Source organism: Schistocerca cancellata, chromosome 2 (assembly GCF_023864275.1).
Source record: "Schistocerca cancellata isolate TAMUIC-IGC-003103 chromosome 2, iqSchCanc2.1, whole genome shotgun sequence".
Taxonomy (NCBI): domain Eukaryota; kingdom Metazoa; phylum Arthropoda; class Insecta; order Orthoptera; family Acrididae; genus Schistocerca; species Schistocerca cancellata.
This window is the reverse complement of record NC_064627.1, coordinates 43,562,070-43,850,427: the sequence shown is the minus strand read 5'-3', so window position 1 is coordinate 43,850,427 and position 288,358 is coordinate 43,562,070. Positions and strand designations below refer to the sequence as shown.

General features: G+C 43.1%; 1 protein-coding gene across 1 annotated transcript; it reads right to left on the bottom strand.

Annotated features, from left to right (window-relative positions):
- Positions 1 to 55,886: 55,886 nt before the first annotated feature.
- On the bottom strand, positions 55,887 to 237,823 carry LOC126150576 (gustatory receptor for sugar taste 64e-like). The gene is made up of 11 exons (XM_049915885.1): positions 237,778 to 237,823; positions 235,294 to 235,444; positions 200,024 to 200,142; positions 184,984 to 185,172; positions 160,858 to 161,132; positions 137,146 to 137,293; positions 135,435 to 135,489; positions 84,288 to 84,442; positions 75,072 to 75,223; positions 62,837 to 62,926; positions 55,887 to 56,132 (listed from the first exon to the last, which is right to left on the bottom strand). Exons 1-11 carry the CDS (start codon positions 237,821 to 237,823, stop codon positions 56,007 to 56,009), a joined length of 1,506 nt encoding a protein of 501 aa, XP_049771842.1. The 3' UTR covers positions 55,887 to 56,006.
- Between the last annotated feature and the right edge of the window lie 50,535 nt (positions 237,824 to 288,358).

Sequence of the window (288,358 nt, the reverse complement as noted above, 5' to 3'; positions counted from 1 at the left end):
TCAAGAATATTTACAATGAAATGACTTCGTTGCATTCTGTGACCAATCCAATCATATCTTCATGGCTGTACTGTTCTCCTAAATGAGCTTTTCTTCCTCAATTCTTTACGGAACTTCCTGGTTGGTGGTTTCCAAATATTTAAGAGACTTCATTTCATTTGTGTCTTTTGCACGTATTTCATAGCCATAAAGTGCCATTTTTCAAATTCAGCTCTTAACCACCTCTTCCCTATATTGCTTAGAAAAGAAAGCGTTTAATTTTTATTCATGACATTGCTTTTGCTTCTCTAATACCTTGCTTTATGGCTTCTTTGCTTCTTCCGATTTCAGTTATATTACTGTCTAAAACTGATATGATCTTGTTTGTTTCATTATGTTTCCTCCAATCTCATTGTTTCGTTCTTCTAAATCCTTGGAGCATGCTAGTATTTCTCTTTATTTTGAGTTAATTTCGATAGTGTAATCCCTTAGTACTACAACTACTAAGATCCCTTCGAAGTTACGAACAGAAAATGCAAATTAATACAAAAAGTTAGTGAAAAAAGGTAAAGTCGTGTGGCATTACTGATTGGGGTATCCCAAAAGACAGCACAAATGCACTGGAGTGCCAGTCAAATAATGATTAAGAAATTTCTTTTGCACTACAAGAATTCGAAGTGGCCACCTTACAACCATATGTTAGCAATATCGGCTATGAGTACATGGTAAATAAGTTAGTGATGCTTCCTATAGGAGCTTCAGTGGGTCATACAAGGCACAATTACAGTAGTTGTTCCCTCCAGTCTCTGTTTAATACGTATAGACCGGATTATATGCATTTGCATATTACATATGTATTTGCATATTTTGCTCCTTTTCACCGATTATTGCATATTTTAACTGAAAGCTAGTGATTATGCATATTTTCGCTCTCTGTTTACAACATTTTAGAAATCTGGATCGAACTCGTTTCGATGTCTCACAGAGTGACCGCGCCCTACAACTGCGTGCGATCGCTGACAGAGAAGCTTCTGGCTAGCGAACTAATTATTGAACAGGGACAGGCAGGCGGAATCCATGCGCCTGCCTGCCGACTCCCCGCTTAATCGGCCTCCCGTCTCACCGCACGCGTCGCCAACAGTCAGATTACGCAAGTTCTTAGTCGCACACCCATTGTTTCAGTTTTGTTTATTTGTACAAAGCTTAACGTCTTTACGTGTAGTGTGTAATGTGTTGTGCGCCAAGCCGACCGAAAAAAATGTCGTTTTGTGGACAGCTGACCATCCTGGAACAGAAGGAAATGTTTCACATTGTTCATATTCCGAGAAGAATGTTTCGTACGAAAAAAATAACGTTTCAAATAGACCAACATGTCAAGACAAGTCTTCGTATCCCAGGAATGCAAAAGAAAGACCCACGCCAACTAATTTTTGACAGCGACAAGTAGTCCAGTGAAACTGTCAGAAAAAAGGCCTGTACCTTGCAAAAGGTGGGGTAGAAGATTTTATTTTTTTAACTCGTTCATATTGTTGGAAAGGTTAGAAAACCAAATTTTGCCAACAACATTTCTCTTGGGAAAACTTTCTGCAGTCAAAAAACTTCAAAAATTTCGGACTTTTTTCAGTTTTTTTTCAAAATATCTCAGTTTCATTTGCTCCTATCGCTTTGACGTCTATTTTCATTTTTAAAGAGCACAAAATTCTCTACAAATTTGATTCTTACCATTTTTTTCTACGCCCAGTATCTAAGGCGCTACAGCGCGTCAAAAAATACCAATTTTTCAAATTTCGAGCAAAGAATAGTTGGTGACAATTTCCACGATGTGAAGTTCCGTACAAAAGATAAAGTTGTGACTCTTCTTTCTGCGTTCAATTCTGTAAAAGCTGGGAACACTAAAATTACTCTTGTTGATCCTTTAACTCTTGTCCAAAGGATTTGTTTAATGAAACAAAGTGAAGAAGAGTTAAAAGCCTTTCTGAAATATGAACTTGCTCCTTACCCAATGTCCCTGTTCTCAGAAAAAGGCACGCGAAAAGGAACAAAATCTTCATTCTACTGCCGGCCGCGGTGGTCTAGCGGTTCTGGCGCTGCAGTACGGATCCGCGGGACTGCTACGGTCGCAGGTTCGAATCCTGCCTCGCGCATGGATGTGTGTGATGTCCTTAGGTTAGTTAGGTTTAAGTAGTTCTAAGTTCTACGGGACTTATGACCTAAGATGTTTAGTCCCATAGTGCTCAGAGCCATTTTTTTTCTTCATTCTACAATGCCTTCGTTCCTTCGTTCCAGTGGAAGGTGTGAAGCCAGGAGATGATGGAGGGTACCTTATCCTCAAAGTGACTTGGACTCAAAATATTTGCTTCAAGTCAATAGCCCAAAGCTATGTTTCTTACCTGAAACGTCATTTTGGATCTCAATTTGCTATTGTATTTGATGGGTATCCATGTGAGGGAGACTAATGTAGCACAAAGAGTGCTGAGAGGATTCGTAGGTCCAAACAACATTCTTCAGTTGACGTTGTGGTTGTATCAGAGATGGTGAACAAAGTCCCTCAGGACAATTTCGTGTACAACTAACGAAACAAGATGCGTTTGATCACACTTCTTAAAATGGAATTTCTGGAGTATAGCATTGAAGTGCACCAGGCACAAGAAGATGCTGACGTTATAATTGTAACATCTGCCATTTCAAGAACCAAAGATTTTGGAAGTGTTGTCATTGTAGGAGAAGATGTTGACCTGCTTGTGCTCATGACCGGTTTGGGGCAAGGCATTGAAAACTTATTTTTCTTAAAGCCAGGAAGAGGAAATGTAGAAGACAAGTGGTTTTCCACTGCATCTTACAAGTTTGACAGTGAATATATTCTGTTCACTCACGCCTTTAGCGGATGTGATACAACATCTGCTTTTTTTGGTCAAGGAAAAATTAAGTGCTGCAATATTGTTGCAAAAAATGAACACCTAACCTCAGCGCTTTGCACGTTCAATAAACCACATGCTACCCGTGAAGAAATAATAACTGCAGGAGAACGGGTTACTATCGCATTGTATAGTGGAGGTGTCAGCAGTTCCCACACTCTACACCATTTGCGGTACCAGCTATTCGCCAAGTCTGCCACAAAAAGCAAACTTAATCTTGCACGGTTGCCACCTACACAAGATGCTGCACAACATCATTCGTTGCGGACTTACCAACAAGTCCAAAGTTGGATGGGAAACTGGGAACCTCCTGAGAAATGGGGCTGGATTCACAGTGACCACGGTCCAATACCCGTTATAATGAGCCAAGGTCCAGCACTTGAAGCACTTCTTCACATTGTTTCATGCTCATGCAAGCTGAACTGTGACGGAGCGTGCTCCTGCAGAAAAGTGGATTTGAAATGTTCTTCAATTTGCAAGAAATGTATTGGGGTCAACTGTGAAAACGTGCCAAAATTTTTATATGAAGACAGTGAAGAAGATGCTATGGAGGATGTTGAGGAAACCGCTGACGAAACCAACGAACTTGCTGAGACTGACTCGCTGTTTAAAGAAGAGGTCAATCTGGGATCAACTCTATGTACATACCCTGAATCCGTAACTCAAGGTATTTCTGGTGACACTGAGGAACCTGGCCCATCAAAACGTTGGAAGTGATGCTCATGTCTCTCTCAAGTGCGCTTAAGTGCTATATTACAAGTATTACACACCCAGAACTGTCAACATTTTTTAGTAACTGACAATGCATTTTAATTGTAATAAAGCTACTTATTTTTAATGTCAACTTTGTGGCTTTTATACACAAGAATAATTACCTACCTAATTAGGTTGCCTATTGCAGCTAATAATAGTTCAGTTTCCTGAGACAATTTATTTTGTGTGTGTGTGTGTGTGTGTGTGTGTGTGGTTATGTCTCTTAATGATGTATTTTTATATTTATAGTTTTGCAAATACCAGGGCTGAGGTGGCCCATAGTGAACTTCAGGTAGTGACGTAAGAATCACAATAGTTGGGTGCCCAGCAATACTCATGTTGCATACAGAGAAATTGAATACCTGAAAGTGAGGTGGTAAATTCCAACTTATAACATGATGTATAATGTATTTATACTAGACAAACAGAAACTGAAAAAATAGTGTTCGGAAATAAGGTATCTTGCCACTATGCTCAAAATTTGAAAAATTGGTATTTTTTGAGGCGCTGTAGCGCCTTAGATATTGGGAGTAGAAAAAAACGGCAAGAATCAAATTTGTAGAGAATTTTGTGCTCTTTGAAAAAGAAAATAGACGTTAAAGCGATAGGAGCAAATGAAACTGAGATATTTTGAAAAAACTGAAAAAAGTTTTTTGAGTGCAGAAAGTTTCCCCAAGCGAAATTTTGTTGGCAAAACTCGGTTTTCTAATCTTTCCAACCATATGAACGAGTTGAAAAAATAAACTCTTCTACCCCACCTTTTGCAAGGTATATCTACTATTTGACTGGACTAAAGTAGCAGTAGGAGGGATTTAACTGTCAAAGACAACCAAAAAGATCTCTTTAACATGGATCTGTGTGAAGCATTTCCCCTTCATAAACTTACAAATCCTATCTTCGAAGGTTTGCTGCACAAGTATTGCTTAAATCAAAATATACCAGATTAATCAACATTGCATAGAAATTACATACCGACAGTTTACCTACATGATCTGAAGTCAAAGACAACATTATCTGGATTTCTGTTAACATACCTACTTACACTTGTGGTCGTTATACTGCAAATTTAATTGTTGGTCCTCTTCTTACTATTTAGTGGCCTGCAAAGAACTTGAAAGACAAATCATTCTACGATCGCCAGATCTGTGAATGAGAGTACTAGAAAAATATTTCCGGAATCTTCTCCAGGTGAAAGGGTGTTTGTGTATCTCTCAGATGCTGCTCCGTATATGATCAAAGCAGGAAATGCCCTCCAAGTATTTTATCCCAATTTGATTCGTGTGACGTGCTTTGCTCTCGGACTATATCACCTTGCTGAAGAAGTACTATCCACTCTGAGAATGTAAAGAAACTAATTTCATCCACAAAGGAAGTTTTTCCTAAGACCAAATTGCCTTTACCTCCCGAGCCAGTGGTAACTCGTCGGGCTACGTGGATCGAAGCTGTGTTTTAAAATTAACATTTCGAGGCCATCAGAGGCGTAGTAAACGACTTCTATAGTGCAGAGGGTTTCGCAGTTTGCCAGTGTACGAAAGCATTTAATGACACCAGTATGCTTTTTTTAAAAAAAGAAAAAGAAAAACATTGCTGTGGTTAGCGGTCATTTTTCCCATATACCTACGAGTATTAAAAAGCTTGAAACTCAATGTTTGGCCTTGAATGAATTTATTAAGTTAATGAATGAAAACAGTCTTCTGAACTCCTTATTGCCAGAGGAATTCCCGTGAGAACTGAAAGAAAAGTTTGAAAATATTTTGAGCAATAACCCGGGCTTTGAACCCTGGTACCAAATTGATACTTTTATTAATGGGATGGATGAACTTTTGCCAGAAACAATAAAAATTTTGTATCGTTTCCTTGTAATTATTGCATTAAAGATTGTTTTTCTATATGGTTCATGAATATGTCTGCAGATGTTCCTGATATTGGGGATTCTAATGGAAGACCATCTTTTCGTAAATAATACACCTTTTCAAATTGGAAGTAATTTTTGGATCTGGTTACTTTAAGGGTTCTCTTATATTAGTTGCAAGTGATTTTTTGTAAGTCAGTATGTTCTCTTCAGTTAGCCCTATTGTGTCTGCAATTGGTATTGAAATGTGCACGTTTTTGTGTCAAAAGACATGAGTGAAACTGTTTTTCAACTGAGTAGATTTCATATTTGTGTTATAAGTTCACTTGCATTTGTTATTCAAATATACGAATCTCGCCACATAGCAAAAAACCTCGTCAGGCGGGAAAAGAGACAATATCCCCGAACCCGTTCCTTTAGTGGACTTATTCCTGCAATAGGAGAATCTCTGCCACAAAAGTTCTGAATTTAGGAGGAGGCCATCGAGAACCAATGTGAACTTGAGGAAACCTGCTGATGTATATGGATAGCCTTATGGTTAAGGCGACTGAAAATTAAAAGCAGGAGAGGTGAGACCCAGTGAAAATTTTTCTGGTTTCCTCAGTAAACTGATCTACAAAATTTAAGGACGAGCTAGATGAAATAACGTACTAACTATTCGATGGAAATGAATGAAAATGTGGGAGCATGTTCCAGAGGTCTCCCAGTTGTGCACAGAAAGTTGTACGTCACGTGGCATGAGGTTAGCGTGAATATAGCAGCAGCCTCCACATCATCAGGCAGCAGAAAGGGAAGGAAAAAGAAAGTGAGTGTCTATCAGTAAGTAGTTATGGGACACTGTCGTGCTTTCCTCGTTACAACATGGCCCGGAGACAACATCTGGGTCATGTCAGCCGGGAAAGAATTATCGGAAAACTGGAAGAAGGACGAAGTGTGACGACATTAGCTCACCGGTCTGGTGTTGCTCATAACATTGTTTTCCGTCCATGGCGAGCGTTCCGAATCCCAAACACCGCTGCCCAAAGAAGAGGAGGTGGTCGAACACGGCCAACTACAGGAGCAGATGAGCGCTACGTTGTGCAACACGCAACAAAGGATTGACGTGAAACAGCGGATGCACTTGCAGTCACATTTAACAGGACTACGCACACAATCTCGCGCTGCGCAGTGGTACAGAGACGGGACAGGGATGGTCTCTTTGCCCGACGAACAGTACGTTGCATTCTGTTGTCACCCGCACATTGGCGGCAACGTTTGTGACGATGCCATAAGGACTGGATCATCGAGGCGTGGAATCGCGTAATGTTCTCGGATGAGAGCAAATTAAGTCAGAGTGGTAATTCTGGACGTACCCTCATAGCAGAGGAGGCAACACGTAATATAACTAATATAACCAGGAACACTTTCAAACGTGATCGTGTTGTTGGTCCAGGTGTTATGGTGTGAAGAGGCATAATGTTCCATGGGCGTACTAACCTCCAAATCTTGGGCACGGTACACACCCTGGTCAATGGTATCGTGACAGTCAACTCCTTCCCCATGTGCATCATTTCCGGGGACCATTCGGCCCTGATTTTATTTTTATGAATGCTCCACCACACCGAACAGCGCAGCTGGGGAAGCCCACGGAACGAGAGGATATTCGGCGAATGGGCTCACCTGACCCTCTTCCCACAACTAAAATCCCATCGAGAACTTGTGGGACGAGTTGGCGAGACATACTGCAGCACGTCCACGTGGACCATAGACCACCCAGCAGCTGCCAGCCGCGTTGCTCGAGGAATGGAACGCCCCACCGCAAAAACTGCTTACCAACCCTGTGTCCAGTGCGGGAGCAAGTTACAGACAATGCAGTGCCCTCCGTGGTAATCACAAACCCAACTAAGAACCGTGTCTCGTCGTTTGTAAAGTCCAGAGGACCTTCATAAATCGCGATAACGGTCCTGAAATGATTGATTTTCGATAAAAGTATCATTTCTCTTCGTTTCTCTGAGTATTTCTTTCAGTTATCTTCTGTACTGTACTGTACTGTAGCATTTCTTTCCGTGTACCGTCCGAGTGTCATCGAGCTATGTTACTTGACAGTAATGCGTCTTGTGGGGGGGGGGGGGATACACGCGATTATTATTTCATAACCAATTAGATTACAAACAGACTTGGAGTCAAGAATATTTATTTCGCAGTGTTTGTTCATAATTTCAACAGATTTTTTAAACATTTTGTTCATTTGAGTTTGAATGAGAGTCTCTCCTACAACTACTACAACCCTAAATAAAAGGTTACTACCAAGTACTACAATTTGATCGTTTGGTGTTTTTCCCCACTACTCTTCACTGCACTATTTTGTGCCACGAGTTATGTATGCGATCATTGCCGCATAGGGCTCTGTTGGCCCGAATATAGGAGCAAAAAAATGAGAGATAGAGTTGTACAGAGGTAAAATTAGGAAATGGGAAGGTTTCCAAGATAAAAATAAAAGTTATAAGATAGAAAATGTTCGGCAGAAGAGAGGAAAGAAAAAGAGTTGAGACGCAGTGTTTGACAAAACAGTCAATCTGTCTTAGTTGTTTGAACCTGGTCATTAGTTGGCCAGGAACACAATCGAACTCATTAGCCATTAAAAAAGAAAATCTTGGCTGAACGTACTGTATGACGAATAGACTTACTTTCTCCATGATTTTACTCGTCCTTTATTGTAACAATGCTGCACCTTCTTCGGAAAGACATGAAGCATATCATCGACGCTTTTGTACTGTCTATGATGCTCACGGCAATCTTGGGTAATTCATTCGCGGCTCGACACCAAACTGTTTAATTAGTGGTATACTGTGGTCTTGTGCCATTTATCGTCTGAAGCTGCCCTCAGTGGCAAAGGTGAATATTTTACGGCCGTCTTCTCGTCGTAAACTCTTTTCTCCCCTTTATTATTTTTTCCGCAGATGACTTCTTCTGCGGTACTCTATACACGTGAGGCGAACACGGCTCGAATCAAGAATCATACTTAATTGCTCTCATATTTCAAGAGGACACAGACATTGTTGAGTTCTACCGTGTTCTCACTCAGACAATTATATCATTTCTTATATTTTTAAGTTGCGGCCGCTGTTTGAATTTACTTTCTACAGATTTTGTTGGTATTGATTGATTTTCGAGTGCTGTTGTCAGCTACGTCTGTGTAATGATATTATTATGTATACACATGTCAGAAAGTTGTGAAATAGTGTTACTGCTCGCCTGGGAACTTTCGAGTGGTTCTGCAGGCCGAAATTAACGTTCACATGCAGTAACGCCGTAAACCATAGGCGCCGCAAGTTAGTGTAATTTCATTGTGCGACGCGAACTGATGTTCGGAAGCAACTTCATACATCAGAGTTTCAGTGTCGTTGTTGCTATCACTGTTTGTTATCTGTCTCAAGTCTATCGGCGCAGATTCGCTGGTTCATTAACTAGATGCCATTATCTGGCACTGTCTAATGTCAAGACAGGGTTTCTGCATCATTGTTGCTGTCGCTGTTTATTATCACTGCTTTTTTTTATTTCCTTGCTGTCTCAAGTCCATCGTCGCTCATTCGCTGTTTCATTAACTAGATGCGATTATCTCGCACTGTCTAATGACTGGACAGGACGTCTTGTTACTTTGTCATTAGCCCCTCCCCTCTTCCCCACCCTCACTCCCACGTATAAGAGTGTAAATTTGCCAAATGCTGAGCGAACAAGAGCTAACCGACGGCGACACTTGTCACTTGCGTTTTCGTCTCCTCTGTGCACTTCACTCTTACGTGATCGTTTACGACGAGTTAACTATGGCTGTTTCAACTCTTCTTCATCTTGTTAGAAGTGAAGTGCAGAAAGACAGAGAAACTTACACAACTACGTACGAAGCATCGAGTCAGAGTACGTCGTAGCACTGTCTCTCAAGGTGTTTTCTTTTGTTATAAAGCGAATCTGACATTTCTTCAGAGCCATCCAGCGCCATTTCGACTTACACTCGCATCTAATACCTTTCCGGTATGGTTCTTCCTCCTTCCTGCACTGTGATTGGGGCTCTAGTTTGTCCTATTTATGTTGTAAACACGCAAAAAGAGATCAACAAACAAAACAGTAAATACAGGTTACCAGTTTGGAACAGCTTTTAAAAGAAACCTGTAGGAATATAGTAATCGAAGTTTATAAATTGGTAAACCGAATTCTTGTACTGTTGTAAATGTTGACACTGTAATGCAAAAAGTATGATGATAGTTAAATATATATATTTCGCGGAGTTTTTCTTGACCATAGGCTCCTGAACCATCAGTCAGTAGGACAGAAGACTTGTGACCACTAATATTTCTTAGTGTTAACTCCCAACATTTGGAATCAAGTAGTACTTTAGTGCATTTGTTGTGATTTGCGAAGGCTGTTTTCCTTTCGTCACATTATGTTTGTTCGAATTTGTGTGCGCTGGAATAAATGAAACAGCACTTCCTCGTCCACCGAGCGAAATGGCACATTGGCTAACACACTAGACTCGCGTACGGGAAACGAGGACGCAAATCCGACCATCCATATTTACATATTACGATTCTCCTAAATCGCTCCAGGCAAATGCCGGGATGGTTGCTTTGAAAGGGCATGATCGATTATTTTCTCTTCCTTGCAAAAATTCGAGCTTGTGATTCGTCTTTAATGACCTCGTTATCGACGGGATGTTTAACCGTAAGCTGCAGGAAGTACCAAAATTTACGTGGACTGCATAAAGCACGAAGACCCGTATCTGTGGAATCAAAAATTATAGTTTGTGTTAAATCAAATTGGTGACACAAGTTGTGCACTAGAAGAAACACCCATGTAAGCGAGCTATTCAGAATATGGATCGCTGTAACACAGATCGTAAACTTACATTTCCTCAAGAAGAGCAAAGTTTGCCGAAGAGAAAAGGTGGTTGCTTTGCTAGCATTCGATCCGGGAAAATTACCTCTCCAGACGGTACCCGGCCATCGATTCCTTCAACTTTATTGCTCCGACCCTACTCGCAATTTCAAGAAACTCTACTTGGCGGGAGGGGGGATATCTCTATGCTGTTACCAATTTGATGAGCGAGAGTTGTTGCAACATTCATGAAAAAGCAGGGGAAATCACATGTAACTTCCCATTTTTTTGCATACAAGGCTCACGAACTGTATCTAGAGAGACTCAATTCTGTTGCCTAAGCCTTCTTTGATGTCCACACTGAAAGACAAAACCGTTATGCTCAGTTATTCTCTGACGACTGTAGTGTGGGAAAACTGCAAGAGCCTTATTCCTTCCAAAGTGGCCCTATTCCGTATACTACCACCACTACCTATAAAATGCAGGCTCCTACTCTATGCTTAGACCTTGCTTCTTGTCATTCTACGTGGCGTTCATGTGTGGTCTGTGATGTCAAACAACAATCCTTTGTGCCTAGAAATTGCCTGCAGTACAGATTCGCATGAATAATATCAGGTGCTGACATGCATCTTCTATATAGGTATTAGAAAACAAGTGGAGCATCCATCCAGTTACTCCCTCACTTAGAAAAGTCAATTAATTTAACAAGAAATCCCAACCATCACACTATGCCTTTGTCGGAAAGTCAGCCAATGATACCTCTGATGCTTCTTCTAAAAGACCCGAATTGATCCTCATACAACATTTATCGAACAAATGCCCACTGAAAAAAGTTACACAACACTCATTCATCCAAACTCCACTTCTCTGACCACCTAGCGCTATTTGTAGTTGGGCATATACAGCCTTGCGGTGCTTCAAAATCCCAAAATCATTTTCAGTTGGGGTATCCTGAGCTGGGCATTGCATTATTGTTGGCTATGTCACCGCAGACTGTATACACCATCTCCAAATTATTAATATGGCATATAGGCACCCCACAGTAGATTTTGATTTTACAGATATTCGATGATGGGCACTTTCAGAATGCCTTTATTTTCATTGCTGTTGCAGTTTTACTTAACAGTAACTTTATTTTCTTAGTTTCATATGGTTTATTGACCCACCTTCTACTCTCCGTGAATCTTAGTCCACACTTGCATGCAAATATGCAGATAATGCAAAAATATTATTTAACAGTTTATGTGATGCAATTGTTCTGTGAGTTTGTTGTCAATTTCTACTATGTTCTTTCAGTATATTGCATAGACATCATTTGAATAGTACTGGAACTGATTTTCAAGCTTACTTGCCTAGGCTCACATGCCTGTAATGGCAGCATATGATAATAGTTAGTTGCTAACAACTGGCTATATCCCATCAGTGACATATGACGTCTCCATCGACCATTTTTGCTCACATGGGGGCAATACTTTGCCTTTCGACATCGTTTGTGGTCTTTAAAAAGGAGAGAATAACTACATTTACATTACAGTGCTAGACAGCGTGCAGTTTTATCTGCACTGCACATGCCTTTTTCTATAAGAACAGGCACCCTTACAATTCAGTATGACAGTTCAATTTGTACCGCAACATTCGAACTTACATGTGGAAGCTATCATGTTGCTTACAAGGATGACTGCATCGAAATACTGTCGTGCAAGAAGTCTCAGGTAGAACAACAATATGCGTCTGTAACTAACAGGGGAAATCGGTGCACTAGGCTCATAGTTGGGTCACCAAATGCCATTGACGGGGTATCATGCCATCGTGGGCTGGGCTGTATCTCCCATGGTTACCTGGATTTGTGACTGATGGGGGATGTGGTGGTGGTGGTGGTGGGGGGGGGGGGAGGAGTTTTCTTCATGTTATCTGAGGCAGGTACTGTGACTGCCAGGGGAGCACACATGACTCATGCATCAAGAATACGTCTATGGATGGACCACATATATTGATGGAGCATTCTGTTCATCTCCAGTCCACCACATGGTGTCAAGTCCTGCATTTGACACTGCCAACCGTTTTTTCTTGTTGAAACACTGCATAAAATTAGGCTACGGACTGTTACTGTTGTCAAAGCAGTTCTTTTATCATCACAGATATTTGCGATGTATTTGAGAGTTACGATTAAACTTGTAAACTAATTAAAAGCATGTTTCATTTCCAAAAGTGTTTGATAAATGGTGGGTGCGCATAAGATCGATGAGTTTATGGCATAACTGTCGTCTGGCTATGACCAAGGCAAGTTATTGCCTGTTTTGATAGCTGCTATCCACTGCACACGCCAATTTCATAAACATAGAACTTAAATCCCTGTTTTCTTGCTCTTGAGCCACTGTACAACTTCTTACCACACAACAAATCTGTCTGTATTTTTTTTAATTTCTCTGCAGAATGTATATTTGGGCTAATGGACATTTTAAACTTAGGACAATATTGATTTACCACCATTTTTCAATGAGGGATAATGCATAAATGTGGTTATAGCATTTATTTCAAATTTCCTTATTATTTTAACTTGGGTCGTATGGGCTGTGACTGTAGAGCGATCACAGACAACATACTAGTATCCTAAATTGGAACTATTATCTGCCTTTGTGTGAGGCTGTCAAATCATCAGTATGCATTGTGCGGCGAATCTGTGCAGTTCTCTGACGTGGCTGGAAGTTGGTGGCTGATGGAAGTCCCATCACTTTTGTGACAGCAGCAAGTGAATTGGCTGCACTTGGCACAATGCAAAACAAGGACGTTATGGTACATCAGCTTCAAGCTTAGGGTAACAATTCTTTAAACTGAGATGTCATAGGGGAGGGGGTCAGGTTTCTTCGATTGGGGTAATTGTTAGACAGTAATGTGGGTGGCTTTTTAATTTCCCACTCGGATAGGATTCTAAACTTAGAATATATGAAATCTGGCAACCATGTAGGTTGTCCTAGCATCCCCACATAAAGCACTTTGGATTTAAGTGGGCTGGCAACTGTGTAGACAGTCCTAATATACACAGGTCACCACCTTGGATCTGTACTATCTTGGGTCACCATCTTGGATTGAAACATCATACAGAATGTTCCACTACGCCCATCTCTGATTGTGATGTCATAGAGACTATCTACAAATTTACAGGTTAATCCTGTTAGATTTTGCTCTCATAGAGACTCTTCATATCTCCAGGTCGCCATCTTGGATTTCTTAATTTCATACCTGTAGGAGAATGCCACTTCTTGAAGTTTTGAATTTCCCACCTTAGGACAACTTTCTTACTTCCACAGTGACCTATGACATCGTAGGGGAAGAGGAGGGGAAATCTGGGATCTTTACTGACTCTCCCAGAACATCCATAGCTACACTACTAATAACTTTATAAGTTGTAGATAAATAATTCGGGTTGTTCAGATACTTTTCAACATGGTATCTGAATTGTGATGTTGGAGGAACTACAAAACATAACTGGGCTAATACACTATCTTGCATTTTTTAAATTTCTCATTACCGCCATCTTGGACTGTCAGACATATACGATAGTTTGAACTGCGCCAGAATGTCCATTGCTATACTATATTTGTGACAGATAATTTGATGATCGGCCAAACAGTATTAAGAAGTGGCCTGCTGTTATTAGCTGTCAAAAAGCGGTAGGAAGAACACGCTCAGCAAGTTTCAAATCTTCCAATCCTTGCACAGTTTTCTTCCTGTTTATTACTGTGCAGCCTTAATTGTTGAAACGTCAAGTTTCTATTTTTTTTTCCTTCATACTCTAATTGTTTCCAGGTGTTTCCCGAATCTGGTTTCCAATATATCTTTTTTTCATTCTTTCCAAGAGCTTTCCAAATAGTTTTCAAAATGTTTGTGAGAAACGTTGGCCTTCGCATTTAAAATTAACTGCCTGGCTTCACTTGAAATACTTTTTTTTTGGCTGTCTTCAGACCTGCAACATCTTCTGCTGTTTGTACAAACACCTTTGCAAAATAACTGCCTTTTCGCCTATATCTGTGAATTCTTCATTTTCCATTATGCTTAATTTGTATCTTAATTTAACCTGGCGCTTCTCACTATTCCTATATAAATTCTCATTATCTTTCTGATATGCTGTCTAATGAATTTGTTGCTTTCTAGCTTGTATCTATTTTTACTCAGCATGTTACTAGTTCATGTTTAGTAGAAATTCTAAAATAATTTAGAAACTTCATATCCAGTTGTCTGATAAAATGTAGCCCATTTAATTTTTATTTTATCTGTTTTCTTTTCTAGAAGGATGTGTCGAGAAAAAATTCTGTAATTTTAATGCCATGGTCGTTAAGCGAGATGTATAGTAAGGTTCCTGTTTTGTAGCGTGTGCTCTGAGAAGTCTGTGAGTAAGGCTTTCCATAACGCACAATTCTGTGTTGAAACGTTTCTCACCGTAGTTTATCGACCATGTCTGTGACTTTCTCACACTAACCTGTGACGGACTATGCATCCCTTCATTGAATATCTTCTACTTCTTCCGTAAATTTAGTAAGTGTCTCTAATTTCAGATCCCTAAGTTCTGCCTTTATTGTATGGAGGCTGTTGGCTTTCTAAGGCATGTGATATTGTTTATTGATTAAACTATTGTGCAGCAGCAACGGCCATTTACTCTGTAGTCTTCTGTAAATTTCACCTAATGAAGAACTTAGTGATGACTGAATGGTAGGTAATAAGCAAATAAACTTTTGGGTTGCTGTTTCTGTAGTAACTAGTCGTAAGTAAGTATGCTCTTGTAAACCTATTTTGTAGGATCAACTGTGTATTTGCTGGCTACTAATTTGGCCGTTTGATTCCTGGAGACCACAACAGGTTTTTCTGTACCAGAAAGATCTGGAACGAGGTCATTCAGCGCGTGAGAAGCTGCCTGATTAAAAAAAGAAGCGAAGCTGACAGGCAAGCCGCTGAAGTGGAAGCAAATCGAAAGGCTTGCAGTGCGCCATGCTGGCAGACAGGCGACGTAAACGTACCCCACGGCGACCGATAAAATGTCAGTGAGCCACAAAAGGCCGTTCATAGGGACGCCTCGAGGAAGGTCGGGTCTGACACCGTTGGATCGATAGCATTCGACGTCGAGATTTTACTTCTCGACATCAACGCCCTCTTCTACTTTAAAGCCGGGTTCACACACGCATCAAATGTGGCGCCGCAGCTATACTCCGTTCATCATAAGAATAAACCTGATGTAAACAAGCAAAAACGCGATGATTGGTTAGAAGCTGTAGCATACGTACACTGGTGTTGTTACCCTCTTGGAAGTAAGTCCTACGTATGTATTAGATGTATTATTACTAAGTTACGTTAAACGAAACTGTAGGATATTCAAATGTACACTCCTGGAAATGGAAAAAAGAACACATTGACACCGGTGTGTCAGACCCACCATACTTGCTCCGGACACTGCGAGAGGGCTGTACGAGCAATGATCACACGCACGGCACAGCGGACACACCAGGAACCGCGGTGTTGGCCGTCGAATGGCGCTAGCTGCGCAGCATTTGTGCACCGCCGCCGTCAGTGTCAGCCAGTTTGCCGTGGCATACGGAGCTCCATCGCAGTCTTTAACACTGGTAGCATGCCGCGACAGCGTGGACGTGAACCGTATGTGCAGTTGACGGACTTTGAGCGAGGGCGTATAGTGGGCATGCGGGAGGCCGGGTGGACGTACCGCCGAATTGCTCAACACGTGGGGCGAGAGGTCTCCACAGTACATCGATGTTGTCGCCAGTGGTCGGCGGAAGGTGCACGTGCCCGTCGACCTGGGACCGGACCGCAGCGACGCACGGATGCACGCCAAGACCGTAGGATCCTACGCAGTGCCGTAGGGGACCGCACCGCCACTTCCCAGCAAATTAGGGACACTGTTGCTCCTGGGGTATCGGCGAGGACCATTCGCAACCGTCTCCATGAAGCTGGGATACGGTCCCGCACACCGTTAGGCCGTCTTCCGCTCACGCCACAACATCGTGCAGCCCGCCTCCAGTGGTGTCGCGACAGGCGTGAATGGAGGGACGAATGGAGACGTGTCGTCTTCAGCGATGAGAGTCGCTTCTGCCTTGGTGCCAATGATGGTCGTATGCGTGTTTGGCGCCGTGCAGGTGAGCGTCACAATCAGGACTGCCTACGACCGAGGCACACAGGGCCAACACCCGGCATCATGGTGTGGGGAGCGATCTCCTACACTGGCCGTACACCACTGGTGATCGTCGAGGGGACACTGAATAGCGCACGGTACATCCAAACCGTCATCGAACCCATCGTTCTACCATTCCTAGACCGGCAAGGGAACTTGCTGTTCCAACAGGACAATGCACGTCCGCATGTATCCCGTGCCACCCAACGTGCTCTAGAAGGTGTAAGTCAACTACCCTGGCCAGCAAGATCTCCGGATCTGTCCCCCATTGAGCATGTTTGGGACTGGATGAAGCGTCGTCTCACGCGGTCTGCACGTCCAGCACGAACGCTGGTCCAACTGAGGCGCCAGGTGGAAATGGCATGGCAAGCCGTTCCACAGGACTACATCCAGCATATCTACGATCGTCTCCATGGGAGAATAGCAGCCTGCATTGCTGCGAAAGGTGGATATACACTGTACTAGTGCCGACATTGTGCATGCTCTGTTGCCTGTGTCTATGTGCCTGTGGTTCTGTCAGTGTGATCATGTGATGTATCTGACCCCAGGAATGTGTCAGTAAAGTTTCCCCTTCCTGGGACAATGAATTCACGGTGTTCTTATTTCAATTTCCAGGAGTGTATGTAGGGTCCGCATTTGCATGTATGCCAACCTCGCTCTGCTGATTACTCCGTGGAACAGTCTGCGGAAGGATAATAAGAATAATTTAAATCGACATACCGTTGGACGGTAATTCTGTTCGGTTGCTGATTTACCACCACTTTTAAAGAAAAACGCCGGAAGGTCATAAATATCACAAATAATGACAGTAGAGCCCCGGTCGTCCAACTTCCGCAAATCCGAACTGGTCAGCAGGAGGAAAGAAAAGTGTAAAAATCATAAAATTAATCTATTTTGTCAGTTTTAAAATCGTATTTGTCACTTTCCATGTCCTCCGACTTTTCCTGCTCGTCTGACCAGGCCACAACCAATTCACGTGGAGTAAACGGGGCTTTACCAGGAATTACTATAGTACTCACAAAGAAGACGATTTGTCAGAAAAGAACATGTCGCAGTCTCTGAGGTGGGACCTTCTCCGAAAAGCAGCAGCCGCCACGTGCACGGCCCACTTTGAAAGCGACAGCACATTGTTGCGTCTTCACATCGACCTGGGAACTGGCTGTACTTCAGGCTATGGCCGTAACAAGTATATTCCTGATTATTATAAAATGTTGAATCAATCCCTCGTTGCTCAAGGGCATTTAATATAGATTTTACTAAAACCAAGTCAGAGGCTAAACTAAAGGAAAATTCACACACTGCAGTATCACTTTCTTTTCCACCTCCAATGTGGTTATGAATCAAATCAGTAATTTTGAATAAGTGAAACCACAGCTGTTATCAATGATTGTACACAACCTACGATTACGTAGGCCACAGATCACAATAATAACAATTAATCTTTGGATGTCTTTTCTTTCATCTCCTTATTTACGAAACTGACGACAAAGGAAAACAATAGTTCTAGTTCTAAATGATTAATGGAAAATCTCATATAAAGATGTGAAACAAATACTAACAAAGAGATAGAGGGGCTGGCCAGTACTTACCTCAGCTCAGTACAGCCGATAGATACACATAAAACAGAACCGAAAATTTACATTCCTAGCTTTCGGAACAAATGTTCCTTCATCAGGGAGGAGAGAGGGGAAAGAAAGGGAAGAAGGGAAAGGAGATTCAGTTACTCACAACCCAGGCTATGAAGCAACAGGGAAAGGAAAATAGGGAGGGTAGCAAGGATGGAGGCATGGTTGTCAGAGGGAAGCCAAAGATATTCTACTGTAAGTACTGTGCCAGCTTCAAACCAAAGAGGATGTGCACAGAAGTAAAGAGGTATATAGTATAAAGATAAACACAACTATGTAGGATGAAAAGATGCGTGAATGGCTAAAGAGGAAAGGGAAAGAGGAGAAGACTGAAGAGTAAATGGGAGTGAGGTTGTTTAACGTAGGTTCAGTCCAGGGGGATGGCGGGATGAAAGGATGTGTTGGAGTGCAAGTTCCCATCTCCGCAGTTCAGAGGGACTGGTGTTGGGTGGGAGCAGCCAAATGGCACATACGGTGTAGCAGGTTCCTAGGTCCCTAGAATTATGCTGGAGGGCATGCTCCGCTACTGGGTATTGGGCATCTCCTAGGCGGACAGTTCGTCTGTGTCCGTTCATGCGCTCAGCCAGTTTAGTTGTTGTCATGCCGATGTAAAAGGCTGTGCAGTGCAGGCATGTCAGTTGATAAATGACATGTGTAGTTTCACACGTGGCCCTGCCTTGAATTGTGTATGTTTTACCAGTAGCGGGGCTGGAGTAGGTGGTTGTGGGGGGATGCATGGGGCAGGTTTTGCAGCGGGGTCGGTTACAGGGGTAGGAACCGCTGGGTAGAGAAGGTAGTCTGGGAATATTGTAGGGTTTAACAAGGATGTTACGGAGGTTAGGGGGGCGACGAAAGGCAACTCTGGGTGGTGTGGGGAGAATTTTGTCAAGGGATGATCTCATTTCAGGGGTTGACTTGAGAAAGTCATATCCCTGGCGGAGTAATTTGTTGATGTTTTCGAGGCCAGGATAATATTGGGTGACAAGGGGGATGCTTTTGTGTGGTCTGGGGGTAGGAACATTGTTGTTGAACGGGGAGGAATGTATTGCTCGGGAGATCTGTTTGTGGACAAGGTCTGCAGGATAGTTGCGGGAGAGGAAAGTACTGGTCAGGTTATTGGTGTAATTGTTGAGGGATTCATCACTGGAGCAGATGCGTTTGCCACGAATACCTAGGCTGTATGGAAGGGAGCGTTTGATGTGGAATGGATGGCAGCTATCGAAGTGAAGGTACTGTTGTTTGTTTGTGGGTTTGATATGGACAGAGGTGTGGATGTGAGCTTCAACAAGATGAAGGTCAACATCCAGGAAGGTGGCTTGGGTTTTGGAGAAGGACCAGGTGAAATTCAGATTCGAAAAGGAGTTGAGGTTATGGAGGAAATTAAGGAGTGTTTCTTCACCATGAGTCCAGACCAAAAAGATGTCATCTATAATCCTATACCAGGCCAGGGGAAGCAGCTGTTGGGTCTTCAGGAAAGCCTCCTCCATGCGGCCCATGAAGAGGTTGGCATGGGATGGAGCCATCCTGGTTCCCATGGCCGTTCCCCTGATTTTTTTGTAGGTCTGGCCTTCAAAAGTGAAGTAGTTATGGATGAGGATGAAGTTGGTAAGTGTGATAAGGAACGAGGTTTTTGGAAGATCTTCGGGTGGGCGTTGGGAGAGGTAGTGCTCAAGGGCAGAGAGACCATGGGTATGTGGGACGTTTGTGTAAAGGGATGTAGCATCTATGGTGACAAGAAAGGTTTCAGGTGGGAGAGGAGTGGGAATGGATTTGAGGCGTTCTAGGAAGTGGGATCGCATTCCCTCCATCCAGACTGAGCTGCAAAAATTCCTAAAAATCCAAGGTCCCTCACAAGGCCTCACAACGGCTTCCATAGACTTACTCATTCCACCTGAGCCACGTACCCCTACCTTCTACCTATTACCCAAAATCCACAAAGAGAACCATCCTGGTATTCCCATTGTAGCAGGCTTCAAAGCCCCAACCGAACGTATCTCAGCTCTGGTAGACCAGCACCTCCAACCTATCACCTGCAGACTCCCATCCTACATCAAAGACACAAACCACTTCCTAGAACGCCTCAAAAACATTCCCACTCCTCTCCCACCTGAAACCTTTCTTGTCACCATAGATGCTACATCCCTTTACACAAACATCCCACATACCCATGGTCTCTCTGCCCTCGAGCACTACCTCTCCCAACGCCCACCCGAAGATCTTCCAAAAACCTCGTTCCTTATCACACTTACCAACTTCATCCTCACCCATAACTACACTCCTGGAAATTGAAATAAGAACACCGTGAATTCATTGTCCCAGGAAGGAGAAACTTTATTGACACATTCCTGGGGTCAGATACATCACATGATCACACTGACAGAACCACAGGCACATAGACACAGGCAACAGAGCATGCACAATGACGGCACTAGTACAGTGTATATCCACCTTTCGCAGCAATGCAGGCTGCTATTCTCCCATGGAGACGATCGTAGAGATGCTGGATGTAGTCCTGTGGAACGGCTTGCCATGCTATTTCCACCTGGCACCTCAGTTGGACCAGCGTTCGTGCTGGACGTGCAGACCGCGTGAGACGACGCTTCATCCAGTCCCAAACATGCTCAATGGGGGACAGATCCGGAGATCTTGCTGGCCAGGGTAGTTGACTTACATCTTCTAGAGCACGTTGGGTGGCACGGGATACATGCGGACGTGCATTGTCCTGTTGGAACAGCAAGTTCCCTTGCCGGTCTAGGAATGGTAGAACGATGGGTTCGATGACGGTTTGGATGTACCGTGCACTATTCAGTGTCCCCTCGACGATCACCAGTGGTGTACGGCCAGTGTAGGAGATCGCTCCCCACACCATGATGCCGGGTGTTGGCCCTGTGTGCCTCGGTCGTATGCAGTCCTGATTGTGGCGCTCACCTGCACGGCGCCAAACACGCATACGAACATCATTGGCACCAAGGCAGAAGCGACTCTCATCGCTGAAGACGACACGTCTCCATTCGTCCCTCCATTCACGCCTGTCGCGACACCACTGGAGGCGGGCTGCACGATGTTGTGGCGTGAGCGGAAGACGGCCTAACGGTGTGCGGGACCGTAGCCCAGCTTCATGGAGACGGTTGCGAATGATCCTCGCCGATACCCCAGGAGCAACAGTGTCCCTAATTTTCTGGGAAGTGGCGGTGCGGTCCCCTACGGCACTGCGTAGGATCCTACGGTCTTGGCGTGCATCCGTGCGTCGCTGCGGTCCGGTCCCAGGTCGACGGGCACGTGCACCTTCCGCCGACCACTGGCGACAACATCGATGTACTGTGGAAACCTCACGCCCCACGTGTTGAGCAATTCGGCGGTACGTCCATCCAGCATCCCGCATGCCCACTATACGCCCTCGCTCAAAGTCCGTCAACTGCACATACGGTTCACGTCCACGCTGTCGCGGCATGCTACCAGTGTTAAAGACTGCGATGGAGCTCCGTATGCCACGGCAAACTGGCTGACACTGACGGCGGCGGTGCACAAATGCTGCGCAGCTAGCGCCATTCGACGGCCAACATCGCGGTTCCTGGTGTGTCCGCTGTGCCGTGCGTGTGATCATTGCTTGTACAGCCCTCTCGCAGTGACCGGCGCAAGTATGGTGGGTCTGACACACCGGTGTCAATGTGTTCTTTTTTCCATTTCCAGGAGTGTACTTCACTTTTGAAGGCCAGACCTACAAACAAATCAGGGAAACGGCCATGGGAACCAGGATGGCTCCGTCCCATGCCAACATCTTCATGGGCCGCATGGAGGAGGCTTTCCTGAAGACCCAACAGCTGCTTCCCCTGGCCTGGTATAGGTTTATAGATGACATCTTTGTGGTCTGGACTCATGGTGAAGAAACACTCCTTAATTTCCTCCATAACCTCAACTCCTTTTCGAATCTGAATTTCACCTGGTCCTTCTCCAAAACCCAAGCCACCTTCCTGGATGTTGACCTTCATCTTGTTGAAGCTCACATCCACACCTCTGTCCATATCAAACCCACAAACAAACAACAGTACCTTCACTTCGATAGCTGCCATCCATTCCACATCAAACGCTCCCTTCCCTACAGCCTAGGTATTCGTGGCAAACGCATCTGCTCCAGTGATGAATCCCTCAACAATTACACCAATAACCTGACCAGTGCTTTCCTCTCCCGCAACTATCCTGCAGACCTTGTCCACAAACAGATCTCCCGAGCAATACATTTCTCCCCGTCCAACAACAATGTTCCTACCCCCAGACCAAACAGAAGCATCCCCCTTGTCACCCAATATTATCCTGGCCTCGAAAACATCAACAAATTACTCCGCCAGGGATATGACTTTCTCAAGTCAACCCCTGAAATGAGATCATCCCTTGACAAAATTCTCCCCACACCACCCAGAGTTGCCTTTCGTCGCCCCCCTAACCTCCGTAACATCCTTGTTAAACCCTACAATATTCCCAGACTACCTTCTCTACCCAGCGGTTCCTACCCCTGTAACCGACCCCGCTGCAAAACCTGCCCCATGCATCCCCCCACAACCACCTACTCCAGCCCTGCTACTGGTAAAACATACACAATTCAAGGCAGGGCCACGTGTGAAACTACACATGTCATTTATCAACTGACATGCCTGCACTGCACAGCCTTTTACATCGGCATGACAACAACTAAACTGGCTGAGCGCATGAACGGACACAGACGAACTGTCCGCCTAGGAGATGCCCAATACCCAGTAGCGGAGCATGCCCTCCAGCATAATTCTAGGGACCTAGGAACCTGCTACACCGTATGTGCCATTTGGCTGCTCCCACCCAACACCAGTCCCTCTGAACTGCGGAGATGGGAACTTGCACTCCAACACATCCTCTCATCCCGCCATCCCCCTGGACTGAACCTACGTTAAACAACCTCACTCCCATTTACTCTTCAGTCTTCTCCTCTTTCCCTTTCCTCTTTAGCCATTCACGCATCTTTTCATCCTACATAGTTGTGTTTATCTTTATACTATATACCTCTTTACTTCTGTACGCATCCTCTTTGGTTTGAAGCTGGCACAGTACTTACAGTAGAATATCTTTGGCTTCCCTCTGACAACCATGCCTCCATCCTTGCTACCCTCCCTATTTTCCTTTCCCTGTTGCTTCATAGCCTGGGTTGTGAGTAACTGAATCTCCTTTCCCTTCTTCCCTTTCTTTCCCCTCTCTCCTCCCTGATGAAGGAACATTTGTTCCGAAAGCTAGGAATGTAAATTTTCGGTTCTGTTTTATGTGTATCTATCGGCTGTACTGAGCTGAGGTAAGTACTGGCCAGCCCCTCTATCTCTTTGTTAATAGTTCTAGTTCGCCATTCAAACAGATCAGACACATTCGCGTCGCCATTCACCATTAACAGAAATTTACAAGTAAAGCTATTGACAATACTGGTGTAACTTACGGTAATTCATGCATCTTTAATGTTTGTCAAAAGCATGTATAAGCTTCATCACTTACATAATGTTTATGACAATATTATCTACATACATAAACATCTGCCGTAAATATGTAAGCGCATACACAATGTTCATGTCATCGTTATCACCACTTCTAAATTATTGCTCTATAAAACACATGTTTGTTACGTATGTCAGCCACTGGAGGAGTGCTATTATTGTGCAATTTACACTTGAGCCTAAATCACGACTGTTGCACTCTCAACTTAAGTTCTATAAGCTTACGAAACATATGCTAAGGAATCTGTGCAGCAATGTTTGACAGTTCCTCCTAGAGATAAAGGAGACTTTGTTACTGGTAGCACAAAACCTATCTGACCAAGAGTGATTTAGGGATAAGAAGATAACGTATTGTGTGGATCAAGCCGAAATTGTGTCACAAGTATGGAAAAGTATATGTATAACTAATAGCTAATTTTTGCAAATTATAATTATGTACATCAATACTATAAGCCCATTTCATATTAAACTACAATCTCGTTTATTTCTTCTCTGCTGTATTTTATTACAAGCCACATCTCGTTTTCTACACGGTATTACATAACAATTTGTCTTAAACTATAGTGAACATAAATTCGGTTATACTACACAAACAGTTTTGCATCAAAAACGTTTTGAAAGTCTTTTTGTTTTTTATTTCTCTCGTGTTTGAAGAGAATTTTTCTATGGCTTATGGCCTGCATACGACGGCTTTGATTCTAATTTCATGGTGTTATTGTCTAGAATCAGGAAAGAAGTTCTGTTTTCGCGTTTCATGCCTGTGTTGTGCGTCAGTATCTGGAGCAACAGGATCACAGTGGTTTTTAAGTTTTGTCCAGTATAGTAGTTTGTAAAGCTATATGTTTCGTTGCGTTAGTACCTTAAGTGCTTTAAATGCTCGCCTACATGATTATCTCCATTTAATGTTAGATATCATTATTATTGCTCTATTTACCATTCTGAAAACTTTATTAGTAATTATTTGGGCAGTGTCTCCCCACAAAATTATCCCACAACTTAACTTAAAACGAATTAGTGCATAGTGTATTATTTTGATAATACTTATGTTATAGATACCAGAATTTACTAATACATTATATGTCTTTACCCCAGTTTACATTTTAAGCGATTATTATCTGACGGAATATTGAATACGTCCATTTTTCTGCTATGCGTTCTTCAGTGCAGGTATTGATATCTTCATTGAGATGATTTTTTAGTCTTAAAACTAAACAAAGTGTTTTAAGAATGTTGTTATGCAAATTTATTTCAGTAAATATTTATATACTATTATTTAGTTCCAAACTGGCTTTTATTTACAGATTTTGTGTCGTTGTTCTTGAGTAGTAGAGTTGTATCATCTGTGCACGTAGCTTTATTGTCATAATTAAGAGTGTTTGGTATGTGATTTGTATATTAATTTGAGAACAAGGGGCCAAATGTTTTCTGTAAGCTTTTAGTGATTTGCCTCTATCCCCTGACCTGAAAGAAAATATTTCAAGATTCTGCTACAAGATTTTTGAATAATATTTTTAACATAATTTGTGAATTGTTACTTACTAGTATGTACATTCTCTTTCCTTCTCTCTAGTACCTCTAAAGGGAAATTTCTTGATATCTATGTAAACTACTGGCATGATGGCAACTTTTGGACCAATAAATTCAATCACCATCCACTTCACGAGTAGGATGAGAAACCGATATTGACCTTGTTACACCTGTTTCACAGCTTTACGATGAGAATCACACCCGGTCGGGACACCTTAAAAATCAGTTGCAAAAGAGTAATGATCAACATCTAGAATTCTTTCTTGATAGAATTTTTTGCCTAGTGGTAGCCCCTTACCGTTGAGTGATGCGAATGTGTATTCTGTTGCTGTGGATTTTGTATGTTTTGCACTTTCTGTGATGAAATGTTCTTCGAGCCTTCACACTCTTATTTTAATGTACAATGTGAGAGTGAGCTTTGCATGCTACATGACTACTGTTGAGTGAGACCTGTGTTGGTGCAAATTGTGCACTGGCTACTTCTGTTGTTACCATGCTGAGAAAAATTATGTGATAGCCATTCAGTCCTACCTGATATTTTTTAACTTTTTCTCGCCGCCAGAAGACACAAGGCAAGCCAAAAACGATCAGATTTATTTAGTGAGGAACAGATTACATGAAGGAAAATGCAGCTAATTAGAAATTTCATATCTTTAAACAAACAAAAGTATTATTAATTTCTATTTTGAACAAAACAAGGAGATTAAAATCATTACACATTGACTGCTGAGACTAGCTGGAAGATTAATTGCATATTAATTGCTCCTAAATACAGTTGTGTGTATACTTTACAAATGTTAGTCGAGCAGCCCAGTGAAGAGTTGTGTCAGCTGCTGGCTGTGAACGTAGATGACAACGTCAGTGAAAATGGAAGTTTGAGTCAGATCTGGAATTTATATTTACTTATTTATTTATTGTCGGCTACTAGCACATCAACATTTCAGCTGTACAAATTAAACGGTTTTACGAATATATCAAAGTAACATTTCACCATCTTCTTACAGACATTTTAGTGGATATGTTCTTACATTTGGCTTCAGGTTAAAATTCTTATACACAAGGTTTTCAAAAAGAATTCATTGTTTTTAGAGGTTGTAATATGGACCAAAACAAGAAAAAAAATTTGCAATATACCTGAAGTTCAGCAAAAATGCATGCCTCAAGGGCTATGAACACCTTTTCATCTTGGCTAATGTATAAACTTATTTTTCACTGCAAGTTCTTTGCTGTTAGCAGCGACTTAGAGAACGCCATAAAGAAATGAGTAAACAAATGAGAATACATCATCATTCTTTTACTGTGAAACAGGAGAGTTTCTAATGTAATCTGCTTAGTATTACATACGACCTACACCTGTGAGTCACTGGTAAAGGAGGTGTTCAATTTGGTGTCCATCCATAGTATGGCATGCTTCTGCCAGACGTTTTAGGGAATCACATACTCTCTCAAAAACTCAAGGTTAGTCAAGAATGTGCTGGCAGGCATTGATGACGTGTTCATGTAGTGTTTGTGCGTACATCATCAATGAAGCTTGCTGACATGATTAGATTAGATTAGATTAGATTAATACTAGTTCCATGGATCATGAATACGATATTTCGTAATGATGTGGAACGAGTCAAATTTTCCAATACATGACATAATTAAGTTAATTTAACAACATACTTAAGTTAATATAACAACTTTTTCATTTTTTGTGTTTTTATTATTATTATTTTTTTGATATTTTTTTTAAATTTATATCTAAAAATTCCTCTATGGAGTAGAAGGAGTTGTCATTCAGAAAATCTTTTAATTTCTTCTTAAATACTTGTTCGTTATCTGTCAGACTTTTGATACTATTTGGTAAGTGACCAAAGACTTTAGTGCCAGTATAATTCACCCCTTTCTGTGCCAAAGTTAGATTTAATCTTGAATAGTGAAGATCATCCTTTCTCCTAGTATTGTAGTTATGCACACTGCTATTACTTCTGAATTGGGTTTGGTTGTTAATAACAAATTTCATAAGAGAGTATATATACTGAGAAGCTACTGTGAATATCCCTAGATCCTTAAATAAATGTCTGCAGGATGATCTTGGGTGGACTCCACCTATTATTCTGATTACACGCTTTTGTGCAATAAATACTTTATTCCTCAGTGATGAATTACCCCAAAATATGATGCCATATGAAAGCAACGAGTGAAAATAGGCGTAGTAAGCTAATTTACTAAGATGTTTATCACCAAAATTTGCAATGACCCTTATTGCATAAGTAGCTGAACTCAAACGTTTCAGCAGATCATCAATGTGTTTCTTCCAATTTAATCTCTCATCAATGGACACACCTAAAAATTTGGAATATTCTACCTTAGCTATATGCTTCTGATTAAGGTCTATATTTATTAATGGCGTCATACCATTCACTGTACAGAACTGTATGTACTGTGTCTTATCAAAATTCAGTGAGAATCCGTTTACAAGGAACCACTTAGTTATTTTCTGAAAGACAGTATTGACAATTTCATCAGTTAATTCTTGTTTGTCAGGTGTGATTACTATACTTGTATCATCAGCAAAGAGAACTAACTTTGCCTCTTCATGAATATAGAATGGCAAGTCATTAATATATATTAAGAACAACAAAGGACCCAAGACTGACCCTTGTGGAACCCCATTCTTGATAGTTCCCCAGTTTGAGGAATGTGCTGATCTTTGCATATTATGAGAACTACTTATTTCAACTTTCTGCACTCTTCCAGTTAGGTACGAATTAAACCATTTGTGCACTGTCCCACTCATGCCACAATACTTGAGCTTGTCTAGCAGAATTTCATGATTTACACAATCAAAAGCCTTTGAGAGATCACAAAAAATCCCAATGGGTGGTGTTCGGTTATTCAGATCATTCAAAATTTGATTGGTGAAAGCATATATGGCATTTTCTGTTGTAAAACCTTTCTGGAAAGCAAACTGACATTTTGTTAGTACTTCATTGTTACAGATATGTGAAGCTACTCTTGAATACATTACTTTCTCAAAAATTTTGGATAAAGCTGTTAGAAGGGAGATTGGACGGTAATTGTTGACATCAGATCTATCCAAGATTCCAAGTGTCCCACAACTAAAAATTTGAGGGATTAAGATTGGGGGAACGAGTCGCCGAACGTATTGGACGTCGCTGGCCAATCCATTGCCCATGAAATGTCTGCGTGTGGCTTTCTCTGACATGTTGGAGGAAATGAGCTGGTGCTCTATCAAACGATTACATGATCCACATGTACAGTTATTGTTGGAATGGTACCTCCTCTATCAGGACAGGCAGGTCGTTTAACAGGAACTGACGATACCTTACACAAGTCAGCTTGTGTGGTAGTAAGTAAGGTTGTATTGGTGTATCGTCAATAATTCCTGCCCATACATTAACTGCACTAGCGAAGACGAACAATTGCTCATAGATCTCAAGGTATGCAGTTCAGTGTTACTGTTCAATGTTTACTGGACATTTTTGTCTTGTTTTGGTCTGTACTACCACCTCTCAAAATATACAACTACAACACTCCCCTTACGGTGGTAAGTACATGCCCCAGCGTCTAATGTAATGAATGGACCTTAGACGCGAGATCTGTGTTTTGAAATTTGTACATCCGGCACATATTACCAAGAGTACTGTGGACGCCTCTTACCTGGCATCTTTTACAGATGGTATCACTCTCGCAGCATTCGATAGAACCAGGTCGTGAACTCCTTGAAAAGTAGAATTACTATTAAGTGAAAATCGTGGTACAGTGAGGAACCTGACTTCAGTAATGAACATGTCAAGTAAATTTTGGGGATGATAACTTTAAAAACTGTCTGCAATTCCTGCCCCATCACAGTATCAAAAAACTTTTATGATCACTTATGTCACACAGCTCATTAAACCAGTGATGCCTAACAATACATTGTAATATGCAATGACTCTCGACCATCTCATTCATGTCCAGTTTAATAATTGTGATTGTCAACACTCTCTCGGCCGTTTTTGTTGTTTTTTGAGTGTGATAATGACTGTAATTGACGATAATTAAGACATTATGCAACAGTTTGCTCGACCCATGAACGATTCACGATCGGTCTCTTGTGCCGACGCTACGAGACTCCCTGATCAGTGACAATGGCATTCCTGGCGTCAAAGTGTTCGGCCAATGAGGGACCTGTATTTTTGTTATACGCTTATACGTTTCAGTTGATGACAGCCAATAGCTAGCGAGGACCTTGTTGCCACGTGCATGACTCTGTGCCACACAAGCAACTGCCACCGCGGAAGCGCCAGATGATCAAAATGTCACTTTGCCCTTCTGCCCAGACCGAAGTTCTTGGATCACTCATTTAACGTTAAGTGTTACGGAGCACTTCTTTTTTAACAGCCTCTATATACAATTATAGTTTTAGATACAGACTGATAGCTGACTTCTCGTTTATATTAAACCATTTAATACAATTATTTCATTAACTTCAACTTTCTTAATTACTTTTAGATTTTTAAGTCTTGTGCTACAGACATGACTGTGGGGTGTCTCCAGGGACAGGGATAGTGAAAAGTGGCAGTCGGTGATGAAGTGCTGAGAGCTCGTTTAAAAACTAATGTTCGGTCCTACCTTGGCTGCAGCTTCGAGCGGAAGTGTTTGTCAGCGCTCCGAGCCCAGCGGGTCATGGGACAGGCAGGCCGCTGCTTACAGCGCCGAGCCAGCTATCGACCTCTGTTTGTAGGTGTAGGAGAGAGAGAAGGGCGGAAGGTGATAACTGAATTTGTTAGTTTTTACACCTTTGTTTACCATTAACCAAATCCGTGTTAGAATTATTATTTTCGTAACATAGATACAATAAAATACTTGTCAATTATACTGTTTTTTTTACTGGTGACGTCTCACAGTGAATCCAATGGTAAACGAAGAATTGTTCACATTTTGCGGTACCCAATAAAACCGTTATTATTTTTCCTGTAGAACCCAGAAACATACATCTGGCTCGTCCATCTTGTACGATGGGGTATCTGTGGCTTCATTTACCCATTTAGATTGTGAGACATACGGCCTACAACAGCTGATGCATAGTGCTTCGTTTGCTCTCGACATATTTATGCCCTCACATGCTCTGCAATGACAGAAATTTTGACCTTTTGCTGACTCATTGTTGTGATTTTCTTAATACACTTGCCAGCCAAGCAGAATCGGAATCATCAAAGTTAATCGACATTGTTCGTAACATCAGAGGCACGGTATTGGCCGATTCAACAACATATTATGGGACGCCCTTGGCGAAAAGAGAAATTGTTAGTACAAATGGATTAAGTGCTGGTCACATCACTACGAATAAAACGAGATGCTTATTAAAATTAATTCCCTCTCCTGGCTGTGATTCCTGCTGCGCTGACGAGGACGTTGTGCGTACACTAATAGAATGTGTTGAACACAATTATCCAAGGAGAATTACTCTGTACAGTATTCCGACAGTTAATGATTATTTTTCTTCTCGGCTAGCTGTTAATTCAATGATTCGTCATTTTCCAAATATATTCGCCATATCAGTCTCCTTTGTGAAAGGGAACTTGAAAATTTGAGGATGTTTTCTTATGTTTCTTTATAAATGTATACTCTGAGGTGACAAAAGTCGTGGGATAGCCCCTAATGTCGTGCCGGGTCACCTTTTGCTCAGCACAGTGTAACAACTCGATGTCGTATGGACTCAGCAAGTGGCTGGAAGGCCCCTGCAGAAATACTGATCCACGCCGCCTCTATAGCCGTTCGTAATTGTGAAAGCGTAGCCAGAGCAGGCTGCTGTGCCCAAACTGACCTCTCAGTTATGTCCCATAAATGATGGATGGGATTCATGTCGGGCGATCTGGGTGACCAAATCATTCCCTCGAATTGTGCAGTATGTTCGTCAAACCAGTCGCAGTGACATGCCTTCGTTGCTTGGGATCATAAAGTCCATGAATGGCTGCAAATGGCCTCCTGATACCTGCACATAACCAGTTCCAGTCAATGATCGGTTCGGCTGGAGTAAAGAGCCCAGTCCAGTCCACGTAAACACAGCCCACAGCGTTATGGAGGCAGCACAGCTTGTACAGTGCCTTGTTGACAATGTGGATCCATGGCTTTGTGGGGTCTGTGCGACATTCGAACCCTACCACCAGCTATTAGCAACTGAAATCGAGTCATCTGACCAGGTCACGAATTTCCAGTTGTCTAGCCTCCAACCGGTATGGTCACGAGCCCAAGATAGGTGCTGCAGGTGATGTGCTGTCAGCAAAGTAACTTGCGTCGGTCGTCCGTTGCCATAGCCCATTAACGCCAAAATTTCACCGCAGTGTCCTCATAGATACGTTCGTCGTACGCCACACATTGATTTCTTTTGTTATTTCACGCAGTGTTGCTTGTCTGTTAGCACTGACAACTCTTCGCAAACGCCGCTGCTCTCTGTCATTGAGTGAAAGCAGTCGGCCACTGCGTTTTCCGTGGTTGAGATGTGATGCCTGAAATTTGGTTTTCTCGAAATTTTCTTGACAATGTGGGTGTATGAATATTGAATTCCCTAACGATCTCCGAAATGGAATGTCCCATGCGGGGTAGCCGTGCGGTCTCGGGCGCCTTGCCACGGTTCGAGCAGCTCTCCCCGTCGGAGGTTAGAGTCCTACGTCGGGCATGTATGTGTGTGTTGTCACTATCGTAAGTTAGTTTAAGTTAGATTAAGTAGTGTGTAAGCCCAGGTACCGATAACCTCAGCAGTTTGGTCCCATATGAACTTACCACCAGCACCCACGCATCTAGCTCGAATTACCATTCCGCGTTCAAACTCTGATAATTCCCGTCGTGCGGCCACAATCACGTCGGAAAGCTGTTCACATGAATCACCTGAGTACAAATCACAGCTGCACCAAAGCATTGTCCTTCGTACCTCGCGTACGCAACACTGCCGCCATCTGAGTATGTGCATGTCGATGACCCAGACTTTTGCCACCTCAGTGTATGACAGGATTTTATGTTAAAATACACTGTCTTTTATTGTAATGGTTCAGTCACACTCGTGTGTTTTGTTGGCTACTTATCTAATTCAACTATGTTTTATACTTTATAATGAACGGGTGATGCTGAGGGAATTAGATTAGGAAATGAGACACTTAAAGTAGTTGATGAGTTTTGCTATTTGGGGAGCAAAATAACTGATGATGGTCGAAGTAGAGAGGATATAAAATGTAGACTGGCAATGGCAAGGAAAGCGTTTCTGAAGAAGAGAAATTTGTTAACATCGAGTATAGATTTAAGTGTCAGTAAGTCATTTCTGAAAGTATTTGTATGGAGTGTAGCCATGTATGGAAGTGAAACATGGACGATAAATAGTTTGGACAAGAAGAGAATAGAAGCTTTCGAAATGTGGTGCTACAGAAGAATGCTGGAGAGTAGATGGGTAGATCACATAACTAATGAGGGAGTATTGAATAGGATTGGGGAGAAGAGAAGTTTGTGGCACAACTTGACCAGAAGAAGGGATCGGTTGGTAAGACATGTTCTGAGGCATCAAGGGATCACTAATTTAGTATTGGAGGGCAGCGTGGAGGGTAAAAATCGTAGAGGGAGACCAAGAGATGAATACACTAAACAGATTCAGAAGGATGTAGGTTGCAGTAGGTACTGGGAGATGAAGAAGCTTGCACAGGATAGAGATGAAGAAGCTTGTACAGGATAGAGTAGCATGGAGAGCTGCATCAAACCAGTCTCAGGACTGAAGACCACAACAACACACAACAAGAACAATGAAGGCAGACCAATGCCCTGTTTGTATCGTTATGTGAAATAATTGTATGTGCTGAAATGGGATCGGCCTGAAACTAAATGAAATAAAATTCGATTGATTCTCTGCTATAATTTCGCTAAATATTTTGTTGGCATTGACCACTTCATTGTGCGGCGCCACCATTTCACTTTTATTGTGGCTGATCATTTGGTTATTCATCCTGCAGCTGATGCAGCATGTCGTCGTTTAGGCCACCCTCACGCGGATTCCCAGTTACCATTGGTGAGAAGCAGTGCGGTCTCGACCTTTGCTTGCCACTGGTTACCGACTGAAACCACACATTTTTATCTTGTTTAGTACGGAAGCTGACGCATAATGACGACAGCCAGCACACACAACATAGAGGGTTCCTCAAGATTTACGTCAACATAAAATGGAGTTCTCTGAACTGACTTGTCATCGGACACGAAACGACTTACAGTACTGGGCGCCCCACCGCACAAAAACCCTGGGTTCGGTGTGGGGCGGCGGTGGGGTGAGTGGACACTGCTGTAGCCTGTTGTGGGGTTGTGAACCACTGAGGGCTACGGCAGGGACGAAGCCTCTCCGTCTTTTCTAGGTCCCCAGTTTAATAAAATACAATACAAAGTGACTGCTGCCTAAGTTCGACGTAAATGTGCAACAACGACCCACAGACGGCAGGTGGCAACAGTAGCAGTACACGGTATGTTCAACTTGCCCTGTGGACGCAAACAGTGCAATCATTGCCGTAATGCAGAAATGGAGCGATTTAGATGACGTCCAAAAGGGCATGATATTGGCTTTCGGAGCAGAGGTGGTAGTGTTTTGTAAACGGCCGAGCCCTTAAACTGTTGGCATGCCGCCGAGGTTAAAGTACACAGTGCATTGCAAAAAGCGCTATCCAAAGATGGCGCCGAGGAAACTGTGGTGGACAGGCGGCAGGACTGAATGCCGGCTGCGGCGGTGAGTTCGAGGGATCAGACGTGCAACTGCTGAGCAACTGACCGTCCATTTTAACGAAGGGGTACCAACACTGTCTCCTGAACGACAGTTCAGCGAGCATTGCTGCATATGGACCTCCATAGCAGGCGCTACGTTGATGCTCCCATGCTGACTTGTTCATCGGCGATGAAGGCTAGAATTTGCACGCCAGTACCGCAACGGTACGTCCAAGAGTTGACAGCTGGCCTTTTCAGATGAATCAAGTTTTATGCTCCGTCGTCAGGAAACGTCTGAAAGCAAACACCCTGCGACAATCGTCGGAAGAGTCCAGGCCGGAGGAGGGAGCGTTACAGTCTGGAAACATTGTGGCGTTCACTGACTGATCTCGTCATCCTGGAAAGCACAATGGATCAACACAAGTTTCCTTCTATACTTGGGACCTTCTCCATCGTACACGCAGTTTGTTTTTCCTCTCCACGATGACATTCACCAGCAGGACAGCGCAACGTGTCCCATAGCTCACACTGTACATGCAGGTTAACATGAGTTAACCGTATTCCCCTCCCCACCACAGTCTCCGGTTCTAAATCCAACCGGGAATCTGCGGAACCACCTCGATCGGGCTGTACGCGCCGCAGATCCTCAACCGAGAAATCCACTGCATCTGGCCGTGGCAGTGGCGTCGGCGTGTCTCCACATCCATGTTGCTATCTTCCAGAAACTCATTGATTCTCTTCCTGCACATTTCGCAGCAGCCCTAGCTCGAAATCGTTCTTATTCAGGCTTCTGACAGGTGGTCGTGCTAATCTCACTGGGAAGTGTATCTTCTCTCATCGACTGTACGATAACCTTCGACCATAAATATAATAGACTGGCTCTGACGTCATTTTCGTGGCTCCAACATCTCTGGGCTGAAGTCACGTGAATGTTGGCAAAACATGGTTGTTTCGTGTTGCGCTTATGGCTGTACTCAGCGTTTTGTCGGGGAAATGGCATTACATTTCACGTGTAAGTGTTTCTATGATAGTGCAGATGCGTTTATTGAAATCTGCTGAAGTGACTTTTATATGTTTTTTTACACTTGAAATAGAGAATCACGTAAATTAAAGTGTTGAAAGTGATGCCTGTAAAGTCAGACTCATATTACATTTTGGAAGGTATCTGTGATAATTCGGTTACACAAGTAAGTATAATCGTTTCTCGTTCCTACTCATAGGTTCACTAAGGATGAAAACCAAAGGCAGCTTTGGATACAGGCCCTGAAACGGAAAAACTTTAAGCCATCTGCACATACGCGCCTTTGCTCGAAGCACTTCGTGGAGAAGTGTTTTGATAGGTTAGTTATTATTTACAGTGTATATCTATAATTTGTATTTACAGTGTCTGTCATTTTTAAACCTAGGCTCCAAAATTATTTTCTGAAATTGCAAAGTCTCACCTTTCATCTAAAATATCATTTTTTTAAAACTGATAGTTTAAACTTTTGTAAAAATAGTGGGAACTGAACCTTTGAAGTGCACCTAAAATTGATACTCTAAAATGGACCTGCTCCTAAAGTAAACAATTTTGACACCTATAATTGACATAATTCCCATAGCCCATTTCTTTTATAAGTGACTAGAGCTCGAAACGTGGCAAATACAATGTTTAAGGTTTTGACACGAGTCCACTCTTACTGTTTAAAAGAATTTTAACGACGTTTATAGTAATTTAGTCCCGCTGCCCACCAGAGTGGCGTTCGATGTATTTGTTAGATTTTATAAATGGTACTTTGAACAAATCCAGGTCAAATGTAGTTCTGGCATAATTTTTCACATATAAAAAAGTAGTTTTGATTGGAAGCGTTTGGCAGTCAATTGATAAATGTGGGTAAAATACGATACAAACATAGGATGGCAGACCGCTGATATGAAATCCCGCCACGTTTTGCCAACAGTCACGTGGTTTATGTTGGAGCCACACCTGCCCAATAGCTTCTGCACAGCAAGGCGAGTCTACTAATATCTATGGTCGAAGACTATAACGCCATCACACAACCAAAGATACCCAACGTCAGATTTTATCGATAGTGAAATATTAATTAGCAATGAGTGTGCAGATAATGCGAGTTCTGTCCCTCTGTTGTTCGACCAAGAACAGAACGGAGTTAAGAGGAGAATTTGAAGAAAAAGTTCCGTCTCCATGTATAACATCATTTGCTAGATTAAACTCAACAGCTTCCTTAGAAACACTATCCCAGTAATTGGAAGTGCACCCCAAAATCGTTATGTTACTGTACTCCATCGGATGACTGGTACAAATTAATAAACCTCGTCACGGGTCGATCAGTGCCAAACTGTATTAAACTTCATTATTTGAATGTTCATACTGGACCAAACATTCTGAAATAGCCACTAGCTAGCTTATGTCATTTTCTGCTGCAGGATGCGGATACTGGGAGACGAGCTGGAGCCGAATTCGGAACAAGATACGAGGGCTGTTTTCTTCTACGTTCGGTGGAAACCACAGTGAAATCACAATTGTTTTATTAGCAACATTTAACTACAACTTTCAGCTGCTTCTCTACGAGGTCCCCGCTCCGATTTACAGTAGGACACTACAGTCTACAGACACCCTCACTTTGTACCATGTTGCGTACAGCCTGGATGCACAGAGGTAGACGTGTAACTCTGTGCCTGCGTCCACGTCCACAATAATACAAACCAAGATCTTCAGACCGGTATCGTGCACTGCAAGCGTGATAGGTGCAACAGCTGCTTGTTTACTGCGGTACGGAAGTCAACATGCGCTTCGAGACTGTCGTTAACTGCAAGAGAGACGTCACAGCGAACACAGTGCAAGCAGTGTGATGTGCTGATATAATAGACGTGTATCGCAATACATAATTCTATAGCGTAACATGGATTCAAAAAGAACCGAAATACCAATGGAGGTGAGGAAAAATATTATTGAACTCAGTAAAAAGGGTTTTTCACTGCGGAAAATTGGAGAAATTGTTACAACGAGCCATGCAAGTGTCCAAACCGTAAAAAGAAATGACAGGGATCGAGGAAACGTAGAAAACAAAGCTACATGTGGACGACCACCAAAACTAGCTGACAGGGAGCGCCGACACATCGTTAGAAAAGTGAATGCGGATTCCAGAATTGCAGCTACGGAGTTGGTATTAGATGTCGCAAATACTAGTGGAAATAATGTTCATCCCATAACACTACGAAGACTGCTGCACAATCTTGGATTTGAAAGTAGAACAGCAAGGAAGAAACCGTTAGTAAGCAGGGTAAAAGAACAGAAGCGCCTAGAATATGCAACTCTGCACCGAAATAAAGATTCCACATTTTGGAATAGAGTACTTTTCACGGATGAGAGTAAGTTTAACATCCTCCACTGTCATGGACAGCCAAAGATGTGGCGAAAAAGTAATGAAAGTTGGAAGAAGAGAAATCTTGTCCCATCAGTGAAGTACGGTGGTGGAAATATTCTTATGTGGGGGTTGCATGTCTGGAGTGGAGTTGGGAATTTAGTATTTATTGAAGGTATTACGGATAAATGGAAGTATCTCACCATGTTAAAGGAGAATCTGAAGCAATTTGCGGAGAAACTAGGACTAAGAACAGACCGGGTATTTCAGCAACACAATGACCCCGAGCATATGACCATTGTCATAAATGAATGGTTACTTTATAATGTACCAAAACAGTTATCTTCCCCAGTCACCAGACATTAACCCAATTGAATATCTTTGGGGAGAACTAAAGCGTAGAATAAAAAATACATCAAAAGCAAAGATGATTTAAAAAAAGCCTTATGAAAGAGTGGAATAACTTCACAACTGCGTACACAAAAAAATGGTGCAATATATGCCTCGATGTTTGGAAGCTGTGAGCGAAGCAGACGGTGGCGATACAAAATATTAAATTGGGCCTGAAAGTGAAGAGCATCACAGTGTATGTTTACTTTTGTAGCTGAGCTCCGTTTCATTTGTATGCTCCACATGTCAGTATATGGAATTATTATTAATTATGCAGTGTAAGTGTTGTTTTTCAGTTCCTAACGTATCTGTTTATGTAACAAAAAGTGAATACATAATATTTTCTTGATTGATTTTGACTTCAAGTGTTGCTTTTAGGGTGTATGTAGTGTGTCCGACTGTATCAAGGAAACGTCAGCTATTTGACCTCGTATTTTAACGAGGAAAACACACACTATCAAGATAAAAGTCCCAGCAACCAATCCAAAGCGAAAATTTGGGCCGTAATTCTGTTGGTGTGGAGTTGTGACCTTCTAGATATACAGCTTTTAAACTTAGCGCGGCGTTCCTCGCAAGGGAAACTCCCCATAGCACCCTCTCAGATTTACTGGTAAGAGGGTCCAGCGGACAGCCCGTCAAAATCTGAACACTGATCAAGCACGAAAACAGGAAGAAAGTATACTGGACGTTTGGCTCACCGGGCGCCGTTGCCCAGGTAACGCCAATGGCAGGTCGTCTTTCCCTACCACGGCACCAGCAGTTTGGTTGATAAAGCGCCGCTGTTCCCAGGCCGTGGATAAACGATATAACGTGGTACAGCGTATAAGATGCAGTTATGTTCTTAGCTGTCGTTGTAAAGTGGAATTTTCTAGCGTTGAAGTGTTCTGCAGTTGTCAGGTATTGTGAACCTATGTTTTGTGTTGGCAGTGCATTCATAATAACGGTGCAGCACGTATGAACACCAGATTCGCAATAAAAGTGGCGAAGATAATGTTGTTCTGCAAAATATTCCTCCGAATCTGACAACAGTTGCCGGCAGGGGTGGCCAAGCGGTTAAAGACGCTTCTGACATTCCATTAGAACTACTGACAGCCAGTCCTGCCAAAACTATACCATCTGGTGAGCAAGATGTATGAGACAGGCGAAATACCCTCAGACTTCAAGAAGAATATAATAATTCCAATCCAAAAGAAAGCAGGTGCTGACATTTGTGAAAATTACCGAACAATCAGTTTAATAAGGCACAGCTACAAAATATTAACGCGAATTCTTTACAGACGAATGGAAAAACTAGTAGAAGCCAACCTCATGGAAGATCAGTTTGGATTCGGTAGAAATGTTGGAACACGTGAGGCAATACTGACCCTACGACTTATCTTAGAAAATAGATTAAGGAAAGGCAAACATACGTTTCTAGCATTTGTAGATTTAGAGAAAGCTTTTGACAATGTTGACTGGAATACTCTCTTTCAAATTCTAAAATACATGGAACGAAAGGCTATTTACAATTTGTACAGAAACCAGATGGCAGTTATAAGAGTCGAGGGACATGAAAGGGAAGCAGTGGTTGAGAAGGGAGTGAGACAGGCTTGTAGCCTCTCCCCGATGCTATTCAGTCTGTATATTGAGCAAGCAGTAAAGGAAACAAAAGAAAGGTTCGGAATAGGTATTAAAATCCATGGAGAAGAAATAAAAAATTTGAGGTTCGCCGATGACATTGTAATTCTGTCAGAGACAACAAAGGACTTGGAAGAGGAGTTGAACGGAATGGACAGTGTCTTGAAAGGAGGGTATAAGATGAACATCAACAAAAGCAAAACGAGGATAATGGAATGTAGTCGAATTAAGTCGGGTGATGCTGAGGGAATTAGATTAGGAAATGAGACACTTAAAGTAGTAAAGGAGTTTTGCAATTTGGGGAGCAAAATAACTGATGATGGTCGAAGTAGAGAGGATATGTAGACTGGCAATGGCAAGGAAAGCGTTTCTGAAGAAGAGGAATTTGTTAACATCGAGTACTGATTTAAGTGTCAGGAAGTCGTTTCTCAAAGTATTTGTATGGAGTGTAGCCATGTATGGAAGTGAAACATGGACGATAAATAGTTTAGACAAGAAGAGAATAGAAGCTTTTGAAATGTGGTGCTCCAGAAGAATGCTGAAGATTAGGTGGGTAGATCACAAAACTAATGAGGAGGTATGAATAGAATTGGGGAGAAGAGGGGTTTGTGGCACAACTTGACTAGAAGAAGGGATCGCTTGGTAGGACATGTTCTGAGGCATCAAGGGATCACCAATTTAGTGCTGGAGGGCAGCGTGGAGGGTAAAAATCGTAGAGGGAGAGCAAGAAATGAATACACTAAGCAGATTGAGAAGGATGTTGGCTGCAGTAGGTACTGGGAGATGAAGAAGCTTGCACAGGATAGAGTAGCACGGAGAGCTGCATCAAACCAGTCTCAGGACTGAAGACCACAACAACAACATACGGACTAAATGACATGCCACTCTGTTGTGATGGATAAAGCTCCCACTATGCTGTGTACCAAGGCGAATACTTTGCTCTGGGTACAAAGAAATGTTCCATTGGATAAAATTGAATCTAGCATGAATAAGGCGGTTACCACAGAACTGGTCTCGAACTGTCAGCCATACTATGAAGATGGTTGAGGAGACATAGATTTCATGAAGGACTGTGACAGTATCGAGTCATATGTAACTTCTCTTGTTGCCATGTTAAAATCTGCTGCTTTTGCCAAAATACGGCTGAGTTTACCAATATTCATCTCACTAACATTCTAATACAGTTCAGATTGTGACAGAATTCTGAAACGGTGTACTATTAAACTAGCACCTCAAGGTAAGACATGTCAATAGTTATGAAAAAGACCAATGTCAATACAAAAATAAACATTTAACTTCTTCACTTACACTGTTGTAAAACCCACAGTAATTCTCGTTTCACCAACTGCTGATCGTCCTTAAATATTACATCATTTTGTTGAAAAAACTGGAGACGCTTGGATATCGCGGTAGATATGGAAGTTTCGCATACAAGTAATAATCATATGTCAAAATACTCTCTTCTTTGTGCACTGTCATTTACCAAAATCTATTTTTGATGTCTCACACCGTTTATGAGACACGAGGGATTTGTAAATATTTCATTGTAGCTTTTTCACTGGCGCGTGCATTCGTGATGGTACATTTTACATAGATTCAATTTTCTCGACATTGGAGACAGATAGCGATATCTTTCCAAGCTTATAGAATAAAGCAGTATGTTAACTAAATGTCATATGGAGCAGCATATAACCTAACAGACACCAGGCCTAGATTCATATTTTTCACTGCAAACCTTAAAAATTTCTTGTAGTAGTTTACTGATATCGAATTACCACAACAACTGTGGTCATCAGCGACATGATAGGCAATTCATCATGTAGCTGACGAATTAAGCTATAAGATGTGTGAGAGTCAGAGTTTATTATCGAATAGTTTATTTAAAATCGTTTCAAAAAGACTGCAGTCGGATGGCTTGCGCAGTTTGCTGCTGACACAGTCACGCGAGAATGGCAGGGTCCACGTCGAGTAGGCGTGGCATTATCGTGAGCTGCTGCCGTGTTTAGCAATGCTGGCAACTACTCTTCCCTCCACACGCTCCCTAGTGAACTGTCAAAAGTCGAACTAATTTTAAACGCGCTATAGAAACAGTGAACGATCAAGGAATAACAACTGCTACCAAGAGGGCGAGTCGTGTTCAAACGTCTCAGGGCCCATTTCTTTCTTTTTTCTTTTTTCTTTCTTTTTTTGCGCTGTTCGCTTTATTTAAATCCGTGTCTGTGTCGTGGTGTAACGTCCGTTTGCAACAGCGAAATGGGACCTATAATGACAGTTGATTCTGCAAAACTACTTTATTAGCAGCCAAAAGGAAGTTGCTTTCGAATGGGAACCACAAGAGTTTGGAGACAAGGCGACAAGCTCCACCAGAAAACACGTCTGGTGTGCCACACACGGCATTAGTCACAGTACGTGTGTCATATGATAGCAATACCTTATCGACGCCCCAATTTGTGCGACTCGTAAGTGAGTGAGACATGCCTCCTTGACCGATATAGGTGTTCGTGTGAATGTGATCACTCCCAAAGAACTGATGAAAACATAATAGTTTATCACATAAGCTGCAAGAAACGAATGCAACAGTTTCACAATCACACAATTTCTCTGTGCTGTGTCAAAACATATGTTATTAACGTTTTTGAAGTTGTATATATTTTTACTTATTTATACGTCAAGTTCTGTAGGACTAAATTGAGGAGCAAATCTCCAAGGTCATGGAACGTGTCAGTCCATGAAATTACTACGTAAAAGTAATAACAGATAAAAATAAATGTTCATGAACCTGAAAAAAGTCAGTCCATAAGTTTAAGGAAACGCTATCAGCAATACAATAAGAATCAGCTTAATTTTTCAAGAAAATCCTCGTCAGAATAGGAGTGACCCATGAGGAAACTCTTCAGTTTCGATTTGAAAGCGCGTGGATTACTGCTAAGATTTTTGAATTCGAGTGGCAGCTTACTGAAAACGGTTGCAGCAGTATACTGCACACCTTTTTGCACAAGGTTTAAGGAAGTCCGATCCAAATGCAGGTTTGATTTCTACAGAGTATTAACCGAATGAAAGCTGCTTATTCTTGGGAATAAACTAATATTGGTAACAAGAAACGACAATAAGGAATATACATATTGAGAGGCCAAAATCAGAGGTCGACTAGAGGTTCGTGAGCTCACACCACTTATTGCCCGAACCGCCCGTTTCTGAGCCAAAACTATTCTTTTAGAATGGGAAGAGTTACCCCAGAATATAATACCATACGACATAAGTGAATGAAAATAAGCAAAGTAGACTAATTTTCGTGTCGAACGATCACTCACTTCTGACACCGTTCGAATAGTAAAAATGGTGGTATTAAGTCTTTGAACAAGATCCTGAACGTGGTCTTTCCATGACAGCTTACTATCTATCTGAACACTCAGAAATTTGAACTGTTCAGTTTCACTCATAATATGCCCGTTCTGTGAAATTAAAACGTCAGGTTTTATTGAATTGTGTGTTACAAACTGAAAAACCTGAGTCTTACTGTGATTTAGCGTTAGTTTATTTTCTACAAGCCATGAACTGAGGTCATGTACGGCACTATTTGAAACCGAGCCAATGATGCACACAACATCCTTTACTACCAAGCTAGTGTCATCAGCAAACAGAAATATTTTAGAGTTACCCATAATACTAGAGGGCATATATCATGTATATAAATAAGAAACAGGAGTGGCCCAATACTTATCCCTGGGGCACTCCCCCCCCCCCCCCCTCACACTTGACAGTACCCCACTCAGACCCTACACGCCGACCGGAGTGGCCGAGCGGTTAAAGGCGCTACAGTCTGGAACCGCACGACCGCTACGGTCGCAGGTTCGAATCCTGCCTCGGGCATGGATGTGTGTGATGTCCTTAGGTTAGTTAGGTTTAAGTAGTTCTAAGTTCTAGGGGACTTATGACCACAGCAGTTGAGTCCCATAGTGCTCAGAGCCCTTTGAACCATTTAGGCCCTACACCACAGCCGTTATCAACATTCTGAATAATGACCTTTTCCTACCTGTTGCTAAAGTAACAGGTGATCCAATTGTGAGCTTCTCCCTGTATTCTGTATTGGTACAACTTCTGGAGTAATATTTTGTTATCAACACAATCAAATGCCTTAGTTAAATCAAAAAAATATCTCAAGCGTTCGAAACCTTTTGTTGCGCCCATCCAGTACCTTACAGAAAAAAGAGAATATAGCATTTTCAGTTGTTAAACAACTTCTAAAGCCGAACTGTACATTTGATAGCGAATCGTGTGATATAAAATGATGAATTATCCTTACATACACAGCCTTCTCAATAACTTTTGCAAACACTGATGGTATAGAAATAGGTCTAAAATTATCTACATTATCCCTTTCTCCATTTTTATAAAGCAGCTTTACTACTGAGTACTTTAATCGCTCAGGAAACTGATCATCCCTAAAGGAAAAATTACAGATATGTCTAAATACAGGGCTAACATGTGCAGCACAGTACTTTAATATTCTGCTAGACACTCCATCATAACAATGAGAGTCCTTAGTCTTCAATGATTTGATTATTGACTCAATCTCCCTCTTGTCTGTGTAACAGAGGAGTATTTCAGATATCAATCTCGGAAAGACATTTGCCGAGAAAGTTATATGATTTCCTGTAGAAACTAAACTTTTATTTAATTCACCAGCAATGCTCAGAAAAGATTGTTAAATATTGTACATATATCTGATTTATCAGTAACAGAAATATTTTTACTGCGAACTGACTTTTTGTAGTCGACCTTATGCTGCTGACCAGACACCTCCTTCACAACTGACCATATGGTTTTAATTTTATTCTGTGAATTAGCCAGTCTATTTGCATACCACATTCTCTTTGCCTTCCTAATAACATTTTTAAGCACCTTACAGTAGTATTTGTAATGGGCTACTGTAGCTTGATTGTGACTACTTCTAACATTTTGATATAATTCCCGCTTTGTTCTACATGATATCCCTATCCCACTAGTCAGCCACCCAGGCTGCCCATTACTGCTAGTAGCCCGTTTAGAATGTTCTAATGTAAAGCATCTCTCAAAGAGTATGAGAAATGTGTTAAGGAAAGCATTGTATTTATCATCTATGTTATCGGCTCTATGAACATCCTGTCACTCTTGTTCCTTGACAAGGTTTAAAAAAACTCTCTGTTGGTGTTGGATTAACATTCCTACATAGTTTGTAATTAAATATGACATTGGTTTGAGTACAAAAGCCTTTTAGTGTTAAAATTTGTGCATCATGGTCTGAAAGACCGTTCGTCTATGGCTGTGCTACTGTTCCCCTGCACCCTAGTTGGAAAAAACACAGTCTGCATCAGATCATATGAATTTAGGAGATGTACCAACATCCTTTTTCTTGCACCATCATATAAAAAATTTGTATTGAAGTCACCACATACTTCCTATAAAGTGAATCAAGAGCCCTCTCTAGCTTGAGCAGAAATGCTCTGAAGTCGGAGTTATGCGACCTATAAACAACAACAAGTTTAGTTTCACTAAATTCAGCTACCGCTGCACAACATTCAAATATCTGTTCAGTGCAGTGCCGTGATACGTCTATGGACTCAAATGGAATTTTTTTTTTTTTACATATATAGCCACTCCCCCACCCCGCAAGGAATTCCTTGAGAAACAGCCGGCTAATCTGTAGCCTGGTAAAGAAAGCCTCTGAATTGTCCAATTATTTAAGTGGTGCTCTGATATACCAATAATTTCAGAGTCAACATCTATAAGCAGTTCAGTAATTTTATCTCTAATACCTCTTATATTTTGATGGAATATGCTAATTCGTTCTCTACTTGGAAACATTACATCCTCGGAAGGTGAGCCCTTAGACGAACTTCCTTTAAGCAGGTATACCTATCAGCTGATTTCAATCTAAAAAAGGTGCAGCTCCAAAATCTAACATCTCTACCACAACAAAGGTCAAAAATTAACTATGATTACGGAGTTGCTCACGCTGCTAAATACTGCATTTTTGGGCAACTACATAGTTATATTATGTGGCAGGTGTCATTAGAGCACAGTTAACAAAGTTATTTCATGAAATAATGGATAAACTAGGCACTCATCTTTTCGTGTTTCCCACGCTGGTCTCGTTGTGAAATCATGGCTCAATCGTCGAAAATGTAGGTGGTGATGATACCAAGCTCGGATGCAGAGAGGCCTAGGTTTTATTCTGCGATATTCAAAAGTTTTATAGATGTGTTTCACAAACCATTCTTGAAGATTAAACCTTTGAAAGTTAGCACAATGGTGATGTAAAAAAGTAATCAGCACTCCGAATTTAAGTTACACTTCTTTTTTATCACTTTCGTTGCAATATCACGTAACACACAAAACATCACTTCACAATACAAAACATCCTTGACAACATCTTCCTCACTGTTAAAGTTCACATTTTATAAGCTGACTACAATATGCGTCTTTTCAACATGACGATCAAGACGTGACTCTTTAATCACCGCTTACGCGCCCAAAAATCAGAGTTACAAGTACGTCAAAGATCATAGTGACAAAAGAAAGAATTCACATAAGAATAATATCATTGCAATATAAACATATCGATGTATCAAAGTACCTCTACATTAATGAAATCAAATCCGAATGTTGTCACAGAAATATGTTAACTACTTTACAGAAACACAGTAGAATATTGCTGGTATCGAGGGGTTGAGTTGAGGTGCCTTAATGGTTACGTAATTCAAGTACCATTACAAAAACCAACTACTACAGGAATTTTTCCATGAGTACACCACCATCCCCACCACCCACTACACTGTCACCTATAAGCTTGGCCAGCCTCCCCTTCCCATACCTTTGAGGTGCAGGCCATGCCTGGTGAAACCCGATATACTGATAGACCCAACTGCCACCACTGAGATGTGACCCATGCCCTGTGCCATCAGCGCCCTCCCCAGCCCCACGTTAACGCACCTAACAGCCGCATTAAGGTCAGGCCGATCATAACGCTGAAACAGTTCATGAAATGCACATTAATGCCATCAGTTTCAGTAGCTATCTTAACCAGGTCACCACCTGCATCATATTCCCCGTCCCTATCAAGACTGTTCCCTGCTCCACCCACTGTCACTACCTGATCCTCCTTCGTAAAATTCTTACATATCTCCCCTATGCTGTCAGTCACCTGAGCCAACCCTGCACTAGGCTTCACAATGCTGGTGACCTGGTACTCACTCCCCAACACTTCCTGCAAACTGCTGGCCCACACCTCTACCGTGGGAACTACCTAGCAGCAGAACCTTCTTCTTTCTGCTGGACATTGCAACTAACCTAGGCTCCTAATTGCTGAGAACTACTGCGTGTTCCCCACATCTACAGCTACAGGAGGCTCCTCTCCACTCAACTCTGACAGTTGGTCATATCTATTGCATGTACGCAAAGTACAACTGTCTGAATGCCTCCTCTTCCTAGCTGCCTTCTTGCCAACTGCCAGGTCCCATTCCCCACCACCCTTCACCCTCCTCAACCTATCTAGTTCCTCCTTTGCGCATTCCGTTTTGGAAGTCTCGACTCTTTAATTCCTTTCTTGTAACATAGTTCACAGCCGTTTATTCGTTGTTTACATTTCTGTGAGACGCCTATGTGGTGTCTCACCTGCTCTCACTATTCATCATATTTATTTGCGACGGTAACGTATTCTCACCACATGACTCATATTCTATAACCAATGTGTAGTGTGCCAGCTACCAAGAGTACAAAAAAAGAACAACCCATTTCAATGACCGGAACACAGCTCCTTTGGCAGTCCAACACCATGACCACTTACCTATGATGCCGTTGATATTTCACGATGCTCTTTATTGCACTTCATTTTCTTGGACCGTTTACCGTTTCTGTTTCCATTTTTTCCACAGCTCAGTACGCCTGCTTCCTGTTTTCATGCTTGACCTGTGTTCAATTATTGACGGGCTATCCACTGGGTCATAATACCTCTAAATTTCAGAGGGATCTTCCATGTCAGCCGAAAAATGCCCGAGTGCCAAGCACTGTACAGTGGCATGAGCACCAACGCCTTCCTATCCGCGGGATGTTGAAGGCGAGGGAAGCTAAGTGAGGATGCGAACACGTCTACCGAACATGTTTTGGAATCTTGTGCCGGCCGGAGTGGCCGAGCGGTTCTAGTCGCTACAGTCTGGAACCGCGCGACTGCTGCCGTCGCAGGTTCGAATCCTGCCTCGGGCATGGATGTGTGTGATGTCCTTAGGTTAGTTAGGTTTAAGTAGTTCTAAGTTCTAGGGGACTGATGACCACAGAAGTTAAGTCCCATAGTGCTCAGAGCCATTTGAACCATTTTAGAATCTTGTTTGTGAACAGGTTGTTTCGTTGTTTTATGGGAAAAAAAGTGCGCAGTATGTCAACCTCACGCAAATATATGTTCAATATTATGCCTCAAAATCAAAATGAATAAATCTAAGCAAATGAATAGTTATTATGAAATGGCGTCAATGATTTTAGTTTGATTTAATCATGCCAGTCACGTTGAAGAATAACGCAAACCCTTCACCTTAACTGTGCCAGCTTTTCAGCCCAAAGAAAATGACACACAGCAGCGATGTTAATAATTAAACAGGGCTACGCTACTTTTCTAATAACACATTCATTCATTTCATTAATTTATACGACATTTATGAATCGCAACATAAAAGTGTTCAAAGCCATGTGATGTCTGATACTAGCTACAGGTTATTTATTGTTCACTTTCACACAATGAACAAAGCACTATCGCGTGTTGGTTCATAAACGTCTTACGTTCTTCGCTATACAGCACTTCGCTCTCCGGCACAAGTGACAACGGGCGTGCGCGAAGTTAAAAACTGTGCATTCAGAAGATCATAATCGCGTACCAACAGAGTTATGGTCCAAATTTTCGGCCGAGGGGCTGCGGCTGATACCTTACTCGTGTGCCTTTTTCTCCTTAAAATCCGAGGTCAAACTGGCTTGCTAGGCATTTTTCGTAGCGTTGTACCAGCTTTTCAATACCCTCATCATATATGGCAGGCGCACACACTTTCAGCCAATTCCCTACGCTGGTCTGCAGCTTGTTATCTGCACTTAAATGCTCTCCTCCTAGCCAGAGTTCCATGTGAGCAAAGAGATGAAAATCAGAGGGAGCCACGTCCTTGCTGTGTTGTGGGTGAGTCCATCGAAAAGACTGCAAGAAGGCTGCAGTGTCGTGAAGGACGACAATGCCTGAGACAACTTTTCTCTTCGCTTGTTCTGAACTACCTTTCGTAGACGTTCAAGGGATACGCTAGATGAGGCTGAAGTGATGATCATGCCACTTTCCATGAATTGCATCAGCAAAACTCCTTTTGTGTCCCAGAACACAGTAGCCATACACTTTCTGAAGGAGAAAGTTCGCTTGCCATTCTTTGGTTTCCTCGGGGATTGCGAATGAATCAACTATTTGGATTGCTCTTTCGTTTCTTCATTTTTGAAGCTAACAGTTTTCTCCAAAAAATCTTCTCCTTCATCATGGCAGCGCCGGAGAAACGTTAAGGCGCTCCCAATTCGCTGTGTTTTGTGATGGTCGACAGCATCTCAGGAACCCATCTCGCACAGATTTTGCGGTAGTGTAGACTCATTCACCGTAGTATTGAGAACTGACAGTTAAATTTCGGGGAACGAATCACTCAACATAGAAATTGTGACCGATTTTTTCGGGTTCCCTGATCCTCTCGGTGAACAAGATCACCGAGTGACACTCGCTTCCTTCACTGACCGCCAGCATCATGAACGCCTCGACGGTCTGCTTCGAAGTACCTGCACCTGGCACACTTTTGTTTCACTCATGAAATTCTCACCGTACACGTTATAAATCAGTCAATGACTTTCTGCTGCATTGCACCCCTCAGCACGAAGAACTTCACACATGGCCGGAGACATTATTGTTCTAGCCATCTTGGATAGTAACGGCTTAGCTGCACTTGTAAATAATTTACTTAACGACAGGTTTCTTAGCCTAGAACCCGCGTCATCTGGTCAGATCGGCGAAATTAGAAAAACGTTCGCTACAGCTGTGGTCGAATTATACTCATAAATCAACAGTGAGAAACAGATCAAATTACACTCCTGGAAATGGAAAAAAGAACACATTGACACCGGTGTGTCAGACCCACCATACTTGCTCCAGACACTGCGAGAGGGCTGTACAAGCAATGATCACACGCACGGCACAGCGGACACACCAGGAACTGCGGTGTCGGCCGTCGAATGGCGCTAGCTGCGCAGCATTTGTGCACCGCCGCCGTCAGTGTCAGCCAGTTTGCCGTGGCATACGGAGCTCCATCGCAGTCTTTAACACTGGTAGCATGCCGCGACAGCGTGGACGTGAACCGTATGTGCAGTTGACGGACTTTGAGCGAGGGCGTATAGTGGGCATGCGGGAGGCCGGGTGGACGTACCGCCGAATTGCTCAACACGTGGGGCGTGAGGTCTCCACAGTACATCGATGTTGTCGCCAGTGGTCGGCGGAAGGTGCACGTGCCCGTCGACCTGGGACCGGACCGCAGCGACGCACGGATGCACGCCAAGACCGTAGGATCCTACGCAGTGCCGTAGGGGACCGCACCGCCACTTCCCAGCAAATTAGGGACACTGTTGCTCCTGGGGTATCGGCGAGGACCATTCGCAACCGTCTCCATGAAGCTGGGCTACGGTCCCGCACACCGTTAGGCCGTCTTCCGCTCACGCCCCAACATCGTGCAGCCCGCCTCCAGTGGTGTCGCGACAGGCGTGAATGGAGGGACGAATGGAGACGTGTCGTCTTCAGCGATGAGAGTCGCTTCTGCCTTGGTGCCAATGATGGTCGTATGCGTGTTTGGCGCCGTGCAGGTGAGCGCCACAATCAGGACTGCATACGACCGAGGCACACAGGGCCAACACCCGGCATCATGGTGTGGGGAGCGATCTCCTACACTGGCCGTACACCACTGGTGATCGTCGAGGGGACACTGAATAGTGCACGGTACATCCAAACCGTCATCGAACCCATCGTTCTACCATTCCTAGACCGGCAAGGGAACTTGCTGTTCCAACAGGACAATGCACGTCCGCATGTATCCCGTGCCACCCAACGTGCTCTAGAAGGTGTAAGTCAACTACCCTGGCCAGCAAGATCTCCGGATCTGTCCCCCATTGAGCATGTTTGGGACTGGATGAAACGTCGTCTCACGCGGTCTGCACGTCCAGCACGAACGCTGGTCCAACTGAGGCGCCAGGTGGCAATGGCATGGCAAGCCGTTCCACAGGACTACATCCAGCATCTCTACGATCGTCTCCATGGGAGAATAGCAGCCTGCATTGCTGCGAAAGGTGGATATACACTGTACTAGTGCCGACATTGTGCATGCTCTGTTGCCTGTGTCTGTGTGCCTGTGGTTCTGTCAGTGTCATGTGATGTATCTGACCCGAGGAATGTGTCAATAAAGTTTCCCCTTCCTGGGACAATGAATTCACGGTGTTCTTATTTCAATTTCCAGGAGTGTACTTACATGATGAATCCTGACATTAGATTGCAACATGGACGGGACCGAACATTCTTTCCCAATGTATAAATGACGCAATTAGCGGATCGACAGGTAAGCGGAAAACACGAATCTGTGGTTCCTCAAACGTGGTTAAATTTAAAAAAAAGATAAAGAAGGTCAAGAAATATCTACCCAACCTAATGCGATAAAAACGAATAATGGACTAGAGCACCCAGTCAAGAATTACAAATTAAAAAACTCACACCATGAATCCGCAACTGACTGCAGTAGGTCGACGTAACCGGTTAACCATTAAATATCTGAGGCACAATTCATTCAGTGTGTCTAAAAATTAAAGCAAATGTTTACGTGCTCATTATGCACACAGACCTGACAAGTGCGACGTGCACACATTGCGCAGAACTTCACTGGATTCTCACTGTGGTTTTAATTTCGCGACATATCGGACCTTGGAAAAAAAAGCTTCATACACTCCAGGGCTGTCTGGATAGATTTAGTCACGAAATCTTATCAGTGTGTGGAAAAGAATAACAGGACAAATCTCATCCCAACTCCGATTTACGGTAAATCCAATTTGGTGGGAACCAAATCCCATTACTTTTTATACTATGAAATCACCAGTGTTTGGAACTGAACCAGAAAGAAGAAAATTTGCATCGCGAGGGCTACACCTCACACAATCAGCACCACTGGGCACTTCACCCACATGCCAAGCATTTGGCTAGCGAGAAAGTCTGGCGCATTATGCAACTATGCTCACGAGAGTGGCTGTACAGGAGTACCAAGGGCATTTGGGGTTAAGCACTGAAAGCTCAGGAAGCAAAGCGGAAGTAACTAGAAATAACTTTATGATTATTTGAATGTAATTTCTGATGAACTCAGCATCCAGAACAAGGGCCAGAACTTCAGCAGTTCTAGTTATAACAACCACATGAAGACACACACCATAAAAATACTGTGACTATGACGACGTGACTTGACGCCAACATAAAAGGCAAGCTAGGAGTTCATTTCTTTTGCTTATTTTATATGTAAACCAGGGTTCCTTGCTAACGTTTGTTTACAGGGTGTTACAAAAAGGTACGGCCAAACTTTCAGGAAACATTCCTCACACACAAAGAAAGAAAATATGTTACGTAGACATGTGTCCGGAAACGCTTACTTTCCATGTTAGAGCTCATGTCATTATTTCTCTTCAAATCACATTAATCATGGAATGGAAACACGCAGCAACAGAACGTACCAGCGTGACATCAAACACTTTGTTACGGGAAATGTTCAAAATGTCATCCGTTAGCTAGGATACATGCATCCACCCTCCGTCGCATGGAATCCCTGATGCGCTGATGCAGCCCTGGAGAATGGCGTATTGTATCACAGCCGTCCACAATACGAGCACGAAGAGTCTCTACATTCGGTACCGGGGTTGCGTAGACAAGAGCTTTCAAATGCCCCCATAAATGAAAGTCAAGAGGGTTGAGGTCAGGAGAGCGTGGAGGCCATGGAATTGGTCCTCCTCTACCAATCCATCGGTCTTCGAATCTGTTGTTGAGAAGCGTACGAACACTTCGACTGAAATGTGCAGGAGCTCCATCGTGCATGAACCACATGTGTCGTACTTGTAAAGGCACATGTTCTAGCAGCACAGGTAGAGTATCCCGTGTGAAATCATGATAACGAGCTCCATTGAGCGTAGGTGGAAGAACAGGGGGCCCAATCAAGACATCACCAACAATGCCTGCCCAAACGTTCATAGAAAATCTGTGTTGATGACGTGATTGCACAATTGCGCGCGGATTCTCGTCAGCCCACACATGTTGATTGTGAAAATTTACAATTTGATCTCGTTGGAATAAAGCCCCATCCGTAAAGAGAACATTTGCACTGAAATGAGGATTGACACATTGTTGGATGAACCATTCGCAGACGTGTACCCGTGGAGGCCAATCAGCTGCTGATAGTGCCTGCACACGCTGTACATGGTACGGAAACAACTGGTTCTCCCATAGCACTCTCCATACAGTGACGTGGTCAACGTTACCTTGTACAACTTCTCTGACGCTGACATTAGGGTTATCGTCAACTGCACGAAGAATTGCCTCATGCATTGCAGGTGTCCTCGTCGTTCCAGGTCTTCCGCAGCCGCGAGTCATAGGCTGGAATGTTCCGAGCTCCATAAGACGCCGATAAATTGCTTCGAACGTCTTCCTGTCGGGACACCTTCGTTCTGGAAATCTGTTTCGATACAAACGTACCGCACCACGGCTATTGCCCCGTGCTAATCCATACATCAAATGGGCATATGCCAATGAACACTAACCTGTTGATGCTACGTACTGATGTTCTTGATGCTAGTACTGTAGAGCAATGAGTCGCATGTCAACACAAGCACCGAAGTCAATATTACCTTCCTTCAATTGGGCCAACTGGCGGTGACTCGAGGAAGTACAGTACATACTGACGAAACTAAAATGAGCTCTAACATGGAAATTAAGCGTTTCCGGACACATGTCCACATAACATCTTATCTTTATTTGTGTGTGAGGAATGTTTCCTGAGAGTTTGACCGTATCTTTTTGTAACACCTTGTATAAAGGGCATTCAAATGAAACCCGATCTCTAAAGTAACGGTAACGATTTTACTAACTCAAAAATGTAATTATACACAGTACACATAAAAATAGTCACCAAAACTGTTGGCACATTTATCGAATTGCGACACCAGCCGGTGGATTCCTTCCTTGAAGAAGCTAGTAGGTTGCTGTCGGATCCAGACCTGGACCCAGCCACACACTTCGTCGTCAGCTTGCTTTCCGGTTGAAAATGGTGACTCCATGTTTCGTCATCTGTGACAACACGCGACAGAAAAAAATGGTTCAAATGGCTCTGAGCACTATGGTACTCAACTACTGTGGTCATAAGTCCCCTAGAACTTAGAACCACTTAAACCTAGCTAACCTAAGTAAATCACACACATCCATGCCCGAGGCAGGATTCGAACCTGCGACCGTAGCGGTCCTGCGGTTCCAGACTGTAGCGCCTTTAACCGCTCGGCTACTCCGGCCGGCCACGCGACAGAAAGCCGTATTCCTGCTCATGATAACGCTGCAGACGACTCAAAGACAACGCCATTCGAGTACTGCGCTGTTCGGCGGTCAGTTGGTGGGGACCCCACTGCGCATAGATTTTTCGAAAGTTCAAGTGTTGATGAGTTGTGGTGTGGGCGGAGCCCAATAACCGATGGATCTCGTCCTCGGCGATTCTGCGGTTGTCAAAGACTAAAGCACTCACTTCTGCAGCCATTTCCGGTGTGATGGCACGATGAGCCCGTCCAGGACGAGCATCGCCTTCCAGCGACTCGCGCTCCTCGAGGAATCGTTTCCGCCATTCCACAACACTTGAACGACTCAGACTGTAGTCAACGTACACAGCCTTCATCTGTCGATACATTTCAGGGCCCCTAACTCCCTCCGCCGCCAAATATCGAGTCACTCCTCGTCGTTCCTGATTACTCACCTGCACGTTCGGTACTGAACGATAACTTGTGTGACCACTCTCTCTTCGGCGCGAAACCCCACTGGCGCTATGCAACATCAAACGGTGCGCACGGGTCAGTCTCTCTACTAATAGATGGCGCCACTACAGCCGCAGTTACATGGCGCCACCTTACGTGTAGGGCAAAGGTAGACGCACTGACCAGGTTTCATTTGAATGAACCTCATATATGTCACTCATTCGGTTATTTCCATCCCCTATTACGAATTTCATATCTACATTCCTTTCCCCGCCATAGTAGATGACTCTATGTTTTGTGCCTAACTTCTAAGAAGACTGTTTCCCAAGGAAAATTTCCGTTCCACAAGAAATATTGCTATCAAGAAAGCCCTTAGCCCAAGGGTATTTCACTGGTTTTGTATATAAGTGAGAACGACTTCCAGATAAGAATACTTTCATCTTTGAAAGTTGTGTACGTTGAACATGCGGGAATTGCTTCACTGAGATGTCAGAGCCAAAAGAAATCAACTAAATTAACAGATAGGGGTTTCTGGAGAGATCAAATCGCAATGAAGGTCTTTGCATAACAACAGAAAGCCGTGGTTAAAAAGATATTGCTTCGAACTGTACAATGACAAAACGAAAATGCTACAAACGTAGTAGATGGTATTTTTAAATTTTCCCTTTATTTTACTATCTCTGTTTTCCACGAATAGCCGCTATAACTACACTACCATGAAAAAATAATATTTTTTTGTGTTTGACTGTCGCCGAAAAAGGCGATTATAATTACACTAAGGCGGGGTAAAAGTGGAAAAAAGTCCTAAAAGCAGTCTGATGATTAAGGAAGATATCCGGGTTCGAAGCCAGGTGCGGCACTAATTTTCAATTACCGCCACACATTCAGCCCAGTTTTTGATACAAATTGTAGTAACAATAGAAAATGTCTATGCAAGAAGGCATTATCCTCTTTTTTTCACATCTAATTTTGATTCAAAACCTTAATAGCGAGTAAAATATAAGTTAATATTACGATTGCTGGAAGAATGCGAGAGACGAGTGGAATCATTCCTTCCCGGAATACTGCTTTCAAACACTTCATTACTTCATTTCTTCTTATTCCAGGATATTGTATCTCTGGATACTTTAATAAACTGCTTACGCTCGTTAAATTAATTTTAGTGTGTTTTTGGACGATGATTGGAATAAACATTATCGCAGACAACGCTGTGATAGCAAGGGGCAGGTGACGTATAGTAATTCATACACACAATATTTCACGAGCCTGTCAAGATAATGAAAAGATGATTACACTAAATAATGATACCCAAAGACTGAATTCTCTTGGAGACTATTGACCATCTAACAAAGGATATATATAAATAATGATCCGTTTATGAAACGTTAGGAAAGTACACGGTAAGTGTGGTAGGTAATTAACGTTGCGTTACCCAGAAATCCACAGTAAATCTGTGAAAGAGATGGCCCTGATCCAACTGAAAAAGGATGAAGAATTTTCAATGCGAAGATCAGGAAATGTTGTGGAATTTTAATAAAAAAATATTTTTGTGCAAGCAATTATTTTATTGTAGTTTAGACGACTACACGATTGTACTTCCTAGAGATCAGACACTCTTCCACGATTTATTTCAATTTTCATTGATCAAGATTTTTATTAAGGATGAGCGGACAGCTTAGAGTCGTAACGTTTCGCAAAGGGCAGTCCTGTTTCCAGATTCTTCGCCGGCAACGTCTGCTACGTCTGATGGCGCATTTAGTTGCACAAGAACAATTTCGTAGGTCACAATAGTACCTGCCACCTGAAACAGAGTCAGTTTTTTTTTATCAAATCATTTGGCTAGTAAATACACTAAAGTTATAAAACCAAAGACGCGGCAACAAAATTACGTGAACTCATCAGCAACAAACGCTCAACTAGTGCAAGGAGCATAGAAGCAGCATTATTTGTATTATTGACAAAAGAGGCGGTGGATTAACAAATCGCAGTTTTTCAGGCACTAGAAGATGGGCGTCGGTCGGTTTGGCGTCAGTTACATGAGACTAAAAGCCCGCACTCATAGTGTTTACACCACAGGCAAGCGAGAGCGACACCTAAGAAAACGTGACTGGATTCCGAAACGAAGGGATGTCAAAATTTGACATCCAGTCGATATGTGAAGTATTTCGCTACTGACTTTATTTACATCATTTCAGCAAGTTTAATTCAGTCCATATGCACTGACGACAGTGGAACGTGTCACACAGTGAAGCACTAATCTGATATTTATCAAGCTTTGTGGCGATGTCCATCAAGTAACAGCTATTACATGGCTAAATTTTCATTTAATTCGGAAGTGATTTCTGTCATCTACATCAATATGAGATGCGACAACCACAGCCACGATTACACTCTTGCATTCGTTGCGGTAAGAAAGAAAATAACATCTGACTGTTATCTTGAGGAATTTCTTTCCGTGTCTGAAACACACCATGTTAGAAAATGAAGAGTTGTTGCTGGAGGCTGGTGTGAAAGTACAAATCTTCCCATTGCATTCCAGACATGCTATTTGGCTGACAAGTTTAGGGACGAGGCACGTCCGTAAGGAATTCGCACATTGCTCAGGCTGTTTATCATAATTGCCACATATTGGTGAGCATTCAGCCTCCCTTCAGCAGTTAATAGATCTTTCCTGTCTTATGCAATACCTCCCTACGACACGATTCCAGGCGTTGGAAAAGTATGCATCTCGAGAACTGATGTGTCATGTGACCTTTCAGCAGGACGCCCACTGACTAGTTGCCGTCAATCTTACCGCCACTGAAAATAGACTTGCATAAGGATGAAATTTTAATAAACATTTCCCACCGCCATGGAAATACATTCTAAGATTAAAAAAAGACGCACTACGAAGGAATTGTCTGAATGGAACGCAAATCGATAGATGTAATGTACAGGGCTATTACAAATGATTGAAGTGATTTCAAAAATTTACTGTAGCTCCATTCATTGACATATGGTCACGACACACTACAGATACGTAGAAAAACTCATAAAGTTTTGTTCGGCTGAAGCCGCACTTCAGGTTTCTGCCGCCAGAGCGCTCGAGAGTGCAGTGAGACAAAATGGCGACAGGAGCCGAGAAAGCGTATGTCGTGCTTCAAATGCACTCAAATCAGTCAATCATAACAGTGCAACGACACTTCAGGACGAAGTTCAACAAATATCCACCAACTGCTAACTCCATTCGGCGATGGTAAGCACAGTTTAAAGCTTCTGGATGCCTCTGTAAGGGGAAATCAACGGGTCGGCCTGCAGTGAGCGAAGAAACGGTTGAACGCGTGCGGGCAAGTTTAACGCGTAGCCCGCGGAAAATTGGCTCATGCCAGAACTGGAGACCGACAGCGCCGACTTCATCTTTCAACAGGATGGTGCTCCACCGCACTTCCATCATGATGTTCGGCATTTCTTAAACAGGAGATTGGAAAACCGATGGATCGTTCGTGGTGGAGATCATGATCAGCAATTCATGTCATGGCCTCCACGCTCTCCCGACTTAACCCCATGCGATTTCTTTCTGTGGGGTTATGTGAAAGATTCAGTGTTTAAACCTCCTCTACCAAGAAACGTGCCAGAACTGCGAGCTCGCATCAACGACGCTTTCGAACTCATTGATGGGGACATGCTGCGCCGAGTGTGGGACGAACTTGATTATCGGCTTGATGTCTGCCGAATCACTAAAGGGGCACATATCGAACATTTGTGAATGCCTAAAAAAACTTTTTGAATTTTTGTATGTGTGTGCAAAGCATTGTGAAAATATCTCAAATAATAAAGTTACTGTAGAGCTGTGAAATCGCTTCAGTCATTTGTAATAACGCTGTATATGTTCAGACAAACAAATTATTACAATTTCAGAAAAAATTGGATGATTTATCCAAAAGAAAGAGCTTCACAAACAGGGCATCTCGGTGACGCGTTGGTCCACCTCTGGCCGTAATACAAGCATTTATTCGGTTTCGCATTGATTGACGGAGTTGTTGGATGTCCCCCTGAACGATGTCGTGCCAAATTCTGTTCAATTGGCACGTCAGATCGTGAAAATCCCGAGCTCGTTGGCGGGCCCTGCCCATAATGCTCGAAGCGGTCTCAGCTGGGGAGAAATCCGGCGACCTTGCTGGTCAAGGTACGGTTTGGCAAGCACGCTAAGCCTAGGATGGCTTGCCATGAAAGGCAACAAAACGGGACGAAGAATATCGTCAAGGCACCGCTGTGCTGTAACGGTGTAGCGGATGTTAACCAAAGGGGCCCTGCTATGAAAAGAAATCGCACCCCAAACCACCGCTCCTGATTGTCGGGACCTATGGAGCGTGTCAGACAGGTTGGTATTCCACTTCTGTCCGGGGCGTTCCCAAACACGTCTTCGGCCTGGTATCTCATCGACTAGAGCAGAATTGCCGTGAGTGATGAGCCCCGGTTTGAACTGGTCGATTACCAGTGAAGACGGGTCTAGATACGCCGCAGAGAACGGTGGGATACCAAACTGGCTGTCGCCCGTCCATACGGCCCGACAATCGGGAGCAATGGTTTGGGACGCGATTTCTGTTCATAGCAGGACCCCTTTGGTTGTCATCTGCAGCACTCGTACAGCACAGCGGTACGTCGACGATATTCTTTGCCCCGTTTTGTTGCTTTTTATGGTAATCCATCATGGGCTTACATTCCATCAAGATAATGCCCGCCCACACCGGCGAAAGCTTCTACTGCGTGTATTCGTGCTTGCCAAGCCCCACATGGTCCAGCCACGTCGCCGAATCGCTCCCCCTCTGAGAACGTTTGGACCATTATGGGCAGCAACCTCGGGATTTTGACGGTCTAACGTGCAAATTGGACAGAATTTGGCACAATGTCTCTCAGGACGATATCCAACAACTCTTTCAATCAATACCAAGACGAATAATTGCTTGCATAAGGACCATAGGTGGACAACTGTGTTATTGAATTGCTCAATTAGTTCCGTTGTTTCTCTTGAACAAATCGTCGAACATTTTCTGAAATTGAATCATTTGTTTTCTGTACAACAGGTACATGCAGCTTTACTGTATGGTTAAAAGATGACGGCGTCCTCTTGGGTAAAACATTCCGGAGGTAAAATAGTCCCCCATTCGGATCTCCGGGCGGGGACTACTCAAGAGGACGTCGTTATCAGGAGAAAGAAAAGTGGCGTTCTACGGATCGGTGCGAGGTATGTCAGATCTCTTAATCGGGCAGGTAGATTAGCAAATTTGAAAAGGGAAATGGATAGGTTAAAGTTAGATATAGTGGGAATTAGTGAAGTTCGGTGGCAGGAGGAACAAGGCTTTTGGTCAGACGAATACAGGGTTATAAATACAAAATCAAATAGGGGTAATGCAGGATTAGGTTTAATAATGAATAAAAAAATAGGAGTGCGGGTAAGCTACTACAAACAGCATAGTGAACGCCGTATTGTGGCCAACTACAGTGGTACAAGTTTATGTGCCAACTAGCTCTACAGATGACGAAGAAATTCAAGAAATGTATAATGAGATAAAAGAAATTATTCAGATAGTGAAGGGAGACGAAAATTTAATAATCATGGGTGACTGGAATTCGATAGTAGGAAAAGGAAGAGAAGGAAACGTAGTAGGTGAATATGGACTGGGGGTAAGAAATGAAAGAGGAAGCCGCCTGGTAGAATTTTGCACAGAGCATAACTTAATCATAGCTAACACTTGGTTCAAGAATCATAAAAGAAGGTTGTATACATGGAAGAAGCCTGGAGATACTGACAGGTTTCAGATAGATTATATAATGGTAAGACAGAGATTAAGGAAGCAGGTTTTAAATTGTAAGACATTTCCAGGGGCAGATGTGGACTCTGACCACAATCTATTGGTTATGAACTGTAGATTAAAACTGAAGAAACTGCAAAAAGGTGCCAATGTTAAGGAGATGGGACGTGGATAAACTGGCTAAACCAGAGGTTGTACAGAGTTTCAGAGAGAGCATAAGGGAAAATTGATAAGAATGTGGGAAAGAAATACAGTAGAAGAAGAATGGGTAGCTTTGAGGGATGAAGTAGGGAAGGCAGCAGAGGATCAATTAGGTAAAAAGACGAGAGCTAGTAGAAATCCTTGGGTAACAGAAGAAATATTGATTTAATTGATGAAAGGAGAAAACATAAAAATGCAGTAAATGAAGCAGGCAAAAAGAAATACAAACGACTCAAAAACGAGATCGATAGGAAGTGCAAAACGGCTAAGCAGGGATGGCTAGAGGACATATGTAAGGATGTAGAGGCTTATCTCACTAGGGGTAAGATAGATACTGCCTACAGCAAAATTAAAGAGACCTTTGGAGAAAAGAGAACCACTTGTATGAATATCAAGAGCTCAGAAGGAAACCAAATTCTAAGCAAAGAAGGGAAAGCAGAAAGGTGGAAGGAGTATATAGAGTGTCTATACAAGGGCGATGTACTTGAGGACAATATTATGGAAATGGTAGAGGATGTAGATGATTATGAAATGGGAGATACGAAACTGCGTGAAGAGTTTGACAGAACATTGAAAGACCTAAGTCGAAACAAGGCCCCGGGAGTAGAAAACATTCCATTAGAACTACTGACAGCCTTGGGAGAGCGAGTCCTGACAGATCTCTACCATCTGGTGGGCAAATGTATGAGACAGGCGAAATACCCTCAGACTTCAAGAAGAATATAATAATTCCAATCCCAAAGAAAGCAGATGTTGAAAGATGTGAAAATTACCGAACTATCAGTTTAATAAGCCACGGCTGCAAAATACTAACGCGAATTCTTTACAGACGAATGGAAAATCTGGTAGAAACCGACCTCGGGGAAGATCAGTTTGGATTCGGTAGAAATGTTGGAACACGTGAGGCAATACTGACCCTACGGCTTATCTTAGAAGCTAGATTAAGAAAAGGCAAACCTACGTTTCTAGCATTTATAGACTTAGAGAAAACTTTGGACAATGTTGAGTGGAATACTCACTTTCAAATTCTGAGGGTGGCAGAGGTAAAATACAGGGAGCGAAAGGCTATTTACAATTTGTACAGAAACCAGATGGCAGTTATAAGAGTCCAGGGACATGAAAGAGAAGCAGTGATTGGGAAGGGAGTGAAAGAGGGGTGTAGCCTCTCCCCGATGTTATTCAATCTGTATACTGAGCAAGCAGTAAAGGAAACAAAAGAAAAATTCGGAGTAGGTATTAAAATCCAGGGAGAAGAAATAAAAACTTTGAGGTTCGCCGATGACATTGTAATTCTGTCACAGACAGCAAAGGAGGATATAAGATGAACGTCACCAAAAGCAAAACGAGGATAATGGAATGTAGTCAAATTAAGTCGGGTGATGCTGAGGGAATAAGATTACGAAATGAGACACTGAAAGTAGTAAAGGAGTTTTGCTATTTGGGGTGTAAAATAACTGTTGATGGTCGAAGTAGAGAGGATATAAAATGTAGACTGGCAATGACAAGGAAAGCGTTTCTGAAGAAGAGAAATTTTTTAACATCGAGTACTGATTTAAGTGTCAGGTGGTCGTTTCTCAAAGTATTTATATGGAGTGTTGCCATGTGTGGAAGTGAAACATGGACGATAAATAGTTTGGACTAGAAGAGAATATAATCTTTTGAAATGTGGTGCTACAGAAGAATGCTGAAGATTAGATGGGTAGATTACATAACTAATGATGAAGTATTGAATAGAATTGGGGAGAAGAGGAGTTTGTGGCACAACTTGACTAGAAGAAGGGATCGTTTGGTAGGACATGTTCTGAGGCATCAAGGGATCACCAATTTAGTATTAGAGGGGAGCGCGCAGGGTAAAAATCGTAGAGGGAGACCAAGAGATGAATACACTAAGCAGTGCGTACTGGGAGATGAAGCAGCTTGCACAGGATAGAGTGGCATGGAGAGCTGCATCAAACCAGTCTCAGGACTGAAGACCACAACAACAACAACATCTGGTCTACCGATTTCTGTCCCATTCGGATAATTCTTTCTTGGTGCGTCTCTTTCTTTGTATTACTCTGTATATCATCCGTCTTTTCCTATGACTTATACCTGTTTTCTGAAGAGTTCGAATACTTCACGCCATTTTAAATTGTTGAAAAGCTTTTCAAAGATGACAAATACTACGATAGTATCGCGATTCCTATGTCTTACATTATGAAGCGTAACATGTGAACTGCCTCCCTGGCGCATTTCCCTTTCCTGAAGCTTCATTACTGAAGTTATTCAATTAATATTCAATCAGCAGGCAGGTTTCCATAGTTTAATAGCGTGGAAGCTGTGAACTGACTTCTGGCCATAGGAAACACAATATTACTGTACGCTTCAACTTTGGGGAAAATGTGTGGAGTCGGGACGATTTATGGTAACAGGGAAAAGGAATGATCTGCGGACCTCATCTTCATTCTAAAGCCCTGAACAAAATGCGATTATTCTCGTAAGTAACCTAGTTGAGCAATGGGATTTATCTTACCGTGAGGAGCAGCGTGCGCGTGACGGGAAAGAAGTTGAGTCCCGTCAGGGCCACGTGGTCAGAGGTCACCTGACTCAGGAAACGCTCCACCTACAGAGAAATATTGTTGATCTTATACATTGTTGATCGACGCACGATACGCTATATTGCTTCATTCAGAGCAGTCACGCTTATGACACGTATAGAAAAGTTAGGTCTCGTCTAATTGCAAAGAAGTAGTGGAAATGCAGATTTTGAAGGCTATACACTAGCTGTCATCTCAAACAAATTTAATTATGTTAACTACTAATACAGCATAATAGAATCTGTAACATTTTGACTATGGCCTTGTGATGAGCACACGTTATTCGAAAGGTATCGCTACTAAGTAATTTTATCAGACCAAACATTCTGATTAGCAGTTTCTTATTTTGTTTTTCTACCATCGTGTATTCTACTGTACTGATCATAGAATTCATTAACTAGTAACACCTTGGTACATAAATTTTGTATTTCTCAAAATTTTATATTGTGGAACAGGTCTTCACTGCGTTTCATTTACTGTAAGTATGTGAGCTCTTTAAGGCAGTCTGACAGCCTGTGCACATTTCTGCGGTATTTAGAATCTACATATCGGCTTAATTCGAACATTAGTATCCGTTGTCGGGAGCATATTAACGAAACACACTACCTCTGAGATATCATGGCAAGCCTAAAACTAAGGGCAACTTTTTAAAAGAAATGTTGTTTTGGGAAAAATATTGCATGTAACATAATTTGTCTGCAGTCTCTCTGAAGATGATACATCTCTTGACATGCTTCTTAGTTCCGTCTTGGAGGAAGACTTTTTGATATTGTGGACAACCATTAACCGTTCTTGCACAGCCTCGACAACCATATAATCCAGCGCAAAATGGGACTCATGCAGGCTCATCTTCATCGGACCAAAAGCTGAAAACACTTGGACCTTGTCATGATTGCAGTGTGGGCCCTCCAGTGACTCAAAATCAAGAATCTGACTGCACCCGATTATTTTTCAGCTGAATGAGGGCGAGCACAACCTTGAGGTAAAAATCACCCCTTTTTAAACCATTCTTCTTCTTTTTTTCGGTTTTGGGTTTCAGGTCCCGCAGTAGTTGTCATTGTATGTTGTTGTCCTTTAGGAGTGTAATAAATGAGCAATTTGGTCTTTGAACTTTTCTGTCGAAGGAGAAGATGGAAGTTTCTACATTATGTTCTGCCGCTTACTCTGCGGCTTTGATCAACTTACTTCTCATTAACGTTTACTATGAGACAGAATGTCTACTTCTTCCTCATCAGAACGCCTTGAATATGCTTTCGACACTTCAGAACGTTCCAGTTAGTGCTTGTCTGTCAGTTGACGTGGTATCCAATGAGCACAAACTTTGCGACGGTTTACAGATTTAAGGACGATTTAAAAAACTGAATCGTGTCTAATGTTCAACTCACATGCAATATCAACAATTCTGGCAGGACAATCGTAGCGAATCATTTGCTCATCTGCATTGATCTGCCTGTTCATTTTCGAAGTAGTCGTCGCAGACAGGTAAATGTCCACTTTGAAAGCGGATTATCCACTTGTGAATGTACCTTTCACTAAGACAGCTGTCACCAAACAGCAGCTACGTTCTGCGAATAATCTTAGCCGCTTTAATCCCTTCAGAGTTCAGAAAAGGATTCACTCCGATCATTTATGGTTCAATCCATAACAAGTGGTCCAACATTGGTTACTTGACCGTCTTACAAAAAAAGTAATGTTTGCTGGGTGAATTTTCTAATGTTTAATTAACTCAAAAATGTTTTTAAATTTTTTTATGGTTTATCATTTACAAATGGCGGCCATTTTTGATCAGGCCAAAGCGTTATTTGCACTTGCAGTTTTTTTTAATTATTCAGTATTGGGTTGCCCTAGGCTTGTCGAATAAAAAGCATTTGATTCACCACAGTCGCGCCTACAAATCAAAAACGTTATCACCTAACTGAATGTATTCCTTAACGTATTTTAATAATTGAAAGTTAATGGTCGCAAATTAGAAAAAACTCAAATTTTGAGCAATAGTTTCCCACAGGAGTAATTTCTCAGCCTTAATATTCTTTGTGCTATTAGACTACATAATACAGCTACTTTTTGCAGAGTATCATTGGTGAGAACAGATTTTTTAATTTTTTAGTTTTTTGGCCTGATATATCTTTGTTGGGAGGGCAGATAAAAATCTGAAAATTACACACTTAATAGAAATTTATGATATCAAACTTCAGTATAAGTTTCAGCTTTGAGGTTCAATAGCAAGTTACGAAAAAATTTACAAATATGAGTCGAAAATATGTTTTTTAACATCTGCAATATTTAGGCTACTGGAATAAAGTATATCAATTATATGATTCAAATACGTCAGAGTAAAGTAAGTAACAACTATTTGTTGAGAGAATCCTTTTCAACTTTCAGCAGACTAGCAGACAGCATCTGCAAATCTGTACAGATTGACAGTCAAGCCCGTACAAGGGTGTGTGTTGTTTCCCCCCTTCAACCAACATTTTTTCACTCACAACCGGTTAACCAAGAGCTCTTGAAGTGTGAAGTTGAAAAATGGAGTCTCAGTGTTCTATTGTGTTCTTATTAACGAAGCTTGTCATAAAAGTGTGTATGGAGTGTTTCCTAAAGACATTAATTGAGGGTTTCAGTGAAGAAAAATTCCATTATCTTTTTGGCCAGTTTTTCTTATACTCTTTAAGAAACATAAAAAGCTTAGAACAAAATGTCTGAGAGAGAAAACAGCTGATCATTGTTCTAAAAATGCGTGCTCTTTTATGAATATAATCCCGGGAAAATTACTGTGTCCAATGCGTCATTATAAGATATTTGCAAATAACAAAGAAAGGGCCAGTGACAGTTCTGATAAAGAATTTTGTGACTTATCTGAAAGTATTAAAAACGTAGATTCAACTAATGAAATATTAGGTGTATTGCCTGCTATTAAAACTCGAAAACTAAGGGTACAAACAGGCCTTTTTACTTTGAATGCAAAAAATGAGAAAGAGGCAACTATAGTCAAAAAGAAGTTGGAAGTTTCATTGCAAAAGCAAATTTGTACTAAACCGGATGATAATTCTAAAATTCAGCAACCGAACATGATAATTTGATAGGAAAGCAATGCTGTATTTCAAACAAAGAAGATAAAATTAAGATTTTCAGTTTACTGCCGAATTCTTGGAGACGAGTAAAATTTAGTGATAAATTTAATGTGTTAGAAAGTTTGGTTAAATTGACAATGCATCTAGTAAAAGAACAGCGAGTTACTATTGAATTACAAAAGAAAAATTCGTCTAACTTGATAGACGAGAACACAATCGAAAAGGTTATAAGGTTTCATGAAGATGAGAATAACAGTCGTTTGTCGTGTGGCAAAAAAAGTGTTATTTTGAAAGAAAACGGTACTAAGGTTCAGAGACAAAAAGGTTAATAGTGTGTAATTTAAATGAGCTATTCACTGACTTCGAAAAAGAAAATCCTGATATAAAACTGGAAGGCAGAAATTTTGCGAGATGAGGGCGAAATGGGGTATTGTTGCAGGGGTATCTGGAATCCATAACGTTTGCGTTTATTTGTATCACCACAATGTAGAGTTCATTATAGATGGGACCAATATTAAAGTCAGCTATAAAGACCTTTGGAAAGTTTAGGTATGTAATATTGACAGCTGCAAGCGTGTGATCATGGGAAAATGTCTAGATTTGTAAGTAGGCTGTTTATGTTTTCTTATTGCCAACGTTACGTAGCGCTCTGTACGAAAATCACTGGCTGTGCTGTGTGCAGTCTGTAGCTAGTTTGCATTGTTGTCTGCCATTGTAGTGTTTGGCAGCGGCAGCTGGATGTGAACAGCGCGTAGCGTTGCGCAGTTGGAGGTGAGCCGCCAGCAGTGGTGGATGTGAGGAGAGAGATGGCGGAGTTTTGTAATTTGTCATGAACTGCTATATATATTATGACTATTAAGGTAAATACATTGTTTGTTCTCTATTAATATCTTTCATTTGCTAACTATCCCTATCAGTAGTTAGTGCCTTCTGTAGTTTGAATCTTTTATTTAGCTGGCAGTAGTGGCGCTCGCTGTATTGCAGTAGTTCGAGTAACGAAGATTTTTGTGAGGTAAGTGATTTGTGAAAGGTATAGGTTAAAGTTACTCAGGGCCATTCTTTTGCAGGGATCTTTGATAGATTGCGTTGCGCTAAAAACATTGTGTGTCAGTTTAAGCACAGTCTTGTATAAATTGTTCTAAGGGGACGTTTCAGATTGTCCAGGTACACAAGCTTTACTTGACATGTTTGAAGAATCAGAAGAACACGTTTCTACACCTGACAATATAGAATATAAACAATGGATGGCACACGGCGGTGATAACCATAAAACCAAGAGAAGGATTTTTGGAAGTGTTCATAGCTAACCTTGAAAACCTGAAAATGTGTCATTTTGTTGCCAAAGGTCCAGGTAAATTTATGAAAGACAAAAAGCAAACTTTGGCAGTTGAGTGATTAGTTCTTGCTGCCTTTTCGGGAAACTATTCCTTTATTGGGCAAGACGATTCACACGGGCACCACTCGGTACACAAACAGGTCACAGTTCAAAATTTTTAAGGCTTTCGTGGCCACTTGTTGACAAACTTCCTATTGGCTTCTGTCTCGGGTTCTTCGGCCGACGATCATCTAATGATTTTACTAACGTTCCGATAACACGAGTGGCTGTCATTGTCAAAGCTTCACCCTACATTGCCGGTGGTGAACTGGAGCCGAGCTCGCGGCAGCAGACTATATGTACCTGGCGCGCCAACATCCGAGGGCTTCTCCTCGATCATTTCCGATGCGGTTCTCCTCTTGCTACCTGCGATGGTCCTTCGCTGCAGTACAGGAAGCCGGGGTCTGTTAGCCTTAAGGCTTTCCTCTTTCTTGTTGAAACTATTCGCGTGTTTTTGTATTTCTACAGCTTCTCTGAACAAGCGTGTGTGATAGTGCTTCTCTACAGCCAGAACTTCCGTGTCGGCGAATTTTATTACGTGGTCGGTCTCACTCAGTGCGTGCTCTGCCACGGCCGATTTCTCCACCTGCCCCAACTTGCAATGTCGCTTATGTTCTTTGATCCTGGTGTTGATTGATCGTCCAGTCATTCCGACATAAACTTTTCCGCATGTACATGGTATACTGTATATTCCCGACATTGCAAGTGGGTCTCTTTTCTCCTTTGCCGATCTAATACACTCTTTGATCTTCCATGTTGGTTTGAAAATCATCTTTACGCCGTGTTTGAGCAATATAAGGCCGATTCTGTTCGTCACTCTGGGAATATATGGCAGAAAGGTCTTATCCAACATTTCTTTTTCTGATTCCTTACTTTGCCGAGTGTTTAGCTCTGTTATACTTCTAATATAACTTGTGGAGTACCCATTTCTCCTCAGAACACTTTCCAGGAATTGCATTTCGCGTCTGTGGTGTTGCTGCTCACATATTCGTCCTGCTCCCCTTACGACCGTATTAATCATGCCTCTTTTCTGGCTCTGGTGGTGGTTTGATAGTTTGTGCAGGTATCGGTCCGTGTGTGTCTGTTTTTGATACACGCTGTGTCCCAAGTTTTCACCATCCCTTGTGACCTTCACATCTAGAAATGGCAGTTTTTTGTCCTTTTCTTTCCATGGTAAGTTTCATGTTGGCATGGAGGCTGTTGAAATGTCTTAGGAAGTCACCGAGCTGTTCTTCGCCATGGCTCCACACAACGAAAGTATAATCGACGTACCTGTACCACACCTTAGGTTTGCAAGTCGCCGAGTCCAGTGCGTGTGCTTCGAATTGTTCCATGAACAAGTTGGCCACCACTGGACCGAGAGGACTACCCATGGTGACGCCTTCCAGCTGTTCGTAGAAATCACCATTCCACGTGAAATAGCTCATGGTGAGACATGTATGGAAGAGCTTTGTGATGTCTTGCGGGAAAATGGAACCGATGTGCTCCAGAGCGTCACTGAGTGGCACTTTCGTAAGCAAAGCAACAACATTTAAGCTGACCAGGATGTCGTTTGGTGCAAGTTTCAATTTCTTCAGCTTCTCAATGAAATGGATCTTGGGTAATCCATACAGCCGAGGTAGTAGGGCTTCTGTGTTGCTCAGGTTTCTCTGTATGTCTGTCGGCATAGAAACCTACGCAACACAGAAGGCCTTCCACCTCGGCTGTATGGATCACCCAAGATCCATAAGAACAACGTTCCACTAAGATCGATTGTTAGCGCTCCAGGCTCATCGACGTATAATCTGACAAAACACTTGGCCTCTCTGCACCAGCCACACGTGGGGCAGAACGACACATACATAAAGGACTCAGGACATTTCATTGAGAAGCTGAAGAAACTGATACTTGCACCAAACGACATCCTGGTCAGCTTCGATGTTGTTTCTTTGCTTACGTAAGTGCCACTCATTGACGCTCTGGAGCACATCGGTTCAATTTTCCCGCAAGACACCACAAAGCTCGTCCCAGAGTGACGGACAGAATCGGCCTTATATACAGAATCGGCCTTATATTGCTCAAACACGGCGTAAAGATGATTTTCAAACCGACAAGGAAGATCAAAGAGTGTCTTAGATCGGCAAAGGAGAAAAGGGACCCACTTGCAATGTCGGGAATATCCGTATACCATGTACAAGCGGAAAAATTTATATCGGAATGACTGGACGATCAATCAACACCAGGATCAAAGAACATAAGCGACATTGCAGGTTGGGGCAGGTGGAGAAATCGGCCGTGGCAGAGAACGCACTGAGTGAGACATACCACGTGATAAAATTCGCCGACACGGAAGTTCTGGCTGTAGAGAAGCACTATCACACGCGCTTGTTCAGAGAAGCTGTAGAAATACAAAAACACGCGAACAGTTTCAACAAGAAAGAGGAAAACCTTAAGGTTTTCGCATCCTGGTTTCCCGTACTGCAGCGAACGACCGTCGCAAGTAGCAAAAGGAGAACCGCACCGGAAATGATCGTGGAGAAACCCTCGGATGTTGGCGCGCCAGGTACATATAGTCTGCGGCCGCGAGCTCGGCTCCAGTTCACCACCGGCAATGGAGGGTGAAGCTTTGACAATGCCAGCCACTCGTGCTGGCGTAACGCCAGTAAAATCACTAGATGAACGTCGGCCGAAGAAACCGAGACAGAATCCAATAGGCAGGTCACAGTTCATCCATTTGTGTCCTGTTATAAAGATCAAGGTAAACTAGAGAGTCACAATTTTTGTGTCGTAAGTGACCACCTTGAATATACACTACGGATGTGCAAGCTTTTCACCTGCAATTAACGGACCACATAAACAGGTTAATCCTTCCGTAAACAAACTGATCTACTTCTCTGTTGGTGCTGCAAGCCAGTTTAAAAACAAAAAAATATTATTAACGTCTCCTTTCACAAAGAAGATTTTGAACCTGATGTGGATGGCACTTTTTCACATCACGCCATGGGAAGAACGCGTGTGATGGCGTCGAAGATGCAACAAATTGAACTGTCACAAAAGCTATTCTCCAGCGGACCTACGAAAACGACATCTTGACAGCTCAAGGAATTACCTATGTTTTCGTAAAATGTGAGGAAATAGAAGAACTCTAGATCAATATCTTGGAGGAAAGATTCAACACTTTTCTGAAGATTAAAGGCGTAGATCTTTCCATTGTTTTATACCCCAGTCACGCAACTTGCTCACGCATAAGGTCACATCAGCGTACCCTGATAAAGATATTCATTAATGTTGAAAACTTGTACCACTGACACTCCACAATAAAGACGTAGCGGCTTGTGTTTACCACGAACAATGGCAAATTGCCGAATTGAATAGTATTGATTGTCAAAACCAAACTGTGCATGTTACATTTTATCACCCACCAGGGCCACGGAGCTCGCTCAAAACGTTGAGGAGGATGAAGTTGGATGCCAGTTAAAAATGTACTGAAGAATCTGTCTCCCCTAGAATTTACAACCGCGACTGGGCGAACTTTTAAGAAGAGATGTAATGGAAATTGTAAACATTTATTTAAAAAATCATTTCAGCCATATTTATTGATGTACAAATCTAAGAATTTGAATTTGTAAAGCAAAAGAGCTGTGTTTTAATGGAAAAATATAATAAAATATGCGGGATTAACATTTTGCCAGAAATTTGAATTTTTAATTTTTTTATTGTCTTTTTTATAAAAAGCCATAACTCAAATTCTAATCATGCAATTCATCTGAAATTTTTATTGTAGTGTTCTGAGAAGGTTATAAGACCACTGAACTACAGTTATTAATTTATCGTCGGAACTGTATTATTAACAGAGTTTGTAATTTTGCACATCCAAACTTAACTTTTTCTAAAACTCAGAACGTAATTGCAGGATCTCGTATTTTTTAGTTACAGGGAGACAGCAACACGTTGCGAAGAGTTCCTGAAAATTTCATAGCATTAGCGCACATACTTCTTGAGAAAAGGCTTCTAATAACGTAAAAAATGTAAAACAGAGAAATCAGGTTCAAAGAATGTCTTCTCATACTTCCACATGTAATAGCTTACCTCAATTTTAAAATCCTCCATACTGATCCTACTCATCCTCCGCGTTTCTCTTCTCTCCTCTTATAATCTGCCTGGCCTGTATTTACAGGTAAGACACTGATCTGTTAGCTTTCTTGAGCCTGCTGTCGTCGATGGTGTAAAATACTTTTGTTGTAAACGCACCAGGATCTATACCAACTCTCTTCATCACTTCAAGTCTACCATTACTTCTGTTAAATGTAACATAAAACTGCATCGTAGACACCTATGTTGAGTACTTCAAGTCCAAATAATGTCCTTTCTGAGCATCTAACCCAAATTACGTTATTGAGGCTTTCATTTGCATTTTGTGTCTTTCCGTGAAGACACTTTCTCAATAAATCAGGGTTTGCAAGAAACCTGAGTGTGGGCTTAACAGATTCATAACAGGTTCTGGTAATGAGTATTTATGCGAATAAGTCTCATTTCTGGTGTTAAACTTACACCAATCGTCTCTCGGACACAGATTGCGCATTGGTGTTTGGTCAGTGGATAATTTGTAGAAAAAAAATTGCCCACACAGTACGCCTCATGGCCTCTAAATTATGTGTGTTTTTCCTGATAGCTCTCCCATAAAATAACTGAAGAGAATCAGTTTCTTTCAGAGAAGTCTGCCTTTTCCTCCTAGGGGTTTTCCATCCTCAAGTACTTCACCTTTCTTCTCTTTCAGCAAATGACGAAGCCTACCACCAAGCCTCTTTTGGATTTGCTCAATACATTCCAACTTTTCTATTGTTGTATTGTACGGATTTTTATCTGCTACAGCTTTGAACGAAGAGGAGTCTCCGTCAACAAGGTATTTAGTATATCTAACACCATACTTGTCCACAGATCTGAAGAACATTGTCACAACTGCAGCAGCCTCCATGCCCTCACTTGAGCCACTATAATTTTTAGAGCATGCTACGTCATGCTTTTCTTGCCACAGTTTCTCACTGTTATCATTGTTGGACATTTTCCTTATTGCGCTCTGGTGGCAGTATTTACATATAATTTCTACATCTAAAACTTTACTTGAGTCAGTACCAATAACAGATGCAATTCCATACACATACATGTGACCGCTTTTCATCCAGGTCCCATCTACAGACACACACAGCTGTGTAGGAGATTCACTGTCATGAATCTATTTCTTTTAGGTTTATTTCCGCCAATTCGTCCACTGCTTTCTTCATAGAGACTTTGGCAGTATCACTTACAGTATCAGACATGTCTTTATGTAGTTTTTCAAACCTTGCACAAGGTGGAGGCATGTTCAGAAAACAACACGATAAATTACCTCCTTCCCTGCCCTGTCCAAGGCATCTCAGTGCATATGCTAATCTAAAAATGCTTTCAGAGGCACCAGTGTCAGTTTTTTTGAGGAGGAAAATTAAAATTCATAGCCACACGAATCACAAATTAATTTAAAATCACAAACTATTCCCACTCTTCTTTCTTCTACAACAATCACGCATTCCGTATTTTTACAGCCAACACATGAACATGAAAACTTTATAGCTTGACGGAGAAGCTCTAAATCAATAAGTCTGAATCCAGTGGAATCCATATCAACATCATTCACGTACCTGTACAATTCTTCTGTCCCAAGTTTCGATGCTGAAACTTATGTTCTTCATTTCGAGCTGCTTCCTACTTTTTTTGTTGGTAAACCGATTTCCATGAAACCTCAGTTTCCTAAAAACAGTTTTTCCACCACCCATTATGCATAAATTTTGACTTCCCCGTAAATGTTTGCGAATTCAACCTTTCCCAACTAATATGTGATAGTATTGTCAAAACGTAAATAAACCACATGCAAGAAAGTTTTCAGGCAAAGATATAGATGTCAGCCAGAGATATAGATGTCAGCCAAAGATATCGAAAGAAAACAGCCTTCACACTGACAAAAATTCCGCTGAAGCAAGCAGTTTCCCAAATGTCGGAAAAGGTGGGAGTGGCCGCCAGTGCAGAGTTAATCAGTTTAACAATTTAAAGGCATTTCTAAAGCTGCTATCACGATCAAATTCATACACAACATAGACTAAACTGTCTAGATCAATAAAATAACATTTTTGAAAAATCGATTTTTTGGGCCAAAATCCTTTACATTCCCCGTTAACCTAACGCCTAAAATAATGAGTGAAGAAATGTCTGAGATATTTTATAAACGACATAGTAAAAATAAATGAGATGATAAGAAGATAATGTAATTAGTTGGTTAATTTTCAATAAAAAATAACAAGTAATCAAAGATATGTTTTAATTATATAACTGACGTACTTTATTACATTAGCCTAGATATCGCAGACGTTGAGAAACGTATTTTCGACTCATATTTGTAATTTTATTTTGTAACTTGCAATTGAATCTCAAAGATGAAATTAATATTGACGTTTGATATCATAAAGATATATTAAGTGCGTAATTTCAGATTTTTTCTTGTCCCCCAACAAAGACACTTCAGGCCAAAACAATGAAAGAATTCAAAAAATCATTTTAAAATAGTGTATCTTTTAAAGTATACGATTCTTACCATTCATACTCTATAACAAGTAACTATATTATGTAGTGTAATAGCACAAAAGTATTAAGGCTGAGAAATTACTCCTTTTGTGGAAAACTATTGTTCAAAAAGTGAGTTTTTTTTTAAATTTGCGATCAATAACTTCGAGCAATTAACGATGTATTAAGGAATATGTTTAGCTAGGTGATAATGGTTTCAGTTTGTGCGTCAGAGTGTGTTGAACCAAATACTTTTATTTGAAAGGCCTAGGTCCGAGGTCGGCACCCTCCGGCTCGGGAGCCACATGCTGCTCTTTGGATCCAAGCTGCGGCTTAGTTCCATAGGCAGATATTATTTATTTTATAAGATTTTTTTTAATCGTTCTGAATCGATTAACGAGGATTAGGCACCATTTCTGTCCCTCACAATCAGCCCATTGTTCTCGCTTTTTACCGCACCCCTCCCCCATGACACTCGTCACTGTCGCACAGCGATAACCACGTCCTGCACCACTTGCGCTGTGGCTGCCGAAGTGTGCGGACGCTCTGTGCTGACGCTGCCGAGGTCAACCTGTCGCTCGTGATCTTGTAGCGACCGGTTGAGCGGGTTCACGCATTTGGCTACTCGCCTTACGTGTTCTCGCTCACCAGCGTTTCTATTTTTCATATTCGACAATAGCCTGCAAGGGCCTTTAGGGACTCGTGTGGCAAAATCCACGTGGCGTGACCCCCCCCCCCCCCTCCCATCTAAGAAAGCAAAAACTGTCGTGGCTTTCTAAAGAAGCAAAGTTGTCGTGTTGGGAGTTACGACATGGAGGAGGAGCCGAAACGAGACGATCGCTCCGGCGAGACGCAGGGTGTGGCAGAGAGCGGTCCAAGGGAGGTTTCCCGGACGACGGCAGCGTCTGGCCCCGCACCACCGACGAAGACGACGAGCGAGAGTGATGCTCGCGGCCGCCGGATGGACGCGGAAATTTCCGCGAACGGGCGGCGCCGCGCCTGCACACTCTCGGGAAGACGACGACGCATCGAGCCGCCGATCCCCCTGACAAAGGAGGAATTGTCCGCCACCATCGCCAGGCTGACCCCCAAGGAGAGTTGCATCTGCATGCAACGCTTGGCCGTGGGCACCGAAGCGGACAGGGAGGAGGTACTTACGAGACTGCGTTCCCTGATACCTGTGGGTCGCGCCAGGTAATTGCACGTCGCAGTCGCCACGACAGCTGCCGAGCCAGCAGTCGCACCGTCCGTGCCGGCTACAGAAGCCGCCACGCCCTCGCCAACGTCCAGCCTGGCAACACCCGACGAGCCTGCAGAGGCCGAGGCAAAACTCGCAGAAGCGCCCAGCCGTGGCCGTAGAGGACACTCCCTCCTCGCAGGCAAGTTCCGGTCGCGCCAGCCAGAAGAAGAGGGTACGTCGCAGGACGTCCGCATCGCCCAGGAAGCCTGACGAAGAAGGCTTCATCGCGCCCTCCCGGCGCCGCACAGCGATAGCCAGGTCGTTCGAAGTGGTGACGCCGGAACAGGCCGAGGCTGCAAACCGGTGTTGCAGATCTGCCGGAAGTAGCCGAGAGCGACGGGGACGGGACCACGCCGACTATGGCGACGAAGCCGCCCCGCCGCCCGCCGCTGATTACCATCCAGTGGAGTGAGGGCTATAGTGAGCTGAGAGAGAAGCTCTACTCCGTCGTGAAACCGAAAAAGACGATCGCGGGGACGGATACTTACAAGGCCAGAGCAGAGTGCGTAGAGGAGCACGGGAAAGCTCATGCAGCTCTGTAAGACCGAGAAGTGGAACTGTCTCACGCAGAGCACGGAACAGCTGAAGCAGCTGAAGGTCGTTTTCCGCCATCTGCCGCTGGAGATGGAACCGGCGATCCTGCAGCGGCAGGTGGAGGAACTCGGCTTCCAGACCCGCCACGTCGGCCTGATGAGGACCCACAGGGACGTGCCCCTTTTTCCTTGTGGTATTGGTCGACAATGTTGACAAACGGAAAATTTTTCGGGTTGAAAACATAGCCGACTTCGACGTAAAAGTCGAGCCACTCCGCGCAAAAGGCAGACGAACCCAGTGCTTCAACTGCCAGCGCACGGACCACGTGGCAAAGTTTTGCAGGGTGCCTGTACGCTGCTGCAAGTGCGCCGAGGAGCACCCGTCGCGGGACTGCCCCGAGAAGAAGGAAGACCGGACGGCGTGCTGCAACTGTAACGGGGACCACGTCGCCTGTTACCGGGGATGCGCCGCATTCGAGCGCGGGAAGCGCACCAGCCGCGTAAACCCGAGCCGCAGCTCCGCGGACGTCGGTAAGGGGAAGCTGGCCGCCCCCTCCGAGAGGCCAGGGCCGCTCGCAGGGGAGGCCGCACCGGCAGCGCAGCCGTCATAGCTGCCTTCGCAGGCAGCGCGGCCTGCAGTCGGGGAGGCCGGCTTCCGGGCGCCCGCGGCTGCGAGGAGGGTTGCCGACCTCGCAGGGCGCTCCCAGCACGCCGCTCCGCTGCCGACTACGGGGAAACGTCGCGATGGAGTCAAACCTTCCCGAAACGGCGAAGGAAGACACCACCGAGCTGGCCGCGCTTCTGCGGTCGCTCAGCCAGCTGATGACGCGGCTACCGGTGCTCGTGGGAGCGGTGACGGCGGCCCTCCAGGCCACCGCCGGGAGAAGCCGGCCTTAACATGAATAACGACCATATTTATGGGTTAACCATTTGCACATTCAGCGCTCGGGGTCTCCACCCCCAGCAGGGCGAGTTTCGGCAGTTCCTACGGGACGAGGCGGTCGACATCTGTCTTGCGAAGGAGACCTCCCTCAAACCCGGGGTCGACGTGCGAGCAGCAAATTTTTGCTGCTAGAGACATGACAGAGCCACCCACGGGGGCGGCACTGCCATCTACGTGAAGACGTCACTGCGCCACAGCCGGGTTCAACTGCCGGCGCTCAATGCGCTGGAGGCCACAGGAGAGGCCGTCAACACCACCGCCGGAAAGATTCTTTTCGTGTCGGTGTACCGGCAGCCTGGCAGACCGCTCATTGGCGGAGATTTCAAAGCGAAACACACCGAATGGAACTCGCGAACTGTCAGCCGCAGGCGGCGCCGCCTCTCCCGCGTTGTTCACCGCAACGGCGCGATCACCGTGGGGCCGTTTGATCCCACGATCTTCCCTGCACGGGGACAACCGGACGTGCTCGATATTCTCTTCTTAAGGGGATCGGGCAATTTGCGACCACCGAGACGTGTAACGTCCTGTCCTCCGACCTCGTACCGGTCATTTTTGACCTCGACGTGGCCGGAGCTTCTCTTCCAGAGAGCCGTCCGAGCCATCGCAGGCTGAACGCCGAGCGCTTTCAGACGAAAGCCCTCGAACTTGTAAGGGGTCCGTAGGCCCTTACTATAACTTTGCACTCGGCACAGGTCGATAGAGCGAACAATCGATTGTGACGTGTTGCGAGAGCAAGTGTCGAGATGCGCCAGAGTGATTGGCGGGAATGGTGTGTGCGTGTGGAGGCCATTATAGGAATACAGGGTTTTTAACCGAGAAGGGTGTCACCATCGCCGTGGTTAGACCCCTAAATAATAAATAAATACCGGGAAAGTGATGAAGTATCTTTATAAAAATGATCAGTGACGTTACTAGTGCCGATATTTAGTTTCGCGTCTACCGCGTAGATGCAGTGATGGATTAGCGTGTGACGATAATGGCAAATGAAGAAAGCCTGTCCTGAGATTAGCCGTAATTAGATACGTATGAATAAGGCAGTGGCTATCCCCTTTTTGTGTTTTGAGAAGAATATAAATTCGTAATTAGTAAAACTGTGTTGGTGTTCCTTATTACCATACATTCAGTATTATAGTATTGAACAGGAAGAACTGGAAAGTAACAACTTCCGTAGCAGTCAATTCCGATTACCAGCCCCATTAGGTTCACGGTCATGTTAATAACAAATATTGGGCTGCTATTCGATCAGATAAGGTCGGGATAAAAGCGGAGGTGTTACAAACAGCTCCAGGAGGCGCCAAACCCCGCTGGGGTAGGGGCAGACGCCGCCCTAGCATTCTTCACCCGAAGAATACTCCGAGCAGCAGAGGAAGCCACACCGAGACGTCGCCAAGGACCACGAGACTTCTCGCGACAGTTGCCGCGCCCTATACTGGACGCGATCACCGAAAAGAACCGACTATTTCGTTAATGTCAGCTCACTCGCCAACAAGACTCGAAGCGCCGCTTAAACCGCACGAGACGGGAAATTAAGGCAGCAGTCGAGCAGCACCGGAACCAGGAACGGGAAGACCTTGTGTCTACCCTCAATCCTGACGATGGCAGGGCATGGAGGGTGGTAAAACCCTCTTTCGCCGGCGACAGCAAATACCCCTTACAGGTCGGGAACGACTTCGCCAGCGATCCCGACGCGAAAGCCAACGTCCTGGCTGACGCATTTGCAGCCAACTTCACACCGGTGGCCGACGTCATCGACGACGACCACATATGGCGGGTCCACGAGCAACTACCAACCTTTCGCGCCGCAAGGGAGGAAGACGACGTTATCGAGCCGATAACGGAGGAGGAAGTCGCTGTGCAGCTTCACTCGCTGAACCCCAAGAAGGCTGGAGGCAGCGATGGCGTCACAAACCTCCCGCTGAAGAACCTTCCGCCGGGCCTACACCGGCAACTTGCCGATGTTTTCAACGAGATCCTCCGATCAGGTGACTACCCCTCTGCGTGGAAACACCCTCAGGTCGTGGCCATTCTCAAATCCGGCAAGGACCCACGCCAGGCATCGGACTACCGACCCATCAGCCTTTTCGAGAGGCTGTACGCGAGAAGACTGATGCGACACGTCACCCAGAAGGGCATCATCCCGAACGAGCAGTTCGGGTTTGGAGAAGAACATGCCACTTCCTACCATCTCCTGCGGGTGGTAGTACCGGCGATGAGGGCACTGGAAACAAGGGAATACTTCGGGGCAGTGCTCCTCGACGTCTCCCGAGCGTTTGACTCGGTGTGGCACGACGGTCTCGAGTTCAAACTTTTTGAACAAAGGATACCGACGTCCCACATGACGCTTCTGCGGTCGTACCTGTCCGAACGAATCTTCCACGTGAGGACTGACGACGGTACGTCCACAGACCGGCAGATACGTGCAGGGGTGCCGCAGGGGTCGGTACTCGGCCCCTCGCTGTACTCCATGTACACTGCCGACGCCCCGAAAGTGACAGGAGTTGAACTGGCGCTGTACGCGGATGATACGGCCCTGTTCACTCGCAGCATGAACGCCCAGGTGCTGAAAAACCGCCTCCAACGCGGGTGCGACGCCTTGGGCTCGTGGGCAACAAAGTGGCGGCTGAAATTCAACGCCACCAAGAGCCAGGCAGTCGTCTTCACCCGAAGACATCTGCCGCCAGTGTAGAGGTCACTGCTGCCCAGATATGTTGGTCAAAGACGTAAGTGGAGCGGCCTTCAGCTGGCATACTGTTGCTTTCCAGTGGCATTTGCAAGTATTTCACTTACAGGGGAAGCCTTTGATATTGAACACTCAGATCTCCACGAAACTTTGCTTAGAGTAACACTCAGTCAGAAAAACCACAGTAGTATGTGTCATTTCCATACAAAACTCCGCACTTGTCTGCTAGAGCCAACAGACTGTGACGTGTTGCAGCTGCACTAACCAGTGCTCGAGTTGCGAGAACGGTGTAGTTGCAGCTCGAATGTGCCTCTTGGAGTGTTCGCATGCGGGCTACTGTCTAAACTGTGTACAGTGATATTACGAAGAGAGGTAATACTACGAGTGTATTCCAAATATTAGGGACAAAGTTGCGACGTGCTGCATATCGAAATGAAATCGGGGTCGAGGTTAGAGAGTTCACGGATATGTTATATGACACAATAATTCAGAAATATAATGGGAATGACACAGAAATACATGACGTTAGGCTGGATAGACACACTGATTTTGAAGGACAGGAAGAAGGTGAACCTGAATGTGGCTTGTTCAATCCGTACACGACATCCACCTCCAGAGCAACGGGAACAGTCCAGGCACTGTGAGTACGAACTCTCTCCACCCAGTGTACTAGGAGATATTGATGACAGAGTACTGTAGTACATTTATGAAGACTATTACTGTAATGGCTTCAATACCTATACCTAACTAATGAGTCGCTAGAAGAGCATTAAAAGTACATAAATTTTCATATTAATTCCAAATTATATGTCAAGCAAAATGCCAACAGGAGCTCGTCTCAAAGCAAGCAGACTGACGCAATTACAAACTATAAAAGAGCATATAATATCGCAACTTGATAGACCAAGGTTGTAAGCATCTACAGTTCACTATTGGTATCAGCAAATGTATGTACTAGAATCCTCTAAAATTCAAAGCTTTGATTTCTTTTATCGACAGTCTTAGGGCTCAATATGGTATTTCATCCAGGCATATTACTGCATTTGTTACACGTAAGAACACATAACGTATAGCATACGCTCGTAAAGCACAACAGTGTGTGGAGGAATTGGACATACTTTTGACAGAGCGCAGTGTGGAGGAAGGAAATGACTGGAACAGTGAACAGAGCCAATTCCAGTATATGTCATCATCATCAACACAGTCTCACAGAGGAGAGAGAATTACAGCTATAGTGCGTTGCAGTCTGTACATAACTCTACCTACAGCTACACAAGTGATGCTGCTTTATCAGTGACAAACAGATTAGCAAACAAGTTGTACATATCTTTTTGAGAGGCACAAGGCATTCTCGGCCCAGATATTTAAGAAAACGTGAAGCAACCTGCCGACGAAACATTCATGCGGAGGCACGTAACAGTGGAAAAATGACTAAAAAGCACATGAAACGTTTTCTAACTTCAGCGCTTGGCAAACGTGTAACAACTGAATAGAGACTATTGCTGTGTGATTTCTAGTCAGGTCATTCAGATCGTACCCCTCTAGACGTAAGTGTTCCGAACAAGCATGTTGCGTTTGAGATATTGCTATCGAAAACAATAAATATTGCGAACCTCTTGATGTTTACTTCTTTCGGCAGTATAAGCTCTACATCAGCAGGACTGCTGATTTCGTAAGACTGCAATGTGCGAGACCACAGGTGAAGGAACATGGTCGTTCCTTCATCATCAAACTTCACTCTGTGATTTACAGTCAATTTTCTGCATCAAAGTATAGGCCTATGTTGCAATATGCTTAGCAGGTTATCACACTGACATAATCATATCACCGTCTGAAAATATAATTAGTGTGGCTTTTCACACTAGACTGCTTGAATGCGAAACTAATTTTGAATGTGAAAACGTGGCTTTGGTGAGTCGTGCACATTCTTCTCTTCCACTTTGTTTTAATCACTTCATCGAAATCCCGCATGTCCTCTGTGAGGGATAATATAAGCACTATCAGGTGTGCAGGATGTGGTGTCACCGCCAGACACCACACTTGCTAGGTGGTAGCGTTTAAATCGGCCGCGGTCCGTTAGTACACGTCGGACCCGCGTGTCGCCACTATCAGTGATAGTCTAGAGAGACTCCTTAGCACTCGCCCAGTAGTACAGCCGACTTTGCTAGCGATGCTTCACTGTCTATATACGCTCTCATTTGCAGAGACGACAGTTTAGCATAGGCTTCAGCTACGTCATTTGCTACGACCTAGCAAGGCGCCATATTCAGTTACTATGTATCCTGAACAGATAATATTGGGAATCATGTACCGTCAAGAGCGACGTTCATCATTAATGGATTAAAGTTAAGTATCAAACTTATTACGTCCGTTTTCTGAATTCTCATTCCTTGTCATGTTCCAGACCTCATGTCAGTATAGTTCTTCCCTCCTCACGGCATCCTGCGTGAGCTAAAATGCGTGCATTTCGGCCTCCTCTAGTAACACGGTGTTGGCTCTTCTGCCAACACAACACAAGATATGTGTGTTTTGCGCTGTTGTAATGACTTTAAGCGAAGAGTTTTGGCAATGTTGATTGAAAATGTAATGATATACTGTCGTGATTGAATTACGTATAATTTTCCTCCTATGGAACTGATACCTTTATCCTCCATTTCTCCCTATTAAAATTTTGCTTGTAATAGAATGCAGCGTTTTGCTTGGAAATGACAAGATCACTGTTTTGTTTTGTTTTGTTTTTTTTACTATCGAGCGCTATTTTGAACATGGTTTCGTGCGATTCCGAGCGTTCGAGGTCAAAGATGTCCCTTGTTACCTTATTTAAGAACAAATGAACAGCACTGAACTGTTGCTTTTTTCTTGCCTTAATGTCATGGTAGAGATCAGACGCACCGGCAACTAAACGTTCTCGCGCTCGGCTGTATATTAACAGGGTGCAATGCTATGGACCATCTCTCAAAAGCATTTCAGACTGCACAGTCTTAGCGGGTGTTTCCTGTTACGAACGAGACGAGAGTTACTCTAAATTAATTGCTCCCAAAGTCCGATTGCGTTAACGCAGAATAGGAATCAAGAGCCTCCAGCAAAAAGGTTCGTAAGACCCAGAACCACATTGAGGTTAAGGTATGTCACTGTTGAGTCAGTGCTATCAACGTGCGATGCAGAAAAAAAAAAGTGTCTGCACTTTTTGAATTGGCTCGTGTTCGTGAAGCAGCGGGGAAATAGAAATCAGTCAAGTCTGAAGTATTAGTTAACAAAACGAAAGGTGGAAACGGATACAAAAGTGAAGCAGAGTCTCTTAAAGTTCGAACCTCTGATACTATAAATGTTAACGAGTGCGGACGTGATTAGAGACCGGTTTACTGTGCATGATATAAATAAATACCTCACAGTTCTTGTTACGTCTGCCACAGACGGCCCCTGCCAGGCAGACTACACTCAAGACACCCCTGTGTACCATATAACATAAACAAGCACTTGCAGGCGCAACCAAGAGGAAAACAATTCTTCAAAATAACAGAACTTAGTAGAGACTATTGCGAACCTTTTTCTGCAGAGGTCGCCTCACAGACACAGGGAAAGTTGGAGTGCTCCGCCGACCTCCGCCGGCTTTATAAGGCCAGCACAGCAGCAGTACAGCCACCCTACCCTCCATCTCTACACCCTCCATCTCCTTTCCCAAGGTGGCTTCCGTCAACTCCCCCTCCCGGATGATGCCCTCTCTCCCTCCATTTATCCTTCCTATCAACTCTGATCCTCCCTCCCCCTCCTTTCCTCTGTCCTTTCCCTGGGCTCCCTCTTCCCCCCCCCCCTTCCGTCCTGTTTCCTCCCCACTAAACCTCTCCCTATCTCCCTTCTCCCCCCCAGTCCTTTTGTATTCCCCTCCTCTGCCTACCCCCCTCCCTGTCGCGTCTGCCCCCCACCCCTCTTATGGGTCCTCATCCTCCATCAGCTCCTTTCCCGGTTCCCCCCCTTCGCTTTTACTCTCCTTTCCCCCCCTTTTTTGTTTTCCCATCTTCTGTCCAGTTTCCCCCCACCTGCTCTCGACTGTGGTGTCACATTTGCCAACTTTTTCGTGCAGTGTTCCAGTGACTATTCAGTGTTGTTTGTCTTTCTCATGTTGCGAACAGAAACCATGCAGTCGCTGGGTGTGAATTTTATGTCTTTTGCGAACGGAATCCAGACTGTCGCCGTGTTTTTTAATTGTCTATTGTTTTCCCTGTCTGCTCTGTATGTATTTTTATTAGCATCATCATCCCTCTGTGGTTTGTTTTAAGTTCCACGATTTCTTTTCGCCTTGTTACTCTCTAAGTCCCCGATTTTATCGCCTGTTTTTTATGATTATTTGTTCTCCTGATGTTTGTCACAAAATCTGTAGGCTGAAGAGCGGCATACTAAGCTGCTGCCAGCCCGCCCCCTTTGGGGGGAATTGAAATTCAATAAAGAAAAAAAAAAAAAAAACAGTACAGCCAGTTCCTCGCCGAGCTAGGACCAGCTACGAGGGACCTCACCGACACACTTGATGAATAGTCGTCTACATGTTATTTGTTTTCTTTGTGTGTATATAGTGATTGTTCGAGAAGTGTAGTTCAGTTTCAATAAACGACATTATACTCAGTGTTCTACAATACTGAGTATTCTTCAGTTCTAAGCCGGAATACGCATTCTTATTGTAGAAACATTCGTATTTATACCTCTCAGTACAGAACAAAACATGTGCTACGTTAAGCATATAGTAGAGTGATTGGTAACTTAGTGTAGACTTCACTGTAGTACAGTTACGTTACAATCGGTAACCATCCAATCCGATAGGTACTGAATGCGGGGGAACGGGTCGTAGTTTTACAGCAAGCAGACGAAAGCGTGAGGATTATTTGGCAGTTTCAGCTATTATGATATCACAGACAACCTTGAGGTGCTGGGGTACGTCGAAAAGAGTGAAACAGATGGTGTACGTTTTCTGTAAAGACCTCAGTACTGTAGTCCAGCGGTGGCACGGAGTAGAGCAGAGTGCTGGGCTCCTTGCTCCGGACGTAGATGTCTGAAGCCGATAGTGAGACGAGGCAGGTCTTGGCGAACAGGTAGATGAACGACCAGTAGTAGTACACCGTCTCCACCGCACTGGCCAGTGGCCTGCAACCAGACAGCAAGTGTTACGTGCTATGGAGACTGGTTCATTCTCCTGCTATAACATTCCGAACAATTACGCACAATTTAACACATGTACAAAACATTTGAAAGAAGTTCGATGCGTAGCGGAATGTGCCGTGATACCTATCCGTCAGAGTGCCAACGCAAAATCCAAAACCGAACAGTGGTTTCCATATGGATCAATGTAAATTCAGTTAATTCGTCTGGACATTCCAAAATATATATCAAAAACACATTTGTACAGAATAAGTCTAATAATTAAAAAAGTATTTTTCACTTTTATTCTCCTTCAGCACGATCGTGGTAATTACCTTCTTTGTAAGGCTGCCGGCTCTCTACACATTTTATGGTCCCATTGTAATGTCCCCACAGCAAATACCCTCTACGACGATCCAAGTAATCATTTTCAATCAAACCATCCGCATTCATTCACTTTGGAAAAGTTATCTGATCTGATTTTCTCGTAATATATGCGGCGACAGCTCATCTACGCCAAAGTATTTTCTAGTGCATTTATTCTTTGAAATAACAGAGATGCATATATGCATTCTCCATGGTTGTTGGAGTGGTAACTAGGAGAGCTTCTGGAGTAACGGCTGAGGGATTGACGTGTTTCTGAGAGATACATATTCTGTTTTTCTTCTCGCTAAAGCGAGCCAATTAACATTTGGGCCGTTAGCGGTTTGTTTTGAAGAGAGATTGTAAAAGAAAAATAATTAAGGCGTGGAATCACCGGAGATCTGGACATGTAATGGAGATGGGTTTAATACACGATTTCCTCCATAAATAAGGTTTGTGACTTTTTTGTTCTGGAGTGAATGAACGAATGAGGTTTTCCTGAATCATTTGTTGATCACGTTGGCCCTGTAATTAGTGAGGAAGTTTCAGCTGTGTCGAAGAGAATCTATGTTAAATCGTCCAAAAAGGCTTCGTACACATCTGGAATTCGCAGTCTTTTGTAAAGGGAACAAATTGTCCAAACGATTGATTCCCCTGACAGACTGCAGTGTTTAACAGTAATAATAAATGTAAAGATCTCTTACAGCAAGCCAGCCTCTGATTACCAAGACGAAGGACTCCACCAAAGATTCTGTTTGGCTGATTCCTTTCATCACTATATCACAGGTTCGAGTCTTGTCACGGTCGCCATTTTAACATTTTAATGTTCGGATAATAAGTTGCCGTCTCTTTAATCTAAGAATAGATGATCAATGCAGTTAGCCGCTATCTCTGTGTAATGTCTTATCTGTATAGACGTGTATCTGTTGTCTTTAAGATTCCTTCACCTTCACACATAAGTCTATACAGTAAAGTAAGTCACTCCCAGCTCTTGGCTGATCCGTGATAAGACAGGCAAAAAATTAGACTAATGGAGGATTATTAGTATTATCTCTATTTTCATTCGCTCTCTCTCTTTTTCGCCTTTATCTATGTATAGTTTTTAATATAAGATTTCACTATGATAGAGCTAAAACGAAGCGATTAACTTATTAGCAAGATAAATGCTCAATAGGAGAACATGTGGTATCACCTTACATGCAGTATGCATATATATCTTGAAATTTAAAAACTGAGAATAACTATATTACACCGAATATTGTACACGCATTAATTAGTTTCACGTACTATATTATTAGCTCTCCCAATCAATGGAAAACAGCACAAAAATACCGGAAACAACACAAAGGCGAACAGGAAAATGCAATTGTCGTTATTTATATTAGTAAGGCTGACAGACACACCACGTGGCGAATCCTGAGGCACTCGACGAAAACTGACCCAAATTTTTCGTCAGGAAAGTCGTCGAAAAACAAAACCGACGATAACTGAAGTCAATGAAAACTGGGTTACTAGCGTGAAGGTACAGCTTGATACGTGGTAAAAATATGCTCAATAATATTAGCAATAGTAATAATAATAACAATAATAATATACTTAGTGACAACCAAATAATTTTTTGCTGGATGGTACAACAGTCAACCAGACACGGAAGTAATGTAGTATTTGTTGATTTCCGGCAGTTTTTTTTTTTTTTCAGAAACTGAGACATTCATACATATAGAAGACAAATTAATTGTGACAAATAACTGAAGTAGCTTTGTAAAGGTCATGGAAGTTGGCAACGGCCGGGAGAGCTTTTGATGATCCGATACCTTCTGAATAACACCATTTCCAGATCATACTTTACACACTGTATGGAGATCGAAGGGAATTCATTATACAAGAGGAACTGTTATGATTGATGAAGAAAGCTGTGATATATGCAACAAAAAGGACTGAGGAGAAATTCGTGGGAAGTGGGGATTAAAACTGAAAATATTGTGTCTTAATTATTAGTAAATTGTTTTCTGCTGTAATGCACACTTTACTGCGTGACATTATAGTAAAGCATAGAATAAAAATAAATAACAGAAACAGCAATGGCTGTGGTGTTTGCTGTACGTTCAAGTATATGGCTTCCGCTATTTTTCTACATAATTTTCTACAAGTAACTTTTTCCAGATTATGTCCTCCTCTGGGGAAAACATATGGTAGCTTAGGACCAGTTTTGTAACCCGCTTCGTAGAAACCCAACAACAAAGATTAATGGTAAATTTTATAATGTTACTTGACAGGGAATATTTACTTCATTATACTTTATATATTCCAAATACTGTTCGAATCTCAAATATGACGGCGCTTTGATTCTGTTGATCTCTGTCAACGCTCACACACAACTAAATTCAAATGGTGTATATTACTGCAGTATTTCGAAACTATAAGAAAACAGAGGTCCTAAATGAATATTTTATACAATTTTATATCGTCGCATTTGTCTGGATATACAATGAGAACAGTGACAGTGAATGCAAGAGATCACTCTGCATAAGTATATTTCCACTTGGTACGTCAAGGCACTGTACAGTACAGAAAAATTAGGAAGTGTTGAATACTCTACTAACAGTTGCAAATAAACCTGTTGATTCGGTGAGAAGTAAAAGCACAAAATTCGGTGAGGAGTAAAAGCATAAAACCAAGATGGTGGAGACAGTTGTGGAATGAAAGCAGTGTAACGAATGACGAGTGTCAGGAGGCCTGATCCTTCAAAATCAACGCCAGATCCATAAAAGATAAAAGGAAGGAAGTTTATAGCTTAACGTGCCGTCGAGGACGAGATCATAGAAACAAATCACAACCTCGGATTCTCCTAGTTCAGGCTTTTCCAGCTCGTCGGCTCCGTTGTGAGCCACGGAGCGCTCCCTGCTCCAGGGAGCTGTGTCGCTCGCTGTGGCCATTCAAGTGGGCCGGCACGCCGGTACGTGGTACGGCTGGCTCAGGCAGGCGGCAAGGCAAACGTTTTGATGTTCCAGCTGCGTCTTACAAGATCGACACCTCATACTCTTAGCTGCTAAGGTGTGGTGACGTGCTACACCAGGAAATACGATGTTCAGCAAATAAATAAATGGACTCTGAGCACTATGGGACTCAACTGCTGAGGTCATTAGTCCCCTAGAACTTAGAACTAGTTAAACCTAACTAACCTAAGGACATCACACACATCCATGCCCGAGGCAGGATTCGAACCTGCGACCGTAGCGGTCTCGCGGTTCCAGACTGCAGCGCCAGAACCGCGCGGCCACTTCGGCCAGCCAGCAAATAAATAAGAAACAACTGTTTAACAAGGAATTGCATATTATATTTATTGGGCCTCTGTAACTTGGCATTTTCTTTTCATTACAAGATCGGAGATATCAGGCGTCAAAGTGTTCACACCGTTAATGCGGAGGATGACCTTCATTGTTGCATCCTGAAGAAACGATCGTTCCTTACTTTTTCCTCTTCTTATTGCTGAGGAAAGATGCTCACAACAATATGTAGATACAAACATGCACATGGTCTGAGCGTCATTTTTGTGAAGCTTGGGAAATGTTTTTTGCTGTAATGAACGATACCATAGTGACAAATCCAACGTGTTGTAGTACCTCTCTTTCAACAAAGTTAAATTTTGCAAATCAATAATCTCCAATTGAATTGACGATGACAAGTCATCGGGGGAAACTGAAAAAGAATTGCTGAACACCTTAAGTTCCATTTCCAAACTAGTGAGGTCACGGAATCGTGTTTCAGACGACGTGATGAGCTGGTTTAACTTTGCTTGGTAATCGCCGAAAGTGGTACCTTCAGGTAGTTTTAAACAAGCAAGACGATTGAAGAACGTTAAATGTCCATTACTCATGTACCTCTCAAATAAACGTAACTTTCCATGAACGCGTTGATCCGGTCGTGCATGTCAACAATTAGCTGCCCTTTACCCTGCAGTGACAGATTTAAATTATTCAGATGCATAGTTATGTCAGCTAGGAACGCCACGTCTGATATCCATTTTAAATCTTTCAGACAACGCATTTCTTCCCCTTTCATGTCGAGAAAAAGGGATTTTTCCTCACGAATGGCAAAGAAAACATCAAGAACTTTTCCCCGACCCAGTCAACGAACTGTACTGTGGTAAGGTATATCCCCATACTCCGCTTCCATATCTTTCAGTAATCCTTTGAATTGGCGATGATTCATACCGTGACGCCGCACAAAATTCACACACTTCACGACATCTTTCATTACGCAACCTAGCTCTACTGTTTCAGCACACAGTGCCTCTTGGAGAATAAAACAATGAAGAGTCAAAATGACTTTCCCGAATTCGTCCCTAAGTTTATTTTTCAAACGAGAAGCAAAATCTTGGTGACGCCCGATCATTTGTGGTGCACCGTCTGTCGCCACAGAATGGAGATTATCCCACGGCAAATTCACATTGTCCACTGATTCACAAACAGCTTCAAAAATGTCACGTCCTGTTGCGATGTAATCGAGTGGTAACACATCCAAGAGCTCTTCAGTTACTTCTAGCTCCATATCGACACCACGCACAAAGACTGCAAGCTTGGCACAGTTCGATAAGTCGGTGCTTTCGCCAAGCGCGACAAAGCTCTCCGCCTTTTTCCTGAGCGGTGTCTCTAAATCCGCTGCCATGTCCAGGATTCGACGAGACATTGTTTGCTTCGACAGGCAAACCCCTTCAATTACCTGGACCTCCCTTGGAAACAAACATTCTGCAACTGCTACCATGCACGATTTTACGAGTGGTCTCACCGAAAACGGATTGCCACTCGTCGCAATGATGTGAGCGACCCTGTAGTTTGCTCGAATTGCAGATGCAGTAGTATTTTCTCCGCTCTCATTCACCTGAAAATTATAAACGCATTACAGAACACGAAATATGTTGTATGTTTCGATACCCTCCGTATTACGAAACCGTTTGTAAACTTAGGTCCCCTGGTATGTCGTTCTTAAGTCTGGCTACCAGTTCTCTGCGTGCAACGCCTTCTACCTGATCGTAGTGCACTGCGTGAAGACGTGTATAAAGTTGCTGCATATTGTACCTCTTCGCAGAATTAAATAATTTATGACATACAAGACACTGCGGACGACCATCCCTCTCAATGAATAGAAGGTATCCTCCAATAGAGGTGCAGGGCTCACGCGGCTAGTCATAGCGGTCATTGAACACGGATTATTGAGTCAGTTGCGGCTGCATGCGGCCAGGGGGCAGTGAGTTCGCTTTCCCCCTCCACGCGGGCTCCGAGCTGCCGCAGTGAGCGCTCCGGAGCGCTCCGGCTCCCTGGAGCTCGGTTGGAACAGCCTGTCCTAGTTGGAGTAACCATTCCGGCAATCATCGTAACCGTTACAGGGGATTTATTGGGTTGGTGCGTAAGTTCGTAACGTCTTTGCTTTGCATGTTGGTATTCCGTTTGCTATGGATTCCTCTATCGATTGTCGTTTTTTATTTGATGTTAACTATTGCTGTTTGAGTCTACATATTGTTTCTTTGCCATTTGGAGATAGTGAGTGGAGCTGTGGATTATAGAAAACGGTGTGCCAAGTGGAGTAATGGGAACATTTCCGACATGTTACTCTGCTTGAGTTCAATAGACCAGAAGTTCTCAAGCTTTTTCCGTCGCGCCCCCCTTCTTAAACATAAATTATTTTACCTTCTCCCCCATTTTGTTTTCCGTCCTCAGCGCTTTTCATACTTGGCACAAAAACGGCCCATGATATCTGTTTACTTCTGTCTAAGTATTACAACTATCAATTAGAATAAGAAGAAGAAGAATAACAATAACAACAACAATAATTATAGAATGTCATTCAGCACACGAGAGGAAATTTTTTAAAAAAATTATCAGACATTTGTATTATTCAGTGGTGGCGCAACTGACAAATACAACCAGTTTATAATGAGCGAGTGCAGTTGTTGGAACTGAGAAAATATGTGTACCTCACTAAATATTTTTATAGATTAGTTCAGAAATTAGTTAGTTATTTAAAATTTAAGTGTTTCCTTCTGCAATGCTTTTAATTCAGTTAGAACGTTTTCATACTTAAAAGATCACGACGTATAAATAACGATAGAACAAAATATTCAACATTTAAATGCCACTTTAAAAACTGTTATATTCAAACTGATGATCCAAAAAAGGAAATAAACAACAACTTTCAGAACACATTCCAGCTGTAGGTGAGGTCGATGTTTTGTCTTGATTAACGCCAGTAAGTTGATGCGAAGAGTGTCCTTCTTGCTAAATTGGGTTATTGACTCCGAGTGTGCACACAGAAGTTTTCGAGAGACTTCGATCTAAGTGTTCTGTCACTTGAGAACTGTATTAGCTCCTCTTGTTCTACTGTTGACACATGGTCTGTTACGATCGTAACTGATGTGGATCCAGTCATACTCAGATAAAGGAAAATTATTATCGAATTTCTGAGTGAAGTTTTCGATATGTAATAAGCCAATTCTAATTTTTACTCTGTAGCGGAGTGCGCGCTGATATGAAACTTTCTGGAAGATTAAAACTGCGTGCCGGACGGAGACTCGAAATCTGGTCTCTGCCTAGTGAGCAACCCAAGCACGACTCAGCACCCGTCCCGACATCTAGTCTCGGTCCGGCACACAGTTTTAATCTACCAGGAAGTTTCATATCAGCGCACACTCCTCTGCAGAGTGAAAATCTCATTCTGGAAACATCCCGCAGGCTATGTATGGTAAAGCCATGTCTCCGCAATATCCTTTCTTCCACGAGTGCTAGTTCTGCAACATTCGCAGGAGAGCATCTGTGAAGTTTGGAAGGTAGGAGACGATGTGTTTGTGAAAGTAAAGCCGTGAGGACGGGTCGTCAGTAGTGGCTGGGTAGCGCAGCTGGTAGAGCACTTGCCCGCGAAAGACAAAGGTCCCGAGTTCGAGTCTCGGTCCGGCACACAGTTTTAGTCTGCCAGAAAGTTTCAGTCAATTCTATTAATTTTACCTACACTCAACTCATTTTCTTTCACGAAGTCATCCAAAGAATAAAATATATCACAGTTAATCTTCTCCAACTGTCAAAGTTTTCTTTTAAACGCAAGCACTTTCATGCTCAGAAAGATGATATTACTGCTTCGGCCTTGAAGTGACATGTTGAGATCATTCAGTTTTTCAAAAGCGTCGGCCTAGCATCCCATTATTAGGAGGTATTTCACCCAGAAACTGAGCCGCAAGTGTGGCTGAAATGCTGTTCAGCTGAAAAAGACGAAGTTCATCCTTCAGCTCCACTAGGTGACGAAGAACTTCATCACGAGACAACCAACGTATCTCCAAGTGAATTATAAGCGAAACGTGAGTGGAACTCATCTCCTTGCAAAGAATGGGAAATAGCCTAATCTTTAAAGCTCGTGCTTTCACCAAATTTACAATGCTGACTGCATCTTTCAGCGCTTCATTGACTTCCGACTATACTACTTTAGAAGTCAATCCCGTCTCTGTATCATGCAATGTCTGAATTTTTCAGAAGGGAAAACAACACGCCCTGTTGTGATGAACCGCTTTTTAGTGCCACTAATTCTGCCACCCGACCGGTACATACACCAACACAGTTTGTCCCTGACCGATTGTTGTCAACAAAAAAGGGATTTCACTAGAAAGAAAACATCCGGGCCAGTAGTCCTCCCCTCAATTGATTTTAAAATTAGAAAGTCTCGAGTATTTCATTTTCATAATAGCAGCAAGCAAAAACGAGATGCTGGAAAGATTTCCATATCTGTACTGTCATCAGGTTGCCGAGTGAATATTAGGGTACTTAAGACGTGATGGCAATCTATTTCTCACGTCACTCACTATTGCATCAATACAACGAGCTCCAATATCAGGTGGGGAGGTATCGACTTCAGACTCATACCTTTCTCCTTCAAATGGTTCAAATGGCTCTGAGCACTATGGGACTTAACATCTGCGGTCATCAGTCCCCTAGAACTTAGAACTACTTAAACCTAACTAACCTAAGGACATCATACAACATCCAGTCATCACGAGGCAGAGAAAATCCCTGTCCCCGCCGGGAATCGAACCCGGGAACCTTTCTCCTTCTTTACCTCCTACATAATATGAAATATAAATATTTCACTAAAAGCCAGTGCCCCCCTCTATTACTCTTCCCCCCCCCCTCCTCCTCCCCGGCAGGGGAGTGGCGCCCCTCACTTTGAGTTTTTGCTGCGATAAAGTAGTAACAGCAGTGTAGGCAGCCAGAAACAATTACGCCGTGTGTGGCGGTAACGCCATTGGACAGAGTATGGAATGGCAATAACGCCATTGGACAGAGTATGGAAAGAAAACAGTTTTCTCGTTTTGAGGAGGGTCGTTGTGACATTAATAGCTCTCCACGTTCAGGAAGACCTTCGAGGTTTAACAAAGATCGTATAAACAAATTAATCCACAATGATCCGCATCGGGGTGCTTGAGAACTGTCTAACATGACGAACTGTGGTTATTCCACCATCGTGCGACATTTGTATGCAATAGGGAAGGTTCAAAAATCGTGTGTGTGGGTGTATGCTCTAAGCCAAAATCACAAAAATCTGCGGGTGGCCATATGTGCATCTCTCCTTGCTCGTCATCAATTGGCTCATGAATAACATCGTCTATTCGTATCATGTATCGTTACTGCTCGTGGGAAATGGTGTGTTTACGCTAACGTAAGGAAAGTAAAGAAATGGTTGAGCCCAAACGAAGGACCAACTTTCCCTACAATGACCTGCCCGCACTCACAAAAGATAATGTTATGCATCTGATGGAACATCTACGGTGTGGTGTAATATGAATTGCTTCCCCGAGACATAATCATCACTGCTGGCATCTATTGTCAACAACTGAGACGCCTTGCAGGCGCAATCAAAGAACTACGAGACCAGGAAGACTGAGTGAAGTAAAGACTCAGTGAGGGTAACTTCCGCCCGCATTCTGCTAGACTGACAAAAACGCTATACAGGAGTTGGATTGGGAAGTCATTCCGCGCCCATCTTATTCACGTGATCCTGCGCCCTCAGATTTTCGCCTTTTCTCCTCTCTATCGAACCACCTTCAAGGAACTTCCTCTCCTGATGAAAATGCGCTTCTAACACGGCTCGACGAGTTCTTCGCATCAAAACCATGTGGTTTCTACAGTCGCGGAATCGAAAAGTTACCCCAGCGTTGATGTAAATAGTCACTATATAAGAGTATTATTGTTATTAAAGTCTCTTTTATGTGTATCTTTTGTGTTTATTAAATTTACGGGAAACCGCTACGAACTTATGCACCATCCTAATACTTAACGCCTAAACATCAATGCCAGTCGGAGAATTGAACCACATTCATACTGAAAGTGAAACTAATGTCTTAACAACTGCGCCGGAAGACTAGAGAGGGAACTTGAAACGTTGCTGTACATGTCGCCTCATTGACTTTCAGAATCTGTTCCCACTTTTACATTACTTAGCAGCATCGCCTATGTGTCGGTGCTCCTATAACTTCAAATTGAGAGAAAGATGATCAGCTCGGTGCTACATATGGCGGCCGCAGTGATATTTCAACACTATATTTCCATATCTGAATTGCATTTCATATCTAAGTTGTTTTCGGTACTAACTACATACTTATTAAACTTTAACTTTTCAAAGGAATCGCCATGTATTTGCGTCGTTGCCCTACTGTTCCCACATAACATCCTCTTGTTGTCTGCTTGGAAACGTGCTTGTGTGCTTGAGTATCTATATGTGTCTTTGGCCTTGGAATCTCTGAATGTAGGGACAGCTTAGCCAACCTTTGTACAAAGCTAATGGAAACTGTTCTAGGTCATAGAGACATCGCTGACCGATGGTCCGTTGCTTTGTTGAAGTTGGTGCAGGTAGAACGTCAGCTGCTGGTCTGTTGCAGAAGACTGGTGAGCGAGCGAGCAGCTTCGCTGCCCTGGGAAATGTCGGCGGGGTAACACCTTATTTTAGCCCTTACTGCTAGTGAATGTCCAAGTTCAGATTAACTGAGTCTCTAGTTCATCTCTTAGTAAGTTTCGGATATTATAGACTAGCTACTTTGTATGTAGGAATTTATTGCAAGTAATTCACGACTTTTACAATTTACTGGAGTGTTCTTTGTGGTCTATAAGTTCGCAATGGATGGGCATGAGACCACGTCTATGTATGAGTGTGATTAGTTTCCTCAACAAGTCATGTAACTGGTTATGAGCACTGCATGTGTATGTAACATTCCGGTGGTGCGGTGGTCGCAGTAAAATCCTGCTGTCTTTTGTGGAGATTTTGGTGAGTTTCACTGTGCGTGGCGTGCATGGCCACGTGTTTGTTCGTCACATTGTATTTGCGGTACTCTGCACTCACTAATGTTCCACTTTTTGTTTTTAAATAAATTCTCGTGCCCTATAGTTCTGTTTCGAGATCTTTCTTTGTTGTGATTCTAATAGTTAATCGATGATTATTTGCAGTGGATAGCAACGTAGCTACTATTGATTTACGGTGGCTCAGACCTGAGGAAGAATAGTTCACAGAACGTAGTTTTGTTTTGACTGTTCCCCTAATTGTAACTCTGTGTAATTTTTACTGTGACTTTCGATGTAATTTTGTGTTCAAATACTCAGCCACCTAGCCTAGTTTCCTCTCACCTATTTTACATTTTGGTTCCTTCTTGAATTTATGGGCAACTTCTTTCTCTGTGATGAACGGCTAGTGTAAAAGTGTGCGTGAGTAATCCATGTATTCCACTGTATTCCCAATTTGCAAGTGACCGCATCAGTCGTGCAATCACTCCCTACGTTAATCCAGTAGCCATCAGTATACACACTCCCTGATAGGTTAACATTCTTAATAATACCCTTGTTCATGGGCAAGAGGTGTTCTTGATATTAATAACTCACCCACTGTTTATCCATTTCCAATCGAGCCTCTTCTCGGCCAACCTAGATAAAAAGTGTGACTATCAGTTTATCTTTAAAAAGCAAACAGATTCTCTTCCAGAATTAATTAAGAAGTTCTCAGTTTCTGTGAATATATAATTGTTTTCCTGAATTGAGGCCTATTTACTTATCAGTACTTATCTTCGTTTTGGTTGAAGTAAATGTACAGTATACTGATTCATTGAGTTCGTGGCCCTGTAAAATCTATTGGGAAACATAACGATTACATACCAGAGATTCAGTTTCCTATGCAGTTATCGACAGACAAGTCCACCTGTCTCCCCCGTAGTGAGAGCAAGAGCTGAGTCTCACCTGCCGAGCTAAGTTTCACATGTTAAGTTTCAAACTTGTAACAAGTGTCCCTAGTTAGCTCCATTGTGTTAGAGTTTGCATTTATACCCATCGGTACTGCAGATTATGTGGAGCACTTTACGTTGACGATGTCTCTGGCAGGCACTATCTCAGAGCACTTTAAGGGTTGTGTATTAGATGTGTAATCCGATCCAAAGCTAGGATTCCTCTGACGATGGAAACATTGAGAATGATGGAATTGAACGTGTTGTGTTGCAAGCCCTACTGAAACTACGTATCGTTGTTTGGGCGACGTTATAAATCGATTCACGATGAAAGTCATTGTAGACATTGTAGTATAGACAAGTCCGAGCAATATTCAGGCTCACGCTGTTAGAAGTGGCATCAGTAATCTTCACCAAAGTACTGCAGATAGCGTGACGTATACACTTAATTGGGCAATCATGATGTACAGGTCTGTAAAACTTCAGTCTGTGTTTGCAAGATTAGGTGCATAGTGGTTTAGTCCAGTGAAACAGCGTTGCGCCCAGTTACGGAACTAATAAATGTGAATTTTGTGTGAGAAGTGTGAGGTCGTATAGGGCGCCGAACCACGACGGAGACATCCGTCTCAGTCTCGTTATATTTTTGTTATGACAACATTTTCATCATGAACTGCAGTAGTTACTATAATTTACACAACTGCAATTCCGATCTGTAAGTCATTTTCAACTTGAAAGTCGAAATTTCATCTGGAACAGTTATTATAATTTTAACTCCTACTAAGTTCTGATTTTGTATCATGTTGGACGAACGTGTGGAACAGTGCTATATGATCGACAGTCAGTTTCCTACGTATCTATGTTCCTTAAATGACTTCTATTTCTATCGAAACAATACTGCACAAATGATGATAAGTCACTTAGTAAAACGCCATCAGTTGGTGAATGAATGACTTGAATATTACTTGTTGTCAGCTAACACATCATCAGACAACATATACGTCGTGTTGTACATATGAAATGAAGTTATACGTTACATACATAACTGTCGAAGGCAGTCTGCCTCGGCATTTGTGCAGTATAGTTCTAGATGCGTAATGTGGTCGCATGCTTCCTGTACGACTTCGTCATGCATCTCAAATGAAGTTTATTTGATTAGAGACAGAATAATCAGTAGCCAGACATTACCTACTTCCGAAGTGACCAAATTGCCTGTGCTCACTGATACGGACGTCCACTGAAATTTATCCAAGGGGGAGGGCGGGTAAGACACTGAAATTACCATGCGTTATATGAGTGAGCTGTTCAGTTTGGAGACGTGACGTACCACAAGAACTAATTTTATGGGTGACACGGAAAACTTATTATATCCTGGAGAATTGACGGCTCTCCACCGAGCATTTGTTATAGTATATTATGAACAAAACCCCTATACTGTAGATTACGCCGGTCTGCGCAGCTGAGTGGTCACCGCGGCTGAATGCTATGCAGGATACTCGGCTTGGATTGCTGGTACTGCCAGGAATTTGTCCTTGGTGGCAGAGCTGTACTGGATGCACTCAGCCTCATGAAGTCAACTGAGGGCTACTCGAGCGATTAGTAGGGGTTCCGAGGTCAGGGGACCCGACAACGACTGGGAGACCGGTGTGCTGACCACACGCGTCTCCATACCGCATCAGATGACGTCACTGGCAGAGGGTGACACGGCCATGAGTCTGGCCCGTTGCCCCGTCTAGAGCCAGAACGTGGAATGAAAAAGGTATTGCATTTATGTCACGACAGCATATAAAATGTAACACGGATGTATCAAATGCCACAACATAATAGAAGAAGGTGAACTAAACAGAGACGTGAGGTGAGGGCATTTAAGAGGCAAATTACCTGTAGGAGGAAGACGACGGCTACGAGTGTGACAGCAGAATACAGTTTACGTTTACAGTAAGCAACATGAAAGAAAAACGGAGTAACGAGAACTGTATGAACAGAACATTCATGGCAGAGTTGGTACTGCCTGGCTACGTTAAACTAAGTGGAAGGAAAAGGAGAGGCTTCAGTAACCCTGGAGCTAGAAAAGGTGTTAGCACTTGGATAGCAATGAGAGAAACAGCACCAGCAGCCTGCAAACTTGCATCATAATATCCGAGTGCAGTAAGCTCTTCTCCACCACTGCGTTCCGCCGTTTCCGTCTCTTTCGCTTGGATGATTCCATCCGAGGTCCATTCTATAGGAGATGTGATCAAAAAAGTAACGGGAATTTTTGTTTTTCTTAAAGAATCTTTATTAATTCATCAAGAGCAAATTTATCCCCTTCAAAATAATTCGGAGGAGACAGAAATTAGTGTTTCACGTCCCGTCGACATCGAGGTCATTAGAGACGGATCAAAGGAAACATGCCGGCATTCGCCTTAAGCGGTTTAGGGAAATCACGAAAAACCTAAATCTGGATGACCGGACGCGGGTTTGAACCGTCGTCCTCCCGAATGCGAGTCCAGTGTGCTAACCAGTGCGCCACCACGCTCGGTCAAAGTAATTCCGCTCTGATACAATACATTTGTCAGCGCTTTTTCTAATCTTGCCAGCACTTCTGGAACTCAATTTTCGTTAGGGTGTTCGGCTTCTTCAGCGATTCTGTTTTCATCTCATCAACGGTGACAAAATGACGTCCCGTCATGATTCTCTTTAGCCTCGGGAATAGAAAGAAGTCGCCGTCAGTCATTTACGGCGAATACGGTGGCCGTGGCAAAAATTCACGAACGAGCGTTGGGGTGAGAGCGGAAGCATTACCGTCATGCAATTTTCATTAGTAATTTTGAAACATTTCCGTTCATTTTCTTCGGATTGTTTCGCTCAAACGGCGCGTAGCTTCGAGGTAGTGTTCTGAGATACCTCACCGCAAACGATGGAAACAGTGAGAAGAGGCTTCACGTGGGAACGAACTCGTACAACGTTTCTCGGTCTTGGCTCTTCAGACAGTTTACTTTGGGACGATTATGCCTTTGCGTTTCGTGTGAACACAGCGCTGCACTGCACAGTCATTTACGTCACCCTTCTACACTACTGGCCATTAAAATTGCTACACCACGAAGATGACGTGCTACAGACGCGAAATTTAATCGACAGGAAGAATATGCTGTGATATGCAAATGATTAGCTTTTCAGAGCATTCACACAAGGTTGGCGCCGGTAGCGACACCTTCAACGTTCTGACATGAGGAAAGTTTCCAACCGATTTCTCATACACAAACAGCAGTTGACCGGCATTGCCTGCTGAAACGTTGTTGTGATGCCTCGTGTAAGGAGGAGAAATGCGTACCATCACGTTTCCGACTTTGATAAAGGTCGGACTGTAGCCTATCGTGATTGCGGTTTATCGTATCGCGACATTGCTGCTCGCGTTGGCCGAGATCCAATGACTGTTAGCGGAATATGGAATACGTGGGTTCAGGAGGGTAATACGGAACGCCCTGCTGGGTTCCAACGGCCTCGTATAACTAGCAGTCGAGATGACAAGCATCTTATCCCCATGGCTGTAACGGATCGTGCAGCCACGTCTCGATCCCTGAGTCAACAGATGGGGACGTTTGCAAGACAACAACCATCTGCACGAACAGTTCGACGACGTTTGCAGCAGTATGGACTATCCACGGACAGGAGCGCCTGCGATGGTGCACTCAACGACGATCCTGGGTGCACGAATGGCAAAACGTCATTTTTTCGGATGAATCCAGCATCATGATGATCGCATCCTTGTTTGGTGACATCGCGGTGAACGCACATTGGAAGCGTGTATTCGTCATCGTAATACTGGCGTATCACCCGGCGTGGTGGTATGGGTTGCCATCGGTTACGCGTCTCGGTCACCTCTTGTTCGCATTGACGGCACTTTGAACAGTGGACGTTACATTTCAGATGTGTTACGACGCTTCCCTGCGAAACCCTACATTTCAGTAGGATAATGCACGACCGCATGTTGCAGGTCCTGTACGGGCCTTTCTGGATACGGAAACGGTTCGACTACTACCCTGGCCAGTACATTCTCCAGATCTCTCACCAATTGAAAACGTCAATGGTGGCCGAGCAAGTGGCTCGTCACAATACGCCAGTCACTGCTCGTGATGAACTGTGGTATCGTAATGAAGCTGCATGGGCAGCTGTACCTGTACACACCATCCAAGCTCTGTTTGGCTCAATGCCGAGGCGTATCAAATCCGTTATTACGGCCAGAGGTGGTTGTTCTGGGTACCGATTTCTCAAGATCTATGCACCCAAATTGCGTGAAAATGTAATGGGTACCGATTTCTCAAGATCTATGCACCCAAATTGCGTGAAAATGTAATCACATGCCAGTTCTAGTATAATATATTTATCCAATGAATACCCGTTTATCATCTGCATTTCTTCTTGGTGTAGCAATTTTAATGGCCAGTAGTGTATATTTCTCTTTCGACGCTGAGAGAACGACCTGACCTCAGTATTTCAAAATGCGTCAGGACAATGGTATACGCAGGTCTCCAACGTCTGGAAAAAAAATGACGCACTCAGAAGGGGAGGAGGAAACGAAACGAAACTTCTCGGTTTGAGAGGGTATGTGATGTTATTTCAAAGATTACAGTATCGGGACAAATTTACAAATAAATTGGCAATAGGAGGTAAGTTATCCGTATGAAATTGCACGTTGTCTAGCCTGGATGCAAGCACTGCTTTCATTGCGAAGGATGTCATCAAGGCGTTGCATCCTCTCCTGAGGCGAACTGGCCCATAGCTGCTGTAATTGGTCCTCCATACACTGGATGTCGCCTCAGGGATGCACCTGACGTCCTAGACGGACCCAAAAGTGCTCTATGGGGGAGAGACATGGGGATCTTGATGGCCATGGGAGTACCTCAGCACCACGCAGGCAGTTCACAGAGGCATGTACCGTGCGTGGACGAACACTGAGAGGTAAAACATGATGACGCAGAATGTCCGTGACGTACCGGTGTGGCGTCGGATTTCCCTCAGTCACTAGCAGCCGTGACCTCCAAGTCATACTCGACGACTCCCACATACAATGAGGCAACAAAAGTAATGGGATAGCGATATGCACACATACAGATGGCGGAAGTATCGCCTGCACGAGGTATAAAAGGGCTGTGCATTGGTGGAGCTGTCATGTGTACTCAGCTGATTCAGCTGAAAAGGTTTCTAACGTAATTAAGACGGCATGACGGGAGTTAACAGACGTTGAAAGCGGAATGTTAGCTGGAGCTAGAAATCGTTAGGGAATTCAATATTCCGAGATCCACAGTATGAAGAGTGTGCCGAGAGACCAAATTTTCAGGCATTACCTTCCACCATGGACAAAGCAATGGTCAACAGCCTTCACTTAACGACCGAGAGAAGCGGCGTTGTCGTAGAGTTGGCGGTGCTAACAGAGAAGCAGCATTGCGTGAAATAACATTCAACGTATCCGTTACGACGTGCGACAAAATTTGGCGTTAACGAGCTATGGCAGCAGACGACTCACCCGAGTGCCTTTGTTAACAGTACGACATCGCCTGCAGCTCCTCTCCTGGGCTCGTGACCATATCAGTCCGACCGTAGACCATTGAAAAACCGTGGCCTGGTCAGATCAGTCCGATTTCAGTTGGTAAGAGCTGGCGGTGGGATTCGAGTGTGGCGCAGATCCCACGAAGTCATGGGCCCAATTCATCAACAACGCACTGTGCAGGCTGTGGCTCCGAAATGGTGTAGATTGTGTTTACATGAAATGGTCCACCTGAACCGATCATTTACTGGAAACTGTTATGCTCTGCTACTTCGAGAGCATTTCCAACCGTTCATGAAACTCAATGTCACCGGGCCACTGTTCTTTGCGACTGGTTTGAAGAACATTCTGGACAATTCGAGCGAATATTTTGGCTACCGATATCACCCGACATGAATTCTATCGGACATTTATGGGGCATAATCGAAAAGTCAGTTCGTGCTCACCAGCCTGCAGATGCCACAGTTTCTCAGTTATGGACGCCTATAGTGTCAGCGTGACTCAAGATTTCTGTAGGGGACTTCCAACGACTTGTTGAGTCCACTACGCCGGGCGAAAGGAGTTCCCATGCGATATTAGGAAGTATGCAGTGAACCGTGCGTAACGCTGCTTGTCTACTACAGCACTGATAAATAAAGCTTCATAATAAATGCGTTTGTTTGTGACTGTATCACCTGAAACATTCTTACGTGGGCAACATTTGATGTTTTTATTCTTGTGTCCTTAAAGATATGAAAAATACATGTATTCAGTCGCCAGATCATGTTTTCTTTATTTAATTTTGCAAATCGATTTCAACTGATTAACAGCCATCATCGGTGCTTTCAACATCTATGTTTCCTGAGTAATAACACTGTCTTAAACAGACGTCAAACATGATCTTCCCACTGGTTGCTGCTTATTTGGTGATTTTATGGTTTACGGTCATACACAACTTGGAAAATACATGCATTTTTGGCAAAAGTTGGCCGAAATCTGACACACTATGGTAAAGATGTAAATGTCGTGTGACCAGGGCCTCCCGTCGGGTAGACCGTTCGCCGGGTGCAAGTCCTTCGATTTGACGCCTCTGCAGCGAGTTGCGCATCGATGAGGATGAAATGATGATGACTAGGACAACACAACACCCCGTCCCTGAGCGGAGAAAATCTCCGACCCAGCCGGGAATCGAACCAGGGCCTTTAGGATGCAATACGATTCTTCAGAGGTACATGCTTCCAGTCGTGGCACCATTCCAAACTCAACCGTTTGTGTTGTGGTGTTGACGTCAGCCTACACGTGGGACGGTAATTTCCTAGTACGGCTGCTGCGAGTCCTCGACCAATGGTGCGGGATGGCACAGAATGTAGCTGGGATCCGTTACCTGTTCTCGGGTGACAGGTGCTCGTGTGAAGGGATGAAGACGTGTTTCATGCACAATATGGCGATGGTCCCTTGTGGTGGCCCCTACGTTCCCATGCAGTCCAACATCGGACCACTGTGACATCCAAATGCCCCACAAATCTGGATATCGGAAAACTCGATCTGCCAGCTAAACGGAGACCCACACTGAGGCCCCTTCAAACTCAGTCAGGTGCTGGTAACGTCGTCTCCCACGAGTTGGCGGCATCCCTGAATCCTTCAGAGTGATCACTCAACGTCTGACGCTGTTCACCTCCCTTGTATACCCTGCCAGGTCTGGTAACGATGCTAAATGCATTCTAGTGTCTGGTCTACCTGTCACAGAGATTTGCAATTCTAATAACATACACACCCACCGACGTTAGGTGTATGTGTGTGAAGATATACTGACATCCGACAGTGTATTACGGGTACTTCACATGGCCTACATTTCGATCTAAAGCCTGGGCAACGGCAAATAGTCCATGAACATCCGACCACTGCCTCCAGTACTGCGTTTCTACAATGCTTCTTCAATACTGCACACTCGGCAGAACAAGTGCTGGTGATGTTCAAAAGACTTTGTCAAACTGAATTTTCTCATTTTCAGAATATTGAAGGGTGATCCGTTTTATTGTTAAAAACCGTTCAAAAGTCAAGACTGCATAAAGTATTTCTTTATTTCGACAACCGGTTTCAACTGTCTTCGCTGTCATATTTAGGTCTTAAACACTTTTTTGTCGTAAAACTTGTACATTTTACGCTGAACCTCACGTACAATATGTCAAGTGGATAAAACTCAGCACATTATATAAGTCTATAATCGCTACAATATTGTAAAAAAAGCACTCTGTTTTAAAGGTGAGGTCCGTATGCATACTGCTCACAGTTCCTTTTTACATCAAACGGGGCAGACAATAGCACATCTCCAGAATGAGATTTTCACTCTGCAGCGGAGTGTGCGCTGATATGAAACTTCCTGGCAGATTAAAACTGTGTGCCCGACCGAGACTCGAACTCGGGAGTTCCCGAGTTCGAGTCTCGGTCGGGCACACAGTTTTAATCTGCCAGGAAGTTTCAATAGCACATCTGTTTAGAGCTGCTGGACACATACTAAACATTGTGAATCCACTTTCGCACTGTTTAGTGTGTGACCGGCATACGTAAACAGATTTGCTATTGTCTACCGTGTTTGTATAATGTAACAACAATGGACAAGGTGCTTTATGTTTTTAAATATTTTAGCGATGACAGACTTATATAATGTGCTGAGTTTATCCACTTGACAACTTGAGCCTGATGTTCTGCACAGAATGAACATGTTTTACAACAAAAAGATGTTTACGATCTGAAGATTACAGCAAAGACGGTTGAAACCGGTTGTCGTAAATACATAAATATTTTATGCGATCTCGGCTTTTGAAAGGTTTGTAACTTTATAAGGCATTGTTTTTTTTCTTCACTTGTAAGCGCAGTGAGATCGTTACACTGTGACGACAGGGCGCGCCCACGGCGCCTGTAAACAGCAGCAGCAGTCTGTAATGCAGAACGCCTCCCCTGCAGTGTCTGCCACCGGATTTAGTTGAGCACCTCTGTGATACTTTCGTGCCTACTAAATGTACCTGTAACGAAACGTGTTGGTTTTCTTTGGGTGCTCTCTATATCCTCTGTCAATTCCATGTAATACGGATCCAACACTCACGTGCAACATTCAAATATTGGCTGAACGAGTGATTTGTAAGCTACATGCTTTGTTGATGGCCTACATTTCCTAACTTTTCTTCTAATGAATCCAGCCTCACTCGTGATTAATTTTTATGTGGTCGTTCCCCTCCAGATTGTTCCGTACGCATACTCCTAGATTTTTTATGGATGTAATTGCTTCCACCGATATTTTTACAATCATGTAATCGTACAATAAAGCGTTTTTCCGTTTATGTATACGAAATGTTACATTTGTTTATGCTGACTGTCGCTTGCCACTCCTTACGTCAAGTGTCGACCGTCTGCAGGTCTTTCTGCATTTCACAGTCGCGATCGCTGAATAATAAAATACATTGCAAGACTTTCCGCCTTCAGTCCGTCATCGTACAAACTCACGTTTGCTGCCGAAGCGTTGGAAAGCGCTGGCGCCCGTAACTTCGACGCACTGTAGCATGGTTGGATGACGTTTACGGACACGGATTCCTATCCCCGATTTGTTCCTCAAGACATCCTCTACAACCCCTCGATATCTGGCGCAACGTTTCTGGGACACCCTGTATAGAGTGTGATTCACGAATATACGCAAATATATTAATATGTTATTTTACAAGTAAAGCTAAAGGAAAAAGTTCATATAAACATAGATCCGCAAATGTTTGGTTACGGAGTTACGGCTAACAAAAGATTCGGCTGAAATTCAGCAATTTCGCTAATATGAAGCCATCGCCAAACTGTACGAGGTTAAAGTAAAGCACGACTTCCATTTATTTTGTTGTTATTGGTCTGGTGAATCTAGTAAAACATTTCCCAGACTTGTATGTGATGTAGTTTTACAGAAAATACAGAGAAGCGAGGTTTATTATACAAGTAAATCTGTTTACTTTTCATTAAGAATGTGGAAACGTTTATGTCATCGTTGGCAAACGTTTGTGAGTTGTTTCAGTCGTTCCCTAACCTTGAAACGAGTTACTTTTCTGTATTGTTCAGTGAAATAACACAATAACAACAGTGCTGTTTAAGTGAAACCACATAGTAACTGTTGTAGTTTGTAGATTATGAAATACGGATGCCTTTCAAATTTACGACAGAAGGAATACACAGTCATACTGTTTCAGTTCAAGATATTACCATCATTTTTCCAAAACTAAATTCTCTACAACTTCAGTTGAAAACTTTGTGCAATTGTCTGGAATTTAAAAAACGAATTGGGACAAGTAGTTAACTAAAATTTTTACGAAATTGCGTTTTTCCTTCTCTGGATGGTCTGGAAAACTACTGCAGGTACACGTCCGCGACATGTTTTATTAGATTCACCAGATCAGTAACTACAAAATAAATGGAAATCGTGCCTTACTCTAAACTCGTACAGTTTTGCGATGGCTTCGTATTAGCGAAGTTGCTACATTTCAGGCAAAATCGTTTATTAGCCGTAACTCCGTAACCAAACAATTGCGGACCTATGTTTATGTGAGCTTTTTTCTTTAGTTTTACTTGTAGAATAACATATTAAAATATCTGCATATCTTCGTGAGTCATCATTGTCCTGTATCTGTCGCTTGGGGCACGCCCGAAGTTACTTTTACGTTTGAAGACTTCTTTCCAATCAGAATGACATGCTGTGTTCAGTTAGCTAGCAACTCTTCAGTTCTTCAGTGCAGTCACACAGTTGGTCTGATATTCCGTACGCCCGTATTTTGTTCACTGAGCGGCAGTGTGGACCTGTGTCGAACGCCTTGCGGAAGTCAAGGGAAACGGCTTCTACCTGTGCGCCTCCAACTACTGCTTTCTAGGTCCCTACTCAACACCATGTATCTTCTCCATCCGACAGAGGTGTCACCATCGAATGTCCTCACTTCATGAGAGGGAGCGAACGGCCTTGCCTGTTGAGTACACCTGTACTGATGAGACCACCGAAGCTGAGCAACTTGGGGCGTGGCTGTACTTGTATCGGTAACCCGCCTGGGTACGCCACGGGCAGTTGGCTGCTTCCTCTTTACCTTTACGGCAGAAGGAGGAGAGGTGGTGGCGTAAAGTTGTTCATCTTCAGACTTTGAGCCACTGTCCTGGACTACACTGCAAACCTCTATGCATGTCTCATGAAGTGAGAGTATGTGACACTTTTGACAGTGATCAGACCGTCAGATGGGGACCTTAAACTGGGAAAGCCCTCTGGTGCTGTTCCAGAGGAGTAACCTGTGATCTAGCACACGGTTTCACCCTCTTCCTTCTCTCACCATCATACAACACAAAGGCGACGCCACACTACCCACACCTACTCTTGTCAGATACGTGCATGTTGAAAGATGAATCGTTATCACGTGCGTGTGTGTGGAGCACAAAACGTACACGCGTGATTGTGAACACATTCGTGAGTCACATAAGGTTAGCATTTTTATGCCATGTCCTCTCCAACCTTTATAGACCATTTTTCTTTCCGGAGAAAACTGTGACTGATGTCGTGTACGTGGACATACTGCAATAATGACTTACGTCACTTTTAAAGCAAGAGAATGGAGACTTCAACTTGCTATAAGACAGTGTTTCACCACACTTGCTTGCATGCATTTCTGATGACCCCAATGCTGAACTCCTTCAGCGTTGGATGGTACGTCTTCACATCATGACTATTCTCTTCTTGAGTGGCCCCTGCGGTCACCTGACTTAACTGCATGCGGTCGCTGGTCTCGACCATGTCCTATGGGGACTCATGTAGCAAGCGTTTGACTATCGTATTTACGTTTGCCGCGTGGTGACGTGGTGCCCATATGAACACCTGCAAAGTGAGTTAAGAACCAGTAGAGATGCTGCATCCATGAATAGCGTCTATTTTCATTAGGTCTTGTAGTTTTCATGCGGTCGTCGTCTGGAACCCAAGAGGTAGTTATGATTAACCGTGTGTTATGTATCCCTAACCTTTAGCGTCAAAATTACACGGATGGTAGAGAACCCTAAGCTGCGTACTTTGCAATGAGGAGCTAATAGTCACGAATGAGAATTCCGTGTAGAGTGGAACCTGACGAGGGAAAAGGGGGAGTGGGGTCGGGGGGGGGGGGGGGTGGAGGGGAGAACCAGATGAAATGCCGCTTTTGTAAAAATACGTTCTCCAACCAGCCCTGAATACAACAATCATGTCACAGAACTGAACGCTGGGTTCATAATTATTTGAGCCTATTATTTACACATGTTGTTTGCAGTTGGGGTAACTGCTGCTCCTCCAGTACCGCCCACATCATAATCTTAGAAGTACGCTTTCAACGGGTAAGTTGAGGGATACTTCTTGATTAACCTTCTCCCATACGATCTAAAACCGCGTCCTCCCACGCAGTCTAAAACCCTCTATTCAAATTATGCTGTGTGAAAACTTCTTTGTTGCGAAGATTAACAAGATCTCTTCACCCAGTTACTCGCCTTTTTTTTATCCGTGGCGAAAAATATTTTACAATTACTATGACGGCACTTGTTAAACTTTTTGTGTATATTCTTTCGTCTTCCTGAGAATCATATCTAGGAAATGGATGAAGAAAGGTAAGAGATGCGATTTTACCAGCAGAATTTCATGAAACCCTGAAAGACATTAGAATGTCGAAACAAAGTAAGTGGAGTAGACGACATTCCCCCAGAGTTGTGGAGATTCTTGTAAGAATCAGCTATAACAAAACTATTCCATCTTTCCTGCAAGAAAAATTGGCGAAATACCATTAGATACGTAGAAAAATATTATTATCCACGTACCAAAGAAGGAAGGTGCTGACAGGTGTATCGTCGTACTAACATTTCAATACACCACGAATGCGAAACACCAACGCGAGTTATCCATGAAAGAATAGAACGACTGGTACAAACCAATCTGAGGGAGGATCAGTTTGGGTCGCGGATAAATATAATAGTAAGTGACACAATACTGACCGTATGACTGTTTAAGAAAAGTAGATTGATCGAAGTAAATCTCACAATTATAAAATGTATAGATTTAGAAAAAGATTTTTGCTGTGTTGCTTGAAATACCCTGCTTGGAGTTCTGAAGTTAACAGGGATAAAATACAGAGAGCTAAAGTTATTTGAAAGTTGTGTAGAAACTAGGCCATAGATTGTTTTTAATTCATTGGCTTTGGGAACGTATCCATAAAGCCATCTCAACACTGGGAATGTTTTATTACAGATTACAGTTTGTTTTGACAATTCAGAGTATACATTAGTTCAAGTCGTATCCTGATACGAAGCTACACAGGAATAACAAAGAACAGAGTCCACATAAAACAATTTTTATATCAACATAACATGATATGAGTAAACAAGACGGAAATGTAATGCCGGGTACATACAGGAAGTACGTCTACTGTTAACACAATAACAAATGATATAATCCCGTTGGTACCCATTAGGGATTTTCCTAATTCAGCAATTTCCTTTAATTGCCGCTCTTCTGGCTGTCACTCTCGATGCCATTGACGGTAGGGCAGAATCCACTCATATCACCAACCAAAATTCTGCGCAATTCATCCCTCCAGTTACATCTTTTGCTGCACCAATGGAGGTGGACTGCACAGTGGTGGGAGGCAAGAAGAAACCTAGAGGGCAGCAATCTTTCTCTTTTAGCACCTTCTGGCAAACGCCTCTTGATGATCCTAACTGACACACTCTGTCCAACATTAGCCGTAATTCGTGTTGTTGGCTGCCTTGCGATAATCAATAGTTATATATCTGATTCGGTACCTTACTTGAACCAACAAGACGAAAAGTGATGTATAGCGCACACTCATATCCAGTATGATGGGCAGTTGTTCGAAGCTCGTACCCAACCACTTGCAGGACGACAGTAAAAAGTCACTGAACTCCAATTCATTGTATTAATTTTGCTTTTTCGACACATGCCATAACTTCGATGATCAATAAACCAGTAAGTTGTTCAAGAAAGGATTTTAGTAGTCTTTATTTTGTTCAAACTCTGTCCTTAGCACATCTATTCACAAATTGAATTTACCACTTTCAGTGAGAGGTGTGTGCAGTATCATATAATTTCTCAACGGTGTTTTTTCGGTACGCTGAATCTCTCGATTACTTAATCAAAATTAATAATTGAGGCATCATTTTCAAGATATCGTTCTGAACTAATGACGAAAAGTACACAAATAGTTTAAAGTTATTGTTTTCATTAATAAACTTAAATCTGAAAACATTTTTATAAAAACAATGTAGAAGGTGCCATCTATTTACAATCTGTTTAACTAACATTCACAACAATTGTTGTAGTTGCTTAGATTCTTCACGCAAGCGTAGACTCTCAGGCGATTTCGGTCATACACGTCGATTAAAGAAATAGGAGGCGCCATGTGGTGATTCTGGATGGACTGTAAGTAAGCTGCATGTTCAGGCTCATGCTACTGCTTTGAGAAAAGTTACAAAGCAGCTAAAGTACTACTGTTATCGTTTAGCAGTTAGAGATGCTTCAAGTAAATAATTTCAACAATGTATTATTCGCTGTGACAATTAATAAACCACACAAGTTCAGGTGCTTCAAGGGATGGGATTGTATTTACCAGAACCTGGTTTCAAACGGACTTTTATATGTGACCTTTTCATAAGTTCGCATGTTCAGTGATATTTGTGTTTGTGCTGAAAACATGCACAGTAAAAAGTAAACGATAATCACACTATAACCACTATCTTTGTTTTCAAAGAAGATTTGTAAATTAAAGAAGTTTTAGAAAAAAAATAATCTGACAAAGAACATATCTGCTTTTTATATGTTTTACCATTGTGACTGCTATTCAGAATATCTGTAATGAATAAATATTAGCATTTATTTCTTTCTCCATTACTATATCGCCTAGTGCACAGTTGATACCAAATTTATATCCCAAGCAATGAAATTGATCAGTTAAACCACCCCTCCACATACCCATCCGCTGAACCTATTGTTCTGCTAAGTGGTGCATGAGCTTTGGAGGTTGATTTATCAACCTCTGGGAATAATTCGTCCTTCTGAGAAACCCCCAACCTGTCCCCTCCCCCCCCCGCCCCCCTGGGACAAGGAACATATTTCTTTGCATCCCTCAAAACTCAGTTCTGAGCTTCTTTTCCCCCTCCGTGGAAATCCCCCAGCTCTCCCCTCCCCTACCCCACATCCCCCACCATCCCTCATCTAGAAACTGGCAGGAAAAATACTTGGTCTGTGCTAAGCTGCCGGAAAGGAAGGATCTCATGAAATAGCGATCAATGTCAGTTGACGTAATAACCCCCAGCATTCCTCCCTCCACCACCCCTCACGGAAACCCTGTGCCAAATTTGATTGAATAGGGAATTGGTGGGAAATAGTTCTCAACTGCAGTACCTCCACTTTTAAGATGTCACCTCACATACACTCCTGGAAATTGAAATAAGAACACCGTGAATTCATTGTCCCAGGAAGGGGAAACTTTATTGACACATTCCTGGGGTCAGATACATCACATGATCACACTGACAGAACCACAGGCACATAGACACAGGCAACAGAGCATGCACAATGTCGGCACTAGTACAGTGTATATCCACCTTTCGCAGCAATGCAGGCTGCTATTCTCCCATGGAGACGATCGTAGAGATGCTGGATGTAGTCCTGTGGAACGGCTTGCCATGCCATTTCCACCTGGCGCCTCAGTTGGACCAGCGTTCGTGCTGGACGTGCAGACCGCGTGAGACGACGCTTCATCCAGTCCCAAACATGCTCAATGGGGGACAGATCCAGAGATCTTGCTGGCCAGGGTAGTTGACTTACACCTTCTAGAGCACGTTGGGTGGCACGGGATACATGCGGACGTGCATTGTCCTGTTGGAACAGCAAGTTCCCTTGCCGGTCTAGGAATGGTAGAACGATGGGTTCGATGACGGTTTGGATGTACCGTGCACTATTCAGTGTCCCCTCGACGATCACCAGTGGTGTACGGCCAGTGTAGGAGATCGCTCCCCACACCATGATGCCGGGTTTTGGCCCTGTGTGCCTCGGTCGTACGCAGTCCTGATTGTGGCGCTCACCTGCACGGTGCCAAACACGCATACGACCATCATTGGCACCAAGGCAGAAGCGACTCTCATCGCTGAAGACGACACGTCTCCATTCGTCCCTCCATTCACGCCTGTCGCGACACCATTGGAGGCGGGCTGCACGATGTTGGGGCGTGAGCGGAAGACGGCCTAACGGTGTGCGGGACCGTAGCCCAGCTTCATGGAGACGGTTGCGAATGGTCCTCGCCGATACCCCAGGAGCAACAGTGTCCCTAATTTGCTGGGAAGTGGCGGTGCGGTCCCCTACGGCACTGCGTAGGATCCTACGGTCTTGGCGTGCATCCGTGCTTCGCTGCGGTCCGGTCCCAGGTCTACGGGCACGTGCACCTTCCGCCGACCACTGGCGACAACATCGATGTACTGTGGAGACCTCACGCCCCACGTGTTGAGCAATTCGGCGGTACGTCCACCCGGCCTCCCGCATGCCCACTATACGCCCTCGCTCAAAGTCCGTCAACTGCACATGCGGTTCACGTCCACGCTGTCGCGGCATGCTACCAGTGTTAAAGACTGCGATGGAGCTCCGTATGCCACGGCAAACTGGCTGACACTGACGGCGGCGGTGCACAAATGCTGCGCAACTAGCGCCATTCGACGGCCAACACCGCGGTTCCTGGTGTGTCCGCTGTGCCGTGCGTGTGATCATTGCTTGTACAGCCGTCTCGCAGTGTCCGGAGCAAGTATGGTGGGTCTGACACACCGGTGTCAATGTGTTCTTTTTTCCATTTCCAGGAGTGTATTTGACTCGATACTGGTGGTGGAATTAGGTCAAATTCTTACTGCATTGAACCCACAATCCATCAGTTCCCCGGTAATATTGAGGCACTTTTGATTGATGGCTATAGCCAATTTGTATATTTGGTGGGAAATATCTCATCAAATTGGCTGACTGTGGGGAATATTGCTATTTGGAAAAAAACCGCAGTTAAAACACTCACCACAACCCATATCTGGCAGAAAAAAACCTTCCGATGACCCTGCCCACCGATCACAGGTGTGCCAGGAACCGTTCCGGCCACAACATCTCGCCTTCAGACACGCGCCAGTCAGGAGAGACCCACACACGCGTCGACCATGTCGGCAGTCGTCCGTCCTTCCCCAGTAAGCTCGGTACGCCACCACCGCTGGCCAGGAGAAGTTCAAACGCAGAAATTCCTCCTGTATCTGTCTATGGGCGTTATCCTACAGCATCTGACATACACCCTGCAAGTTCCTCTCTGACACACTATGACGACAAATTTTAAGGTGATAAAGCAACTATCTTCTACACCAGGGCTTCCCAACATGTGGTCTGTGGACCCTTTAGGGGTCTGCCGGCTCCTTCTAGGCTGTCCGCGGCCACCTTTCACCAAATTGTGTAAAATAATGAGTAAACTTATAGAATAAAATGTGCAAATCAAATTCATCACTATTTTTCTTTTCGGGTGAAAAACAAGTGTACTTTTACTTCAGGTCGTATTACCAAGCAGCCTTTGTGGTTCCTAAGTGAAAACGCAGACACAGTTTAGTGCCGGAAAATGCGGCTTCTCTGATCGACTGTCTCGCGTCAATACGGGGGTCGTTTTGAGCGCCGGCTCACGGCGCTAGATGCGCTGAAACCTTTTACGCATGCGCGGAGCGAGCTTTGACGACCAATCACAGCGTTCGCTGGCACGTATGCGGCCCCAGGCATCATTAAGTGTTAAACTTGCTTTGTCAGTGCACTACCTATTTCATAAGTCGATTTTTGACCCGTTTATTACTTCTAACATGGATCGGTGGCTCAAGTCAGGATCATTGAAGAAGGGTGCAGTTTCTCCATCGCTTTCATAACAAGGGAAGTTTCCAGTTGAAATGAATAAGGAGGGAGGACAACCATAGGAAGAACAATCACAATAAGTTCCACAGCCAGATTTATTATGTGAAAACGCTGCAAGTACTCCATTGGTTGCAATATCCTGTAGAAGTGGAATAACCAAGAACCGTAAGTACAACGAAAGCTAATTAGAAATGGGCTTTATGGCGACGAAGTAGGGTAAAGCTCAGTGTGTAAATTGTGCGCGAGTCCTTCCAAACAGTTCAATGGTTCCAGTTAAATTGCGCCATCATTTTGAAGGTACTCACCCGGATTTCCAAGCTAAAGACATCGATTTTTTCAAAAGGAAGAGTGCTGATCTAGCTGCTTCTCAACATTGCATGAAAATTCATGCAAAAACAATTAATAATAATTCATTAAAAGCTTCTTTCTTGATTAGTTATCGAATGGCATAAACAGGCAGAGCTCATACCATTGCAGAAAATCTCATAAAGCCGTGTGTTAATGATATTGTTTCTTGCATGCTAGATGAAAAGGCAGTAAAGCTTGTATCTTCGGTGCCATTATCAAACAATACTGTCAAGAGACGCAGTGTTGACATGTCAAATGATGTGAAAGACACTTTTGTTTCTCGCATCCAACACAATTAATTTTCTTTGCAGATAGATGAATCCACTGATGTTGCTGGATTAGCGATTTTATTGGCTTTTGTCCGTTCTGAATATTCTGGATGTTTTGAGGAGGACGTCCTATTGTGCAGACCACTACCTGTCAACACAACAGGTGCTGAAATATTCCATCTATTGGATGATTTTTTAAGGACTAACGAAGTTTCATGGTCTAATTGCATAGATGTGTGCACAGATGATGCAAAAGCTATGACGGGTCCTACAGTCGGAGCAATAACGAAAATAAAAGAAAACGCCAAGAACTGCAGCAGTAGTCATTGTGCTCTCCACAGATATGCTTTAGCTACGAAACAAATGCCTGTTTTGATCAAGAATGTTTTAGACGAATCCATTCAAATCATTAACTACATAAAATCAAGGCCGTTGAAGTCAAGACTTTTCACAATACTGTGTGAAGATACGGGAAGCCTTCATCGTTCCCTGCTTCTCCACACAGAAGTGAGGTGGCTCTCACCTTGGAATGCACTCTCTTGGTTGTACGAATTAAGATTGGAAGTCTTAGCTTTCCTATTGGAGCATAACACCAAATTAGCAGACCTTATCAATGACGAAAATTGGCAGTGTATACTTGCCTATTTGTCAGATATTTTCTCCAAAATGAACGAAATGAATATTTCACTCCAAGGGCAAAGTGAAACAAAGGTCACTGCTATCTACAAAGTTCGAGCATTCAAGGGGAAAATCAATTTTTGGGCAGAGAGTGTCGAGGAGGGGGAAGTCGAGTGTTTTCCTCTTCTCAAGGAGTTTTTGAAAAACAAAACATTTGCGCTTGGGAAGAATTTGTTTCATCAAATCCTGGAACATCTCCGAAGCTTGGTGTCATTGTTGGAGCATTATTTCCCAACAGCTGAAGATGAGAAGCTGCAGAAATACGAATGGGTGGTCAACCCATTCACTGTATCCAAAGAGCGGAACATTGTATCATCAAATGAATATGAGTTGTTGATAGAAATTGCCACAGACTCTACCTTGAAACCAAGTTTTGACATTGACGGTTACTCACACTTTTGGATCCGTTTGGATAACAAGAAATACTACCCCCTTGTTGAAAAGGCAAAACGTGTACTTCTTCCGTTTGCCACAACATACATGTGTGAATCTGGATTCTCGATCTATGCTGCCCACAAAACTAAGTACCGAAGCTGTCTAGATGCGGGACCAGACATCCGTCTCCAGTTATCAAGAATTGAACCCAACTTTTCAAAATTGTGTCAGCAGAGGCACCCTCTACCATCACATTAGGATTCCTACAGACTCATCTATAGTAAAGAAGAAAACATTTTTCTTCGTAGATGCTCAGTGAACGTACCTGAACTATAACTCTGTAGGAATTTTGTTTCTTCTGTCTTCTATCATTTACAAAATAATTATTAATTGAATTCTGTTGGCACTGATATTTTTTTATGAAAATTAAAATGATCTCTAAAGCTAATTTCTTTTCTTTATAATATATTTCGTCCTCTCAGTTAAAAATGTGGCCTGCCTATACTTCAATTACTCTGACACTATATTGTGGCAGCTGGTCGTGAGAGTAAACAAATGAGGAATTTTCACGTGCCACCTTGTGGAAGGTAAACCTCCTCTGCCAGAATTGTTTCCTTTGAGAAAAAAAGTCTTACGTTCTGTGAAATGCTTTGTCTTCTTGTATAGAAATAAGAGAGTCTGTTTGTTTGTTTTGCTAATTTGTTTACAATCGAGGCTGACTGCCACGATATAGTGTCCAAGTAGTGGTTGAAGATGTCAGATGTGGCTAAACTGTTGCCACGTCACCTGCCAGTTGCCAGCTACCAACTGACAGTACACTGTTGCAACGCCGCCTGCTAGCTGCCGGCTATGGACTGACAGCTGTCGTTCAGTAGATGCGCAAAGATGTGAAAATAACTAGACTTTCTGAGCTGTTTACATGGGCACGAAAATCGATTGTGGAACTGGAAAACGCCTTTATATAAGCAGGTTTCCAGAATCGATTTTGAAGTGTTTGCCTGACCAATCAAAAGCGGAACTGAGACATTGGCTTACGAAATCCGGTTTTGGAAACGCATGTAAAATGGGTGAATGTATTCCCACATATTGCACTACAGATGTCACAATAGTCCTTTAAAGGCAGTTTCTTGGCCTCTTTTCTTTCGTGATGTGTTTGTATCCCGAATCATGGGTCTGCCTCTTTTCTTCACAGCCGTGCGGAATGGCCGCGCAGTCTCAGGCGCCATGTCGTCGTTGAATGCGCGGCCGAAGAACCCGCCGGAGGTTAGAGTCCTCCCTCGGGCCTGTGTGTGTGTGTGTGTGTGTGTGTGTGTGTGTGTGTGTTTTGTCCTTAGCGAATGTTAAACTTAGGTCAATAGTGTGTAAGACAGGGGACTGATGACCTCAGCAGTTCAGTCCCATAGACTTTAACTACATTTGAATATTTTTCTTCGGATTTCAAGAAAAACTACACACACACACACAAACAAACACACACACACACACACACACACGACTGTTACGAAATATGCATGCTCCTTACACAACAGTGGCCAAACAGTGGAAGTGAACAGACCACAAGCGGCAGCTTGCGAACAGTTTGGACGTGACGTTGATTGCTCTTGGAGGAAGGCAGTTCCAACGTGTGAAATGTCAATTACCAAGTAATTTTAATCAGACTATAGTGTGTTGAACAAAGGGAGTAAATCCACTAGTAAGTGTCTGGATACAGTGGGAATTCGAATTGTATCATTAATTTCAAGTTGTTTTTATTCATCTCTAAACCAAAGACTATTGATATTTCGGGGGGGGGGGGGGCGGGGGATCATTGGGAACATGGCACTTGCATTAAGAAGCTTTCAGTTCCCATGGGTTTCGCTCTGAAATTTAAAGTTACTGTGCTCTTGACTGATTAGGAGTCCATCATGGATTTTCGACTGAAGAAGGGGTCCGCCAGCTGAAAAGGTGAAAAGGTCTCTCGCATTTTCTAACTATTGCTCTCTCTTTCGCCAACTTTCCCTACAACATCATCTCTGAGTTAATTTGGAATGACCAGAAGTAGGAGGGCACTATACCTACGACATTCGACATTTTGTGAGTGAGCTGAGTTCCAAGTAGTCAGTAAACTTCAATATTTTTGCTTTCGGAAGGAGCATAAGTATTCCGAGCTTGCACAACCAACCGACGGTAGTGATGTAGACTGCTGTTCTGCAAACTCTTCCATACCAAAATCACACAAGGCACCCATCCAAGTACACACAGTATCTCTAGATACGTGTCTGCTGAGGGTTAGCACTCCTTATTGCTATCCAGGGTGAAGTGAAATTCGCGCACTCGGGCTTCGCACTGCAACTCCTCATATGCCGGCAATAAAAAAATTGTCTCGCACAAAATTTCGTTCACGGAGTACATCCAGCAGAAAAAGGACATTAAAGCGTGGCAATCTGGCAACACTGTAACCAATGTATGGTTACTACCTCTGTCAGCACATATTAGTCGTGTTGTACAGTTGGTGCATTGGATGGAGTTTTGGTATGGCATGCAGAAGATCGATGGTTCGACCCTAGATTGAGGTATATGTTTATATTTGGTAAATGTAGTCCAGGTGGTGCAGTATCTGGCATCTTTATCGTCAACAGCGATTGAACAGGTCCTCTAGAAAACGTTTGCACTTACATACTACAATTGTAGAAATGGAAGATTGGTCAGCTTTGAAAGAAGTCCTTTCCATGTTGTGGGCATGAATTTATTTGCATCACTTCATCTACTAAATACAAAACCTGTTTTCTTTGTACCCTCCTCCAATGGTTCAAATGGTTCAAATGGCTCTGAGCACTATGGGACTTAACTTCTAAGGTCATCAGTCCCCTAGAACTTAGAACTACTTAAACCTAACTAACCTAAGGACATCACACACATCCATGCCCGAGGCAGGATTCGAACCTGGCGACCGTAGCGGCCGCGCGGTTCCAGACTGTAGCGCCTTTAACCGCTTGGCCACCATGGCCGGCTCCTCCAATGGTCCCATGGATTATTACCAAATATTATTTTTGCCTCGTTCAGGTCCATTACATTTTGTTAGGGTCTTACACTACCAGTATGACTAGCAACATGCTGTAGTAGGAATTTCTGATACCGAATATAACAGCAGCACCAGATCTAGCAGGAAGAGGTAGAAGGCACTGCATTAAGACTCGTCATAGTTTTCCAAGTGATTTATTGTTTCCAACTATAGTGCCACATTCCCCTGAGTCTGCGACACCTGGTCCCGCAATGCTGAGGACACCACTTCACTGCCCGTGAAATGGCTCGGCACGGAATGGCTGCCTCAGCGACCCGTGCACACACTGCTGTGTGTTGGCCTTGTACGGCCGTCACATCAGGATGCGCCAACAGTCTACTCAGTGGTCTTCGCCCCTGCTGCCTCAGAACTGATCGCCAGGGGCTGCAGGCAGCCCGCTGCACGCTTCTTCGTTGTCGTGGTTCAGATCGCGTGTGACAACAGGCACCTGCAATCCGACGTCCGAATCTGTGGCTCTCATGGCAGGATTCCTCTGACGTGTGTCGGGAGCCAACATGTCTGCCCGCAGTAGCAAGTTGTAGCATTGCCCACTGCTGGCTGGCTGCGGACAACGTGTTGGCCTCAGAGCGTCGAACCAGTGACCTGCTGTGGATGGGAATGCTGGCGCCCCATCCGCTGCTATGTGTAGCCAATGGTGTGACACGCCACGCTGTCCAGGAGAGCTGCCACAATTCAATGCTTTGTTAGTGAACCAACACCTATTTATAGGTGGCTGTTCACCTCTGTTTAGCTAAATGCTTCGCTCTGCATCACATACTCGTAACACTTAGGTTGGCCAGTAGGCCCCTTCTGCCTGTGACTTGCACCATGCTAACTGCTGCATGTACTTTTTCCGGTGGTTCTACGCCCCTGTGGCCTCTATTTTACTTCGCAACTGCTGGTGAGCATAACTCACTGTAATCAGGCCCGTGCCTGGCTGTAACTTGCGCACTCATAAATAGTACACCAAAACTGACTTTTCCTATCCCAAACTATCGTGCCGCTACAATGCTTTGCAAATAATGTCCAAACTCAGTTACTATTTGTATGTGTTATCATCATGGTCCTGCTAATTATGCCTTTCAACAATGAGTCTGGTAACCGCATGCTGCTTAGTATGTATCTCAATGCATTATTATTATTATTATTATTATTACTATTATTATCGTTATTTTATCAGTGGGATTGTGGAAACATCACATCTATTACCGTTAGGAAAACAGTGTAATTCATAACTGAACATTGCACAATTAGTGGTGTCAAGATGAATCATGCAGAACAATATCAGTCAGAGGGATAATGCGCATTAGGTGGAACAGCATGCAGGACTCATGGCGTATTTATACTGTATGCACTGTCCACCAGACAGGGAATAGTTCAAAAAATGTCTCTGATCACTATGGGACTTAACATCTGAGGTCATCAGTCCCCTAGACTTAGAAGTACTTAAACCTAACTAACCTAAGGACATCACACACATCCTGTGACTGTAGTAGCAGCACGGTTCCAGACTGAAGCGCCTAGAACCACTTGGCCAGGGACTAGTTGTAAACGGAGAAACGCGTCCATGACAGACTCCAATGAACATGCGTACATGTATCAAATTTTCTCATTGTAAACCTCTAAACCAGTGTGGCAGCCGTATGGCATACAAAACAGATGACTATGTGAATATGCTTCTGGCTGTTGCCACTCATGAATATGCTGCTAGATATCCTCGTCGATGCCATCCAGACAAAAATGTGTTTTGTCATCTGGAGCTGCACCTTTGGGAGTCACGTTGGCTCCTTCCACCATCGAGTGACAGTGGTTGTCCACGGACTTGCTGTACTCCAGCAACTGAGGAAGCTATTCTGTAGGTCATACACGAACAACCTCAGCAAAGAAGACGTAGTGTAGCAAGGGAGCTGCGTCTCTCAGAATGCACAATCGCTAACGTGCTACACGAGTATGGGCTGCACCCCTATCATTATGCTTTTACACAGCACCTCCACCCTGCAGATCGCCATCAGCGGATGCAATTCTGTGAATGGTTCGAACAACAACAATAAGCCAACAATGACTTCCTGAACACTGTGGCATGGTCGAATGAAGCAGCATTCACTCGTGAGCGTGCCTCCTGTGGTGTCACCGCCAGACACCACACTTGCTAGGTGGTAGCCTTTAAATCGGCCGCGGTCCGTTAGTATACGTCGGACCCGCGTGTCGCCACTGTCAGTGATTGCAGACCGAGCGCTGCCACACGGCAGGTCTAGAGAGACGTCCTAGCACTCGCCCCAGTTAGACAGCCGACTTTGCTAGAGATGGTTCACTGACAAATTATGCTCTCATTTGCCGAGACGATAGTTAGCATAGCCTTCAGCTACGTCATTTGCTACGACATAGCAAGGCGCCATTATCATGTGCTATTTATCTTGTGATGCATGTACCGTCAGACCGATGTTCACCAATTATGGATTAAAGTTAAATATTCCATCAGCTACGTACTTTATTTGCCAGTCTCAATCCCTTTAACTGTTCCAGACCTCACGCCAGCCTGCTTGAGCTTAACGCGTGCCTTTCGGCTACCAATCATAGTGGCTTGGCTGTCTTGCCAAGTCACAACAGTTTGGCGACGAGGATTTTGCGATCGTATTGATTTTCCTGATTTACTTGTGTCATGGCTTCGCCACAATCTCCAGACGTACTGTCCGAATTTTATCGCTTGCAGAATCAGCAGACGCAGGCCTTACTGGATGCCCTTGGACAGCTCGTCCAGGGTCAACGTGCACTGCAAAACGATGCGGCAGCCGCCGCTCCACCGCTCACGCAGCCACAACACGCAGTTGCACCGCCATTTCGTCCTTTCGATGCGGCACTGGAAAGCTGGACGGAGTGGCCACGCCAATTTGGATTTCATCTCGCCGCCTACAGAATTCAAGGTAACGAGCGGCAGCCCATTTTGTTAGCATCCGTAGGCGTCCAGACGTACCGTGTGATAGTCAAATTGTTTCCCCGACGCGACGTAGCAACTCTGTCCTACGACGTTGTATACTATCGCAACTATCGAGGTTCACGGCGTTGGCTCGCAGGGCGCATTCTTCGCTGCCTCGGCCGCGCTATGTATCTGGTTTTGGGGGCCTCTGGTGAGGTGCGTCGTCATCTCAATCAGCTGCGCCTCTGTCGTCGCACGGGATCTGCCGCTCCCCGTCTGTTTTCAGCGACGGTGCCTTCCGGTCAGCGCCCTGGGGACCCATCTACTGGCTCGCCTCAGCCCCAGGTGTTACCGACGCTGCCTTCCATTTTGCCCCATGGCGACGCGCCGCCGCCGCCGCCGCCGCCGCCGCCTGTTCTCCCGCCGGCGACGCCCGCAGTGGACGCGTCGCTGCAACCGCCGGGCGCCTCCCTGGGTCACGCGCCGCCGATCGCTTCCCGTGACCAGTTGTCCTCCGCCATGGAACTCTTGCCCGCTCCGGACCATACGTCGTCTTCGCCCGTCGGGTGCCCCGACTCGATGGAGGTCGACCCTTCGGCCCCTCCTGACTATCTACGGGCACATACCCCGCATGTTGGCGTGCTCCCTGGACTAGGTTTTCGGGCGTTTCCTAGCTCCCCTCGGACCGAATGGCCGGGTGCGGGTGGCACAGCCTCGCCTGTTGTTACGCTCCCCACCTCGTCGCATACGTCAACATGGGGTCCTCCCCACGGCGGGCGGAAGCCTTATAACACAACCGTTCGCCGATTTGCGGGGGAGGAATGTGGTGTCACCGCCAGACACCACACTTACTAGGTGGTAGCCTTTAAATCGGCCGCGGTCCGTTAGTATACGTCGGACCCGCGTGTCGCCGCTGTCAGTGATTGCAGACCGAGCGCCGCCACACGGCAGGTCTAGAGAGACGTCCTAGCACCCGCCCCAGCTAGACAGCCGACTTTGCTAGAGATGGTTCACTGACAAATTACGCTCTCATTTGCCGAGACGATAGTTAGCATAGCCTTCAGCTACGTCATTTGCTACGACCTAGCAAGGCGCCATCATCATTTGCTATTTACCTTGTGATGCATGTACCGTCAGACCAATGTTCACCAATTATGGATTAAAGTTAAGTATTCCATCAGCTACGTACTTTATTTGCCAGTCTCAATCCCTTTAACTGTTCCACACCTCACGCGTGCCTTTCGGCTACCAATCATAGTGGCTTCGCTGTCTTGCCAAGTCACAACACCTCCAATATGCACACATTGGTGTGAGGTTAACCTGCACATCACCCACGACTGTGGATATCAAGTTCGCTTTGGTATCAACGTCTGGGCTGGAATGTTCAGCGACAGGTGTTGGGACCCCTACAAGTTGCCTGACTGGTTTACTACATGAAGGTTTAATGCATTCCTCTCAACCTCTCAAACTATCTGCCTGGAGATGGAAGATGTTCCACTACATGTTTGGCAGAGGATATAGTTCCAACATGATGGTGCACCTCCACACTCTGAAATTAATGTGTAACCGCATGTGGACAGTAAATTTCCAGGTAAATGGCTCAGTTGTGGACGTCCAGTTTTATGGCCACCACATTCACCTGACCTAAATCCCCTGGATTTCTTCCTGTGGGAACACCTGAAGGAGCATCTTTACTCTACTCTGCCGACGAATGTGGAAGAATTAGTGGTGCATGTTCATGCTGCTCTTGTTACGGTGGACGCAGCTTTGCTGCGAAGGTTCCAGAGCTGTATGATGCGGCTGGTTGCTCAATGTTTGGACGTGCAGGGAGGTCGCTTTGAGCATCTGTTGTTCTGAGGGCAACGTATTCTGTTGCGAAGGTCCTGCGGTCATTAATATGGACATTATTAGTGTCACTGATTGTTAATGTGCGACATCTGAGCGATCATATTACATGTAGTATAAATGACAATTAGATGTTGTGTTATTGTACTGTGCTATCATCAGTAGCATCTCGAAATTGATATTGTTTTTGTAGTCATTCTGTCCTATGACAGATCATTTATTTCAACTGTCTCATTTGTCTAACGACGTATTTGTTATGTTCAGTGTTACAAAATGTAAGTTTAGGATACATGTGACCTAAGAAACGGTGTATATTTCAGTATGAAATGTCAGAATGAAATTAGCAAATCAAAAATATGCACCCCCAACCCAGGGTCGAATCGTCCACCTCCCGCATTCCACCCCAAAAGTCTCTCCACTGCAGCAACTGTACAGCACGAACAAGATGTGCTGACAGAGGTAGTTACCATACATGTGGTTGCAGTGTTGCCAGATTGCCGCTATGTAACGTCCTTTTTATACAGGATGTACTCGCCGAACGAAATTTTGTGAGAGACATTTTTTTATCGCTGTCATGCGAGGAGTCGCGTGGCGAAACCCGAGCCCGCGAATTTCGCTTCACCCTGTGTAGTTAGTACATATAAGCCTGAAACATTTTAGTATGTTGTCGTGATATAACAGTCGGTTAAAAAGAAAAGAAACGTAGGTTTTATGCATGATGGTGGCTCCAGACGGAAGGAGTTCTAAAAACTTTACATAAATCACTTCTGCTATCAATATGGAGTATTACCAAGAAGGTCTTAGAAATAGAGAACCGACCATAGGAGATAAATACACAGGCCTAAGAATACACGGTTCTGAACTTAAACATTCTATAATGGTAAAGCCGTGTGGTTTTCTTATATATTATTCGTGTGGAATGCAACGTCGTTAATACTTCAATGCAGTCTCTTTCGAAATACTCTCCTCCGCAATTGATACACCGCTCGTCTCGCCGTCACCACTTCCGGAAGCAGTCTTGGTATGCCTCTTGCTGCATCGCGCGAAGCCGTCTGAGAATTTTCTTCTGTATTGTCCATCATTGCAAAAAAAAGTTCGCAGGGGCCAGGCCTGGAGAGTAAGGGAATCACGGAGCACAGTTATTTCGTCTTTTGTGCACATGCGTTACGTGAAGCAAGAGCCATGAACTGTCTCGCCACATTTCAGGCCGTTTCCTTCTCACATTTTCTCGCAGGCATCACAACACGTACCGATGGTACCATCGATTAACAGTTTTTCCCTGTGGCACAAATTCACGATGAACTGATCCTTCAATGACGAACTAATCCTGCAATGCCAAAGAAAACTATCAGCAAGGCTTTAACATTTGACCTGACCTGACGAGCCTTTTTTTGGTCTTGGAGAACTTTTCTCGACCCATTGTGAAGACTGGAGATTGGTCTCAAAAACATAACCGTAGACCCACGTCTCGTCACCAGCTACGATTCTCTTAAGGAACATCTCGTTGTCATTTGCGCGATCCAGAAGCTCTTCACAGACTGCAAGATGAAGGTCTTTCTGGTCTTGACTCATGAGCCATGGGATGAACTAGGCGGCAACACAGTGCATTCCAAGATGATGTGTCAGGATTTCATGACATGATCCAACTGAAATGTTACATTCTTCTGCACTCGCTCGGACAATCAGTCTTCGACTGGCAAGCACAGTTTCGTTGACGTTCCTGACATGAGCGTCGTCAGGAGACGTCGAAGGGCGTCCAGGACGAGGGTCATCTTTAACTTCCATCCGACCATTTTTAAACCGTGTGAACCGGGTACGGCTTAAGCACGCATCACCCTAGGCTTCCTGCATCATTTGATGTGACTGTAAATATTTTCGTGAGTTTCACGCCAAATTTAATGCAGACTCGTTGCAACTTTAAAGTCTGCCATACCGCAATTCGCAAACTGTGCGATAGAACGTTCTACTCAATACAGCACTGAAAAATAGCTAGCGGACATACAACCGTGAAACTTCAGGCAGCTACACATTGAACATAGGCGTGTGCAGGGATGCCAACCGCATTTCTCTCCAGCACGCCATTGGCGCAAAATTACGAATGCTCCGGAATTTTTTGAACATACCTCGTATTTCGAATATCCGACATACATTCACCCCGCAAGTTTTGTATCCCACTCATCAAGCCGAGAAACTTTAATATGGTATACTGCCACCTTCTACACCAAAGAAAAAAAACCTAGATTCTTTGTGATATGTGCACTATATAGCTTCCTGGAAGTGTACAGCGCCCACTGTTCACCTCTGATTGCACTTCGTAAATTATACTATACTCGCATCAGTCCGATAAAATGATCGTCAGTAACGGAAAACGCATGAAACATCGACGTGTTATGAGGAAATAGACAAATGCACAGCAGCGGAGTTTGACATGCGAAAATACACACCAACATGCACTAACGCCATGAACAAAACACAGTTTCTTTTGCATGCTCGACAACTGCCAAGCAAATATGTACACAGGATTGCAGTACCTCGCAAACTGCTGTCACTAAGAATCAGTACAGTTATGAAACTGAAGACTCGATTTACGGGCAGAGCACTCTGTAAATCGATCCAATCCTTACTTGTCATGCTTGCATGTCTGACACCGGAAATATCGCGAAAACGCAGTGGTAGGTCACCAGGACCCACGCACCTGCCGGACCAGTTCGGGGTGGGGGAGGGAGTTTATGGGGAAGGTCTGCGCCCTGATTCTAAATGCCCATTCATCCTGTCATCCTGCTTGCGCCCAAGACCGCCGGCTGCAGTACACAATGCCACGGCCGAAGTCGTGGCCGACGAGCTGGCCTGTTTACCTCGCTACATCGACTCATGTTTCTCTCCATCGTCACATTTAATGCAAGTGTCGATCACCGTCCATCACTCCACATTGACTGTCATTCAACTCCTCGGACATCACATTTTAAACAATCGCTCAGACCTCGTATTATTATTATTATTCTGGAATGGAAAACCATTCTGGAGTGTAATTAGCAGTCTTCGAAAGGGAGGTAAGAAGGAAATGACAAGTATTTTGGACAGGTCAGGAAAACTGCTGGTGAATCCTGTGGATGCCTTGGGCAGATGGAGGGAATATTTTGAAGAGTTGCTCAATGTAGGTGAAAATGCAATCAGTAATGTTTCAGATTTCGAGGTAGAATGGGATAGGAATGATGATGGAAATAGGATCACATTTGAGGAAGTAGAAAAAATGGTCAATAGATTGCAGTGCAATAAAGCGGCTGGGGTGGATGAAATTAAGTCGGAACTCATCAAATACAGTGGAATGTCAGGTCTTAAATGGCTACACAGGATAATTGAAATGGCCTGGGAGTCGGGACAGGTTCCATCAGACTGGACAAAAGCAGTAATCACACCAATCTTTAAACATGGAAACAGAAAAGATTGTAACAACTACAGAGGTATCTCTTTAATCAGCGTTGTGGGTAAAATCTTCTCAGGTATTGTTGAAAGGAAAGTGCGAGTATTAGTTGAGGACCAATTGGATGAAAATTAGTGTCGGTTTAGGCCTCTTAGAGGTTGTCAGGACCAGATCTTTAGCTTACGGCAAATAATGGAGAAGTGTTACGAGTGGAACAGGGAATTGTATCTATGCTTTATAGATCTAGAAAAGGCATATGACCGGGTTCCTAGGAGGAAGTTATTGTCTGTTCTACAAGATTATGGAATAGGAGGCAAACTTGTGCAAGCAATTAAAGGTCTTTACGTGGATAGTCAGGCAGCAGTTAGAGTTGACGGTAAATTGAGTTCATGGTTCAGAGTAGATTCAGGGGTAAGACAAGGCTGCAACCTGTCTCCACTGTTGTTCATATTATTTATGGATCATATGTTGAAAACAATAGACTGGCTGGGTGAGATTAAGATATGTGAACACAAAATAAGCAGTCTTGCATATGCGGATGACTTAGTTGTGATGGCAGATTCGATTGAAAGTTTGCAAAGTAATATTTCAGAGCTAGATCAGAAATGTAAGGACTATGGTATGAAGATTAGCATCTCCATAACGAAAGTAATGTCAGTGGGAAAGAAATATAAACGGATTGAGTGCCAAATAGGAGGAACAAAGTTAGAACAGGTGGACGGTTTCAAGTACTTAGGATGCATATTATCACAGGATGGCAACATAGTGAAAGAACTGGAAGCGAGGTGTAGCAAAGCTAATGCAGTGAGCGCTCAGCTACCATCTACTCTCTTCAGCAAGAAGGAAGTCAGTACCAAGAATAAGTTATCTGTGCACCGTTCCATCTTCCGACCAACTTTGTTGTATGGGAGCGAAAGCTGGGTGGATTCAGGTTACCTTATCAACAAGGTTGAGGTTATTGATATGAAAGTAGCTAGGATGATTGCAGGTACTAGTAGATGGGAACAATGGCAGGAGGGTGTCCACAATGAGGAAATCAAAGAAAAACTGGGAATGAACTCTATAGATGTAGCAGTGAGGGCGAACAGGCTCAGATGGTGGGGTCATGTTACACGCATGGGAGAAGCAAGGTTACCCAAGAGACTCATGGGTTCAGCAGTAGAGGGTAGGAGGAGTCGGGGCAGACCGAGGAGAAGGTACCTGGATTCGGTTAAGAATGACTTTGAAGTAATAGGTTTAACATCAGAAGAGGCACCAATGTTAGCACTGAATAGGGGATCATGGAGGAACTGTATAAGGGGGGCTATGCTCCAGACTGAACGCTGAAAGGCATAATCAGTCTTAAATGATGATGATGATGATTATTATTATTATTATTATTACGATTCCAAATTTGCATATGATGCTTCACGCTATCGATACGTCCCATGATCTCATGGTCGGTTCTAGCTGTAAGTCCAGACAGAAACCTGACAAACAGTATCACGCTTCCTATTGGCCAGCCGGCTGTAAGACGCACCAGTTTTTCTAATAATTATGTCCCCTCGACGTAGGACGAAGAGTCTCACAAGCTCAGTAACATAACAGTGCCACCTCTAACTTCTTCATACTGCGACTTTGAGATCTGTAAGGCGCTAAAACCGACATTAACACATTTCGATCCATTGGCTCTCACAAAAAGCTGGACATATCGTGGTGTAGGGTGTGCTGTTCCCACAGCACATAAAGGGTGGTGCAAATAAAAGATAGAGGCGGTGTTTGTTATTGATGAAATGCGAAAGACATCGCTACATATAAATACTGGTGGAGTTTTCGGCATTGTGAAGCGTTTCCAAACAGCTCTCTGACGATGATGATCCCTACATTTAATCTTATTTTCCACAGTGACTGGGTAGCATGTCATGGAGTTCCGCTTTCGAAGAGAACAAAGGGACTGATTCCTCGGACTGTTGCACCCAGGTACATGATCACTGTTTCAGTGTCCGAGGTGTTGGCCTTTCTGACTTCCAAATTTATAGAGACTTTTTTCTCACATACGTGAAAGATACTTCTCTGTATTGATCCATCATGCGTCTGAAACACTTGTACTCCCTACGTGCATAACTATTTATTTACCTGACTTCCACAGACATTAATTATTAATGTGAAGAACGGTCTCAAACTATATCAGTTTCAGTACTAAGTCCGAAATATGCAGTGTTGCAGTCACACTATTCATTTTAAAAGCAAAAGACTACACATTTTACACAACCTAAGGTGAAGTCGGTACAATATCCCCTGTAGCAAGGGCAAGACTTACACCTGGCGAGTAAGTTTACACTTATTTAAATCGAGTAACGTATTTCTTTGTGCTATTTGACTACTTATATACATGACGGTGATACTTCATGCAGCAAATGAGTGTTCGTGTACATTCAGTCACTTCCTTAAATAAATGAGCTGACATTACAGCAACTGATCTGTTAAGAACAACAACACTTCAGGCATACTCGCAGTATATTACTTCACGACGACCTGTGTAAAATTCCTCCACCGCCTTACAAGAGCAATGCCTCTCTTTCAGCTCCAACATCCGTCAATGGTTGTGTGTGCATATTCATTCTGGTGCAGGTTTCAAGCACCCACCGATTTGTCTAGAGAATTGTCAACACAGTATTTTTACTTAGACGGATGTTCCTAAATAACAGATAAAAGACGACATTCTGTGAGGCGAGTGGAGCACCTCATCCTTCCACAGTACAAACACACACACACACACACACACACACACACCTTTTAATGCGGTACAGTGGAGCCTCTGAAACGTGTGCCAGTCAGCCTTCGGACAGTTTAGCTGAAGAATTAAAGAATTACAATAAACGCGGATGATGGCGGGCTACAACCGCATACAGCGGAGAAGGCTAGCGAGTGCAGTAAAGGTATGTGTGAATCTCATTTACACAGGACATATTATTTCAATGTTTTTCCTACATGATATTGATTTTGCGTAGCCAAGGACCATTTTCGTACAGTGTTGGCACATGCAGAACGTTTGAAAGCACTCCACTGTTGACTGTTCAGTTCTTTGATGTGTGACGAATAGTCAAGTATTTCGTTCTTTTTCCAAGAGGGTCAAGCTTTCTGAGAAATATGTTTCACAGCTTACAGGAAGCGTCTTGTACTTGAGTCTTTTGCTCATTGTGATTTATTTCTGCAGACCAGAAACAGTATATTACTGCCAGTAGCTGGATCTCTTTGTGTGCTATCAGCTATAAGCAGTAGTCTCTATGAATTGTGCAGTGCACGACAATTATTTGCTGAAAAATATTCATCCATTACCACCTCCTTCCATTCCTTGTGATGCAATCCTCTGCTGACTTGTTAAACTCCTCTCTGTCCAACACCAACCTCTCGCCAACTTAAGACATTTTCCGCCAAAAATAAATATAGTACCTTCCTCTCCAGCTGCCCAACACAGAGGGTGAGGTGCATGTCTTACAACGGGATGTAAGAACTTGAGAGAGAGTGGGCATGGTTTCAATGGGAATTTTGCAGGTATCAGTATCAAAGCACGCGGTCTTCTCCGCAGTCATTCGACTCTCCGAGCGGTGGTGCCCTCTGGGTGGCTGTTTTGTGAACTACTATTCAGTATGCGTGGGGGTGCCATTATGATCGCATGTGTTGCATACAATGCGTGGAGGAAAGTGCTGGTGTTTTCAAATGTAATGCAGAGAACCCCTGATATATTTGGCACTTTGGTAAGTGTTTTTATTTCGAAATTTAATTACTTGATTTGCAAAACGTGTGTGCAATTCCTGTGTGTTTGTGTGTGTGTGTGTGTGTGTGTGTGTGTGTGTGTGTCGCATTATGACACACTGTTTATGATTGGTGGTTTTTAACAGCAATTTCGCAGTGAGACATTTACCGACAGTCATGGTAGCGTGTATTGAACAATGATCTGTTTATGTGTGTGTGTGTGTGTGTGTGTGTGTGTGTGTGTGTGTGTGTGTTTGTGTGTGAAGCACCATGGGTGTAGGATAATCGTCAGTGTGTCAGAGAGAAATTTGTAGGGTGTGTCAGATGCTGTAGGGTAACACCCGCAGACCGGTACAGGAGGAATGCCGCATTCAGACCTCACACAGCTAGTGGTTGTGGTGCAAAAAACTTATGGGAGATGGACATGCAACTGCCAGCATGGTCACTGCATGTGTGGGTCTCTGCCGACCAGAGCACGTGCGAAGACACGATGTTCCAGCCAGTGCAGTTCCCAGAACCCTTTTAGCCAGTGGGTGGCATGATTGGAAGGTGTTTTTTTCTTCCCCAGGTATTGGTAGCAGTGAGTGTTTTACGTGAGCTTTTTCCCTTCAAATTGCAATATTCACCATGGTCGATCAATCCGCTGATTATTCCCACAAAATATCCAAATGAGCTGTAGCAGTCAATCAAAAGTGCAGCATTTCCAGACAATCAATGGGTTGCGTGACTGATGTGGGTTGCGAGATCGATGCGGTGAGGATATTGACCTAACTGCACCAGTATCCACCAATAGGATGTGAGGTGATATCATGTGAATGGAGGTACTGTAATTGAGCTACAACCAACCAATTTTTTATATAATAATTGGTGCAGGGTTTCTGGGAGGAGAGGGAGAAAGGTGGTGAGGGAGGGATACAGGAGGTTATTATGTCCATTGACACTCACTGCAATTTGGTGTCACGAGATCCTTCATCACCAGCGTCTCACCACAGAGTCTTTTTCCTACCAGTTTCAAGCTGGGGTTGGGAGGAAGTCAGGGAGGGGAAGAGAGGGGAGGACAAGGGGATTTTCTGGGAGGGCAAAAGAAGTTTAGAAGTTAACTGGGAAGGAGTGATAAGAAAATGTGTCCCATTTCCCAAAGTGGTGAAGAGGAGGAGGAGGAGAGGGAGGGGGAGGGATGGAGGGTTTCTCAGATCGATAGTTTATCCCCAGAAAGTCATAAATCAACCTCTTAGCAGATCAATATTTTACCACTAGAACAGTGGAGTTTCTGACATTCCTAAAACGGCGGAAAGGGGCAATTTTGACTCCACATAAAATATTTTAATGTTTGACTTAAACATGTACTTTTTTTAGTGTTTGTTAATCCATACTTTATTTGTAGTAATCATAACAATTATTTACAATCATAAATAATAATTACTAATTTATTTGAACAACAATGAATCATACAAGTTCATTGTTGCTACTGCTAACACATTTCTTAACTATAGATTTTACTTTATGAATATTCATACAACCTCCTAGACACACTTTGTAAATTTGGTCCATTTTACTCCTTAGAGTAGAGTATGTTTTACAAACAACTCTGTATTACTTTTCACTCAAGTGATTTGAAGCTGCTAGATGCGCTTAGCACAGGTGATTTCTGTTTTATGCACACATTTTCTGCACACGGCTTTGTGGCACTTTACACAGTTTTCGCTGGTCTTGTTGTCTTTTCAGAGGTTGATTTGGCACTTGCTCCTCTTTCTAGGTGATTTCAGTCCCATATCCCCTTCCTTTGTCTGCTGTTCTTGCTCTTTCAATCGCTTGAGTTCATTTGCCGGTTGAAGTATGAACTTCTTCCTTTCCATTTTCTTGTTCACTAGTATGTTATAGATGACCCATGCATTTATTGCCGCCATGTGTAGTATGTTGTAGAAGACATGCAGTGGCCATCTCCTACATGCAATATTTGTAGTATATTTACAGGTCATTTGATCAATCACGTCCACCCCGTACTTTGTTGCATTGTAGCACGTTACGGTTTCAGTTTTTTTTTCTTTCCTTGTTTATTGCTACTACAGCATGCAACATACTCTGAAGAATGACATTTTTATTCTTCTTTCCTTGGTGTACAGTAAAAGTGCTGTCTGTGTTGCCACTATTGTGTAGTATTGTGGTGGAGTGTATTTCAGCATTCGGCTTCCATACTTCGTTGGAGAGTTCACGCCGGATGTTGATCATTGTACCAACAAATAAAGTTTTCTTTTCATTGAGTTTTTTAGCAAGTTGAAGAGATGTAACGAAGTCAACTGTAGTCACATTTCTTCCTTGATTTACAAATGACTCCTTGAGATGCAGAACGATGTACTCTCCAAGCGGTTGTTTCTTTATTTGCGTGTCCTCTATGGCAAAGTATCGAAAAGCATTACATATATACTTTGTCTTTACATCAACAGCCAACCCAGAATTTGAGACCATATTTGTCTGGTTTGTTGGACATGAATTGAGTAAACCTGCATCTTGCTTTGCTTGGTAACAGTTGCTCATCAATGGTTATATTTTCTTCAGGGTGCTAAGTGCGAATACTGTTTTCAATTAACCATCCCAAAATTTCGGGTACAAGAATGAATTTTTTGGCTGATAGGTGTTCATCCAGGTTGAGTTTTCATCAAAACAGAGAAATCTGAGAAGCTTCTGGAATCTGCCCCTTGGCACGATGTCCTTTATAAAAGCAGGCGCCCATGAGTGCGACCAGAGATCATCTGCAGACATATCTTTTGTGCACACTAGACCCCAAATATACATGATGGCTATCAGTTTCTCCAGTTCCTCAAGTGACACAGTCCAGTCATTGTTTTTTAGTACTTTTCAAGCATATGATTTTGAGTCTTTCTTCATGAGACATAGCATTGCTTCATGAAAGATAAGACGGGAGGCACTGGTGACAGAGCTGTCTAGTCGTTGGCAAGCATAAGCTGTGGGACCACCTCTCTCCTTCAGAACATTCACACCTGACCACCTTCCAGAAGATGAATGATTTCCAATCTCCCACACTGTTCCATCCCTTGCCATCACCTTAGTAGACGCTTCCAACTGTACCTGCTGTGGTGAAAGAGGTGATGATTGACGCTTATCAGCATCTGAATCCCCTTGCACTAATCGCCCCTCGTTTTTCACAATGTCTTCATCTTGTGTCAGGTACATATGTAACGTCCCCTTAGAAAAATTAATGAATTACTGTGCTGGAAAACCCCTTACGTTATTTGATTTTCAAACAGCTGAGCAGAACTGAACGTACTCAGACATTTCGCTCTTTACTTATTCTGATCAACACTAAACTGACACACAATATTTCTAGCGCAACACAATCTGACTTTCAAAAATCCCTACAAAAGAATGGCCCTGACTAACATTAATCTATATGTTTCACAAATCACTTACCTCACAAAAATCTTCGTTACTCGAAATACTGCAACACAGCGAGCGCCACTACTGCCAGCTAAATAAAAGATTCTAACTACTGAAGGAACTAACTACTGATAGGTGTAGTTAGCAAATGAAAGATTTTGATAAAGAAAAAAACAATGTATTTGCCTTGGCGTTACCAAGTTCATGACATCCAGTCTTACAAATGTACTCTCTCTGATGGACACACGTCCAGATCATCCGCTCTCAAAACTCCGCCATCTCACTCCCCACATCCACCACTGCTGGCGGCTCACCTCCAACTGCGCAACGCTACGCGCTGTGAAGAGCCATCTGCCCAACACTACAATAGCAAATTCCAACAATGCCACCCAGCCACAGACTGCACACAGCACAGCCAGTGATTTTCATACAGAGCGCTATGTGGCGGTGGCGTTACCAATATAAGAACCTAAACAGCCTACTTACACATAGTCATCATCTTCATCAGTGAAGTCAATTTCCGAGTCAATGGAGGAATTCTCTAAGAGATGTAACAGAGAGAGTGTCCACGCTGACGATACATATTCGAAAGCGTGTTTCGCGAACAAAGGCTGCCTGAGTGACACAACAGGACTGGCAAAAAATGGTTCAAATGGCACTGAGCACTATGGGACTTAACTTCTAAGGTCATCAGTCCCCTAGAACTTAGAACTACTTAAACCTAACTAACCTAAGGACATCACACACATCCATGTCCGAGGCAGGATTCGAACCTGCGACCGTAGCGACCGCGCGGTTCCAGACTGTAGCGCCTTTAACCGCTTGGCCACCACGGCCGGCAAACAGGACTGGAATGTACACATGCCAAGTAGCAACAATGAGGAGCAACTGCTCTGCGTTACTGCTCACTGTTGCCATTGTATTGTTGGATAATTTACTTTTATTCAGAAGAGAAATTGTAGTGTGGTAAAATTGACACCTTCCGCCGTTATAGGTATACTGAATGAAATGTCGAAGAAAATTAAAATATTTTGTAAATACTAAAACATCTTCAGAAAGAGGAGAAAAAATTAGAAAAATTCATATAATTTCATTAACGAAGTAAATAAATTGGATATGACAATGAACGAAAAACGTATGACAGGGGTCATTTTGACCCCTTCCGCCGTTCTAGTGTCAAGGGGACGGGAGGGGGAGGGGTGGTTTAATTGATCAATTTCATTAATTAGTATACCAATTTGATTTCAGAAGTGCACCAGAACCCATTTCATCCCACTAACATTCGTGACTGACCAGAATAGAGTGCTAATTATTTGCACAGGTCAACTAGTTGTATTTCTATATCTCCATAGGCTTTTATCTTTTATTTTCCATAACGGAATTATTCGCAATAAATCAGCAAACAAGAGAATAATGTCAGTCTTACAAACAGCAGCTAATGGGAACTCGATTTTTAACTCGATTGTGACCTCTAAAATCTTCTGGCCTGGAGCTGAACCAAAAGTGTGAAATCGCAGAATATGGTCTCAGAATATTATCAAATGTTATTCGTGACATAGATCTACTTACATTGGTAAATGGAATAAGAGTCCAGTTAAGCGACACATATTACTCGAGTGCAAGACAAGAGGTATATTCATTTGCATTGTTTTTCTGTCTTTCGATTGAGACTGTTGCTGTACAAATGTATGGCGGCCAAATTTGGCTCCCCTAATATTCTGTTGCTAGCTGTCTGGGTGACAAATATCAGAATATTAGTTTGAATTGCAGTTTGCGAGTACTCCGCGTGGCGCCCGCAGCCAGACTGCAACAACACCTAAGGTTCAGTGCCAAATTTACCACTTGGCGGCTTCTCTTGCCCCATTATTGTATGAAAATGCCAATTTTTTACAAATGTACTTCACGGGAGATAAATAACTGACGGTAGATCAAAGATGTGACTCTGAAGCAGGAGAAATGCCTGCTGTAGTACTGTACCTTCAAAAAAGTTTCACGTACACAGCGAGATCATTTGTTTTATAAACGTAGCTTTCAAACATCCTCGACTCTTCATTTAAACCTAGACTCTAGCAATAAACAAAGAAAAAATGAGTAATGTTAGTGACGTGACGAAATGGCGTAATACGTACCCTAATACAAATATAAAAAATATAAGTTCCATTTTATACTTAGAAAGCTGAGCTTCTGTTCATGACTGTTTATTATATCTCTTACTCAGACAGAACTACGAGTTTCCTCTGAATCCACAGGAAAGTACAGGGCGTAATTCGCTGCGAATGTATATAAAATATGTGCACAAATATACACAACTCGTAAGTTATAGCTGACATTCATACACCAAACGCCAGATTTTCATATTCTCCCGCTCGCTACCCGCAAAGTATTAGTCCTATAGAAAAAAAACACGACCTTTTTGTTGGAAATTTAATATACAGTAGTTATATTTTGTACTGGGATGCGTTTCCGCTGGGGGTCACCGTTTTCGAGGTATTCGAGAAAAAGGTACAAAAATGATCTTCAAACGCACCCCCAATCCCACACGCAGCCCTCACCGGTTAGGATTTCTAGAATGTTGTTCAAGGTACTCCCTCCTACCACTGTGTGAATATTTACCACTGCGCGAATTATTTCCCACATTCGACCTGCTTTGGTCTTCATTGACTGTTGCTACTACGCCACCACCTTAGCCGAGCACTTACAAATTGTAAACTTGACGTCTGTGTAAATTTTAGCTAACAATTTTGTGAATTTTAAGAGCATAAAAAAAAAAACAATTATATCGTTGTATTCGTCAGACCATCCGATTACGATACTACTGTCCGAGTAAGCGTTAAGTTTGTATCGAATTATCAACGTAATTAGTTTTAGTGGAAAGTTTATAAAAGTTGTTTTTCCTTCATTACCTTCAGGGGCACATTTAAGTTAATAATGTTAACGAAATAGCACATTGTACTGGTGACGTATTAACCCAACTAACAGAGACCAAAAAAGGTCGAATAGTTCATGTAGTCAGAAATTTTTGCACAGTGGTAGGAGTGTCATGAACAACGTCCTACAAATCCTGGCACTTGAGGAATGAGTATGGAAAGGAAGAGGTTCTGAAGGTCACTTTTGTATGTTTCCTTGACTAATTCGAACATCGTAGTCTCCAGTACAAAATTTAACCACATTAAATTTTCTAAAAGAAGGTCCGGTTCGTTTTCTTTCTGCACTGCTAATAGTTCGCGCATAGCGAGGAACAGAATACAAAAATCTCGCACATGGTTTATGAAGTCCACCTAAACATTGTGGGTTGCATAAAAAGACATCGGTAGGGGCGGCTGAACCAGCCTGTATGTGAGATGCTTATGTGGCCGAAGCCGCGGGCAAAAAGCTAGTCGTCAGAACATTTAGTAAAGTTAACCACAGAGGGATTTTCCATGCTAATTTTTTGTACTTTCTATATGGGGTAACAACATACACTACTTTGAACTGGAACGTGACTTTAGGCGCTGTACCTGATCACGTGACCCGCTAGGGCTGGGCTTACGGTTCGCTTTGTTGAGTAATGTTCGTTTTGCTGTGTTACAGTTTACACATATGAATCTGGTACTAGCAGTTCGGCCAGCCGATCGCTGTAAACTTACTTCATGCTGTGAAGGAACTGGAGGCAGACGAAGTAGAGGTTGGTGGCGAAGGAGAGCAGCACGATCTTGTTGACGTGCCTGTCGACCGTCTTGGTGAGCTGCGCCAGGCTGTTGTAGTCCAGCCGCAGTTGCCGCCACTCGCGCTCGCCCACCACCTGGCAGTGAGACATCGACCAGTCACTGAAACTGCCTCATTCTACTGCTGTACTGCACGGTAGCTGCGTGCGGCGAAGAAGAAGGATGGCGGGGCGATGCGCAGTGTACCACGTGACGCTCCGGCCAATAGCGTCATTCTGCAGCGTGTGTTCCAGCGTGCGTTTCAGATCGTGCCTGGGACGTTCAGATTTGATTTTCATATCAGTTTAGGTATAGTGTAGGTACTCAGCTTCTGTAGCGTTCATAATGGGTGGCATGAAGCGAACACGACAAATATTGCGTTATGAAGCGACAGTGCTTCTTTTCCGAGCACATGAATTAATCTGGGAGACTCAGCAGCAGAAACAGTGGCCCGAGGTGGGGCGACCACAGCGTTACCAATTGGCAGAGAAGGCAACGGCTGGAGCATTGAGGCACCTGGCAGAGATAGGGGGCGCACTGGCGGCGCCGCAGAGTATTCTTCGTCCTTCTCTGCGCAGAACGCATCTCGCACCCGTCTCCTTTCTTGCACCCCATTATACACTCCTGGAAATTGAAATAAGAACACCGTGAATTCATTGTCCCAGGAAGGGGAAACTTTATTGACACATTCCTGGGGTCAGATACATCACATGATCACACTGACAGAACCACAGGCACATAGACACAGGCAACAGAGCATGCACAATGTCGGCACTAGTACAGTGTATATCCACCTTTCGCAGCAATGCACGCTGCTATTCTCCCATGGAGACGATCGTAGAGATGCTGGATGTAGTCCTGTGGAACGGCTTGCCATGCCATTTCCACCTGGCGCCTCAGTTGGACCAGCGTTCGTGCTGGACGTGCAGACCGCGTGAGACGACGCTTCATCCAGTCCCAAACATGCTCAATGGGGGACAGATCCGGAGATCTTGCTGGCCAGGGTAGTTGACTTACACCTTCTAGAGCATTTTGGGTGGCACGGGATACATGCGGACGTGCATTGTCCTGTTGGAACAGCAAGTTCCCTTGCCGGTCTAGGAATGGTAGAACGATGAGTTCGATGACGGTTTGGATGTACCGTGCACTATTCAGTGTCCCCTCGACGATCACCAGTGGTGTACGGCCAGTGTAGGAGATCGCTCCCCACACCATGATGCCGGGTGTTGGCCCTGTGTGCCTCGGTTGTATGCAGTCCTGATTGTGGCGCTCACCTGCACGGCGCCAAATACGCATACGACCATCATTGGCACCAAGGCAGAAGGGACTCTCATCGCTGAAGACGACACGTCTCCATTCATACCTCCATTCACACCTGTCGCGACACCACTGGAGGCGGGCTGCACGATGTTGGGGCGTGAGCGGAAGACGGCCTAACGGTGTGCGGGACCGTAGCCCAGCTTCATGGAGACGGTTGCGAATGGTCCTCGCCGATACCCCAGGAGCAACAGTGTCCCTAATTTGCTGGGAAGTGGCGGTGCGGTCCCCTACGGCACTGCGTAGGATCCTACGGTCTTGGCGTGCATCCGTGCGTCGCTGCGGTCCGGTCCCAGGTCGACGGGCACGTGCACCTTCCGCCGACCACTGGCGACAACATCGATGTACTGTGGAGACCTCACGCCCCACGTGTTGAGCAATTCGGCGGTACGTCCACCCGGCCTCCCGCATGCCCACTATACGCCCTCGCTCAAAGTCCGTCAACTGCACATACGGTTCACGTCCACGCTGTCGCGGCATGCTACCAGTGTTAAAGACTGCGATGGAGCTCCGTATGCCACGGCAAACTGGCTGACACTGACGGCGGCGGTGCACAAATGCTGCGCAGCTAGCGCCATTCGACGGCCAACACCGCGGTTCCTGGTGTGTCCGCTGTGCCGTGCGTGTGATCATTGCTTGTACAGCCCTCTCGCAGTGTCCGGAGCAAGTATGGTGGGTCTGACATACCGGTGTCAATGTGTTCTTTTTCCATTTCCAGGAGTGTATTAACACGGAGCGATTTATGATCAGGATCAGATGGCGCGGAAGCGTTGCTGATGTTTCGAAGCATTGTAGTATTCATAGGTTGAAATGAAAACTGATTCACTCACTGAATGTTATTAAACTTGTTTTACTGTCTACACTGCCTGAAAAAAAAGTGTAACCCCCGGAAGAGGAGGAGGAGATGAAATGAAAGTTTACATGTTGAGGAATTAAGTGATGTTATTTCAGTGATTACAAAATTGTGTCAAATTTGCAAAGAACTTGGCAGCAGGAGCCCACTTGTTTGACGTTGCATTACCTTTGGCCTGGATGCATGCACTAATTAGATTGAGGAAGGTATCATACAGCCAGCGCATCCTCTCCTGAGGCAATGGGGAAGCCTCAACTGTTTTGGTTCTTGATATCCTGGATACTCACACTGGAATGAAGTTCATGTCACAGCTAGTCCTGAACATAGGCCCTATTCTATCAGAGACAGACCTGCAGCTCTTGCTGACAACTGGAGTATCTTAATATCACGCAACCCGTTCACAGAGACAGTTGCCATGAATGGACAAAATTCGTCCTGTTGAAAAATGGTACCATGGTACTATCACACTTGAGGACACAGGGCGCCCATGAAGAAACATCGGGCTGCAAAGTTCCCCCAGTCACTAACAGCGGTGACCTGAAGTCATACTCGATGGCTCCTGACACCATTATACCAGCAGTAACACTGCTGAGCCTCTCCAAAACACAGAAATAAAGGGACGTCTCCCAAAGTCGCCGCCATACTCGCTGATGGTCATCTGAGGTGGTGTAAAGCCGCTGTTAATCGCTGAATACAATGCGACGCCATTCATCAGCAGTGCACGCTTCCCAGTCACAAATAGACTCAAAACACAGACATTTACGTCGTGGTGTTAACAACAACCAACACATGGGATGCTAATTACCCTGTCTGGCTGCTGCTGGTCTCTGACCAGCGGCCCTGTCTCAAATGGTTCAAATGGCTCTGAGCACTATGCGACGCAACTTCTGAGGTCATCAGTCGCTTAGAACTTAGGACTAATTAAACCTAACTAACCTAAGGACATCACACACATCTATGCCCGAGACAGGATTCGAACCTGCAACCGTAGCGGTCACGCGGTTCCAGACTGAAGCGCCTTTAACCGCACGGCCACACCGGCCGGCCCCAGCGGCCCTGGATGAGACAGGTTATCGTAAGGACTCCTTTACGTTATCAAATGGCAGACGCAGATATGAAAGAGCTACTGTACTCGTGGCACAAATGTGGTGATTTTTCCTTGTGGTGGTCAGATGTTGTCAAGTAGAACCTTGGTGGCGACTGTGCCTGTCCTTATGTTCCCATGCAGGCCAACATTAGACCACTGTCACGTCTGAACACCTCCCAGATATGGATACTGCAGGATTCGATCAGCAGGCCAAATGGAGACCCACAATGAGGCCACTTTCAAACTCAATCAGATTCTGGTATCGCTGTCACACACAAAAAAGTAGCATCTCTGTCTCCTTCAGTCGACATCCTATAGTGATCGCGTCCCTTATACATCCTACCAGGCCTGGTAAGAGCGCCAGACACGAACAGTGCCAATACACGCTGTTGGCTGTTCTACTTGGCAGAAAGAACTGCAGCTCTGATAATTTCCATACCAGATGATGGTATCTACCTGTATGAAGTTACATTTTGGGGAGCTTTAGGGAGCTTTACTTTCTTTGGAAGTTAGTGTACTTTCCAACTTAAATTTGCAATGTACCGTATTTCAATAGAATATGGTTTTCATTTTGAAAAACTGTTGAGAAGTTTGAATTTACATAACAGCTGAAAACAGCTTCGTTTAGTTATTTTAATTTGTATAGTGTATATGTCTTTTTACGTTTAAAAATTTTCTATCCCCAAATAATTTGTGTGAAACTCTTCATTTACATTCACAATTTGTTTGGTAATCAGTATGTGTGCATTCATGGCAACGTGTTGCTTTTTAGTCATTTGAATTACTATTTCAGATTTAAGCTGTTTCCAGAATACTTAGGACGCCTTTGTCACCACTGATTGGCCACTAATAGAAACAGTCGACTTATTGTTAAATGTTTGTGCACTATTGTTAATACTGAAATTATTTGACACAGTTGTATAAAGATCTATGTGATTTTCTGTTAATGGACTATGTGCGGAACACTTAACTAATGATTCATTAGGTGGACTTGTAGAATTCTTCTCCGTCCAGCTTTGTCACGTCGTAAGTTCTCCACAATATTTCGGAACGAAGATTTGGGATGGAGCTCAAACTCGGATTAGGAAAGTATGGGGAAGGAAATTTGTTGTGCTATTTTCAAAGGAACCATCCCGTCATTTGCATTAAGTGATTTAGGGAAACCATGGGAAACTTAAATCTGGATGGATAGTCGGGGATTTGAAATGTCGTCCTCGCGATTGTGTGTCCAGCATGCAAACCACTGCGCCTCCTCATTCGGTCGACATTTCGCCAAACTCGTCGCCGTTTTCTAATCGTCCCTCATCACTGTTTCTCTGCCTGTATCTGCCTCCTGTATACGTTGGCCGTTACCCCCTCCATCACTGCGCTCCCATCCCCATCAGAGCAGCCACCGCGGTGGTAGTGGTGGGGGTAGTGACGCCTGTTTACAAACTGTTGTCCCCAGAGTCACACTATCGCCGGCGAGTGGGGACCTCTGAGTATGTGGATGAGTTGCTTTTTCTCGGCTCAGTGCAAGGTTCCAAGCTGCTTTGTGTTTAGTACCGAGTATTCACCAAAGCAAAAGTGAGGCACCAAAGCAACGAACTCTTGTGAAAATGCGTTCCCCGAGGTCTTAGGTAGTGGTCGCAGCGGACCAGTAATTCGTTCATTACCTACTCGGAAGGAAGCAAACAAAACAACAGTAAGTTCGTACCGACTACAACAGTCCTATTCTTCACTGTGTAACTTCATAGTTAAGGATGACAGAGACAGACATAAAGCACTACTCTCCAGTTCAGAACTAGGGAGAGCAATGCCAAGATAAATGGGCTCATACTTATTGTTCGATTTTTGTTTTGTTTTTGTACTTGTGGTCCCCTCGAGCAATAATCTATATGAAAAATTATGTAAATGTTCATTTGTTCATAATCGTGTATCTCCGAAAGCTTTTCCGATTGCTTTGAGATTTTGACGCAACGTTGCATTCCTACTCAGGCGTGGTTTTAGATGCCTATTTCTTTAATGTCTGTGTACTCGTTTTTTGAGATATTTTGTAACAACGTTTCCCTATTAATAAACTTTTAAAATATCGTATATTACATATATTAAAAAATAGGTATATAAAAACAAATGCACAATCAACTGCAACGTTCTGTCATAACTTCAAAACATTCGGTCAAAAACTTTCGGAAGTTTGAGATTAGGAATGTATACAGTTTCTACAGAAGTACAAACGTAAATGTTCAGCTCTTTAAAATCTTAAATGTCTGAAAGTCCTTCGCGGTTCGCTTTGGATTCTTAACAACATTGCATTCGGATTCTCATGTGTTTTTATATATAATAACGAGCCAAAGCATTATGACCACGGGCGTAATAACCTGTGACCCTTGTCTGTCAGTGTGTCTTCGATTACTACCACAGGCCCCATGCGAGCGCAACAGAATTTCTCCCATAACGTAATCCTGCTCCTACTAGCCTGGTCTTTGGTGTGTGAAGACGACGATCGACCTGATATAGCAAAAACGTGATTTTTCCGACGAGGCGACGCGTTTCAATTGATCCACAGTCAATTTCAACGATCCCGCGGCCAGTACAATCGTAATTGACGATGTCGTTGGGCCAACATGTGAACACGTCGTCTGCTGCAGAGCCCCAAGTTCAACAACGCACGATGAACGGTGTGCTCCGAATCTTAAACGCGCACCCGTATTGTGCTTTATCGGCAGAGGTGCCACACATTGCCAGCTATCCTGCTTTACAGGGTAGGCAAGCATCCAAATCCCTCGTTCTGTGAAGCGTCATGGACGTCCAAATACCTACCGGCCAGTGGTAGTTTCACTGTCATTCTGCCACTTTCCACAGATGGTCAGTACAGTAGCACGTGAACATTCGACCAGCTGTGCCGTTTTCGAGATACTCGTTCACAGGGTCTGGGTGATAATAATATCACCTTTGCCAGGGTCACTTATGTCAGTATATTTCCCCATTTGTGGTTAGTCTCGTCGCTAGGATGATTTCCATCCATCTTATACAGGGTGTAGCAAAAATGAATGGCACAAATTGCAGGACACATTCCTCACAGGTAGACGAAGAGATTTTGCTATATGAACATGGGTCTGGAAACCCTTTGTTTAAATGTTACAACTCATTTTCGCCTATACATTAATCATGGGAAGCACTCGCGAACTGAATGCACTAGCATACCACATGCAATTCTTTTCACAGGAGATGTTCAATATGCCCTCCAACACCATTGCTGCATGCATCAACCCACCGTCGTACTGAATCTCCGATACAATGATGCATCCACGGAGTGTTGCGCAAGCTTTCGCAGCCTTCCATAATACTGGAATAGAGACTCTGACCATCTTGTACTGACGCTCGACACACAAGGACTTCCACATGCCCCACCAATAAATGTCCAGTGGGTTTCAGTGCGGGGGGCGTGGAGGCCAGGCAATTAGTCCATCTCTGCGTATCCCTTAGTCACCGAATCTGTTATTCAGAAGCTGACGGACATTAACACTAAAACGAGGAGGTGCTCCATTGTGCATGAAGTACATGTTTCGTCGCGCAGTTGAAGGCATATCTGCTAACAGATCAGGTAGAACAATCTCTGTGAAATTATGATAACTTTTTCCGTTGAGCCTGGGTGGAAGAAAGTGAGGCCCTACCAAACAGTCGCCAACAATGCCAGTCCAAACATTGACAGAAAATCTTTGTTGATGACTTGCTTCAACAGCTGCGTTACGATTAACGTCTGCCCATTCGTGCAGATTGTGAAAATTTACAGTCTGATCTCGCTGAAACGACGCCTTATCTGTGAACAGCACCGTTGCACTAAAATTAGCGTTGGCATTTTGTTGAATTAACCATTCGCAGAAGAGTACGCATGCAGGGAAGTCTGCTGCTGATAAAGCCTGCACACGCTGTACATGGTATGAACACAGCTGGTCCTCGTGTTAACACTCGCCAGTCAGTCACGTGATCAGCATTCAGTCTTGCAGCTACATGTCTTGCGCAGGCACTATGGTCGTCGTCAACTGCATGAAGAATTGCCACCCCCCCTGCGCTCTCCTCGTCCTTCTAGTCCTCCCTCGGTCGCGAGTATCATGCCTGAATGCCTGACATCCCGTAAGTCGACTATCAATAGCTTCAAAAGTTTGTCCGTCGCGGCACATTCGTCCTGGAAATCTCTCCAGCTACAAACGTTGAGCGCGGGTGCTATTACTGTCACACAATCTACACATCAAATGGGCGTCTGTCGTGTCCGTATTTGTGCATATTGCCATTGCACCAGCCACATTTGCGATTAACTCTGCGTAGTAACCCGTGCGCTTGCAGCGGTCGTACTGATCGATGGAACAGTTGATGTTACCTGGAAACAAACAATGTCGTACATCGCCTGGCAACAGAGACATGTAAAACAAAACACTAGCGGTGCACAATGTAACAGACGTCACCAAGATTGCATGTTCCCCATGATCCTAACGTTCTGTTCTTGTGTGTTCCCATGATTAATGAGTTGGAAAAATGAAATGTAACATTGAAACAAAGCATTTCCAGATCCATGTTCATATGACGGAATGTCTTGTCTACGTGTGAGGAATGCGTCCTCACTGCTGTACAGTTTTATTACATCCTGCATTCTTTCCTTACCGTGTCACTTTCCCCCAACCCCACTAGGCGACATCCAACTTCGCGGTGGGCAGTGGTCATAATGCTTTACCTTATCAGTGTACCTACTAGAATTCCATCTGGTATATATGTAATCAATGGGGAAACGTTATAGAAATGTAAATGTTGGTTTGTCCAAAATCGTCAATCTCCCAAAGTTCTTGACCGATTGCTTTGAAATTTTGACAAAACGTTGAATTCTAATATGGGCGTGTTGTAGGTGCCAGTCATCCTTGAATATGAGCTGAAAATTTTGTGGGACATAAGTTGCATGGGACAACGGGGCCCATAATATGACATTGGATTTTTGTTGGTATGTGTGGTCGTGTCAGAGATATGAAGGTCAACTTTGCTTTTTTTTTTTTTTAATGGGATGCTATAGTTACACTATGGCCTTTGAAGGTGAACGAAGATCGCAAAGATGGCATGTACATCCATTCACAGAAGGTGTTCGAAGTGGTATCAATGCAGTGCAGCGATCTTCTTATCATGGGCACTTATAGAAGCACATACTCTCACAATTCTCTCTCACATTTCTTCAGATGTAGTTGGAACGTCTTTATAAGCAAAGTCTTTTACAAATCCTCACAAGAAAAAATCCAGAGGCGTCAAGTCTGACGAACGAGCCGGCCACGACACACCTCCACCGCGCCGATTCCAACGATTTGGGAATTGTCTGTGCAACTCATTTCTAGCCAAAATGGCTCTGAGCACTATGCGACTTAACTTCTGAGGTCATCAGTCCCCTAGAACTTAGAAATAATTAAACCTAACTAACCTAAGGACATCACACACATCCATGCCCGAGGCAGGATTCGAACCTGCGACCGCAGCGGTCGCTCGGTTCTACGCCTAGAACCGCACGGCCACTCCGGCCGGCTCATTTCTAGCCATCAGTGAAAAATGTGCTGGACTCCCATCGTGTTGATATCACATTCTGTTCCTTGTTTCTAAAGGTTTTCTTCCAGTAACAGACCTAATGTTTCTTTCAGGAATGTGATGTACTTCCTACCATGAAGATTTCCTTCGATGAAATACGGGCCTATAAGTCTGTTCTCTAGAATCCCACACCATACATTCACGGACCACGGTTTTTGGTGCGCAACTTGCCGCCGCCAACATGGACTTTCAGTTGCCCAATAATGCACGTTATGCAAATTAACATTTCCGTGGTTCGTGAATGTAGCCTCGTCAGTAAACAAAATCAAGTTAATAACTGTTTCATTCCTCTGAATCTAAAGTTGAGCCCATCGCAGAATTCAAAGCGACGCATACAATCCGTACCAGTTAATTCTTCGTGGAGACTGGTGTGGTAAGGATGATCTTTGTGGCGATGCAGAAAACAAACAACACTACTCTGGTTCATGCAAAATTCCATTTCGATTTGACGCGAACTAACACAAGGATCTCGAAACACAGTGGCAAGAGCACCTATTTCCGTTTATTCGTTAATAACTTTCCTTTGCCGGTATGTTTCCCATGATCTAGTTGTTCTCAATTTATCATAAATATATTTAAATGTACGACGTGTAGGGTGAGTGCGTTGAGGATATCTTTCAGCGTATAGGTCTCTAGTTCTCACTGAATTTAATTGGCATCCTCCGTAAATGAGAAGCATATCGACTTGTTTTTCGAAGGAATACATCATTCACATTCGCTTCATTCCACGATACTAGTCTTACCGTTCCTATTAGTGTTGCATTGCGAAACCGTCGAATGGTGTTTACATGTCAGTGGCACGTTAGATGGATACGCCGATTCGGCTAATATTTACTATTTGCAGGATGTACGAGAGAGAATTGTCAGAGCATGAGCTTCGATAGGTGCCAATGTGATAAGGAATACCACTCAATCCATGATAAGAAGATTGCAGCACTACATTGATACCAATGGTCACCACTTCGAACACCTTCTGTAAATGGACGTTCATGCCACCTTTTTGACCTTCGTTGACCTTCAAAGACCTTACTGTTACACATCATTGGATTCGTCTCGATAGCCGCTATCAGAAAATAAGTACCAAAAAAATCAAAGTTGACCTTCATATCTCTGACGCGACCCCACGTACCAACAAAGACCTAACGTCATATTATGGCCCCCGTTGTCCCATACAACATTTGTTCCACAAACTTATAATTTACTATCATACTTTCGGAGTTATTCTAGGTGGTAACAGTTAGTGACTCAGACTATATAGGAAAACTATTGCTACCAAAAATCTCAAAATGTTCCTTTCCAATTTACTTCAAATTTTTACCCATTACTGTAATAAACTTTAAGCACATACAGACTATAAAGACTTTAATATAAAACTTATATCACGAACCGCATTCTAATCATAAACCAATACTACAACCTTCTATAATAAACAAGCTTCAAGATCAGAGGGGGGAGGGGGGGGAAGAGGAGATGGCCAGAGGGATGGGGCGAAATGGACATTGACAATGGGAAGGAGGAGATGGACAGAAAGAGGGGGAATAGAAGATGGAGAGAGGAGGAGAATATGGACAGAGAGAGAGAGAGGGGGGGAACGGGGAGAATATGGACAAAGAAAGGGGGAGATGAACAGAGGCAGGGGAGAAAAGGATATTAGGACGATATACAATTCTTTTGCATGTTAGAAACTTATGCTTTCTTCTTTCCTTCTTTTCCATTTAAGTAGACTGAGCCACAGCAAAGCATGGCCGGGTACAGCTAGTCACCAATAAAATTAAAGTACGCGGCTTAATTATATAGACGAAGTATTGCCTCACAGTAAGGATCTCTAAATATTTCAGGTAAATTGTTTGGGTTTTAAATGTTGTTTCCTTTAATATTGATGTAAGTTTAATATTAATTTACTATATTGAGAAAATTAGTAGTTGGTAGAAAATAAACTTTGGGTACATTGTCCAAGTTGTACCATTATTAATTGTGAAAACAGTCACAGGTGAAAGCACATGAACGTAGAAGAAAAAATTCTCACTAAATACGGGTCCGAAAATGAGGCGTTTGCGAAATAATTACGAGTGTGTGGTCACAAGCCGCCACTGGCTTCAACATAAAATATTGTCCTAGTTAGTACAAAATTATTTGTAATGGTAACTTTTCGGTTAAATCGCCATCTAACAGCGCTCAAATTTCACCCGTGCCTTACATTAACAAGAAAGATCACACTGCTTCAGCACGTGACACGTTACAGTTTATGGCAGACTCGTAGCTGTTACAAGAGGTGTTCCACGTGTCGTCATCACATTTGGCTGCAGTACTGCGCCGTCTCTGCAGTGAGTTAAGAATTCTCTCAAACAATGCCGCATCATCTCGGAAATCTTGACGTGATCCATTTCTGCAACTGTGTCAACGATAATGCTGTACACTTCACTTTTGAGATCCTGGGATCGAAAAATGCAGAGAATGTTGGTAAGGTAATCTTGGAAGTAAAGGTACAGGCCTATTCATCATGGAGCATTTTGGGATATTGTTTGTCGTCTTACATCAGCTGCACAATGTTCCAGTGCTGCCCACCGTGCATTTACCACACTCTCCAAAGCAGTCTCGGAAGATCATCGCTGCGGAATTCAAATTTTCTTGGAAGAATGTTTGGCCCTGTGGTGCCAGACGGAAAAACTACTTGACAAATTCGCGACGGCACTATTGCAGTTACTTCTGGAGGAAACCTAACAGATACTGCAACACACAAAATATTAGATCATTTTATTGTAACATGAACAAGATGATATACTTACCTCGGAAACAATCCATGTCCACATGGGTGTCACTTATGTATTTCTTACTGTCGCCGAACTATAAACTGTCACTTGATACGCTACAAAAAGATAGTCGTCTCTCAGTGCTCAAATGATTTAAACGCCGATACAGCTCTGACTTGTAATACCACTTGTGCTGCTGGATCTGAGGTACAGACGATGCTATCATCGTAATCGGTGGCTGTAGACGAGGGTCAGCGGCACTGCGCTCTGACTGAGGACTCTTCCAGCGAGCGGCGGTGGCATATGGAATCTCTTGTGGGTGTGTCCACGCCGACGTCTATTGTTCGCTGCCGCGTCAGGCAGCGACTGTTCAAATGGTTCAAATGGCTCTGAGCACTATGGGACTTAACTTCTGTGGTCATCAGTCCCCTAGAACTTAGAACTACTTAAACCTAACTAACCTAAGGACATCACACACATCCATGCCCGAGGCAGGATTCGAACCTGCGACCGTAGCAGTCCCGCGGTTCCGAGACGATCACCTAGTGCCTCTAACCACACAGTCATAAAGTATCGTTACGGATGTAGAGACTCGTGAACAGCATATTGGCTGAGTATAATTTGATAAATACTTAATCGAAAAGCTAACATTTCAAATAAATTCGTATTAACTAAAATAATATTTGATGCTGAAGTCTATGCAAAACTTAACCTGAAATACAGTTATCTTACTAACGGCTAGTCGATCCATTTTTACTAGAAAGTTTTTGCTTCTGATATCATATACTCGTACACTATCTCATCAGAAGTATTGGGCCATCGCTATGTAAGGCGGAACTGACAACTAGATTTCACTCCCGTGACAGTGCAATCAATCCGTCAGAAGAGACTTTGGTATCACTGGATATCACCTGAGTAACAAATCCACCAGGGGCATTTTAATCCTTCTAAAGCTTCCGGAATCGACTCTTGATGATGCGACTATGATTTGGAAACACGATAGAACAATCACAGCTGGAAAAAGAAGAGGCAGACAGGGACCGTCTAGCGTTGCTGAGGTTGGTTGTAAAAAATGACATGCAGCCAGGGGAAAGACTCACCTGAGTCCTCCAAAGCGCTGCCAGCACTCCAGCCTGTACTTCGTTCATCATAAGAATAAACCTCATGTAAGCAAGAGGACGTCGTTATCAGGAGAAAGAAAACTGGCATTCTACGGATCGGAGCGTGGAATGTCAGATCCCTTAATCGGGCAGATAGGTTAGAAAATTTAAAAAGGGAAATGGCTAGGTTAAAGTTAGATATAGTGGGAATCAGAGAAGTTCGGTGGCAGGAGGAACAAGACTTCTGGTCAGGTGAATACAGGGTTATAAATACAAAATCAAATAGAGGTAATGCAGGAGTAGGTTTAATAATGAATAAAAAAAATAGGAGTGCGGGTAAGCTACTACAAACAGCATAGTGAACGTATTATAGTGGCCAAGATAGACACGAAGCCCAAGCCTACTACAGTAGTACAAGTTTATATGCCAACTAGCTCTGCAGATGACGAAGAAATTGAAGAAATGTATGATGAGAAAAAAGAAATTATTCAGGTAGTGAAGGGAGACGAAAATTTAATAGTCATGGGTGACTGGAATTCGAGAGTAGGAAAAGCGAGAGAAGGAAACATAGCAGGTGAATAAGGATTGGGGCTAAGAAATGAAAGAGGAAGCCGTCTGGTAGAATTTTGCGAAGTGCATAACTTAATCATAGCTAACACTTGGTTCAAGAATCATAAAAGAAGGTTGTATACATGGAAGAACCCTGGAAATACTAAAAGGTATCAGATAGATTATATAATAGTAAGACAGAGATTTAGGAACCAGGTTTTAAATTGTAGGACATTTCCAGGGGCAGATGTAGACTCTGACCACAATCTATTGGTTATGAACTGTAATTTAAAACTGAAGAAATTGCAAAAAGGTGGAAATTTAAGGAGATGGGACCTGGATAAACTGACTAAACCAGAGGTTGTACAGAGTTTCAGGGACAGCATAAGTGAACAATTGACAGGAATGGGGGAAATAAATACAGTAGAAGACGAATGGGTAGCTCTGAGGGATGAAGTAGTGAAGGCAGCAGAGGATCAAGTAGGTAAAAAGATGAGGGCTAGTAGAAATCCTTGGATAACAGAAGAAATATTGAATTTAATTGATGAAAGGAGAAAATATAAAAATGCAGTAAATGAAGCAGGCAAAAAGAAATACAAACGTCTCAAAAATGAGATCGATAGGAAGTGCAAAATGGCTAAGCAGGGATGGCTAGAGGACAAATGTAAGGATGCGGAGGCTTATCTCACTATGGGTAAGATAGATACAGCCTACAGGAAAATTAGAGACCTTTGGAGAAAAGAGAGCCACTTGTATGAATATCAAGAGCTCAGATGGAAATCCAGTTCTAAGCAAAAAAGGGAAAGCAGAAAGGTGGAAGGAGTACATAGAGGGTATATACAAGGGTGATGTACTTAAGGACAATATTATGGAAAAGGAAGAGGATGTAGAGGAAGATGAAATGGGACATACGATACTGCGTGAAGACTTTGACAGAGTGCTGAAAGACCTGAGTCGCAACAAAGCTCCGGGAGTAGACAACATTCCATTAGAATTATTGACGGCCTTGGGAGAGCCAGTCCTGACAAAACTATACCATCTAGTGAGCACGATGTACGAGACAGGCGAAATACCCTCAGACTTCAAGAAGAATATAATAATTCCAATCCCAAAGAAAGCAGGTGTTGACAGATGTGAAAATTACCGAACTATCAGTTTAATAAGTCACAGCTGCAAAATACTAACGCGAATTATTTACAGACGAATGGAAAAACTGGTTGAAGCCGACCTCGGGGAAGATCAGTTGAATGTTGGAACATGTGGGCAATACTGATCTTACGACTTATCTTAGAAAATTGAGTAAGGAAGTCAGATTTACGTTTCTAGCATTTGTAGACCTAGAGAAAGCTTTTGACAATGTTGACTGGAATACTCTCTTTCAAATTCTAAAGGTGGCAGGGGTAAAATACAGGGAGCGAAAGGCTATTTACAATTTGTACAGAAACCAGATGGGAGTTATAAGAGTCGAGGGGCATGAAAGGGAAGCAGTGGTTGGGAAGGGAGTGAGACAGGGTTGTAGCCTCTCCCCGATGTTACTCAATCTGTATATTGAGCAACCAGTAAAGGAAACAAAAGAAAAGTTTGGAGTAGGTATTAAAATCCAGGGAGAAGAAATAGACCTTTGAGGTTCACCGATGACATTATAATTTTGTCAGAGACAGCAAAGGACTTGGAAGAGCAGTTGAACGGAGTGGACAGTGTCTTGAAAGGAGGATATAAGATGAACATCAACAAAAGCAAAACGAGGATAATGGAATGTAGTCGAATTAAGTCGGGTGATGCTGAGGGAATTAGATTAGGAAATGAGACTCTTAAAGTAGTAAAGGAGTTTTGCTATTTGGGGAGCAAAATAACTGATGATGGTCGAAGTAGAGAGGAAATAAAATGTAGACTGGCAATGGCAAGGAAAGCGTTTCTGAACAAGAGAAATTTGTTAACATCGAGTATAGATTTAAGTGTCAGGAAGTCATTTCTGAAAGTATTTGTGTGGAGTGTAGCCATGTATGGAAGTGAAACATGGACAATAAATAGTTTGGACAAGAAGAGAATAGAAGATTTCGAAATGTGGTGCTACAGAAGAATGTTGAAGATTAGATGGGTAGATCACGTAACTAATGAGGAGGTATTGGATAGGATTGGGGAGAAGAGAAGTTTGTGGCACAACTTTTCTAGATGAAGGGATCGGTTGGTAGGACATGTCCTGAGGCGTCAAGGGATCACAAATTTAGCATTGGAGGGCAGCGTGGAGGATAAAAATCGTAGAGGGAGACCAAGAGATGAATACACTAAGCAGACTCAGAAGGAAGTAGGTTGCAGTAGGTACTGGGAGATGAAGGAGCTTGCACAGGGTAGATTAGCATGGAGAGCTGCATCAAACCAGTCTCAGGACTGAAGACCACAACAACAAAGCAAATACAAATGCGTTGTTTGGTCAACAGTCGTAACTCTCGTACACTGGTTCTGTCCCGTTCCTGAAAGTAGGTCTTATTCCTACGTCACTGTGAATGAACAGCCATCAGCGTTTCTCTTAATCATACTGTAGCTACGTAATTTTTATTCCGAACTCGTGTACAGTCACAGTCTCCGTAAGATGCTGTTCAAACGTTCCATGAAAATGGATGACACTGCTTCCTGCTTCGTAGTGAAAAACGCGCGCGGAACACCCTTAACGGCGAGAAACAAGTTGTTGTTAACGTTTTTCACAAGATAACAGAGAAAAATCAGCTTTGACGTTTTTCGAGAACCAGTATGTCCTAAAAACGAAGGCGCGCATATGAGTTAGGTGCGTGGCGTAATCGTGTGTGCTGGCGGGCAGCGGTTCAAAATACGTTGCAGTTTTTTATTTGTTATTGTTCGATTTTAACACCAAAATCGTTAAAACATGAAATACATCCGATATATGGTAATTAACTGATACTTAAAGATCCTTTTAAAAGAAAAATGCACGTCTCCTAGTTTCCAGTTACATATCTCGCGCAAAACTCTGGTTTTCATTGCAAATACACTTTCTTAGTTATCGATATTCTATAAAAGACTGTCAAAGATTGCTGAAGTTGACAAAACATTACACACATTACACTCTTTGTTTGAATATCCCCGTTGTTTTGCAGGACAGATGTGGTCTCACACGAGCCAGAGTGGTAAGTTGTCACCTTAAGACTGCAATATGAACACAATACAACTGAGCTGGAGCCAAGTTAAGGCATTCGTCGCGAGAAATAACAATACGTTTAAGCTGACAGGTGCACGGAACTTTGTGACAAGTCACTGCCGAACGATGGGGGAGTGTCACAAAAGAGGAGGAGAAAATGTGGATTTTTTGGTAGCTTGGGGTCCTGTTGCCAATACTGAAACGTATTCCTCGAGTCTAATATGGAAGGAGTTCAGAGATTACCAGACGACTAACGGTAATACCTTCAGTGACTTCAATGTTTAACTACACGGTGAAATCCCAGCAGTGCGCTTTTACGCCAGACGTAGCTCATGCAGAAAAATTACCCTTCTTAAAGTCAGGAATTTTCATCACCCTTGTGTTTAATTACAATACTATATTAGCTAAAAATCGAGAGCATGTTATGTTTCTCGTCCGCTCACCTGAGAAGCGTATCGCCAGAGTTTTACCATACATTATTCCTTCTGTTCAAAAATTAAATGACATTCTAAGGTATATTGTTCTCTGCTCGTCTCTTTTTATTTCTTTACTGCTCCGGCACAAAGTCAAGCGCCTGCACGACGGTGAAGAACATCAGAGCAGAGAGGGCTGTGAAGTAGACGTGAGCCTATAGAATGCTGACCGACCTGTCTCTAGGACGACACCGAGACAGCAGCGGCCTCTAGCAGAAGAGGACGTAAGATCGGCTCCGCCTGGCCGCGGCCAGAGTTGAAGACAAGCTGTTCTACGAGCGCTACAGCTGCGACTTATGAACTGTATTGTTTCACTTGTCTTGACTGTCGCCAATTGTTTGCGACACATCATTGTAAATTCCCAAAGTATTGTCATTTATCTTACTGCAATAAAAATTCATTAACACAATTTGCTTGAATTTTTGTCTAGCGATCCGAGAAAGCACGTTTCCTACGCACCCCATATTCCACAGTAGGCAGGACACAGCATTTACTGCAACTGTTCATATCACTGCAGGTTAGTTGCATCACTTGCTTGGCCGTTGGTGACCAAGTTAAATGCGCCGGTAAAGCCGTTGCCTCGTTGTGTACCTGAGTCGGTGTACGCGCAGCGCACAGCACAAAACGTATCCTCATTATCGTACTTGACTGTACTCGAGACAGCTTGGCTTCCGCTCCACATGAAACGAAATCCAATGAGGTTCCAGCAGACGCGCAAGAGTACATAGCGTAATGTTCACATGAAATTTATTCTTATAACGGAGTATAGTGAGTGAAAAAGAATGGGGTATAATGATCGAGCAGTTCCTCATTTCTGTATTCAGTTGTAAGTGATGGGTCAGGTGTCATAAAGAGCGACAGTACTGGACAGTGAATGACTGGAAACGAGCGATCTGGAGTGATGGCTCGAGCTGTACCCTGTGGCGACACTATGGAAGTGGTTTGGCTTTGGCGAATGCCTGGAGAACGTTACCTACCATCATGTGCAGTGCCAACCGTGAAGTGCGGAGGAGGTGGAATTACCAGAATGAGATTTCCACTCTGCAGCGGAGTGTGCGCTGATATGAAACTTCCTGGCAGATTAAAACTGTGTACCGGACTGAGACTCGAAATCGGGACCTTTGCCTTGAGCGGGCAAGTGCTCTACCAACTGAGCTACCCAAGCAAGGCTCACGCCCCGCCCTCACAGCTTTACTTCCAGGTGGAGTTACATTGTCTTTAGTGATTACGGCGTGGTTCTCTTAATGCGCTTAAGAAAATGCTGAATTCGGAAGTATATCAACACATTTTACAGCAGTGTGTACGAGCTGTTCCATTTCAGCTCGGACAGCAAGAAACCTTGCACTTTTTGTGGGACGGGGACGGGGGGGGGGGGGGGGGGTAGTTTTGTATCATCGAAAATAGGAGTTACCTTAACATCTTTTGCAAAATCGTAGTTGTGATGAAGAAGCGCTTCCGAGTTATTTCAAAGTTGTAATAAAATCACGCGATTCTGAGACTCGCAGCTCGAAAACTAACCAAAGTAAAATTCTCAAATTAAATTCAAACTGCAGGTCATACAGTATAGTTTGAGTTGGTACTTATAAGATTTTTAGAACTTAAATGTAATGTAATTTTCATCCGTGTTTCATATTTGTTTGCCAAAACCCCAATTTTAATGGAATAAAAATTATGCCATATTATTCAGCATTTGATTTAAAAAAATATTACAACGTGTACAACTTTGCTTCCACTGTTTTTCCCCAACATTTGAGGCTCTAATGAAACAAATTGGTTACACATGTGTCATTCAAAGTATTATCCATCACTGGCCACTACTTTTGCCCATCTTTCTAGCAGTGTACGAATCTCGCGTCGAAAAAATTGTTCATCTTTTGAAGCGATTTACGAATCGATCTAATTTGTGACTTCTTCGCGAGATCGGAAGTGTTGGCCAGCCAGGCCATGCGCCATTGACCTAAAAAGGTGATAGTCAGACGGAGCAATGTCTGGAGAATACGGCGGGTGGGGTAGGACTTCCCAGTTTAACGTTTCCAAGTACGTTTGACCTCTTTTGCAACGTGGGAACGAGCGTTCTCGTACGGCAAAATCAGTTTAACGTGCCTCTCCTGTACTGCGGCCGTTTGTCTTTTAATGCTCTGCTCAAACACATTAACTGCGTTCGATTTCGAGCACCTGTGATTGTTTCACTTGGTTGTAACACCTCATAGTACAGGACGCCGAGCTGATCCCACCAAATGCAGAGTATGATCTTGGAGTCGTGAGTGTTCGGTTTGGCCGTCGATGTGGAAGCATGGTCGGGATATCCCCGTGATTTTAGGGTTATGGTAATGAACCTACTTTTCTTCCCCGGTCACAATGCGATGCAGAAATCCCTTCCGTATTTGCCTCTGAAGCAACTGTTCACAAACACACGAACGCCGTTCAACGTCTCTTGGTTTCAGCTCACACGGGACCCAAGGTACTTCTTTCTGAATCATGCCCATAGCCTCGAGACGTTTTGACATGGCTTGCTGTGTCACTCCCACTAATCGTGCCAATTCTTCTTGAGTTTGACGGGAGTCTTCACTCAGCAATGCCTCCAATTCTGCGTCTGCGAAAACATTCTCTCTTCCACCACTATGCCTGTCTACGACGTTAAAATCACCGTTCTTGAAGCGTTGAAACCACTCACGACACGTTCGTTCACTAATAGCGTCCTTACCAAACGTACTTGAGAGCATTCGATGAGACTCAGCCGCTGTTTCCTTCACATTGAAACAATACAGTAACTCCTCCCGCAAATGACTAGAATTAGGCTCGTAAACTGACATTTTCAATCAAGAACAACTCTATGTTGCCAGACACAGATCGACTAATGTTTGAATGAGGTTGTGTTGACAGTGGTCCAAGCTAACTGCCTGACGTCTGAGATCTGTTTCTTTCGACCGTTACTTACCGTTGTCACCACCTATCGGCAAACGGCGGAAGCAAAGTTGTACACCTTGTAGTAAGCGTTTTTATATTGTATTCAAGGGAGATGTGTAGAAAAAAAATAAGAAGTGAATGAAATTGGAAATTTGTGGTACGTTCCTATGGGACCAAACTGCTGAGGTCATCGGTCCCTAGGTTTACACCCTACTTATTCTAAGGGTTGGGTTGGGTTGTATGGGGAAGGAGACCAGACAGCAAGGTCGTCGGTCTCATCGGATTAGGGAAGGATGGGGAAGGCAGTCGGCCGTGCCCTTTCAAAGGAACCATCCCGGCATTTTCCTGGAGCGATTTAGGGAAATCACGGAAAACCTAAATCAGGATGGCCGGACGCGGGATTGAACCGTCGTCCTCCCGAATGCGAGTCCTGTGTCCAACCACTGCGCCACCTCGCTCGGTCTCTAAGTTAAAGTAATTTACGCTAAGGACAACACGCACACCCATGCTCGAGGGAGGACTGGAACCTCCGACGGGGGGAGGCGCGCAAACCGTGGCAAGGTGCCTCAGACCGCAATGCCTGCCCCGCGCGGTCGTAGTAAATGAGCATAGCATCAAACCTCGCTAGCTGCACTACGCCGCGTTGCGCAAAAACAACGCTGCGTGGCCTCTCCACGGGTAGAGTGGCAGACGGCAGCACGTCGCTACCGAAGTACAGTGCGAGCGTAAATATTTATAATTTTATTATTTTTTCCGCGTTTCAGACAAAGGGCTCCATAAAACTTAATACCGAAGTCAGTCTGCAATAAAAAGAGCCTGAAGCGTATGTAAGAGACACAAAGAAATTAGAGTCTTTGACTGCGAGTGGACACCGATTTAAATCGATGGGAAAAGTTGAAAATTTATGCCAGACCGAGATTCGTACCCGCTTCTCCTGCTCACTAGGAAGATGCCCTGACCACTAAGTCATCCGGACACAGTGGACATCGCAAACCGAGTGCGCCTCTCGTCACACCCAAATTCCTCAACTTATTCACTCACACACACACACACACACACACACACACACACACACACACACACTACTAATGTAGAGTCCCTTGACCATTATCCTCATTACTCGCGGCAATTCGCCAGAACAGACATCACATACATGTACGGCCAAACTTTCCGGAAACATTCCTCACACACAAAGAAAGAAAATATGTTATGTGGACATGTGTCCGGAAACGCTTACTTTCCATGTTAGAGCTCATTTTATTACTTCTCTTCAAATCACGTTAATCATGGAATGGAAACACACAGCAACAGAACGTACCAGCGTGACTTCAAACACTTTGTTACAGGAAATGTTCAAAATGTCCTCTGTTAGCGAGGATACATGCATCCACCCTCCGTCGCATGGAATCCCTGATGCGCTGATGCAGCCCTGGAGAATGGCGTATTGTATCACAGCCGTCCACAATACGAGCACGAAGAGTCTCTACATTTGGTACCCGGGTTGCGTAGACAAGAGCTTTCAAATGCCCCCATAAATGAAAGTCAAGAGGGTTGAGGCCAGGAGAGCGTTGAGGCCACGGAATTGGTCCGCCTCTACCAATCCATCGGTCACCGAATCTGTTGTTGAGAAGAGTACGAACACTTCGACTGAAATGTGCAGCAGCTTCATCGTGCATGAACCACATGTTGCGTCGTACTTGTAGAGGCACATGTTCTAGCAGCACAGGTAGAGTATCTCGTATGCAATGATGATAACGTGCTCCATTGAGCGTAGGTGGACGAAACTAAAATGAGCTCTAACATGGAAATTAAGCGTTTCCGGACACATGTCCACATAACATGTTTTCTTTATTTGTGTGTGAGGAATGTATCCTGAAAGTTTGGCCGTACGTCGTGTACAGTTCTGCCACTGGGCACAAGAGAAATTACGGGACGATGACAGATTTTTTGCACGCGTTCTATTTAGCGACGAAGCGTCATTCACCAACAGCGGTAACGTAAACCGGCATAATATGCACTATTGGGCAACGAAAAATCCACGGTGGCTGCGACAAGAGGAACGTCAGCGACCTTGGCGGGTTAATGTATGGTGCGGCATTATGGGAGGAAGGATAATTGGCCCCCATTTTATCGATGGCAATCTAAATGGTGCAATGTATGCTGATTTCCTACGTAAAGTTCTACCGATGTTACTACAAGATGTTTCACTGCATGACAGAATGGCGATGTACTTAAAACATGATGGATGTCCGGCACATAGCTCGCGTGCGGTTGAGGCGGTACTGAATAGCATATTACATGGCAGGTGGAGGACATCATTTTGAGCATTTATTGCATTAATGTGTTATTTATAGGTAATCACGCTGTAACAGCATGCGTTCTCAGAAATGATAAGTTCACAAAGGTACATGTATCACATTGGAACAACCGAAATAAAATGTTCAAACGTACCTACGTTCTGTATTTTAATTTTAAAAAACGTACCTGTTACCAACTGTTCGTCTAAAATTGTGAGCCATATGTTTATGACTATTACAGCGCCATCACCACAAAGCGAAAAAAGTGGTCCAACTAAAGCATTCATATTTCTTTACGTACTACACGAATATGTAATAAAAAATGGGAGTTCCCATTTAAAAAAACGCAGTTGATATCCGTTTGATCTATGGCAGCGCCATCTAGCGGGCCAACCATAGCGCAATCTGGTTTCCCCCTTCAAGCTAGACGAGATCGTTCTTTGCAGTTTTTTCGTTTGACGCTTATTTCGTGAGATATTTGGCCCAGTCACGATCAATGGACCCCTCTGTATACAAGCCTATGTAAGTTTCATCTTTGCAAAAACTGTATTTACGCTTAATACAGGAAATAAAGGTTTTTAAGAATTATATTGATTATTGTTCTGTTGTTGTTATATACCTCCATTTACAACAGACATTTGCTTCAAAATGAATTGTACTTTACTGAAATCGGATATAAGGTTCTTGAGTTACGCGGCAGACACATTGTCTCGTTCGGAAAATAACGTATACTTTACCGAATTCGAACTCGAAAACTAGTAAACATCTGAGTGTTAATTATATGAAAGTTGCTATCCTTTACAGCAGTTGACACATGTAGGAATTATTTATGGTTTAAAAAAAATATGAAGTTAATTATCTCGTTTTTCATCCTATTTGAAATAGAATAGCGCATACAGCAGGGGAACAGTGTAATGGAGGGATAGTTCAAGACCGTGACTGTTTGCACCAGCGTGACATTACATGCTGTCATAATTCAGCATCTGTGAGGCAATGGTTTGTTGACAGTAGCATTCCTTGAATTGACTGTCGTGCCCATTGTCCGGGCCTGAACCCAGTGGAACATCAATGGGATGAGTTAGAGTGTTGACTTCGTTCCGGACACCGTCGTCTAATACCAGTCCTTCCTCTGGTTTCGGCTCCTGAGGAAGAACGGGCTGCCATTTCTCCACAGACATTAAGACACTTCATTGAAAGTGTCCCCGGCTAGGGCTAAGGTTGGACACACCACATATCCATTATTAAGTTCCGGACAGTTGATGATTTGTTATTTCCTCTAATTGTTCCTTGTGTTGTGACTACAAGGAAAAGTTAGAGGAATTCCACTGCACGTGAAAGTGTCTTCATCAGAGTTCAAGCCATTATAAATGCATTTTAATGTCCTCTTCGGTGTCCGAATACTTTTCATTAGATAGTGTTTTTTAATTTGCGTCAATAGTCGCTATTAATTATGATACACCTTGTATATGCTACTAACACATATATTTCATATTTAATTTCTCTGATACATTTCAAAAATTTTTGTGGCATATATCACACAATAGATAACAACTGAGGTACCGATACCGAAAAATTTGTACCTTGTCCGTGCACGACTTGACTGCTATGTTGATCTGCTTGAATCGCTCCGTAATGGCGATGCTCAGAAGGATGATGAACAGGTCCACGTAGTTCCACGCGAACGTGGCGATAATGCTTATAAAAGCCGTGCAGAAGTTGACGGCGAAGTTGTAGCCCAAGTAGTCGAGCACGTAGTAGTACTTGCTGGTGAAGTAGATGCGTAGGAAGGCGAAGCCGCTGGGCGAGCAGTAGTACGTCTCCACGGCCGTCGGCGCGTTGGACAACAGGTGTTCCACTGCAACATGAGGTACGAGCTAAGTAGTTGTATTGTCACGCAGCGAGCACTATCTATCATGTCAAATTTAAATACAGGGTTATTACAAATGATTGAAGCGATTTCACAGCTCTACAATAACTTTATTATTTGAGATATTTTCACAATGCTTTGCACACACATACAAAAACTCAAAAAGTTTTTTTAGGCATTCACAAATGTTTGATATGTGCCCCTTTAGTGATTCGGCAGACATCAAGCCGACAATCAAGTTCCTCCCATACTCGGCGCAGCATGTCCCCATCAATGAGTTCGAAAGCATCGTTGATGCGAGCTCGCAGTTCTGGCACGTTTGTTGGTAGAGAAGGTTTAAACACTGAATCTTTCACATAACCCCACAGAAAGAAATCGCATGGGGTTATGTCGAGAGAGCGTGGAGGCCATGACATGAATTGTTGATCATGATCTCCACCACGACCGATCCATCGGTTTTCCAATCTCCTGTTTAAGAAATGCTTCTGCTTTAGCCTTTTCCGTAAGATTTTCCAAACCGTCGGCTGTGGTACGTTTAGCTCCCTGCTTGCTTTATTCGTCGACTTCCGCGGGCTACGCGTGAAACTTGCCCGCACGCGTTCAACCGTTTCTTCGCTCATTGCAGGCCGACCCGATGATTTCCCCTTACAGAGGCATCCAGAAGCTTTAAACTGCGCATACCATCGCCGAATGTAGTTAGCAGTTGGTGGATCTTTGTTGAACTTCGTCCTGAAGTGTCGTTGCACTGTTACGATTGACTGATGTGAGTGCATTTCAAGCACGACATACGCTTTCTCGGCTCCTGTCGCCATTTTGTCTCATTGCGCTCTCGAGCACTCTGGCGGCAGAAACCTGAAGTGCGGCTTCAGCCGAACAAAACTTTGAGTTTTTCTACGTATCTGTAGTATGTCGTGACCATATGTCAATGAATGGAGCTACAGTGAATTTACGAAATCGCTTCAATCATTTGTAATAGCCCTGTATATGACATTAAATGGCTTCCATGGCTTGTCTGAGTTTCCTGCTCTAGCTGAGTGGGACAATAACAGCACTCAAAATATCTCATACATTTGATGTTTAACGCAACTGAGAATTAAGAAAATAAAGAAAATAAAAGTTATGATGCTGCTTGACAAAAAATGTTCAAGTCTGAGCAGTTTTTGGGATTTACCATCCAATGTAGGGTCATAGTTTCCAATCGGCGTGCATACAACTGCTGATGCCATCTTCTGTCTCCTGACCTTATCCTGTGTCTTCAGGGCGTCTGAATTTAATCTGGATTTGGTGATGGTAATGGTAGAGGATGGTCGGATGCCCTTACTGTCACAACCCCGATTTTCTGTCCGATCCTTGACATAATCCGAGCTTGTGCTCCATCTCTAATGACCTCGATGTCGACGGGACGTTAAACTCAATCCTCCTCCCTTCTTCCTGTCGCAACTCCTTCACTCCCCCTTCACAACCCCCTCCCCCCCCCCCGGGGATGGAGGATGAAATTTCTTTTCCCCACTAGAGATATCCCACGTGAAAGCGTGAGAACGTTTTCAAAATGTTTGGAAATAGTATAACTGAGGTGGTACGTGGGCACCAGCCCCGTATTCATCCAGTAGGATGAGGGAAAACGCATAAAACCCACCTCCAGACTGGTCGGCACACCGGTGCTCGTCGAATTCCGCCAGGGGCATTTCATTCGGCGTTTGCGACTCTTCCTCAATCCCTGAAGCGGCGTGCTAATGCGCATGGGTATCCGGGCGGCTCTAGCAACTGCCATTCAGTGATACGCATTATTTCTGGCCCAGTTTGTGGTTATTTCAAGATTAAAATTAAAAAATAGAGAGAGTAAGTACGCAATTTATTAGCATAGGAACCACAAAAATCATTGATGAATTACCACTACAGCAGATAATATGCCAAAAATGATATGGAAAAAAGTTTCTTGGAGGGTCCACATGAAAAATTTAAGTTATTTTAACCACTGTACGGAACCGTGGCAGACAGTCGCCTTTGTATTCTAATCCTGCTGCCACATGCTTGTTGCAACAGGCTACTCGCTTCATAGAACTCACATGCCTCAGCTGTGAGGCCACACATGTTCAGAGAGCACCTCACACCAGCAGTGTGGCTTCAGTTCACAAGACTATAGACCCCTTTTTAGAACCATATACCACCAACAGCGAAATATACAGAGATGTCCTTCCATCAGTCAAAATAGCACCAACACTCCAATTCTGAATTCATTGCGGCATTAGAACATCAAGTGCCATCTCACAGATTTCCTCTTCGTTTTTAGCACTCACATACGGATTTGGCGCCACATTCACAGCTGGATTGTTTTCAGATACTTAAACTGCAACGATGCCAGGGCGTAGGTGCAAGTTCATAGGTTGGCACTACGAGACACCGACGACAGCGCCCTCTGGCCGGCGCTGTGGAGCTCCGGATTCAGCCCATTTGATCAAGAGCAGACGGCTGGGGCACTTCACTTCATACAGGGTGTTTCAAAAATGACCGGTATATTTGAAACGGCAATAAAAACTAAACGAGCAGCGTTAGAACTACACCGTTTGTTGCAATATGCTTGGGACAACAGTACATTTTCAGGCTGACAAACTTTCGAAATTACAGTAGTTACAATTTTCAACAACAGATGGCGCTGCAAGTGAAGTGAAAGATATAGAAGACTACGCAGTCTGTGGGTGCGCCATTCTGTACGTCGTCTTTCTGCTGTAAGCGTGTGCTGTTCACAACGTGCAAGTGTGCTGTAGACAACATGGTTTATTCCTTAGAACAGAGGATTTTTCTGGTGTTGGAATTCCACCGCCTAGAACACAGTGTTGTTGCAACAAGACGGAGTTTTCAGCGGAGGTTTAATGTAACCAAAGGACCGAAAAGCGATGCAATAAAGGATCTGTTTGAAAAATTTCAACGGACTGGGAACGTGACGGATGAACGTGCCGGAAAGGTAGGGCGACCGTGTACGGCAACCACAGAGGGCAATGCACAGCTAGTGCAGCAGGTGATCCGACAGCGGCCTCGGGTTTCCGTTCGCCGTGTTGCAGCTGCGGTCCAAATGACGCCAACATCCACGCATCGTCTCATGCGCCAGAGTTTACACCTCTATCCGTACAAAATTCAAACGCGGCAACCCCTCAGCGCCGCTACCATTGCTGCACGAGAGACATTCGCTAACGATATAGTGCACAGGATTGATGACGGCGATATGCATGTGGGCAGCATTTGGTTTACAGACAAAGCTTATTTTTACCTGGATGGCTTCGTCAATAAACAGAACTGGAGCATATGGGGAACCGAAAAGCCCCATGTGGCAGTCCCATCGTCCCTGCATCCTCAAAAAGTACTGGTCTGGGCCGCCATTTCTTCCAAAGGAATCATTGGCCCATTTTTCAGATCCGAAACGATTACTGCATCACGCTATCTCGACATACTTCGTGAATTTGTGGCGGTACAAACTGCCTTAGACGACACTGCGAACACCTCGTGGTTTATGCAAGATGGTGCCTGGCCACATCGCACGGCCTACGTCTTTAATTTCCTGAATGAATATTTCGATGATCGTGTGATTGCTTTGGGCTAACCGAAACATACAGGAGGCGGCGTGGATTGGCCTCCCTATTCGCCAGACATGAACCCCTGTGACTTCTTTCTGTGGGGACACTTGAAAGACCAGGTGTACCGCCAGAATCCAGAAACAATTGAACAGCTGAAGCAGTACATCTCATCTGCATGTGAAGCCATTCCGCCAGACACGTTGTCAAAGGATTCGGGTAATTTCATTCAGAGACTACGCCATATTATTGCTACGCATGGTGGATATGTGGAAAATATCGTACTATAGAGTTTCCCAGACCGCAGCGCCATCTGTTGTTGAAAATTGTAACTACTGTAATTTCGAAAGTTTGTCTGCCTGAAAATGTACTGTTGTCCCAAGCATATTGCAACAAACGGTGTATTTCTATCGCTGCTCGTTTAGTTTTTATTGCCGTTTCAAATATACCGGTCAGTTTTGAAACACCCTGTATATGGACTTTGCACTACTTACGACTGGTCTAAGGCTTCGTACCTCAGTGGAAAGTTATGTATTCATCTTCTTGCTAAAGTAAAGGTAATTGTAATTCACACTGCAGTACCGAGAGATCTTCACCTATTCCTGCTTCTACTCGCTTTCGTCATTCTGCCGACCTTTCAGTTTTCAGGAGCAGACCCACGCGCCGCCTTCCAGGCGGGATACAAAATAAACAATGCGTCTCAAATGTACGAGGGCAGTTCAATAAGTAATGCAACACATTTTTTTTCTCTGCCAATTTTGGTTGAAAAAACCGGAAATTTCTTGTGGAATATTTTCAAACATTCCCGCTTCGTCTCGTATAGTTTCATTGACTTCCGACAGGTGGCAGCGCTGTACGGAGCTGTTAAAATGGCGTCTGTAACGGATATGCGTTGCAAACAACGGGCAGTGATCGAGTTTCTTTTGGCAGAAAACCAGGGCATCTCAGATATTCATAGGCGCTTGCAGAATGTCTACGGTGATCTGGCAGTGGACAAAAGCATGGTGAGTCGTTGGGGAAAGCGTGTGTCATCATCGCCGCAAGGTCAAGCAAGACTGTCTGATCTCCAGCGTGCGGGCCGGCCGTGCACAGCTGTGACTCCTGCAATGGCGGAGGGCGGAGCGTGCGAACACACTCGTTCGAGATGATCGACGGATCACCATCAAACAACTCAGTGCTCAACTTGACGTCTCTGTTGGTAGTTCTGTCACAATTGTTCACCAGTTGGGATATTCAAAGGTTTGTTCCCGCTGGGTCCCTCGTTGTCTATCCGAACACCATAAAGAGCAAAGGAGAACCATCTGTGCGGAATTGCTTGCTTGTCATGTGGCTGAGGGTGACAATTTCTTGTCAAAGATTGTTACAGGCGATGAAACATGGGTTCATCACTTCGAACCTGAAACAAAACGGCAATCAATGGAGTGGCGCCACACCCACTCCCCTACCAAGAAAAAGTTTAAAGCCATACGCTCAGCCGGTAAAGTCACGGTTACAGTCTTCTGGGATGCTGAAGGGGTTATTCTGTTCGATGTCCTTCCCCATGGTCAAACGATCAACTCTGAAGTATATTGTGCTACTCTTCAGAAATTGAAGAAACGACTTCAGCGTGTTCGTAGGCACAAAAATCTGAACGAACTTCTCCTTCTTCATGACAACGCAAGACCTCACACAAGTCGTCGCACCCGAGAGGAGCTCACAAAACTTCAGTGGACTGTTCTTCCTCATGCACCCTACAGCCCCGATATCGCACCGTCGGATTTCCATATGTTTGGCCCAATGAAGGACGCAATCCGTGGGAGGCACTACGCGGATGATGAAGAAGTTATTGATGCAGTACGACGTTGGCTCCGACATCGACCAGTGGAATGGTACCGTGGAGGCATACAGGCCCTCATTTCAAGGTGGCGTAAGGCCGTAGCATTGAATGGAGATTACGTTGAAAAATAGTGTTGTGTAGCTAAAATATTGGGGAATAACCTGGTGTATTTCAATGCTGAATAAAACAACCCCTGTTTCAGAAAAAAAATGTGTTGCATTACTTATTAAACTGCCCTCGTATTTAGCTTTACACTGTTGAATATCGTTATATTAATCCATTTTGCACTATTTCTAGTAACCAACCCTTGCAGTGCACTCAACATCTACACGAGCTGTAACTGATTCATTTAGGTATTAATAAGTTTCCAAGGGAATCTGTAGCCGTGTTTTCTGGCATTCTTCTCTCCACTGTTGAAGAGCCCGTGGTGAATGAACGAAGCAGCGGACGCGACGATGCAGTGCCTAAACAGATGCTCAGGAAAATTAAGGAAGGTAGCTTGGAGTTTAACACCGTGTCGACGTCGAGATCATTAAAAGTCGAGGAGCTCGTAATGGACGAGGCTGTTAAAACAGGTCAGTAATCACTGTAGCATACACTTTGGTAGCTCCGTATTAGGAATACATTGCATAGACGTTTCGAAACCAAACACTGGAAACCATAACGTAGCAGCCCCCGTTACTTGTTTTTGTTAGGTGCCAGACTGCTAAAGGTAAACTGTCAGTTATCAATCGAAACAAGTAGTACGCAAGGTCAGTGGCTCACAGGGAAGAATATTAATTAAAGCAAACAAATTCGCTATAAGTACAATACGAGGGAATTAAAACATTATCGAGCACATCTCAAAGTACTTTACCTGGTTGGTCATAAGGACCTCTCATCACCGTCGGGACTGGCGATATACAGGTGAACATAATCCGCGAATACTGATGCCACAGCGCAGTAGAAAAATGTATGTAAGAAAAGTTTCTCCCGTGCATATTGTCGGTAGAAAACAGACATCAAAATGCAGGAAATTTGGCAACGCAGTAATTGTATTTACGACAAGTGTCTTCATTCAGTAGTGTGGTAGCTCTGCTGCCCAGTTGGTGCATGGCGTAGGAGAGTCGAGTTCGATTCCGTGTCTGGGTGTAACTTGTTTTTCTTTTCTAATTTTAGATGCATGGTACGGTGTCTGGCTTCTTTACCGTTATACAATAATTACAACTGGTTTTAAAGAAAGCACGTGTAGTTATTTAACATTAGCTCAGAAATGACAATAAAACCGTTTTCATTATTCCGCTTTTACAAACGTATTTTGCCTTTATGCTTTTACTCTGTTCTCTTTCACACACTTCGCCCTTGCACGCTCTCCGATCCATTGTTAGAATTTCTGAAAGAAAAAACCGGACTCCACTCTTCATCTTCTTGTTCTATTCGTGTTTCTTTTATCCCTTCTTTTACTCTCGGAACTCCTCTAGAACCATGCAAACCACAAAGACATTTAGTATCTGCCTGCAACCATGCAGATTGCAAAGGCACTTGATCTAAGTGTATTGTATCACATTACTTCGTCAATTATATTCGAACTGTGCTTGCGGTATATGCTCCTGCCATCGGTTTATCGATTAGTACTATCAAACTTAATATGTTCCTTACTTTGCGACATTACGTTAGCAGTAGCACTACTAGCACTAACCGGCTTCAAATGTAATTACCAAACTCTGTTGCTACTTGCATTATGATGATCGTGTAACTACTAATTATGTCTTACAGTTTTCGGCCTATTATTATTACTAGCTGTACCCAGCTTTTCGTTGCTGTGGCTCATACCTGTTTAATGGAAAAGAAAGAAATCACAAGTTTCTAACTTGGATAGGATATAAGCCCAAATCTCCTTCTCCCCTCTATCTCTGCCCATCTCCCTGTCTCCCTCTCTTTGGTCATGTCCTTCTTCTTGGACCTGTCTCTGTCAGTCGTCTCTGTCCCTCTTCTCCTCGCCCCCTTTCTCCACGCCTCCTCCTGCCGCCCTCTTTCATTCAGCCCAGTTATCCCATTTTATTACTGGCTCCCTCTGATGTCGTGCCGTGTCTCAAGACCATTTGAAATGAATGTGACAGGGTCAAAGATATTACTTCATAGACTGCACCAAGCCCAGATTCAGGAGAATAACGTGTGCTAAAATACTGCTGCGGAGCAATATCTCTCAAACCGAGAGTCTGGAACTGCTTCACATGAACCTTAGCGGCCTAACATTGTCTACCTGGCAGTACGTGTCAGTCCACGGTAGACGTGTCAGAATTTTCTTTCTCCATGTTGTTATAATCGTATTCTGATAGCAATGTCAAATTATCGCTGATCGTTGTGAGAAAGTGTGCGACGCCTGGAGACCAGCATTTAATTATTCGTGATACGTGCAATACATTCACTTTTCCAGCTCACTTCGAATCAGTTCATTCGCGTAGCATTTGTTTACCAAGGTTATTCACTCGTAGTTTGTTACCAGAAGCAACAAAAAGAAGACACTAATTTTGTTTTATTGCACAGATAAACGTCTAATGGCAATATATCTAGTGATACGTAAGACGGATGGATATAGCCGGCCGCGGTGGCCGAGCGGTTCTAGGCGCTACAGTCTGGAACCGCGCGACCGCCTCGGGCAGGGATGTGTGTGACGTCCTTAGGTTAGTTAGGTTTAAGTAGTTCTAAGTTCTAGGGAACTGATGACCTTAGAAGTTAAGTCCCATTGTGCTCAGAGCCATTTGAACCATTTTTGAACGGATGGATAAAAGCAGTAATCCAAATAGGAGCGTAGTCTCCAGCGACCGGAGCGCATCTTAACAAAAAAAAAAAATTCCGGATGTGTGACCGCGTCAACCGTGGTATAACCACCGATGTTTCGACTGATCATGCAGACATCGTTTATCAGATTGAGTAATTAGGCCTGTTACTAAAGTGCTTATCGTATTTACTCGAAGACACCTAACATTGATGGCTTATGAAATGGAAATACAGTAATTTGATATTACACATTACCATCTACGTCGGTACGGACAGAAGACAAATGGACGATCTCATGTGACGAAAATCGTGACTCACAACAGGGTCAGATGAAAAGGGAAAAGCAAAGTAGGCGCTAGCAAAAGACGTGCACCAAGAAAACCCTCGCAGTCACAATAAGTACTGCTCGTTATTCTTGGGCCAGCTTAGTAGCAGCATCCCACACGTAATTGCCCAACAGTGAACTCGGCTTGTATCTTTCCGTCGCAGTTTTTCTGGCCAGGATCACAGTTCACCTCGTAATAGGTACTTGTGACAGCGCACAGACAATTTTACAGAGGTACCGTAATTAATAACGAAAAGTGAGATGGGTATAAGTATAAAATAGTAGAACCACAAAAAGTTCCGGTAAACATGTACCTGCAGTCGAGCCGCTCGCGAGATACACTGCGCAACACAACTAAAGGACAACTTTTTCGAAACCACGTAACTGTCTCCTGTTGCGACGTAGAAGTTTGAAATTTGGCTCGAATGTACCTATAACGTTCCTCTGTAGCGGTGCAAAAGCGTGGCGCCGTGCGGCACCACCCTCGGATCCACGACGGCGCTTCATACAGCGAGGTGTCGACACGAGCGGAAGAGGAGCGCACGGCTCACGAGGCCGCGTGTCGTGTGAGGCGTGCTAACGCTGTCGCATCGGCACCAAATTGCACCACAATCCTGCCCAATGCTACCGTTCAAGTGGCGCGTGATGGGAAGGCCGTTCACATTCCACCCCCTCTTTTGACCCTTCTGCCACGGACGTCGGAACCGCAACACCAAGCGTTGAAATCACGCGGTTTTCTTACGGGTGGCCGAGCAAAATGTTTCAGAGACACAGCCTCTCCACACATTCGCGGTCGAAAACGACAGTCCGCAATGTGATGAGCAACAGAATGACATTCTTGACAACCCTTGGCGCTGCTAACACCCACGAACGATTCAACCCTTCTCTAAAGACTTTGTGGGGCTGCAACCCACTGAACGTGATTGCATCCCTTTGGAGTGCGACCGAAATTTTGTTTTCGTTTACAGGTTGGAAGTACTTGGGACTGTTCGAAATCATTCGACAAAATTCGACATAACCCGAAGCAGAAAGTGTGCTTATACATTTTCAGCCCTTCTGTTTCACCACATCCTCTTGCCATGTGATCGTGGGAATGTGCGATACTGATGCGTAAAACTGCAAAGACTCTTCCTAACACCTCCCTCCCCCTCTCCCCCAGTTCGGCAACGCCCTCCGTTGCACCTAACCACATTTATTGAGGATTTGAAAAGTATACCTGTATGAGACAACCTGTAGTGTAGTCCCACATGCCTGCCAGCAGACATCTGGGATTGGGGTAGTGTCAAAGGGTGGGCTGCCTGTAGGCGCCTACGACTACTTCGCAGGTCGTCTCAGTACAGGCAGACTTTCAAAGTGCTTAACAAAGGCAGGTGAGCGGCGCCGAAGTTGTTGCCGAAATGGTGGGTCTTACAGGATTCTTCGCCGTTTTATTCATGCATGTGTCAATGACACATACCTTCGAGTTACAGGAGGCCGCGAAACAGGAGGCTGCAAAATCAGAAACATTGTTTTCTGCTTCGGATCAAAATAAAATTTCGACGAATGATTTGAATAGTCCCTACTGGTTACACCCTGTACAGCAGAGCAAAAATTGTGGCCGCACTGCGAGCATCTCCGGTGCAGATGCAGCCCCACAGTGTTGTTAGAGAAGGCTCGAAATGTTCGTGGGTGGCAGCAGCATCAAAGGCTATCAAGAACGACAGCCTGATAGTCATCACAATGCAAACTCCCGTTTTCATCGGCGAAATGTGTGGGAATCATCGGCCTAAGGAGAGGTTGGTATTACTGACGCTTTTTATGCAGCCCCCTAAGGCCTTTTTGTGTCTTTTCTGGGCGGCTATGTCTCTGAAACGTTTTCCCTCTTATAAGAAAACCAAGTGATTTCAACGCTGACGTGTATTTCTGACCTCCATCGCAGAGGCGTCGAAGGAAGGGGTGGAATGTGGATAAGGCTGTGTGACGACCCTCCCATCACGCGACACTTCCACGGTACATCGGGTAGAATTGTAGTGAAATTTGGTGCCAATGTGACTTATCTAACCCGCCTTAGAGGACTCGTGAACGTCTGAGCCGTAGCCTTTTCTTCGTACGTGTCGATTTATTGCTCTCTCAAGCGTCGGCGACCTCGACGGTCACTTCGCAGAGCGCCACACTTTTGCGCCAGTACAGGCAAAGGTTTTACGCACATTTGAGGCAAATTTTAAACTTCTGATTCGCAATGGGAGACAATTACTTGGTTTCGAAAAAGTGATCCTTTACATCTGTTGCGCAGTGTAGTTGTGAATGTATGGTTACGATCCGTCACTGACTTCGGTATCATATATTGTCCTAGATAGTACAAATGAACTTCAAATGTAACCTTTTAGATTATGTGTGTGGTGTAATTCGTTTCAAATTTCCCCTATAGCCAACCTTAGCAAAGAATACAACACTACTTCTGCACGTTACGTGTTACAGGAGGTGTTCCACGTGTCGTCCTCGCACTTCGATGCGATACCGCAGCGGTCTCTGCAGTGAGTTAGGAATTCTTTCGAACACTCCTGGATAATCTGTAAAATCTTGACAAGAATATGCGATTCGCTGCCCCAGTTCTTCAACCCTATCAATGGGGGTGCTGAACATTGCGCTGTTGAGATGACCGCAAGGCAGCAAAATTCCAGGCGGCTGAGGTCAGAAGACGTTGGAGACACAGGTAGGGGCTGTGCTCGACCTACCCATTTTGAACCAAACTGGCGCGTCAGCTGTGTTGCATCAGCAACGAAAGTGTGTCCTATAAAGAATGTACCACATTCCCCAACGTTCCACAAGGCGAGTTTGTTACAAGTTCCATAAATTATTTCAACGATTTTGCTGACGAAATAATGTGGATTGGGTAAGTTTACAGAATATGTATTCTTGATGAGTTTTAACATTAATGAACACACCATTTTACAGTCCTGCTAACGCAATAGAAGAAGTTGTCCACAAGAAATGATGTAGATTAGATTTAAAGCTTGCTTCGCTACCTGTCAGACATTTTATCTTTTTCAGCAAATGATCAAAAATTTTTGTTAATACTTATTCTACTCCTTTATGAGCCACCGACAGATTTAATGATTGGCAATAAATGTCACTTTCTGTTTTATTGTTAATGACACGGGCATCACTATTCTTTCCAAACTGTGATGTACACTACTGGCCATTAAATTGCTACACCAAGAAGAAATGCAGATGATAAACAGGTATTCATTGGACAAATATATTATACTAGAACTGACATGTGATTACACTTTCACGCAATTTGGGTGCATAGACCCTGAGAAATCAGTACCCAGAACAACAACCTCTGGCCGCAATAACGGCCTTGATACTCCCAGGCATTGAGTCAGAACTTGGATGGCGTGTACAGGTACAGCTGCCCATGCAGCTTCCACACGATACCACAGTTCATCAGGAGTAGTGACTGCTATATTGTGACGAGCCACTTGCTCGTTCACCATTGACCAGACGTTTTCAGTCGGTGAGAGATCTGGAGAATGTGCTGGCCAGGGCAGCGGTCGAACATTTTCTGTATCCAGAAAGGGCCGTACAGGACTTGCAACATGCGATCGTGCATTATCCTGCTGAAATGTAGGGTTTAGCAGGGATTGAATGAAGAATAGAGCCACGGATCGTAACACATCTGAAATGTAACGTCCACTGTTCAAAGTGCCGTCAGTGCGAACAAGAGGTGACCGAGTTGTGTATCCAATGGCACGCCATTCCATCACGCCGGGTGATACGCCACTATGGCGATGGCGAATATACGCTTCCAATGTGATGAAATGTATGATGAGATAAAAGAAATTATTCAGATAGTGAAGGGAGATGAAAATTTAATAGTCATGGATGAATAGAATTCGAGTGTAGGAAAAGGGAGAGAAGGAAACATAGTAACTTAATCATAGCTAACACTTGGTTCAAGAATCATAAAAGAAGGTTGTATACATGGAAGAACCCTGGAGAAACTAAAAGGTATCAGATAGATTATATAATGGTAAGACAGAGATTTAGGAACCAGGTTTTAAATTGTAGGACATTTCCAGGGGCAGATGTGGACTCTGAGCACAATCTATTGGACATGAACTGCAGATTAAAATTGAAGAAACTGCAAAAAGGAGGGAATTTAAGGAGATGGGACCTGGATAAACTGAATAAGCCAGAGGTTGTACAGTGTTTCAGGGAGAGCATAAGGGAACAATTGACAGCAGTGGGGGAAAGAAGTACAGTAGAAGAAGAATGGGTAGATCTGAGGGATGAAGTAGTGAAAGCAGCAGATGACCAAGTAGGTAAAAAGTCGAGGGCTGGTAGAAATCCTTGGGTAACAGAAGAAATATTGAATTTAATTGATGAAAGGAGAAAATTTAAAAATGCAGTAAATGAAGCAGGCAAAAAGAAATACAAACGTCTCAAAAATGAGATCGACAGGAAGTGCAGAATGGCTAAGCAGGGATGGCTAGAGGACACACGTAAGGATGTAGAGGCTTACCTCACTAGGGGTAAGATAGATACTGCCTACAGGAAAATAAAAGAGACCTTTGGAGAAAGGAGAACCACTTGTATGAACATCAAGAGCTTTAATGGAAACCCAGTTCCAACCAAAGAAGGGAAAGCAGAAAGATGGAAGGAGTATATAGAGGGTCTATACAAGGGCGATGTACTTGAGGACAATATTATAGAAATGGAAGAGAATGTAGATGAAGATAAAATGAGTCATACGATACTGCGTGAAGAGTTTGACAGAGCACTGAAAGACCTGAGCCGAAACAAGGCCCCGGGAATAGACAACATTCCATTAGAACTACTGACGGCCTTGGGAGAGCCAGTCCTGACAAAACTCTACCATCTGGTGAAGAGGATGTATGAGACAGGCGAAGTACCCTCCGACTTCAAGAAGAATATAATAATTCCAATCCCAAAGAAAGCAGGTGATGACAGAGGCGAAAATTACCGATCTATCAGTTTAATAAGTCACAGCTGCAAAATACTAACACGAATTCTTTACAGACGAATGGAAAAACTGGTAGAAGCCGACATCGGGGAAGATCAGTTTGGATTCCGTAGAAACACTGGAACACGTGAGGCAATACTGACCTTACGACTTTTCTTAGAAGAAAGATTAAGGAAAGGCAAACCTACGTTTCTAGCATTTGTAGACTTAGAGAAAGCTTTTGACAATGTTGGCTGGAATACTCTCTTCCAAATTCTAAGGGTGGCAGGGGTAAAATACAGGGAGCGAAAGGCTATTTATAATTTGTACAGAAACCAGATGGCAGTTATAAGAGTCGAGGGACATGAAAGGGAAGCAGTGGTTGGGAAGGGAGTGAGACAGGGTTGTAGCCTCTCCCCGATGTTATTCAATCTGTATATTGAGCAAGCAGTAAAGGAGACAAAAGAATAATTCGAAAGAGGTATTAAAATCCATGGAGAAGTAATAAAAACTTTGAGGTTCGCCGATGACATTGTAATTCTGTCAGAGACAGCAAAGGACTTGGAAGAGCAGTTGAACGGAATGGACAGTGTCTTGAAAGGAGGATATAAGATAATCATCAACAAAAGCAAAACGAGGATAATGGAATGTAGTCGAATTAAGTCGGGTGATGCTTAGGGAATGAGATTAGGAAATGAGACACTTAAAGTAGTAAAGGAGTTTTGCTATTTGGGGAGCAAAATAACTGATGATGGTCGAAGTAGAGAAGATATAAAATGTAGACTGGCAATGGAAAGGAAAGCGTTTATGAAGAAGAGAAATTTGTTAACATCGAGTATAGATTTAAGTGTTAGGAAGTCGTTTCTGAAAGTATTTGTGTGGAGTGTAGCCATGTATGGAAGTGAAACATGGACGATAAATAGTTTGGACAGGACGAGAATAGAAGCTTTCGAAATGTGGTGCTACAGAAGAATGCTGAAGATTAGATGGGTAGATCACATAACTAATGAGGAGGTATTGAATAGTATTGGGGAGAAGAGGAGTTTGTGGCACCTCTTGAAGAGAAGAAAGGACCGGTTGGTAGGACAATTTCTGAGGCATCGAGGGATCACAAATTTAGCATTGGAGGGCAGTGTGGAGGGTAAAAATCATAGAGGGAGACCAAGAGATGAATGCACTAAGCAGATTGAGAAAAATGTAGGTTGCAGTAGGTACTGGGAGATGAAGAAACTTGCACAGGATAGGGTAGCATGGAGAGCTGCATCAAACCATTCTCAGAACTGAAGACCACAACAGCAACAACAACAACAACAACAATGGGCGTTCACCGCGATGTCGCCAAACATGGATGCGACCATCATGATGCTGTAAACAGCACCTGGATTCATCCGAAAAAATGACGTTTTGCCATTCGTGCACCCAGGTTCGTCGTTGAGTACACCATCGCAGACGCTCCTGTCTGTGATGCAGCGTCAAGGGTAACCGCAGCCATGGTCTCCGAGCTGATAGTCCATGCTGCTGCAAACGTCGTCGAACTGTTCGTACAGATGGTTGTTGTCTTGCAAACGTCCCCATCTGTTGACTCAGGGATCGAGACGTGGCTGCACGATCCGTTGCAGCCATGCGGATAAGATGCCTGTCATCTCGACTGCTAGTGATACGAGGCCGTTGGGATCCAGCACGGCGTTCCGTATTACCCTCCTGAAACCCACTGATTCCATATTCTGCTAACAGTCATTGGATCTCGATCAACGCGAGCAGCAATGTCTCGATACGATAAACCGCAATCGCGATAGGCTACAATCCGACCTTTATCAAAGTCGGAAACGTGACGGTATGCATTTCTCCTCCTTACACGAGGCATCACAACGACGTTTCACCAGGCAACGCCGGTCAACTGCTGTTTGTGTTTGAGAAATCGGTTGGAAACTTTCCTCGTGTCAGCACGTTGTAGGTGTCGCCACCGGCGCCAACCTTGTGTGAATGCTCTGAAAAGCTAATAATTTACATATCACAGCATCTTCTCCCTGTAGGTTAAATTTCGCGTCTGTAGCACGTCATCTTCGTGGTGTAGCAATTTTAATGGCCAGTAGTGTATTATTTGTGATGGATATGACTGGCGAATGTGCACTAGTATGTTGTGAAGATACAACTGAAATCCCTAACTTCTTCATGAGGTACATACAAGGTCACTGCGGCTGAACACCACACTGCTCGGTTATGTGAAATCAATTCTTTCATTCTAATGATGAGCTACACCCAGAAAATTATTGCATAAGACATTATTGATTGAAAATACGGAAAATACATTAGGATGTTGTAGAGAACTTAATATATGCGATGTCGGAAAATTTGGGGAGAGTCCATTTCCAGCAAACCAGTTAATCATTCTTCAAGAAACATTAAAAATTTCTACAGTTTCTTTCTCTAATGCGATATTTTATGAAGCTAATGTCGTCTGCGAAAAGTACGAATTCTGCTTAACGAATGTTAAGTGGAAGGTCATTCTTATATCCCATCAGTCCAAAAAATTTCGAGGTTCTGTTAGTAAGAAGTAGAGAAACGTCAAGGTGGTGATTTTAATGCTTCAGGTGTTCTACACAGTCCCCCTCACCACGAGTACAATGCACAGAACGTTGATACAACCAGGCGAAATTGTCAAAAATTGCTTCTTTGGGATGGTGATCAACTCGCATGTCGCATTTGTTTGAATATCGGTTATGTCGTCAGAGCATTGACCGTTCATGTGAGTTTCTGCAGTTTTTTCGTTTTGTGGGAGGTTCGTACTGGTAACACCAAGTCTCGTCACTCGGGGTGATTTTTCCCAAAAAAACGACTGTTCGCATTTTATATTTCAGTCAAATTGCGGAAGGCGTGCACGCATCGTTTTTGTTCAGCAGTCACAGTGTGTGGGACAAACTTTTCAAACACTCTTGTCTTCTTTAAAAAATTCTGAAGAATGTCTTGAATATTTTATTCAGAGATGTCGCTCCACTGCGATTTGTGACACACCTGTCGCACGTCCACTGCCGAACACTGCATACCCGCAACTGAGTGGTCTAATGCACAAATTTTTGTACAGTTCATAGTTCAAACTGCCACGTAAATGAGGAAACGCTAAAGAATGTTTTGGGATTTGTATAAGGAAGAAAATTTTGCAAACTTCACATGTAATCTATTGATTTGTAAACTCTAATTGATACATCTATAAATTAAATGAACAGTCTGCATGCATATATATTTAAAAAGACCATGAAAATACCAAATTATTTTCAAATTTGCTTTCTGCATAACATATTGCTGCACTACTTTATTTCTTATAGTCCATTTTCCCAGTAAACACAATAAACAAATAAATTACATATACAAAATTATTAAGGCTTTCGTGGCCACTTGTTGACAAACTGCCTATTGGCTTCTGTTTCGGGTTCTTCGGCCGACGTTCATCTAATGATTTTTCTGACTTTTCGCCAGCAAGAGTGGCTGGCATTGTCAAAGCTTCACCCTCCATTGCCGGTGGTGAAATGGAGCCGAGCTCGCGGGCGCAGACTATATGTACCTGGCGCGCCAACGTCCGAGGGCTTCTCCGCGGTCATTTCCGGTGCGGTTCTCCTCTTGCTACTTGCGACGGTCGTTCGCTGCAGTACGGGAAGCCAGGATCCGTTTACCTTAAGGCTTTCCTCTTTCTTGTTCAAACTGTTCGCGTGTTTTTGTATTTCTACAGCTTCTCTGAACAAGCGCGTGTGATAGTGGTTCTCTACAGCCAGAACTTCCGTGTCGGCAAATTTTATTACGTGGTCGGTCTCATTCAGTGCGTGTTCTGCCACGGCCGATTTCTCCACCTGCCCCAACCTGCAATGTCGCTTATGCTCCTTGATCCTGGTGTTAATGGACCGTCCAGTCATTCCGACATAAACTTTTCCGCATGTGCATGGTATGCGGTATATTCCCGACATTGCAAGTGGGTCTCTTTTCTCCTTCGCCGATCTAAGACACTCTTTGATCTTCCTTGTCGGTTTGAAAATCGTCTTTACGCCATGTTTGCGCAATGTACGACCGATTCTATCCGTCATTCTGGGAATGTATGGCAGAAAGGCCGTACCCGACACTTCTTTTTCTGGTTCCTTACTTCGCCGAGTGTTTGGCTCACTTACACTTCTAATATAATTTGTGGAGTAAAAGTTGAAAACGATGAATCATGTCAGAGAAGAGTTGAGATATAACAACGTTCATGAAGTACATTGAAATATCCAATGATGCCAGAGGGTTCCATGAATATACACTCCTGGAAATGGAAAAAAGAACACATTGACACCGGTGTGTCAGACCCACCATACTTGCTCCGGACACTGCGAGAGGGCTGTACAAGCAATGATCACACGCACGGCACGGCGGACACACCAGGAACCGCGGTGTTGGCCGTCGAATGGCGCTAGCTGCGCAGCATTTGTGCACCGCCGCCGTCAGTGTCAGCCAGTTTGCCGCGGCATACGGAGCTCCATCGCAGTCTTTAACACTGGTAGCATGCCGCGACAGCGTGGACGTGAACCGTATGTGCAGTTGACGGACTTTGAGCGAGGGCGTATAGTGGGCATGTGGGAGGCCGGGTGGACGTACCGCCGAATTGCTCAAAACGTGGGGCGTGAGGTCTCCACAGTACATCGATGTTGTCGCTAGTGGTCGGCGGAAGGTGCACGTGCCCGTCGACCTGGGACCGGACCGCAGCGACGCACGGATGCACGCCAAGACCGTAGGATCCTACGCAGTGCCGTAGGGGACCGCACCGACACTTCCCAGCAAATTAGGGACACTGTTGCTCCTGGGGTATCGGCGAGGACCATTCGCAACCGTCTCCATGAAGCTGGGCTACGGTCCCGCACACCGTTAGGCCGTCTTCCGCTCACGCCCCAACATCGTGCAGCCCGCCTCCAGTGGTGTCGCGACAGGCGTGAATGGAGGGACGAATGGAGACGTGTCGTCTTCAGCGATGAGAGTCGCTTCTGCCTTGGTGCCAATGATGGTCGTATGCGTGTTTGGCGCCGTGCAAGTGAGCGCCACAATCAGGACTGCATACGACCGAGGCACACAGGGCCAACACCCGGCATCATGGTGTGGGGAGCGATCTCCTACACTGGCCGTACACCACTGGTGATCGTCGAGGGGACACTGAATAGTGCACGGTACATCCAAAGCGTCATCGAACCCATCGTTCTACTATTCCTAGACCGGCAAGGGAACTTGCTGTTCCAACAGGACAATGCACGTCCGCATGTATCCCGTGCCACCCAACGTGCTCTAGAAGGTGTAAGTCAACTACCCTGGCCAGCAAGATCTCCGGATCTGTCCCCCATTGAGCATGTTTGGGACTGGATGAAGCGTCGTCTCACGCGGTCTACACGTCCAGCACGAACGCTGGTCCAACTGAGGCACCTGGTGGAAATGGCATGGCAAGCCGTTCCACAGGACTACATCCAGCATCTCTACGATCGTCTCCATGGGAGAATAGCAGCCTGCATTGCTGCGAAAGGTGGATATACACTGTACTAGTGCCGACATTGTGCATGCTCTGTTGCCTGTGTCTATGTGCCTGTGGTTCTGTCAGTGTGATCATGTGATGTATCTGACCCCATGACTGTGTCAATAAAGTTTCCCCTTCCTGGAACAATGAATTCACGGTGTTCTTATTTCAATTTCCAGGAGTGTATTTCTGGCAGGTAACAAAGAATGTTTTTAGGAAAGAGACATGTATCAAGCTATCAGGCATCATCCAACTGGGATCTAATAACATGTGGGGTCCCACAAGTTTCCATTTTGGGGCCCTTACTTTTTCTTGTGTATATCAATGACCTTTAATCAATAAATTACCAGATGACAAGTTCGTTTTGTTTGCCGATCATACAAACATTGCAATAAATAGCAAATCAAGTGTAGTCTTAGAAAGATCAGGTAATAAAATATTTGTGGACCTTAATCACTGGTTCACAGCCAATTCTTTGTCACTAAACTTTGAAAAAACACATTACATGCAGTTCTGAACTTGTAAGGGGTGTCCCACAAGTATACGCCTAACATACGATGACAAGCACATAGAAGAAGTGGTGTTAAATTCTTGGGCTTACAGCTTGGTAATAAATTCATCTGGGAGGAGCACACCACAGAACTGCTGAAGCATCTTAACAAATCTCTATTTGCAATGCAAATTGTGTCAGACATAGCGGATATAAAAATGAAAAAGCGGGCAAACTATGCTTACTTTCATTCCATAACGTCATATGGGATTATTTTTTGGGGTAATTCATCAAGCCAGGCTAAAGTTTTCCGGGCACAAAAGGTGCAGTAAGAGTTATATGTGTGGTGAACTCAAGAACATCCTGCAGAAGCCTGTTTAGGGAACTAGGGACACTAACTACTGCTTCCCAAAATATTTATTCCTTAATGAAATTTGTCGTTAAAAATATATCACTTGTTAAAAATAACAGCTCAATTCATGCAATCAATACTAGAAACAAGAATAATCTTCACAGGGATTTAAAGTCACTTAGTCTTGTACAAAAAGGTGTGCATTATTCAGAAACACACATATTCAATAACTTGCCAGCAGCCATAAAAAGCTTAACAACCAATGAAATTCAGTTTAAGAGAAGCCTAAAGGATTTATTGGTGGCCAACTCCATCTTCACCATTGACGAATTTCTCAGTAAAACCAACTGATTTGTGTGTGTGGTGTTTTGCCCTTAAAGAGCGCAGTTGGACTAAACTACATGGCCAGTTCCTTTTGCTGCCTTCCTTGCTGCCCAAACTTCCCTCATTCGCTCGGTGTGTTTCTGTTTCCGGTCCTCTGTCCATGCTTCTTGTCGGCTTTGTGTCTTTGGCTTCATCTTGATTGCCTTTTTGGTTGCCCATATTTCTTTCATCTTCCGGCTGTGATCGTGCTTGCGTTCTTCGGTTCATTTTACGCCTGTTCGTTTGTCACATTGTATCTTATGTAGTTTACTTTTCTTAATGATGTTTCTGAATTTTATTGTGTCGTTTATTGTGTCTGCTGTTTTGTTGAGTTGGTTCAGGTCGTTTTTTACCTCTGCGACCGATTTGTTGTTTCTAGTGGTTACCAAGTCAATGATCTGTTTGGTCAGTCTGTGTGATGGCATTCTGTATAGGTGTCCATAGAATTGTAGTCTGCGTTTTCCAATCTTTTCTGTGATTGTCTCTGTATGTTTGTACAGTTCCTCTGTAGGTTTCTTGATCCATATTCCATTGTTGTTAGTTGCGCCAAATATTTTCCTAAGTATTTTCCGTTCTCTCTCTCTCTCTCTCTCTCTCTCTCTATATATATATATATATATATATATATATATATATATATATATATATATATATATATATATAGTGTTACAAAAAGGTACGGCCAAACTTTCAGGAAACATTCCTCACACACAAAGAAAGAAAATATGTTATGTGGACATGAGTCCGGAAACGCTTACTTTCCATGTTAGAGCTCATTTTATTACTTCTCTTCAAATCACATTAATCATGGAATGGAAACACACAGCAACAGAACGTACCAGCGTGACTTCAAACACTTTGTTACAGGAAATGTTCAAAATGTCCTCCGTTAGGGAGGATACATGCATCCACCCTCCGTCGCATGGAATCCCTGATGCACTGATGCAGCCCTGGAGAATGGCGTGTTGTATCACAGCCGTCCACAATACGAGAACGAAGAGTCTCTATATTTGGTACCGGGGTTGCGTAGACAAGAGCTTTCAAATGCCCCCGTAAATGAAAGTCAAGAGGGTTGAGGTCAGGAGAGCGTGGAGGCCATGGAATTGGTCCGCCTCTACCAATCCATCGGTCACCGAATCTGTTGTTGAGAAGCGTACGAACACTTCGACTGAAATGTGCAGGAGCTGCATCGTGCATGAACCACATGTTGTGTCGTACTTGTAAAGGCACATGTTCTAGCAGCACAGGTAGAGTATCCCGTATGAAATGATGATAACGTCCTCCACTGAGCGTAGGTGGAAGAACAAACTAAAATGAGCTCTAACATGGAAATTAAGCGTTTCCGGACACATGTCCAGATGACATGTTTTCTTTATTTGTGTGTGAGGAATGTTTCCTGAAAGTTTGGCCGTACCTTTTTGTAAATATATATACACAGGGTGAGTCACCTAACGTTACCGCTGGATATATTTCGTAAACCACATCAAATACTGACGAATCGATTCCACAGACCGAACGTGAGGACAGAGGCGAGGGTAATTGTTTAATACAAACCATACAAAAATGCACGGAAGTATGTTTTTTAACACAAACCTACGTTTTTTAAAATGGAACCACGTTAGTTTCGTTAGCACATCTGAACATATAAACAAATACGTAATCAGTGCCGTTTGTTGCATTGTAAAATGTTAATTACATCCGGAGATATTGTAACCTAAAGTTGACGCTTGAAACCTCCGACGTTCAGTTGCGAGAGCCGGTGGGCTGAGTCAAACTAGTGTCATGCGCATACTGCATCGTCACCGCTTTCACCCGTTTCATGTGTCGCTACAACAGCGACTTTAATCATCGAGTGCAATTCTGTCAATGGGCATTAACAGAGAATGCGTTGCAGTTCTACCAGTTTACCGATGAAGCGGGTTTCACAAACCACGGGGCAGCGAATCTACGGAACATGGATTACTGGTCCGTGGACAATCCTCGCTGGTTCAGACAGGTAGAGCGACAGCGACCGTGGACTGTAAATGTATGGTGCGGAATCATTGGCGACCACCTCATTGGTCCTCACTTCATTGCTGGGGCCCAAACAGCTGCAACATACATCGCGTTTCTACAGAATGATCCGCCAACGTTGCTCGAAAATGTCCCACTGGAAACGCGTCGGCGTATGTGGTATCAGCATGATGGTGCACCTGCACATTCCGCAATTAACACTAGGCTGACCCTTGACAGGATGTTCGACGGGCGTTTCATAGGACGTGGAGGACGCATAAATTGGCCAGCCCGTTCTCCTGATCTTACAGCTCTGGACTTCTTTCTGTGGGGTACGTTAAAGGAGAATGTGTACCGTGATGTGCCTACAACCCCAGAGGATATGAAACAACGTATTGTGGCAGCCTGCGGCGACATTACACCAGATGTACTGCGGCGTGTACGACATTCATTACGCCAGAGATTGCAATTGTGTGCAGCAAATGATGGCCACCACATTGAACATCTATTGGCCTGACAGGTCGGGACACACTCTATTCCACTCCGTAATTGAAAACGGAAACCACGTGTGTACGTGTACCTCACCCCTCATGGTAATGTACATGTGCGTCAGTGAAAAAGACCAATAAGGTGTTAGCATGTGGACGTAATGTGCTGTTCCAGTCTCTTCTGTACCTAAGGTCCATCACCGTTCCCTTCAAAATGGTTCAAATGGCTCTGAGCACTATGCGACTTAACTTCTGAGGTCATCAGTCACCTAGAACGTAGAACTAATTAAACCTAACTAAGCTAAGGACATCACACACATCCATGCCCGAGGCAGGATTCGAACCTGCGACCGTAGCGGTCACGCGATTCCAGACTGAAGCGCCTTTAACCGCACGGCCACACCGGCTGGCTCACCGTTCCCTTCGGATCCCTACGTAATTCGGTGCTCTCCGATACACACGATCGAACAGCGGAGGGGTGGTGCTCAAGCGTCAACTTTAGGTTACAATATGTAATTAACATTTTACAATGCAACAAACGGCACTGATTACGTATTTGTTTATATGTTCAGATGTGCTAACAAAACTAACGGGGTTCCATTTTAAAAAAACGTAGGTTTGTGTTAAAAAACATACCTCCGTGCATTTTTTTATGGTTTGTATTAACCGATTACACTAGCCCCTGTCCTCACGTTCGGTCTGTGGAATCGATTCGTCAGTATTTAATGTGGTTTACGAAATATATCCAGCGGTAATGTTAGGTGACTCACCCTGTAATATATATATATATATATATATATATATATATATATATATATATATATATATGTGTGTGTGTGTGTGTGTGTGTGTGTGTACGTACAATATAACTTCTGCACCCTTTCAGTGCAGTAATGTGTTCATTGTTAATAAGTATTATAGTAGTTGTATTACACGTTTATTACCTTATAAATAAATAAATAAACTTTTTTAATTTAAATTCAGTGCATTAGAATTTGTAAAATGACTCTTTCATATAGTGTTCATTAAAAAATGACGATGATTCTACTTGGGACCTGTGGAATGGTACGTTAGCTTATTTGTTTTAGTTGTAAATATTTGTCATGTACTGTTGTTTTTGTGACATGTTCTACATGCTGGAGGACCTCCTCACTACGGATCAACTGGAGTGAAAGTAAATCTAATCTAATCTAATGTGGAGCGGCGGGCAGCGCGCAGTACCCAGAGCGCTGAGCAGCACAGCGGCGGTGACGAGCCTGCAGCGGCGCGCGACGCCCCTGGGGTAGCCGTAGCGCGGCTCCAGCCGCCTCTCGACGGCGTCCCAGGCGGCGGCGAGCGCCGGCCAGTCCCGCGCCAGCTGCAGGAACAGCAGCGACGCCAGCGCGCTGCACGCGAAGAACACCGTGGGCGCTGCGGGCAGACGGAGAGAGAGCGGGGGGGCCGCGTCGTAACGGACGTCCCACAAGCCACAGGCGCTACGTGCAGGCCGGCACTGTCGCACCTGCTGTTTAGACTAAATAACTACTGCACGTCTACTGCAGCGGAGATAGAATGCGGACCACTTTAGTCCAAGGCTCCCTCTCCAATCATTACCGCTCAACAATGGTATATCTTGGACTAAATATCCATCACAAGCTACATACTGTATTTTACGGACTATAAGACGCTACCACCTTAATTTTTAAGCAATTCAAAATACAAACAAACATTTTTATTATTACATTGCAAAGCCAGACTAAAAAAAGAATTCTTAGTTCTGGTGCTTTATTGTTCTTAAGGTTTTTAATGATTTCTCTGATTTCTATGAGGCATGGGGGTTCAGAATTATGACAAAATTGAGAAAGTGGGAGATACTATGAGGAAGAGAAGAGTAAGCTTTTACGCCCATTTGAAAAGAATGAATGATGAAAGGCTGACAAAGAAAATATTCATGTTTTTTGACAAGAACCCCAGAACCCAAATCACCTGGTTCAAAGAAGTCAAAGCACACTTAGAGGAGATGGGTATAGGAGAAGATGATATAACCAACAGAGACTTAATGAGAGACAAAATTCAACATTTTGAAGGATTTGAAGTGAAGAAGAGAAGAACTGGAGGAACAGTGTGGACAGAAGACCGAAGGGAGCAGCACAGAGAGAGGATGAAGACATATTGGCAGAAGAGAAAAGAGAAGGAGCGCAATAGGAGAAATGTACATTGAAAAATAGTTGTTTAACGCGGTCCCTAGACGGCCAAAATCGGAATAAAAAAAAAATCGAACTGACCTTTAAAATCCCTGAAAATCGTCATGTGAACTTTCTTATTCTTCCTCTTTGTCGTTATCGTTGTCCTCTTCGTACATGAGACGGTCTTCACTGCCATCGAAAGCGTTACTTATGCTGCACTTGTTAAAAGATTTAACAATATTGTTTTCTCTCACTGTACACCACGTCTGTATTATCCACTGACAGACTTCTTTGATTGTAGGTCGTTTTAAAGCTCCGTATCGGCGTGAATTCTTGTTCGGTTTCATCCATTTGTTCCATTCCTCTCTCTCGAACACTTTAAGTGGTTTATATATCGGCGTTGCCGTGAATGACCGAAATTGGAGAATGTCGACTTTCACCGGTGAATGTCAACAGATACCAAATACGACGGTGAAAGATCGAATATTTCATTACATTGTTGTGCATTCAGACCCTCTCCGGTGTGTGTCGATCGACAATCACAGATATGCTCCGGTGGAGGTCCAAAACAGAAGAGTCAAAAAACAAGCGACTGGCTCTCTCCCTCCAAATCCTTTGTCCTCGGAGTCATTCAGCTTTGTCAGTCTTATGCAAGCTTTGATAACGCGACCAACGTTTTCTTCATTTTTTCCGATACCCTAATTTATACTAAATGGATACCGCAGTAAATCGTAATCTTTTTCATGAAAAGTTAAAATGCATTAATTGCGGGTAAACGAGAAGACAATTGTTTTTATTTTTCTTAAGAAAAGTATTCTAAAATACTTTCTGAAGTGGTTTTTGCTAAAATTAAATGCAACACATCTTTGGATTACAGACCATTAAAAAGTTTTGATGTTTTAAAAGTTAATGATTAAGAGAAGTTAATTGTACCATTAAAACCAGGGGAAACGAACATACAGTATTATGTTACCAATGAAGAATTGTACAGTATAGTATATGAAACTCACAACAGAATAGGCCACGGAGGAAAAACATGTATGCTTAAAGAGTTGAAAGTTAAATACAAAAATATTACATATGAAGTTGTAATGTTGTACTTAAATTTATGTAAACAGTGTCAAATGAAACACAGTGCACCTAAGAAAGCTATTGTTGTGAAGCCAATGGTTACTTCTGAATTAAACTTAAGAGGTCAAATTGATGTGATAGATCTGCAGTCAAACATAGATGGCGAATATAAGTTCATAATGGTATATCAAGGTCATTTAACTATGTTTGTCCAGCTACGACCTCTGAAAACTAAAAGAGCTGAAGAAGTAGCGCATCACGTTGTTTCAATATTTTTAACATTTGGTGCAACAGCAATATTGCACTCAGATAATGGTAGAGAATTTAGTAATCAAATCATATCCGAAATATGCGCTATGTGAAAATATGTTAAAATAGTTCATGGACAGCCTCGTCACAGTGAAACACAAGGCTCAGTTGAAAGGGCCAATCAGGATATACAGAATATGCTAACTGCATGGATGAACGATAACTACTCGTATACAAATAAATGGTCAGATGGTTTATCCTTTGTTCAGTTTGCCAAGAACACTAGATACCACGAAGGAATACGCCAAAGTCCTTATGAAGCCATGTTTGGCGTTAAAGCAGAAAGAGGCATAGCATCGTCTTTTTTGCCTGGCGAACAAATCGCAAATATTGAAACTGAAGAACAATTCGAATAAATTGCCCATTCTTCTGAAACCGAAGAACAGCTTGAAGAAATTGTTAATGCTTATAAAAAGAATTGAGCGGTGGTCATACCGAAAACCATATTTCAAAGAAAAATATTGAAGAGGACCTGCAACCTACAACGTCATCACATCAAATTCTGTCTGAAAAACACGAGTTGATTTCTACAAAAAGAGCGGCCGCGAAAGAAAATCTTCTACTGCAAGCAACAAAGATGTTACGAACCTCCTGCTCAAATTGGTGACAATGTACGAATACAAGTTCCTGGTATCGACCATGGTCGTACAGATAGCCGCAATGTGTTAGCGGTTGTTATTGGAAGAGAAGACTCCGACTTCCATAAACTGGCAAATAAAAATGGTACCCTCAAGCAACTTTATACACGTAATCAGTTCGTAATTTGTAAAGAAAAGTTACTGTCCATAGATAAGAGTTCTTTTCACGAAATGTCGCTGAGAGAAGCAGCTGCAGCTAATTCGAGAAGCGGGGGACAAAGCTACACACGCTGTCATTGCAAAAGGAAGTGTTCCACAAATAAATGCAGTTGTAAAAGCAAGGGACTCTTGTGCAGTTCAAAGTGTCATAATAGTTTAAGTTGTGGCAATAAATAAGATTTGAATCACATAAGTAATTTCTTTATAAGTATTATTTTCTCTTCTCATGTAGAATGTATTGTGTATTTTAAATGCTTGGTCATTCCTTTCAGAAAGAGAGGCGAAAAAGTTACGTCACCCTTGTGACGTTTTATAGCGACTGAATAACGGATAAGAAAATATAAATCTCCAACATGTTCAACATCACTATTAGTGCATGGCGAATGTCAACATTTACCGGTGTAAGTCAGAAATAAGGGTATTTAGCAAATATTTCGGACATACACTATGCGACTATGTGAATGTTGACATTCACTGGTGAAAGTCGTCATTCTCCAGATTTCGTTGTTTCACTGTAACATCGATACATCAAGTAGTTGCAGTTGTGAAGTAAGTCCTCCCAGAATTACAGCAAGCTCTGTATTTCCCTGCCTCACTTTTTCTTTCACAGAATTTTTCAATTGACTTCTTGTGTCTGTTGCCTATCTCGACTCAGCATCTCCGCTATATGGTGAGTAGCAACTTTCCTTCTCATAATATTGTTACTGTTGTGGACTGTCAAGGCAGCCAGTCCACAGTGACGGGTAGCCGATAGAAAGGCACGCGTACACACACGCCGACTGGCGTGATTTCTGGAACGGGATAATTAGTGAATGCGATAAAGAAAAGAACGTAGCTACTAGAACACTTAACATTTATGCATCCTTTGGTATACAGCAATCTTGATGATACAAGTGAGACTCATTAAGATACATGCAATGTTACAAATGGCGCCTTGCTAGGTCGTAGCCATTAACTTAGCTGAAGGCTATTCTAACTGTCTCTCGGCAAATGAGAGGAAGGCTTCGTACGTCTAGTCGCTAGCAATGTCGTCCGTACAACTGGGGCGAGTGCTAGTCCGTCTTTCTAGACCTGCCATGTGGTGGCGCTAGGTCTGCAAGTACTGACAGTGGCGACACGCGGGTCCGACATGTACTAATGGACCGCGGCCGATTTAAGCTACCACCTAGCAAGTGTGGTGTCTGGCGGTGACACCACAGTTACATTCCATCCTGGATTTTCCATTGTTTGAAAAATGGGTTTTTAGTTGGCTTGAGACCGAAAGCCACATAAAAAGCAAAGTGACATCGGTTTTTGTCCTGTGGCCATAAACAATACAAGAAGAAAAATAACGCAGTTTTTAATTGTCCTGAGGCCAACAAGCACAAAAAGCAAAATTTCGTCAGTTTCATACTGTCTGAGACTGTCGCCAAGACATGTTCAATATGCTGTCCACCGTTTTCTACATCTACATCTACATCTACATCTACATTTATACTCCGCAAGCCACCCAACGGTGTGTGGCGGAGGGCACTTTACGTGCCACTGTCATTATCTCCCTTTCCTGTTCCAGTCGCGTATGGTTCGCGGGAAGAACGACTGTCTGAAAGCCTCTGTGCGCGCTCTAATCTCTCTAATTTTACATTCGTGATCTCCTCGGGAGGTATAAGTAGGGGGAAGCAATATATCCGATACCTCATCCAGAAACGCACCCTCTCGAAACCTGGCGAGCAAGCTACACCGCGATGCAGAGCGCCTCTCTTGCAGAGTCTGCCACTTGAGTTTGTTAAACATCTCCGTAACGCTATCACGGTTACCAAATAACCCTGTGACGAAACGCGCCGCTCTTCTTTGGATCTTCTCTATCTCCTCCGTCAACCCGATCTGGTACGGATCCCACACTGATGAGCAATACTCAAGTATAGGTCGAACGAGTGTTTTGTAAGCCACCTCCTTTGTTGATGGACTACATTTTCTAAGGACTCTCCCAATGAATCTCAACCTGGTACCCGCCTTACCAACAATTAATTTTATATGATCATTCCACTTCAAATCGTTCCGCACGCATACTCCCAGATGTTTTACAGAAGTAACTGCTACCAGTGTTTGTTCCGCTATCATATAATCATACAATAAAGGATCCTTCTTTCTATGTATTCGCAATACATTACATTTGTCTATGTTAAGGGTCAGTTGCCACTCCCTGCACCAAGTGCCTATCCGCTGCAGATCTTCCTGCATTTCGCTACAATTTTCTAATGCTGCAACTTCTCTGTATACTACAGCATCATCCGCGAAAAGCCGCATGGAACTTCCGACACTATCTACTAGGTCATTTATATATATTGTGAAAAGCAATGGTCCCATAACACTCCCCTGTGGCACGCCAGAGGTTACTTTAACGTCTGTAGATGTCTCTCCATTGAGAACAACATGCTGTGTTCTGTTTGCTAAAAACTCTTCAATCCAGCCACACAGCTGGTCTGATATTCCGTAGGCTCTTACTTTGTTTATCAGACGACAGTGCGGAACTGTATCGAACGCCTTCCGGAAGTCAAGGAAAATGGCATCTACCTGGGAGCCTGAATCTAATATTTTCTGGGTTTCATGAACAAATAATGCGAGTTGGGTTTCACACGATCGCTGTTTCCGGAATCCATGTTGATTCCTACATAGTAGATTCTGAGTTTCCAAAAACGACATGATACTCGAGCAAAAGACATGTTCTAAAATTCTACAACAGATCGACGTCAGAGAGATAGGTCTATAGTTTTGCGCATCTGCTCGACGACCCTTCTTGAAGACTGGGACTACCTGTGCTCTTTTCCAATCATTTGGAACCTTCTGTTCCTCTAGAGACTTGCGGTACACGGCTGTTAGAAGGGGGGCAAGTTCTTTCGCGTACTCTGTGTAGAATCGAATTGGTATCCCGTCAGGTCCAGTGGACTTTCCTCTGTTGAGTGATTCCAGTTGCTTTTCTATTCCTTGGACACTTATTTCAATGTCAGCCATTTTTTCGTTGGTGCGAGGATTTAGAGAAGGAACTGCAGTGCGGTCTTCCTCTGTGAAACAGCTTTGGAAAAAGGTGTTTAGTATTTCAGCTTTACGCTTGTCATCCTCTGTTTCAATGCCATCATCATCCCAGAGTGTCTGGACATGATGTTTCGAGCCACTTACTGATTTAACGTAAGACCAGAACTTCCTAGGATTTTCTGTCAAGTCGGTACCTAGTATTTTACTTTCGAATTCACTGAACGCTTCACGCATAGCCCTCCTTACGCTAACTTTGACATCGTTTAGCTTCTGTTTGTCTGAGAGGTTTTGGCTGCGTTTAAACTTGGAGTGAAGCTCTCTTTGCTTTCGCAGTAGTTTCCTAACTTTGTTGTTGTACCACGGTGGGTTTTTCCCGTCCCTCACAGTTTTGCTCGGCACGTACCTGTCTAAAACGCATTTAACGATTGCCTTGAACTTTTTCCATAAACACTCAACATTGTCAGTGTCGGAACAGAAATTTTCGTTTTGATCTGTTAGGTAGTCTGAAATCTGCCTTCTATTACTCTTGCTAAACAGATAAACCTTCCTCCCTTTTTTTATATTCCTATTAACTTCCATATTCAGGGATGCTGCAACGGCCTTATGATCACTGATTCCCTGTTCTGCACTTACAGAGTCGAAAAGTTCGGGTCTATTTGTTATCAGTAGGTCCAAGATGTTATCTCCACGAGTCGGTTCTCTGTTTAATTGCTCGAGGTAATTTTCGGATAGTGCACTCAGTATAATGTCACTCGATGCTCTGTCCCTACCACCCGTCCTAAACATCTGAGTGTCCCAGTCTATATCTGGTAAATTGAAATCTCCACCTAAGACCATAACATGCTGAGAAAATTTATGTGAAATGTATTCCAAATTTTCTCTCAGTTGTTCTGCCACTAATGCTGCTGAGTCGGGGGGTCGGTAAAAGGAGCCAATTATTAACCTTGCTCGGTTGTTGAGTGTAACCTCCACCCATAATAATTCACAGGAACTATCCACTTCTACTTCACTACAGGATAAACTACTACTAACAGCGACGAACACTCCGCCACCGGTTGCATGCAATCTATCCTTTCTAAACACCGTCTGTGCCTTTGTAAAAATTTCGGCAGAATTTATCTCTGGCTTCAGCCAGCTTTCTGTACCTATAACGATTTCAGCTTCGGTGCTTTCTATCAGCGCTTGAAGTTCCGGTACTTTACCAACGCAGCTTCGACAGTTTACAATTACAATACCGATTGCTGCTTGGTCCCCGCATGTCCTGTCTTTGCCCCGCACCCGTTGAGGCTGTTGCCCTTTCTGCACTTGCCCGAGGCCATCTAACCTAAAAAACCGCCCAGCCCACGCCACACAACCCCTGCTACCCGTGTAGCCGCTTGTTGCGTGTAGTGGACTCCTGACCTATCCAGCGGAACCCGAAACCCCACCACCCTATGGCGCAAGTCGAGGAATCTGCAGCCCACATGGTCGCAGAACCGTCTCAACCTCTGATTCAGACCCTCCACTCGGCTCTGTACCAAAGGTCCGCAGTCAGTCCTGTCGACGATGCTGCAGATGGTGAGCTCTGCTTTCATCCCGCTAGCGAGACTGGCAGTCTTCACCAAATCAGATAGCCGCCGGAAGCCAGAGAGGATTTCCTCCGATCCATAGCGACACACATCATTGGTGCCGACATGAGCGACCACCTGCAGATGGGTGCACCCTGTACCCTTCATGGCATCCGGAAGGACCCTTTCCACATCTGGAATGACTCCCCCCGGTATGCACACGGAGTGCACATTGGTTTTCTTCCCCTCCCTTGCTGCCATATCCCTAAGGGGCCCCATTACACGCCTGACGTTGGAGCTCCCAACTACCAGTAAGCCCACCCTCTGCGACTGCCCGGATCTTGCAGACTGAGGGGCAACCTCTGGAACAGGACAAGCAGCCATGTCAGGCTGAAGATCAGTATCAGCCTGAGACAGAGCCTGAAACCGGTTCGTCAGACAAACTGGAGAGGCCTTCCGTTCAGCCCTCCGGAATGTCTTTCGCCCCCTGCCACACCTTGAGACGACCTCCCACTCTACCACAGGTGAGGGATCAGCCTCAATGCGGGCAGTATCCCGGGCAACCACAGTCGTAGTCCGATCGGGGGATGCGTGGGACGAGCTGGCCGTCCCCGACAAACTCCCATCCGGACCCCCACAGTGATGCCCATTGGCAACAGCCTCAAGCTGTGTGACCGAAGCCAACACTGCCTGAAGCTGGGAGCGAAGGGATGCCAACTCAGCCTGCATCCGAACACAGCAGTTGCAGTCCCTATCCATGCTAAAAACTGTGCAAAGAACGTCTGAACTAATCTACAGAGAGCGCAAACCAAACGACACAAAATTGAAGCGGTTATTAAAATACAAGATTGCCTAGTAAATGCAGTAATGCTGCCACTTGTGCACTGCTGACACACTGCTCGGCCCCAAGTTCGAGAAACACCATATTCCACAACAGACAGGAGCGTCTCGGGGCCCACGTTCAGAATGCGTTGCGCAATGCGTGCCCTCAGTGAGTTCCGGTAGTATTTCGAGCACTGGACACAACGTATTGCAAATAACCCCACAGCTAGAAGTCACACGGATTAAGATGAGGTGGTCTGGACGGCCAGGTCCAGGCTATAGGGAAATGGCGGCTGATAATTCTAGCATTATGCTTATCCATTACGGATATTTTAGAACCGTGACTGTATATTAATGTAAATAAATTATACACAACTGCAACCAGTCACTTTTTCATTAATAATGCTTTATTACATTAACCGGTTTTCGAACCCTTTCAGGTTCATCTTCAGATGATTTCGGGAGAATCCGGGAAGTTACATCACTACTGGTAGTAGTATAATGCTGGGTGCTGGTTCTATGGCAGAAAGATGGGTCACACTTTAATGTATCGCCATTACTATACCTTATCTTTCGATATCGATGTAAATTTAGTTTTTACTTACTGCGACAGTATAGGCGGCTTTTTTCGTATCTGTCTGCCTCCATTCTGATGTCCAGAACACTTTCACACGAACTATATTAGTTTACACTTTAACAGTGACACTTTACCAGCATCCAGCATGCGCTTTACAACTGTTGCTTATAACAAAGATCTTGACAGAGAGATATGGCATACGCCTACTTTGTACAGAGTTGTAATTTGTTGTTCTTTACATGTGTTAAAGTCGATATAGGGGCAAGGTTTTTCATTAGAATGTTGATAACATGAGAGCACTAGAGAAAATAATAATAAAATACTACAAGAATAAATTTCAGGTGATCTGTTATGTTATTTCTATTTGTATGTTACAGGCAGGTTTTTTTTTTTTAAATGAATCCATGTGCATCCATTCAAACAGCTTTAATCCATTACAAACACTTTAACTCTTATACATATACCTTTAGCTAAAATAAACAGAATCTGCTCTTGATAATACTCCAGATCACGTTAACGTAACAACAGAAATAAGCCAACATTTCATCTGAAGATTTGTTATTAATTTAAATATACAGGTCCTAGTCATACAGACAACTGCACCTCACTGCAGAACCAATAACTCTGTATATTGATTCCTTGGGATTCATGTAAAAAAAAGAAACCTGCCTGTAACATACAAATAGAAATAACATAACAGATCACCTGAAATTTATTCTTGTAGTATTTTATTATTATTTTCTCTAGTGCTCTCATGTTATCAACATTCTAATGAAAAACCTTGCCCCTATATCGACTTTAACACATGTAAAGAACAACAAATTACATCTCTGTACAAAGTAGGCTTATGCCATATCTCTCTGTCAAGATCTTTGTTATAAGCAACAGTTGTAAAGCGCATGCTGGATGCTGGTAAAGTGTCACTGTTAAAGTGTTCTGGATATCAAAATGGAGGCAGACAGATACGAAAAAAGCCGCCTATACTGTCGCAGTAAGTAAAAACTAAATTTACATCGATATCGAAAGATAAGGTATAGTAATGGCGATACATTAAAGTGTGACCCATCTTTCTGCCGTAGAACCAGCACCCAGCATTATGCTACTACCAGTAGTGATGTAACTTCCTGGATTCTCCCGAAATCATCTGAAGATGAACCTGAAAGGGTTCGAAAACCGGTTAATGTAATAAAGCATTATTAATGAAAAAGTGACTGGTTGCAGTTGTGTATAATTTATTTACAATTCTAGCATTTCCGAAATGTCTCTGCAGTAGTGGCTTCAGTGGTTGTGCAATATGTGCGTAGGAGTACCATCTTGCATAAAAATGATACACCCCTCACATCCACATTGTTGAAAGGTGGGAATCACTTTCGCGTGCGAAAGACTCTCATACCGTTTACCAGTCACGGGACAGCTGACAGAACCCGCAGGACTCATTGCGGAAAAATTCGGTGCTACGATAGACGATGCCGTCAAGCTGCACCTCACAGTCACTTACGCGGAATCAAGTGGTACCGGTTGACGTGGATGTGGATTTTACGTTCCCATATTCTGCAATTTTGCTCACTTAAATGTCCTGGGAGATGGACATGAGCTTCATCTATCCACATAATGTTACATGGCCATTCGTTGTCCACTTTTAAGGGACAAGAAATCCCAGAGCGAACGTTTGTCTTGCTGACATAATAGCAGGAAGCAACTCCTGGACATAGGTGATTTTGTATGGATAGCAATGCAGGATGTTTCGTAGGATTTTTTACACCGTGCTCGCAGGCGTGTCCAACGTCCGGGGAGACCCTCGTCCATTGCACGTCTGCACACCACCGCCCCATCCCTCCTGCAATGCTGTGCGCTCATCTTCGACAGACGGCGGATCAACTACCCTCCGTCCATGGTTTATTAAATTGTTGCATCAGTAACATTCACAACTGTCTGCACTTTCCTTCTCTGGAACTGGAATTATTACAATCTTTTTGAAGTCCAAGAGTATTTCTCAAGTCTCAAATACCTTGCATATCGTATGGAATGTTTCTGTTATGGTATTTTCCCCGAAATATCTCCATAATTATGAGGGAATGTTGACTACTTCAGCTTCCTTCTTTCCACTTAAGTCTTTCAGTCCTCTCTCCAATTGAAGAGTGGAAATGGAACACGTTCTAACTTCCAAATGTTACGTTTGTCAGGAGAATGAAAAAGACATGTGTCTCTCTTTGTACATAACTAATTGAGACGGTATTCTGATACCATAGAATAATGCTTCTTACAGCATTACTGCAAAAAAAGTAATGAGACAAATTAGAAAATAAATACCTTATTAAGAACGTTCTAATGGCCAAAGCAGGTAACTGGCTTGTGAAAAAATGGCACTTAAGAAAGTTTTCTGTTTTCACTCTACAATTCTTCTCCCAGCATTTTATCTCCAATCTCAATTTCATGTCTATTATCATCCCTTTCCATAATATTCATGTTGCTTTCCTTTGTACTGTCCTACTTTTTCCTTCCACTTTCAGCCTCCCCATATTTGCTTAGTAATGGCTTGCATCTAAACTCTTGATATTCAAACAAGCTTCTTTTTTCTCCTAAGGTTTCTTTGATTTTTCTGTGGGCGGCATCTGTCTTTGCCATTTTCATGAATGCTTCAACACCTTATTTTTTTTTATAAGAGGTGAAAGACAATAACTCAAAAAAACTTCTAGCTTCATATCTCGGTATGAGCTGGTTTTAAGAAAAACTAATGTGCCACTTGTTACCAAGTGTATAGTTTACAAGACTACTCGCATTGTCACGGACCTATCATGCCATATTAGTGTGTGACTGTTTTTACACTTTGAGGTGTGTCCTTCCTTCGTGAAAAATTGTAACAAATCATTGTCTGCTCACGCCAGTTTGCCCTCAATTTGACTGTTGTCTACGACAGGTTCGATTTACGGAAGAACGGAGCTCTCTTCTGCCCGGAGATGACGGGACACTTTATCCCTAATCCTCCTAAATGGCTAGTGGTCTGAGCATGAGAGAGCCAGTCGCGATACAGTGATTTCCTACTAAGGGCCGGCGTTCTCCAACACCCGTCCCAGAGAAACTTCTAAAGGCCAAAGCGATAAAATCAAGAGTAGGAAATGCCCAGTGGAAATGTTTACATTCTGCTCTCGGTTATGGTTGGCTGGAAGACCTCGGTGTTCAATAATTTCGTGTACTGTTTAGGAGGCAGCGAAATCGTGGATTCCGTTGGCAGCCCTCGGGGGATGTAGAAGTCCGGGGAGGAAGTGGTGTTTTCGTAGTGAAGTCGGGAGAAGAGTAGTCTTTGAGATCAACCGAGCTGTTTTTTCCAGTATGGAAACTTGACAGACTCAGAAAGTGCGTTTCCGTGCGCTGGCGTGAATTTTGAGTCATTCCGGTTTTTCTAGGACAGTATGGAAGACGCTGAGTAGACAGTGACCTCATATTAGGTTGTGGAGCCCAATAGCTGGCTGGACGGTGGTGTTTAGCGAACGTGACGAACTTGACAAAGTTTGCGTTGGAGCCAGTAGTTTTATTAATTTCCGTGGAACTTTAGTGTGATGCTTTCGAGCCACTCTTTCCCTGTTGTTGTGGATATTATGAGCGGAAGTCGCAAGGAACCGTATGGAGCAGATGTACTGAACTGTTAGCGGTGTCCTTATCGAGTCCAGTGGTTGGATCTCGGAATATTGCCTAAAGTGTTTGGACTGCTCTACAGGCATTTTAGTTATTGACTTCGTACTAATCAGAAGTTTTAACCATGTCTCGCAGGTCAAAGCTAGGCTGGCAACCCTTATTTAGGGTGATGTCACAGACGCTATAGTGTAAAGAAGCAGTCCACGTCTGCTAATAAATGTATATGAGAAACGCTGCGGTACAGTACGTCGAGTAATTTGTCTCTCGCGCTCCACATCGCATAGTGAGTGTGTAGTATATTGGTAGCAGCGGCGGCTGGAGCTCTGCGTGACGTCGCAGAAGCTCAGAGGCACGGATGAGGGGAATGTTTCGAAATACCAGCATAATAGAGTAAGAGACATTTTTTTAAAAAATTCACTGCCTGGCAAAGAAAAGAAGCAAATGAAAGGAGAGGAGGAAATGAAATGAAACTTAATGGGTCGAAACGGTACATGATTACAAAATCGAATCAAATTTACATAGAACTTGGCAGTATCACCCTACTTACTATTTTGACGTTGGACCCCCTGTGGCCTGGATACATGCCCTAATTCGATTGCGAAGGGCGTCATGAAGCAGTTATGTCCTTCCTGAGGCAAGCAAGCCCACAACTATTGTAGTTGCTCCTTGATGTGCTGAATATTGTGACTAGGGTAAACTGACGTGCGAGCCGGTGACACTCGTGTTCCATCGGGGGATCATGCTGGCACCAGGAGTATCTCAACATCGTGCTGGCACTTCATAGAGACGCACCATGTGTGGACGATCATCCAGATGAAAAATGGCACCTCGATGAAGTCGTGTGACAGGCAACACGTTGTACTTTCACAGTCGCTCAGTCGCTAGCAGCGGTGACCTGAAGTCATACCCAATAGCCCCCCAACTCATACCACACAGTGCTGTGCCCCCCCCTCTTCCCCCCCATACATCCCGTGCCGCCACCATACTCCCTGATGACGTAGTGCAGAACCGGGGCTCATCGCTAAAAACAAAAAACAATGTCAGGCCATTCATCAGCCGTCGGTACTTACCAATCACTGCACCACTACAAACGGAGCCGTTTGTGTTGTGGTGTGTTAACGGCGGCCCACACGTGGGACGGTAATTCCCTAGTCCAGCCGTTGCTAGACTCCGACCAATGGCGCGGGACAACACAGAATGTTACAGGGACTCCACTGCCTGTACTCTGATGACAGAGAAGGTGTGGAGGTGTTACGATGTGCTTGGTGCATAATTCACTCATCCTTCCTCGTATTGGGCAGACGTGGTAAATCGAAACCATGATACCCTGTATATATCTGGATACTGCATGATTCCACTTGCAGGTCTCATGGAGGCCCACAATGATGCCCCTTTCAAATTCTGTCAGGTCCTGATAATGCCGTCTCACACGAGAACGCAGCATCTATTTGTCCTTCACAGAGATCACTTAAAATCTAATGTTGTTCACGCCCCTTGTATACCCTACCACGTCTGTTAACAACACTAAAGACGAACAAAAAGATACAGGTGTTCGGTTTATCCGCGCGCTGTTCGAGAGTGTCATAATAGAGAATTATTGTGAAAACGGTTCGATGAACACTCTGCCAGGCACCTAAGTGTGATCTACAGATTTTAAATGTAGATGTAGCTGTAGATCGCTGATGTACTCTCTCTTCTGGGTGCTTCAGGCAATCATTAGTAACGTTAACTTACTTATTTCTTGTCAAGGTCGTATATCCATCAGTATCGTTAACCGTGTATTCGGATACAATTGAAATATTGTTAACAATTCTTTCATGTCAAATGACCTTAATTTCTGGTTGCTAAGACGAAATACATGTAGTACTGCTAGAGCACTAGTGAGAAATGACAGTGCATGGAGCCACAATGGGGCGTTTTCGATCTGTTAGCGTAAAACGTAACTTCAGTTGTTGTCGTTACAGGGAGTAATAATTCGAAATTCTGAATCCCTCGTTGTCCCTCCAGCCTAGTGCTAATGTAATGGTGGAGTGGAGACGTAGTGTCTCAGGTGCGCGACCCGCCCTTGCGATCTGGCCTGGGTAGGATGAGTTAATGTCTTTTGTGTTGCCTTCCTCTGCGTCATTACCACCAAACGGCAGTAAAAGCTTTGACGCCGTGACTATCACCCGCTACCAGGACCTGTTTGATTGAGCAGGAGCACATCTCCTCAGTGCGCAGCTGTTACTAATCCGACTGCTAGGCCCTCCTAACTTACGCTGTTTTGAGCTGGCCAATTTGCAACACTCCTCGGCATGGGGTAACTTGTATGGACCCTGGGCTACTTACATGTGCGGCTGAAGGTGAGACCTTGCGAAGACATGTGCAGGCAGCTGAGAACAGCGAAGGCCGTCGATCCCACGAGGCTAAACATGGCGTAGATCACTCGCAGACTTGTCCACTGGAATCTGCAACAGCGTAAGGGTTTCAGGACACACTCTGGCGCTTCCTTAAATTTCTTTCACATTTTCATGTAAGTAAACATATTTCTATTAAATGTGACGATATAATTACTTTTTTTATTGACAGCTGTATTGTAATGACATTTTTTTCTCCTAGCAGGTCATTACACAGTAACCAGTATTGAAATTCGTTAACAAATGTTTTACTAGATCACTATTCAAGAATAAAAACGGAGTTCATCAGATCACGGACCCTGTTGAAAAACGCGAGTGCATTCTTAAGTTTTTTCCTATGACAAAAATAGCGAACTTGAGTCAGGATACGTGCGTGTCGATAATGTAGCTTGCTACAACTGTTGTTCAGTTTGTTAGCTGCAGAACAAGATAATCATGTGAAAGAAAAATCTGTAAAAGGAAAGATTACTGGCTCCACCAGTATCGTTGACCTTCTGTGTGAAAGTAAGACAACTTAGAGCAAATATGACATGGAACTGATATGCTACTCTGGACATAATATGGATTAAATATTAACAAAAATAGTTGAGTGATAATTAAAAGAGGAGGATATAGAGCCGAAAATTACTGCAATTTCTACGAATTACGTAGAAGTAGTGAAAGCTTTTTCTTATCTAAGATGTCGTAATGCATAATAAGTACGAATCAAGAATGATATAAACGCAGACTGGCACAGAAACGGAAAATATTTCTAAATAAACGTAATTTTCAAAAATTAATATCATTATGCGAGGGTTGGAATTCAAAAAGTGGCAACTATTTACTCACAACCGGTACAAAAGAGTTACATGTTTGCACCTGTTACTGTCCTTCAAAGTTGTCACCAGCGTTGTGTAGAACCCGTTGCCAGCGATGTGGAAGGCGTAGTATACCGTTAGCAGAGCCTGTTCTGTTGATGGTGCGAATGGAGCGGTCTACTGCCTATTGAATATCTGGAACAGTTCTCAAGCGAATTCCACGAAATGGTTCCTTCATCCTCGGAATCAAATCAAAGTCACAACGACTAAGTCCAGGGAGTCCCATCGACCGAACAGAGCAGCCACAGCTTGCGCTGTACGCGCCCGCGCATTGTCGTGCAAAATGATGGTTGGGTTGCGCAGAAAGTGTCTCCTCTTCTTCCGCAAAGCTGGTCGCAGGTGATGCTCCAAACACGAACAGTAATACTGTGCACTGACAGTCTGCCGTGGAGGCACGTAATGCGTTAAGATAACACCATCACAGTCGTTAGGATAACACCATCACCATAACTTTAGACCGCTCCATTCGCACCATCAACAGAACAGGCTCTGCTAACGGTATACTACGCCTTCCACATCGCTGGTAACTGGTTCTACATAACGCTGGTGACTACTTTGAAGGACAGTAGCAGGTGCAAACATGTAACTCTTTTGTATCGGTTGTGAATAAATAGTTGCACACTACTTAAGTTCCAACCCTTGTAATTGGGCCATAGCTGATCCCAAGCCCGATTGAAAAAGGTGGAGGGGAAGGAATAACACTTCTTTCAAAAATCTTGGCTGACCTGGCCTGGCCCAGATGTGGAGAAGACCTCAGCAGCAGTGAAGACGTAGACGAAGAGTATCGGTATTGCAGAACTGACAGAAGAAAGACAAAAAGAAATAAAAGTAGCCACATACAACATAAGAACTATGAGACTAGCCGAAGACGTTGAGAGACAGGGACAAGAACTGCCAGACATTAAATGGGATGCCACGTGTACCTGTGAGTCACCTCTCCAAGGAGAAACTCCCCCACGAGGTCACATCTTCTTACAAAATAGTGAGGATTCTACTGTGTATGGAGTAGGTATTCTAGTCAACGATAATATCAAAGAATTCGTTTACCAAATGGTCTGCGTTTCTTCTAGAGTGACATACATTGTCCTCGAATTGAGCAGCAAATTTTCCATACAAATCATTCAGGTGTATGTTCCAAGCAGCAGTTCTGATGAAGGAATGTTGAATAACTATACAGAGGTGTCACTAAAACTAAAGATTCTGAGAAACACAACTGGGTATCATCATGAGAAATTTCACTGCAAAAGGAGGGCAAAATAAGATGGAAACCCGTGGAACTTTGGTATCTATGCGTTACGCTGCAGAAATGGAAGAGGTGAACGAATGCCAGAATATCTTAGAGCTGAAAATCTCTCTTTTATGAATTCTTTCGTTGAGAAGCCCATCCAGCGTAAATCGACATCGATGAGCCCTGATGGTCAGACCAAGAATGAAGTAGACTTTGCGCACAAAACAAAAAAATAGAACTGCAAAGATACGTCTGTATTCGATAAATTCGACATCGGAGGCAACCTCAGGCTAGTTTGAGCGACCTTCACATTGATCTCATAATGGAACGATAAAAAGAGAAAATGACTTAGGAAAGTACAAAGCATCATTTCAGCTAACTTTATCTGAGATACGTGGCCCAACAGAAGATATGAAGTCCTTAGAAGTCAAAGAACTTGCTGAGAAAATGACAACAGACATCAAAATTGCAGCACTCCAGAAGTCTAACAAGAACTCAACTATCAGTTAATACCATTCAGATCATCAAATAAAGGAAGGCAATGATCAGGGTTACAGCAGAGTATACAACTCTTAATAAGACTGTCCGGAAAGATACAAGAAAAGATATGAGGGAATTTAACAATAATCTGACATGCAGACGATTGAAGACAGCCGAAATATGAAAATTTTAAATACAGTATGTCTACAGGGAGAACTAATATTACGAAACTCAAGAATAAGAAAAGAGTGATAGACACGGATAGACATAATATTACTGAATTTTTTAGAGATTTCTACCATGAGTTGTATACTGCAACCACAGACAGACCGTCAGAGCAAGAACAAGCAGCTCTGAATGATGCACAGGAAGAAACACTGGAAGTAATCACTGCTACAGTTGAAAATTCGCTTAAACAACTAAAACAAAATCCCCTGGGGAGGATATGATAACAAACTAAATCTGAAACTAGGTTCAAGTAACCCGTTGGGAGCTGTGGGGATACTTATCAACAAATGCATCAACTCCGCAAGGATAACAGAAAAATGGAAACAAATGTTGAAGTGGTACTACTCCACAAAAAAGGGTGATAAGGAAAACATCTAGGACTATCGTCCGGTCAGTTTGTTTCCACAACGTTACAAACTCCAGATTAAAATAGTAACAAACCACGTCACAAGAGAACTGGATGTATATCAACCAGTTGCGCAACTTTGGAATTCGGGAAGCTGTTTCGCCTATGCATCACATCGAGGCTCACCTGCTTCTCGAGAAAATAACTGAGTATAACAGCCGGATTCATCTGGCCTTTAAAGAATAACGAAAACTTTTCGACTCCGTGGAAGTTTGTAATATCATGAAGGTCCTTGAAAACGCTAGGATAAATTCAAAGTATATAAAGCTCCTGAAATACGTCTGTGAACAGGTGACTATGAAAGAATGTATGAAAACCTTATCACCAGTACGATTCCAGCAGGGAAAGGAGTTCGCCAGAATCACACCATTTCTCTGAAACTGTTCACCCTTGCATTGGAGGATGTATTCAAATTACTTGGCTGGAGTAACAGAAGAATAAAAGTCAGTGAGTCATGTCTGAATTATGTACGCTTTGCCGATGGTGTTATACTCATAAGTGAAGATTTGAAATAACAAAAGAGTATGATCCAAGAACTAGAAGTTGTCTCTGTGAAGACTGACTTGGAAATAAACAGCAATAGAACAAAAATGCTAATCACAGTCAACCAACCACTTACAGCAGAAGCTAGTGACGAATACATCTACCTTAGCCACAAAATTAAACTAAGGAGAAATAATCAAAATGTAAGAATTGCTCGCAGAATATGACTGAGTTGGGCAGCACTCCAGAAGCTAAGATTTATCCTCACCGACAAGGATGTCCGAAATTACCCCAAGGCTAAGGTCTAAAATATGAGCCTACTACCAGTTACAACCTACAGCCTGGAAATTATGACTCTAAAGTAGTCGTAAGCTACAGCGCACACAACGAGCCTTGGAGCGCCAGATGCTTGGAGTCAGTCAGACATTAGAAGGAGAAGAAAGGTAACAGAAATCTTGGAGAAAACTGCAAGACTGACGTGGCACTGGGTCGAACACGTAGCTCGACGAGATCAGGTAATCTGCAACAATTGTTCACTGCAGATTATTACGGGCCCACACGAGGGGCATTGGAAGATCCCAATAATGACGAGAAGCTGGAACACGATGGTACCAGGTGGCTCAAAACGGAAGACAGTGGAAGCATATGGAAGAGGCCTAAATCCAGCAGAGGACTGAGATAGGCTCAACAAGACGGGATAGGATATGAGGCGATCTCTGCAATAAGAATGCAATAATTTCTTGAGGGTTTCTATTTACTCTTTAACGTTTTTCTCGTTCTGGTGATCTCATGAAACAAAACAAGAATGATTTCTGATAAAACTTCAAACATGTTTTCGTGCACTAGTGCCATATTGATAAATACCGCCGTACGTTTTGGACAGAAGACAGACGCACTGCGATGTGCAGATTGTGTTACTTTGCTCATGGAGACGGAAGAATATTTAGAGGAACTCCTCAGTACGATGAAAAGAACTTTGTGGAACAATTATAGTTTAAGAATAAACAAAAGAGTCGAAAGTGACGATAAGCATACGCAGTACTGAAGAAGAAAACGAATCTCCAACGGCGACACAGGGCGAGTCGGCGCAGCGGTCGGCACACTGTACTCGCATGCGAGTGAACGGCGGTTCAGATCCCTGTCCGGCGGTCCAAGTTTAAGGGGCTCCGGAACGCCCTATACTTGCAATGTTAAACTAACGCTTATAAATTACATCTTTCCTCACAAAGTATTTGAGGTAGGAAGTTGAACTTTTTACAGATTATTTATTGGAATATGGGCTACAACTTAACACAGGGATTTTACAAAATTTTAGTTCATTTATTAAAGATAAGTTTTTTTCAATTGTAATGAAAATTCAAAACATTTTTTTGCAATTTTTTATTTATATATTCAAAAATATACAGTTTTTTGGAAAAAGGCTGTGTTAAATTATGCAAAAGGTACTGTGTAACATTTACTGAAAGTTTGAAACAAATATGTTTGGAAGATCTAATGAATTCTCTTACTACTTTGGTTTTGATGAAAGTCTATGTGTGTGTGCGCTATCTTGGTGTAATGTTTTGTCTGTACAGAAGTGTATCTGTCGCCTTTATCGCTCTCTCACCCTCACACACAACTCTGTACAATAAAGTCAAGGGCTTAGTTTTTCTTATCAGGCTTATTCATGCAAAGACAGACAAAAAAATTATACTAATGGGAGGATTCTGAGTAACTTCTAGAATTCCATTCGCTCTCTCTCTCTCTCTCTCTCTCTCTCTCTCTCTCTGTCCTTTATCTGTGTACAGTTCAAATATAAGTTACATGAAATCAGCCTAGTAGAATCTCTGGTGGAGCCCTTCGTCTTAATATTCAGCGGCTGGCTTGCTAGAAAAGATCTTTACATACGTTATTATTATTAAGCGCTGCATTCAGTTGGGAAAATCGATCTTTTGAACATTTCGTTCAGTTTACGACAGATCTAAAATTTCAGATGTGGACGAAGCCTTTTTGGACGATTTCAATAAAACTCAGAGATTGCAGGCTCTCTTCGTCACAGCTGAAACTTCCCAATTAATTACAGGGCCCAGACAATCATCAATGATTCAGACAGAGAACGCATTCGTCATTCATTCTAGAATAAAATGGTCACAAACCTTATTTCTGAGGAAAATTGTATATTGAATCCATTTCCGTACATGTTCCGTTTCCGTGGATTTTAAGTCTCATGCAATTTACTTTTACAAGTCCTTCTTTCTCTTTATCTACCACACTAGCGGCACAAACTTTCCTGTCTCGCTTTAGCGCGAAGAAGAGTAAATAAAAATCTCCTTTAGCAATCCGAAAATCTTCCAACCGATACTTTCCGAAGCTGTTCCTTTCTCTCTCTCCCTATAATGACCATGGAGCATACATCTCTGTACCTCTGTTGTTCCAAAGAATAAACGTACTAGAAAAATACCTTGGCGTCGACGAGCTGTCGGCGCATATATTACTAGAAAATCTGCTCAGATACTTTTCAAACGTAAATAAATGTGGATGATTTGATTGACCATTATTAATTATTGCGTGGTAGAGGTTAATTTTCCGTGGGGAGATTACAATGCCCCTCGCAGCGAGCGAAGTTTGTGAGGTCAATTTTTATTCACCGAACACACTTCGCGAGCTATCTATTAGCGTGGATAACCCGGAAGTGATGATTGTCAGTCCTCCGACTGAAAAAGAATATTATGTTTGAACTAGACGAAGAAAAGAAATGTTGAAGACAGAAGAAATGAAGAGACCGGTACCGCGGCTGTATTACTTTTACGTGCATCTAGGTGTTATGTTTGCTGTGCACAACCAAGGAAGATGATCTTTCATGAACTTATGTCAGGGTCTACCCATTCGGGAACTTTCTTAAGCAGGGAAACCTTGGAAAACCTCTTAAGCTTAGACCCCCAGCCTACGGTACATAGAAGATAGGAAAGCCTATAGAAGAACAAAAATAATTTTGAAATTCATCTCTAAAGGAAAGATAGGGCTTACTTTGTATCACGATTTGGAGAAGAGTAGTTTGTGCCTCTAGCAAAAAAAAAAAAACGTTTTACAATAAACAACGTGAATTTGCGTTTTACAATCTTGCTCCTAGGACAATATCTTGCGGTGCTAAACTCCCCCGGGTCTTGCATGTCCCCGACGTCCACATTTGTAGTCGGTCTTCTATGCGGCCCCCTCTGTCGTTGATCTTCTTCGCGGCCCACAATGGGAAGAGTAGAAGGGACAGGGATACTCGAATTCACATGCAACATTCATTCCAAAAGAATTAGCAATGACCAAAAAGGGAAACTCTTCCTGTAAGAGAACTGATTAGGTTGCACCGTCCAAAATTCTCCTTTTTGAAAGCAAAATCCTTGTGGCTTCATGGATCCTTTTTGTTACGACGTACTTCAAGGAATTCAACTCTTAATTAATGATGTTGCCAAAAGCATCATCCGATTTACTCTCGTTTGAATACTCCTTTTGACTTTGCCTCCCCACTTTTGCTTATAAGTCCAAAAGTTTTAATAGATTTTCTATGACTGATTTGTTCTTCGTAATTTAAAGGATTCATGTAACTGACTATAGATTTTGGATTCAAATCATCGAATAATGGAAAGTGTAGTTCATTTTATCCCAAGACATCATCCATATTTCCTTGATAAGTCATATAATTTAGCTATACTCAAAAAAATACTTTTTATTCTAAATACATATATTTCTACGCTTGAGTGCTGAAATGTAGAAGTTATTAGCATTGAGGAATGCGTATTCACTTCTTTCATTTACTCTCTGATTCATACGGCGTTCATCCATGCTCATATATGGAAATGGATTTTTCACACAAAATTCCCAAACGAACACGAACCATTAAATTACTACTGAATCTATGAATACTACTTTCTTTAATCATTCATTAATGAATTAAAACTCTTAACTTCGAATTTTACCACCTATTCCTTTTAAAGTTCAACATGAATCAGTTTATCCTCGCGTTTGGTGCGAGTCTCTTACAAAGGATATCTGTATCGTCTATATCGATTTTAATTCTCGCGCCGACGTCAACTGTTTTGCGCGGGAAATAATCTTTGCGGCGTTAACCGTCACTCACGATTCACTACCACAACACATCCCTTCACATATTTACACATTTAAGCGTTCACATGAGATTACATATGAATCTTCACTCGAACCTCTTTAGATTATTCAGAGTCATTTGCGGGGAAACATTTCATTCTTCTTGAAGGTCAGTCAGATCCTTTATACATCTTGATAACATTAGCAATGCTAAAGTTCTATGTTCACCCAAACCACAGGTGAAGCCTATCTCCACTATCTTTTTTACAACACTCAATAGTACTAATTAGTCACTATTTCTATACTCTATGTCACTGACTAACTATTTCAATTTAAAGGCTTTTAACACTACACACACACAGTTTATTGTTATATATATATATTTTTTTTACGAGCGTTCATCTCTGTCACTCGGAACACCATTCCTCCCTATCTTCTAATCTTCATTATATCTTTTTAAGTCGTTATGAGGAAATAACCCTTTTATTTTGTTCGATCCCGGGTATGCTAACAGATAAGCTCCAGGATTCGGAATTTGTAGGATAATGTATGGTCCAGTATATAGTAACTCCCATTTCTTTATATTTTTCTTTATTACGGATGATTTGGTACGTCGTTTAACTAGTACCTTCTCGCCGACATGGTATGTCTGTACCCTCTTGATTAATTTGTCATATCGTTGTTTTCTTTGATCAGCCTTTTTCGTCATATTTATGATAGCTTGTCTTATTTTTTCTTCCCAAGGCATCTCGGTTTCCTGAGTTTTGGGGATATGGTCAGTCCAGAAGTTTTCCTCTTTTGCTTCGAACATCAATTCACGAGGTGTATATCCAGTTGAGGAGTGGGGCATGTTATTGTATATTTGCTCAAACTCTTCCACATAATTTGCCCACGCAGTTTGCTTATTATGGCAATACGTCCTCATAAATCGATTGAATTCTCTAAAAATCCTCTCCACCAAATTACCTTGTGGGTGGTAAAATGATGTTAGTACGTGTTTCACACCGACTTGAGACATAGTCTGCTTCCACCGGAGTCCCGTGAATATTTTAGCATTGTCAGTTATGATCGCCTTTGGTGTACCAACATGTGGAAGATAATCTCTTATCAATCTTAATACTATTACTTTGGCTGTAGCCGTCTTTATCGGGTATAGCTTTACGTATTTCGTGCACACATCTAGAAATGCTAACACATATTTAACACCACCTCTTGAAGTAGGTAACGGTCCACACAGATCGCACGAAATTAATCCTTTTGGTTCTTATAATAATATAGAGCATAATGGGTGCTTAGTCCCTTTTGAATCCGGCTTTGTTTTTTGGCATATTATGCACCTCTTTAAGACCTCATGCACTCTGCGCTTTATGTTGGGGAAATAACAGTACCCACTTATCTTGTCTGCACATTTTGTCGCACCGAAATGTCCCCAGGTTAAATGAGTGAACCAGACAAGTTTCTCTATTTGTGCCTCAGGTATACAAACACACCAACGGACTTTGTTTGGCCTTCCACAGCGGAAAAATAATACGCCATTTACCAGCTTGTAATAATTTGCGATCTGATCCGAAGGTTGCTGTTGTAACCTTTGAATGACACTTCCCCATTGAGCATCCTTTTTCTGTAACTGGGCCATATGCACACACAAATTGATGTAGTACGTCTTATATGGATTTTCCTGCAGCAGCAATATAGGGAATTCTGAGGAATTATTTATTTCAATCTCTTTGGTTAAACCCTGCGGTGACCTTGATAGAGCGTCCGCAATAATGTTTTGCTGCCCTGAGACATGTACGATCTTAAACTGGTATTGTTGCAGAGCGAGAGTCCATCTAGCCAGTCTAGGGTGTAATAGTTTACACGTTTGTAAAAACGTTAATGATTGGTGATCGCAATATACGATAGTCTTCGACCCATATAAATAATAATGAAAATTTTTAAATCCCCAGACGACCGCAAGAGCCTCTAATTCTGTCGTCGTGTACTTTCGTTCACAGTTGGACAAAACACGGCTAGCAAACGCAATAGGACAAAAGGTAAGCTGTCCATTTATCTTGCGTACTTGGAAAAGGCACGCTCCAAGACCCACATTTGACGAATCTGTTGACAAGTAGAATTCCTCTTGCATGTCCGGATGGTACAAAAGCGGTGCATTTACTAATTGCTTCTTTATCTCTTCAAATGCTTCTTGACACTCTAATGTCCAGAGCCAGGGCACATCCTTCTTCAGCAAACTATTCAGAGCTGCTGCATTCATGGCCTGATTCGTTATAAATCTTCTAAAAAATGATGCAAGACCCATAAACCCTTTTAATTGCCTCCTATTTCTTGGTGTTGGAAACTTACTAATCGCCATTAGCTTCTCCTTGGTCGGTAAAATTCCCTTTGCGTCAATTATATGCCCCAGGAACTTGATTCTATTTAGTGCAAAATGTGATTTCTGTAGGTTAGCAGTTATTCCCATGGTTTTGAAAACGTCCAACACCCGACTCAGTAAAGTAATATGCTCTTCCCAGGTCTTCGATGCAATAAGCATATCATCAACAAATACTGTTATCCTGCTTCTTAGTTCTGGGCCTAATGCGTAATCTAGCGCTGCTATAAAAATTCCAGCACTAATGTTGAGTCCGAAAGGAACTACAGTAAATTGGTAACTTCTTCCTGCATAAATGAAAGCTGTATATCTCCTTGATACCTCATCCAGCTTGACTTGCCAATAGGAACTCCGCAAATCGATGCTCGTCAAATATTGGACATCCTGGAACCGTTGTATCAGTTCGTCTATGTTTTCCGGATGTGTCCTCACTGGAATTATAATTTTATTTATTTCCCTGGCGTCGAGTACCAGTCTCACAGTTCCATTTGCTTTTGGCACAATCAACAATGGGGAGCAGTATGGGCTTGTAGAGGGTTCGATCAAACCCCATTTCAACATGCGATCTATTTCCTTTTGAACTTGAGCCTTTAACCTCCCGGGAACAGGATAGAAAGTTCTACAATACGTTTCGTGCGGCTTAACGTAGAGATGGCATATGTATCCTTTAATCACTCCTGGCCTTTCATCAAACACGTTTTCATATGCTGATAATAATTCTTTGAGCTGCGTCTTCTGATCTTCAGTGATGCAGTCGGATTCATTTAACTTCTCATCCACTAATTGACCGAAATCTCCTTTGACTTTGAACTCATTATTCACGTGCTGTTTAGAATTTTGTGCCGTCCTGATTACTTGCACACTGATCCCACTATTATATTTTCTGGTAAGGCTTTCTTTTTTCAACAAGTCCAACTCAATTTCTTGTTTATTTACATTTAACCAAATTTTTCCTGTTTTAAAATCTATTCTGCATCCGTATTGACGTAGGCTGTCGACTCCGATAATGCAGTCTACCACCAAATTTTTCACAACAAGGAATGTGCTTAATATTGTTACCTTTCCTACTTCTACACTAAGTAGTGACTGCACTTTTACATTCGCCGATCGAGCCCCAACGGCGCCTATTATTTTGCAATTTTGAACTGGAAAAATTGGTACTCGTCTTATATTTCGGATCTTGTTGAATAGAGCCTCCGAAATAACATTTGTGGTTGCAGCTGTGTCTAAAACCACCACTATAGGTACAGTTTCCAAAATGACTTGCACTTCGGCTACTGCCACCTGTTCCTTATTCTCATCTTGGGGTTCTAAGTCCTCGGTCAATTCATCTGCCAGTAATCGTCCATCATTATACGTTAGCATGGGTACACATATCCTGTTGCCCCTCAACCTATTGTTGACCGCTCCTCCGGGGCACGAGTGGGTCCTTACAAGTTTGTTGGATTTTGATTCCCCTGGTGGTTGACCTCATCCGTCACTTCGGTAATTACCGGTTGATTCGCGGATGTCCTTCCCCACTGATGTTGGTTATTTGAGTTTATTCCCCCCGGTTGGTTCCACTTTCTATTACTGTTATTGTTCCAAGCTTGTGGTCTGAAATTCCTTTCGTTCCCCCATACGGGATTGTATCGTTTCCCATTCCTGTTGTTCCTTGGATAGCCCCTCGCAAGACTATTGCCGGTATTATTATTGAGATTTTGAGGGGTTTCTCCACTATTTATCGATCTCTGTGCGTTCCCTTGCCTACCATTTGGCGGAGGTTCTATCTCCCTATATTGGAATCTGTTGTTACGGGCTTTCTGGTTGTTCTCTTCTATAATGTCTATATGATCTAACGTCGTGAGGAACGACTCCAGGTCTTTATCGTTGCCGTAAATTAATTGATTCCGGATGCTAGTTGGTAATCTTGCCTTCAGTATGTTTATTATGTCTGGCAAAGGCATAGGTCTGTCCCAATATCTAGTTTTATTTATATATTTTTCAAAATACTTCCTAAGGCTTCCTTTCGAAAAAGAGAAAGGCTCTGGGTAGAGCACCTCCTGCCTTAGGCGTTCCTGTACTCCTTCTGACCAGAACTTTGCTAAAAACGCTATCTCAAAATCGTCATAGGTCGAGCAAACAGAAGTCATGTCCGAGGCCCAGATCGCCCCCGAACCTTGTATATACCCAGTAACGAAACTGATCTTCTGCCACTCCGACCAATTTCTGGGTAGAACTCCTCTAAAACTTCGAATAAAAACAATCGGATGGACCCCCCTTTTGTCAGTGTTAAAAATCTGAAATTGCCGATGTTTTATTATTTTTTCTCCGGCATGGCAAAGGCTTTCGTAATCTCGGTCAGATAAAACTTCACGCGAACAACTAGCTCGTGGCAATTTAATATTTGAGTTACTCACACAAGTCGGTATTGTGAGCGAATGTGCAGTAACTGGCTCTATAGTCGCTGGCAACTTCTGCTGCTGGCCTGTATTCATTTGTTCTGAGCCTTGTTGTGAAACGCGTATCGACTCTACTATCGTTTGTTTCCAATGCTCGAGATCAGCACCTAACTGCTGTCGCACTTCCTCTAGCCCTTTCGCAAACAAATTCTCTTCCTGTTTGCCGCACAGACTCTGGAATGCTTCTTTAACATTTTGCTCAACGTTTTCACACATTAGCCTTTTGTTTTCTAATGTGATTTCGGATAATTTACCCGTTAATACATTAATCTGGTGGTCTATAACGTCTTGACGTTCTGTCAGATGTTCCACACTTTCCTTTAGGTTCGTCTGCGTACGTGCCAATTCAGGAAGTTGCGCAATTGCACATGACATGGCATCTTGCTTTTGTACTAATTGTGGAACCATTTCCACCTGTTCGCGTACGGTATCTATCTTAATAGCCACGTACTCCTTCATTTCTACACGTACGCGTTGAGTAGATTTCTCACATTGAGCTTTAACCAATTCGATTTGTGCAGTTAATTTTCGTTCCGTCTCTTCGGCCTGATCTTTTAGTTCCTTTGTCTTTGCCTCTATCCGTTGTTCTAATTCGGAAAAACTGTCATGTAACTGCTGCTTAATCTCAGCTTTCAGCTTTTCCTGCCCTTCAGTAACTGAGGCTAACTTTGTATTCAAATGGTTTTGCCCTTCAGTAACTGAGGCTAATTTCGCGTTAATGTCGGTTTTCAAATTTTCTTGCCCTTCAGTAACTGAGGCTAATTTTGTATTCAAATGGTTTTGCCCTTCAGTAACTGAGGCTAATTTTGTATTCATATTATTCACGGTCTCCGTTAACATCTGCATCTGCCTCATGATAATGACCAATGGGTCTAATCCATGTTGTGCACTGGCTGTTACATCTCCAGCCGTGTCTACCGGGCGTTCCATTGCGCTATCTGTAGCGATCGGTTCTACAACAGATCTTACTACATCATTATCATCAGTGCTCACAGCTGAAGGCTGCTGGGTGTTGCTCTGCTCTGCTTGACTCATCTTAAACATTGCCCTAGTTAAAACCATATAAATGTTCTACAGTCAAGATATATATATATATCTCCCTTCACAAGAGTACTTCTGTGGCTACTTTGTTATAGTACTTATACAGGTAAATGCAACTAGGGCAGGTCAGTCAAACTACTTCTGTTATGAACACAATTAATAAATGTTCAAATCTACGTCTACTTCCTCAATACTAGCAAGTTTAATAAAAAAAGTATAGATCCGGCCCTTTTTCTGCGTCCAGCGTGCTGCTTTTATTTGTAGATCAAATAATACGACTGCGAGTATTTCTTCTCTTTTCCACGTTAAGTTGTTTCGTCGTAGTTCACATGAAACAAAGAGCAAAATTATTTTAACAACGTCCAAAAATGTGTCCTGTAACGGATTGGCCATTCTAATGAATTCTCTTACTACTTTGGTTTTGATGAAAGTCTATGTGTGTGTGCGCTATCTTGGTGTAATGTTTTGTCTGTACAGAAGTGTATCTGTCGCCTTTATCGCTCTCTCACCCTCACACACAATTCTGTACAATAAAGTCAAGGGCTTAGTTTTTCTTATCAGGCTTATTCATGCAAAGACAGACAAAAAAATTATACTAATGGGAGGATTCTGAGTAACTTCTAGAATTCCATTCGCTCTCTGTCTCTCTCTCTCTCTCTCTCTGTCCTTTATCTGTGTACAGTTCAAATATAAGTTACATGAAATCAGCCTAGTAGAATCTCTGGTGGAGCCCTTCGTCTTAATATTCAGCGGCTGGCTTGCTAGAAAAGATCTTTACATACGTTATTATTATTAAGCGCTGCATTCAGTTGGGAAAATCGATCTTTTGAACATTTCGTTCAGTTTACGACAGATCTAAAATTTCAGATGTGAACGAAGCCTTTTTGTACGATTTCAATAAAACTCAGAGATTGCAGGCTCTCTTCGTCACAGCTGAAACTTCCCAATTAATTACAGGGCCCAGACAATCATCAATGATTCAGACAGAGAACGCATTCGTCATTCACTCTAGAATAAAATGGTCACAAACCTTATTTCTGAGGAAAATTGTATATTGAATCCATTTCCGTACATGTTCCGTTTCCGTGGATTTTAAGTCTCATGCAATTTACTTTTACAAGTCCTTCTTTCTCTTTACCTACCACACTAGCGGCACAAACTTTCCTGTCTCGCTTTAGCGCGAAGAAGAGTAAATAAAAATCTCCTTTAGCAATCCGAAAATCTTCCAACCGATACTTTCCGAAGCTGTTCCTTTCTCTCTCTCCCTATAATGACCATGGAGCATACATCTCTGTACCTCTGTTGTTCCGAAGAATAAACGTACTAGAAAAATACCTTGGTGTCGACGAGCTGTCGGCGCATATATTACTAGAAAATCTGCTCAGATACTTTTCAAACGTAAATAAATGTGGATGATTTGATTGACCATTATTAATTATTGCGTGGTAGAGGGTAATTTTCCGTGGGGGGATTACAAAGATCCTTAGAAAACATGTAATTAGTATGAGAAAATAAAAGTTTTGGGAATCGAGCGACAAAGATTGGATTAACTTTTTAATGCATTCCAGGTCCATAGGATGGATTATCTTCATCCTCTGCAAACTCCTCCTCCAGCTTCCTCTTGTTCCTCCTCCTGTGTACTCTTGCTTGTATTTCTAGACTCTTTACAGCCCTGTCTGCAGCCCGAAGGCGTTTCTTGTCTAAAGCAAGCATCGCTCGTACCATGTTAGAACCTATCTTCATTCCCATATTTCTAAATACCTTGCACCTTACAATGTTGCCATCATTGAAAGTCGCAACAGCATCATACACACCAAAGTGAAGTGTTTCTATTCCAACAAATACAGTCTTGGGGATTCTCGACCATATAACACTATTTACACTTTCATTGGGGTTTTGAGTTTTTCCGTGAATACACTTTTTCAACAGTTCAGGTGCTGCTAAGTCTCTGAAAATAGGTTTAGCCACAACACATACTTTATCTCACATCACTAAAATGTACCTGATGAACACGGACGTTAATAATAACACCATTTGACAGCAGTTTAACAGCGCCACAGCGGGTCACGCCCATGTAGAACACATTTCAAAAAAAATTTAAAAATAGTTGTAGTCTTCGGAATTGAATAAATTATATATCTATTAAAAGGTAATAGTCTGCAGATTCAGAAAACGCAAAAAAGTAAAAATTGAACTTTTCATGATTTTGAGCCTTTCCGGAGCCCCTTAAGTTTTCCGTGATTTCCCTAAATCGTTTCAGGCAAATATGAGGACGGTTCCTTTGAAATAGGCCGATTTCCTTGCCCACCCTTCGTAACCCGAGGTTGTGCTCCGTCTCTGATGATCTCGTTGTGGACGGGACGTTAAACTTCAGTCTTTCTCCTTCCTTGCTTCTTTCCTTCTAATAATTAGAATTTGAAGTGATGTGTTAGAAGTGAAACAAGAATTTATGTTTTTTTTTTTTTTGGTTCAAAATGGTTCAAATGGCTCTGAGCACTATGGGACTTAACATCTGTTGTCATCAGTCCCCTAGAACTTAGAACTACTTAAACCTAACTAACCTAAGGACATCACACAACATCCATGCCCGAGGCAGGATTCGAACCTGCGACCGTAGCAGCCGCGCGGCTCCGGACTGAGCGCCTAGAACCGCTAGGCCACCGCGGCCGGCTATGTTTTTTTTTTCCGGAAGCTAAAGCACAAAGAATGGTAGAAGACGGAAAGAAATTTCGAACAAAATGTAGACGCCATAATCGCATTTCATTTTAGAAAGAACTTATCCAACAGCAAGAAAATCATTCTGGAAATAAGGAAACGGATTATGAAAGCGTTTTATTGGATATCTTACGGCGAGCGCAAACGCCCAGGGCACTCGGCACCTTTAAACACTCTGTCACTTGGAGGACAACCAGATCTCAGCTGCCTTTCCGAAGATCTCGCCATCACTCACGGTGGTTGGATCAAAAACGTCACAAGGGTCCCTGGTTCGGAAAGGAACGAGTCGAAAGCTGCAAGTGAAAGTCATTTGGGTACTTCTGACAGTGGAACATATGTACCGTTACCGTTAATGCTAAGAATATAGTATACGCAACTTTTAGAGGTGGTAGTGTGGACCAAAACAAGATAAAACGTCCGCTAAACGTGCTCTGAAATGCATACCTTAAGAGCTATGAGCTCTGGTTCTATACAGGAGATGCGTTTTAGACTAGCGAAGATGAGCAAGTGCTCGTACCTTCTCAGGTATGCATTTTAGAGCCCATGTTTACTGGACCTTTTTTCTTGCTTTGGTCCATACTACCACCTCTGAAAGTTGCCTACCCTACATTATCAGCAACAACGGTACCGGTATATGTGTTCCACTGTCACAGGTATCAAAACTGTTTTCGCTCGTAACTTTCGACTCCTTCGTTTCTGGTACACAGACCGTCACCTCAAATTGATACATTTATCCTTCACCTTCTTGAAAGTTAAAAACATCATCAATGGATCACCTTCTATATACATACACTATGTGATAAAAAGTATCCGGACACCTGCCTCAAAATGACTTACAAGTTCGTGGCACCCTCCATCGGTAATGCTGGAATTCAATATGGTGTCCGCCCACCCTTAGCCTTGATGACAGCTTCCACTCTCGCAGGCATACCTTCAGTCAGATGCTGAAAGGTTTCTTGGGGAATGGCAGACCATTCAGGTATCGATGTCGAACGGTGAGGCCGGGCACGAAGTCGGCGTTCCAAAACATCCCAAAGGTGTTCCATAGGATTCAGGTCAGGACTCTGTGCAGGCCAGTCCATTACAGGGAAGGTTGCATACATGGAAGAAGCCTGGAGATACTGACAGGTTTCAGATAGATTATATAATGGTAAGACAGAGATTTAGGAACCAGGTTGTAAACTGTAAGACATTTTCGAGGGCAGATGTGGACTCTGACCACAATCTATTGGTCCTGAACTGTAGATTAAAACTGAAGAAACTGCAAAAAGGTAGGAATTTAAGAAGATGGGACCTGGATAAACTGACTAAACCATAGGTTTTACACAGTTTCAGGGAGAGCGTAAGGGAACAATTGACAGGAACGGGGGAAAGGAATACAGCAGAAGAAGAATGGGTAGCTTTCAGGGATGAAGAAGTGAAGGCAGCAGAGGATGAAGTAGGTAAAAAGATGAGGGCTAATAGAAATCCTTGGGTAACACAAGAGTTATTGGAATTAATTGATGAAAGGAGAAAATATAAAAATGCAGTAAATGAAGCAGGCAAAAGGGAATACAAACGTCTCAATAATGAGATCGACAGGAAGTGCAAAACGGCTAAGCAGGGATGGCTAGATGACAAATGTAAGGATGTAGAGACTTATCTCACTAGCGGTGAGATAGGTACTGCCTACAGGAAAAATAAAGAGACCTTTGGAGAAAAGAGAACCACTTGCATGAATATCAAGAGCTCAGATGGAAACCTAGTTCTAAGCAAAGAAAGGAAAGCACAAAGGTGGAAGAAGTATATAGAGGGTCTATACAAGGGCAATGTTCTTGAGGTCAATATTATGGAAATGGATGAGGATGTAGATGAAGATGAAATCGGAGATATGATACTGCGCGAAGAGTTTGACAGAGCACTTAGTCTAAACAAGGCCCCGGGAGTAGACAACATTCCATTAGAACTACTGACGGCCTTGGGAGAGCCAGTCCTGACAAAACTCCACCATCTGGTGAGCAAGATGTACGAGACAGGCGAAATACCCTCAGACTTCAAGAAGAATATAATAATTCCAATCCTAAATAAAGCAGGTGTTGGCAGATGTGAAAATCACCGAACTATCAGATTTATAAATCACGGATGCAAAATAATAACACCAATTCTTTACAGACGAATGGAAAAAATGGTAGCAGCCGACCTCGGGGAAGATCAGTTTGGATTTCGTAGAAATATTGGAACACATGAGGCAATACTGACCCTACGACTTACCTTAGAAAATAGATTAAGGAAAGGCAAACCTACGTTTGTAGCATTTGTAGACTTAGAGAATGCTTTTGACAATGTTGGCTAGAATACTCTCTTTCAAATTCTGAAGGTGGCAGGGGTAAAATACAGGGAGCGAGAGGCTATTTACAATTTGTACAGAAGCCAGGTGGCAGTTATAAGAGTCGAGATGCATGAAAGGGAAGCAGTGATTGGGAAGGGAGTGAGTCAAGGTTGTAGCCTCTCCCCGATGTTATTCAATTTGTATATTGAGCAAGCAGCAAAGGAAACAAAAGAATAATTCGTAGTAGGTATTGAAACCCATGGAAACGAAATAAAAACTTTGAGGTTCGCCGATGACATTGTAATTTTGTCAGAGACAGCAAAGGACTTGGAAGAGCAGATGAACGGAATGAACAGTGTCTTGAAAGAAGGATATAAGATGAACATCAACAAAAGAAAAACTTGGATAATGGAATGTAGTCGAATTAAGTCTTGTGATGCTGAGGGAATTAGATTAGGAAATGAGACACTTAAAGTAGTAAAGGAGTTTTGCTATTTGGGGAGCAAAATAACAGATGATGGTCGAAGTAGAGAGGATATAAAATGTAGACTGGTAATGGGAAGGAAAGCGTTTCTGAAGAAAAATTTGTTAACATCGAGTATAGATTTAAGTGTCAGAAAGTCGTTTCTGAAAGTATTTGTATGGAGTGTAGCCCTTTATGGAAGTGAGACATGGACGATAAATATTTTGGACAAGAATAGAAGCTTTCGAAATGTGGTGCTACAGAAGAATGCTGAAGATTAGGAAGATAGTTCACATAGCTGATGTGGAGGTAGTGAATGGAATTTGGGGAGGAGTTTGTGGCACAACTTGACTATAAGAAGGGATCGGTTGGTAGGACGTGTTTTGAGGCATCAAGGGATCACCAATTTAATAATGGAGGGTAGCGTGGAGGGTAAAAATCGTAGAGGGAGACCAAGAGATGAATACGCTAAGCAGATTCAGAGGGATATAGGTTGTGTAGTTACTTGGAGATGAAGAAGTTTGCACAGGATAGAGTAGCATGGAGAGCTGCATCAAACCAGTCTCAGGACTGAAGACCACAACATTGCCGTATAACCACTCCGCCACAGGCCATGCATTATGAAAATGTGCTCAATCGTGTTGAAAGATACAATCGCCATCCCCTAATTACTCTTCAACAGTGGGAAGCAAGAAGGTGCTTAAACATCAACGTAGGCCTGTGCTGTGATAGTGCCACGTCAAACAACAAGGGATGCAAGCCCCCTCCATGAAAAACACGACCACACCACAACACCACCGAGTTTTACTATTGGTACTACACACGCTGGCAGATGACGTTCACCGGGCATTCCCTGTACCCACACCCTGCTATCGTATCGTCACATTGTGTACCATTATTAGTCACTCCACATATCGTTTTTCCACTGTTCTATCGTCCAATGTTTACGCTCCTTACACCAAGCGAGGCGGCGTTCGGCACTTACCAGAGTGATATGTGGCTTATGAACAGCCGCTCGACCATGAAATCCAAGTTTTCTCACCTCCCGCCTAACTGTCATAGTAACTGCACTGGATCCTGATGCAGTCTGGAATTCCTGTGTGATGGTCTGGATAGATGTCTGCCTATTACACATTCTACATCTACATCTACATCCATACTCCGCAAGCCACCTGACGGTGTGTGGCGGAGGGTACCTTCAGTACCTCTATCGGTTCTCCCTTCTATTCCAGTCTCGTATTGTTCGTGGAAAGAAGGATTGTCGGTATGCCTCTGTGTGGGCTCTAATCTCTCTGATTTTATCCTCATGGTCTCTTCGCGAGATATACGTAGGAGGGAGCAATATACTGCTTGACTCTTCGGTGAAGGTATGTTCTCGAAACTTTGACAAAAGCCCGTACCGAGCTACTGAGCGTCTCTCCTGCAGAGTCTTCCACTGGAGTTTATCTATCATCTCCGTAACGCTTTCGCGATTACTAAATGATCCTGTAACGAAGCGCGCTGCTCTCCGTTGGATCTTCTCTATGTCTTGTATCAACCCTATCTGATACGGATCCCACACTGCTGAGCAGTATTCAAGCAGTGGGCGAACAAGCGTACTGTAACCTACTTCCTTTGTTTTCGGATTGCATTTCCTTAGGATTCTTCCAATGAATCTCAGTCTGGCATCTGCTTTACCGACAATCAACATTATATGATCATTCCATTTTAAATCACTCCTAATGCGTACTCCCAGATAATTTATGGTATTAACTGCTTCCAGTTGCTGACCTGCTATTTTGTAGCTAAATGATAAAGGATCTATCTTTCTGTGTATTCGCAGCACATTACACTTGTCTACATTGAGATTCAGTTGCCATTCCCTGCACCATGCGTCAATTCGCTGCAGATCCTCCTGCATTTCAGTACAATTTTCCATTGTTACAACCTCTCGGTACACCACAGCATCATCTGCAAAAAGCCTCAGTGAACTTCCGATGTCATCCACCAGGTCATTTATGTATACTGCGAACAGCAACGGTCCTATGACACTCCCCTGCGGCACACCTGAAATTACTCTTACTTCGGAAGACTTCTCTCCATTGAGAATAACATGCTGCGTCCTGTTATCTAGGAACTCCTCAATCCAATCACACAATTGGTCTGATAGTCCATATGCTCTTACTTTGTTCAATAAACGACTGTGGGGAACTGTATCGAACGCCTTGCGGAAGTCGAGAAACACGGCATCTACCTGTGAACCCGTGTCTATGGCCCTCTGAGTCTCGTGGACGAATAGCGCGAGCTGGGTTTCACATGACCGTCTTTTTCGAAACCCATGCTGATTCCTACAGAGTAGATTTCTAGTCTCCAGAAAAGTCATTATACTCGAACACATTACGACCCTCTTCAACTGTCGGCAGTCTCTGTCAGTCAACAGACGAGATCCAGCTGTACGCTTTTGTGTTTTACGTTTCCCTTCGCGTTTCCACTTCACTATCACATCGGAAACAGTGGACCTAGGGATGTTTAGCAGTGTGGAAATCTCGCGTACAGACGTGTGATACAAGTTGTAAGAGGTCCGAGCAGATGTAATTTTATGTAAGAGGTCCGAGCAGATGTAATTTCGATGTATTGCTCATGCGCTGCCTGCGATATGCAAGGTATAGGAGAATCTCTGACCAGAGAGCAGTGTTGACTGCAGTAGGAACTGTGTAGCTGTAGCAGTAAGTTGTCGCTAGTCTGCAGTCTGCTCTGGTCTGGTATGGTGTATTGTGTTGGCTGGCCCGGTCGCGGTGCAGCGATGCCGGAGCCTGAGTGATATTGTACAAGGTAAAAAGCAGCCTCGCGCGTATGTAGTAATGTTATCTCAAGTCGCATGTAAATATCTTAAAACTTTCGTAATAATAATCTTCCTCATAAAAAGTAACTTTTAACAACCAGTCATTTCAATTTAAAGAATTTACTAATTTCTCCCATCCATGATCATCCCGAATACTGCAATAGAAACATCAGTTGCTTTCTTTCATAAATGACAGATAGGTCGGCCAGCATTGCACAGATCTGTGCCGGAAAAATTTATTGTAAGAGCAGATATATCCGGCGACTTCATTGAGGTAAGAATTTTTCCTTTTTTTACTCAGAATGATCTTTTAGGGCCATGACGCAACCCTGCTGTCGTCCAAAATTTAGCAGGTTAAATTCACAGTGAATTATTGAAAAGTCATAAGTGAGCAACAATTTAATTGAGAGGTTAGTTACATTGTTTTATTACTAGGTTACTGAATTTATTTTTTTATTGGGACGTTACACTGAATGTGAACGACATAATGATAATTTTTACTGTTGAGAGGTTTAGGAATTTTTCTGTTGTGAGGTTACGCTAAGTGTGAATGAATTTTGAGCTTGGATTAAATCAGAAAGAATTTTATGTGGGAGGTCAAATGAGAAAGAATTTTGTGGGGAGGTTACACTAAATTAGAATCATATTCATATTATTATTTAATTTTTAAAAAATTTTGAGGGGAGGTTACACTTGGCGACAACCGTCCAGGATCATATTTCTTTGTGAATCTCTGAGAAGTAGTCATATATCTGCTCTTATTTACTTAAATGTAGTTTGCATCTGGCGCAACGCATTTACTAATTTGTCACGCTTTCTTTCACAGATCATCGGCAATTTATTGCTCTTTGTTGTAATTGTATTTGTTCCATTTTTGCTTTGACTTTGTTTCATTTTGTGCTTAATTTTGATTTGTGAAAAATGCCGCGAAAACCTGTTAACAGAACATCGCGATGTGCAATGAGTGAAATAGCCGTCTCGAATAATTTGACCGATGATACTTGCGACACTCAGTGTAACAGTGATATCGTCTAATTACAGATAATCAGTGCCTACCGATCACTAGTAATGATTTTGATCCTAATGATGAACAAACAAATTCTATTATGTCCGCAGTAAATGTAACAATTGATGACGCGGCACGTTCCGATCCAATGAACGTTGCTCAGTTTGACACACCCGGTTTGCAAAATTTGAATTGTGAACAGATAAATTTTTTTCACGAAGATGAACAATGTAGTCAAAATACGTCAGATTTATTTGATTCCGAGGTAGTGACTAATAATGCACATCCAATTGGCGAACCTGTTCAAGAATCAGAGAATGACCAAATGGTTACACAAAACGCGACAAAAGCAGATACACCATCACACAGCACAGAGAATACAGTAGCTAATTTTGGCATGGATCGAGTTATAGCATTAATGCTACAACTTAATGAAAATCTCAAACAACAAATTAATGAACATAATGAAAAACAAGATAACAATTCCAAACAGTTGAATGAAAGTCTCAAACAGTCGAATGATAAGCAAGATAACAATTTCAAACAACTTAATGAACAGAACAAACAACTTAATGAAAAGATTACAGCCGTTGCCGCTCAATGTCATGATACTAAAAAACAATTACGTGAGGAAATTAAGGATGTCAGCAGAACTTTCACGCACACTGGATGCGAAAGTAGACGCGAAATTTGACCAACAGAACAACCAAATTGACGAACGTTTTAATCTCCACCTACAAAACAGTGAAACGCGTTACCGTAAATTTATACAGGAACAGAATAAAGTAAAGTAACAAGTCATGGAAACAATTACTGCACAGAGACAGGAAGATAAGCGTAAATTGTTTACGAAAGCAAAAACATACGTAGACAACAATTTTGCTACAGTATCAGACGAAATTAATACTATCAAACAGTTGAACACCGAATTGCATGATGAAATCTCCGATCTTAAAACAAAAACAGACACACACACATTAGACTTTCAGACAATGACCAACAGACTTGAAAAGTTGGAATTAATACAGGATCCGGAAGCCATCAAAGCACACGTTAATAAATTGAACAAAACCACACGTAAAATACAAAAACAAATTAATGCTTGTGATACTAAAAACGATGATCAGATAAAAGCACTGACTGAAAAATATGATGAAATGGCCAATCGTATTGACGTTATCGAAAGTAATAATGACACCAAATCAGACGATACTTCACCAGTTTCGTTTAATCAAACTCGCGAATTCCAATTTGCAGCAGACGACCAGTGAGATAGGTTCGTCCAATAATACATTACGTAGAAAATTGTCATCTTTACAGCACGAAGTGACGGAGATGAAAAATATTTCAGTCTTTAACACATCAGAGCATACGCCACTCTCCGAACATTTGTCAGACTCACACAGCCAGTATAATTTAGGTAATTTACAGAGAGTACGTGACTTACATTCCGAACAGTCACAGACAAACAGACTAGCATACAATCCTGAACCTGTTCAGACATTCAGAGACGATAATTTTGATTACAAACACTTTCTATCTGTTAGGAAATTTAAAGTGCTTAATAATGACAGAACACAGATTCACGCTTTGGACTGGATACGACAATTTGCTTTCACATTTTCATCAGCTTGGCCTGTAATGCAGAAACTAGAATTGGATTGGATACCACAACTTGCTTTTGAATTTTGACCAGCATTGCGTGTAATGCAGAAACCAAAATTTATTTGCAGCGCGTAATAGACCTCAGGGGATTCATTACACTTCGATGAATATGTGCCGTAGCGTGCACAGGGCCCCGAGCCATAGTAGAGTTATTTCATCTTTAGTTTTCTGAACTGCTGCCTTCTCTTCTACTATCCTTTATATCTATCAAAACAGCTCTTCAACTATCGGTCTATCTAGGATTAAGAATGAAGAAAGTTTTACCGAAAGTAACAGTTTTCATTAGGCGCTCCAGAAATGACAATCACGAGAACTTTAATACCAGACAAAAATTTAATCATCAGTATGTGTAAAATTATCAGCAACAGCAAACGCATTTTGGTAACAATAGAGGCTTTTCCCCACAACAGCAACAAAACCAGCCAGTTAGCATACCTAACCAACAATGTAGTCTGCAAGGTCAACCAAGATTTAATGTTCCGCCGCCTACGCGTATAGCGTCGGCTCCACCAAATAGTAACGCACAGCAACAAAGAAATAACTACGTACAGAAAACACATCATTTCAATTCCTATCGCAACGCGCCGTATAGTAATGATTATTATGACAGACGTAAATGTAATGAGCACAATTTTCAGCGTACGTTTAATAACAGTCGGTCTTACCAGCAGCAGAATCATCCGCAACAACAAATTATCATGAATGAACCAGACAGTAGATATCATCCCGAACGTAATACGTCAGGACTAAATAACAGAACAGTTCAAATAGTTGAAATGCCACAGCATCCTCCCGCAAATAACAGCACGTCAGAAAGAATTTGACTAGATACAGTACAGGTTGCATCTTCCAGCATCGCAGGCAATACTTTTGACACAGAGAATCTTGTTCACGAAAATGTTATTAGTTTTGACGACATCTGATACACACTTTTGCATGAAAGATAGAATCACAACGTATGTAGACGATATTCTTATTGCAGAAGCTAACTGGTTTGAACACAATTTGATTCTTGAACAACTGTTACGAACTTTTCGTGCACAAGGACTCACAGTTAATCTCAGTAAATCGCACTTTGGCAAAACTTCTATAAAATTTCTTGGACATGTAATTTCAGCAGAAGGCATTGCGCCTGACCCGGAAAAACTTCAAGCTTTACGTGACATTACTGTTCCTACGACGAAGAAACAACTACGCAGCTTTTTGGGTTTAATTAACTTTTTTCGTAAATTTATTCATTACTATGCTTTAGACACCCCTAGATTATGTCAAATGACGGGTAAAAACACTATTTGGTCCTGGGATAGCCAAGCGCAGCCTGAATTTGTCAATCTGAAACAAGCTTTGTTGAATGCACCACTTTTATCACATCCAGATCTTACTAGAAATTTTTCCATTGCGACCGACAGTTCTAACACCGCTTTAGGCGTACACATTTTTCAGGAAATTGAAGAAGACAGTACTACAGTAATTAAAAACATCGCCTTTGCGAGTCGCATTCTGTCACCTGCTGAACGCAATTATTCTGTTACAGAACTTGAAACATTATGTGTTGTATGGGCATTTACGAGATTTAGGCATTTTCTTTATGGAAGACATACGACCGTTTACACAGATCATAGAGCTATACAGATTTTGCTTTCCGCAAAATTTACACATGAGAGTTTAAGCAGATGGAAACTTTATTTACAGGAATTTAATTTTACAATTGTTCACATTCCCGGTACACAAAATGTTGTAGCAGACGCACTATCCCGTTCTCTCAGTAACAATCAGCAAGAGATCGCAACCAACTTCTGCCAAGCAAATTTTAGCGTCATGTATATTCAGCAAGTTGCATTTGAAAATTTCGTTTCGGTGTCATTACGAGACATAGCACAAGAGCAGAGTAAAGACAGCGTATGGAAAGAAATTAAACACCTTTGGCAAGATAGGAATAATGTTACCATTAGAAACCATTACACTGTACGCAATAATATTCTGTTTCGCCGCTCTCACCCTGACAGCAACAATTGGTTACTATGTATTCCTGACGAGCTTGTTAACAAATTAATTTTGTATACTCATTTAAGTTACGCACATTATGGAGCCAGAAAATGTTTTCTTATACTGAGACAGAACTGTTATTTTGCCAATATGGAGAAACGTATTCGACGAGTTTTAGCGTCATGTAAAATCTGCCAGAAAGCTAAGTCAGATACGACTTCACATATTCCTCCATTACATCCAATTGTACCTGTTAAATTGAGACACATGGCCGCTGTAGACATTTTTGGTCCGATTCCCAGATCTAATAGAGGTTTTTGCTACATCTTTGTCGCTGTTGAACTCACTTCAGAATTTGTTACCTTCACTCCGTTACGCAAAGCTACTGCTAAATCTGTTTCGAATGCATTTGTAAAACATTTTTTATTCCATGTAGGGCATGTATTGAAAGTAATTTCCGACAGTGGATCACAGTTTCAATCTGCTATATGGACACGTATGTTACGAACAACAAACATTTCTCCGATTTATATATCCAAGTATCACGCTTCTTCGAACCCTTGTGAACGACTAATGAAAGAAATTGGTAAACTATGTAGAATATACTGCTATAAAAAACATATTGATTGGGACACACACATACTGTCATTCCAGGATGTAATTAACTCGATACCAAATGAATCTACTATGCTATCTCCGACTGTTATACTAAAGAATGTTGAACCACCTAACAAAATTAAAGAATTAGTATCATTTCCTACATCTCGTCGACTACGACACCATGAAATAATTGACATTGCGCTGAACAACATCAAACGTGCCGCAGAGCGCCGGAGAAGACAGCAAAAACAGGTTTGTACACGCCATGACTTTCACATTGGACAGAAGATATTAGTACGCACGCATTATTTATCCAACAGAGGAAAGAGTAGATGCAGTAAATTTGAGCTTCTATATGCAGGTCCATACAGAATTCGCAGCATTCCTCACCCCAATGTAGTACACGTCGAAACTCTGAGAACCAGAAAAAGTAAAGGCAATCACCATGTCTCCAATATTAAACCCTTTATTGAATGAACGTACTTTATGATTTATCACACTGTAATGCCATTTTCTGATTTTTTATGACCAATGATGCAATTATATTTATGTGACTACTTACTGATAACTATCATATTTTTTCTTGGCAAGTGCCCGGCAAGGTAAGGTTAGCAGGTCGCTTTTCTTGCCGTTACACATCAGACCGTGCACATTTTTCCAGATAAACTTTCATATTTTATGACCACCTAAGCAATTATATTTATGTGACTACTTACTGATGATTATCATATTTTTTCTTGGCAAGTGCCCAGCAAGGTAAGGTTAGCAAGTCGCTTTTCTTGTCGTTACACATCAGACCATGCACATTTTTCCAGATAAACTTACATATTTTATGACCAATTATGCAATTCTATCTAGTGACATATTAATTTTATCAAATTCTATCTCCATTAAAGTCTTCAACTCTCGCCTCTATCAACTACACAACATACAAGCTGAACACAAAGAAAGTCATTTCTTGTCGTTATATATCAGACCGTGCACATTTTCCATTTTTCGTGTATGTATGATTGTTTTCCTGTTTTGTCTAACAAACACCAGTTGACTTTGACATTTTGCCTTATGATATCTCAACAGCTTGACTATTTTACATTTCTTGCTACTAAATTATGATACTCTGTGTACTTTTTTTTTTTTTTTTTTTTGCACCTGAACACTCGCTATGTTTTTAACATAATACGTTTTCTGTCATGCTATGCTGTACGCTTAATTTTATCACTAGAAACCAGTTTTTATTTAATGGGTATATGATATAAATGCAAGATATTAATCCTTATTCATCATTTTCAGAAAGCAATAACGTGTAAAAGAAATAAATAAAACAAACCACAGTGGATTACTATGAAATGGGAATTTCACCTTCGGAATTAACGAAAGAAGATGCAATACCTTGTCATGAAGAGTAAATGGATCAGAATTAACAAGCATTAACAAGAATATACTATACACATCGTATGATAGCAGTCTTAACTAATTATTTTTCTTTCAGAATACGAGGCGATTGATGCAGGCTGTCAGACAGAACTACACATCTTAGTTTTAGTGATGAAATATGCTAGAAATAAGAAACTCTATACTATGAATAGTTGTATGAAGTAAATGGTAATATGAATAATGAAGTGTCTTTTTGCAGATGATAATGAATGATGATGAATAGTGATGAAGAATAGGCTAATATGAATAATGAAGTTTTTCTTTGCAGGTGATGATAGTGATGAATTTTACATGGCCACTTAACGCACCACTTTTAAGTTTTTCTTTGCAGATGAGAATAATGATGAAGTTTATATATTTACTGTTAGTTAAGAAATGCTATGTAGTTATTTAAGTATTTGTTGCAGTTCGTTTTGACAGTATGCCTTATATCGTATGGTATAATGACTGAATGTTTTGGAAAGGACAACTAGAGTACATACATATTGAGTACACGTTTCATTACCTGTTAATTCGAAGTTCACTACTTTTCTGCATAATATGCATTTCTTCTTTCAGCTTAATAATCCATTTTGTATTTTTTCCAGGAGAAGCTATTCATGAAATTAATATGCTATAAGCAGTTAATTATTAAACCTGTTCTAGTACCTGCATTTTTTTACCCATTTGTGTGTGTCATTCATGAATGTGATCACATACACTCTACTTGTTTCATAACCTTGCTACAGCTGACTCACGACGAATGACGTTACTAATCCTTATTTGCAGCAATAAGTCAAAAGCAAATATTTTCATGCCCCAGCAATTAATTATCGATCCCAACGCAATGCATTGCTGGCACACAAAAAAAAATGTATTACCAGTCCCAAATAATGCTACTAGTTTAAGAGATATTTATAGTACTAAATATAATGCAGATTTGTCAGATGTATTGAATCCATTATATCTATGTATTATTGGACCACAGAACTTGAGTAATAGTTATAGTGTGTTACATTTTAAATATGTCCTATGTCACTTAAATGATGAGTTCTGAGTAATATTGAATGATGTTTTGTAATAATGCATAAATACTACGCCAATAATTTCTGTAAATAATATTTTCGTTATACTCTATAAACGCTATGCCAATAATAAACTCTCATTTTTAATGATGACTTCTGAATAATACTGAATAATGTTTTATAAAACGATATGAATACTTTGTAACTGGCCAATGAGTGCCAATAATGATTTTAAATATGTCATATGTCACTTGAATGATGAAAAATGTTTTGTAATATTCAATACTTGCTATATGTTTAGTAACTGGCCAATGAATGCCACTGTTTCTTATATTTTAAAATTGTCTTATGTCACTTACATGCTATTATATGTGAATACCAGTAGCTTGATGCTACACTCATTAGCTCCTGTTTTGAATGATGACTTCTGATGGTTTGTAACTGGCCAATGAGTGCCAATGATTACTATAACTAGATGAATTATGTTAATGCTATGCCATTAATTAACTCTTGCTTTGAATTATGGCTTCCGAATAATGCATAAAAATGGTTTGTAACTGGCCAATGAGTGCCAATGATTACTATAATGAGATGAATTATGTTAATGCTATGCCATTAATTAACTCTTGCTTTGAATGATGACATCTGAATAATGCATACAAATGGTTTGTAACTGGCCAATGAGTGCCAATGATTACTATAACTAGATGAAATATGTAAATGGTATGCCATTAATTAACTTTTGCTTTGAATGTTCACTTCTGAATAATGCATAAAAATGGTTTGTAACTGGCCAAAGAGTGCCAATATTTAGTGTAATCAGATGACTCATGAATATTGTTCTGTAATACTCCATACATAGTACAGAAATTTTGTAGTAACTAGGCAATGAGTACCAACAATTACTCAAATCGGTTGATAGACTAGTGTAATTCTCTATGATGACTAGCATAAGACTTAATGTCCTTCACCTTCTGACCTAATTACCAGAAATTACTGCAATATCCGTTTGTCCTGTCTATCCTTATGATCATGGAGCACCGTATTTGGTTTTTGCACTAATTCTACGTTGGTGAAAGAGTGTGGTGTTGACACATCATGCTGTCCACCACCTTCAACGATGGAGATGTTATTATGGTCCCACTGTTTGGTGTACCTAATGTACTACCAAAATGATAACATTGAATATTAATACGACATTTCAGTGTCTTGGCTACACTGATTAATACTTCAGGGAAGAGAACTTCAGATTGTCTCACTTGGTGTTGTGCTTCTGTAGAAAGATATGGACTTTAAGTGCAGCTACGTGCAACCTACTGTGCTACAACCATGATGCAATCCTTCCCTTTCCTTTCCTAGTTCTTGTAAAATGGTAGAGAAATATACAGTGCATGTGCACTTTATGTCATTTATTAATATGTTTTGTACTCATTGCGTATCCTAGTTCTTGTAAAATGCTAAAAGAAATATATACAGTGCGTGTGGACTTTATGTCATTTGTTAATATGATTTGTACTCATTGCGTATACATTTTGTCATTGCTTGATATGTTCTGTACTACAGTGCGTATGCACTTTATGTCATTTGTTAATATGTTTTGTACTCATTGCGTATATATTTTGTCATTGCTTGATATGTTCTGTACTACAGTGCGTATGCACTTTATGTCATTTGTTAATACGTTTTGTACTCATTGCGTATACATTTTGTCTTTTCTTGATATGTTCTGTACTCACTGCATGTGCACTCTATTTCATTTTATGTTCTGCACTTATAAATATGTATATACTCTGTGACTGTAAACTTAGTTAATTAAGAAAAATTTGTTGCTCATTTGCCCCCCCCCCCCCAGTGGAGGGTTATGTAAGAGGTCCGAGCAGATGTAATTTCGATGTATTGCTCATGCGCTGCCTGCGATATGCAAGGTATAGGAGAATCTCTGACCAGAGAGCAGTGTTGACTGCAGTAGGAACTGTGTAGCTGTAGCAGTAAGTTGTTGCTAGTCTGGAGTCTGCTCTGGTCTGGTATGGTGTATTGTGTTGGCTGGCCCGGTCGCGGTGCAGCGATGCCGGAGCCTGAGTATTATTGTACAAGGTAAAAAGCGGCCTCGCACATATGTAGTAATGTTATCTCAAGTAAAAATATTTTAAATATTTTAAAACTCTCGTAATAATAATCTTCCTCATAAAAAGTAACTTTTAACAACCATTCATTTCAGTTTAAAGAATTTACTAATTTCTCCCATCCATGATCATCCCGATTATTGCAATAGAAACATCAGTTGCTTTCTTTCATAAATGACAGATAGGTCGGCCAGCATTGCACAGATCTGTGCCGGAAAAATTTATTGTAAGAGCAGATATATCCGGCTACTTCATTGAGGTAAGAATTTTTCCTTTTTTTATTCAGAATGATCTTTCAGGGTCATGATGCAGCACTGCTGTCGTCCAAAATTTATCAGGTTAAATTCACAGTGAATTATTGAAAAGTTATAAGTGAGCAACAATTTAATTGAGAGGTTAGTTACATTGTTTTATTACTAGGTTACTGAATTTATTTTTTTATTGGGACGTTACACTGAATGTGAACGACATAATGATAGTTTTTACTGTTGAGAGGTTTAGGAATTTTTCTGTTGTGAGGTTACGCTAAGTGTGAATGAATTTTGAGCTTGGATTAAATCAGAAAGAATTTTGTGTGGGAGGTCAAATGAGAAAGAATTTTGTGGGGAGGTTACACTAAATTAGAATCATATTCATATTATTATTATTTTTTTATTTTGTGGGGAGGTTACAAAGTGACACCCAGTCACCTGACCACGTTCGAAGTCCTTGAGTTCCACGGAGCGCCCCTGGTTGCTCTCTCACGATGTCTAATGATTACTGAGGTCGCTGATATTCAGTACCTGGCAGTAGGTGGCAGCACAATGCACCTAATATGAAAAACGTATGTTTTTGGGGGTGTCCGGATACTTTTGATAACATAATGTACGTGATTGAAGGTGTTGTTTCTTACGCGCACGTCGTGATATTTACTACCATTCGTTCCCATCCTCTTCAAGAAAGAGAAATCAAATATATCTGTCAAGACGTATAATGTTCTCCGTAACGTTGTTGAACATGGGTATAGCGGGAGCACGAGCACCTGCACTTCAGCAGGGATTCCCTCACTGCTTTTCTTGTCGAGACTGTAGCAACACGTTTTATGTTGGAAGTATGTATTAAGAGTCTATGCTGTGGACTCTACATGGTGATTGCAGCGTAGGGGCTCAAGCTCGCCGAAGAACGTTTCTGAGGTCGTCAGCTAACATATGAACAACAGTTTCTAATGCTTTTTTTTTTCCTCTGTCGATATACAGTACTATGCAGTTTCCTCCACAGAATCGTTGGGCTCATATCGCTGCACACGATGAAACGAGGGTGACTCATATGGGCATTGCGTACGCATTGCTTAATCTCCATCGCACAAGTTGCTATATTCTTCGTAGCATTCAGGCGTCGGAATGGTCTTGAGATGTTTGCCAACAGCATCTCTATCGTCCATCACTTGACGGAACTTATTAGTCAACCACAGAATGGAACCACCATCAATCGGATAGTTTGTGCGTGTATTGTAAGGTCATGGGTTTAAGAGGATGCTCACTAAGTTCGTGAATTTTTACCATTTATTGTTGGCTTGCTAGTTATGAGCTGCCGTTGAGTTTCTGCATAACACACAGTACGTCACGATCTATATGTATAATTTTGCTACAAGTTGTACGGCGTGATTTAATCTTTAGCGGCTGTGATGAGTACACCACAAACAATAGATGATGTGGTGAGAGTCCAGGACCCACCATCTGACAGATACGTTTTAGTTTGTCAATCATCACGGGTGCGATTACGTCGATGAGGGTGAAGCAGTGCTTCATGTCGTGTAGGGGTGCTGTTTTTCCATGTAGTTTTCAAAAGTAATCATATTTTAATCATCTCAATATGATATACGATGTATAGGTCTGTAAACATCACGAACACACTACACAGACTTGTATCAAGTGAAATTCGTTACTGATAGGCGCAGCACTGTTTCTGTTCTTCATTGTTGGCTGTCGGTTGTTAAACGGATTTCAACACCTGTGAGCTGGCCGAAGTGGCCGAGCGGTTCTAGGCGCTACAGTTTGGAACCGCGCGACCGCTACGGTCGCAGGTTCGAATCCTGCCTCGGGCATGAATGTGTGTAATGTCCTTAGGTTAGTTAGGTTTAAGTAGTTCTAAGTTCTATGGGACTGATGACCTCAGAAGTTAAGCCCCATAGTGCTCAGAGCCATTTGAACCATTTTTCAACACCTATGACAGTGGAAGACCGGTGTGGGAAAGGGTATGGGATGGCCGTTTGAAGCGCTATCGAAACCAGTTACAGGTCGGGTAGAGTCCGCTTTTCCGTTAGACACAGCACTAAAATTTAATACGATGTTATAAATGAGAGACCTGTCACACATACTATGTACACTGATTGCTGGTTTAGTCAAAAACCAAAGATTCAGGCTATTTTGCTATTTCATCGCTGGTCGCTGTACTGCGAAAAGTATTGACTAACTTTTACGTTTCTTTCCAGTGAGCTTAGAATATGAGCCATGTAGTCCCCCAGAATTTGGCCTTCTGCGTGATTGTACACGCTCCATACTTGCTAGTCCATCTGTTTCAACGAGACAAACACAACATTACTACTTAGGCAAAAAAACTGTTCAAACAAACTTATTTCGCAAAAAAGGTTAGCCTTTGACTTGGTACCAACGTCGTCTCCATAAGAGATCAACAAATTTTCACCTTAAGACACAAAGGAATTACAGACATTAGCTGCGAGTTGACATTACTTTAAGTCAATGGAGAAAGTTGAAAACTTTTGCCAGACGGGGATTCGATCCCGTGTCTCCCGCTTACGAGGCAGATGCTCTGAGCACTGAGTCATCCGGACACAGTGTTGAGTGCATCTGCACAGACTACCCCAGCACGTCTCCCGTCAGACCCAAATTCTCATCTTATCCATACACTACTAACGTAGTGCCCGTTGCCCATTACCCTCATTACTCGCAACATTTCGCCAGTTCCCGTAAGACTTCGATCCAGGTGTGCATCTGCAATGAAGAGATACGTCCGAAAGAACAGACACGCGATGCGGCCAATGATCTGCTCCGTGCAGCTGTAACGACCACTTTAGCCGGATGGCGTAGTGGTGAGAGCACCTGCCTAATAAACAGGAGACCTGGATTCGAATACCGGTCCGGCACAAATTTTCGAGTTTTCCCATTGATCTCAATCAACGCCCATTCGCATCCAGTGTTTGTAATTCCTTTTTGTCTTACTGCTGGATCAAAATGGTGTCTGTTCTTTCGGACATGTGGCTTTTTAAGTGGCTGTGTGCTCTGATAAGAACATTTTCGAAAATAAAGAGGCGAAAATATGCGCTATAGTTACAACCGTGTGAGGCAGTGTGGATGAGTAACATGTACCGCGCAATCATTCACGAAGCAAGGATGCCACTGTCAATAGTTTCAGTGAACGTAAAGTTGGAAAAACGAAACGAACTAGGGTGCTCGGCTGGCGCGTTACCTCAGTGAGTGGGGGGAGGGATCCCGCACGCCGTGCACGGGCATGATGGCGAAGCACTGCGCCATGGCCAGCACCCAGCTGACCGCGCGGTGGAACGAGTCGGCCTCGCTCGCGCCGGCGGACTTGATGGGCGTGGCCCACGTCTTGTGGCCTGGTGGCAGACAACACGCACTGCTCACCGCCTCTGCAACTGCTTAAGTACACACTAAACAATACAGTGAAATACACCCCGTCCGTCCAGAATGCTTCGAGACTGGAGTAATACAAAATAGAGAACAGTTAAGATGGTGGTTTTAATGCTTCTGGTGTTCTACACAGGCTCCATTTGAGTACAACGCACAGAACGTTCATTCAACCTTGCGAAACTGATGGAAATGTTCTTCTCTGGGATGTTGTTCAGCTGGCTTGAATACCGGTTGGTCGACAAAGTGTTCACCCTTCACGTGAATGTCATGTCATGTGTTCGTATTCGTAACATAAAGTCTAGTCACTCCTAATCTACACTACTGGCCATTAAAATTGCTACACCACGAAGATGACGTGGTAAAGACGCGAAATTTAACCGACAGGAAGAAAATGCTATGATATGCAAATGATTAGCTTTTCAGAGCTATCACGCAAGGTTGGTACCGGTGGCGACACCTGCAACGTGCTGATATGAGGAAAGTTTGCAACCGATTTCTCATACACGAACAGCAGTTGACCGGCGTTGCCTAGTGAAACATTGTTGCGATGCCTCATGTAAAGAGGAGAAATGTGTACCATCACGTTTCTGGCTTTGATTAAGGTCGGATTGTAGCCTATCGCGATTGCGGTTTATCGTATCGCGACATTGCTGCTCGCGTTGGTCGAAACCCAATGACTGTTAGCAGAATATGGAATCGGTGGGTTCAGGAGTGTCATACGGAACGCCGTGCTGGATCCCAGTGGCCTCGTATCACTAGCAGTCGAGATGACAGGCATCTTATCCGCATGGCTGTAACGGATCGTGCAGCCACGTCTCTATCCCTGAGTCAACAGATGGGGACGTTGGTAAGACAACAACCATCTGCATGAACAGTTGGATGACGTTTGCAGCAGCGTGGACTATCAGCTCGGAGACCAAGGCTGCGGGTACCATTGATGCTGCATTACAGACAGGTGTGCCTGCGATGGTGTACTCAAGGACGAACCTGGGTGCACGAATGGAAAAACGTCATTTTTCCGGATGAATCCAGGTTCTGTTTACAGCATCTTGATGGTCGCACCTGTGTTTGGCGACATCGTGGCGAATGGACATTGGGAGGGTGTATTCATCATCGCCATACTGGCGTGTCACCCAGCGTTATGGTATGGGGTGCCATTGTTTACACGTCTCGGTCACCTTTTGTTCGCATTGACGACGCTCCGAACAGTGTACATTACATTTCAAATGTGTTACGACCCGTGGCTCTAGCCTTCATTCGATCGCTGCGAAACCCTACATTTCAGCAGGATAATGCACGACCGCATGTTGTAGGTCCTGCACGGGCCTTTCTGGATACAGAAAATTTTTCACTGCTGCCCTGGCCAGCACATTCTCCAGATCTCTCACCAACTGAAAACGTCTGGTCAATGGCGGCTGAGCAACTGACTCGTCACAATACGCTAGTCACTACTCTTGATGAACTGAGGTATCGTGTTGAAGCTGCATGGGCAGCTGTACCTGTACACGCCATCCAAGCTCTGTTCGACTCAATGCCCAGGTGTATCAAGGCCGTTATTACGGCCAGAAGTGGTTGTTCTGGGTACTAATTTCTCAGGATCTATGCATCCAAATTGCGTGAAAATGTAATCACATGTCAGTTCTAGTATAATGTATTTGTCCAATGAATACCCGTTTATCATCTGCATTTCTTCTTGGTATAACAATTTTAATGGCCAGTAGCGTATTTTCCCAGAAAATAACTGTTTGCGTTTTGCATTTCAATCAAATCGCGGCAGGTGCTCAACACGTCATTGTTTTCGTCCGATAGTCAAGATCTGCGGGACAAACTTTGTACACAATTTTCGCTTCCTCAAATCGTTCTAGACACTGTCTTGAACACCTTATTTGGAGATGTTGCTCCATTGCGATTTGTGGCGCAAGATCTTAGACATACTATAGTCACAAGTCCAGTGTTTAACATTACCTGCTCACAACTGATGGTCGAATGCACACCTGATTGTTTGCAATAGTTACTTCAAGTTGCCACGCCAGTTACTGTGCTGACGTCGCTTACAAAATTAGTCTCTGAACTTTTTGGACGGACAATGACGCGCATATTTTGTGCCGTTATGTCAATTTTTGAAACATTGTGAAAAGCCAGAATCACTCCCAGTCACCAGTCTTTCTCTGCACTGTACTTGAATATCGCGTACAAGCAAGTCTCTACTTCAGATTTCTCTTTTATCCATTTTTTTGCTATGAAACCATGTATAAAAGACTGATAATAATCGACAATACACATCAATCCGCAAACATACTTGAAAATATTTTCCGTGATGTTTCTTTAACATATGGTTTCGCCATCCACCCGTACATTAACGTACACTGACCTTGTTTAAGAGTAATATCCACTCGGTTTTACAGCCATGATCAACAGCACACTTGTATGCTATTGCTCTTACCAGAGGCAATAGGTTCAGATCAAAGTGATGGAAGACTTTTCATCAGCACAATTTGTTCTGCAAAAAGGCGGCTGATTGAGGCATACAGTTCCTAATCCCTATACTACGCATCGGTATCCTGAGATTAAAATCAGACATCTTCAATAAGTACTTGTGATAATGATGAAATAGTTCTCGGGCGAACGTTCAGATGTCAGTGTCCAATGGACACAATACTTCCGCGAACGATCGCATTCCCATGATCAGGCACAGGGCTTGTATCTTCTCCCATCCCCACCCTGATCTGTCGCTCTGTGTTCTGTCTTGTTAGGCTGCTGCAGTCTTGTGTTTTTGGTGTTCTTGGCAACGACGATGATGGGAACACTGGGTCTGACCTGGCGTCTATCAGATTCCCCGGCAGCCGTGGAACACTGCCTATCGGTACTACACAGAATGTAATACGACCGTAGTGACTTCCTGACACAGACGTCTAACTTTTGGGACTGTGTCATTAAACAGCATATCGAGTTTCAAAGAAAGGAACCACCGATCGATCATGACAGTGGATAGTTCTATCTAACGCCTGGGAACCCGAATTGAGTCTGATTAAGAAGGGGGAGGAGACGTCCCACAATGAATTGACCCCGGGGTCGGTCGGAGCAGTAGCAGAGACGTCGCCAGCACGCATCCCTGGGCGCGAACCTCGGACAGAGAGACCTGTCGGTGGGAGGAGGGGGCACGAGATGCTGGACGTCAGAGGGTTGAGGGGGGGGGGGGGATTGCGGAGTAGAAAATACAAAATCCTACGCCAGCTCCTATACTATCTGTTCATAAGCACACCTGATGATCACAGCATGGTCTTTTAGCGAAACATTGTGCCTGTTCCACACTGACCTCCAGCTGTTCAAGCGTGAAATACAGGGTGATTCAAAAAGAATACCACAACTTAAGGAATTTAAAACTCTGCAACGACAAAAGGCAGAGCTAAGCACTATCTGTCGGCGAATTAAGGGAGCTATAAAGTTTCATTTAGTTGTACATTTGTTCGCTTGAGGCGCTGTTGACTAGGCGTCAGCGTCAGTTGATGCTAAGATGGCGACCGCTCAACAGAAAGATTTTTGTGCTATTGAGTACGGCAGAAGTGAATCGATGACAGTTGTTCAGCGTGCATTTCGAACGAAGTATGGTGTTAAACCTCCTGGTAGGTGGTGTATTAAACGTTGGTATAAACAGTTTACAGAGAATGGGTGTTTGTGCAAAGGGAAAAGTTCTGGACGGCCGAGAACGAGTGATGAAAATGTAGCACGCATCCAGCAAGCATTTGTTCGCAGCCCAGGAAAATCGACTCGCAGAGCTAGCAGAGAGCTGCAAATTCCACAATCAACTGTATGGAGAGTCCTACGAAAAAGGCTAGTTATGAAACCTGAACGTCAACTACCCGAGGCGATGGATCGACCGCCAGGCAGCCCGTGACAGAGCACTTCATCACTGGCCTCCAAGAAGCCCTGATCTTACCCCCTGCGATTTTTTCTTATGGGGGTATGTTAAGGATATGGTGTTTCGGCCACCTCTCCCAGCCACCATTGATGATTTGAAACGAGAAATAACAGCAGCTATCCAAACTGTTACGCCTGATATGCTACAGAGAGTGTGGAACGAGTTGGAGTATCGGGTTGATATTGCTCGAGTGTCTGGAGTGGGCCATATTGAACATCTCTGAACTTGTTTTTGAGTGAAAAAAACCTTTTTAAATACTCTTTGTAATGATGTATAACAGAAGGTTATATTATGTTTCTTTCATTAAATACACATTTTTAAAGTTGTGGTATTCTTTTTGAATCACCCTGTATTTCGTCGTGAACTAAGTTGAGAGTAGTTGAAAAGTCATATTTGTGATACTGTTGGCAGCGATTCGTTCGTCAGACAGCGGTGTTAATCTCTACTGTCCACGACCTCACGACCTGTTACGTCTGTAATCCGCAAGCCACCGTGTAAGAGGTCCATGAATAAGGAATTTTTTTGCTAGCGCACTCGAGCAGATGTAATTTCGATGGAGTGCTCGCGCGCTGCCTGCGATATGTAAGGTATAAGAGAATCTCAGACCAGAGAGCAGTAGTAGCTGTAGCTCCGGCAGTAGGAGTGAGTAGCAGCTAGCAGTCGGGTGTGTGGAGTTGGCGGGACCGGTAGTGGGGACCGATGGCGATGCCTGAGCGATGTAGTATAAGGTAAAAAGCAGCTGCCGGCATATGTAGTTTGTTACAAGAAAATTTGCACTACTGTTATATCAAGTCCCATGTAAATGTTTCAAAAAATCTTTTAATAATATTCCTTTTTATAAAATTAACTTTTTGACAATCACTCGTCTGAATTTAAAGAATTTATTAATTTCTGCAATCTATGGCCATCCCGATTATCGTAAAGAAAAATCAGTCGTTTCCTTTTATACATGACAAATCTAGCGGCCAGTACTGCACTGGGCTGCGCCTGAAAAATTTCTTATAGGAGCAGACATATACGCGGTGCCCCAGCGACTTCATTGAGGTAAGAATTTTCAATTTATTTAGAATGATCTTTCAGGGCCATGGCGCAGCACTGCTGACGTCCAAATTTACCAGTTTAGATTCACTGTCAGTTAATTATTGAAAGGTTATATATGAGTCACCAATTTTATTGAGAGATTAGTCACGTTATTACTGCGGGGTTACGGAATAATAAACTATTGGGAGGTTACACTGAATGTGAATGATATAAATATATTTTAACTGTTTGGAGGTTACAAGTGTCGCTCCCCACGACCGGTCCCGCCAACTCCACACACCCGACTGCTAGCTACTACTTACTCCTACTGCCGGAGCTACAGCTACTACTGCTCTCTGGTCTGAGATTCTCTTATAGCTTACATATCGCAGGCAGCGCGCGAGCAGTCCATCGAAATTACATCTGCTCGAGTGCGCTGGCAAAAAATTCCTTATTCATAGACCTCTTGCAACCGTATGGTGGGGGGTCGGGTGTACGTGATGTATCACAACCATCCGCTATTCCCTTCTTCCTGTTCTATTCGCGGACTGTGAAACTGAGCATGTCGTTTGCGTTTGGGACGCTCATTGTCTAAGCCAGGTGAAAGGTTACAGTACAGCCCGACATTGAAAATAGGTACAACATTCTTCGTTATTCTTGTCAGAACAACATATTTTTTGTAATAACAACTCAATTTCACTTAATACACCGCAGCCGGATAGCAGTGTAGGAAAGAAGGACAATTTATTTATTTAATTGATCACATGTGCACGTCCACGAAATAAATCTCTACATCCAATTTGGTGAGATCTGTGAAATGAATGAATGTATGGTCGTCTGCTAACCGCAGATAGCGAATGCGCAATATATAATCATCTTTGAGACGGTCCTTTGGTCACCTTTGGTGGAACAAAAGAGATGAAATTTACCTGAGGTTTGAGCACCTGAAATGTGGCTGACCAATACGGTAGCATGGTGCTCTCCCACCTCGGCGGAGGTGCGAGATGACCTGAAGAACGGCCATGTTTCAGCACTCTGCCGCTGGATCTTGTGTTGGTAAGACCTGTCTTAGGTGTGCTCCGTAAAGACAAAAGAGTGGAGACAATGGTATGGATGTGAAATACTTAAGAGTAGTTTGGAATAATTATTTCTCTATTTCAGGAACTTTTGGGGGCAGAATTAAATGTCAGGCAGGTAATATTAAGGGGATCGTAGTAATCTTCGGAAGTGACCAACGGTCACAATGAAACCACGTGTAGCAATAAGTTGAAATACTTGCGAGTGCTAGTACTAAGTTGAAATACTTGCGAGTGTTAAAGTTAAGCTGAATTACTGGCGTGTGTACTATAAGTTGGAAATATTTAAGAAATGGCGTGCGCAGGACTTGAAACTAGAGACGAGCACTTCCATGTGGTGAGTACTGAATGAGTCTCAATCTGTGTATGAGACAAAGGATAAAGAGAAGTACTCGTCCAAGGTATCAGTTGAGGACTCCGCGTGTGTGACAAATATGATCTTAATATTACTTTGGGTGTTATGTTTCCGTGTGAAGCTGGATTCAAACTCTAACATTCTGAGAGAGAAGCAAGGTGAGTCAACCGTCTATCCACCAACGCCACTTGGCTTGCATTGCACAGGAAGACGTGCATATATCCTCCAGAGTTCGTAGTATGAAAGAAAAGTTACGAAGTGGGGCAATGTCGTGTGAAACTGGGTTGAATACTAATTGAAGTGGGAAAGCTGAAAGTGAAGTGATTCTAACGTTGTCACTATTCTTTGTAATGTATTGTATGTTGCCAGTGTGATGTATTTCATGTAATTTAAGTATGTGTGGTTTGCATAGGAGAGTAGCAAGATAGGTTCAGAGGCAGTGGGTTATGCATGTTCCTTTTTGTACCACTCGGTCTGGAGGAAATTTTCGTGATGATGGGTGTGAGAGTCGAAGTGTGAGATATAGCAAAAGATCCACCATCCTATCCAGAAAGTGCACTGTAGCGTTAAATAATTACGAGACCGTAAGATAGAGAATCACCAATGTAAAGCCATGCCCACTGGGCGGAGTTTCTCATGTTTAATTGTTGTATAAAATGTAATGGTGTGTTTAGGTTATCTTTGAATCATAATAGAATTTATCGGAATAAAAAAGATAGTGAAAAGAGAAAGATTGGTGGCCTTGTTCTTCGAATAGTGTGTAGTCATGATATCCAGAATTTATAATGTGTGCGCCATTCATATTCAGCGCGATGGGCACGTGTTGATGAAAGCCGTTGGGTAAGAAAGAAAATGTGGTATTGCCAGTGCGTAGTGAACAATCAGAGTTGTGTAAATTGCTAATAGTCAGATGTGCTTTATCCGTTTCCGTTGTGTAATATTCAAATAGAAGAATAATTTGTATCTTAATTGGGAGTTCTAGAGCTCATAATCAGTCATTGATTTTACCCGATAAATAAGAATAAATCCACTCGCTTGGCAGACCACTCATCTTGCAGGCCTGACTGCTTGATGCCACAGTATGAGCAAGGCATGTGGGTGTATCTCACAGTGTTTTTCAACCTTTTTGAATACGCGACCCCCTTCCAAGTAAAAATATTCAGGCGACCCCCAGAAGCATAATAAAAGTATGTCAGCGATTTCAAAGGCAACGTATTTAATTTTCTTTCTATTGATACTATACTGATCGAGACGTGATTATTGTCTTCGCGCTTCACTCTGAGCGAGCATAAAATGGACAAGTTTCAGAATTAATGTTAAACAAGGAATTACGTAATTTTAATAAAAAATAAATACCATTTTCCATAGGCCTATGTTTGTATTACAGAAGCCCTAGTTTTGAGACATGTAGCAGGATGGTTATTTCATTCACTTTCATTCAGTTTCAGAAGAAGACAACATTTCTTTTTAATTAATTACGAGAATATTTAGTTTATATTTTTACCAATGATGATCCTAATTTTTGTAAGATATTTTTCAACTCATTTATAAAGCAGTATCAAAAAAACAATGATTCACTTCACGGCAATCACCACAATTAACTACGCGAAAGAAATAAGAAATTAACCAGGTGACCAGTAAAGACGATTTTCTCGGAATCCCGATGAAGCCACAGAACTAGGAAAATAGAAACAACGTCAACATGCAGTGTGTGAATTAAAGAATGAGTTGAGCTCAGGTATCCTAGATCCGCTCGGTAGAAATCGCTGTACTTCGCGCCGTGTCTCGCTGCTGCCAGTGCTGGCGATCTGTGGTATGGTTCGAAGCTTGTTACTGAAATGCATTCAACTAGCCGTGGTGCCACATCTTGCACGTGAGCTGCGTGCGTGTTGTTGCAGCCATTTTGTATCGCATTTGAACATGAGCATCAGTGTGCTCCCTGCCGCCGTTGGATAAGCAGCTGCAGCAGCAAGTCGTATACTCCTAGCTCACTCATTTGTTACATAGTTTAATTCTTAATTTCTTTGCGTGTTTTTGGTACTTGCATTGTTTAATTCATAAATTTCGGGCGTATTATAGTATTTGAGAGTTGTAGCATCACGTTTTAGTACTCGAATAGTGTTAAATCGCGTAGTCTCCTTCCGCCGCCGAGCAGTGTGTCAGCAGTGCACAAGTGGCAGCATTACTGCATTTACTAGGCAATCTTGTATTTTAATAACCGCTTCAATTTTGTGTCGTTTTGTTTGCGCTCTCTGTAGATTAGTTCAGACGTTCTTTGCACAAGTTTTTAGCATGGATAGGGACTGCAACTGCTGTGTTCGGATGCAGGCTGAGTTGGCATCCCTTCGCTCCCACCTTCAGGCAGTGTTGGCTTCGGTCACACAGCTTGAGGCTGTTGCCAATGGGCATCACTGTGGGGATCCGGATGGGGGTTTGTCGGGGACGGCCAGCTCGTCCCACGCATCCCCCGATCGGACTAAGACTGTGGTTGCCCGGGATACTGCCCGCATTGAGGCTGATCCCTCACCTGTGGTAGAGTGGGAGGTCGTCTCAAGGTGTGGCAGGGGGCGAAAGACATTCCGGAGGGCTGAACGGAAGGCCTCTCCAGTTTGTCTGACGAACCGGTTTCAGGCTCTGTCTCAGGCTGATACTGATCTTCAGCCTGACATTGCTGCTTGTCCTGTTCCAGAGGTTGCCCCTCAGTCTGCAAGATCCGGGCAGTCGCAGAGGGTGGGCTTACTGGTAGTTGGGAGCTCCAACGTCAGGCGCGTAATGGGGCCCCTTAGGGATATGGCAGCAAGGGAGGGGAAGAAAACCAAAGTGCACTCCGTGTGCATACCGGGGGGAGTCATTCCAGATGTGGAAAGGGTCCTTCCGGATGCCATGAAGGGTACAGGGTGCACCCATCTGCAGGTGGTCGCTCATGTCGGCACCAATGATGTGTGTCGCTATGGATCGGAGGAAATCCTCTCTGGCTTCCGGCGGCTATCTGATTTGGTGAAGACTGCCAGTCTCGCTAGCGGGATGAAAGCAGAGCTCACCATCTGCAGCATCGTCGACAGGACTGACTGCGGACCTTTGGTACAGAGCCGAGTGGAGGGTCTGAATCAGAGGTTGAGACGGTTCTGCGACCATGTGGGCTGCAGATTCTTCGACTTGCGCCATAGGGTGGTGGGGTTTCGGGTTCCGCTGGATAGGTCAGGAGTCCACTACACGCAACAAGCGGCTACACGGGTAGCAGGGGTTGTGTGGCGTGGGCTGGGCGGTTTTTTAGGTTAGATGGCCTCGGGCAAGTGCAGAAAGGGCAACAGCCTCAACGGGTGCGGGGCAAAGTCAGGACATGCGGGGACCAAGCAGCAATCGGTATTGTAATTGTAAACTGTCGAAGCTGCGTTGGTAAAGTACCGGAACTTCAAGCGCTGATAGAAAGCACCGAAGCTGAAATCGTTATAGGTACAGAAAGCTGGCTGAAGCCAGAGATAAATTCTGCCGAAATTTTTACAAAGGCACAGACGGTGTTTAGAAAGGATAGATTGCATGCAACCGGTGGTGGAGTGTTTGTCGCTGTTAGTAGTAGTTTATCCTGTAGTGAAGTAGAAGTGGATAGTTCCTGTGAATTATTATGGGTGGAGGTTACACTCAACAACCGAGCTAGGTTAATAATTGGCTCCTTTTACCGACCCCCCGACTCAGCAGCATTAGTGGCAGAACAACTGAGAGAAAATTTGGAATACATTTCACATAAATTTTCTCAGCATGTTATGGTCTTACGTGGAGATTTCAATTTACCAGATATAGACTGGGACACTCAGATGTTTAGGACGGGTGGTAGGGACAGAGCATCGAGTGACATTATACTGAGTGCACTATCCGAAAATTACCTCGAGCAATTAAACAGAGAACCGACTCGTGGAGATAACATCTTGGACCTACTGATAACAAACAGACCCGAACTTTTCGACTCTGTAAGTGCAGAACAGGGAATCAGTGATCATAAGGCCGTTGCAGCATCCCTGAATATGGAAGTTAATAGGAATATAAAAAAAGGGAGGAAGGTTTATCTGTTTAGCAAGAGTAATAGAAGGCAGATTTCAGACTACCTAACAGATCAAAACGAAAATTTCTGTTCCGACACTGACAATGTTGAGTGTTTATGGAAAAAGTTCAAGGCAATCGTAAAATGCGTTTTAGACAGGTACGTGCCGAGCAAAACTGTGAGGGACGGGAAAAACCCACCGTGGTACAACAACAAAGTTAGGAAACTACTGCGAAAGCAAAGAGAGCTTCACTCCAAGTTTAAACGCAGCCAAAACCTCTCAGACAAACAGAAGCTAAACGATGTCAAAGTTAGCGTAAGGAGGGCTATGCGTGAAGCGTTCAGTGAATTTGAAAGTAAAATACTAGGTACCGACTTGACAGAAAATCCTAGGAAGTTCTGGTCTTACGTTAAATCAGTAAGTGGCTCGAAACATCATGTCCAGACACTCCGGGATGATGATGGCATTGAAACAGAGGATGACAAGCGTAAAGCTGAAATACTAAACACCTTTTTCCAAAGCTGTTTCACAGAGGAAGACCGCACTGCAGTTCCTTCTCTAAATCCTCGCACCAACGAAAAAATGGCTGACATTGAAATAAGTGTCCAAGGAATAGAAAAGCAACTGGAATCACTCAACAGAGGAAAGTCCACTGGACCTGACGGGATACCAATTCGATTCTACACAGAGTACGCGAAAGAACTTGCCCCCCCTCTAACAGCCGTGTACCGCAAGTCTCTAGAGGAACAGAAGGTTCCAAATGATTGGAAAAGAGCACAGGTAGTCCCAGTCTTCAAGAAGGGTCGTCGAGCAGATGCGCAAAACTATAGACCTATCTCTCTGACGTCGATCTGTTGTAGAATTTTAGAACATGTCTTTTGCTCGAGTATCATGTCGTTTTTGGAAACTCAGAATCTACTATGTAGGAATCAACATGGATTCCGGAAACAGCGATCGTGTGAAACCCAACTCGCTTTATTTGTTCATGAAACCCAGAAAATATTAGATACAGGCTCCCAGGTAGATGCCATTTTCCTTGACTTCCGGAAGGCGTTCGATACAGTTCCGCACTGTCGCCTGATAAACAAAGTAAGAGCCTACGGAATATCAGACCAGCTGTGTGGCTGGATTGAAGAGTTTTTAGCAAACAGAACACAGCATGTTGTTCTCAATGGAGAGACATCTACAGACGTTAAAGTAACCTCTGGCGTGCCACAGGGGAGTGTTATGGGACCATTGCTTTTCACAATATATATAAATGACCTAGTAGATAGTGTCGGAAGTTCCATGCGGCTTTTCGCGGATGATGCTGTAGTATACAGAGAAGTTGCAGCATTAGAAAATTGTAGCGAAATGCAGGAAGATCTGCAGTGGATAGGCACTTGGTGCAGGGAGTGGCAACTGACCCTTAACATAGACAAATGTAATGTATTGCGAATACATAGAAAGAAGGATCCTTTATTGTATGATTATATGATAGCGGAACAAACACTGGTAGCAGTTACTTCTGTAAAATATCTGGGAGTATGCGTGCGGAACGATTTGAAGTGGAATGATCATATAAAATTAATTGTTGGTAAGGCGGGTACCAGGTTGAGATTCATTGGGAGAGTCCTTAGAAAATGTAGTCCATCAACAAAGGAGGTGGCTTACAAAACACTCGTTCGACCTATACTTGAGTATTGCTCATCAGTGTGGGATCCGTACCAGATCGGGTTGACGGAGGAGATAGAGAAGATCCAAAGAAGAGCGGCGCGTTTCGTCACAGGGTTATTTGGTAACCGTGATAGCGTTACGGAGATGTTTAACAAACTCAAGTGGCAGACTCTGCAAGAGAGGCGCTCTGCATCGCGGTGTAGCTTGCTCGCCAGGTTTCGAGAGGGTGCGTTTCTGGATGAGGTATCGAATATATTGCTTCCCCCTACTTATACCTCCCGAGGAGATCACGAATGTAAAATTAGAGAGATTAGAGCGCGCACAGAGGCTTTCAGACAGTCGTTCTTCTCGCGAACCATACGCGATTGGAACAGGAAAGGGAGATAATGACAGTGGCACGTAAAGTGCCCTCCGCCACACACCGTTGGGTGGCTTGCGGAGTATAAATGTAGATGTAGATGTAGATGTAGATGTAAATACGCATTTATGAATTGTCCTCGTTCCGTGTGATACTTTCATCAAAGCAGATGATCGGCACATAATACACAAGACGCTGCCACTGCACCGCCGTTCCAGCCCGGAACCTGATGTGGTCCTTTCTCTCGCCCTGCAAACCTCTCGGAGATAAATACTATCTGTACAAGACTGGAACGATCTCTGATCGTCGGACATGTTGCCAGCATGTCACCAGTCCCTCCTCCCCCCCCCCCCCCCTCCCACCCAGCCATTATTGCCGGCAAATGTGTCCTAATGTTACCGCTGCGCCCCATTTGTTCTTACGAGGCTGTTTCCAAACCCCTCTACCTCAGAAAAATCTGAGAGGTTCTGGGAGTCGAACCCCGGATCCTTCCGCACTAAAGGCAGCGACTGCTAACCGCTCTTCAGTACCTTTCAGGGAAATGTCGTAACACAGAATTCCTCGAAAATTAGGAAAACTCTCAAGAATCTCGGATTTATCTGAAACGCTCCGGCTTTCTGAATCTGATAATGGAACAACATACTGTGCTTTAAAGCTTAATGGTAGTACAAACAGTAATCTGAGACGGCTACTTTTTCTGGAAATTCCTTACGACCCTGGGAGAAATACCGCTACGACTATCGAGAGGTGAGTGGTGATAGCTCAGGTGTTAACGTGACCATACGTCCCGCTTTGGGCTGGGCAGTCCCGCTTTCAGGCTGTCTATCCCGTTGTCCCCAACCCGCCGCTTTTGCAAACAGAGCAAAAGAGTGGTGCATCAGATGTTACGTGTGAAAAGTGTTGTACCGATTTTGGTGTTGGTCATGCCGATGCCAGCGATATTAAGAAAAATTTAAAATCGGAAAAACACAGGCCTTTCGACCAATCTGTAGCTTCCACCTCCTCAATAGTTTGCTTTATTCAAAAGAACCGATTTGCCGACCGCAAAGGATTTGGATGTAACTGCAGCGGAAAGTGCATGGGCGTATCACACGGTTCAAGAAAACCACAGCTTTCGCTCAAATACCTGAGCCGCAATTTAAGTCAAACATGTTTTGAGACAAAAATTTAGTTGTGCTCATACAAAATCCCAGGCTATTGTTCTAAATGTGCTGGCACCTATGGTGATGGATGAAGTGAAAGAGTGTCTTTGTGAAGCCCATTGCATATCTTTATCGCCGAATTCTTCAGATCATGGCTCAGTAAAATTATTCCCTGTTTTCATTTGATTTTTTTTTTACCTTATGGAGGTGCGAAAGTCAAGATTTTAGAGTTTCAAGACCAGACTGGTGCAACATCGCATATTGTTGTCGATTATTTGAAAGAGGTATTATCGTGCAATGATTTAAATAAGGAAAGTGTGGCATTTTGTGAAGATAACAATAACTGCAATACTGGAGAAAAGAACAGAAAAGGGAGTAATAATATATACACAAAATTGAACCTATCACTCGGAAGGCAACTGATTGGTATTGGATGTGGAGTCCATATAGTTCACAACGCGATCAAAACAGCTTCAGATTGTCTCCCTGTGGACTACGAATGTATCATTGTGAAAATTTACTCATTCTTTGCACATTTACATCGTTCGAGTGGAATCTCCCAAAGAGTCCTCTGATTCCAATGACAAAGAATATAAGAAACTGCTGGGCTACCGCAAAACCAGGTGGCTCGAGTCAGTATCACCATTTGAAAGAATTTTAAAATTACTTGAGCCCTTAAAAAGCTATTTTCTGAGCATCGATAAATGCCCAAATATTTTAAAAAGTTTGTCACCTTTGAATTAAGGGTATCCTTTTTGCATGCATAGGCAGCTATTTGCCATCAAACGGTGCTAAAAATTGAAGCACAATGCGTGTCCGCTGTACAATCTACAAAGAAAATTAAGCGTCTCCGACATAATTTGGCACGTGCAGAGAGTTCGCTTTTTCTTCCCCACACCGTCCATAATCTAATGACAAAATTACAAGAAACTGACACTATTGTTAGCCTGTAGAAACCGCGGTGGCTGAATTTTATAAGACTAGAAAAGAGTAGTTGGATCAATGGAGTCAGTTCAATGCAGACCTAGAAGTGTTTGAATGGGCAACTTTGACAAACGTACCCGCGTGGGAAGACATCTAGAATGTGCCGGATTTGCTGATTACACAGGGATTTCTTAGCAGAGATCAAGATATGGATGTATTCGGTGAGTTTTCGCTCATTTCCAACTACGTCACAGACGAAAAAATATCAAGCTGGTACGCTAAAATGTTGCTGCTGATGACCGTTGTGTGGAGTTGTTCATTTTAGTGACAACAATGTAAACTGTACAAATTTTCATTGAACGCGTTTTATGTTTGCTGGATGTAATGCATTTTGAATAAATTGTAAATAGTAAAATAAATTTTATCTCCTAAATTCTGCAAGCGTCCCGCTCCGACAAAAAAAAACAAATGGTCACGATATTGTTACCTGATGACAGAACTGCATAATTCAAGTGTAAATGTCCCAGAGAATCCAGTCAGTAAAACGAAGTTGCTGTGCCATTGTTCAAATTGTTAAGGCTGAGTGTACTGCGACACGAAACAGTGCAAGCAGGTTGCCATTGGGGTCTCTCAGAACGTCAGCCAAAACTATAAACTGACTCATACGTGGTACAGTATTACAGTTCCTACAGTGTAAAGCGTTACCATGGTGATATTACAAGTTGCAATGTTCCTTCGGACATGCATAGTCCAGTTCGGCACAAATTTTCATTGTCGTCATCCCATTATACAACTTATGGTTGTTTATATTCGCACCTGCGAATACATTTCATTTATTTCATAACGAGAGCTGATGAGTTAAAGGCGTCCTCTGGTACGCTGATGATCAGAGATCTAAGTTACGTTGCAACTTGCATTATAAAATTGTAAGGATGCCATTAAAGCGTAAAAGTAAACGAACTTACAAAAAAGAAACAAGGTAACGTTCAGTATATAATTAAATAGTGAGGCTGATGTAGCAGGTCACAGAAATGGATAACTTCCCTAATTGTAAATAGTGTGCAGATCAAAAGTGCTTCGTGTTGCAAAAATTTCTAACACCTTACTTTTACGTACGTTTAATATTGTTACACTGTTCAGTTCTGGAGTTAAATAAGCTCCAGGGATATTTCGTAATTTTTATGCACAACTCAGCATCTACCTAACAATGTGCCCACTTACAAATTCCTTTGCATTTGTGGAGGTTTTAAGCGTTATTGGAACGCTTGAAGTGATTACGAATTGTAGAAAGCTTCAGTAAGAATGCAAGAAATTTATTCGTAATTTCGAAGATGGGCAACCATCAGCTGTATAATGAAATGATGACAATGAAAATTTCTGCCGGACCGCGACTCGAACCCGTATTTCCCGTTCATCGCAAGCTGCCGCCTTAGCATTTGGCTATCGGAGCACCATTCCTGGCCAGACTCAAATTTCCATACGTCGTCAATTATGTGTTTGCCTGGAAGTAACTCACCTGTCGGCAGCGTTTATTCTGTAATGAGTAAGGTATGGACAAGTGAAAAAACACAGCTGAGAGCCACAGTTTTGAAAGTCATTTTGGTTACCAAGAGTAATACCAACGAAGAAGAGAGTACGAACCACCTAAAACAGTGTTTTCATTTCTGTTTTACATGTTTCATTACATACAGAGTAGACATTTTAGTTGAAGTCGATTGCCTGATGTCGCCGGATAAATACGATATTGCAGTGCCTGTGTTACTCCGAATTAGGATGGAATGTTCGCTCGGACATGCATGCATCCGGTCCGTCACAAATTTTCACTGTCGTCATTTCATTACATAATTTACGGTTTTTCATATTCGCAACTGCGAATACATTTCATGTATTTCATAACAGCTGTAGTCGCCGCAGTGCCAATTTCTTCGGACATGTATGGATGTCTGAAGGAACATAACGTAGTAATTCGTATTATAACAGAGGCACTGCAATATCGTCCCGTTTTCTTGTTTGTTTACAGTGCTGATAAGGCAGGCGTGCGTGCGTTTCGTATTGATCAGTAGCTTTGGTATAAATTACACGCTGAAGTCACAAGGTATCGTGAAAGCACTGTTGTAGAAACGGTCGTTTTAAAACACACTAGTGACATTAAGTTATTTATTTCTCATTTAACACATTACATAACGAGACTTCGTCACGCTACTAAAATGCCACAACTGCTACATCGCAGTCGAGAAAAGAACGCAATTGACACAAAAAAATGGTTCAGATGGCTCTGAGCACTATGGGACTTAACTTCTGAGGTCATCAGTACCCTCGAACTTAGAACTACTTAAACCTAACTAACCTAAAGACATCACACACATCCATGCCCGAGGCAGGATTCGAACCTGCGACCGTAGCGGTCGCGCGGTTCCAGACTGTAGCGCCTAGAACCGCTCGGCCACCCTGGCCGGCCAATTGCCGCAACTACCGGATGGTTATAATGAAACTTTCCCTATTTAACACGTTATAATTAATGTCGAGAGTATAGGGTGCTTGATTTCCTCGCGTCACAACGGCACCGTCCAGTTTCAACTATGGCCACCAGGTGCCGTGATCAGCCATCATCTCACACTCGGACCAGTCGCAGTGAACGACGTGTCAACATGAGCTTGGACAAAAGGAGCAGGGCATTATTATAAAAAAAACCTAATGCTGCAGTCGCATTTCGAGAATGTCGCCGGCTGATAGGATTACGGAAGAGCAATCTTTCTCCACCTGCTGTGCGGAGCATGATGAAGATGTTCGAATCAACTGGAGAACTGGGGGTCGCACCGGCAAGAGGCCGACGAACGGTTGCACCACAGGTGATTGATGAAATCGCTGTTGCTGTGGCAGACAACGCTGCTCGCAATTCTCGATCGTCACGGCAGTTGCACATCCTGTGGTCCACTGTACGTAAGGTGTTTCGGAACATTCGCAAGACCCATATCGGACAGCAGCTGGCAGCACAGGACGCACAACGACATGTTGACTTGGCTCACCATTTTCTCGGAAGAAACGGTGTTGACGAGGACTAGCCCTGAGCCATCCTACGGACAGACGAAGCTCATTCTTCTCTGGCGGGTGAGGTGAACACACAGAACTGCCGAATGTGGGGATCTTCACCTCCAGTCACTGCGCGTGAAGTTCCTGTGCGTGCTGAACGTATCACCCTATGGTGTGGAAACATGGCTACGTTCATCATTAGCCCACTCTTTTTTGACCAAAGGACCAAAGATGTGCTCTGTAACTGGCCAGTTTTACTGCGATATGCTTTGCCTGCATGTCACACCCGCTCTACAGGAGGGGGACGCACTGATGTCAACACTTTCCCCACCGCACATCGCTCGTCAAGTTCACCCGCTTCTTCGAGACACATTTGAAAACGGTCGAATCACAGCCGATCGTTTCCAAATGCTTGGCCGGCACGATCACCTGATCTCACTCCCTGTGATTTCTGGTTGTGGGGCTGCCTAAACGACAGGGTTCACCAGGAGAACATTCACACATGTGCTGATCTGAAACGCAGCATATCAAGAGAGGTAGCCAGAATAGCTACAGACATGCTTCGTTCTCCTGCGCAGAATGCAATCCTGCGCTTTCAGACTCCACTAGACACTGATGGGCGCCATATTGACCCCCTTTTGTAGCACTAATGGTACAGGTATGTACAGGTATGATGTACCGTAGCAGCACATTAAAAGTGTTTCAATTGATTCTGCATTATTTTTCGTCCCCATGTCCTTGACATTAGTGCTGCCAAGTTAGGTACTCGTGTGGTAATTACTTTCCGTGTTATAACACGTTAAATAGGGAAAGTTTAATCATAACCACGCGGCACATCGGTTTGTGCCGAAATGTAACGAAGAGAACTTGGTAGCAATCGGCGAATTAATCTGAAACAAACTTAAGGTGTCATTACCAAAAAAGTTTGCCGCTGTACCTCTTACATGCAGTGATGTTCAGGAAATCGGTTGTACGTTGCGACGTGTTTTTGTTTTAAAGAAAAGAGTAAGAACGACGTAAAACAGTGTTCTCATTTCTGTTTTGCATGTGCCATCACTTAACAGGTTATGACTCGCATTTTCTGATTTACCATTTCCAGTGATGTACAACGCAAAGAAAACAATGTTTTACGATAGTTACACATTTTTAATTCAAACGAAAAAACATATCAACCCAGTACAGTTTGCCTGAGTTACGCAACAGATAAGGGATACAGCAACCAGCGTTTTGGGTACCGCCAGGTCTACAGTGCCGTTCGACAGGTTGGTGCAGCTGAAATGTTTGCATTCCTTGAAAGTTTATTTGAGCGTATGAAAACAAATTTGAATGTTTATTTTGTAATATTCAGTGACCACCATGTGAGCAAAGTTGGATTTACATCGTAAAAAAATCGGTCATCGCATTCAACTCAGTAAAGTTCGTCAAATACACTTTTCCGGCAGTGAAAGCTATAATCCTTCGAAAATACGCATGCATCCGGTCCGGCACAAATTTTCATTTGTCGTCATTCCATTATACAACTCATGGTTGTTTTATATTCGCATTTCATAACGGTTGTAGTCGCCGCAGTGCCTGTTCATTCGAACATGTACGCATATCCGAAGGATCATTACATAGTAATTTGGATTAATAACGGAGGCACTGCAGTAACTTATCCTTTTCTTGTTTGTCTTGCAGTGCTGATACTGCAGGCGTGCGTGCGTTTCGTATCGACCAGTAGCTCTGGTGTAAATTACAAGCGAAAGGACTCATGAAAACACGTTGTAGTAGCAGTCGTGTTAAAACACACTCAAGACTTTACCGTATTTATTTCACATTTAACACATAGCATAACGACACATCGTCACGCTAGTAAAAAGCCACAACTGTTAGATCGTTGACGTTGACAGCAGTCGAGAAAAAAGAACGCAGTTGACACAAGTATATCGATCTGTGCCGAAATGTAACGAAGATAGCTCGGTAGTCATCGGCCAACTATTCGGAAACAAACCATAGGCGTCATTATCAAAACCGTTTTCCGTTGTGCTCCTTATCTGCAGTGATGTTCAGGGAATCGTTTCTAACGAGGTACAGCAGTATTTTCATTTCTGTTTTACATGCGCCATCAGTTAACAGGTTATGACTCGCATTCTCTGATGTACCCTTTCCAGTGATATACAACGCAAAGAAAACCTTGTTCTACCATTACTACACATTTTTATTTAAAACCAAAAAAGATCTCAAGCCAGTACCGTTTGCCTGAGTTACGCAACAGATGAGGGATACAAATGGTTCAAATGGCTCTAACAAGGGGAAGGCCTCAGATACGGCCAACCGAGTCGGCTCAGGTTTGACAGGTCGCTTGTGTACAACCTAAAACGAAGGAATCTAAGATATTTTGGATCAACACCCCCGCGTTTTTGAGAAAATCGCCCCTAAAGGTTATGACGAGCAATCGACTCAAAATTGGAGGGATCGATAGACAATTGTAAATAGAGCATTTTTCATCATCAGGTATGGGATCTGAAAACGCATACTTTTCCAGAAATCGAGGTAAGAAACTTTTACAACTGCCGCTTCTCTACCCACATGATAAACGCTTTTCGCAGACAGCGCCGATACCGCAACGGCCAAGGTAACTGGCTGGGAATTGGAAAACCCGGGTTCGAATGTGTAAGAAACGTAGCGCATGTTAGTCTTTTCGTTTGTATTTTTCCATATCTCAATTGATAGGGATAGGAGGGTTAATAAGGTAAGTAAATCAATAAGGAATGATAACAATAAGGTAGGTAAACTAATTTACCAATGGCCGTGAGTTAGTAAAGTATTAAACTTTTAAACCTTGTTACATGAAAACAACTCCGAGTAAGAGTGCTACTAATTCCTCACGAGGGATCACAGATAGCCAACCGCGCGAGGCTTGTTTACAGCGAGGAACGGGACAGAATGCACGCGGGGAGAGTTATGTTGTCCCGGTTGCCTCTTCGTCACATCATAGTTGGGAACCTGGACGGGTGAAGGTGTCCAGCACGAGCTTTATAGAAGTCAATAGGAAAGAGCTGTTTTCCGTCATTAGGCTATCGCGAACCTCGCGGATACATGTAGTGATTTTTCCACCGTTAATGCGCCGAATGAAATACGCTTTGTGAATGAATACAGTGTTCTTCCGTAGGTAACTTGTGACGAGTACTGTATGTAGTTTGTATTAATTAGCTCGTCTGTTTATGCCGTAGTAACTAGTTATTGTTTGTTGTGTCATATCTCTCAGGTGCATAATCTGAATAATGGCGGATATACACCCTTCGACTAGCGCTGTAATATATAGTTTGGAGCCTGTCAGAGACGATGGCAAGCGGGAAGTTACCCACGCTGTGTTTTGGTTTGTAGAAGTGTTGGAAGGCAGATGCGTTATCAGTGCACTACCGGAAGCAGCCAGGTCTGTTTCTCGGCGTTCCAGACCGATGGGAGCGGCTATCATCGAGCGATCTTTGGAGCTGACGAATGAAATTACGTTTGTTGATATGGTTCAAATGGCTCTGAGCACTATGGGACTTGACTTCTGAGGTCATCAGTCCCCTAGAACTTAGAACTACTTAAACCTAACTAACCTAAGGACATCACACATTCCCATGCCCGAGGCAGGATTCGAACCTGTGACTGTAGCATCAGCGCGGTTTCGGACTGATGCGCCTAGAGCCGCTCGGCCACAGCGGCCGGCCTAAGGGGTACAGCGAGCAGCGTTTTGGGTGCCGCCAGGTCAACAGTGCCATTCGACAGGTTGGTGCAGCTGAAATGTTTGCATTCCTTGAAGCTTTAGTTGAGCATATGAAAACAAATTACCACGTGCACGAAGTTGGATTTAAATTAGTAATTCGGAAAAAAATCCGTCATCACATTCAAATATGTAAAGTTGGTAAAATGTACTTTTACAGCAGTGAAAACTTCGTTGAAAGCACCTAACAATAGTGTTCTTCAGTTACGTTGTGTAGCTGTGATTGTTTTAAGTGATATCTCCCCATTTGAGAGAGCGCGTGTCCCAAGTGAGCCTGCTCTACAGATAAGACACAGAAGCTGCAAGTGTTACAGAAAACAGCCTTACGGCAAGCCTTAAGTGCCGTACTTCATTAGGGCTGACTAGCTTTCCCAATCCTCCTCCAGCGATACAATACACTAGCTACCAGTTTTATCTTTCCTGTTGTATCTCCAAAAATATGCACATCCGGAACCTCAAATGTAAGACAGAAACGAAGCCTGGAAACACAGCATGCTCCTGTGCCTTCCAGGAGATTTCGCAGATGATTGTCTACAGCTGTTAAATAACTTGGAATGAGGATATTTGTGCCTTCAGTTGTAAAATTCTGTTTATGCTCTACAGGTTTTTATTGTTATCATCAATGGATCAACCATACATTTCAGTCATATAAGAGCCATGTAGATGTACAACTTATAAACTGTCATTGGTTGTCTCGCCAGCCCATAAAGGAAATGCCTCTGCGGTCCTGAACACCGAAGACTGCCATCTGAAGGTGCTGCATTTACTAAAAGGTGTTACATATGGGAAGCTTAGTAGCGATCCAACACAGACCATCGTCAGAAAGACAAGGAAATTAATAAGGGACTCCGGTATGCCTGAAGAAGAGATGAAGAAATCAGTGTCATGTACCGCAAGACCTCGACGGCTTTACTGACTGGCGAAAACACACAAGGAAAATGTTCCTCTGACAAGGAACCCCTTGAGTACGAAGTCGCAAGTTCAGTCTTTAACAACGCTCATTTGAAAGTGGACCAGGTACTGGCAGATGTAAGGCTGTGAGGACGGGGCGTGAGTCCTGCTTGGGTAGCTTAGATTGTAGAGCACTTGCTCGCGAAAGGCAAAGGTCCCGAGTTCGACTCTCGGTTCGGCACACAGTTTTAATCTGGCAGGAAGTTTGAAAGTGTTGTGTTAACAATTACGACAGGAAAAGTATTAGCCGCTAATAAGTCACCAGGTGCATCAGTAGGGCGACAGAAAATAGGAATCCGGGAAGTGCAGAGATCAGCCTTCTATCGGATGTAGATGTTGAAAATTAACCATTAAATTGCACCATGAACACCAAATGAAAAAGGGTGCCCCACAGTGATCACGAAGGTTCGCACAATCAAGATCGAAGGCGAACTCCTTGGGACTTACAAACCGTGCAGAACGTTCAGCTAAGCGTCCATTCTTAAAGAATGCATACAGAATCATATTCGAGTATCGGGACGATGAGAACTGGTGAAATGTAATGGCATGCAACCGAATGTCAAACAGTCTGTTGTGGATCTTATCGTGAAAGGCGTAGCTGCATTTAGTTCGACAATATGTTTTATCGGCACAAAGTAACGAACATCCAGAGGCTGAATTTGTTCAGTGATTCCAGGTGGTGTGAACTACAATGTCATATACTTTTCAGGAGGGATAGTTTGCTCTAAAGGAGTATAATTTTTTATACGCAGATCAGGAATGAAGCAAAAGAGATTTATTTTGACCAGCTAATGGCCAAAAATGTGCTCATACCATGGTTGTAGTTTCCTTATGCCCATTGTCCAACTCTTGCTTGCTGTGACGTAAATATTCGCTAGTGCCCTTGCAAGATCACGCACACGAGAAAGAATCGTAGGGACCAGAGCACCTGCAACTTTTTGCAGCACAATAAATAACTTTCCAGCCAGTTTACTAGCCAGATTAACAGTCGGCCTAATTGTGTACGAATGCGTTGATGTTAATTGAGCTTGATACAACTTGCTTGGTACCTCTAATTTTTAGGGTTCCTTTCATATGCATTTCCTCTTCAATTGCCGATTGGTCTGAGCTGAGAACAATTCCTCACTGCACGAACAGATAACTTTGTTTATTTCATTTACAAATTTTCTAGCCGATTCCGCAGTCTGCTGTGGATCGTCAAGTTGAAGCCATGTTTGAAATTTGCTTAAAGTAGTAGGTCATTATCATGCATATTCTGTAAATTGTATCGAGCATCCTTGAAACGCTCAAACATCAGTTTTTGTAACACGTGGGCCTAGTCATCCTTTGAATATCCGTAGTTGTTCTTATGCACTACATGACCATATTGTTGCGGACTTATTCTAAATCTGTTCATGGTTTTCACTGGAGACAGGGTTTTTGGATCCCTGTCCGATAAGGATGATGAACTACATGGTTCGAAACCTGTTTCAGTGTAACTTTCACTTGTTAAGCACGTACCGGCATCGTTGCACTCCTCATGTTCGTTGTCCACACAGTCGAGCGAATAAGCCACCACATTTTCCAGCGCCTCATCTTGCGAAACCGCTCATATTTCATCTGCCTCGTCTCTCTCAATCTGCGACATTCCTTGTGTTCCTTCCTGGCATAATATCAACTTCGGCAACTGTTGTTGTGGATATAATGGAATGCTTGCTTTGTTTATCGCTGCCACTGCTCTGCTTTGTATCAACGCCACTACACTGTAGCAATGTTTTAAGTTACCCTCGACTGAGCAGTTCAACTGCGCTCCGTAGCCTCATGCTGTGTTCGCTATTGGACACCTCCAGTCATTGGCGTCCAGTATTGTGGTTGCGTGGTAGACGATATGTGGAGCGTCGAATGCCGTAAATATCATTGAACTTATGCGACCTCGCACTCGACGGATTCGTTGTGAGGCCTATAGCTAGTGCAAACAGTTGTGCCACCTACAGACTGGCAAAACATCTGGCAGGGTTATTAACTTCCAAACTGGGACACTGAGAGCATCACTTTGTTAAATCGCAGTCACTCGTTGAGACCCTCAGGAAAATAAAGAAAGGCTAAAATGACGCAATGGCTAGTCTAGACGTTGCGTCACTTTTTACAGGGTGCCGGTTCAAGATGCGCTGGATCGTCGAGCTGTTCCGCCACGACTTAACGCAACGTACTTTCTGTACCGCAACGAATATTATGAGATTACGGTGGGACTCCTTTGTCTCTTGTTGTCTCTCGCTGTCGCGGAGCATTTGGAGGCGAAGCCTCTGAACTCTCTGCGGTTGTGTCCATCTTCTTTGCTACCGTACATTGATGACACGTTCTTGATATGGCCTCACGGTGAAAATGCACTGCAGCAATATGTTGACCACATGAACTGTGTCCATCCCAACATTAAATTTACTGTCGAGTTTGAGAAGGATGGAAAGCTTCCGTTCTTGGGTGCCAAAGATACCTTACTGGCTGATTTATGTGCGGAGTATAAATGTGATATCCTTTTAGTACAAGAGACTCACCGAGGATTCAACAGCCATCGGCCCAAAATTGCAGGTAAGGAACTTGTTCTGGAACGGCTCCATGATAAATACGGCAGTGCCATTTTCAGCAGACCAAACCTAAATATCACATCAATTTCTCTGACCGAGAGGGATGACATCGAGGGTCTTTCAGTATGTACGCTACACTTCTGCGCTACTTCTAAATACATATGGTCCGACGTGGGCCCTGATAATTTGTTCCATGCATGATGGCATCGACGCTCATAAGGCGAGAATGGAGTCCTGTCGTATGTCCATCCATGCTGCATCCACCTGTTTCCATCTGTGGTGGTTGCCACTGAGCACAGCGCTGCAACCGTCGTCTCATCATATCCTGCAGATTTTCGATTGGCGACAAGTCTGGTGTTATGGCGGGCCAGGGCAAAAGGCTGACATCCTGTGACACCAAGAAGGCACGTGTTCATACAGTGGCCATACATTGTCTAACTGAAAAATGTCGTCTGGGGTGCTGTGGAGAAAGGGCACGGCTACCGGTCGCAGGATGTCATTCACATAGGACACACTGGTCACAGTGCCCTCGACACGCACCAACTGTGATTTGTTGTTGTACCCAATAGCACCCCACACCATAAGGCCTCGAGTTGGCGCTGTATGTCTTGTGCGAATGCAATTACTGTGATGCCGCTTCCCTTGTCTGTGGCTAACCAAAATGCGGCCATCATTTTCAAACAAAAATACCCTGGATTCGTCCGAAAACGCTATCTGATGCCATTCCTGTCTCTAGCGATATAGTTCCATACACCATTGCCATCTAGTATGTTTCTGCACTTTCATCAAAGGTAGGCCGAGAAGTGGACGATGTGTACGTGACCCGTGCCATAACAAACGGCGACTGTCTGTCACTCCTGATAGTGTATAACGTGTTACAGTATTCCACTGTTGCGACAGAGCCGAGGAGGATGTAGATCTGTCCTGCAATGCTATTCAGACAAGGAATTGATATCCTTGGGTGTGGTCTGTGCGGTGCCACCTGATCCTCTCCTCGTATTCTACGGCCTTCCATGAACCACTCTGCACACACCCGTCGCACCGCTGAAACACTTCGTCCCACATGAGCAGCAATTTCCCGGATGGATGCATCATATTCTCTCATGCCAATAACGCACCCTCGTCCAAACTCACTGATTTGACGGTACGTTTCGTGCATACATCTGCGAGGCATCCTGCACATCTGCTCAGGTCATACTGATCCAACCCTTTGGTTTATAGCGACAATGAGAGCCACAGGCACATTTTACTGGGAGGTGGTGTTGCGCTGTGATATCCACGTTGACTTCAAACCTGCTGGCCAACATGGTTTAAGTGCTAATAATTTCCTCACAACATACTACTATACATACCTTTTGAATATGAACGTCCTGTCTCTAGTGGTTCAAGATGTTCTATTTTTTCTGAACGTGAGTGTGTATTGAAGGGTCCTAAGACATCCATACCAACACAGTCAACAGAATAATGGAACAGGCTTACAACTGGTTCACAGAGCAGCTTACCAGAAGTATAGATCATTGGACATATACTGGATGAGACTTCATGTGTGATGCTTCTGGGTATCCAGATGGATTATAAATTGGGGTGTCACCAGAATGTGGGTAAGTTAACGAAAGAGCTCAGCTCTTCCGGGTTTGCACTCAAAAATCTCTCTCACTGAGCTGGCTTGCGCAAAGGATTGCTGGTATATTTCGCATACTTCGATCTATTTAATGACGTAGTCTGATGGCGCATTGCTGCTAAGGTCAAAAAGTGTTTATTATACAGACATGGGCAATAAGAATATTGTGTAAAGCAATTAACTTAACATCTTGCTACGGCCTGTTCTGGTGCTAAGGGATTCTTTCACTTACATGCCAATGCAAAAATTCCCTAGCAGAATTGTTGGTGATCAACAAGAGTGATTTACGATGAACTCAGCAATTCAAACCATAATACTAGTAGTGGAAATAATTTCCATATGGACTGTGCATACGTCTCTATGGTCCAGGACAGGCATTTTTGTTTCCTGGTGCAAAATTTTGTAAGGAATTGTCGGTGAACATCAGGCAGGAAATTGAAAATCTTCAAACATTTAATCATAAAGTAAAAGAATACACCCATTAACCACATCTTCTACAATTTATCAGAGAACTTGGACCCAGAAAAGTAAATTCCGCGTAGGTGTAATATTTTCAGTCGACAAATCCTTACTTTTTCAGTATGTAGACAGCTAATAGTTGCCTGTGTAAAGATAGGTAAATGTTTTGCTTAAAGTATCAGATGAAAAAACAAGTGAGGAGTGTAGGAGGAAAGGAGATGTTTTTATCACAACACACATGCGCTGGGCGTTAAAAATGAATATCGAGGTTTTAAAGCTTTGTAATATTTACTACATTCAATATTAAAAATAATATATCAAATGAAAGAGCAACTCAAACACTTTTTCTCAAAACTGTTCAGTGCGAGCATCATTTGTCACATGGCACACACTGAGTCAGTAGGCAAGTTAATCCCAAACCTTGATTGGGGAGTCTGGAGTAATTTTTGAAACAACTATTTCAGTGCTGTTTCTCAAATTGGGCAGATCAGTTGATATTGGAGACACTTGCGCTTGATCCTTTAATATCTCACAAAGGTAAATATCGTGTGTGTTAGATCGGTTGAACATGGAGACCAAGTGAAACAAGCTCTGTCATCCAGCTGAGACCAGTCCAGAGCTACGGTACAACATCGTCCCACCAATCACTTACTGAGTTATGCCAGTGAGATGATGCACCATTTTGCAGCCATATAAAGCTCTGAGGTTCATTTGGGGAAAGAGTCATAGTTATAGTGCATCAAGATAAGAAACGCCAGGTGCAGTTGCTCACTGGAAAAGAAAGGTCCATATACTTTCTGCTGTCATTCTGCACAAAACACTTTAGGCAGTCCCATTGCAAGTCTGCCATCTTATGGGAATTTTCTGACCTGCAGATGCATACATTATGTGTGTTCACATTTCCACTCATGTGAAATGTCGATTCATCACTGTAGACGACACGACCCAGATAATCTTCATGCAGCAACATTTGCTCTACAAAATTGGTATGTAAACCATAGTCTATAGACATTAGAGCTTGTAACAATTGCAAACGATAAGGATGTAGTTGTGTCTCCTTAAAAATCGCCACACAGACGTCACCAGAACTGTTAATTCACGACCAGACTTCCAACTGATTTCTGGGGCTACACACGAAAAATGCTCTCACTCGTTCAACACTCTTAGTCGTCTTGCACTCTTCCCTACAAAGACAGCCACTGTGTTCAAACTGGTGACATCTATGGATGTGATTATCACTTGGAGGATAACACAGACCATAAATTGCGCTGTAACAACAGGTTCAGTCCTTTCAAACAGTAAACACAAAAAGATTCCTCTTTACCATTCGCCATCTTTGCTAGTAGCGCTTTCTAACGGTAGACCCAGGAAGCAGCACATGTGCATGCAAATCCGCACAGGTAAACAAACAAATCTGAGCTGCTCTTTCATTGGGTATATTATTTGTAATTGTATGCTGAATGTATTGTTGTTGTGGTCTTCAGTCCAGAGACTGGTTTGATGCAGCTCTCCAAACTACTCTATCCTGTGCAAGGTTCTTCATCTCCCAGTACCTACTGCAACCTACATCCTTCTGAATCTGTTTAGTGTATTCCTCTCTTTGTCTCCCTCTACGAATTTTACCCTCCACACTGTCCTCCAATACTAAATTTGTGATCCCTTGATGCCTCAGAACATGTCCTACCAACCGATCCCTTCTTCTACTCAAGTTGTGCCAAAAATTATTCTTCTCCCCAATCCTATTCAATACCTCCTCATTAGTTATGTCGTCTACCCATGTAATCTTCGGCATTCTTCTGTAGCACCACATTTCGAAAGCTTCTATTCTCTTTTTGTCTAAACTATTTATCGTCCATGTTTCACTTCCATACATGGCTACACTCCATGCAAATACTTTCAGAAACGACTTCCTCACATTTAAATCTATACTCGATGTTAACAAATTTCTCTCCTTCAGAAATGCTTTCCTTGCCATTGCCAGTCTACATTTTATATCCTCTCTACTTCGACCATCATCAGTTATTTTGCTCCCCAAATAGCAAAACTCCTTTACTACTTTAAGAGTCTCATTTCCTAATCTAATACCCTCAGCATCGACCGACTTAATTCGACTACATTCCATTATCCTCGTTTTGCTTTTGTTGATGTTCATCTTATACCCTCCTTTCAAGACACGGTCCATGCCGTTCAGCTGCTCTTCCAAGTCCTTTGCCTTCTCTGACAGAATTACAATGTCATCGGCGAACCTCAAAGTTTTTATTTCTTCTCCACGGATTTTAATGCCTACTCCAAACTTTTCTTTTGTTTCCTTTACTGCTTGCTCAATATACAGATTGAATAACATTGGGGATAGGCTACAACCCTGTCGCACTCGCTTCCCAACCACTGCTTCCCTTTCATGTCCATCGACTCTTATAACTGCCATCTGGTTTCTGTACAAATTGTAAATAGCCTTTCGCTCCCTGTATTTTACCCCTGCCACCTTCAGAATTTGAAAGAGAGTATTCCAGTCAATATTGTCAATAACTTTCTCTAAGTCTACAAATGCTAGAAACGTAGGTTTGCCTTTCCTTAATCTATTTACAAAGATAAGTCGCAGGGTCAGTATTGCCTCACGTGTTCCAACATTTCTACGGAATCCAAACTGATCTTCCCCGAGGTCGGCTTCTACCAGTTTTTCCATTCGTCTGTAAGGAATTCGTGTAAGCATTTTGCTGCCGTGGCTTATTAGACTGTAATTCGGTAATTTTCACATCTGTCAACACCTGCTTTCTTTGGGATTGGAATTATTATATTCTTCTTGAAGTCTGAGGGTATTTCGCCTGTCTCACACATCTTGCTCACTAGATGGTAGAGTTTTGTTAGGCCTGGCTCTCCCAAAGATGTAAGTAGTGCTATTGGAATGTTGTCTATTCCCGCGGCCTTGTTTCGACTTAGGTCTTTCAGTGCTCTGTCAAACTCTTCACGCAGTATTATGTGTCCTATTTCATCTTCATCTACATTCTCTTCCATTTCTATGATATTGTCCTCAAGAACATCGCCCTTGTATAGACCCTCTATATACTCCCTCCACCTCTCTACTTTCCTTTCTTTGCTTAGGACTGGGTTTCCATCTGAGCTCTTGATATTCATACAAGTGGTTCTCTTTTCTCCAAATGTCTCTTTAATTTTCCTGTAAGGAGTACCCAACTTACCCCTAGGGAGATAAGCCACTGCATCCTCACATTTTTCCTCTAGCCATACCTGCTTAGCCATTTTGCACTTCCTGTCGATCTCATTTTTGAGACGTTTGTACTCCTTTTTGCCTGCTTCATTTAATGCATTTTTATATATTCTTCTTTCATCAATTAAATTCAATATCTCTTCTGTTACCCAAGGATTTCTAATAGGCCTCGTCTTTTTACCTACTTGATCCTCTGTTACCTTCACTATTTCGTCTCTCAAAGCTACCCAACATTCTTCTACTGTATTTCTTTTCCCCGTTCTTGTCAACTGTGCCATTATGCTCCCCTTGAAATTATCTACAGCCTCTGGTTCTTTCAGTTTATCCTGGTCCCATCTCCTCAAATTCCCACTTTTTGGCAGTTTCTTCAGTTTTAATCTGCAGTTCATAACAAATAGATTGTGGCGAGAGTCCACATCTGCCCCTGGAAATGTCTTACGATTTAGAACCTGGTTCCTAAATCTTTGTCGTACCATTATATAATCTGTCTGAAACCTTCCAGTATCTCCAGACCTCTTCCATGGATACAACCTTCTTTCATGATTCTTTAAGCAAGTGTTAGCTATGATTAAGTTATGCTCTGTGCAAAATTCTACCAGGCGGCTTCCTCTTTCATTTCTTCCCCCCCAATCCATATTCACCTAGTACGCTTCCTTCTCTTCTTTTTCCTACTATCGAATTCCAGTCACCCATGACTATTAAATTTTCGTCTCCCTTCGCTATCTGAATAATTGCGGTTATCTTATCATACATTTCATCAATCTCTTCCTCATATGTGGAGCTAGTTGGGATATAAACTTGTACTACTATGGTAGGCGTGGGCATCGTATCCATCTTGGCCACAATAATTCTTTCACTATGCTGTTTGTAGCAGCTTACCCGTGTTCCTATTTTTCTATTCATTATTAAAGCTACTCCTGCATTACCCCTATTTGATTTTGTATTTATAACCCTGTATTCACCTAAACAGATGTCTTGTTCCTCCTGCCACCGAACTTCACTAATTCCCACTATATCCAGCTTTAACCTATCCATTTCCCTTTTAAAATTTTCTAACCTACCTGCCCGATTAAGGGATCTGACATTCCACGCTTCGATCCGTAGAACGCCAGTTTTCTTTCTCCTGATAACAACGTCCTCCTGAGTAGTCCCCGCCCGGAGATTGAAATGGGGGACTATTTTACCTCCGGAATATTTTACCCAAGAGGACGCCATCATCCTTTAACCATAAAGTAAAGCTGCATGGCCTCGGGAAAAATTACGGCTGTAGTTTCCCCTTGCTTTCAGCCGTTCGCAGTACCAGCATAGAAAGGCTGTTTTGGTTAGTGTTACAAGGCTAAATCACTCAATCATCCAGACTGTTGCCCCTGCAACTACTGAAAAGGCTGCTGCCCCTCTTCAGGAACCACACGTTTGTCTGGCCTCTCAATAGATACCCCTCCGTTGTGGTTGCACCTACGGTATGACTCTATATCGCTGAGACACGCAAGCCTCCCCACCAACGGCAAGGTCCATGGTTCATGGGGGGGGGGGGGTGCTGTTGAATGTAATAAATAGTATAAAGTCTTAAAACTCCGATATTCATTGTGAAAGACACAGTACCATAATAATCAGTTTAAGTTTATTAATGCTAATCACTGCCTGTTGTTTGTATGCTTTACAGACGTAGCTATAATACCTGACTCGTTCAGCACCCCAGTACAAGATTCATCGGAACACGTTGTTTGGATGAATGAATGAATTAATCCCGGAAACGATGCGTTAACATGCTGTGCCACCTGCTCGGTTCGAATAAATAAATGAATGACTGAATCATATGCGTAATTCTGAAAAAACAGAAAAGAGACACATTAATTTCAGAACACGAACATGGTGCAAATGTCCAAATGAAGCTTTACTATTGATTTATAAATGCCCAACATGTTACCACACGGCCACGTTGCTGAAACCGAGAACATAACCGGATTTAAAACCAGAATTCGGACGCGGCCGGTTGCCATCGCCAATACGTAACGCTCGATACTGCTGGCTGAACGACTTGTTTGCAAAGCCGCTCACATGTTTTATCGTCTTGCAGTAAACAGAATAGCTGCTTAACGTCGAAGTTGTTTCCAGCAGCGGTAAGTTGTTTTCCAAGAGTACCTACCAAAGAACTACCGTATTTGCTGTTCAACAGAATCACTTTAGTTAATTATTTATTTACTGAGGAAGAAGGAAGGAATTTTAATGTTTAACGTTCTGCAACACAGGTCTGGACTAGGGAAGGGTGGCGAACGATATCGGATGCGCCCCTTTTCAAATGAACCGTCCCAGCCTTTGCCTTAAGCGATTTAGGGAAGTCACCGAAACCTAAATCTCGACGCCCTGTTTGTGATTTCAGCCTCCCTAAAACGAGGCCAGTGTGTTGCCTCTCTCTGTATATTTATTTACTGTAGATCAGTTTTGTTTATTAAGTATGCGCAACGCATAAGAAAAGCACTTTACTTCATGTTGTTTATTTTATTATTTTCTAGAAACTGTAAGATAGGAAAATAGGGCGAAGGCCCACATTAATACAAAGACTTGACTTACCCGAAACATATTGAACCTGTGTTTTGTCTGTGTAAGTTTGTTTTTAGTTCTCTTCTTTTTCACGCGTCTCTCTACCTTCGGATCTTTGCCAGTGATATCTGGCACGATTTTTACATAGCGATATCTATCTACATCATACTCCGCAACCCACCTAATGGTGTGTGGCGGAGGGTACTGTCGGTAGCACTATCTGATCCCTCCAATCCTGTTCCTCTTGCGAATAGCGCGTGGGAGGAATGATTGTCGATAAGCCTCTGTATTGGCTTTCATTTCATAATTTCATAAAATAAAGATAAATGTGAACATTGTCTACGTCTACACAAATTTCGTGCGTTGTCGTTACTCGTAGCAAACATAACGACCATTATCGCATTGTATGCGGATCACTGTGATTTCTACTGTAGTCGTAGAGAGTGCAGTTAACCACACTTTAACCCAATGTGTCTTACAGAAAGATTTCTTATTCTTCTGTTTGTAGAGAAACAGTATTTCATGTTCACCTTTTGTTCGAAGAAGTATTCTTCACATTTCATGTTTTTTTTTTTTTTTAAGATTTCTGATTCTTTATATACAGTGGTAATGATGTCGTTTAATTCTGATGATACCCCAACAAGAAAGATGCTTAAGGTTCACTTTCTGTTCAAAAAAGTATTCTGGACATTTTTAAGGTTACGTCTTGGGTTGTCGGGTGTTCTGCCGGATGTCAGCGTCGTACTTGCACGATATTTCGGTCACGTAGCTCGTGACCTTCATCAGGTGCGACCTGAGACGCACCCGACAACCCAAGATGTCATTAGATCGCCGGGAAAGCCTGAAGAGTTACATTTATAAGGTTTCTACTTTTTCATGTGCTCTGGAAATAGCGTCGTTTAATTTTGATTATACCCAAACAAAGAATATGCCTAATCTCTCGTTGCGTTGCTGAAGTATCAGATTATGCCTAAATCTCAAACTATTGCTTTGGAACTTCATGTTTCTCATAGGCAACGTTGACAGTTTTAGATTTGAAACTGCGACTAGTTGATCCATCGCTCGTAATCTGAAGAAACACATGACCCTAATACTGATGTTCTGTCTAAGGAGCGAGAAAAACGCTGCGACAGAAGACACGTTGAGGAAGAATATTCAGGATTTGCATTTCCTTGGAAAGCATCTTTTATTAAGAGTGATACTTTCTAAAACTTGAGAAAAAAGAAACAAACTCAATGTATCAAAGTAAACTGTGCCTTATTTTGAAGCTTACACATTGTAGTTATGTTCTGAACAAAGTGTCGTTCAAATGTCCGGCTTTGAACACACTGACGAACATTTTGGCTCCAATTGTTAATCACTTTGACCAACATTAGTAGCTATAACTCTGGAGTCTTCGAATGGTTGCAGGCCCAAATTTTCTCGCAAGATTTGTCAGCATGATACTTCAGATAGCCGTAACCGTTGAGATCGTTTTGAAACTGGCACATTCAGCTATTCCTCAATATTGGCCGCTACTGCTGCGATACTGTCCTCACTTCGCGCTTTTCGTTGTATTCTTGGCGGTCTCTGGACGAGTAGTGTGAAATACCGCTCACACGAAAAAATATATTAGAAACTGGCAATTACAATTTCAAAAAGTAACACCCTTAATGAAAGACCCTATAGATGAGAAAAACAGTGAATGAAGTGCGCGCTAGGGCACAGTTTCCATACTTTAGGTCCCTGTCTATTGATGGCGGCTCTGTCTTCACAAATGAGTCTCAGGTATTACATATTCGACAACTGCATTGACATTTTGTTCACTAAGATTAAAAAGGCGCCTAAGTCTTCCAATATGCACTCTTCTTTTGAGTACATTTGTCTACATTAAAGCCATTTTCGTACTGTTCTTATCGACTTAAGAGCACTTTGTGTGATGTACGAGTACAGGGTTATTGTCGATCTCCAAAAGTCATTAACATCACTTTTTTCCTTTAGGGTTCTAAAGTGAACAGCTTTTGATTACTGCACTATGTTTTCAACTTTCACTTTCTGACAGCAAACTGTTTAAAAGCTGTAGAAGCATCGTAGGCTCGGAAGTGACGTGCAGGGAATTCAGAAGTTAACTTACACATGTCATCCCACACTGAGACCACTGTAAGAAGAGAGTGCGTGTTCCGGGTTTCCTGCGGAGGCAGTCCTGCTGCGGTACGGATAACGGATGCGTCACAGTTTGGTAGTGAAATGACGCGGCAACTGGTAACGTATTCCAAATTTCAAGTGCGATTATTGTGGCTAAAAAAAAATAATCTAAATTGCATCCAGATTCACCGTGAAATTCTGACATTATATGCACCAAATGTAATGTCGCGTCCATTATATTGAAATAGCACCAACAATTTTAGCAATGGCGTACAAACTAGAACTGTTGTTGTTTTTCTAAATATCTGGAATCCGAATTATCGATATTTAAAAATATATCATTATATGCCCTGATATATTGAAAAAAATTATCGATATATAGACGGAACCATTATCGATGTACAGGCAAGAAAGTATTGGCTCCACATTGTAAATATTCTTCCAGTTTTAGAGCTCTATGGCTCACATTTATCCTCACACATTTATCCTCCACAATCGAGATCCAAAATTCCACAATTGTAAATCTCTCATCTTCGAAATCCAAAAATACCTAACAAGCCTCCACATCCAACAAATCATCCGACGAAAAGACTCCATCTTAAGTTCCTGAATCCCAACTTTCACAGTGCTTTCCTCTCCAAAATTCCTGTCATTACCTTTGGCCCCAAAGCCTTCTAACATCATTCAGCACGACACCATGGCCAAACAACCCGAGCCTCGTGCCATCCTGCTACCCTCATCAGAGTGACCATAAAATTCGATATTGAAATCAGAGATGAGGCAGTGGCATCTGAATTGAACAATCACCTGGATTTAGAAATCCAAAAAGCCCTTGGCCCACTCGCCTCATCCCTATTTTCTCTAAATCTGTCATCACTATTGGCTTTCTCCTTCAACAGGGAGCCGTGATATACCAACAATGCCATGAGGTCGAACCTTCCAAATCCCATCCTCAATCCTACTACTGCCAAAAATGTTTCCATTACAAAGTTCACCGTACTGCAGATTGTTAAAACCTGCCTACCTCTCCATACTGCAAAGCCTCCCATTCTCTTAAACAGTGCACTAACGTAGCTTCCCCTCCTAGCTGCAGCACCTGCAACGGCTCCCGCCCGATCTATAATGAAAAATGTACAAACTACCAAACGTGAACTCATTGTCCCAAACCTTCATTCATCCCAACAATTCCCTCCATCCGACTCCCAATGCTTAAATTATCAAATTTATGATGGTTGTCCTTCAAAACATCCATCCATTCCAACCATCCACATACTCTCCAACAAAACACCCTTGCCGCCAGTTCCATCTTCCATCTCATCACTCAAGTTACCTATTCTCTGAACCAGGTCCACTTCATCTTCACGTACCTCAGCACCCTTATCTAAACCTCCAACAGCCCTCACCCACACAAACCTTTCTTATCCCTTATAATGGCATGACAGCTTGAGCAACTCCTGTATCATAACATCTGCTCCCTGCCCACCAATAAACATCTTTAATGCACGAACTGTCCCATTATAACGTCTGTACCTTTATACCTAACGAAATTTTCTTCCAATCCCATCACACTATCCAAACCTCGCTATGCATCTTCCACTGCACAGATAACACCCTTCCCCAGGCCAGAGGTGGAGTTGCAATTGGCCACCAAAAGAACATTCCTGTTCAGCCACATCACTTATACAACTATTGAACACCTTACCCTTGCCCTCTTCTTCCAACCCAAATCATTATATGTATTGTCATATACATCTGATCTAATCACTCCATGCCCCATGACTTCCTCACCCACAATGACCATACATGTTCCACCTGTTATTGCCACTGACCTCACCATCCGTAATAGATCACCCACAGATCTCCAGTGGTGGTGTCAGTTTTCCGACTCCCTACAAGGTGACATTATCCCTTTTGCACACAACACCCATCCTGAAAGTAACAACACCCCAGATGTCATCTCCTAACCTTCCTGCCGGCTGGGGTGGCCGAGCGTTTCTAGGCGCTACAGTCTGGGACCGCGCGACCACTACCGTTGCAGGTTCGAATCCTGCCTCGGGCATGGATGTGTGTGATGTCCTTAGCTTAGTTAGGTTTAAGTAGTTCTAAGTTCTAGGGGACTGATGACCTCAGAAGTTAAATCCCATAGTGCTCAGAGCCATTTGAACCACTTGAACCTAACCTTCCTGGACGCCTCATTGGAGAAGACACCACTTTCCTGACCCTCTACTCTACACTCCAGAAATCCCAATGATTCCCCCGAACACATAGATCAGTTTACCTCCTGGTCTAACAAATGGCGCCTCAAGATCAACGCCTCCAAAACCCAGGCAATCATTATAGGATGAGCCACCCACACCTTGTGCCTCCTTGACTTCTGCCTTAACGTTTACGACTGTCGTATGCAGTTAGCTAAAATATCTTGGACTAACCCTCTGCTGACGTCTGATCTGGAAACCTCAACTACTAACCACCCAACAGTAAGACCATGACAGTCTAAAATACTAACAGCTTCACCTTGAGGATTATACCCCTCCACTTTTCCCCACATCTAAAATACTCTGATCCATCCCGTCGTCTGCTATGCATATGTTACACTGATCTCCGCCTCAGTGATGTTCTATAAGTGCCTCCAAATCCATGTACTCCACATCACTTTCTGCATCTGTTTACCTTACCCCATACAGGTACTGTACCATCTCATGACATTCCCAACCCTCCTCGCCCACATAGATCACCTCCACATCTCCTAAAATATCTGCAAACTAAATTCCAATGAACCCACTGTCTCCCTTTTGATCACCAACCCTAGTATGAGGCCGCAGCTTTACAAACACATCCCTCCATCTCTATACCAACACACACTCCATATCCTATCACAATGCAACGTCAACCAACTCCCTCTCCCAGACAATGAGATCTACCCCAATATTTATCCCTCTTACCAACTTTAAATCTTTCGCACCTATCCCACTCTACATCAGGACCCCTATCTCCTTTTCCCTCTCTCCATCCCCATCCCTTTCCTCTTATTACCACTACCCTACACACACACCACACTGCTCGTCACTCTCTCTCTTTCCCACCATCTGTATTCCCACTGCAGAGGCTGTATTCCACCTACCTGTCATGTCTATTGTTTGCCCATATCGGGCAAAGGAGTTGAAATAATAGTAAAGAAAAAAATTAATTTATTAAATTTCTTTTGTGATTTGGGTGCCTACTCATTACACTTTGATTTCATTTTGTTTACGAGTATAAAAGCCTAGAGAAACAGTCGAGTTTTTCTGAATGCACCAAAATGGCTAAAAGACTGAGTATTGTGCAGATAGTGCCTAACTTGAAGAAGCTTCCAAAGAGCGAGTTAAAGCCAGTGAAGATATTGAGGTGGTAGTCGCTGCAGTTCGAGGAAGTCTGCCTTTAACTCGCTCTTTGGGAGATGCCTTGAGAACGAACAAAGAACAAAGCTTGATGATGTCTATTGCGAGCGTGGACCTTAGTGCCAGCTGCTGTTCGCTTGGCCGACTCTACGTGGCTCTCTCACAAGTTAGTGAAGCGAAGATGCTCTTCCTTCACGTCGCCATCAAGGAGGTCAGAAAGTTCATTTTTGATCGCAAACCCAACTCAGCGCTTACGATGTTCATATCTATTGCTTCCTTTCGAGAAAAAGTCTTTCTTGCCGCTATTTTCCCTGAGTTGGCCTCCGTCGGCCCACCTAGTTTCACTCAGAGCAGCAGCGTCTATTTTATATCTTCTCAACTCAGGAGCTGTAATTGCTGTTCTTCTTTCTGGCCCACGGTCCTTATCGAACTGGAACAGGTGGTTTTCGATAGTTCAAAATGCCATATTGGTCGGTTATATAGTTAATCATCAGTTTGAGAGTTCGCTAACTGCCGTCATAGCTGACTGACGATCAAAAAGTTTATTATGTGAAAAAGTCGATCGATAATAATGATATTTGGTTTGTGCGGCGCTCAGCTGCTTTGTTATCGGTGCCCGCACAAAGTCCAAATTTGGTCCAGTCTCATCACTTTCCCGAATGGTGATGAAATGACGAGGACAACACAAACATCCAGTTCCCGGTCGGAGAAAATCCCGGACCCCGTCGGGAATCGAACCGCGACCTCGCCATCCAGAGGCAGCAACGCTAGCCACTCTTTTATTTTATTTAATTTTTTTACAGGAATGGTCGGACACAGTGAGTTTAAGGCAGGCTGGAGACAAAGTGGGCAGAGGTCGAAACTCGAGGCCTGTCCCCCCCCCCCCTCCCGCCTGTGTCACTGTGCTAGTCCGTCACGTCGACATGGTAGTATGGTGGGTTCTTTTATTTCACGCTTTTTTATTTTTTATATTTTCTTAATTTTTTTCTTTATTTTTTTGTCATTTTTTTTATAAAAAGAACACTTGTTAAACAGAAATTCCCCAATGTCGGGACTCAAAAAGAAACAATTTTTTTCTCTAAGGAAGAACACAATGAGAGAAAGCTTCAGAGTGAGCGGAAAAAAAAGACCCAATTCCTCGACGGTTAAACCCAATGGTGCAACATATTTGCAAATAAAGCACGATAACGTGAACGCATCTGTCACTTCCAGTGAGCGTTCACCATATATTGGTGAAAAACAAGGGGCTCGGGATCGTTGTCACACCCGTCTACATGGAGGGCGTAGTGGCCGAGGAGTCATTCGATCGAATTAGTCTTGGTCCGTGGGAAAACGAAAAAGTCCGGACACAGAAGAAGTTCAACGAGAAAGCAGCTTCAGCTGATCTGGTAAGGAACGCCAGTTTTCAATGAATCCAGTGCCAGCGTCCTCGTGCACAGAAGACAAGCCTGTGTGGTAATTTATCAGGTTGATGACGTGTGTTGCAATGGCCAGTCGGACTAAGACCGATGCGATGGAGGCGTGAATGACTCTATACCACGACGAGGCGACGTCCATCGGCAGGATGGGAAGACGAACATGAAACCGTACTGTTTCCCAGGATACCAATTGAGCGGCCATTTCAACTGAGGAGAGGCATGATTGCACGCCCCAGCGAGAAAGCAAGGATCTGGCGGTAAGGTGTGTCACTGATAAAATGTCAGCTCCCAGAAAACTAATTATAATATAAAATTCACTTACGTGCCGCAATTTAGAGTTGATCCGGCCAACATGGGTAGGCAGAGTCAGACTATCCGGCCGAAGACACGCAAATAAGAGAGACGTAACAGACTGAGTTGCTCGACTACACTTTAAAACGCTACGCCGCGTAAACAGTACTGAAGCCTTCTTCGGGAAGTCCCAACCCTTCAAGGGGGCGGTGCCTTGAAATCACTTCATATCGAAATAGAAAAATATGACTTTTCCAAAGGAAACCACCGGACATTTGCACCAATTTGCGCGCCATCATCGCGGAGAGCGGGGATATTTGAGCAACATAGTACAGGGATATTACAAATGATTGAAGCGATTTCATAAATTCACTGTACCTCCATTCATTGACATATGGTCACGACACACTACAGATACGTAGAAAAACTCATAAAGTTTTGTTCGGCTGAAGCCGCACTTCAGGTTTCTGCCGCCAGAGCGCTCGAGAGCGCAGTGAGACAAAGTGGCGACAGGAGCCGAGAAAGCGTATGTCGTGCTTGAAATGCACTCACATCAGTCAGTCATAACAGTGCAACGACACTTCAGGACGAAGTTCCACAAAGATCCACCAACTGCTAACTCCATTCGGCGATGGTATGCGCAGTTTAAAGCTTCTGGATGCCTCTGTAAGGGGAAATCAACGGGTCGGCCTGCAGTGAGCGAAGAAACGGTGAACGCGTGCGGGCAAGTTTCACGTGTAGCCCGCGAAAGTCGACGAATAAAGAAAATTGGCTCATTCCACAACTGGAGACCGACAGCGCCGACTTCATCTTTCAACAGGATGGTGCTCCACCGCACTTCCATCATGATGTTCGGCATTTCTTAAACAGGAGATTGGAAAACCGATGGATCGGTCGTAGTGGAGATCATGATCAGCAATTCATGTCATGGCCTCCACGCTCTCCCGACTTAACCCCGTGCGGTTTCTTTCTGTGGGGTTATGTGAAAGATTCAGTGTTTAAACCTCCTCTACCAAGAACCATGCCAGAACTGCGAGCTCCCATCAACGATGCTTTCGAACTCATTGATGCGGACATGCTGCGCCGAGTGTGGGAGGAACTTGATTATCGGCTTGATGTCTGCCGAATCACTAAAGGGGCACATATCGAACATTTGTGAATGCCTAAAAAAACTTTTTGAGTTTTTGTATGTGTGTGCAAGGCATTGTGAAAATATCTCAAATAATAAAGTTATTGTAGAGCTGTGAAATCGCTTCAATCATTTGTAATAACCCTGTACATTTTGCTGAAAACGTAGGAATCTAAGATCATCACATTGTGAAGAAGGCTAAGAGAACGGCGTTCGTGTTCACGAATTGCTCCTTAAATTCGATTCCTCACCTGCCGGCAACTGAGTGCAGTTATTTTCATCCGACAGCGATCCACAGTGTTTCCTAACGATTTGTGGCGAGCAACAACCGTTGCACATGGAATGAGAATGTATTGAAAACCCTGCAGTGGCAATAGGGCACATTTCCGTTCATTAATGCGGGCCCCAGAGAGAAAACGAAAGGAATCCAATATGACCTTGAGCAAAGATATATCATCGACATGATGTAGCAGTACCATAACATAATCCGGGCACTCCAGTACCGAGAATGTTACTCCTAATGTCTTCCAGTCACGTAACCGATTAGCAAGATGGAGATGGAGAGGTTCTAAAGGCAAGAGAAACAGCGACTTGGAGGGGAGGGGGGGGGGGGCTCCCCTGCAGTAACCCCCGTCGGATGGTGATCTGGGGAATAAGTTGTCCATTCACTTCGATAGATGCGTGAATACCAGTAAAATGACTGGATAAAACACTGACGCGCAGTTTGATTGACACCGGTATTTTCCAGCACCTGCCTCAACAAACTGTGACTGGACCGGTCAAATGCCTTATCAAAATCAATAAAAAGCAAGGGTCTAGAGACAGAAGTCGCAGCAGCCACCGAGACGACGTCAGGGCATTCGATTAAAGAAGTCAGAATCGTGCGCCCAGGCTTTGGGCGCTTTGGTGGACAGCAAGAATTTCCTCTAGCAGTATCGGCTCTTAACCGCCCGGGTAACCGTTTTGTAATCGAAGTTAAGTAGTGTTATCGGTCGGAATTTATCAATGTCTGGACGTCCTTTGGTCTTCGAAAATTGAACGATTTTCTAACTTTGAAGGGGTCAGGAATCAAACTTGCCCGGATCATCTCATTTACCAGTGAGGTAACGGTATCACCTATAAGAAGCCAGAAATGTACACATAATCCTTAGGAATACAGTCGAGTCCCGGCGATTTTTTCGATGGTGAAACAACAAGAAGGCGACATATGTCATCGCAAGTAAAATCATGTAGAAAATCATCATTTAATGCGGAAGTAACCACGCAGTCGAGGAGATTAGTAAACCCATACGGGGCAGTGATATCACTAGCAGGGTCACCATAAAGGTCGGTAAAGTAATTAGAGATCGCAGTGGAAATGTCACGTTGGGATGTCAGTACGTGACCATTGGTGAGAGTAAGGGACGCAATGCGTACTCGTTTGCGATGCGTCCGCAGCCGGGTAAGGTGACATAAGGAGGTCAGTTCATCCTGTAGGAACTAGCGGGATTTTGATCGCACCCACCCAGACTGCTTCCAGTTGCTGCCTCTTTAACTGAAGAAGTTTCGCCTTAACGTGGCGGACATCCATAACCCGTAAGGGAGCTTGTCTGGTACCATCATAAAGTTCACGCAAGGCGGAATAATAAAATTCGGATAAAAGCGATAGAGTCGGTTGTTAGAAGTAACTGCAACATGCGTATACTTGACGAGAGTGGGATTTCGACAGGTCCACGCATCTCGTATTTCAGAAGAACTCACCAAATCGTTTAGTTTCTTACTGAAATTGAAATTGGGGGTCTGATCCACAGGACGCAAAACACAATTAAACTCTCCGCCTAACAGAAGTTTCTGTTGGGTTTTAGGAAATAAACTATGTCCTCTCTATAAAAACGTGCACGATCTGTGGAACGACCGGATCCTGAGAGGGCATAAAGTAGATTTAAAGTTAGGCCGTTATCAAGAAGTCAGTCAGTGGTATGCCCTCTCTGTAGACTAACGCAGTACCAGTAGATAGTTTAGGAGTCACATTAAAAAATGTAGAAAAGTCGGGAACATAAAAATGGTCAAATAACACTTCTTGCGCAAAAATATCATGTCTGCGCCTGAATCGTAAATAAATTGTCGCGGCGCTGCAAGACTGAGCTCTGAACTAATTCTGTTCACATTCAAGGTAAGAAAGGTATAAACCTGCATCCACTGATTACCAGAAGTATGCAGTTGATTTCTTGCAAATGACCGTTAACAGTCCATGGCAGAGTCAAATCCGAATCAACAGAAGCGGATCCCTCTGTTACAGCCTCTTTCAGTTTTCTTTTCTCACAATGACGCGCTCTCAGGTTATAAACGTTGTTGGTTGCGGCTCTGCAGGAAGGCGACTGCCGCATGGGGCAACGTAGGGTGGTCTTGCGGAGATTCAGTTTCAGGAACAGAGGATACACCCCGCTGTTGCACCGGTGGGCGTTGCGGTTACTGGGAATCAACGGAAACTGACGGTACGTCTTTTACCGTCACCACTCGTGCCGCTGGCACGCTTAGGCCAGTCTGGTTCTGATCAGCTACAGCTTCTAGCATGCTTTCCTCATCCGGGGTGCAGAAAAAGGTATATGTAGCAAGTCCGTAGATATAGTACGGAGCTCCGGAACAGGTCTATCCCCATGTGATTCCGAAGAGGCGGTCTCGGTCCGGGAGTCAGTTCGAAGGGAGTGCTGGACGCTTTCGAATGTTGAACAGCAACGACATGTTATCGTACGCTCTAAACTCACCGAGGGGAAAGGCCTCCTCCACCGGGATCTTCAGTAGAGCGGAGAAGCGCAGAGGAACCGTCTGACGCCTGACTACCTTGCGTCCGCCTACGCGGCGCGGAACTACAGTGGCCAAGTCCCTACACGAGGTAAACGGCGGAAGTGCGCTAAGAACATCACGCAATGGCTCGTCTTGCCCCTCAGAAATGTGGTTAGGCACAGTGGCTGTCCCTTGGGGAAACAGATCCGTTAAAGTTAGCCTTTTACGTGGATTTTAAGACCATGACACGACGTGGGAAATTTGTACGAAGGTGTCCACTCTCATTACATGTAAAACATGCCCCTAGTCCTGTGTGAATTACGAGGGCAGTTCAATAAGTAATGCAACACATTTTTTTTTCTGAAACAGGGGTTGTTTTATTCAGCATTGAAATACACCAGGTTATTCCCCAATCTTTTAGCTACACAACACTATTTTTCTACGTAATCTCCATTCAATGCTACGGCCTTACGCCACCTTGAAATGAGGGCCTGTATGCCTGCACGGTACCATTCCACTGGTCGATGTCGGAGCCAACGTCGTACTGCATCAATAACTTCTTCATCATCCGCGTAGTGCCTCCCACGGATTGCGTCCTTCATTGGGCCAAACATATGGAAATCCGACGGTGCGAGATCGGGGCTGTAGGGTGCATGAGGAAGAACAGTCCACTGAAGTTTTGTGAGCTCCTCTCGGGTGCGAAGACTTGTGTGAGTTCTTGCATTGTCATGAAGAAGGAGAAGTTCGTTCAGATTTTTGTGCCTACGAACACGCTGAAGTCGTTTCTTCAATTTCTGAAGAGTAGCACAATACACTTCAGAGTTGATCGTTTGACCGTGGGGAAGGACATCGAACAGAATAACCCCTTCAGCGTCCCAGAAGACGGTAACCGTGACTTTACCGGCTGAGGGTATGGCTTTAAACTTTTTCTTGGTAGGGGAGTGGGTGTGGCGCCACTCCATTGATTGCCATTTTGTTTCAGGTTCGAAGTGATGAACCCATGTTTCATCGCCTGTAACAATCTTTGACAAGAAATTGTCACCCTCAGCCACATGACGAGCAAGCAATTCCGCACAGATGGTTCTCCTTTGCTCTTTATGGTGTTCGGTTAGACAACGAGGGACCCAGCGGGAACAAACCTATGAATATCCCAACTGGTGAATAATTGTGACACCACTACCAACAGAGATGTCAAGTTGAGCACTGAGTTGTTTGATGGTGATCCGTCGATCACCTCGAACGAGTGTGTTCACACGCTCCGCCATTGCAGGAGTCACAGCTGTGCACGGCCGGCCCGCACGCGGGAGATCAGACAGTCTTGCTTGACCTTGCGGCGATGATGACACACGCTTTGCCCAACGACTCACCGTGCTTTTGTCCACTGCCAGATCACCGTAGACATTCTGCAAGCGCCTATGAATATCTGAGATGCCCTGGTTTTCCGCCAAAAGAAACTCGATCACTGCCCGTTGTTTGCAACGCACATCCGTTACAGACGCCATTTTAACAGCTCCGTACAGCGCTGCCACCTGTCGGAAGTCAATGAAACTATACGAGACGAAGCGGGAATGTTTGAAAATATTCCACAAGAAATTTCCGGTTTTTTCAACCAAAATTAGCCGAGAAAAAAAATGTGTTGCATTACTTATTGAACTGCCCTCGTACATGTACCCGGTATCCACACACCTGCAAATGAGAGGGAATATTCCGTTTGACCATCATGTCCGCTGACTGAACTCCGCTACAAACTTGTACACGATGTTGAGCGGGCCAGCGTTCCCGCCATATTTTTCGTATATCCGCAGACGGAAGCAGGACGGTCTTAAGGAAACTGCTACCAACTTTGGGCGGAAACTTAAACACCCTAACATTCGTATATTCTACCCCTGCGTTCGCCAGAATAACCACGCGATTAGAGCCATCGCGATGAGTGAAAGGGGCTTATTGTCTGTGCCGCAAAAGGAGCCTGTCAACCTGAAACGGGTTTATAAACTTGTCGTACAACACATACGATTCAGAATCGAAGTGAATATGTTCTGAAGTGACCTTGATCGCATCTACAAGCCAGTCACGAATTTCTAACTAACTCGGATGCACATGACTTGTGGACTTGCCAGAACTAAACCGGACGGTACCTGTGCGTGGAATTTTCCTGGGAGCCATGGACGACATCAATGCGGAAGACTGTTCCGCGCCAGTATGGAATCACAAACACGAGACACCGCGAGACAAACAACGATGTGAAGCTCACAACTACCCACACGACACTGAGGACAAACAAGGAAGCTTTCGCACGCAACGGTAGAGGCGGAACAGGCGGAATCCTATCGCCTGATACATGAGGCGGGACTGCGGCACTAGGGCACGAACTGCGGACTTGTCGATCGAAGTAACAGTTGTGTACAGGTGACACTTACAGGGCGTTAATCCAGCAATACTGTACCTATGCACAGTACCTGAACTATCAAAATAATTAAAATCACTATTCCAATACAACTAGCGCACAAAGGCACTTTACGCGTGTTTCAAATAAATCTGTTTCATTTTTCACGTTTAGCTAGTCTTATTGTCCTTTTTGCCGAGACAAACACAACATGCTGCGGCTGTAGTAGCATTCTCTTTTGGCATGGTCTGTAGGGATGTAACTTCAGTTTCTTTTACGAGATGTCGCTAAAGAGTACTTACAAGTTTTATTAAAATAAAGTTTCCAGGGAATTATTAGCTGTTAGTCCGCAGCTCGTGGTCTTGCGGTAGCGTTCTCGCTTCCCGCGCACGGGGTCCCGGGTTCGATTCCCGGCGGGGTCAGGGATTGTTCTCTGCCTCGTGATGACTGGGTGTTGTGTGTTCTTCGTCATCATTTCATCCCCATCGACGCGCAAGTCGCCGAAGTGGCGTCAAATCGAAAGACTTGCACCAGGCTAACGGTCTACCCGACGGGAGGCCCTAGTCACACGGCATTTACATTTATTAGCTGTTGACCAGTTCCCTTTTTGCAGCCACCTTATCTCCGTTCACTGCTACCATATCCATACATATTAGAAAAACAGAAGTGCGCATACATGTATGTACGTACGTATGTATGTATAAATGGTGATTCACCTGCCCCTACCGATGTCGTTTTATGCAACAAACAATATTATATTTGGCTTTCAAAACCCATGTGTGAGATTTTCATATTCTCTCGCTCGTTACGCGCAAACTATTAGTCATATAGAAATACTGAATAGGACCTTTGTATGGAAAACTTAGTGTAGTTAAAGTTACGTTTTCGCTGGAGGCCACGGTTTTCGACTTATTCAAGAAAAGCGAACGAAAATGACCTTCAAATGCACCTCCACCCCCGCACTCAACTGTCACTAGCCAGCATTTGTTGATGGCACTCCCTCCTACCATTGTACAAACATTTCCAACAACACAAATTATTCCATATAATCGACAGGAAAATTTGGAAGTTTGTAGTAAGTTCTTATGGGACCAAACTGCTGAGATCATCGGTCCCTAAGCTTACACACTACTTAGTGTAACTTAACACTAAGTACAGCACACACACCCATGCCCGAGGGAGGACTCGAACCTCCGACGGGGGAAGCAGCGCAGATATTCGACATTTTTGGTCTCTGTTCACTGGGCTACTGCGCCACCAGCATAGTCAGCTATTTCGTTAACGTTATTAATTTAAACTTACACATGAGAGCAATGAGAGAAATACAAGTTTCGTAAATGTTACGCTAAAAATAATTACGTTGACAATTCGATTTAAACTTAACACTTACAAGCACAGTAGTTTCGTAATCAGAAAGCCTGGCCATTACAACGATTTAAATGTTTATTTTGTGCTATTAAAATCCACAAAACTATCGGGAAAAATTTAAGCGAACGTCAATTTTCTAGTTGCAGCCTTTCATTGTTGTACAGTAAAACAGTTGTGGCATGCATGTAGATTTGCACCAAGTATTTCGAAGCTACGCTTGCAATTAACTAGATATTATTTTCAGTGCTATGTTAATGTGTTCTCTTATTTTTGCTCTTCAAATTGTGCTTTTCTGTGTTATCGTGTGAAATATTGTGACAATAATGGCGTGTGAAAAACGTAACACTAGGCTCCAAAGTAAACTGAGAAATAATAGTGACGACGAGCGTAGCTTATCAGCACCACTGCGTAGTGAATTAACAGACATTCCAAGTAGTAATTTGGTAACTGTGCATAGGGAAATGGAGCGGGCGGCAAATAATGGTGTAGACAGTGAAACAGGTAGTAAACAGGGAAGCATTATCGATCGATCGGTCGGCAACAGCTCGCCTCAGGAATTGGGAATGACAGAACACAATATTGCAAATACTGTAGACTCAGGTTTTGGGTTCTCACCGTTTTCTCAAATGAGTCAAGACACATTTTCTGCTTGTCAAAATGTGAATGTTGCTGGTGCAAATGCAATGCCGAAAAGCGTAGAGGAACAGATTCCAGACACTAATGCATTGTTATTACAATTAATGCAACAAATGGGAGAAAATCTTCAAAAGTTAGACACAATGGAACAAAATCAGGACAAACACAGCAAAAGCTTCAGCAGTTAGACACAATGGAACACCACCAGAGACAAACACAGCAACAGTTAGACACAATGGAACAACACCAGAGGCAAACACAGCAACAGTTAGACACAATGGAACAAAAGCTTCAAAAGTTAGACTCAGTGGAACATAAGCTTGAACAAACACGTGAAGATTTAACTACTGAGTTACATAACATTGAATCAAAATGTCAAAAAGTCTGTAATGACGTAAAAACACAAATTTGTGAGCATTTTCAACCTATTTTTTCGCGGCATGAAAATGCATTACAGAACCACGAAGCAGCCATAAAAGAACTGCAAACTATTGTTCATGAAAATCATGAGACCTTGCAAGCTAAAATTGACTCAGTTGCATCTACCGATTTGGTTACGCAACTTTCAAAAACTCAAGAAAACTTAAAGGACACAGTAGATACTCTGAAAATTGGTTCAGAAAGACACATGGAGGAAATTAGTTCATTATCAGAGAAAGTAGTTGAACTTTCGGATCTGCTAAATAATTTATCTACGAAGGTAGATGATAATCTGAATGACACAAAACCAGTAGTCTTTAATGACACAGAAGAGTGCGAACAAATTAGGAAATTCAAACAAAATCAGAATCAAATTAATACGCAACACCAAAGAGAAATCCGGGAAGTACAAGATCAGCTGACACAGGTAATACAAGAATTACATATTTCAGAGGACACTCGCGCCCCAATACGGGAAGAGGGACATAGAAATACGGAACAGCCACAAAATAATAACACAGGGCATTTCGGAAGTTATGAAAGAAATTGGCAATGTGCACCGAATTTTGAGATGGAACCGCCGACACGACCTAACAATGACCGACATGCGACTCGCCGACATGATGATTTTGACTATAAGCTGTTCATTACTACACGTAAATTCAAAACGTTTAAGAACTCTGCCAACGACATTCATCCACAAGTGTGGCTCCATCAATTCTCTCATTGTTTTCCTCCCAACTGGTCATTGGAGCACAGATTAGAATTTATGTGTGGCTACTTGGAGAATGAACCAGCTGTAAGAATGCGATTGGTTATTCACGATTGTCACAGTGAAGGAGAATTTTATCATGCCTTCCTCTCATCATATTGGTCTCAAGCTACACAAGACTGAGTAAAACATGGCATCATAATGATGAAATGTTTCGAACAATCTGAATTTTCCAGTCTTATGAAATATTTTGAAGACATGTTGCATAAGAATCAGTATCTTTCAAACCCATACAGCCCCTCAGAACTCATCCGCATTTGATTAATCAAACTGCCTGAACATTTACGACATATTATTTTAGCAGGACGTTGCAAAGACGACATTGAAGCTTTTCAGGGACTGTTACAAGAACTGGAAATTGACACTGACAATCGCGGAACGCGAAAACAGGAGTACAACAATTACAGGTCACATCTGTCACAATTCCGTGATGACAGAAATAATACACGACAAGGCTATTCTTATAACGTAAATCGTGACCAAAACAGACACCACCCGTATGACAACCGTTGGCAGAGTAGTAATAATTACAGGGAAAGATCACCTCTCCGTAGTAATGAATATGACAGAGACACTCATAGAAACAGACAATTTGGCAACCAGAACAATTATTATCACGGGAGATAGAATAACTTCAGACGCAACGGTCCAGCGCGCAGTTACGATTCAGGGAGAAATTCTCCACCACGTGACCGACAGGAAAGAAACTATGGAATCTACCGACATGACGACAGACGATATGATCGTAACGACAGACCTGAACTGCATCAGAACTGGTGGGATTTAAACAGAGCAGAGCCCTTTTGGCAAGGCGAATTTGTAGAAGTTAGGTCTCCTAATCCCAATAACGACGCGCGCCAACAAAGAAACAGACAATGACTCGCACCGCAGGCAGCCACTTGCACCCGCTGGCTCAGGGAAAAACAACATTGACGCTAACCTTGAGCAAAATTCCAGTATTCTTTACGGACAAATACCGCATGATAATTGCATTCAAGTTGAAACTCTGCAATCTGAGAAGAGCAAAGGTTTACACCACATTTCACATGTAAAACCGTTTATTGAAAAATAATCTGCTTTTTAACTTTGTCTTTGCCATAAAACGTTTCGCTTCACATTTCTAGTATGCATTGTCACACTTAGAAACTGTTATCATGCAACTATGTTTTGAAGTTAACTATCCAGTCTAGAACCTAGGGTACATATTTAGACAGTAATTACCACTGCATTGTGATAGTGAACAGAGGACACAGTGTTACTGTGTGTGTACATTCTTGCTTGTTAGTTGCACGATCGCATAACGACTATGAGGCTCACATACTTGGAACATATACCGGCACTGCTAATGAGATTTTCATGCAACATTTTGGTTTGCTTGAGAGTGGATTCTTGATTTGAGGTGCTTTCTGTGAAATGCCAGATGACACAGTGGTTGGTTTATGTGACAGCTACACGATTTTATCATGACACTACTAATGAGTGACAATTTACAATGTTGCTTTTGCGGTGTTTCTGTTTCATATCTGCACAGTTTTTCTGAATTTTCTGTGAAGTAAAACATGTTTTAGTAGTAACTTTTGTGGTACAGCTACAATGAGACAGCCTTTTCCGTAGCACAACAATACGTTACAGCACAGTAATTTCTTCATCACAACCTAAGATATCTATTTGCAAAGCATTTCACTTTTGTTTATCATGAGGTAAGTACATTGACTTCTGCAGAACTTAGCTTTCGGAGGAAAATAACTACGACACTTCCACAGAGATTATCTTACAACAAGATGCACATTTAGCGCTACAGGACACGCATTTCAGTGATTAATTTTGTACTTAAAACATTTATTTTTAAAGATTTTTGAATTACAAAGAAAGTTTTCCGTGATACATTTCATTTCATTGCTGTAATCTGTAACACCTGAGGGTATAATTACATTAATCCTCAGGGGGGTACACGCTTACTTTGTGTACCATGTGTTTGGCAAGCACAAGGAGCCCTAGCTAATATGGTATTTGCTTATACAACTTTACACATCGGTACCATATTTCTCTAACACACAAATTACACAGCTATCTGATCATTTAACTGAGAGATAAACAGTTTTTTTTATTACATCAGTGACAAATGTTTATGTAAGTACACCTGTCTGTACTTTGTGAACTGTTCATATTTTTTCGGACCCATTGTGATACTATGAGAGCTTTGAATGATGTATTTGGTATGAGATCATGATTTTTAAAGTACGTTTGAGGTTGATGTCACTACTGCAATGAGCAGAGAATTTTCTTTAGGTTTTGAAATTATTGCATCAAGCTACGACGATTTTGGGATTTGACTGAGGTGTTATGATGTTATTATTACGACGACGATGTGTGTTATGCTGCTGAGGTATATTTATGATTAATAAGCTGATGCTATATGAGTTATTTGATTATGCTACGTATCTGTTATGATGAAATATTGAAAAAGTGTCGACGAATAAGGTAAGGAATAAGGAGTAGTGGTTAGGCACTCTGATTTGTGAAAAAGGATGTTGGAAACCAAGAATCGTACTTTAAAAGTTATGAAATGTGTGTAAATGCGTGAATGTATCACAATGCCGGCGAAAATTTTTTGGACACTGCTATATTCATAAGATTTTGTTTCTACACATTTGCAACGCAAATTCTCGACCCCTGAAATTTTGTATATGAGACTGTCACTGTAGCGGAAACTGCTGTCGTAAATATTTCCGTAAGAAAGGTAAGTGACCATGACGTAATGCGTTGTGAGCGGCCAGGTGTGCCAGCCGCCTTGAGAAAAATCCATCAGAGTGTGCATTTCAGAGGCACAGGCAGAAAAAAAGAAAGGGGAGGCTATTTCCTCGCTATTGACATTTCCTTGTTGAAAGCATACTGTGGAGTTCGTAATTTATGATATTTACTAAAATGCCTAATGAAATGATTAGAAACATTTTACGTCTATTGCCTTTGTAGTTAAGAGATTGCTCATTTTGTTTAATATCTGGTTTCCAGCTGTGTTGCAGCATTAGTTTTATAAAATAAACTTAGATGCATTTGCTAATGTGAACACTTTCTGTGAACAGATCTATTAAATAATTATTTTATGATCCACATTCTTCGAAAAAGGAGCTCTTGGAATGGAAAGAACAATAAGAAGGGACTGATAACAATAACTGCATATATAATTTTCTTTTCAAGTAATTGGTAATTTTTTTGTAGAATTAGTTTTTGTGGTGCACCACTTTAATTACATAGACATTAAGATGTGAATAGACATTTCCCTCATCTGCATTGTTGTCTTTAGTGTACTATTTTTTCTGCTTGAGCTATGTCATGTTTAGGTATAAGTTACTGCTGTTTGCCAGGCATAGTGTTACTGAATTTTAAATTGTGTTACTCTTCTAAGCCAGTTTACTACTGATTTATTTTTCTTGTTTGCTGCACAGTGCCTTATATTAGTTGTAATATTGCAGTTGCTTTGCCTATTTAAATTTTTTGTCATTGATGTTTGTGTTAATTGTTTTGTGCTGCTGCATTGCCTCGTCCCTTAGTTTAGCATCTGAGCTCAGTAGATT

Excerpts from the sequence above, each read along its gene's own strand:
- LOC126150576 (XM_049915885.1), bottom strand. The coding sequence starts at position 237,823 with ATGGCGAAACCATATGTTAAAGAAACATCACGGAAAATATTTTCAA. Across the intron at positions 137,294-160,857 it reads TCAAGTCGTGCACGGACAAG|GTGGTGGGCGAGCGCGAGTG; the intron begins GTACAAATTTTT and ends TCTCACTGCCAG. Across the intron at positions 56,133-62,836 it reads CGCGCACGCTGCTCCTCACG|GTGGCAGGTACTATTGTGAC; the intron begins GTAAGATAAATC and ends ACTCTGTTTCAG.